We start from the raw sequence: 288,358 nt of genomic DNA on the forward strand, positions 1-288,358 counted from the left end.
ACGACAACTATGATTACATCATGATTGTCCATCTACATTGAGGGGAAGCAACGCATTTCATAAGTTGCAAGTATAGCAACATTAGGATTCAACTGCTGAGTAAGTAGTCCCTTCTAACTGTTATTCTACTCCATCCTGGCAGTAAAACTGCGATAAATCTCCCTACAAAGATCTTTTAACTGATTGCTTGCTTTCCACTTCAATCAATGGCCTTTATCATTTTTGCTCAGCATCGTCACGAAGCTTGGGATCTTTTTTCCCAGTTAAGATTTACCTTCGGAACCAGAAGATCGGCGCCGATGACCTACATACCGGGCACCTCAACGCCGAGAGCAGAGTCGCAAACTTTAGGAAAAAAAGGAAAAAGAGGCGGAGTTACAAAGCGTCGGTAGCCAATGGTCGACCGCTCTTCCTCCTTCCTGGGTCCTGCGGAGAGGCAAGATGGCTGCCTCCAGACCAAGCCGGTGTCTTTTTCTTGCAGCAGCAGCGCTGCTTATTTTCTTCAGCCGCTGCAGTTTGGCGATGGGTCGCGGAGTGCAGGTACGCCGCAAAAGGCAGGGGGGACGGCTGGCTGCCCGCCTTTATTTCTCCCGCGTGTCCCTTGCTTTTTTTTTTTTTCCCCTACCGTGAGTGGATTTTGAAATCCAGGACTTGAATTTCCGTTTTCGTGAGCCGGTCTTGGTTGCATTTTGCAAATACGTGTCGGGGGCTCAAGGACCACCGCCTAAAAATAAAACGGACAGGAGACTTTTAAAATCTAGTTATCTATTGCTTTGCAATTTAATGTGGTGTTGGAAAAAAAATCTGTCCGGAGTGCTCGGCTCCGGCGCTGGACTCTGCCTCCTCTCCTCTCCCCCCCCCCCATCTCCAGCAGTCATTGCAATCCTGGAGGGCGAGAGAAGAGGAGTGGGCAGGTGTGGCTTCTCATGGGGTCGCTCAGGTCGGATGCTCCATTGTCCCCTGATGGCCTTTGGCGCGGACCGTCCTTGCTCCTCTTCACCCAGGAAATTTCAAGGCACCTGGGATGATCTCAGCCACACCAGAAGCAGTTAGATGGTTAGCTTCCTTGGATATCGAATTATAATATGTATCCCATTGCAATTCTATAGCTCCATATTATGGTCATTTTATTTTGGTTTTATCTTAATTATACATCATCTCCCTATATTGTATCACCAACATATCTTATGTACAAAAGTACATGTATGCGTATAAACATACACATACATACATACATGCATACATACATATATATGCATATAGTCCTCAATTTATGACCACAATTGAGCCCAACATTTCTCTTGCTAAGTGAAACATTTAAGTGAATTTTGCCCCAATTTATATCCTTTCTTGCCACAAATGTTAAGTGAATCACTGCAGCTGTTGGCAACACAGTTGTTAAGTGAATTTAATTTCCCCATTGACTTTGTTTGTCAGAAGGTCGCAAAAGGTGATCACATAACCCTGGGACACTGCAACTCTCATAAATATGAGTGAATTGCCAAGCATCCAATATTTGATCACGTGATTATGGGGAACGCTGCAGTGGTCGTAAGTGTGAAAGATGGTCATAAGTTACTTTTTTCAGTGCTGTTGTAACTTTGAACGTTCATTAAATAAACTGTTGTGAGTCAAGAACTACCTGTATATACCTATTTTATGATGCTTTATTTAAACTAAATTTGTATATCAGTGATTGATTGCATGATCTCTGTAGATACTATTCGTTAAATAAAATAAATTTACCCAGTTGCTGCCTTTTGTGGAGCTTAGCCAGCAGTCCATCTAGTGGGCTGAGGGAAGTTCATGAAAAATGGCAGCTTGCTGGAGCATAACCCTGTGTTCTTTTCATGAGGAAAGAGAATGAAAAGTTCGGAGAGAAAAAGTTTAAAAAACAGTAATTGGACTTTGTAAAGGAACCACGTACTTATTTATTCATTTATTTGCATCCAGCCTGAGAAAGAGAGTGACCGGCCCAAAGTCATTCAGCTGGCTTTTTTAATTATAAAACTAAAGTGTATTATATACTTTCATGTTCATCAGCACATCACTATTTCAGATAGTCCTCGACTTACAATAATTCATTTAGGAGCCATTCAAAATTACAACAGTGACTCATGATCGTTCTTCACACTTATGACTGTTGCAGCATCCCCCTGGTCATGTGCTCAAATGCTTGACAACTGACTGATTTATGATGATTGTTAGTGTCCTGGCATCATGTGATCACCTTTTGCCACCTTCTGACCACTAAAATCAATGGGGAAGACAGATTCACTTAACAGTCATGTTTCTAACTTAATAACTGCAGTGATTCACTTAGCAACTGTGGCAAGAAAAATCGTAAAATGGGGCAATACTCAGTAACTGTCTTGCTTAACAACAGAAACTTTGGGCTCAATTGTGGTCATAAGTCGAAGACTATCAGTATACTGGTTTTTGCATTCCATGGAATTGAATTATCTAGGGCTTTTCTACTTTGTAGAAGTATATATCAGTTATAATCAGTTTTCACTCATATACATTATTGGCAATAATACAGGAAAAAAGGCCTCAGTGTGAATGGAGAAAAAGAAATATACCTCCTCCCCACATGTCTTCTCAAGGATATCCTAGGAGTCAGGAGCTCCTTCATCAGCATCAGCATTTATATTCAATTTTTCATTCAAATGCTCAAGGTGGCATACACAGTGCTATCCTCCTATTTGGCTTTGTTTTTTTAATAACAAGAAACCTTGAGGTGGGTTGCATTGAGAGAGACCTGACTGTCTCCAGTGAGCTTCCAAAGCTGAAAGTACTATATAGTAGAAGCTCCGTCTCACATTCCTCATCCAACATCTTTTAATCACTATTCCTCACTGACTCTTTGAGCATTCTCACTGTGGGAATCTGTCTACAACCCCAGAGGTAATGCTACAAAACTCTCTTTGCAGTGTTTTCTCTGTGGGAGTAGCGGAATAGGAATCAGATTATGCAGCACTTTGTATTCTAATGTAGAAAGATACTTTGGAATGAGCGGAGGTATAAATGTATACAATGAACCAAATGTGTTTTTTCTGGGATCATAGGGGTACCCATGCAATCCTGAGGAAAGCTTAAGCTGCTTTAAGAAGGTGTAAACAAGAATTGTTTTTAAATTCCAAATCACTACTTTGCCTTTAGTGCTGTAAAGCTCTAACCAGTAGGAGATTTGGTGGTGGCGGCGGCAGTTCTTGGGGCCCCCAAAATGGCCCATGTAACACCACTATTCCATGAGCTGGATTGGCTGCTGGTTTGCTTCTGGGTGCAGTTCATGGTGTTGGTAATTACCTTTAAATTCCTTCATGGTATGTGTCCAAGCCTCTTGCATGACTGTCTCATCCCACTGGGATTGGCCTCCTCCACCCACGTTGACAAAGAAGGCATGCTGCAGTCCCATCAGCCCAATTATTCCAGCTGGCAGGATCCAGGAGGATGGCCTTCTCTGCCATTCCTCTGCCCTGTGGAACATCTTGCCCCGCCTCTGGTGTGAGGTTCGCTCCAACTCTCCTGACCTTCTGGAAGAGCCTAAAGACCTGGCTCTGCCAGTTAGCTTGGAGCTTCAACGTGGGAGTATCACAGTGGAGATGGTTGATCAATTAACAACAGATCCCACCTTCCCCCCATCCTGTTCCCTTTTATTGGGCCATGAAGTTCTGGATTTTATACTAACTTATGCTCTTAGTTTATATAGTTTTAATGATTTTTATGAGGTAAGATGGGCAGCCTATACATTTTATAAATAAATAAAACAAACCCTTTGAAGTAGAAATTAATTAGGCGACTATCTGAAGCAAAACCCTGAGGTTAGGGGAATGCAGTGCCAGTTTCAGTTTTGTATATCTCTTGTGCATGGTTTCCATTTTTTTTTGTAGATTTCCCCCCCCCCCCAACCCCCTGCTCCCCAATGTCATTTTGCTCCTGGAGAGTTGTGCCAAATCTCAAAACTTTTGTTTCCCATTTTCTGTGTGTATGTGACAATGTAAGAAGAATGTTGATTCTGGATTTTTAAATGTAACCAACTTGTTCTGGATCTAATTCAAAAGTCATGCATTCATGCATTTTGTTTCCAATAGTAGCTGGCTGTATCTCTCTAGAAAGCCAACGGGGTCTTGGGATAATAGTATTTGTTGATCTTTTCAGTTGGAAGAGGGAGGGTTTGGTTGGCTTTCATGGTTGTAACCTTTAGCAGATTTATTTATTTATATTTGTTAAGGCTGTTTAATTGATTTATGTTTTCTTGAAATAATGATTTTAAAAAGAATAAACATGCACTTGATTTGTTTTATGTCACATCAATCAGTTTGTTTCAACAATTCCATTAACAAGGGTGGGAAGGGATTAAATACATAGATTACAGAACAAACCACACAATTACATAAAATAGTATTCATTAGAACGGTAGTTCCAATTTATTTGTCACACTGCTGTGATGATAATCCATTGCCCAAGCTCTGGAAATTGACAAAACAAAACCTGGCATTTTTTCAGGTCAACTAAATTAATGTTTCCCCCAAGAGTTGTATTTAGACATTTAAATTGGATGTCACAAAAAAATAGACCATAAAGCAAATTATGACTACACGGCCAGAGTTAGGAGTTATGTGGTATTTTCCCCAAATGACCTAGAATTGACATTGAACATCTGTTGAACATTAGAGAAATTTTAAGGCTGCGATTAAATACAAGCTTTAAATAATCCAAACTAGGTTTTTTTCCACTACATAGCAGGGAACAGTCTTTTTATTTTTAGTGGTGCTCAATCAGATTGAACAAAGATATTATCAACCCAATCTTTAAACATTTATGTGACTGAAAAAAACCTCAAGAATGAAAATTCAAACAAAAAGCCCATAATACTATGATAAACAGTATAAAATTTGAAAACAGAACGGATTTATTGTTGATTTAGTTCTTATTTGTTCTAAAGGGAAAAGATTGACTAATCTTGAATCAAACAGGGATAGAAAATTGAACTAATAATTCAATAAACTAATTGTGATAGTAAATCTATTTGAGATACTATGAGTTCCAGGCCATAAAATTGTTACTCTGGATTTTGGTATCTTAAGTGTAAGTATTTTTTTACTATCCAGATTCTGGCACCATGGGGAAAATATGAATTAAGTGTTCCATTTAACCATTGGCCAGCTTTCATTTTCAGTGATTGATAATGGCTAGTCTAAGTAAATATTTCATATTTAGCTAATAATTTTTTTTTTAAAAAATACTTGGCTAAGACTAACTCATAATTGAAGGCTAATCAGATAAAGAAATAAGGATCAAGTTATCAGCATAAAGGGAAATATAATTGAGCTCAAAGCAATCTCACAAAATGTTGTATTGTTGACAAAGAGGTTAAAAAAGTAGAACCTGCTTTTGTTTTATTCTTTTATTCTTTTTTTCCTCTTTGGCTGCCATCTTTAAACAAGTTTCTAGACAATGGAGAGAATTCTTTGTTGTTCCTTGATATGATCCATGAAAGGCTTTTTATACATGCAGACTAACAGACTAAAGATTTCTTTAAAACAAAGTAAACTTATAAATGACTTAGATGAAGGAATAGAAAGGGAACTCATCAAATTTGCAGATGACACTAAGCTGCAGATGGATCTTGATAGACTTGAACACTGGGCGCTATCCAACAAAATGAAATTCAATGTAGAGAAAAATAAAGTCTTACACTTAGGCAATAAAAACCAAATGTACACATATAGATTGGGTGAAACCTAGCTTAATAGCAGTAACTGTGAGAGGGATCTTGAAGTTTTAGTAGATAACCAATTAAATATGATTTAGCAGTGTGCAGCAGCAGCCCAAAAAGCCAACGCAATCCTAAATTGCATTAACAGAGGGATTCAACAAAAATCATGTGAGATACTAATAACACTCTATAAAGCCTTAGCAAGACCAGACCTAGCATACTGTATTCAGTTTTGATCACCCTGCTATAAAAAAGATGCTGAGACTCCAGAAAGAGTGCAGAGAAGAGCAACAAAGATAATTAGGGGACTGGAGGCTAAAACATATGAAGAAGGGTTGCAGGAATTGAGCATGGCTAGTCTAGTGAAGAAAAGGACCAGGGGTGACATGGTAGTAATGTTTGAGGGGCTGTCACAAAGAGGAGGGGGTCAATCTATTTTGTATCTAAAGCACTTGAAGGCCAGACAAGGAAAAATGGATGGAAACTGATTAAGGAGAGATTTAACTAGAAACAAGGAGAAATCTGACAGTGAGAACAATCAACCTAATGGAACAATTTTCCTTCAGATATTATGGGTGCTTGATCACTTGAGACTGGACAGCCATCTGTCAGAAATGGTATAGAGTCTCCTGCTTGAGCAGGGGGTTGGACTAGAAGACCTCCAAGGTCCCTTCCAACTCTGTTATTCTGTTACATGGAGAAAAAGTTCTTCTAAAAATGGAACCATATTTTAGAGTAAACAGGATTGCTCTGCACAGGATGCATATGATTGCTCGGTATAATTTCATAAATATGTCAACTGATGTTATGGTTATGCTAATTAACTTTTCCAGTAAAGTAAAAAATAACTTTTGATTGGATAAAAACATTATATTTAAAATATTTGTGGAATTTGTGTGTGTGTGATCCTATTTTATTTATTTGTATAGTTTTTATATTTTGTCTTCAGGATCAAGCAGAACAGTTTTTTAGAAGTGGACATACAAACAACTGGGCAGTTCTGGTAAGATAACCCATTCTGATTGAACCTAACCTAATCTAAACAAATCTATTGAAATATATCAAATGGTACCATTGAAAAGAAAAAATGGCTTGCCTCCACAGTGATAAAATTGCTTTTCATGCAAAGATAGTGGATTGGATCTGATTCTATCCTATATTCTATATCCATTAAAAAAAGAATAAAAGATAAATAATTCTATTTAAATACCTGTAGAGATTAGCCATCACCAATGATTTTTTTTTAAAAAAAAACCTTTTCAGAAGTTTTTCAGAAAAAGTTAGCCTTCATGCTCACCTTGATCTTGATTTATTAATTTACTAAGTCTGTATGTTGTAGGAAGTATATGCATGTGTGGGAGAAGAAATAATACAGAATAGGGAGGTCTTTGACGATTATACTGCAGGCATTAGTCTTCATTTGAGGGAGAACAGTTCTTCAGTTTGATTGGCGAATTTGTCTTTAGTGAAATTTCCAAATAAGCTGTAGCTCAATGGCCCATTTATTGCTGCACAGTTATGTTGTTACATTATAGGCACATAATTTATTCTTATCCACCACCCCCTCTCTGTATATATTAATCATGCATGTTTGCATATGTATTTTTCTATTAATCTGTTTAGGTGTGCACATCTCGGTTCTGGTTTAACTATCGGCATGTGGCCAATACTCTCTCAGTTTACAGAAGTGTCAAGAGACTTGGAATTCCTGATAGGTAAGAAGAGCCTTTTAAAATAGTATCAAGTACAAATAGGGTAATTAATCTGCTAATGTGATCCTATACTTGTCTAATCTTCCATTATTTTTTTTATATCTATGTATTTTCATTAGACAGGTTCTAAAAGGAAATATGAAAAAAAAGAATGAAGTTGAAAAATCCTGGATGTTATAGCTTTCTAACGTACTATTAATTAGTTGTAAATAATTCAGAATATTCAAATAAAATATCTTTATTACAGTCTTTGATCAGCTTTTTCAAAGTTTATATATTGTACCATTTTAAAATATTAATGATTACTAATAAACCTTGAGCTAAAAGTGGGTATTCAGAATCATAGTTAATACAATATAGGTCACATCTTTGCCATTTCTGGGTTTTTTGTGCTTTTTTTTGTAATTGTTCCTTTTTAAAACAATTTGTAAACTGCCCTGACTCATTGAGAGTCAGGTGGCATATACATATGATAATTATGATTATGGTTCATCGCATAGTCAACCAGATTTTTATTATGACCTGAAGTAGATGCAATATGAATCTATTGTAATTTAAGTATCCTCTGAAATTAAAATGTAGATTCTGCCTAGAGAAACTGAAATTTTGGATGTGATACTTGTATTAAGTCATAGCCTAGGTATAGTTCGCAGTTTAAATTGAATTCTTTGGCATATTTGCTTTTAAAGTATGAAGTTATTTTAAATGAAAACATGCTCCCACAACTTGAGTAGTTATTATTCCATTGAGGACTTTTCTATCGAAGGTATATAGATATTTTTTTTGTTAATAGCCAATGAAAAAATATTTTGGCTTGATCTTTGATATTCCAAGTCTTTATGAATGAATTTGGCTGGAAAGTATTTATTCTGAATCAATTCATCTGCGAGGCAGTTAAACAACATTATGTTTGTATTTATGCTTAGGCAATTATTTTTAAATAACAAATACATTACTATTGAATTAATCATCTAAAATTTCTCCTGCACTAGCATATTGAAATAAATTGTTTGATAAGTTAATTAATTATATGCCTGTTCATTAATTTGATTTTAAAAACTGTTTGATAAGTTACTTAGATACCTTTTCAAAAATTTGATTTTGATTTGTTTACAATCTTAATTGTAAAAAGATTAGTTCAAGTCTAATCTAAACATTGGAGGTATTAGCAGAGAAATATGTTCATAGATATAGGCATATATTTAACTATGGATTTGAATGAAAGAGGGAGATTACATATTTTTTTAAAATGGAAATACACAATTTCTAACACAAATATATGCAGAAGACCTATTATCTGATTAATACTCTAAACTGGAAAATTCATCACATCGCTTTTCATAGCTTGAAAATAGATGACTTTGTTTATGATGAAGAATTATGAATTCAAATCACTCAAAAATGTAAATGTGACCATGTTGCATAGACATTTTTGCAAACTGAGAAGATGGGATGTAAATACAGTGACCATAGTTTCTTGGAAAAAAATAAAGGACAAACCTGGAAAAGGAACAAAACTGAAATAGTACATTACAATGTTAAGTAGTGTACATAAAGGATAAAATCCTGTTTATAATTTTGCTGTACAGTATATAACATTATTGCTTTACAAAGGAAAATTCAAAAGCCAAGAAAGCAATTAATTAATTTACTCTAAAGGACAGCTTTCTGAAATAAAGGATTATTCATTATAATAAAGGATGTATGTTCACTCTAGATATTAATGACTATGGAGATTCTCAGTCCATCTGCATATGAAAGACAAAGATCATTCTTTTATAGACAGTAAAGTCCACATTCTAGACAGAGGACCGCTGGTTTGAAAAAGGGGTAAAAGAAACCATCTACATTAAAACTGAACAGCCCTCTCAACAAAGGGGGAGGGATATGACACCACCTATTTCCTGTTTACAACACAGTCCTTTCAGCAGTCTAAAAAGGCTCAATGCCCATTTGCACTACTCAAACCTCCATGTGCCCTCAACGATTCTCAGAAAGAATGCTAATGACCAGATGACTGCAAGGAATATAATCCTTCCATTCCCCATCATTCAGTCAGAACTGAAGAAGCTTGTTGGATGAGAAGTGAAACATCTTCAAGGAAAAACAAAGAAAGTCCAGTTGCCTCTTGAAAAAGCACTTTGTTCAAATAAAGAAATGCTCAGAAATAATAAAGACAGTATAGCCAAAAAGATCTTCCAGATTTGATAGCATGCTTCAAAATTTGTCTAGGAGATTTTTTTTTTCAGGGCCATAAATATGAGATAGATTCCCAAGTTTAATTAAATTGCCAAACTTACTGTAAGTAACAATACTCAGTATTGCTCCTTAATTAGAACCCTGTACTTTCTGCATAAGTTACATCTGCCAAATGGCTGTGGTTTGCTCCCTACATTAGCATCTATGCTAATGATAAAACAATGAGGAAGAAAACTGATGAGTACAATGAGAGAGAGAGAAAAAACATATGAATTTCAAGGGTGAGCCAACCACCTATTCTTGTTTTGAAGGATTGTTAAGTTTCGTAAATTGCATAGAATTGAATACATGTGCAAATACAGTAAAGTTAGCCTTATTAACTTTTAAAAGCTATTTCTTCATTCTGTGTGAATTTTTGGCTTAGTCACAGAATGCCTTGCATAGAAAAGAGGATTAAAGCTATTAAACAGACTTTCAAAGTTAGCAGGCCAAGTATGTTTCTTGAGGCTTTGTGTTGCTACTGAACTCAAATTGTTTATTCAAATTCATTTATTTTCTTTCCAATTAGTCATATAGTCTTAATGCTAGCAGATGATATGGCCTGCAATCCAAGAAATCCGGCTCCAGCTACTGTGTTTAGTCACAAAAACATGGAACTGAATGTCTACGGAGATGATGTGGAAGTGGATTACAGAAATTATGAGGTTAATTCTTAAATACAGTCCGTATTAAAATGTAGAAAGGGGATGTGGAAGGGGATAACATTTAAGTCAATTGATGAGAACTTACAACTTCTTGGGCCTCAGAGATGTTCTTCAGCACAATTAAAAACTCAGAACACATTCAACATGATGTATGAGTTTTAGGACTTTGCATGCTCTGATATCAAGGTCTTTAGCCTACCAAATCTAGTCAAATCATTGTTTAATCAGTGGGATATATCAATACCTGAAAATTGATATATTTTTCTCACGGTTAATAATTGGGCACAGTAATGTTCCCACCTGAACCTTTTAAAGCAGGTATGGAAGACCCATGGATCCAAATCACAAAACTCAGGATTTTAGCAATGTGACAAAAGACTAAAGGTGTGAAACCAATTATTCTTGTCAGCTTTGAGCTGGAAAGTGTAATTGTGGTCCCATGATCTCCCACTTAGCAACCATTTTGCTTAAAGACAAACCTGCCAGACCCAATTCCTACTAAAAGAGGACTACTGTACCTGTACAGGAGTTGAGATTGTTAGTTATTGTCACTAGCAACGTTTTCTGAGTATTTTTGGAACCTTAGAAAATTATTTTCAGAGCTGGTAGGTGTGAGGTTTGAGATTTCATAGGACAACTTTTTTTTGCTGGGCAGGTGGATGATTTAAAATCAAGTGATTTTTAATCACTGGAATGTAGTTTCCCATAAGCCATGCAGAATTTTAAGCTTTAAAATATGTCTATAACCATTTTTCCATGGCAACATGCAGTTGTGTTAATGGTAAGAAAATGTTGAAATGGTTCCCAGAGATAAAATAATAAAATTTGACAGGTATTCAAAGCACTGAATATATACTGTATGTTATGAAGGCTGAAATATGACAACGTAACCTGAGCTAATAGTACATTAATGATGTATAATATGCAGTAGTGTATTATTTTATTGGACAGTTGATTTGAAAATAATGCCTGTAAGATTAAATGCAAACTCTAAACCGGATGCTGTTTCATTGTTTAGGTTACCGTGGAAAATTTTTTGAGAGTGTTAACAGGCCGAATCCCAGCAAGTGCGCCTCGTTCCAAACGTTTGCTTTCTGATGACAGAAGCAATATTCTCATATATATGACAGGTAATTGTATTTTCTTTGGCATTTCCTATAATAATAATAAACACTCAAACACTTCATAACCATCTGAAATAGCCATTTGCATCAGTTTGGAAAAGGCTGATATAATTACCTGGCTGATTAATGCATCACCCAGTGGCCACGTCCACACACTGTCCTAATTCCCGATCATAGTTTAGCAATATTAGATTTAGGGTTGTCACATACTAGTTAAAAGCATAACTAATCGTTTTATGGTTACTATGATATGTGATTCCTCCAATTGAGCAGCTTACAAAATACTACAATAAAGATCCAACAGAAATACAGAATTATAAAAGGAGAAAGTCTGGAAAAAATCAACAGTGTATCAAAAGACAACTATATCCCTCAAAGGATCCATCATCACTCTGACCCAAGGCCTGGAGATTGGCAGGTTTTGATGGCTTTCAATCAACCAGAATAGAGCTGGAAGGGACCATGGAGGTCTTCTAATCCAGCCCCCTGCAAAAGTATTTCAGACAAGCTGTGCAGTCTCTTCCAAAAAACCTTGAGTGATGAAGCAAGCTGAAGGCAAGCTGTTCCACTGGTTAATTGTCCTCACTGTTAGGAAGTTTCTCCTTAATTCCAGGTTGCTTCTCTCCTTGATTATTTCCATCTGTTTCTTGTCTTGCCTTCTGGTGCTTTGGAAAATAAATTGATCCCCTCTTCCTTATGGCAGCCTCTCAAATGGAATGCTGCTATCATGCCCTCCCCCCACCCAGTCCTTCTTTTCTCTAGACTGGCCATTTCCAAATCCTGTAGCCGTTCTTCATATGTTTTAATCTCCAGACCTTTAATCATCTTAGTTCTTCTTAGTTCTTACTTTTCCCAAAGTCTCAACATCTTTTTTATAATGTGGTGACCAAAACTAGATGCAGTATTCCAGGTGTGGCCTTACTAATTACTTCACGTAATTTTGATTCTGTGCCTCTGTATATACAACCAAGGATTGTATTAGTTTTTTGGGCTGCTGCTGCACACTGCTGGCTCATGCTTAACTGATTGTCCACAAGGACTCCAAGGTCCCTCTTACAGTTACTGTTTTTGAGCCAGGTTTCGCCTAATTTGTATTTTTACCTTTGTTTTTTTCTGCCCAGGTGTAAAACCTTGCTTTTCTCCATGTTAAATATCTTTTTGTTAGATAGGGCCTATTGTTGAAGTCTGTCAAGATCTTTTTGGATTCTGAGCTTGTCTTCTAGGGTGTTGGCTATTTCTGCCAATTTAGGGTCATCTGCACATTTGATGAGATTCCCTTCTATTCCCTCATCTAAGTCATTTATGAAGATATTGAAGAGTACTGGGCCTAAGACAGAACCTTGTGGCACCCTACTGCTTACTTCCCTCCATGTAGATGTAGTACCATTAAGGACGACTTGTTGGGTATGGTTTGTCAGCCAGCTACAAATCCATCTGGTGGTCATGCTGTCTATCCCACATTTTTCTAGCTTACTAAGAAGTAGATTGTGATAAACTTTGTTGAATGCTTTGCTGAAGTCTAAATACAGTATGTCCACAGTATTTCTCTGGTCTACTAATTTGGTCACTTTGTCAAAAAATTAAATAAGATTGGTTTGACATGATCTGTTTTTAACAAACCTATGCTGGCTACCAATTATAACTTTATTTGTTTCTAGATCTGTTTTTTGATTATTTTTTCCAGTATCTTCCCAGGTATTGATGTCAGGTTGATTGATCTGTAGTTTTCTGAGTCTGCTTCCCCCCCCCCTTTTTTTTTTTGTTTAAATAGGGGCTGGTGAGAACTGTAGAAATCTCAGAGAGATTTGTGTTTATCTCACACTTATCTTCTATAGAAAAGCCTAATACATGCCCTGTCCTTTACATTAATAATCATTATAGGCAAAGATTAATGAATAATCAGGAGCATAGCCTTCATAACTGTTTCCATGATTCTTTGTCCTTACATTAAAATACTTATATTGCAATTTGTCATCTATCTGTATATAGGTAAAACTAGGATTTTAAAATACAGTCCGTGCAAGAATTGGTCTTCAGTGACATATTACATAGCTACACAAGCAAAAAAATAGTCAACATAAGGCTGATTCACTATAGTTGCTGTCTTGAAATCTCCATATCAGTCCCCCCACCCCCTTCCTCGTTTAAAAACTTATTCCTATTCAGTCCTGGGATCTGCACTGCGAAATGGGCCAAAGAGACACTGACATCCTTGGATTTTGTACACTTTGCAAGTCAGTGGTTTATTCAGTAAATCATAATTTTTTAAAAATGTAGCCCAGCACATGTATGAATATGGTTCATGTTTAAACACTCTATTCAAGTGCTATAGGAATTGTTCTAACTTAGCTTGGAAATATATTATTATTATGGATCATCGCACAGTCAGCCAGATGTTCAGACTGGATTTGGCATTTTGTCTACCTATCGAGTCCTTACCCAGGACCTGGGATAGGCAGATGTGGATGTTTGATGGTATTACAGATATCGTCGCAGGATGGAAGCAGTTCCTAGTAAGGCCGCCTTTTGCAATTGACTAATAGCGAATTTGTCAATGCCAATGGTGTTCAAGTGGTGCTCCAGTTGTTTTGGGATTGCACCCAAGGAGCCTATTACTATTGGTACTACCCTTGCTTGCTTTTGCCACAGTCTTTCTATTTCTATTTGTAGGTCTTTGTATTTTGTTATCTTCTCCAGTTCTTTCTCGTCTATTCTGCTGTCTCCAGGCACTGCCACGTCCACTATCCAGACTTTTTTGTCTTTCTTATCGACAATTGTTAAGTCTGGGGTGTTATGTTGCAGGTGCTTGTCTGTTTGAATTCTGAAGTCCCAGAGCAGTTTAATTTTATCATTTTCTATGACTTTCTCTATTTTATGATCCCACCAGTTTTTGCTTACAGGAAAATGATATTTTTTGCAGATCTTCCAATGCACCATTGTTGCTACTTTGTCATGCCGCTGCTTGTAATCAGTCTGTGCAATCTTCTTGCAACAGCTTACCAGGTAGTCCACTGTTTCTTCAGCTTCTTTGCATAGGCGGCACGTACTGTCTGTTGCTGTCTTCTCAATTTTGATTTTATATGCATTTGTCCTTAAAGCTTGGTCTTGTGCAGCTAGAATTAGTCCCTCGGTCTCTTTCTTCAATTTTCCTGCTCTTAGCCATTGCCAGGTCTTGTTATTATCTGCTTTCCCAGCTATTTTTTTAATGCATTGGCCATGCAGTGCTCTGTCCTCCCATGTCTCCATTCCGCTCCTCACCCGGTCCCTCCTGCAGGCCAGTCCGGCCCCCCCAGCAGTCAGCAAGCCCCCCCGATACACCAACTTCAGTGCATCCTCATCACCGCTCCCCAGACACTCCTCCAAAGCCATTCACTCTTCTTCAACCATCTGATGTACTTGTAGCATTCCTGAAGAAGAAAAAATGGCTCCGGAAGAACACCTGAAGAACAATGATGAAGATGCACCGAAATCAGCACACCAGGAAGGCTCACCGACCACTGGAGAGACCAAACCGGCCCACAAGAAAGACCAAATGAAGAACAGAATAGAGGCATGGGAAGACAAAGCACCACATGGCCAATACATCAAAAAAAAACAGCCGGGACAGCACTATTATTATTATTTTATTTTCGCACAGTCAGCCAGATGTTCAGACTGGATTTGGCATTTTGTCTACCTATCGAGTCCTTACCCAGGACCTGGGATAGGCAGATGTGGATGTTTGATGGTATTACAAATATCGTCGCAGGATGGAAGCAGTTCCTAATAAGGCCGCCTTTTGCAATTGACTAATAGCGAATTTGTCAATGCCAATTGTGTTCAAGTGGTGCTCCAGTTGTTTTGGGATTGCACCCAAGGAGCCTATGACTATTGGTACTACCCTTGCTTGCTTTTGCCACAGTCTTTCTATTTCTATTTGTAGGTCTTTGTATTTTGTTATCTTCTCCAGTTCTTTCTCTTCTATTCTGCTATCTCCAGGCACTGCCACGTCCACTATCCAGACTTTTTTGTCTTTCTTATCGACAATTGTTAAGTCTGGGGTGTTATGTTGCAGGTGCTTGTTGTTGTTGTTGTTATTATTATTATTATTATTACTACTACTACTACTACTACTACTACTACTACTACTACTACTACTACTCTGGAAATCCAGATCTAAAAGAATCCAAGATGTGTGGCTGCATATATATTAGTAGTTGCAGTGACTCAGGGGAGGTTTGGAAGGATGTGGGTAATACAGACTTCTTAAATGTTAAAGCTGAATTGATTGGGCAGCTCAGCTTGCTAAGGCTGAGTTCCAATAGACAAAGCAATTGCTTACCCTTTGCTTGCCTTGCTTCTTTTATCTGCCTTTTAATATAAACTCCCTTGGTGTGCGAGAGCATATCTATAAATTGTTATAGTTTGATGCCAACTGTTTTGTTTGAAGGTGTTCAGAAAAATATTTTTGAAAAGATCCTGACTTCGCATTTTTAAAATATATTTTTTTCTTGCCCAGGTCATGGTGGGAATGGTTTCTTGAAATTTCAAGATTCTGAAGAAATTACAAATGTGGAACTCGCTGATGCCTTTGAACAAATGTGGCAGAAAAGGAGGTAATTTCTAATCCCTCCTTTCTAGTCTGCCTGCATTTTTCTGCGTCTTCTGATTTACTTAGTGCGTGTTTAAAATTTTCATTTCATTTAGTACATTTATTTGCAATCATAGGTTTTAGCAAAATTTCATGTACTGTTTCAGCAAGCCTTAACTGGTCAGTTATTCCTCCCCCCCCCTACAATTAACAGCACTGTCAACATCTGCACTAACATTGTTCACGTTTTTACCTTTTATAATATTATGGACTATGTATCTCTAGAGTCTAGCTGATAATACAACTAAGTATTAAGGCCTTCTGTACAAAGGAAGTCATGAAGCCACTGGGCCTTTGCAATGTCCTCTGTCCAAAAATGTCTGTCAAAGCTGGTGCTTCTTTTGATTGGCTGGTTTGAAAATATAAGCTGATCTATTGGGTCATTTGCATCACCAATCTTTAAAATACCACCTGGCATCCAAGGTATAAGGGTTAGCTCATAGACATTAAGGTTATGCAAATATATTGAAAGAGGTACTTTTCTATGCAACTCAACTTACAAGTGTGTGAGACTTTTACAAACCTTTCCAGCGGAGGAAGAATATGTTCATATTGGGGTTGCATGAGCCCAACTCTAGCAAGATAAAAAACAGAGTATTTTTCTTTTCAAATTGTCCCAGATTCCCCCATCAAGAAACACTGTTGACTGGAAGTGGACAGTCCTAACTGTTTTTTTTTAAAAAACAAAAAACAAAAAACAAGTTTTATTAGTTTTTTCATTTTACAAACCAGTGCTTAAGAATCACTGTGGTGGCAGGGCAATCAATTGTCCAAAAACAAAGTCATACTCCTAAAGATCAGATTAAATCATACAAAAAAAAGTTAAAAGAAAAGCAACCCTCTCTATTCTCTCTAGTAATATATTATATTCAAGTTAATGTATTTCAGTACAACTAAGTCAGTCAAAACAATCATCAATAAGATTTCATCTAAATAAATCCAAATCTTATATTAAGCTTTACTATTACAATTGCTATATTCCATATTGCTAACATAAATACATAATTAGCACTTCAAATGTCTCTCCATTCCTCTTTTTTCCATTAATTCAATCAATATTCATTTATTAATATCATTCCTTCTTTTTTCTTAATCAGTAACATTTCATCTAAATAAATCCAAATCCTGTATTAAGCTTTACTATTTCAGTTACTATCTTCCATGTTGCTGATCTGAATACATAATTAACACTTTGGGTGTCTCCCCATTCCCTTTTTCCTTAACATAGTCAATAAACATTTATTAATATTATTTCTTCTTTTTTTCTTATTCTTCTTCCATTACAAAATAGCTATCATTTCTAATAATAAAAATATTAATTCAAAGAAGATAAGAAGATAAGAGAGAAAAGGAAAAAAAACAAAGAGAAAAAACAAAGACAAAACAAACAAAAAACCCTTTCTATTTTTATTATACTTTATAACCTATCACTCCATCAATATCTGTGTCAAACTACTTTAACTTCCTCCCAAAATTACTATAACCACAACAAACATGTTAATATGTAGACAAACGTTTTCTTATTAAATTCAAACCTTTAATTAATTTTTATTCAAACATCTTATTTAACTGTCTTAAGCCATAAATCAATCCATATCTAGTAAGCCTTTAAATCCAATATATAATCCAGCTGTTGAATTTCTTTATCTTTTCCTTTTTATAGTAGTTTGAAGATCAAAGCCAGTTTCACCATCAGAAAAAGAAACAATGCAATTTTAACTTTTTCCACAAGGTGTCCTCAGTAAGATATAAAATCTCCCAGACACCAGCAATATCATTAACAAGATCAGAAAACACAGAAAAAAAAGAGAATTCTTCAGATATAGATAAAATCCAATAGTAGATTCAATATTCAATATTAAAAAAAGTTTCCAAGACCCCAAAGTGAATAAAAAAAATAAAAACAGAGAAATAGTCACTTTAAATTAATTCAATCCATAAGCTTCTTTTTCCCACACTTACCAACGCCGCCTTCTCAGAGCAGGGAAATGATTTCAAAAGTGCTTTTTATAGGCACACACACACAAAAAAGGAGAACCAAGAGAGGAAAAGAAAAAAGTCTCACCCGGCTCAACCACGGTGATTCCTGTGCTTAGATGTTCTTCTGACTTCTGGTTACAGCGGCAAGGTGAACGGCCATTTTACTGGCAGTTCTTTCCACTGTCAGCCCAAAGGAGCAATCTCGGGCCGTGGAAGAAGCTGCCACTCTCCCACGGCCGACGAGGACCTCCTCAGTAGTAGCCGCCCCTCCAGGGGTCTACCAGCAGTGGAGAATCAGCTGGCGAAGAGAGCAGTCTGTTTGCACAGCTGTGAGCACCGCGATCCGGATCCGGAAGTCCCTAATTGTTGACATAGATCTGGATTTGAAGATCTAGCAAAATATGTATACAGATATAAATCAAAAAGTATATGTAATATTGTGTAACAGTTAATCAAAGGAAGTAGGAATCAAAAACCTTTGTTCTGAATGAGCAGACAGATCCTTTGCAAAAGGAAGACTACACAAGACTTCAGAAGGTTTATATTGACATGGAGTTGCCTTAGTGAAAGATTTCAGGATTTTACTTTGGAATAAACACACATTGAATTGTGCATTTAATCACCAATACTTTTTTTTTATGCAATGGTGATAAAACTGGATAGTTTATAAAGGTACGTTATTGTCTGTTAATGGCTAAAAACCCTGGAGGCAAAATCTCCCAGAAGACTTATTTTAAAGTAGCATTTTGTTTATGGGGCTGGATGAAGTCACCCCAGCTGATGGACAAAGGAAGATATGGCTTATCTCCTATGTTCTAGAAAGGGCTTTACTTTGTATCTGGACATTTTGTTATGCTTGATTATTGTAGAAGGCTTAAGGGCCAGCTGGTATAAACAGACATAAAGGATGCTTTTTCCCCCTTCCAGGTATAATGAATTGCTGTTTATTATTGATACATGCCAAGGGGCATCCATGTACGAACGGTTTTATTCTCCCAATATAATGGCTTTGGCTAGCAGCCAAGTTGGAGAAGATTCACTTTCTGTAAGTATATCATTTCTTATGTTAACTATATATATAGATACAGTTACCAAATGAAAATCTCTCCTAGTTTGGTGGGTATCTATCTATAAGATTTAATAGAAATATTGCTTCTGCTGGAAAGTATTGCATTTATAATGGAATGAGAATTTGTTTTAAATAAGTAGCAATACTAATTAATAATAGTGCTATAAAGAAAAGCTAGGTTTTTTAAAAATAAAAATGAAATTGTGATCCCCACATTTGGTTGCTCATGACCTTCCAGGAAGTCATGACCTTCACAATACTATTTTGAGAACCTTGGTATATTTTATTGCATATTTTGGAGGGCAAAAAACAGTTCTACAGAACTGTGACACTCTCAAAGAAGGATGAATTTTGAAAGATAAGAGAGGCAGGTAAAGAATTGCTGTTTTCTTTGGTCAGGATAGGTTTGGCAGATTGAAATATAGAGCACGTGCTACAGAACCAAATTCCTTTCCAGCACATCATGTATTTTGTTTGGCCTTATTTATTTGCTCCTATCTCTGCCACATAGTAGTTATTCATAGTTTGGGAGGTTAACCAGCTGTTGATAGAACATGTAGGTGTAAGGTTGCATTGTTCAAGTTTCATTGCTAAACATTTATATATGATAAATTCAGTATTTATAACAATATTCTCTTTTTGAAGCATCAACCAGATCTTGGCATCGGTGTCCATTTGATGGATAGATACACATTTTACGTCTTGGAATTTTTAGAAGAAATTAATCCAGCTAGCCAGACCAATATGAATGACTTGGTAAATACTTATTTAACTTGCTATTCATGAAACCACTACTGGAAAGCTGTGTGATTTGCATAATTTTACACAACTCTTTTAACACCCTTTCCTGTTTTTCCCATTGTCACTGTATTACCTCTGGTTGGGAAGAAACCTTTTTTTGGTTTAGTTTTAAACACCCAAAATGAGATTTAATTAAATGTAGGGCTTAAATCTACCTTACCTTATTAAAAAGAATCCTCTTATAGCCTGGGATCTTATTAGCAAAGCTGTGTTTTTCATTATAACCATTCTACGTTGATGTTTGAATTGTTTCTAGTTGCATACAATGCTGTCTTTCAGCTCAATTATATTAAAAAGTTATATTATGCAAGATTCAGAACATTGCTTGGTTCCTGACTCAAGCTGAAAAGTATTAGCTATAACTGAAGCTAAACGTAAGACTTAATCGCAGAGTGTAAAAAGAAGCATAAGCGATTGGTAGAGCATAAATCTCAGTGAGCAAATGATCCGACTGCCATCTCTAATTAAAGTATCAAGATTGTAATTGCTAGGAAGGGATCTGGGCATTTCATGGCCTGTGGGCAGTTCCAGTCTGGCTTGCAGCAGTGTGTGTGGGGTTTGGGATGGGGCTTGGGTGTGTGAGCATAAGCAGGGTGTCGACAGCAGAGAGCAGGGTGGGGCATCTGTGACAAGGGGCATCAGCACAACAATCCCAGTATTTCATTTCCATTTTAAGGAAATATGATGTGAATGTGAAAAGAGCTGAGGTGGCGCAGCAGTTAGAGTGCAGTACTGCAGGCCACTTTAGCTGACTGTGTTCAGCAGGTTAGCGGTTCAAATCTCACCGGCTCAAGGTTGACTCAGCCTTCCATCCTTCCGAGGTAGGTAAAATGAGGACCCAGATTGTTGAGGGCAATGTAAATATATATATATATATATATATATATATATATATATATATATATATGTATATGTATATGTATATGTATATGTATATTTACATTGCCCTCAATGTGTGTGTGTGTGTGTATATATATATACACACACACACACACACACACATTGCTTACTGGTGTACACCGCTTAGAGAGTGCTTGCATTTAAAGCGGTATATAAGTCTCATAAATAAATAAATAAATAAATAAATAAATAAATAAATGTGCTATACAATCAATCAATCAATCTCATGGGGCCCCTTGGGAAAATTAATTTCTCATCCCTACAGTAGAAGCAAATCTCCTGATTGTGTATGGTAAATAACTAGCAACATTCAGAATCCAATCCTAAGCACGTTTCCCCTCCTCCCTCAGAAATAAGTCTCTTTGAACTGAGAAGGATTCCTTCTCTGCTAGGCATGTTTAGGATGCTTTTTTCATTTATTTGAAATGTTAACATGGTCCTACAGTTTAGGACCATACCTCTTCTGGAAGCTGGAATTATGCAGGAGAGTGGTGTGGTTTGAATATGTTCAGGAGATGCTATATGGCAAATCAGTCTGCATATGATGAAAATTTTCCACTGGATGCCTAAGGAGAAGACAGACTCCTGGCCATTCTTCCATAAATGATCTTTTATAACAGTTTTTCTAACGGAATTCTGCATAAACGTATAGCCAGGTGATATGAAGCAGCAATATTGAATATATATATCTATATATTAATAGATAAGGATTAGCTTGCCTCTCAAAAATCTTTCATATTATGTTAAGTAAGAGATAGCGGTACACATGCTATCCACTCATATTCCGTTTTGCAGATTTGAGCAATATCCTGTTTAAATTCAGTGTTGCTTAACATGCTATGTCAAGAGATATGAGTTGTGAATCTAAATCTCAAAAGTCTTTTTTCACATGAGAGAGCAACTGTGTAAAATCATTTACAAGTATTTAAGTTTACGGACTGAGCTGGTACTTCACTAGAAAAGATGTTATCAGTTTTGCAGTAAGCAGCTCACATTGCTAAGCTTAATAGTGAGATAGAACTGAATAAGTAGCCAACGTTCAGCTGAGAAAGAAGTTTCATTATTAAATCTGACAAAATCTATTTTAAAAATAGGGTATAATTGTGTGAGAATGAGGGATATATAGGTAATCATTGATTTATGACCATAATTGAGCCTGGAGTTATCTTCGTAAGTCATGGTGGTTAAGTGTAACCATGATTGATTTTATGACTGTTTTTGTGGCAGTCATTAAGGAATTTGGCAATCATTAAATGAATCCATTTTCCCCAAAGCGCATTTTTTGCCAGAGATTGGAACACTGGTTTCTGGCAAAAAATGCCAGAAATCATGGTTATGTGACAGTAGAATGCTGCAAACAGCTATAAATGTGGGCCTGTTGTCAAGCATCCAAAATGTCATCATATGACTATGGGGAGGGGGGAGGCAGCCACTGGAACTTCAAAATGGGTCATAAGTAGCTCTGAGTAGGTTTGTTGCATAAATCTAGGACTACCTATATTATAATGATAAACTGTCATTCCATTTTGAACAGGTTTGTCTGCCACACTTTGTGTTTTCTGGAATCCATTAACTTACTAGAAACTAAATAATTAACAGATAAATAAAATGCCATCTTGAATATTGTGAAAAATGGGCCAGTGAGTTAGAAATTGCATTGTAGAAATTGGTGATCTTATACCGTAGCAGATTTACTGGGTCTTCAGTATTAACATTTTTAAATTTTACTTTATCTTTGATATCTAGGAAAACATAGAGTTACAACCCTGCCCATATTTCCAGATATGTGGCCTCATTAAACATTGTTGGATTCACTTCTGAATAGCACATATAGGAGAAATAAATGGTTTTAGGATGATACGTAGAGTTTGGCTATTGGGATTTCGAATAAGATGGTTGGTTTCTAAATTTGATAGTAGATAGATAGATAGATAGATAGATAGATAGATAGATAGATAGATAGATAGATATAGACAGATAGGCAGACGGACAGACAGGCAGATAGACAGATAGATAGATAGACGATAGGTAGATAATAAAATTATGTCCTGTGCTTGAACATTCCATTCTTGCTTTGTCCCTACATTCTTTGATTGGGGCAAACAGTCATTTTTAGAAATATCTGTGTTAATTTCCATCTAGGATTTGATTGGTTTAGAGGTAAACTGATTTTAATATGACACCAAATTATGGATTTCTAGAAAATTATTCAAGTAACTGAAATCTGTAATTCGGAGATGAAATTCTATGTAACTCTGTAGCAAGGTACCAGTGATAGAAATATGGTTTGTCAGTTCTGTTGAATTAAACCTTTCACTCTAAAAATGAATAAAACTATTTAAATTCCAATATTATTCCTATTGGGGAACTGAAAAACCACGTCACAAGGTGTACATTGGTATTGGATGATCAGACCTAGTTGGGAAAGAATGCAGCAAAGGTTTTTATGAAGATTTGAAACAAAATATCTTCTTTATAGTTTCAGGTATGCCCTAAAAGTTTATGTGTGTCAACACCTGGACACCGGACAGATCTGTTTCAGAGAAATCCTGACAATGTCTTGATAACTGATTTTTTTGGGAGTGTACGAAAAGTGGAAATTACAACTGAGACAGTTTCTCTGGATCCTAATTTGGCACCTGCAGAGACAAGGTATTTTGGTTTATTTTTTGAAGCTCAGATATTTATAAATGAATAAATAATTAAAAATATACATCAAGCTACAAAGACAATTGATCCATACAGATAAATGCCAGAATGTGTGTACAAACTGGAATAACCTTACTGCAAAAAGATTCTAGGTGATGTTCAGGAAGACACTGTGTGAACATTCATTTATGTGTATAGTTTGAGTTTTGTACTTTGTTTCTTGGAAACTATGGGAATAGAGGAAACAATAGAAGCGTGCATGATTTGATAGTATATTGATTTAAGAATCCCCCCAAAAGTAAGATCCAGTATTTGAGAAGCCTCAGGGCTCATGTTTGATACTAATTTACTCATGAACATTGGAAATCTAAAATTTATTTATTTATTCAAAACACTAATACTCAGAAAGTTACATTACAATCAGAATATATGAAGAGAGAATATAAAATATGGAGTACAGGTAGTCCTTGACTTACAATCATAATTGGGGCCAAAATTTCCATTGCTGTGCAAGGCAATTGTTAAATGAGTCACAACTGATTTTACAAGTTTTTTTGCCACGTTGGGAAATGAATCTGGTTTCTTTCATTGACTTTGGCAGAAACTAGCTGGGAAGGTCACATGACTTTGGGATGTTGCAACTGTCGTAAATACATCCCGAATACCAAGGTCCTCACATGATTGTGAAGATGCTATGACAGTTGTAACTTGGAGGATCAGTTGTAAGTCACTTTGTTTGGTAACTTTGGACAATCATTAAATGAATGGTTGTAAATCAAGGATTACCTGTATGCAGGCATATAGTGTGCCTTTTTTGTGTGCTTCACTTTATTGTGTTTCATGGATTTGGTTTTTTTTTAACAAATTGAAGATTTGTGGCAATCCTGTGTCAAGGACACCTATTGTGGTGCCAATTTTCCAACACCATTTGCTCACTTTCTGTCTGTGTTGCATTTTGATAATTCTTGCAATTTTTGTAGTTTTTCAGCCTTTTTCATCATTATTAATCAGATGATGATTAGCATTTTTATCAATTTTTTTTAATTAAGGTACATACATTTTTAGAGATAAAGCTATTGCAATGTAACTTTTATATGCATAAGGAAACCAAAAAATTTGTGTGACTTACTTTATTGCAATATTCATTTATTGTGATAGACTGGAATCAAACTCACAATATGTCTGAGATATGACTGTATCTGGACACCAGAGTATCCAATACCTACTGGGTGTAGGTATGGAGAACTGGAAAAGTCATTGTGGGAATCCTATACAATATGTGTATTTTTTTCTTACAGTTAGAAACAGTAAATAATTTGAGTTCCAGTTCATAAGCAGAGTTTGTGAATTCAGAATCAAAACCAGTATCTTTAGTGGAGTACAATGAACAGATGCAAGGAATGATGATGACAATATACTTTTATATATAATCAATTTCAATTCTTGGAGACTTGGATTCATCTTATATAAATGGGAAAAAGTATGCAGCAGAATTTGTAAGCATAGCAATATAGCACAATTGAAATATTGCCTCCGTATCTTTGATTGGTGGGATTGGGAGAAAAATAAAAGGTAGAGAAAAGATCCATCTGAAGTATGTAACGTTTATGGAATGTACATTTTCAGGCAACAAGCTGAATTTATATGCGGTCTTATGTTGCCATCTGTTGGAAGCTCTTGGGATAAAAAAAACACCTTTTGTCTCATTTTATCTACAAGTTGCCATAGACTGCAAAAAATGTGTTGCACATATGTTGTATCAGTAAGGTTTCATACTTCATTTCTGAAGTAATTTGTCTTTTTCAAAGTAATAATTACATCTTTTTCTAGATCAGGCCTTTAGTATTTGCAGTATAAAGTATTATGTTAATCTTGTTTATAGAACAAAGATATTTATTCTATTTAATTCCATCATGCTTTTGAGCTTTTTGTTCTCCTGAAGCGTCTCTGTATTAGGAGAATTATCAGTGCAAGCATGTATTTGAATGGGAATTTCCAGCTGGATCTCCTTGGTTTGAGTGTGACTCAAGATAATGGCCAGTATAGCATTGCCTTTCCTTATTTTATATGTGTGTGAGAGAGATAAAGGAGGAGAAAAGAACACATTTACCCAGAGAAGTATAAATAAAAAGATAGAACAATGAGACAGAAATAAAATATGAAACATGAGCAAATGGATAAGTGCTTTGAGAGATGAAGTATACTGAAAAGTCTGATTAAATGTACCGTATATGCCGGCGTATAAGGCGACTTCCGCAAGCGCTAAAATCGGTGCCAAAGACGGGGGTCGTCTTATATGCCGAGTCGTCTTATATGCCGGAAATACTGGTAGTTTCCGATGTATAAGATGATGTTCTAGGAATTCGGCTTGGCGACAAAGATGGGGGTCGTCTTATACGCGGGTCGCCTTGTACGCCGGCATATACGGTATCTCCATTGTAGTGGGATGTGATGTTGGCTTGCAAAGCAGTCTCTAATTTAGATAGATACCCTATCTTGCATAGAATTGTATGAATGTGTTTAGGGTAAACTAGACCGTGTTTATGCTTTGGGGTCATAATTGACTGAGATTGTTTTTATTGTTACTAGACAATGTGGCATGTGTACGACTAAGACTCATAATCTAGTCTACCATCTTCTCTGTCTTACTAAGAAGTCCAATATGAAAAACCCATTTGACCAAAGCTATGATGGGCAGCAGAGATTAATAACTATGGCCCATCAGGTAAAGAACCTGGCTTATTGAAAATTGAGAATGTAAGAGGAGAATTTGGTAAAATGACATAAATGAAATGAAAGAACAGAAAATGGATATGTTGTATACCTTGAAAGCCAAGAGAAAGGATGTAATAGTTCTAATCTTGATCATGAATATATATAAACTAGTTGTAGATTTAATTATAGATGAAAAGGCTAAAATGAACATTAGACAGTATCAAAAGATATTTTGTATGATTTTAAGAATATAATTTTATTAATCATTAATGCTTTAGATTGTCTTCTTATTATAAAATAATTTGTACATATCTCACTGGTGTATGTAGTCATTAATTTAAATAGCCCAAGAACTTATTCTTTTTTTATATAGATATTTTATTGTTTTTTTAACTATAACAATCTTCAGTGCCTGGTGCACAGCGTGTTGTCTTGGTTTATATTTTAACAAGAAAAAAAGAACAGTAATAACAGTCAATAATGATTAAATTTGATAATTCCATAATTAATATATTAACTAATAATACATTTCTTTGGTCTTTCCTTCTCCCATTTGTATTTTCCTTCTTCAACCTTAGCCAAAATGTAATTCTTAATATTTTCAATATATAAATGATTAGGTATAGACATTTTTTATATTTATACAAATAATAATAATCACTCTATATAACACTTTTTAAGCTTATCTTATTCTCATAACCATCATCTCATTAATTCAGCATACATCCTATTTTTATAATTTTTGTTTGCTTAGATTCCCTTATATTCAATCCAATTCTTATCAGTCATAATTTCTTCATATTAGTCATCTCACTGTCTAAATCAGTGGTTCTCAACCTGTGGTTTGCGATCCTTTTGGGGGTCGAACGACCCTTTCACAGGGGTCACCTAAGACCATTGTAAAACACATATTTCTGATGGTCTTAGGAACCAAGACAGTGCTCCGCATCCATCTCCGCATGGCCTCCGCCATTTGCAGAGTCTCTCTCTTGGACTTACCTCCTGCAGGGCTCCTGATTGGCCCTGCGCCCGGGTGCCCCACCCCCTGGGAGAAGCGCGGCCAGGGCCTCGTGGCCTTGGAGCTGTCCGGGGAAGCCCAGGGATCCCTGCTGGGAGTGGCCCGCTGGAGGCTCCGCTGAGCGGGCCAGCCCTCCGGCAAGCCACGGCCCAAGGGAGACCAGCCCCTGTGATCCCCAGCCAGCCAGACCATTGGACCCGCTGGCCAGGAAGATGCGGCGGAGTCCAGGCTGCCGGGAAGGAAGAAGGAGATTCAGCAAAGGTAGAAGAGGAGAGCCGCCTCCTGGGGCCCAGCACTGGCGGCGGCTTCCTTGCCACCCTCTTCCTCCTCCCCTTCTTCCTCCTACTGCCTCCAAGGCAGCTCGGGCAGGCGCCGGGGCAAAAGTGGTGCCTGGGGGGAGAAGCCGGGCTGGCAGAGGGGCTGGCTGGGGCCACGCAGCACCAGCCCCCACCATGGCTCCATCGGATGGACAGAGGGCGAGGCTGGGCAGCGCAGAGTCCCGGCTGGGGCGGCTGATGTGGTTTTCTCACTCTTCTCTTCTTCTTCCTCCTGCTGCTCCCAAGGCGCTCGGGCGGGCGCCGGGGCAAGAGGGTTGCCTGGGGGGGAGCAGCCGGGCTGGTGGAGGGGCTGGCGGGCTGCGCGGCTCCATTGGATGGGCAGAGGGCGAGGCCGGGCAGCGCGGAGTCCCAGCTGGGGTGGTGGCAGCGGTTTTCTTGCCCTTCTCCTCTCCTTCCTCCTGCCCCCAAGGCAGCTTGGGCGGGTGCTGGGAAGAAGAGGGGTGCCTGGGGGGGAGCAGCCGTGCTGGCAGAGGGGCTGGCGGGCCATGTTGCTCCCGTCCCCACCGCGGCCCGCCAGAAAGAGAGAGAGAGAAAGAGATTAGAGGAAAGAGAAAAACGGGGAGAGGAAATAGAAAAAGAGGAAAGAGGGAAAGAGAGGAAAAAGGGAGAGAGAGAAGGGAGAGGAAAGAGAAGAGAGAAAGAGAGGAAAGAGAAAGAGGAAAGAGAAAGAGAGGAAAGAGAAACAGGAAAAAAGAGAAGAAAGAGAGGAAAGAAAGAGAAAGAGAGAGAGGAAAGAGAGAAAGAGGGAGAGGAATGGCGCTTCTCCAACCAGGCTGGGCAGAGTCGGCAGAGCGGCCTTCCTGCCCCCCCCTCCCCGGCCAGCTGGATGGGTGGTTGGGGGTCACCACAACATGAGGAACTGTATTAAAGTGTCGCGGCATTAGGAAGGTTGAGAACCACTGGTCTAAATTTTCCCATTTAGTTACATCATCCCAATATTTTATGTCATGCATTATAAAAATACTCTATTTTTTATCTGTCTTATAATATCTAGATACAACCCTTTTTAATCAGTTTATATTTTACTTATATATTAATAAAAGTTACATCAATCTACTATTTTAACATTTAATATATTATAAAACATACTATATTACTTAAATCTCATTATGCTTCTTGTTATAAGGCCCCTTAATGTTCAAACGTCTCTGTTCTTTTAGCCATATTCAAACAAATGTTTATTCACATAATAGTCCGTCTGGTAGAGCGAGTCTAATCTCTTGTATCTGTCTCTGATCTTTTTCTTTTGCCAAGTAATTTTCCAAGTTGATGTAATCCGCTTACCCAACAGTTCCTGTATTGTTGGGAATACAAAAGATAAAGTAAGTAAGATAAATTCTTTCTGTCCCCCAAAATTTATTAGTTCTCCTAATAATTCCATTTTTTGTTGTATCAGAACCTTGTAGATTTTTTCCTCTTTGTGTCAAATTGTAATTCTTTTCCTTTGTTATTTCATCAATTTGAACATACTCTTCTAGTTTGTAATCTGCTGTCTGATTTGTTTGTTTCTTTGTTGTTATTTCCTGGGTATTTTTTAATTGTAGATTCAGATTGAAAATATGCTTATTTAAATCCTCAAAGTTGTTTCAAATTTCATCGTGGTTTGAATCTATTGTCATTTGTATTTGTCCTAACATTACATATATTTCCTCTGGGAAAGTATTTATCTTGTCTTGAAGTATTACTTCTGGAGGCCCTTGATTTTCCAGGCTAAGTCCTTCAAGAGAAAATATTGAACGTGGCATCCTGTCATTTTTTGATACATATGTGATATCCATGTTATCTCCCCCCTTCAAATAATCTTTCATCAATGTTTTAATTCAAAAGTCAATTTATCAGTCAGTCAAAATTACAGATTCAGTATATTAAGCCACTTTAAATCTTGCAAATTCTCCTCTAAATTAGCCAAAAAGCCAAAGTTTTTATTTTCCATAAACAATTCTTAGATTTAAGCAACAGTCCAGGTGTTTTGTTTTGTTTTGTTTTTTTTCTTTCAAACACTTTTTAATCTTATAGCTGGCTCTTCCTTTATTCCCAGCTGTCTTCAAGGTCTTCAAAGAAATTACTTTTTCTTGTTTCTGGGCATTCTGCCAATTTCTGAGTCCTTATTATTAGTTTTCTATTCTTTGATTCTCCACTAGGTGTTAGCAGTCATTTCTTTTTTCAGTTTTTCTTTCCATCAAAAAATTATTTTTGTTATAATTGTCTAGACTGAAATATTTTAAATCAAATTTTAGTATATCTCTTTCAACCTTTTATGTTAATTCGCCGCTTCAGTCTGTAAGGGAATGGGGATATAATCCCCTCCTTTCACTTCTGGAGGTTTTCTTGCTTTGGGGATCTTTTCAAGGATTTAAATAGTAGATAAAAGAAAGAAGATCAGTACTCTCACCAATTCCAAGCATGCTGTTCCCCGATGTTTAAGTTCATGCTCTGGGACTTTGGCTGCAAGCAACTTGGGCTAGACCAGGGATATACAACCTTGGCTCTTTTATGACTTGTGGACTTCAACTCCCACAATTCCTGAGCCATCATGGCTCAGCTTTGAAACCTTTCCCTTTCCCCTCAGCATGGCTGGCTCAGGAATTCTGGGAGCTGAAGTCCACAAGTCATAAAAGAGCCAAGGTTGCCTACCCCTGGGCTAGACGCTGATCTCACATTAGCCTTTCTCTAGCCGGGTTCAGAGGGCTTTTCCCGGATCAAATGAAGCGATTGCTGTCACTTCATGATTGATGGGGTCCCCTCCTTCACAGTTACCTCTCTGGGGCAACTTTGGACCCATCTAGGGTCCACCAAGCAGGAAGAAACTAGCTGTGGGGAGTGGAGGTCTGCTCTTGCGCTGCCATGCGCTGCAGATGCAAAAACTGGAAGCCCCCAAGAACTTCTTTAAAATCATTCAAATAATCCTAGAAGTTGTTTAAATTCAAATTCTCCGAATAGAAAGCCTTCTGCTCGTTTCAGTATAAGTACTGCATACAGTTTTCAGTACTGTTTCCCTCTTTTCAGGCATGATTTATTGTGAAGTTTATTGAAAATGAATGCTATTACTTTTGTGAAATCCGATACAAGCAGTATGTTCAAATTTGTTCCCAATTCACAACTGATTATTTTTTTCCACTTCTAATCTGAAGGTATACTTTCTTTATTCAGAAGCTCTTGAGAGATTGTCACAGTGAAGGATTCCAATTTCTAGTACTAAAATTGAGAAAAAAGACTGCATTTTTATATTCTAATTAGTTCCTGCAAAGTTTAGAATGAATCAAATTGCATACTTTGTATATTTTTATACAAATATACACCATATTGGACTGTCATTAAGCATTGTGTATTGATTTTGATAAATGATAGACTGGAAACCTCTAAGAAATCCTGTGTAAAATACAAAGATGCAAACTGAATATTCTTGCAATTGCCACATTTTAAAGTTTAGAATTAATTAATTTTTGCCACATTTCATTTCATGTCCAAAATTAATTCTTTTCTCTAAATGTGTTGAAAAATATATATGGATTTGTGTGGTTCTGTATATAACCACGTTTCATTTAGCAATTAATTTGTTTAGCAAACACAGTGTTAATAAAAATAATTTTTTGACCAATGCAAGCAGTTACAATCAAATTTCATCATGTCTGTCAACAATGCACACTGGAGTGTTAATAATGCTGGCAAAGCTGCACAAGAGAAATTTATTCGAAAGAGAAGACAGCAACAAATGATCTTTTCAGTGACTCTTTCTCTCCCTTTCTCTGTCATGTGTTCATTTAGCAGCCATTTTGCTTAATGACCTAGTTCTTTGAAATGTGAACAAAATCATTAAATGAGGAGTAGGTATATTACTGTATGTGTGTATTTTTCCTCCTATTTGGTGGAGTGACTAGTAGTACCTAGTGTTTTCACCAATATTTTGCGTTGGAAAGCCTGTCAATATCACTAAACAGACAGAGACTTCATAGTTTTTCCTGATTTTTCAGAATAGTTTTCTCTGAAAATCTCAAACTTCATTAAAATATTATTTAAATAAACTTCAACAGAGACAGCAATTGGGAGTGTATTTTTAAAAATGTATATTTTTCTCACAAGTTGCATTTTGCTGTGGAGATTGAATCATATATGAGATGTTTGAGGGTATATTAGTGTAATTCTAGAGATGTGGGTTTTTTTTTAAGTTTCGTTGAGTTTAATATGGCTTCATGTGGGGTGCTGTTGGGGCAGTCCAGGAAATCTGTCTTAGGCATAATTCAGGGATTGTTTACAGCAAACATTAATAACTCATGAAGATGCCATAATTCTATCATGGGACTTGAGCAGCCTTTTAATTTTGCCTTTTTTACTTTTGCTGCTTATCCATAAGTTGCCTAATCTCCGGAGAAGCATTACATTACATGCATCATGCCACACAATGTTATATTGGAGGAAAGGAGGTATTCTTCATTAACATGGACGGTTTGGTATATCAATATTTTATCACCGGAGTGTATTGATGTGGAAGATTCGCTTGCGGATGTGTGCATGTCCTTGGTGGCGTGCAATATATTAAACAGATTTAGAAGGATGATGAATGGGATAATAAGCTAACAAAATTCTCATGAGGGAATGTTAGCATAATATTCTGGGTGAGTATTTGTAAATATATACAGGTAGTCCTTGACTTACAACAGCTCATTTAGCGATCATTCGAGGCTACAAAATGTGACTTACGACCATTTTTTACACGCGCATTGCATGGTCCCGTGATCAAAATTCAGACGCATATTTATGATGGTTATAGTGTCCCAAGACTTTTTGCAACCTTCTGACCAGAAAAATCAATGAAGCCAGATTCACTTAACAACTATGTTACTAACTTAACAACTACAACAATTCACTTAACAACTGTGGCAAGAAAGGTTATAAAATGGGGCAAAACTCATGTCTCACTTAGCAACAGAAATTTTAAGATCAATTCTAGTCGTAAGTCAAAGACAGCCTGTATTTTGAGCATTGTGGAAATCAAATTCTTATTGTGATGTCTGCGTTTGTGGAGTCCTTAGTGCTCTCTGAGCTTGATTAGGGTTTTTTTTGTAGATGTTTCCTTATCCAACTAAGTAACATCATCAGTGCTAGTAAGGAATGCAGTTTGCTGTCAGTTTATATTCTAGTGTCTTGCCCTGTCAGTGTTCTTGGTGGTTCCTTGATTAGGTTGTTTATTTACTGTTAGTTTGGGTGTCTAGTATTAATCTTGGTGTTAATCTCTTCTTATCTGGGTATTGATTGCTGGTCAGGAGGTATTTTAGTTTTTTGATTGTCTCTATTGAATGTCTGTGTTCTGAGGTCTTGTTATCTTAATTGGTTTTTACTGTGATCTGACCAAATGTTTCCAAATTAATCAGGAGTTATGTGCTCCTTTAACATTAATAATATATATCGTGACTTGGAATTAGTGTTAAGTCCGGTAACAGCATGAGTAGGTCCCTATAGGCTTTCAGAAGTAGTTTGCCATTACTCCTTCCTAGAGCAGAGAGAAAGTGCCTGGCCCAAGGTCACCCATCTGGTTTTATACCTAAGATGGGACTAGAATTCATGGTCTCCTAGTTTATAACATGATTCCTTTATTATTAAACTAAATTAAAACCAAAAGGGAAAAAAGCCCAGAGATCAGACTAAATATACCATAAAAATTGGAACAGCAGCATAAAAAGTTTTTTAGCTAAATCGTGGAAATGTTTCAGAAGTGATTGCAAAACTAATGTCTTAGTGGCTAAGGCAAATGAGATACACTCTGAATAGTTTCTCTGCTTTCTTCACTGTACAAAAGTAGGTCAAATTCTTCTCCCTGGAGCAAGTAGTTAGCAAAACATTCAGTTCTATCCCTGAGTTCTTCCTATTGGGATGGAGGGAAAGGAAACAATATTCTTTTGTTGTGGTGCTTTGCTTCTGATTGCTATTCTTCAAAGGAGATCCTTTACCAGTGTCAACTCTGCTTCACAATCAGGATGAATGATGGAGAGAAGTACGACCTATTGGCTGTTGCTTTTCTTCCCTTTGCTCTCTATACCTCCTTCATGTCCCACGATACCTAGCCTGCAATTCCAAGTGTATTGAGATTTCTTTTACTCTAGCATAGCAACAAATGCTGTGTTCAGCTGTTATACACAACCCAGAGTCGTGTTTTGTGAGATGGGTGACTGTACAAATTTGACAAAGGAAGAAATAAGTCAGAAGAATACTCCCTCAGAACATTCATGATTTAAGGACCTCCACAAAAGCAAGCTTATATTGAACAACCTTCTGGATTTATACCAATGTGCACAGTAAATGTGCACAGTAAATATATAACCCAAAACAACTTATGTGGGGGGGGGGAGAATTTTCTGGGCTTCTGGATTTAGTCAGCGTGATTCACAGTATCTGTCACAAGGCCATGGCTGCGATTCTTGGCAAAAGATTCATGCACAGGTTACTTGACTGCCGCTTGACTAAGCCATAGCTGTTCCCTTCGATTTTCTTGGAGCAGTTTTTCAGCAATATATATATATATATATATATATATATATATATATATATATATATATATAGAAATAAAAACAAAAATGCGACTCTTGGGGGTATTCATATTGTCAAAATAATGATCACCAAGAGAATATCTATCAAAAATAGAATTTAATCCACCAAGCTTTCGTCAAATACATTTGACATCGTCAGGGTTAAAATTAATTTGTTTAGCAAACAAAGTGGGAAGCAGTCTTGAGAACAAAAAGGTTAAATAACACTGGGATAAGCTAGTTTCAAGCTGAGGCAATACAGTTTTGTGACCATATATCCCAGCTTGCTACTATTAATTTAGGGGAAGCAGATTAATATATTCCTTACAACTACTTGTTTTAGGTCTAAATCAGATGCCTTTATTTTACCAGAAGATGGCAGCTATGCCAAGCAGAATATTTCAGTTGATTTTTATTTTAAGCTAGAGGATTCTGGCAAGCTTGAAAGTACCGTGGAATTAGATTGAAGTATTAAAAACACAAATTAAGGCATTTTATTATAGAAATTTAAAAAAAATGATTGCATTATCCAGTCACACTGTTTTATGCCAACAGAACAATGGCTTGGTGAAAAATTGGAGAAGTGAAAATTGAAGATTGGTTTTACAAGAAAATATAAAAAAGTCATTATTTAATGAAGTTATTCCAATTCAATTGATCAACATTAACTCTGGCAATAAAATTGCAGCACAGCAGTATGGTGTTATGTTAGAGATACAGGATAGAATTGGTTGCTTTTTCTATTAACCTTCAGATCTCTCATTCCACTTTTTAAAATTACAGGCAGCATAGCACTGAGTCCCACTTGGGTTCACACATCAGACTAGCAGTGAGATATCTAAATTAACAAAGTTAGAACCATTCTGTATTTGACAAAAAAGATTTACCTCTGCAATGGCTGGGAAGTACAGAGCACTTACGATGTACATAAATAGTACAAAGATCTTTATTTGGCTCTTGAGCAGCAGCGTGGGATTCTTCTTTCATGGCGAGGAATGTTTTTTGTAGCAATAAGCTGATCAATAGTATTTTGCATATTTATTTATGAAATTTATAGATCACCCCAATCAGTTACAATTCTGGGTGTTTGACCCCCCCATATTTATTTTTTTTTAAAAAACCCAAAACATTATACAATACTCGATCATCCACTTTTTCCCAAGAACCAGGGTTTATTTAAATAGGATCAGGCTGTACAAATTTTGAGAGGAATGCCAGAAGAGGCTACTTCCCGGGTTCCACCAGATGCTATTGTTTAATCAATGGAACCTCTGTTAGATTATGTGGAATGGGCAGAAACTTTGGGTGATAGGCAGTTTCTCAAATAACTAGGTCCTTGCTCATGTGCATGTTGACTAAATCAGCGGTTCTCAACCTATGGATCGCGATCCCATTTGGGGTCGATCGACCATTTCACAGGGGTCGCCAAGCAAGGCTGTCTGCCATTTTTTTCCCCTTTTCTGGTGGGTGCCTTACCTCCCTTGGGCTGGGCCAGCTGGTAGCCCAGCTGGTGGTCAGCCTGCTCTGTCTCTGCCGCTTGCCAGCTACGCCTCGGCCGGTGCAGGGGGCGGCACCACGTGGCGCTCCCGGGCAGGGAAAGTCCTCAACTTACAACCAGCTTAGTCCTCGACTTATGACCGGTTGGGGGTCGCAGCATTAAAAAGGTTGAGAACCACTGAACTAAATATATGAGGTATGAGCTAGATCAGAGTTCCCCAACCTTTCTGACTTTGTCGCCCGGCAAGAGAGGAAGGAGAGGGGATGGTTCCATGTGCGTAGTGAATAAGCACATGTGCTCAGCTTCATTTGTGAGAACGATAGGCAAGTGTGCCCACTGCTTGTGCAAATAGAGTATACAGGCATGGACTTGCATGCAGCTTACACAAGGGGGATGCGCGCATATGTGCGTGCACTTGTCTCCCACTTTCCTGGCCTGGTTCGGAACAGTTCAAAGCCCGGTAGTGGGCCATGGCCCATGGGTTGGGGACTCCTGAGCTGGATGATAAATATGTATTTAATAGAAGAGAATATATGTAGTTCATGGTTGAACCGTGAAATCCTTGGTGTTCTCTGAGCTTGGCTGTTTGTTTGCAGCCATTTTGTTACTCAACTAGGTAACATGCACTGATATTTTTAGTCAGGTAATGAAACATCTGGAAGCAAACAACCAAGTTCAGAGAGTACTGAGGACTTCGTGATACATTTTTTATTTAAACTTGCCAGTTTGTTTAAAAGTGGTAAGGCAAACAAGTATAACTTTTCCTAATCAGAATGTTTCCTCAAATAACTGCTCATTCTGTTGCAGATTTCCTTTCCCCAGAACTCTGACTTTTAAAGAGGAGATTTTAAAAAGGAGACTTTTAAAGAGGAAAATGAGACTCTAGAGGATATAAGATAAGGATACAGGAGAGCAAAAAGAATACCTAATTATTTTATTCTGTTTTATTTTATTTTGAGAATAGTGTGTATATCACCATTGCAAATCAATAAGGTGCAGCGTGCTTCTATTCAGCAATCATTGAAAGATGTACTTGAAGAACTGTGCTCAGACATGTCAGGAATAATTGATGTAGTTTTTGTACTGGACAGCAATCATCTTATTTTAATCTGAAAAATAGAGGAGACAAGGGAAAAGCTAGATGATTACATAAGATTGCACTTAAGATTTAATAAACCCCATTCACCAGAGAACTACTCAATTAATTATTTTAGGATATAGAATCTCATTAGCCTGACTGATGAAGTAGTATTAATATAAACTCAGTATGCGTACTTTGGGGGAGCCATAAATGGAATCTCTTTCTAGTTATTTTTCCCATGAAAATTCTTCTTTGGCATACAAGAAAATAGATAATTGCATTTGAAATTTATATAATAAAGGCAGAATCAAAATAATTTGTTTTTTCTCATGTTATGTTTTCTTAGTGTTTTTTTTTCCTTTTTAAATTTAAAAAGCTAAGTGGCTAACCTGCCATTTGGCTTTCTTTCTGTAATGTACTATCTTATTCATATAATAATTAACCTGATAATTGAGATAACTACAATGCAATTTGATGCATATATTTAAGGTATAATTCTATGGTTAAGTTTCTATGTCTGTTTCCAAAGCGGTCAAGAAAAGAAATTATAAAATAGTCTGGTTTCTACATAATATTGAGCTGGATTTTGTAGGAACTTCTGCATAGCTGGACAGACTCATAAACTTCTATTTATTTGCTGCTGATAGGAGGCAAATGGTTCCTTAGTTTAATCTGTGCTTTCTCCTGAAATTTGGTTTATTAGTTATAATGTTATATTCATGAGGACATTGTTGCACACAACAGGAGTTATATCCGGTATCATCATGACATTATAGGCAGTCTTTGGATTACAATCATTTCTTCAGCAACCATTCAAAGTTATGATGGCACTGGACAATGGAGATTTATAGTGGATCCTTGGAATTTTGGCCATTGAAATATTTCTATGGTCGTGTGATTGTCATCTGGGCACTTGGTACCTGATTCACAATACTGCAGCAAACTGCAGTCATATGCTCATGATTTCTAACATTCCTTGCAGTCTTCCCACAAGCAGATAATGGAAAAGCTGTCAGGAAATTGGAAGTGATCACATGAGCTCCTCACTTAATGAACCACGTGGGTCCTATTTAACAATCGCAACCGGGACTCCTGGAATTGCCATTGAGCTTTATGACCACTTCACTTAGCGATGGAATTCCAGATCCCAATTTCCATTATAACCTGAGGACTACCTCTACACAATCACATCATTTATGTAATGACATCATCATGGATGTTATGCCTCCAGCATATAGTTTGTGTATTTTTATTGCTATTGTTCTTCAATGTTTATTGAACTCTATCTGGTAGCCAAGCACAAATCTTTCACTGTTTCGAAATTGATTTGATAGTGTTTGACCGTACAGAGCACCTGTAGTCCCATCATCCGTCACTCTGGAAAAAAGGTGCATCCTGAGAAGTCAGACTCCATTTTGTAACTTCTGAGATAACAGAAATATGTAGAAGAATCGAGCTTAGTCTGTGACATATGTTCTTCTGAAGACAAAATCTATATCCCATTACATAACATTGCTGTTTCACCTTATCCTATTCTTTAATAAAGTATCAAGATTTACATTTACAGTCTGCCTTATTAAAGGATAGGAGGGTTTAGCTGCATGTTGAACTACATACAGGGTAAAGTGTAACGAGGACAGAACAATGGATGTATTGCCATTTTCACATTATCATGGAGATTTGAAAATAACAATATTTTACAGATGTAACTGATCAGTAACCTTTCCAGGCACTGGGATTATTGTGTAATTTCATATGCAGTGTCACAGGAATAAAAAAATAACATTGAAAAGAAATAATCTAATTAGAAAAACAAAACTTTCCAAAATATATGTTAAATTTACTTTTCAAAGAACATTATCTAGCATGAAGTAAATGTGTGTAGATATTAATGTCCCTGTAGGTCTATGTTCTTGATCCTTTTGTGTGATGTTTTAATTGTTAAATGGAAATGTGGTTAATGGAATGCAAATGCCCTTGGATATGCAAAGACAACAGAATTTGAATTTGAAGTTCTCTGTATCAAATTAAAAAATTGAAGCTCCTCAATTTTGTCTTAGATTTTCTTGGGAGGTATAGTTGTTCCAAGAGTTTTATCATTAATTAAAACAGATGTTAAGACTGTTTTCTTTCACTTCTTTGTTGCATTAAATTTGTCTTCCAAAATTAAGAATTCAGCAACACATTTAAAGCTGAGACATTTATTTTAAACATATATTATGCATTTGAGGGAATGAGTTCTCTTCCAATTTTTTTTCTGTCAGTGTTTATTAATCCTTTACATTTGCACAGCATTCTTGTTAGTTTTGATATTTCCAACCTGTAATTCATTTTAATCTGCGGGGATAAAGCCTGAATGCTTCTCGGCATTTACGAAATCCTGTCGAAATCCGTACACTATTATGGTTAGTTAAGAAAAAAGTGTTGAACTTCATAGACCAATATTTGGTTAGGCATATGAACTACCATATTATTCAGAGTGTTTCATTATTTGCCATTGTAATTTTGAAATAGGAACCTCTTCACATATTTTCTGTCTTTTTTCATTTTAGCAAATTCCAAAGTATTTTACTTTATATTTAAATCCTGGCACAGGTCTTTCCTATATTTCCTGGCATGCTCTCTTAAATGGAAAACCTTCGAATATTTTGAAATGTGGATAACAGACTTCTCTGCAGCTGGCTAAATCAAACTCTTTCATTTCGAGTCCATCACCTACAAATTATATTCAATGTTTATATATGAAATGTGAACAGTGTGCATTATTGTGTCACATGGAGTGTATCCCTGATAATATTTGATGTCTACTGAGCCAGTCATGTCATTCTATTTGCCATTTCTCCCTAAAAAAAGTAATAGGCAAATATATCTTTAATTTCTTCCTTCTCCGTCTGAACAAAGACTTTTCTTTCATTACGCATTTAAGCTGCTCATTTCCTTCAACAATTCTAAGAAAGCAGACAAGGTTCCTTGTAAATGAGGTTTTGTGGGGGCTCAGATAACACTGGAGAGCAAATTAAAGCCCTGGGCTACCAGTTGCCCATCACCTGTTCTGCAGCCGTTAGCCCTGATAAGGTGCTTGTAGCTGGAGCTGTTGGTGCATGCCATAATCATAATCATAATGATGATGATGATGATGATGAAGAAGAAGAAGAAGTAGAAGAAGAAGAAGTAGAAGAAGAAGAAGAAGAAAGGCTACTGAAGGTTGATCTCTTAATTATACCATTTTCTGGCTTTTTGGCAATCAGTATGTGTTACACTCTTCCTTTCTGCCTGAAGAAAATGGAACTAAGCACGTACATATAAATCCCAGGAAGCTGCAGGGTGCAAGCAATCTTAATATTTTTCTCTTTGGCATTAAAACATATGCAAGTCCTCTCAGTCTCTGCCTTTCTCCATTTTGTGAGAAAGCTTTATGCTATTTTTTTTAATCCCTTAAGGATTACCTGCCAGATGGTCAAAATTCCACCAAAGATTTCTGTTTCATTCTGATTTGTTGAAAGGAGACAGAGAATCAGTTTGCAGTGAAACATGACCCCGTATTCTGTAATCATTCATACAGTGATGATTAAAGTATTAATATTTAAAATGGTTAAATACATTGGTAGTTCCTTGGGGCCTGGCAGTTATTTTCAGGTGTAACAAATGCATTGCTCCTTTCTGTTTCTTTTCTTTTTAAAGAAGGTAGCAGTTCATAGTTTTTTTGTGGAAAGAGCATTATAGGAACAGTGCCTATTACTGCTTCTTTTTTTAAAAGTAATTAAAAGTTGCTATTTGCAAAAAAGCAAATGATAGCTAACTGGATAATGATAGTTAGATAATTAGTTTGGGGCTAAGAATATTTCCTGATTTTTTTGGGGGGGGACAGTAATAAGTTCTACTTTAATATAAGGTTTCTTTGCTTTTGGAATTACAAGTCAGTATCATCATTTAACTTCAAATTAGACTCTGTATTTTAAAAGGTATATCTTGGTGGGACATGATTCCTTCTCTCTGCCTGAGGTATGTTTGGCCCACCACTTTGCAGGTTTTCCAAAAGGTCCTGAAGACGAGATTTTGGCTGCGGGCCTGGGGACCACAAATGAAAATGGAGTCAATCAAGTGGTGGATTTGATTGTATTGCTGCTGCCATGGGAGAGAAGTAGAGGTGATTTTGGATGTGGATTTTGGAAGTGGACAATGGATTTTTAATGTTGCAAGCCACTCGGAGTTACCTGTGTGTGAATTGGGCAGCCATATCATCATCATCATCATCATCACCATCATCATCATCATCATCATCATCATCATCATCATCATCATCATCATCACAGAGTTGGAAGGGATCTTGGAGATCATCTAATCCAACTCCTGCTCAAGCAGGAAATCCTATACCTGTGATGGTGAACCTTTTAGAGACTGAGTGTCCAAAAACTGGCCCCGCCCCTGCTCCACCCCGTGCCCCACCTCCCTGCCTGCAGGACCACTCACCGCCTCCACGGTCCGCCGCAGATCGCCCAGGCAGCCTAGCAGCGCCATGGTGGCCACGCTTTCTGCCCACACCCCACACCATCAACTGTGCATGATGGGGCCTGAGGGCAGAGTCTTGTCTATGCTGCCTGGCTGCCATGTCCTGCGCTGCGCTGCGCTGCTCTGCATGGGCTCTATTCAGGGGCAATTCTCGTCCAGGGGGACTGCTGGTGAGGGGGTCATGAGGGGAGGCAAGGGTGGGGCAATGGCACATGTGCCCACAGAGAGGGCTCCGAGTGCCGCCTCTGGCACCCGTGTCATAGGTTCGCCACCACTGTCCTATACCATTTCTGACAAGTGGCTGTTCAATCTCTTCTTGAAAGCCTCCAGTGATGAAGCATTCACAACATCTGAAAGCAAGCTGTTCCATTGGTTGATTTTTGGCAATCAGTATGTGTTACACTCTTTTTTCTGCCAGAAGAAAATGGAACTAAGCACATACATATAAATCCTAGGAAGCTGCTGGCTGCAAGCAATCTTGATAAAACATATACCAGTCCTCTTAGTCTCTGCCTTTCTCCATTTTGTGAGAAAACTTTATGCTATTTTTTTAATCCCTTAAGGATTACCTGCCAACCACAGGACAAATACAATAAAAATAAATTCAAATTGTCTGAATGCCAAGGACTAAGATACAAATTTCCCCATCATATAAAACTTTAATATCACCTTTGTTATAGTATACAGGTCTCTGATTAAATTAACCGAGAAAATTGCTAAATTACCAATATTTATGCTATCAACAGAACAATCTTCCTGAAAATGGCTGCCAATTTATATCTACTGCTGTATATGTTTTTTATTCATTTTGGGTACATAAAATATGATTTTATAAAGGGATTATTTTTCTAGCCTCAGATATTCCAGTAGAATACTCAGAGAGAAAGACAAAAACAAAAATCAAGGAAAGTCAACCCCAGAACACAAAAATACATAGATGCTTATATGTTTATTTGTCCTGTAGTTGGAAGAAACATTTGTGGTGGTTTTCAATAGTAGCTTCAAGGATAACATGGAAAGAACCAAACGTAAAAGTTGACTTTAGTTTGGTTATATAATTCTTAGAAAAATCTGACCAATTAAATGTTCCACATTCTGCTCCACTCAGACATGTCTTTTAAACATCACAAGAAAATTTATAGTTCTCAGCACTGATACCAATTATAACTGTCTCAGCTTCCTCAAAGTCTGTTTTGCTGTATATCTTTATGGTAAATTTTAAGAAGTACCACATACTTTCTAATCCAAACTTAATCAGATCAAATAATAATATGCTGCCGAGTGGCCATGGATGTTTGTTTTGTGACGTGGGCTATTAAATGAAACACTCAAGATCAAATATTTAAATATAAAAAAAATGTTTTCCCAATGGTAATTGTGACTTGGGTAGAATGTGATCACGAATACCTGAAGAGAAGGATTGTTATTCAGTCCAGTTTAATCATCAAATTCTATAGCCTGAGGAACTCATAAAATTATTTATAAGGGATATGGTGACTATATTGTAAGCAAGGACTTTCAAGTGTACCTGGACAAACTGAACTCAATTTCAATTTTTTGCTAAAAAGAGAATTATTCCATCTTTGGGAACTAATAACTAATAACACCTTTAAAGAACCTAGATAAATTTGGCCAGCAGTTCTCTGAATATCTGACTTGGCTACATTAATAATCAAATGAATTTCAACCCAGATATTTCTAGACTGGAAAACTGCATAACCATCCATGCATTAAATTCCAAAACCTATGAATGAGTAATCACAGTTGTTCACGCTTCAGCCAAACTCTATGATGCACAGGGATTTAACATACTTAAATATGCACGAAGAGCAAGATGCTTATTCTTACAGTCCCACGCTGACGTTTTGCTAAGTATCTCTGTATGATCTAAGTTTAGAAATTTTTAAAGTTCCTGATATCATCGTCCTTTTCTCATTCAACAGTACTTACTTATCTTACACAATATCATGTGTAAGATAATAGCAGATATGAAGTATATATTGGGTTTCATTTACACCTGAAAATATATAGTTTCAGGTAGTCCTTGACTTATGACCACAATTGAATACAAAATTTCTGTTGTTAAGGGAGTTTTGCCCATTTTACAAACTTGGTTTCCACCATTGTTAGGTGTATCACTGCAGTTATTAAATTAGTAACATGATAGTTAGTGATCATGTGACCCTGGGACACAACAATCATCATAAATATGAGCCAGTTGCCAAGCACCTGAATTTTGCTCATGTGACAGTCATAAGTATGTAAAATGATAATAAGTCACTTTTTAGTGCTGTTGTAACTTCAAAACAGTCACTAAATGAATGGTTGTAAGTTGAGGACTACCTATATAGCATTATTGTATAGATAGTGGGTCTAGCACAGGGGTCTGCAACCTTGACAACTTTAAGACTTGTGGACTTCAGCTCCCAGAATTCCTCAGCCAGCATAGCTAGCACATGGTCTAGCACATATTCAGTTAAAAAAAAAAGGTACATCTTGGTTAGGTTAAAACTGGCTTGATTTTGTAAGAGGGTATGACGTTCTCAATAAATCTTACCATTTTTGAGTAGTAAATTGAAGAAGGCTACCAAATTAATGTATTTCGATCCAAGATGTTTTTCTTGCTGAAGGTTGGCTGTAGTTCCATTGTTCTCCTTGGAATAGCAGATTCCACAAGACCTTTTCCCAACCTTTTTTTAAAAAATCTTTTTGGCAGCTAGTATAGGTAGTCTTCATAGTCTTACGACTATTCATTTAATGACCATTCAAAGTTACAACAGCACTGAAAAAAGCGATGTATGACTGGTCCTCACACTTGCAGCATGCTTGTAGTCACGTGATCATACTTCAGGTGCTTGCAATCAGCATGTATTATGATGGGTGTGGCATCCTGAGGTCACATGACTTTCCCAGGGGACTGCTAACGAGAAATCAATGGGGAAAGCCATATTTGCTTAACTACCGTGTATTTCATTTAGCAATGTCTGTGAAGAGATAATAAAAGGCACAAGCCATGCCATGCCATGCCATGTCATTTATCGATTTCCATGTGAAAGAAAGACATAATATTGCTATCTTTCCATTCATGAACCTTATGACCTCCCCCCTGTTGTTGAGGGCCCCTTACTATAATTGCCAACATTGCAATAGCAAGCTTCTCTTCTCAGATAAACACAAACATTGCATTTTGTACCTTGTGGGAAGCCACACAATAGATTCTTGTAAAATTTGTCAGGTGTTTACTGAAGAAATTTACTGCAATTAGGCATCCCATTTGCAAGCATGTCACTGAGATTAAGCTCTTAGAACATCTGGTTCTGAAACTACTGTAGTATGTTTCATTTTTATCATTCCCTAAGGTTCCTACAAAAGTTGCTAGAAGTTGCCTCATTTATCTACAGTAGTGTATTTTGAGTTTGTTGGTTTAGCATATTTATAAGCAGGATGTTCGTTGCAAAGCTAGTCCAATGCGTTAGTTCTGTAAAAATAATAATAATAATAATAATAATAATAATAATAATAATAATAATAATAATAATAATAATAATAATAAAATAACATTAAGAGTCTGGATGAGGAAGAGTACTACAAATACTTGGGTATCCTTCAAGCTGACAACATCAAGCACACTGAAGTCAAGAAAAAGATTAGAGGTGAATACATCAAGAGAGTGAAGAAGATCTTAAAGTCCAAACTCAATGGAGGAAATACCATAAAGGCAATCAACACCTGGGCAATCCCAGTCATTAGGTACACAGCTGGAATAGTGGACTGGACTCAAGCAGAACTAAAAGCAATGGATAGGCAGACCAGAAAAATAATGACAATGAATCATGCCCTTCATCCACGCAGTGACATTGATAGACTTTATCTACCAAGGCAAATAGGTGGGCGTGGAATGCTACAAGTACATCAGATGGTTGAAGAAGAAAAAATGGCTTTGGAAGAATATCTGAAGAACAATGATGAAGATGCACTGAAATTAGTATATCAGGAAGGCTTACTAACTACTGGAGAGACCAAACTGGCCTACAAGAAAGACCAAATGAAGAACAGAATAGAGGCATGGGAAGACAAAGCACTACATGGCCAATACATGAAAAAAAATAGCTGGGAAAGCAGATAATAATAAAACCTGGCAATGGCTAAGAGCAGGAAAATTGAAGAAAGAGACCGAGGGACTAATTCTGGCTGCACAAGACCAAGCCTTAAGGACAAATGCATACAAAGTCAAAATTGAGAAGACAGCAACAGACAGTAAGTGCCGCCTATGCAAAGAAGCTGAAGAAACAGTGGACCACTTGGTAAGCTGTTGCAAGAAGATTGCACAGACTGATTACAAGCAGCGGCATGACAAAGTAGCAACAATGGTGCATTGGAAGATCTGCAAAAAATATCATTTGCCTGTAAGCAAAAACTGGTGGGATCATAAAATAGAGAAAGTCATAGAAAATGATAAAATTAAACTGCTCTGGGACTTCAGAATTCAAACAGACAAGCACCTGCAACATAACACCCCAGACTTAACAATTGTCGATAAGAAAGACAAAAAAGTCTGGATAGTGGATGTGGCAGTGCCTGGAGATAGCAGAATAGAAGAGAAAGAACTGGAGAAGATAACAAAATACAAAGACCTACAAATAGAAATAGAAAGACTGTGGCAAAAGCAAGCAAGGGTAGTACCAATAGTCATAGGCTCCTTGGGTGCAATCCCAAAACAACTGGAGCACCACTTGAACACCATTGGCATTGACAAATTCGCTATTAGTCAATTGCAAAAGGCGGCCTTATTAGGAACTGCTTCCATCCTGCGACGATATCTGTAATACCATCAAACATCCACTTCTGCCTATCCCAGGTCCTGGGTAAGGACTCGATAGGTAGACAAAATGCCAAATCCAGTCTGAACATCTGGCTGACTGTGCGATGATCGATAATAATAATAATAATAATAATAATGTTGTAAGGGACCTTGGAGGTCATCTAGTCCAACCCCCTGCTCAGGCAGGAAACCCTATACCATTTCGGACAAATGGCTGTCCAGTCTCTTCTTAAAAACTTCCAGTGTTGGAGCATTTACCGCTTCTGGAGGCAGGTTGTTCCACTGATTAATTGTTCTCACTGTCAGGAAGTTTCTCCTTAGTTCTAGGTTGCTTCTCTCCTTGATTAGTTTCCACCCGTTGCTTCTTGTCCTGCCTTCAGGTGCTTTGGAAAATAGCTTGATTCCCTCTTCTTTATGGCAGCCCCTGAGATATTGGAATACTGCTATCATGTCCCCCCTTGTCCTTCTCTTCGTTAAACTAGACATACCCAATTCTAGCAACCGTTCCTTATATGTTTTAGCCTCCAGTCCCCTAATCATCTTTGTTGCTCTTCTCTGTACTCTTTCTAGAGTCTCAACATCTTTTTTACATCGTGGTGACCAAAACTGGATGCAGTATTCTAAGTGGGGCCTTACCAAGGCATTGTAAAGTGGTATTAATACTTCTCGTGATCTTGATTCTATCCCTCTGTTAATGCAGCCTAGCACTGTGTTGGCCTTTTTGGCAGCTGCAGCACACTGCTGGCTCATATTTAGGTGATTGTCTATTAGGACTCCGAGGTCCCTCTCACAATTACTGCTATTGAGCAAGGTATCACCTATGCTTTACTTGTGCATTTGGTTTTTCTTGCCTAAATGTAGAACCTTGCTTTTTTCACCATTGAATTTCATTTTGTTAGATAGTGCTCAGTGTTCAAGTCTGTCCAGATCCTTCTTTATCTTAAGCCTGTCTTCTGGAGTGTTGGCTATTCCTGCCAGCTTGATGTCGTCTGCAAATTTGATGAGTTCCCCATCTATCCCTTAGTCCAAATCGTTGATGAAGATGTTGAAGAGCACTGGGCCCAGAACAGAGCCCTGGGGCACCCCACTACACACTTCCCTCCATGTAGATGCAGTTCCATTGAGGACCACTTGCTGAGTACAGCCGGTCAGCCAGCTCCGGATCCATCTGGTGGTGGTGCTGTCTACCCCACATTTTTCTATCTTGTCAAGTAGTAGGTTGTGATCTACTTTATTAAATGCCTTACTGAAGTCCAAGTAAATTATGTCCACAGCATTCCTCTGATCCACTAATTTTGTCACTTGGTCAAAGAATGCAATAAGATTTGTCTGGCATGATCTATTTTTGACAAACCCATGTTGTCTTTAGTAATGATTTTGTTTGCCTCTAGGTGTTCGCTGATTCGTTGTTTGATTATCTTTTCCAGGATCTTCCCAGGTATTGAGGTCAGGCTGATAGGTCTGTAATTTCCTGGGTCCATTTTTTTCCCTTTCTGGTAGTTCCCCTGTGGTCCAGGATCTTTGAAAAATATAGTTCAGTGATTCCGAGATCACATCTGCCAGTTCCTTGAGAACCTTGTCTGATAAATAGCCAAAGATTTTGAAGGAAGGAAGGAAGGAAGGAAAGAAGGAAGGAAGGAAGGAAGGAAGGAAGGAAGGAAGGAAGGAAGGAAGGAAGGAAGGAAGGAAGGAAGGAAGGATAAAAGGGTTCTCCTATCTGTGATCTTTTCAGTGCCAGACCCTGTAACTACAGATCTTCTGTTCTCATTGTCTATCAGACCTCAGTGACTAGGCCTACTGATCCAAACCATCTGCTGTCTTTCAATGTCCTTAACTTGATTTGTAAGTTAAAAATCGTAAGTTTTTTTTATGAGACCTTATTCTCAGGACTGTCCTCTATCCTCTGAAGTAGTGGAATGGAAGCCTCTCCCATTCTCTATGTCAAGATTTGATGACATCAAAGCTCAAAATTGCTTTCCCATTTTGATTCTGAAGGGGTTGGTGAATAACCTTGTGTGTGATTCATAGTCTTTTTCAACATTTAGTTTTTGGTTAAATAACAATGATTTTTACTTTCTAAGTAGCCCTAATGTGGTATTTGTACTTTACTGTATATTCTGTTGTATAACAAAAAAGTGACACAGTGGAATATGTTGGTATTTGCTTTGCTTTACTAATTATAACATTTAGGTGTCCTGCTAGATATTGACCATTAGTTTACATGTATTTCTTTTGATTAAGGAAATGGCTAGCCGCATCTTACAGTCAAACACATGCAAGCGGTATATACAGACCATATGATTTCTGTCTAGCTGACAATGAGGGAAAATAGAAATTTGTGGTTTATTTCCATTCAGAAAGGGAAGTATGATCCTACTTTAAGTGCTGCATGCTGCAGAGGACTGTATGTTGAACACAGTGTTTTCTAAGTTATTCCTTTATAAAAACAGCGAGAACTAAAATGCACTTTGACCACTCAAAAGTTCAAGAGGAATGAGCATCCTTTCAGTGTGTTCATCATAATTTAACAAACTTAACTGAAAAGTTGGTGTAACAGTGAACGACAGATATAAACCTCATTGAGTTCAATGGTGCTTGTTTTCAAGTAAGCATGCACTGAATGTATTGAAATCAACTCTATGAAGTTTACTGGAGGTCCAATTCAAACTATTTATGTTGGTATTCACCTGTAGTTGCCTCATAGTGTGCTGTTTGATGGCCACTGGCTGGGAAAGGTCTTCCAGACAGAGGAACTTGTGTGAAAAAATGTAATAGCAAATGATTAGGCCACAGTGTCCAGTTATGTATCTCAGGTTCAAAGATTATAGTCCAGCTAAACTACTGATATGTTTTCATTAAACAATCACTTTGATTGTATTATTCTCAAATGTGCATACTCTATAATTTTTTTATATTTTTTGTGTCAATAACTTCAGCTGGCAGTATGAATTTATGTCAACAGAGAAAATTTATATATGAATTGCATGAGGATAGAGGAAAGGAAAAGCATACAAAACAGGTTTATGGAATGACACACATTAATTTAATAACTATAATTACATATAAACATCTCAAGCAAGCATAAAAATACAAGGTGTATCTGACTGTATTTTGCTTCTCTCTTGCATATAGAATTATCATTGCAGCTTTATTTCGGGAACTCTTTGTAGTCTAACTAACATTAATTCTGTCTGAATTGGAGACCATTTTCTCTGTGTGTATCTAGCAATTTATGGATTATCTTTAGTTTCTCTGAGTAGTGCAGTAATAATATAGGGTTTATCTTAACTTAGGAGTAGTATAGTAGTCAGGCTTTGCAGCTACCAGCTGCACATTTTCTGTTGATTATTTAAGAATCCATCCTCTCACTAGTACAGAATAGCAATGAAGACCACTGCCTGGAGGTCTAAATTGGAGCAGAACAGTCATCCACTGAGACATCTCAGTTATAGAAAATATAACCTTTTTTATTCCTTTGCTGTCAAAAAGACACCCGGTTTTCTCAAAGGTGGTATGTCAGGCTTTCAAATGTACCATTTCAAATCTACAGGCTGTGTGGGTGCATGCTGGAAAGTGACTTTGTGAAAAACATTTAGATAAAGCAAGCCTCTGTTAGTATTGTGGGCGTCTTGCATGATTCATGGTGTGTTGCTGCTTGTCAAGGAATGGAACACAAAATTTAAAGCTGAGAGAAGAAAATCCTACTTTTTGCAGGAAACTGTCTTGAAGTAAAGCCAAAACCCATGCAAATTTCCCTTTGAAGCTCCATTACTGGCAGCAGAAAATCCTTGTAATTTAGGGCCTTAGCTGCTAGAGTTAGCAAAGAATTTGTTAGTTGATTGTCTTCAGGCTGTAGCCTTCCAAATGAAATGGCTCTTAATAGTGTCAAAGAATATGAATGTTCCTATGGCCATTAGAATTGCAAAAAAGAATTCTGGCCTAAAATTAAGTTAGAAGATACAGGGTAATCTAATGCCGGTTTCCAGCTTCCTAAACTAGCTTACCTGAATTACCCAGACCAGAATTTATTTTTAGGCATAAAGTTGCTAAATTGTAGAGGAGGAGATTTTGACAAATGTTGTCTGTTATGATAGGCAGTTGGTTTATTCAGACATTAAAAATGGACATGCAGACTCACAAGATCAGAGAAGTCTTTTGTACTCAATAGAGATAAGTCAGTGTCTAGATTTGTTACAGTTGTTGGCGTAAAGCAACTGTGTATAGTTTTGCTCCTCCTTCCTGCACTTGGTCTAGTTCTTAAATGGAATTTATTGTTGATTGCCATTTGAAATGTTTGCTTTGTATCCATATAAAACAATGTTTGTTCAAGCCTCAGTAACTGCAGAAAAGCTGCTTCCATTCTTAGCTGCATGTGTGGGATAATCTAAATTATGTATAAAGTAATTATTCATGCAGTGTTGAAGATAAAAATTTATTGCTCTTTTTGTTACACATATTATGAGAAATGGGGATGCTAAAATTGTGTTGTTCAAAATGATTATGCTTATTCTTGTCTTGAATCTTGTATAGACATGTTTTACTGCATGGTTTAATAAATTCAGGGATATCTTAATCATTTTGATTAGTACTGGGGAAATCACAATACTGAATTAGTTATTTGGGGTATATAATTTTTTAATGTAATGATAATGTTTAGCATTTATATAACATTTTAGTGGATTCCAAACATGTTACCAGTATCCTTTTGTCTCATATGCAATGATGTTTTTTCAAGATGAAAAGGAGAAGTTTTGGTTATCTTTTATTTTGAAAAAAGCTTCATTTAATCAGTTTCTTTCAAAAGATTAATTAACTTAAAACAGGAAATATCAACAAATCTCACAAGCTGTTACGTTATGAATAAATCTGTGGGTTTATTTTTTAATGAGCCTATGGAGCAGATGATGGGTGATGTTTGATGATGACAGAGATAGCAAATGAATAGCTTATATTTGGCATGAAAAGAAAAATCAAGCACTATGACAGATTACATTTTTGTATTTGGCTGGTATGATTCATCAGCTGTCACATCATTTGCATGTTGCTTATTATGGTGGGCTTTTTGATCCAGAGAGAAAAAAACTTAATTCAGCTTGGATGACTTCGCACTGGTCTGGATCTATCAGATCTTTTCATATTGGAATAAAGATCTTCATGAATACTTAATAATCGACTTCCAGATTCATTAGGAATTTGTTGTCTTTTGTTATACATTCTTATTTTCATGTGCCTTCCACAGGCTACTTCACATTCTTCTTGTGATAAGGAACTACTTTTGCATGTGTAAATAACATGATCATATTGTTGCGGTTTATTGCATGTGCTTTGGAATAGCATTGGGGGAGAAGTTGCCAGTTTAGCTGAAAAGGGCTCGGTCCCTACTTTGCAATAACATTGCTGTTGGAGGTAGCTCTTATGCTATTGAAAACATAGAGTTGGCAACTGTTTCCATTTAGGTCCATTTCTCACTTTTAAATTGTGTTTGTTTTGATTCATCTTTGTATTTTTTGTGAATCTGGAAAAAAGACTGTGAAAATATTATGTACTTTAAGACAACTTTCCTCTAATACAAGTATTTGATACGCAGTTTTCTGTCAAAAACAGGAAATCAGGAGTCAAGGTGGTTCCAATGAACACAGGCTTATTGCTTGCCTAAAGTCTCCACAAGGAATCTGAACTACTAATGGTCAAGGCAAATTGGCGGTAGATAAGGGTCAATGGAATTGAAGGTGGGATGGACTTAGATTTCTTGTGGGTGTGAAGGTACTCAAGACTAATGGTGCACTTGACCCATCCCTCAGGCTCAGCCTGGTCATCTCCTACATCTTCCTCGTGTAACACTTTTTCTAAGCAAATATTCCTTGTAATGTATTTTGTCTACTGTTTCAAATTTCATACAAATTAATTAAAATGTGTGAAGTTTATGCCAGGAAGTTAAGTAAGTTATCTTGATAATGCAGTTTTTATGATTTTAGGTATATTTGTTTTAACTTTGAGCGTCTTGAGTTTTAACTTTCTCTGCTGCCCAGAGTCAATGTTATGAGATAGATGGCAGTGTGAAATAAATGAATAAAATAAAATAAAATAAAAATGTAGCTAATTTTTATAATTTAGGCCAAATGGATTTTTTTTTCGTACTTATCCTTTGGTTCCTAATTCTCAACTAAAAAGGGAATAAAGGTTTGTTTTTGGTAGTAAAAACATGTGAAATAATTTGTTTCTTCCCTGAGAAGTGAGATTAAAGTCCTTCAAAATGCCAGTTTGTCTTTGAGCCAAAATCTGTTGCCTGACATATACAGACATTAAACATATAGAAATAATTATCATGTAATCAGGCAGGATTGCATAGTTTTGTCTATCATAGGACTCCTTTTGCAATAGTGCAGACTTTATGAATTATGAAATGCTTGTCCAGGAGTTGTTTTTATTAGCATAGTGCACAGGTATAAAACTCGCCGCGTCAAGGGATGTGTCGCGATGTATCGTGACTTTCGCATTGACAGAGCTGGCGTGGGTGCAGCCTCCGCATGATGCAACCGGCCCACAGGCTGGCAGTTTGACACTCCCGGCATAGTGCATATAATTTAAACTTACTTCTGTCACAATATTATAGTCTTAGTTCTGTTGTTCTGTGTGATAACCAGCATTTAAATGCCTTTAATTAATTTATTCTGTACTGAACAGATTGTAAATCAACATTAATCACTGTGTTCGCTTTTTCCTTTACCTTTTTTGCCTTAGATAGTCATTCATAGCAGTATATCCTGTGATCTTGTTTGAACAAACTCAGGTTGGTTTAAAAAAAAAAAAGACTGTGATGGGATATTTACAGGGGTAAAGATTAAACATTTGCTGTTGATGCTTATTGAGGTTGAATACTAATCCTTTCTTCATTGTTCCTCATCTTTTTGGCAACTTCGTAATTCACAAAATTGCATATTTCATTCCATCTGTAAAAATTGCTACTTAGTAATATAGATCCCATATTTGCAACTAAGCAAAGTCATTCTGTATATTAAATGGTGATGACTTTCTCATATGAGTGTGATGAACATAATTCCTTCTGGGTAAACACTGTCTGAATCATACAGTAACTTTGCTGAACTGAACTCAGCCTAAGCCTACGTGGTTTACCATTTAGTTACTCACTGCTTTCATATTTTATCATTTGCCCAAATTTTATGAGATCAAACTTTATCCTTTTGGGAGATAGGGTGGCATGCCCAATACCTGGCAAGGCTGCCTAGCCTATATCTCCTTCTACACAAAAAAAATGCAGAGCATTCTATGTGCATAGTCATTAAACAAATACCATAGTCGTTAAATGAATCCATTTCATCCAATGGCTTTTTTTTTTTTTGCTGGAAACCAGAAATAAATGCTGGAAAGTGGCAAAAAACTTTGAAAATTGCAGTCATGTGGCTGCAGGATGCTGCAAATACCTGTAAGCAGTTGCTAAGCACTCGAAATGCAGCTGTGTGAATGGAGGGTATGTGTGCAGCTATTGTAACTTTGAAATTGGGTCATAAGTATTGTTTGGGAAGGGTGCATCGTAACTTCAAATAGTCACTAAGAATAGTCATAAACCAAGAACTATCTGTACTAGCATAGCAGATATTAGATGTTGTACACATGTTAGCCATGCCCTCCTTTTGATAAGTGCTGGTGTAGATCAGGGCTGAGCATATATATGTGCTGGATGTATGTTAATGTCTAAAACAAAGGTTGATAGATTATAAGTTGCACTAGTCTCATAGGTTCCTGATAAACATGTTCTTTGGAATTAGCTAATGGTAGCACAATTTTTGACTGTAACAACAAGTATAATTAGTCCTTGATGGACTTAACACTTCAGTTTTACCCTTTAAAAAAATCTATTCTTCTTCCATTAATTTAACATAGTTTCAAAACAATCCTTCAGAGATATTCATATGACACAATCGCATTTGTTTGATTTGGGGTTGCTAAAGACTTAGGAAGAAAAATGAGTGATTAACCCCAAGACAGGACAAGGTTGTGTGTCCTGGTGCAGAGAACAATTATTTTTCTATATTATTAGATGGATATTAATATGCTCATTACATCTTGAGTACCAAGAGTTTACATCAGAGGTGAACAGCATTCCTTACTCTTGGCTTACTAGCTAACTGTTATTGGAGAAGCTGTATATGGCCATTCCTGAGTTGCATCCTGGTTGAATGAGACATGTTTCTTTTGCAAACAGTGCTACAATTCATTTGAAGTAACCTTTGAATAGGATTAGATGATTAAATTAAGCAATGAGAATTTTCTTTCTTTTTTGGCTAAATTGTGTTGCCAATTCTTAGTAAATAGCAATTAATACTTGTCCTTTCGTTAGAATGAATACATGAATTCTTGATAGATAACCATACTTTCATCAGCAAACAATTGCTCTGGACTAGCTGTGATTTTTGCAAAAATAATAGTTATTGAAGTTGATGGCACCTGAATGAACTTGGAAAGAGAAGAAAATCTACTGTTACCATAGCAACTACTAGTGCTTAAGGGGGGGAGAACAATATAAAAGAGAGAAAATATGACTACATAGCATGTATGAGCACTGATTATGTATTTAACAGAAGAAAATGAACCTATATTACCATGTTTTTTTATTATATTCTTTTTCTCAAGCAATTTTTAGGACATAGACTATGATATAAAAGAATAAAGTCTATATTGCAAATTACTACATGGTTTTGAAATAAATACCAAATAGGAGTGAAGTAATAATGAAATTTATTTGAAACAAAACAGCTGAACTGAATATCCATGAGTTCTAATGTAATGTTGTAATTTATGACATCAAAACAAATCTTTCTTTAAATAACTTTGCAAACTGCACAGAAGTAAAAAATGATATTTAGCAACCAAATCAGTGATATTAACCAGGGTGCAGAAAAGGGGTTTAAACTAATTAAATATCTTGTCTGTAAACCAGACGAGTACTTTAATAGAAATGAGCAAGAATCATTGAATCTTCTACATCTTTGACTGATATAAAAATGATCTGATTTAGGTTTCTTGGAAGTTAGAAAGCGATTCACTTATAAGTCGTCCTCAACTTATGACCATATTTGAGCCTGGAATTAGCATCATAAGTTGTATCAAGTTGTGTCAGTCATTAAGCAGGTCACCACATAACTGCACCCAATTTTATAACTTTTTTTGCTGTGGTGGTTAAATGAATCATTGTGGTCATTAAGCGAACCTGGTGGTAGTGAATTGAATCCATTGTCTACAATGGATGTAGAAACCATAAGTAAACACCTGTTTCCAACAAAAACAGTTGTAAACCATGATCACATTACTGCTGGATGCTGCAAACAGGCATAAATACGAGCCAATTGCCGAGTGCCTAAAATATGATCACGTGATCACAGGGGAGCAGGCATCAGAACAGGGGGGGCAGACATCCAGATGATAGGTAGCCCTTGGAAAGTCCATTGCAACTTTGAACAGTCACTAAGCAATCGGTTGTAAGTCGAGGACTGCCTGTAATTTTCCAAGGCAGCTGAATGAAAGAAAGACTGTCTCCTTTTCCGTATTTCCTTAATCCAACTTTCCCTTTAATTCTTGTTTTTACCAACTCTTCTAGAACAACAGTGGTAATGATAAAGGAATTACTTTTTTAATGACCCTGTAATCCCTTGCATCGGGGTGGAGTTGGGACGACTGAAAGGAGCTGAGCATTTACTGGTTGAATGCCCTTCCTGATGCCTACATGCTCACAGCAGATATTTTTCTCTTTGCACCCAGAGAGAAATATCTGCCGCTACCTAGGATTGGACTCACAGACTGCTGATTGTGAGGCAAGAGCTCTACTTCTAAGCCAGCACACCGCCCAAAGGAGAGCATTACTTTCCTTCCAGATACTTGTACAGGTATACCTTGGGGCATTTGGTTTAGATATTGCATTAAAACTTAATACAATTTGCTTGTTTTGGTTCACATGAAATTAGGCATTGTGGTTTGCAAATCCATCTTCGCCTTTCAAAACTCAGTGGCACTGTATATGAATGTAGTGAACTGTAGTTTATTTAGAAAATCATGGTGAAATGGGACATTTAATGATATGTGAAATCAAAAGGTCTTCCTAAGGCTTGAAGGGATATGAGGAATAAAGCAGAGAACCAGTTTAGTAGCAGTTAAGGTACCAGACTAAAAATTAAGTAGTCCTGTTTTAGGCATGAAAGATTGGTGGGTGACTTTGGGCTAGTCCCTTTTTTACACCCCATGATGTCAGGCCTGAGAACCAAGCTGGCCAGTCACAACCAATCTGTTTTATAAAAGCAACAAGAAGAATATTAGTAATCCTCTTAATAAATACAATATTTTTCCTTTAAATGTTTAGAACCAGTCTTCCATCATTTACACCGTTGTTTGTAGTGGAGCTGGAATCATTCATCTCATTTCCCTGGTTATTATATTGCTAAGCATTTCTGAACGACTTCTATTTAATAGCTGCTTAAATAAATACTACATTTGGTTTAGGGAAGTGGTTGAGGCATCAGGCTAGAAATTGGCAAACCGTGAGTTCTAGTACTGCCTTGGGCCCAAAGCCAGCTAGGTGACCTTTCTTTCAGCCCTAGGAAGGAGGCAATGGTAAACCATATCTGAAATATCTAGCCAAGAAAATTGCAGAATTTGTCTGGACAGTCTTTGAGAATTGGACACAATGGAATGGAGGAAAAGAAAACCACTTTTGGTGGGAGGGAGTACAAGAATGTATTTTTTTTACTTAAAACATTGAGAAGGTGAATCAGATTTTGGTACTGAGAAAGAATTGCCTTATTCCTCTAGAAAAGTATCCTCTAAACCAGGGATCTGCAATCTTGACAACTTTAAGACTTGTGGCCTTCAGCTCCCAGAATTCCTCAGCCAGCTCAACACAGCTGAGTAAATTTTTCACTTGGATCTCAAGTAGGTTTTTGAAAAATCCTTTTTTCCCCCTATGTCCCATACCCACATTGTCCCTATGTTTGTTTAGTTTATCCATATTATGGAAGTTCAGCTATTTTAGTGGCCTGTGATAGCATGAAGGCAGGCAGCTAAAGGAAAGGCTGGCTAATGAGCAGTAGTCTGCTTGAAAGCTGCCTCTGTTTGTCTAGAGCAGGTATCTTCAAACTTGGCCCTTTTATGACTTGTGGACTTCAACTCCCAGAATTCCTCAGCCAGTGTGCCTGACACGTCATGTCACCAGGAAACCACGCCCACCCCATTGCTCGCAATGGAGAAAAAGCTCCGATACGTTGCGCGATGTCACGAGTTTGACATGTCTGGTCTAGAGTGTCACTTCTAAACAGATCAGATTTGCTCTTCAGACCAGGGGTTTTCACCAATTTTTCATCAAATCAGACTAAACCACAGAGAAATGTGACAGTACCAGTCCTTTGTGTATTCATGTATACTATTCATGTGCTGATTCTTCTGAGCTCTTAAGAAACTTCATTTTGGCATTTTTGCTGGCAGGTCTGTGCAAGCATTCATTTGGAACATGAGCATACATCAATTGAAATAGAGATACAGTCACATTTTCAAATCCCAGCCTACCAATCACGTGCACTCTGCATACCAAGTTTCACATATTCATTTCAGTGAAAATGCTATTAAAATAGCTGGTTCTCCGAGGACATTAGGCATCTTGGGATTTCTTCCCAGGTACAGGGTATTTCTCCCACCCATGTAAAGGATATTTCTGTAAGTGGGTTCTGTGACCTGATAGGTTCATGTGAATATGTGACAAAATTCTCGCTCTGGCAGCATCTCCTTTCCCAGAGGGTTCAGAATGCACGCAAAAGTATACAACTATCTTGGAAGACATACTCATCTCTTTCAACTTATTTATTTTCAGTGTAGTACTGAATTATGTGGGATTACATGCCATCTAGTGTAGAGCTGCGATGAACTGTTTCTTCTTGTAAGTCAACATGCGTGGAACAAAACATTAAGGTGAATCGGTTTGTTTGATTTCTGTGCTTGAAAATTGTAGCTTCTGCTTCTGTTCCTTTCCCCGTGCTATAACACTAAAAACATAATCAATTTTGACCAGGAGTCAGTTGAAGAATAGGAACGTAGAATGAATGCTATAAAAATTTTATTGAGCCGTGGTATTTATTTTCATAGATTTGCTGTTCCTCTGTATTTTTGTATGACTGTTGATAGAACTGTATCCCTTCTATACTTGTAAGATGACCATTATTAGTTGAATCCCTTAGCTGAGATTAGGGTTATAATTTTTTTTAAAGGTTTATGGAAATCAGCAGACTGTTCATATATATAGAAATACTCTCAAAAAGTAATTTTTCTGCATAGGGAGTACATTAGAACCTGGACTTCCCATTTTAGAGGATTTCCAGGGGAAAAAATGGTAAATTGAAAATGGCTCTGGAAAAAATGAAGCTGATGATCATGGTGAAATAAACAATTAACCCTTTCGACAAGGAGAGGACTTCTTTAGTGCCTTAGACAGTAACTGCTTATGAGGAGACCACAAGACAGTATCACTGGGGATTTACAGCTCTGGGAGATAAGGGCATAGACCAGTGATGGCGAACCTTTTTGAGACTGAGTGCCCAAAAACAGGCCCTGCCCCCACCCTGCCCACTCCGCCCCCACCTCACCCCCATCCCACCCCTGGCCCCGCATGCCCGCAGGGCCACCCACCGCCTCCACAGCCTGCCACAGATTGCCCAGGCTGCCCAGCAGCGCCATGGCAGCCACATCCTCTGCGCCGCACAGAATCAACTGCACACGACAGGGCATGAGGGCGGAATCTTGTCCCCACTGCCTGGCTGCCATGTTCTTGGCTGCACTGCTCTGTGTGGGCCACACTCGGGGGCGACTCTCCTATGGGGGGCTGCTGGTGAGGTGGGGGCCGCGGGGTTGGGGCAACAGCAAGCGTGCCCACAGAGAGGGCTTCGAGTGCTGCCTCTGCAAGCGTGCCATAGGTTCACCACCACTGGCATATACATTTTCCTCAAGCCATAATTAGTATCTTTAAAAGGACACTGCCTATGCATATGTCATTTGCTAATCACTTTCAGAAATGGCTTGTTAACTGCTTTTCATCTATTAGAAATATTTGGTTTTACCGCACCTGATGAGTTTCCTTTGATTATTAGCAATAAAAGTTTTAAATATAAGTTTAAGGACTTCAAAAAAAACTTTAGGGAGGGAGTAAATAGCAAGGGAATTAAAAGGTTGATTTTAGAAAATTACAAATAAACTAAGGGTCCACATACATTTTAAATAAGATTTTGAAATTAATTATAAGAATCCTTCCTGGCAGAAAATGCTTTGCTTTTTAAATTTTTCTTAAAAAAATATATTAAGATAAAAATTTAAATATTGGATATTATAGAGAACTAAAGATTACAGTTAAAGGAGAAGGTCGCTTATGTTTGATTTACAAATGCAGAATTAAATGAAATATTTTAATGCTCAACATATTGAAGGATATTTTTGAGCAATGTATTCAGGAGTTAATTTTAGGAATGTCTGCCTCTGTAGGTGCACTGTGTTTAAACGATGTCATGGAAGAAGTTTTACTTGACAAGATTGAGATTGATTTGAAAGTAGATTTAAAAATTAGAGACTACAAGAATGATGTGAAAAAGGATGTTACATTGGACATAGAAAAGAAACTGGATAATGTCTTAATAAATAAAAGGGAAATTTATAACTGCTATGCAGAAATAATGGAAACCACTTCAGATTTTTTCTATTTTTTCCCCAACTTTTTCTTGCACTTCTTGTTTTTTCTTTCTTTCCTTTCTTTTTTTTCTTTTTATGTGATTTTAATTTAACAAAAAATATATATAGGACAAAGTGATAGAACAAGTGTTTGGCACTTAATTGGTTCCATTTTCCCATGAAAAACGAGGATCTGTCTTGGTAGTTGCCAGTGATTCCAGGTAGGTATAGAAAAAGCCGTTTCTGAAATATTCCCCAAATAAGAATTTTGGGCTAGATATGATTCAGCATAAGGTAGTTTTCAACATTCCTAAGGATTGGTTGAAAGATCCTCTTATGTTAGTGTTGTCCAAAACATGTACTTATAGCATCATCTGTAATATGTCAGTTTTTTTTAAATGGAGTTTAAGTTCTGGATTTGGATATTTTTTTTAATGCTGCTCTTGAGAACCAAATAAAATATGAGTGAGAATCTATTGATTCATTGGAGATAGGAGCATGATATATTGCTATAGGAATTGCTTTTGCTTCAATTAAGCATTTTTTGAAAACTTGAGGGAATTGTTTACAGAAGCACATGGAGCCAAATACATTGTTCTCCAGGTATAATGAGCATTTAGATACCAGTCAAATGCAAAATTGCATTAGGTCCAATTGCTTAGAATTGCCATAGAATATATAATGTGTACATGTACTGAGAATGTTCAAAACAGCACTATTCAGTTAGTATAATACTACGTTTCACATAATGCATAGCATTCACTTAATGAAACTGGTTATGAATGCAAAAAAAGGAGGCCTTTTAGCAATATTTCCCTTTTTGTTATGCCTGCACATTAGCTTGCTCTTTAAGAAGTATGTCTCTAAAATACATTTGCAAGATTTATTTTCTCACAGCTATCAAATTTCATCTGTTCTCCAGCACTGGAGATGGAGAATCCACCAATGGGTTTAGACTGTATTCCTGCCCAATCAGATCAAGTCAGCCAAAGTTGCTATGCCCGTCCTGGACTATAGAGATCCCAGTCTTGACTTGATCTCGCCCAGGACAGACATGCAAGTTTGGCTCTTAGGCAGGTACAGTCTCCATTGGTGGATATTATTTTCCCCAGTTTGCTATGTAGTGCTGTATTTAGCACAGAATTTGGCCTACCATTAGTAAATTTTCCCATTCTTTTCCCATTCAGGAACTTGGAATTTGTCCTCAATTTCCTGACTTGGGGGGTAATACAACTAGGTTGTTTTAAAGAAGGGGCTCCTTCATCCCCCCCCACCAATCTAACAATTAACCTTTCCCTCTAAAACTTTGGATTCAGCTGGGGACTAACAGCTGTTAGTCCCCAACCGGACATTAAAAGGACTTAAATTTTCTATCGGAGCTTGTGGCTGCGGCTCCAGTGGCTGATTTTGGGAGGAGGCTGAGAGGCCAGAGATTTCTTCCGCGTGTTCAGGCTCTCTTTTTGAAATCATTTCTGGGGCCCTTTGGAGTTGCGCCTGCAACTCAAACCTCGGCTTCAGGTTTTCGGCTCTGGTTGCTCTCTTCAGCTCGCAGCCACACGATCGCCCATTTTTTCAGACGGCGGTGCGCATGCTCCATGAGGTCAGCGCCGATCAGCTGTTAGGCGGCTGATTGGAGGTATGAAAAGGTCCCATTTTTTGGGTATTCTTGCTACCCAGACGCGGACTGCCTCTTAAGGATGTGCTTCTTCTGTATCGGGCTTGCTTCTAAAGCCCTTGGATCTCGACAAACTTAATTGTCTTTTCCACGCGCGGCTGCCATCTTGGACTGCGTGGTCTCGGAAGGCTCTTTCAATTCTGGGGGATTTATGAGGAAGGGGATGCTTCCTCCTCATTTACTGGAATTGTCCTCAAAGTGGGGGCTCTCACTGGGGGGGAGGTGTACTAAGAAGGTACAGCTAGAGCAGACAACCCACTATAATCAGGCAGGCCGCCATTTTGAGAGATGGCCGCCATTTTGAGAGCGAGATAGGCCCATTTCTCAACTGAGGCCTGCTATCATAAATATAACAGAGCCCCTATAGGCTCACCTAGAGCTCAGTCTCTAGTTCTGCCTCCAGTCCCATGGGCCTTCAGTCCCATTCAAGTTCTGACAGGATCCCTTGATTAGCCAGGTCCCCCTGGGCCCTTTTTTCAGGATTTGGTGTCTCCTGGTCTCACATTGCTCATATCGAAATTAACCCAGCTTGTCTGGGATCACTAAATTACCAACTGGATTCCAGGCATACCTTTCGTGCATCTGTCATTATCCATACAATTGGTTTTCATTTGGATTCCAGGCGCCCCTTGTAGTGCACTTGTCCTTATCCACAACAGCTCTATCCGGATTCCAGACGCCCCTGTAGTGTGTCTGTCCTTATCCAAGCAACAGCTATAGTTGGATTCCAGGCATCCTCTGTCATGTGCTTGTCCTTATCCACGCAGCAGCTGTACCTGGGTTCCAGGCATCCCCTATAGTGTGCCTGTCCTTATCCAGCATATAATTCTCTCTAGATACCAGGGTCCCCTATCGTGCTCCTGTGTTATCAGAGAATGGAGGATTCTACACCTTCCTCAAAGGGTGTTTTGCCATCCTCATTGGCTCTATCTGGTCTGGAGGGTGTTGACAAGACGGCGACCAAAACCAAGGTCAGATCTACTGCCCTGACCTCTTAAGAGAACTGACAAACAGGCCAATTGGAGACACCAAGCCCTAGAAAAGGAATTTTTAAAGGCACAGAAAATAGCCAGGTTAGAGACCTCTCAGACCGAGGGGTTGACCTTTGACCTACCCCTGGGGCCTCCAACCTCTCCTCTGGGGATATGGTCGACGGGGGAATCTTTACATTCCCCTGCACAGTGTGGGACGGGCGAAATTCTTTAGTGAAGGATTAGATATCTATAGAATAATTTGATAAATACATGCATTTAGATGTGTCTAGGATAGATTAATATTTTTGTTTAAAAACAAGATATCTTTCTATATAAGGGATTAAAGACAATTTAGAATACTAGGAATGTTCCTTTTAGAATGTGAGGTTTATTTCTATGAAAATTATGATGTAATGGAATGACAAAAATTGAAGAGATGTTTCAGATTTGAAGTGAACTAATAGTTAATTGAAATTTAATAAGATGATATGATTTTCTGATGATATGGACGTTATTAGTCATGATAATTAATTGGAGATTTGAATTTTGTTTAATAGAATGACATGATTTAAGGTATGATATTTTTTTAGCTTGAAGAGATAGATCAATTGATAGATTTGATAGGTACAGGATAGATTAATATTTTACTCTAAATAACGGAGAATAATGGAAGAAGAAACAAATAAGATTTTGATAAAATTAAGAAAGTAGAACATATGTGGAAGGGATGTTTGAATTGAAAATGTTTTTATTTAAAGTTAATTTGATTATGGTAGAAATTGATGAAGCTTAAAAACAGGTTCAGGTTGAATAAATTTAAGCTAGAATTGGATATTCTAAATATATTATGCTATTTGAGGGAAAAAGAGTGGGAATATTTGACGTATTGATTATATTATGTATATATGTCTTGTTTTAAGATGTTTGATTACCCCAACACTACGATGTGTCCTGAATATGTTGCTTTAAGAACTTAAAAAACCAATAAAATTTGTTTAAAAAAACAATGGAGAAACCTAAGTTATAATTAAAACGTAAACTTATATTGGAAAAGATTTATGAGGCTATTGCAGAAATATGTGGTACAATGGAAGAGTTTACTACAGAATTAAGATCCAGAAATCTCACTTCAAACATTCAAACTGATGTCCAGACTACATCTGACTATTCTATAAATCAAACATATTAGAAGAGGAATTAACAGAGATAAAAGAGGAACTTATTCTATTTTATAAACTTTCCATCTATAACTTTGAGGAATAGAAGAAGCAAAGACTGAGATTTGAAACTACAAAGCAATGATGCTTTAAGAATGAGAGAAATAGATGCATAATGAGGAGGATGGGATTCCTATCCTTTCAAAGGCCACTGCAAGCAACAAAAATAGATCTACTGGCTGAAAGGGAAGCTGGGTTATGGAAACCCGCCTGGCACAGAAAAAAAGTCACAATTTAAAATTGTGTAATGGATTAAAAGGCAATGTTGGATTTATGGACTGTGTTAAGGATTAAGATTTAGAGTTAGAAGTAAGAAAAAAAATATAGGAGGGTGATTATCAGAATAGATATTTTAAATAGATTAAGAATGTACCTTTTGGAATAATAGGTTTATTTTGATGAAAATTATTATGCATTGGAATCGAAAAGTTGTTGGCTTTTTAGATTTGGATGGTTTCAATAATTAACTGAGTGTTTTAAATTAGTAAGATGACCTTTCTGTATGATAACATAGATGTGATAAGGCATGATAATCAATTGGATGAAATTTGAATTTTGTTTAATGAATTGAAATGATTTAAGGTTTAACATTATTTTGTTATCTTAAAGAGATTGATCGACTGTGGGATTATATATGTATAGGTAGATTAATATTTTATTTTAATTAGGATATCTATTGTGTAGTGGAAGAAGAAATAAATGAGGTTGGTGATAAAATGAGGTATGTGAGAGATTAAGAATTAGAATATATCTGGAAGGGATACCTGAATTGATAACTTGTTGATTTAAAGTTAAATTTGATTATGGTAATTGTAAACTGACAAAGTGTTAAAACAAGTTTAGCAGTAATAGAAATTTAAATTAGAAATGGAATATTTTAAACGTATTATGCTATTTGAAGGAAATAGAGAGAGGACAGTGAATGTATTGAGTTGAGTTGTTTGTATATGTTTTCACTTTTGAATGTTTGATTACCCAAACACCACGGTGTGTCCTGAGTACTTTTTCTTAAGAACCAAAAAACCAATAAAATGTGTTTTAAAAAAAGAAAGAAAATAGGACACTTATGGAACAATTTTACATTAAATTACTCCATAATTAATAGGAGAATGAATGAATGAATGAATGGTGTGACCAAAGATTGCAGATAACTTTTTATAGTTCTAGTGTAATGATGGCGAACCTTTTAGAGACCGAGTGCTCAAACTGTAATCTGAAACCCACTTATGCATCGTCGGGTGCCAGGTGGGTGTGGCCCATTGGGTGGGCATGGCTGCGGTGATAACAGCAGACTGGGTGGGACTAAAAAGTTCAATCAATCAATTCCAACTTTGCAAGATCTTCTTTTTCCCAGCGAGAAGTTGAAATTGACTGATTGATTAAACCTTTTTTTTTTTTGTACACGGTGGTGGAGGCCTAAAGCGAACATGTTTTATAAAACCCAGCTGAAGGCCTAGGATTGGAGCGATGGCACGCGTGCCCACAGAGAGGGCTCTGAGTGCCGCCTCTGGCACCCGTGCCATAGGTTCGCCACCACTGTTCTAATGTATAAAATCATGTTAATTATAATCTTACCTTGTAGACTTAACTGGTAAGGAAACAAGTTAATTGAGTGATATATTGCAGGTTTTCATTGAAATAAATGAAATAAATCTCACTGCTTCTCTATTTTTTTCTTGAGATCTCTTTCACTACCAAAATAAATTTAACATTATAAATAGGCAGAGATCCATTAAGTATGTTAAGTTTATTTATTACTATATTATTTAATTATTTAGTTTAAATCAAGATTATTGATCAATTGAAAAACCTTTAATTGAATTATAGGCTATATGTGTAGAATGTGCTGAATGGACTGTGATTATTATATGGCTAAAAAGTGCTTAGCATTTGGTCCCTAAGACACCAATCAAAAGAAAATGCATTTTCTGTATTATATTGTAGGATTTAAGATTGTTCTATGCTTTTCAATTTAATATTATCTACAGACTTTAGTCACAAACTATATTGAGTGATATCTATTTCAAATACACACAAGTAAACAAATTGTGTAAAATCTGGAGGCAAAGGGTATAAGTAGGGTATACATTGACCTGAAAAAAATGTGTCACCAGAATAATTGAAATGATAAACTGCAAAGTAAAGAGCTTCAGGAAAAAAATCTGAACACCATCAAACAGTGATAAAAAGATGCTACAAATACTTCATTAAATCTCTGCATTGTTTTGCAGAGCAAATATATTATCATTAATTTTATAAAAATAATACACAGATTATTTACCGAGATAAGAGTGACTGTAGGTTTTGAATTATTAAAAATCAACTACAATCTCCTGAGTGAGGCATGCTGCATTCTAAGGAATTATGATTCTCTCATCTCAGATAGCTCTCAAATTTCCTAAACCTTTTGTAAATCTTTGGGTTGTTAGAGAGCACTTGCTATATTAAAATGCACCTCTAGAGGGTTTCCAAACAGCAGCAGAAACACTTGGTTGTGAAATTTTCTTCCAAGATAAGCAGACCTTTCTTTCTTATAGCATTTTCAGCAAGAGATGCTCATCTGATTGAAAACGCTTATGAGCTGTAAAGTAGAACTACATTTGACTCTCACCAAAGTAAAGTTGCATAAGGTTGTTTTTTAAGCCAGCATGCTGTCTAAAATAAAATTTAAAAACAACCTTTAAATCGAGAGTACATTAGATCACTTGTTTTCCAGAGCAATTATCCTTGAAGTAAATTGAGTGGTTTACTTTCAGTAATGTTGGACAAAGTTATAAATAGAATTTCATTAGTTACTACTAATGGATATGCGAAGTGCTATTTTCATGCTGTTTGAAGACTTTAAATTGACATCTTCATTTTGATAGGGCTCTTTGTAGCACTCTTGAAACAGTAGCTTTATTTTTAATAAATATTTTTTCCTCATCTTGTTAATAAAGAGCGTATTAACAGCAGGGAGAAAGTAAATGACAGTGCACATAGAGAACGGAATTGATTATATCCCAAATGCAAGCAAGTTGAAAAAAAGAGAATATTTTCCATTATTCTTCAGTACATGGCAATTTTATAATTGTTATAAGCAACTGTAGCCAACTGCAATTTTCATTTGAGATATGATTTTCCCTCCCTTTTGGTTTGTTGACAGAACTTCTAAACTCACCATGAATGTTACTTGAGAGTGTTTAGGGTTTTTTTTTTCCATCTTGTAATTGCAGTCTGTTAAAAAACAAATTTAAAAGAGGTGAAGGATAATTATTTCTATCTTATTACATCAAGAGAATAGCTGCTAGTTTTCTTTGCTGGGGATGCTGATTCCCTTTTTTTTTTAAATACACATTTTATTGGTTTTTAAAATTTTAACATCAAAATGGTCAGGAAAACATCGTGATGAAAGGGTGGTCGGTCATAGCAAAACAAGTCATATATATAAAAAACTAAAATTAATACCTTAAAAAAAAGAAGAAAAAAATCCCCCCTCTATTTCCTCACATGATATAACAAATTTAGTTTAATCTATTTCTTCTTAAAATTCAAACAATCCACGGGATGGATGCTTATTCCTTTTTGAGGACAGATCAGTAGGTCTATCTGGCTGTTGTGACCAGTTTATATCAGATTTTGCAGTTTAGATTGCTATTTGCCATATTCTTGATTCTCCAGAGATGTGGTGGCTGTAAGAGTCTGATGTAGTGAGTCTGTATGAGAAGAGCAGGTAGAGCTGGGGTGGATGTCATCAGTTTAAAGTCATTGCGTTCCCACAAGCTTTCCAAGTCCACTCCCTCCTGAATTCCATTGACCTTTATCTGGCACCAATCTAGTGTTGAACTTTAAGTCACCAGATTCTTGTATATAGACTTGAATAAGTAATCAGTGCTGCAACCTTACAAATGGTACTGATTCTTTGTACCTGGCAGTGACTGCAATGTCTGATCATGTTATTTGGGACTTCTTTTGACTTAGACTTTGATGCAGATACAGTAATAGAGTGTTCTTTAGAATTACCTCTTTTATCTTGGGCTGGACCTACCGGTAGGCCTGAAGAAGACTTAACTACATGGAACCAGAAGACTATCATGGCCTCACTTCAGGAGAGGATGATGTTGATAGTTATGAAAGAAGTATTCAGTATCATTGAGTTTAGTATCCTTCAAGACTGCCTGGAGATTAGAGGAAATATTTTACTGTAGATTTGGAATATTTTACAGTAGACCCTTCCTGTGAGGGAGGAGAGGCTGATCTGGAGACCATTCCTTTTTGGGTTTCCTTGGAATTTGATTCTCTATCCCAACTTTTTAAACTTTACATGAAGCCATTGCAATTCATGGGACAGAAATGGCATTGGTTACTCTGTTAATGACCTTTACCAGGACTTAAATGGGAGGCGTACACCCTCTTGGTTCTATTCAGTACCATCAGCTATGGTATCCTGCTCAAGACTCACAGTAGTATCTATGGGTGGGAACAGAGAAAACTGTTTTACAGTGATTCTCTTACTAGATGCATGGATAGTTTCAGTCAGTAGTGATGATAACCTCCCATTTGGACTACTCCATTGCACTCAGGCTACCTTTAGAGAGGACCCACAAGTTTATAATTGGTGCAGGACACAGTGATGCTGTGCTGACGGTGCAACTCTGCTGTTCCAGGATGAACATTGATTTTGAGACCAGGACGAAGCAAATTGTATCTGTTCGTCCATTTACCCCTCCATCCATTTCATAGCCCTGTAGATAATTGCAATAAATTCACTTTTCAGGTTATCAAAATAAGTGTATCTGTGGGCTCTCTGATTCAGATCAGGCTGTACTAATCCACATTGCCTGAGGTAATTATAGTTTTAGTTCAGTGTATCAGGAGGTAGGAAAGTTGGAGAAGTCTCTTTTGGCTCAGGTGGGATCATTTCATTGGGGGAGACTGCATGCCATTTCCCACTGGGAAAATAACTTAGCAGTTACCTAGCAACCTCATTGGGGGAAAAAAAAAGATCAGCAAGGCCTAGCTCTAATACTATATAGTTACAACATATCAAAAGGCTTTAATTTAAGGCCACATGCTGGACCTTAAGTCTTCCATTCTCTCTCCATTGTAGAAAAAGAATCCTGGGTTCTCAGCTGATTTACATAAACACTATACTGTTGTTTCCTAATAAAGATGAAGAATGCAGTTCTTGACCTAGTAGGCAGGGCAATCACAGTTGGCATTCAATAAGAATGCAGACCCCCTATAATAATTTAAGATATTGTGCAGAAATCTTACAGTGGTTAGTAATATTACTCAGGCTATTTCCAACTCTTATATTCTGATTGGCTTTTACATTTAAAGTTCATAACTGACCATTAAAAGAAAATTGTGGTATCTCTCTTTTTTTTGCAGAAAGCACTTAAACTGAGGAGGAGGAAAGAAGCTTTGAAATAATGCTTCACATTTGAAATGGTTCAGTGATTTCTTTTCGTTGCCTTTTTTTTCACTTGGGATATTTTTTTTCTTTCACAGGAGGTTGAAATTTTTACAAATGTAGAATTCTTTTAGTCTCAATGAAAGAAAAGAATTGCAATATTAATTTTCTTAATTCATATAGGATTTTAAAGGTATTTATATCTTACCATGCTGCTTAATGTAGCTGACAACATAATAAAAATGTAGAACTGTGTACATAGTATGTTTGTTTCAAATAAAACACAACATTAATAGAAGTCTTTTTCTCTTCCTGCCATGTAAGTGGGCATGTTTTGAAAAGGTTTATGCTTTCAGTTCAGTGGATAAATGAAATGAAACTGTCTTAATTTCAACTGGGCAAATAATTCAACAAGGGGCTTTGTAACACACTGGAATGCATAAAAAAGAACTGTTTTCCTGCCGCAGAAACTGCTTTTTCAGCTGTTTCTGCATGTGTCCTTTCACATAGCCATTTGACATGCATGTATGCACACAGCCATTTGGCTTCATGTTTATTACAATATCCCAGTGTCTAGGAAATGATGCAGCTGCTTTAATGATTCAAGGAGAAGTGCCTTTTATGAAGTACATTTTGCAAAGAATCTCTTGTAAAGAATTACACTTCTTTGTTAATAATTCATCTAAATATTTTAACGACAAATATTTTATTTTGAAGAAAAGTAACCGCCAGCAGTCATCAGAAATATGATCTGTACTCTTTTGGGCCTTCATCTATCTCTCCCTCTCTCCCTCCCTCCCTTCTACTTCTCTTCTTTTAAAACAAAACCTTGAAAATATTGTTTTGTTAATCTTTCTGAGCAAGTAGCAGCTATTGATTTTCAGTGGAAAACTAGTGATGCCACCCATCTATTTAGAGATGATAAAATTTCTCCCTGCTGTTCCAAGAATTTTCTGGAGTGGGAAGGATTTAGATTGATTTGTGTGTGTGTGTGTGTGTGTGTACATACACAAACATATATACATACTGAAGCATAGAAAGAGAAAGTGGACTTAGAAACATGGCTTGAGTATATTTTTCAATGGCTGATTATTTGAGTTTGATTTGGGATAGGTATGTTAGCTAATGATAGTTTCTGTTGTCTGATTTTGTTCTCTATGTTATTCTAATATCTGATTTGCTTTTTTTTAGGACTGTTATGGACAAAATAGCAACGGAACCTTTAAAATATGCAGAACAGCTTCCAGTAGCACAAATAATACACCAGGTATCACTTTGTTTATTGATATTTCTATCAAGAATAAGTAAGACTTCAATCTTTTAAATGAAATGCTTGTATTCACAAATTGTATGGAAGCAGAGATCTCCATTTAGGAAGTGCCGTTATTTAGAATACTGAAAAGAAAAAAAAAATCCCTGCTAAATATCCTTACTAAAATTTCCCTTCCGAAGGTATCAAGCTAATTGATTTTAAACATTTAATTAATAAATATTTATGGTACAAAGTAGAGGTAGCGACACAGCTGTGAAAGAATACAGATCTGAGTTCAATAAAGGTTAAAGAAGGCAATGAAAACATTAAGGGAGGAGAAATGATAATTCACTACTAAGAAAGCGGAAAGCATGAGAAACTAAAAATAACCCCACTTTGATTTTGTTTGATATAAAGGGGACAGAGAGAAACTTTGACAGATTTCAAGGTTCTGTTATTATACCCTAGAAAAATAAAGAACATTCATGGAATCTGTGCTGTTTCTATTTCTTGACCTTGCATATCTCAAAAGCAGTGGCATACCTCATCAGGCATGAGAAGCACAACCCGTGCTTTTAATAGGCGCATACTCCTGACGTCTCTCTTTAGTAGTGCTGTATTCTCTGCTTCTTTAGATTAACAACAGAGTCATATGAAGGACAATCTCAGCAACATCTTTGTTTGAGTCAAACACCAGCATGAAAAACAGAAATGATCAAACAATAGCATCATTAAGAAAACATCAAATTTTTAATATAATAATTTTATGAAGTGTTTTACAAAATGTACAAATAAAAATTAACAATCAGAAAGAAAGATAACAGAGAGAGAGAGAGAGAGAGAGAGAGAGGCCCAGAAAGATATAAAGACAAAAAAAGGGAAACAAAAATATATACAGAAAATGACTTCCCACTTCTTTCTCTAAGGATATAAGAAAAACCTATATTCAACTCTTAGTTTAACACTATAGTATTCATTTTCCCCCAAATGAAAAAAAAAATTGTCAAATCTGTATGTCATAATTTGTTGTTGTTTTTTCATTTCCTGCAAAAAGTCCACAAAGGGCTTCCAATTGTAGATAAATTTCTTGAGTGACTTGTCTCTTCACAAGAGTTGTTAACCATTGTTAAGAAAACCTCAATGTTGATGACTTCCTATGCATACTATTATTAATATTGAGTTAAAAAGACCTAAAACCTCAGCTAAGAATAACTTGAAAACTGCCCATGAAGACAGAATTAGACACACTTTTTTCATGCTTATTTGGCTTGCCTGTTTTGCTAATATACAATATGTTTCTTCAGTTTTAATTTAAGTTAAGGAGAAAGATTTCCATCTTATGCTATAAGCCAAATCTCAGCAAATACTATTATTGAAAAATGGATGTACATATGCTTAAGATATTTATTGCCCTGTGTCAGAATGGAACTCTGAGCAACAAACATTATTTAGAGCCTATATAGCACAATAGAATTAAACTAATATCAGAGCATGGCTATAAAATACAGCATATAAAAGTTACGAGGTAAACTGATGAAATATACAAATTACAATGATTGCTTAAACAGAACCATAATCTGATCACAAGGTATAAGAATATTTAAGAAAGGCAATCCAGAGGCAGAGCTTTGGACTCAAAACCTGGAAAGCAACTATTTCAAAGAAAAGTATTAGAAAAATATAAAATAATAATTAATATTATTTTAACTTGCTTTTGTGAACTTCTGGCCAACCCAAGCGATAACAGTTTACATAATTAAACAACAATAGAAACAAAGTTAAAACCAATATCCAACCATATCTACAGTGGGGTCAATGCTAGGAACAACTGCAGAAGATAGTAAAAAATATTAAGCTGATGACCACACAATTGATGTCCTGTTGCTTTTTGTGTTGCATTAAACATGTTTAATAAAGGAAGGGTTTTAATCACACATTGTCCTTGACATCTAGGCTTTTTAGCCTCCCCCCATGCTCCAACATTCCTGATCACTGTTTAGGCAATGTGAGTCTATCTGTCTTGATCACATCTAATAAAAAATGTGCTGGCTCCTTTCAGCACAATTTTGACCAGACATTTTTGAGTAACTTTCCTATTCCAGCTTTAACCATATTTAATTGATGGCAAGCTAGCCAGATGCTGTCAACTAAATGACCCATTACCTACAACTGCCATGGCTTTCAGCAAGGGTAGATAAGAGGACAAATGGAAGTTTGCTAAGTGGCAAAATTGTGGGAAATATCCCCTGGATATTAATTATTCTTAAGTCTTTTCAGTCAGAGTTGCTGGAATTTTCTTGCTGGAGGCAATGGTAGCTTTACCTGAAAAGAAACACAAGGTTTATTTTAAATATTTGAAGTATATTGGTCTTCCTTGCAAGATTTCAAACCCAAAAGAAATTTAAAACTTTAGGCTCAATTGGGCTCCTCTGGGAAGAATATCTGATGTGTTTTGAACATGGAAGATTAGAAATCAGGACCAGTTTATATGTCAGGATTTCCCTTGGTGCTGTCAGAACCTCAAATGACCCTGCAACCTGCAGATGTCACATTTCAAATTCTCTGTTCATGCCTGACTCTAAGCATAAATGAATTAAACAGCAGAGTAGGCAGTAAGTCAATATGTTTTTAACAGTGAGACTGAGCAATGAAACAGTTGACGATTGTTTGGAATAGGTAAATAGAAACTGCACCAAATGGTTCACCTAAAGGAATAGCTATGATAGGAAACAGAATTAACCTTTAAGATGGTTGTCCAGATGAAATGTCACAGTAATATTTTTGCAGCACATGAAAATAATATAATACCGGTGGGTTCATTTTGGCAGCCTTGTGCCATTTTGCAGAGGATTGCATTGCTGAATGAAATGAGAAATGGGTTTTTTCATGCATTTCAGATATTTCAAACAGCAAACGTTCTTACTATATAATTCTTTGGCAAAATATCCTACCAGAGCAATTACTTGACTGTTTTGGCCCTTTCTAGTGTTGCATTGTGGCCTTTTTTGAGTGTCCCACTTTCACGTCACATTTTGGACATCAACTCTGAATAAGAAAGAAACAGGTTTTCACTTGAGGTCATGCAATGTAATTTAGTCACAACATTTTAACACTCATTTTGTGGCACAAATTTAAATAAAATGTAAATATAAAATCCACTTTCATTAAAAGGTTTAATATGTACTTAGATGCCTGGATTATCTTCCACCAGGCAAGATTTGTACAGATATTTAATGAATTGGCAGCCAGATGTATGTTGAAACCATTATTAATGTCATTATATTAAGAGTAGTTCTCACATAGATAAGTTATTGTTTTGAAGTGTAGTATATAAATGAGGGAGCAGAACACAAACTAAAGTTATAGCAAATTTTTAAAAGGAAAAATAAACTCCTTAATGTTAGCGTTATTTCAGCTATCAAACTTTACTGTAATACGTAATTTCAATGTAACTGAAAAGTTTATTTTAAAAATAGTTTATTTTCCTATGCTTTTAAAAATATAAATAAGAAAAAAATTGTGTTGATTTCTGCCTGTATTGGTATGGGAATAATTGCAAAATAATGATTGATTTTTGATTCATATAATGAGTATGAAAGAATTTGGTACTTTCTATAATATTTTCAAAGAACTTCTGTTTCCATGACTTCGTGGTTCATTTTTTTATACCATTTGACACTAATAATACTTTGAGAAGTTGTTTAGAATTAAAGGGGAATGAAAGATCACCAAGTGTATTGTTCTAAATTTGCTAGCTTTAGAAAAAGAGCTAATAATTTAGTTTTCATTTTGGACATAATGTACACAATTTTAAATTTCAAACTTTTTCAGTTAAAACTGACACAGAAGAGGCAAATTGAAAGAATTTCCAAATCTTGCATACTTTTTAATGGACTTACTATATTGCTTACTATATTGCTTTCAAATTTGGTGATAACTATAAATGTGCTTGGTTTAGAAAAAGATGTTCTGATTAAGTGGTTCACAGTTGGTCTTTCTGCTCCATTATTGCAATATGAATTTCTGGCAAACTTCAATGGAGCATGCTCAGCTTAACCTGGAAGCTAGAATAATGTCAGTCTTTGTAGAGGCTGCCCTCTAGTGGATTCTAGAGATAGTGCCTCTTGATTGAATTTGGGATTGCATCCTTCAAAGAAATGGTGAAATCAAATGACCTTTATGGGTGTAATAAGGCATTACAAGTCTTGGTCTATGTTCTTCCATACTGTCAGGGGATAAAATAATGTGTAGAGATTGGAGCCCAATTAAAATTTGCCTTTGGATACAGGAAACTGATTGTCAAATGCCGAGGAAATCAGAAGATTCAGGCAGCTCAAATGAGTATAAAGATTCATTGCAAGCTTAAGCTCTCTATAAGAATCTAAACTACTAATGTTCAACAGAAATGGACAGTAGATAAGGGTATGGGCTGGAATTAGATCTCTTGTGAGTGTGAAGGGACTCATGATTAATGACGCGTTTGACCCCTCCCTTGGGCTTAGTCTGGTCATCTCTTACACTACATGAAAGTGGGTATGTTGGACAACAAGGAAGGTAACTGTGCAACTGCACTTAAACCTTGTATTTTCAATATATGCCTAATGTGATTCTGACAATCACTAATTTTTGAAATAATGGAAATGAGGAGTTAATCGATTAAATAGAATAAAACAGAGAAATAGAGAGAATTAGAAGTATCTTCTGTACTGATCTTCTGTATAGATCTTTACATAATTGGGAAGATGCAGATATAATTGATCAGTAGTAGAAATGATTAAATATGCAGCACAAAGAAGTACTGCTTGTACTGGGGCACTTGTGGATGGGTATTTGTTTCTTGCTGAAATTTAACCCTTTCTAAGCTGTTTTTCTTCCAGAGACATGTGGTATCTTAGAAAGATTAAGCCCACATCTTCGAGGTTCTGTTTTGACTTGCATATTCAAATCCCATATCTCCTGTTGACTTTAATAGCATTTTTGTTTCATATTTGTAATTATTTTCTTATTGATATTTTTCCTGCAGCTTATAAATCATATATTTGATGCTAAAAATTATTTGGTTGATTTTTCATTGTAGCTATAACTGTGCTAACTATTGTTGCCTATATAATGTGTTTTGGGTTGTGATAGTATCCTTGGTGTTCTCTTTTGCTTAGTGTTAAAATATGAAAATTGTGGTAGTGGTAGTGGTAGTAGTAGTGGTATAATATAATATAATATAATAATATAATAATAACATAATATAATTAATATAATGTAATAGAATAGAATTAATATAATATAAATATAATAATAGAATAATAGAATAGAATAGAGTAGAATATATAATAACAGAATAGAATAGAATAGAATAGAATAGAATAGAATATATAATAATAGAATAGAATAGAATAGAATAGAATAGAATAGAATAGAATAGAATAGAATAGAATAGAATAGAATAGAATCTGGAAGGGACCTTGGAGGTCTTCAAGTCCAGCCCCTTGCTCAAGCAGGAGAACCTATACCATTTCAGACAAGTGACTGTCTAATTTCTTCTTAAAAATCTCCAGTGGTGGAACACCCACAATTTCTGAAGGCAAGCTGTTCCATTGGTTAATTGTCCTCACTGTTAGGAATTTTCTCCTTAATTCCAGGTTGCTTCTCTCTTTGGTCAGTTTCCAGCCATTGTTTCTTGTCCTGCCCTCTGGTACTTTGGAGAACAGTTTGATGCCCTTTTCTTTGTGGCAGCCCCTCAAATACTGGAATACTACTATCATGTCTCCCCTATTTCTTCTTTTCTTTAGACTAGCTAAACCCAAGTTCTGCAGTTGTTCTTCATATGTTCTAGTCTCCAGGCCTTTGATAATTTTAGTTGCTCTTCTCTGAACTTTGTCCAAGGTCTCAACATATTTTTTGTAGTATGGTGACCAAAATTGGTTGAAGTATTCCAGATGTGGTCTTACTAAGGTTTTATAAAGCGGTACTAATACCTTGCGTGATCTTGATTCTATGCCTCTGTTTATACAACCCAGGATTGTATTAGCTTTTTTGGCTCTTGCTGCACATTGCTGGCTCATAGTCAAGTGATCGTCCACTAGGACTCTAAGGTCCCTCTCACAGTTACTGTTTTTATGCTTTTCTCCACATTAAAATTCATTTTGATGAATAAGGCCCATTGTTTGAGTTTGTCAAGATCTTTTTGGATCCTGAACTTGTCTTCTGGGGTGTTTGCTATTCCTTCCAGTTTAGTGTCATCTTCAAATTTGATGAGTTCCCCTTCTATTCCCTCATCTAAGACATTTATGAAGATAATAAAGTAGTACCCCATTGCTTACATCTCTCCATGTGGATGTAGTACTATTGAGGACTACTTGCTGAGTACAGTTTGTCAGCCAGCTACAAATCCATCTAGTGGTGATGTTGTCTATCCCACCTTTTTCTAGCTTACTAAGCAGCAGGTTGTGGTCTAGTTTGTCAAATGTCTTACTGAAATCTACATGTCCACAGCTGGTCTACTAATTTAGTTACTTTATAAGAAAATGAAATAAGATTGGTTTGGCATGATCTGTTTTTAACAAATGTTTCTTGGCTATAACTTCCTGGTTATAACTTTGTTTGCTTCTAGTTGTTCGCAGATCTGTTTTTTGATTATCTTTTCCAGAATCTTCCCAGGTATTGATGTTAGACTGATAGGTCTGTAGTTTCTTGGGTCTGTTTTTCCCCTTAATAATAATCATCATTATTAACACTGTTGTTTTTCTTTGTATTATTGTTTCGGTTAATAAAAATTATAGATGTTACAGTGTAGATATTAGGATTATCAACGCACTCCAAGTTTCTCTTCTCATAGAAAAAACATACCAAGAATGAAGACAAAGACTTAGATATTACACATATAATATTGCAGACAAAGTAGTATATACTTCTTTCTACTTTTCTGGCATTAGCACATCTATGTTTAGAATACCATAATCATTTAAATAAATATCTTTATTTTGACTTACAAAATTTTCTATGCTATTTCTTTAGCATAGAATGAAGTCATTTTACTACAAAACAAGCTGATTATTAATGCATAGTAGATGAGTTGTTTAAAAGTAAGGCAATATTTAATCTAATTCAGAAATATTTTAGTGAGCTTCTTCTTGCAATGTTCAAATAACAAGCCTCTTCACTAGAATTGGATAAGCTATTTGAACATAAGGATTGAAGACTGACAGAATTCTGCTTGACAAATGCTGTTATATTTATTTTGAACATTGCCAAATTACAATGAGCAACTTTCAATTTTTTTTTCTTCTAAACTTCATTTCCAAGATCCATGTTAGATTTTAATATAACCGACATGAATATAGAGCAAAACATATTTATTTCTACAGTTTATATTCCATGCCCTTTATTTTTACAATTGCTATTCTATCTCTTTGGTATTGATTGGCATTTGTAGAAAATAGGATAACCTTTTCCATATCAGTTCAGATCTGTCCCTGCCTATCTGATATGTATTCTGTTCTTTTTTCAATCAAAATAACGCGGTTCTAGATTCCTGAACAGAAAAGCTAGCTTTATGAAAATGAACTCAAGCAATGAACACTTTTCTTCTTCCTATAAACATAGAAATCTGCCATTCCAGGTTTGACTCCCCTTCAGATATGCCATAATTTCCATATTGATAGTGCAATTTTTGGTTTGAAGAAAGAAACATATCAAAATTATAGTTTGGGGTCCAACACCTTAGAAGAAGAAAAGCATAAGTTAGGTTTACTGACTTAATAGAAACCTATATCCAGAAGTGACCTTTTTTATCCTTGATACAAAGCATATATTTCTGAACGGCAATTTCTGGGGTGCATACTAGCATTGAAAGTCAAAATGTATCCCAAAAGAAGGCAGTGACAAACCTGGTTGCCAAGGAAACTACAAACATTGCCATATAGCCACCATAAGTTGGGTTTGATTTGAGGGAGTAATTACAACAATGTTTCTCAACCTCAGCAACTTTAAAATAGGTGGATTTCAATCCCCAGAGTACAGTACACATAGTCCTCAAATTACAATCATTCATTTATTGAATGTTCGAAGTTACAATGGCAATGGAAAAAAAAAATGACTTATGACCTTTTTTTCACTCTTAATGACTGTTGCAGCACCCCCGTGGTCACATAATGAAAATTCAGGCGTTGGCAACCGGCTCACATTTATGACAGTTGTTGTGTTCCAGGGTCACGTGATCCCACCTTTTGCGATCTTCTGACAAGCAAAGTCAATAAGCAAGCCAGATTCATTGTACAGCCATGTTACTAACTTAACAACTGTGGTGATTTACTTAATTGTGGCAAGAAAGGTTGTAAAATGGGACAAAGCTCACTTAACAACTGTCTCACTTGGCAATGGAAATTTTGGGTTTGATTTTGGCCGTACGTTGAGGACCACCTGTATCTTTTCTGTTGTTCAAAGAGAGTTCATTATCTGTAAAAGCAGCCCCATTAGTATCCACCCTGTAGACATTATATTTGACTTTTTATATGGTTGTTTCAATGGACTGTGGAGGTTACTATTATTATTTTCAGATATCTTTCTTGCTAAAATACAGAAAAGGCTATTTCTTTGCAGAATACCTGACTGGCAAGAATGAAGCATATGAATAGGAAGTGATGCCCATCAGCTTTGCCTGAATGCATTATTGCTTGCCATTTTAACCTTGTCAGCATTTGCTGGTGTTATCTATTGAGAGGCTATGTCAGCAGTGCAATCCAATGCATGAATTTATTGAGAGGGAGAGGGAGAGGGAGAGGGAGGGAGGGAGGGAGGGAGGGAGAGAGAGAGAGAGAGAGAGAGAGAGAGAGAGAGAGAGAAATAGAGAGAGAGAGATGTTTTTCAAGAAGTTACCTCTTGCAGTTTTTAAATGGAAATCTACATTAAAAATAATCCAGCCTCTCTGAAGTCAGAATCAGACCACAGATGAGTCAAAATACATTCAATTACACCCTGACTGATCTATTTCCCTTTGATGTGTTAAAAATAAAATGGCAATTAGCACACAATAGATTTTTTTTATTAGTCTCTTATAAAAATGGTTAAAGAGATTTAAAATGTTAATCAGGCATGGAAAGTATATGATAAATGAACAAAAGCAGTACAGGTTTTTGGTAAAAGGAAGCACTGACATGCTTTGATTAGCAGGTGAAATTGCATTAGAAAGACTGATAAAAAGCAAAGAATCCAAAAGTTGATCACTTATGTGATTATATTGCAAAGGCAATTATGATAAATGAAAATTACTGTCCTAGTAATTCCACATAGTTACTAATATCTGCCCATACAATAAATCTAAATGCCACAAAACAGAGCAAGATTTCTACTCTGTAATTCTCCGCCAAAAAAAATTTGCAAATGGAAATAAAACCATTACAATATATTGTTCCCAAGTGTAATCCACAAAGGAAATCTAAGAACATGGATCTCTAAAGCCACAAAAAAGTAGATGAATCAATAAGGTTACCATCTTATGTCTTCTTCCTGTTCTAGCAGCTTGATAGAACTTGTATTATAGCTTCCAGGTTCAGGTTTTGAGACATTTATGTCCAGTGGAAAAAAATCCATGTATAAATCCTGGGATGGACATTGCAAGTTAAGAGTTGACAACAACTAACTAAATGGACTGTGTTTATGCATTGTGCATATTGTTTTTAAAAATAATGTGTTAAACAAACTGTATTGATCTGCTTGGCATAATTATTAGCTACAAACTATGCTTTACAGGCAATAGTGTTTGGATTCATGCATTATGCTAAGTATGGCCTAAACCATAATGTTATTTATCACAGGTCTTAAATCCTGTAATCTTATGGCAAATTCCTATGATAAAACCTCTCCAACAGAATATACAGTGCTCTTTTAGGGGTAAAGCAAATCTGTAGTAAGATTAAAATTAGCTTATTGACTTTCTACTTGTTAAAGCAGCTTGCCAAAAACGAGTTATACTTTTTAAGTGAGTTATACTTTATTATCTTCAACATGTCTGCAATTACCTTTTTCAAAGGCAGTTATGTTACTGTTCACTTCTGAATGGTTAAGAAGCACTGAGTATTGCCCTTGAAATGGATTGTACATAATCGAAGATATGCTTTGTACTGAAAATGTTGCTATTTTGGCTTCATGTGGAACTATTCCAACATTTTGAAGTATTTTTCTAAATCATTGGGCCTCTTGATATGAAGGATCATAGAATGTAAGTGAAGATGAAGCAACAGTGGAAGAATAATGTGTAAGGTATAAAGGTGTTGTCTCATAAATATGTGTCTGCTCTGTAACAGGCCCTGAATACTGGATTTTTATAGTTGTCATATTCTGGAGAAATCACCATGGGTGAAAGTAGGAAGAATTGTTTAGCAAGATAAGGAAGGCAAAAGAGAACAAGATAATTCAGAGAGGTGCTGAAAATATAGACATTGATAGCTCTACCATTCAGTTGATTCTTCTTCTTCTTAAAATAATAAATTGCACTATGCACAAATTTATTGGTAGTTTATTAAATCAATCACATTTATCATCACAGCTTGTAAACCACACTGACTCTATCCATACATGTATACTAAGCTTTTCCAAACGAGTCACCTTATGCCTTAGCACAAAGTGTGAGCCCTTTAGAAATCTGAGAAAAAAATGTGGGCTGATGAGAAAGGCTGTATCCTTTGGTTTGATTTTAGTTCCCTTACCTGATGCAGAGCTTGAGATGGAATGGGGTTTGGGATTTGAGTGCAGGTAACAAATAGGTGCTCATCTTTTTCATTGAATTGTCTAAATATTTCAGTTCACTATCTTTGTTTTTCAAGTGAGGTCCCCGATCTATTCTTCTCCCTGATATTCTTATAGCTTTTGTTTACAAACATGAGAAGCTGTTTCCAGAGGTCTGTCTTCAGGCATAAGAGTTGGAAGCATCTCTCTTCAGGTCTTTCTTGAGATCTAAATAATATCCAGAGGCAGGGATAGTACAATTCTCCCACTTTCCAGGTAGAGTCTTTTCTTTGAAGAGCTATCCCTGAAATCTTTCATCTGTTTATAAAACTATTTAATTCACTCACAGGAGTTTTTCATTGCTTGAGTCCGAATCATAACCTAATTGGCTAGAATCCAGTCCTTTATTGCAGGACTGAGTTATAGCCTAGACTGCACTTCGTGGCTAAAATGTCCTTTATACTTCTATGGTACCTTCTGCATTTATATTAGTCTGGCTCTACGTTTCCTGCCCTCAAGATGTAATTGTTTTTTTTCTTTTTTGGCTGTTTCCTGAACAGTTTCCTGTATATATGACAGTTGCATCCTGCTTTGACTTTCTGATATCAGACACACAATGCTGGTTAAGGGCATCCCTTAGATATGATCCATTACTTTTTGATAGCCATTATTGTCCTGTCTTCAGTGGGTTCCTTTGATGACCCACCTCCATCTTTCAAAACAAAAAGGCATCCCACCATAGATGACCTATTTTACATTTTTTCATTGATTGCATTTTGCATGATGATAACATGTGTATCAGAAAGAAAAAGTGTAACAAAAATGTTTGCTTGCTTAGCCAGCAAATGCTTACTAATGGGTATTCAGAAAAAGCAAACATATATTTTCCTGAAAGCTACTCATGTAACTGGTTTGCTTCTGCTGATGCATTTTGAGAAGTATTTTATCTTTTCCCTATAATATTTGAGTTTTCCTGAAGCCTGATGGCAGTTAGGAGCTCAACAGCAACAAAACAAACTGTCTAAAGCAGACATGTCAAACACAAGGCCCGGGGGCTGGATGCGGCCCGTGAAGTGGTTTCATGTGGCCCGCGAAGCCATCCTGGAAACAATGAGGAAATGGCCCCCGTTGCCTTGGCCTTGGCCCAGGCCAGCCGGGAGCCAATGTACAATTGGCTATGCTGAAACACATTCAGTCTTAGCTCCACAAGGCCATCTGGAAACAGCGAGGAACCAGCCCCTGCCACATTGGCTCCACCCCCTGGATACATGCTGGGGAGGTGTCATCCTTTGTGAGGAATGAAGAAATGGACCATGCCTTGGCGCTTGCCCCAGTCCCACCCCCTTCTGCCAGAGACCCTCAGATCTGTCCCACTTCTGCCCAGGCCCCACAGGCACCCTTGATGCAAACAATGTAGAGCTGGCTATGCCCACCCAGTAGGCCGCACCCACTCAGCCCCCTGAGGGTAATTGCAATGCTGATGTAGCCCTCAATGAAATTGAGTTTGACATTCCTGATCTAAAGCAATAAGTATCACTATTCAAATTTTTTTGCCTTTTCCTTTCCAGAGTGGAAAGGAACTACAGCACAATCTTCTTTGCAGTATCAGGCAAAGGCACTTTATCATTTTGTAGTTTGTGTGTTTTGAAGCATTAAATCAGGAAAATGCAAAATATATTTCTTGTGATTTTGGGGATGTGGAGTGAGGTGTGAGGCATGTATCCTAGAGATTACATCTATATCCCCCAGATACAGAAAGACTAAACTTTCTGGAATCTGAACCAAGATAACTCCTCAACATATTTTTAATGAAGGAGACTGGTTAATGTCAAGCGATTTTGAGTTGGATTTTCAATGAAGTGTTATCGTAGAAAACAGAAAAGCAAAACTTATTTTCCCCCTTTAAAAAATTTAGTTCCCCTACAAGCCTAAACTAAAATCTCCCCTTGTCTTTACTTTCAGTATACCAAAACATACCCAGTTTCTTCCTGGAAGTCTAGATAGGGAGTCTTTGATGAAAAATATGTCAGTGAAGACTCAGTCATCTTAGCCAAAGGTCCAAAGATTGAATAATGGCAACTGGACCAATCCTTGTTAATCTAAGACATTTAATTGCTCATCCAAGCAACTTCATCAGTCAGAGCAAAATTAGTTAGGCAGAGAATCAGAGAGTTGTTGGAATGCACCAACTCTTGTCACACCAACTTCAGGGGTTTCTCCCCAAATTGCATTGCAATATGTCAATGAAGACTCAATCATCCAGGCAAAAGAATGATTATTTGATGATTATTTGTAAAAGCATTCCTTGTATTAGGATTTATATTTTATATTGGGACTAGAAAACTTTTTAATTCCAGTTCCTCGAATGAGCATGATTAATTGGATGCCACAAGGATGGCCATTTTGTTTGTTTATTATTTATAATATTCATAGCCTACCTTTTGAAATTTCAACTGCTGCTTATCTCCTTTGTGGGATTCTAACTTTTTCAGCGATACAAACCCTTTGCAGGAGATAACATCACAGTAAATGAGAGTTTTGTTGAATTTTGTTCTACGATATAGAAGAAAAAGCCTAAATGCTTTGCTTATGGAGTTAATCAGTACTTGAATTACATTGAAATAGTTTTGGAGTGTTCAGAGTATGAAATTGGGGTATACTTGGTATACCTTGATTTAATCCCACTTTCTAAGATTTAGAAGAGCCAGAAATGTTGAAAGCACTTCCCATCCATCATTCCCAGGTCATTGTCTTCCAAGTAACTTTCTTCTAGTCCTGCTATCTTTGTTGAGGTTGAAGAAACACATGTATGCATTGAAGATGATAGCTATCTCTCTGAGATAGCATGTTGGAGATGTATTGAACAGTGTCAATTATTGGTTGTTATTCTCTGTATGAACGGGTAACTGAAACTCTGCTAATGAAAATGGAAGGCTTGCCTTTCTAATCTTCAGCATATACTATAATGATTTAGCCATATAAACTCTGCCCTTTAGAGTGCATTTTTAAGCAGTTTTGATTCTTAATTCAAGATCTTACCATAGGAAAGCACACACTTTTTTTGTTTGATCATTTTATTCTGTGAGAATAAATCTTAGTGCAATACCAGAATGTATGCATGCAATCAAGATATCTATTTATGCCACTGGTTCTTTTAAATTGCGAGACAACTAAAGACACATAATCTGGGAATTTTTAGCTTTGACTGCATTTATTTAAAAAAATAAAATAAAGACTGTACAAGTAATTGTATGATTTGCCTTTATTGGCAATTAAATGATGTTCCTTAACTTAAAGGGAGATAGTGTGATGCTCTCTCTCTCTCTCTCTCTCTCTCTCTCTCTCTCTCTCTCTCTCTCTCTCTTTCTGTGTGTGTTTATCTGAATTTATCTTTTTAGTATATATTATAGGTGTGAATATATAAACTGAATTAATATACATAAATAATAGAAATAATGACTTAGCTTGGTTTTCTACCCAGAAATGGGTAACGTTCTTGTTTTTTAATGCTAACTAACAGGTCTGCACAATATCATACCTGGGTCATGCTCCAAACACTTTGATACAGCTCTTACGGATCTCCTTCAACACTGTCACCAAATGATAATTTTTAAAGGATAAAAGGAAAAAAGATATTAATCACATGGAACATAATCACATTCTCTACATTTAACTCACTGAATTAAATTTTGGTTACTCGAGGCCCCATCTAGGTTTTGGAGTGCAGCCTTGGTGAAGAGAAGCCGATGGCCAAAAAGAGGGTTCCAGAGCTCAGGGTTGTGTCATTCTTTATATTCCAAATTAGGGTTGGAATTTCTATAGATTTAAGTTAACATTCCAGTTAGATATGTTCTCCTTTCACTCAGTTCTTTATCAGCCAAGACTATCTCTATGTGCTTTTCTGCTTCCTGAAGAACAGTTACGGAGTGCAGGACCTTTCCTTGGTCAGTGTTGAGGGAAATCTTGATTCACTACTAGAAAAAAGGTTAAACTTTCCCCTTGAGGCTGTTTTTAATGAAAAGAAAAGAGCAAACTAGTCCATTTAACATCTAGTTTTTCCCTTATGTATATCTCCTTATATTCTTTATTGACCTCCATTGGCTTGCACTGTATAAATTCTTTATATTCCTTTCAGTGAGTTTATGGGCTTATTTTAAATTTACAATTAATGAAGTCAACTACAAGCCGGCAGTTGTCGTTATTATGATTGGTTGCACAATCAGCCAGGTGTTTAGACTGGATTTGGCATTTTTATCCTTCTTCCCAAGGACCTGGGATATTGTTGCTTGATGGTGTTAGGTATCATCACAGAATATAAGCTGTTTCAAATAAAGCTGCCAATTGACTGATGTTGATTTTGTCAGTCTCAGAGGTACTCAAGCAGTGCTCCAGATATTTGGGATTGAATTCAAGGCACCTATTTCTGTTGATACCATCTTTGCTTTCTTTTTTCACAGTTTTTTTTATTTCTATTTGCAGATCTTTGTACTTGATGATTTTTCTTCATTATTGTTTTTGTTATTATTTTTACTTTTCTGATAATTGTGTAGCTGTTCTAAATAAATATTGTTCTCTATTATATAATTTATGTGGTGTTAACCAGCACCACATACTCTACAGGAAGGCATCTCTTCATTTGGTCTGCCTAAAGTGCCCAATGGATCTTCTTGGTTTCCAAAGTGGATTTTCTTGGGCTCTTTCCAGAAGTCTAGTAGGTATTTCTGTTGAGCTATTCTTTGTAGTAACAAATGAGTAGTACTGCTTTAAATAAGATGTGGGATGTGGGAGATCAGATATAGGAGACAGGATTTGCTAAGGGTCCCACCACCAAGGGAGCGCCATCTTGAACCTACTCAGTGATGACCTCCTGCCCCCCTTCTTTGGGATGCTTGCCCCCAGATATGGGGTCTATTTTCTCTGAATACTCTTGAAAGAGTGCCAAAAAGAGCAACAAAAATGATTAGGGGGCTGTAGGCTAAAACGTATGAAGAACAGTTGCAGGAATTGGGTATGGCTAGTCTAGTGAAAAGGACTTGGAGTAACGTGATAGCAAAGTTCCAATATTTGAGGGGCTGCCATAAAGAAGAGGGGACCAATCTATTTTCCAAAGCACCTGAAGGCAAGACAAGAAACAATCAATGGAAACTAAACAAGGAGAGAATCAACCTAGAAGTAAGGACAAATTTCCTAACAGTGGGAACAATCAACCAGTGGAACGGCTTGCCTTAAGAAGTTGTTGGTGCTCCATCACTGGAGATTTTTAAGAAGAGACTGGGCAGCCACTTATCTGGAATGGTATAGGGTCTCCTGCTTGGGCAGGTGTTGGATTAGAAGACCTCCAAGGTCCCTTCCAAATCTGTTATTCTGTTCTCCACATTTTTAGACATTGATAAAAGGTGAGAAAGATGTTCCAAATGGTGTGCTAGACTGATTAGCTATAATTGTATTAATTAGTATTAATACTGAAAATTACTCTGAGTCTCTGGAAATGAAGCAGTATACAACTTGTAATAAATTTATTGATGAACTTCAGCCAAGTTAGGAAAGATTCAGTCACTAACTATACAGCACTAGAATTAGAAACAATCCAGGAAATGCTTACGTTAGGCAAGTGTAATATTTTTAAGGTTTATGCAGGATATTTGTGTTGTGTAAGGAAAAAAATAAATAATAAAATTAGGGAAAAATAGGAAATAAAAATATAAAAATCAGATAGAACCCAGTTTATCATGGTGACTTAAATTTTGAAAGAGGAGAGGATGAGAAACCTGTTATTATCCAGTATTTTTCAAGTTTCTGAAGACTCTTGATAAAGAAAATAATCTAATGACCAGATTTAAAAATGTTATCTGAATTCCTTTAAAAAAAAAGTTTTTTTTTTTTAAATGGTTGAGCTGGTATATTACCCAACAGAGTTATGTCAGCATTGTGAAACTTTGCATATTTAAATTCATTCTTTTGGGCTGCTTTAGGAGTTAATCTTACCAGATAAATTGCAAAAATAATTTAGTTAGTTGTAGGAATGTGTATTAAAAATCCTGGATAGTTTCTGTTAAATAAATGTAAGTAAACTTTCTTACAATTAATCTTAAAATAGGTCTACAGTGCATTAATTATTAATCTGTTTATGTGTTTAATTATTTCAACAAATTTAATGTAAGACTAGTTTGTCATCATTTTAAAACAGAAAAAACTCCCAATCTGATGAAAAAAGCATAAGTAGAATATGTATAATTAGAATTAAAACTTGTGTTCTGTATATTGTACTATAGACAAATGTAGAAGATTGCAGCTTAAGTCGCCAATATATTAGTCTCACATTTATTTAGAGATAATTCACAAGAACACTTCGTAATTCTGCACAATGGGGAATCTGGTTATAACACATTTAAAGCATAGTGTAGCATTGAATTATTTAGAATTATTTTGCCACCTCCTTTTTGAAGATATTTTGGAGTAAAGTAGCTTAGAAATACTACTAAGAAAAATAAAAGTAAATTTTAACTGCATTGAAAATGTCTCACAGGAATGTATTAACAGATGATGTATCTTAATTCAGTTCAAAAAACACATTAGGCTAATGTTAAGATTTTCAAATTTTAGAATTTGCACTTGGAATAAAAGACTTTTAAAGTATTCTTCTGAATTTGTGCAAAATGCTTATCCTTTACTACTGAATAATGTCATCTACTGGATACATTTAGGGTTATAAATCTTACATTTTGTTACAGACTTCATTTTCTGGGCAGATTTAGGCGCTGCTTTAAAATGATAATCCATAGGATAGCCTCAAGTTACATCAAGTTAAAGTTCACCTAAACTTTGGAGATCAGCTTTTAAAGGACCTAGTTCTACTTGTCAGAGATACAAGCTGGTGATGTGTAATTTGTCTATTGGAGCATTTTGGTCAGTTTCAGGGTGTGATAACACTTGCCAATAAGCGCTTGTCATCTCCACTTGTTCTCTGCTACAACAGAACTTTCCCATTAAGCCTTTAACTTCCTCCATCCCCGTTTATTCTTTGCTCCTCTGAGACTCATTATGCTACATTTGTCATTTATTATCCCAAGTTCTTGCTTGACTTCACTCGTACTCTCTGCATTTGTTAAAATGCTTCTCATTTGGTTGGGCTTATTTCCCCCCCCCCCTTCCATTTTTGGCAGGGTGGTGGTGGTAATCAAAACCATCAATATTATGCAGGTCTCTCCGGTGACTTATTTCTTGCCAGTATGTGGGGAATATGCAAATCACTTCCTAAATTGTGTAGACGTAGACTCAAAATATGTGCATATAAGCATTAATGACCTCAATAGTACTCCAGTATTCCAGTGTAGCTTAGCGTTGGAGAGATATATGAGAGCAGAGGAATCTATTTCAAAATATTGGCTTAACAGTAAGAATTTGGTAAGTCAGCAGCTTATAGTTCTCAGTACAGAAGTGTTAAAACCAAGCTATAGGTCTGATTTTCCTCACGAGAATGACCTAAAAGATTAACATTAGGCCCCAGTAATAATGCTGACAATGCCTGTTCTATTGGCTTACCGTACATGGTGGTACATATATAGCAATCATTCTCTCTCTCATGCACACATCTGCATTTACCACCCACTCTTTAATAAACTCAATTTTGGGATTATGCTGGTACTTTTTCCAATCTCCAACGGATGATGGCTTCCTTAGAAAATAATTTTAGTGGGTTTTCTCCCCCATAAACAAAAGAAATTGAAAAGCCCACAGTTTTCTGTCTGCAGGATTTCACTTTAGATAGGCTTTTCCCCAGGGTTCATTTTCTTAGATGTGACTTCTATTTTGCTATACAAAGGTTATATTCAATGCAAATGAATAGTCATAAACACAATAGAGCCCCAAAGAGTGCTTTAAAAAAAGTCTTCTATTGCCAGTAGAAGACAAAGATAACTTATAATGAGATGCCTCTCGAGCTTTGCCATCAGCCGTGGCTTAAAATGAAATGTGCAGTTCAGAAGACGTGCACTTGGTCCCAATTCACAAGCTTTCTTCCAAACAAGAATGAATTTTTTTTTCTTAATATGAGAATGTCACTCATGATAATTGTTTCAGGGCTTCTATTAATTATTTTAAAGTCTCCCATAGCAAACTTAATTGCTAGTGTTTATCCCCTGCAGTCCAACACTAAAATGTTAGTGTGAATGCAGGAGGAGATTTCAGGCTAAGGAGGTGTGCTAATTAAATAGCTGACATTTTTTATATCATAGTGAGAAAATTTACTTAATGACTGAATAATACAAAACCAATTCATCCTATTATTAATTACCTCTATTTATTGATATCCACATGGGGTGGACAAAAATTAAATGCAAATCTGAAAAAAAATCTGATCTGAAGGTTATGTATACATTATTTACTTCTTGCGTTTTTGTTGACTGTGCAGCCATCATGAATAACTAGAATACACCTTTACTTTTCTGTAATGTGGAAGCATCTCAAACATTATCTAAAAGTCTTTGCTGAACCTAAACAGCCTAGATCTGAGGAGCGAAAAGAATTCAAGATTCAGCCACTGAGTCTACCAGAATCTGAATGTGCACAGGAAATAATTAATTCATTTAAGCTGAATATTTTTGAAGATTTATACAGATCACTTATTTTTTTTTTCAAATTTTGGGGTAGAAAACATTAGGTACTCTTTGGTGGTGTGGTTTGGGTCAATGTATAAATTATAATGCATAATAAGTGTTAAATACTTTATATATATTTTACAAGGAAAACAAATAAGGCAACAATGCGTATTTTATCTGTTTCAAGGTAATGGTTTTTACATGTCTACTACAGTGAGAACATATAAGATGAATTAGGAATTATCTTGAAATGGGGTGAATGTATAAATTTGCCATTAGGCTGCGAAAAGAGTAAATAACATGGAAAGTTAGGAAATGCAGAAATAAAAATCAAACAGGACCTAATTTGTTGTGAGCTAAATCATGAAAGAGGAGGTGAAATACTTTACAGTGCTTTTAATGTGACTTAACAGGATTTGTTTCTCCTAAGAATACAGAAGCAGGAGAAGCAGAATTTTCAGAATACAGTGGAACCCTCTGTGTTGTTTTGTCATGGCCAGAAGCTTCTGACTAATTGCTGTGAAAGGATGAGAGAGGCCCGGGGATAACATACTTTTGGCTGAGAAAATTTGGTTGAGTAGATCATATGCTTTCTTTTCTGCTTCTGTATTTGTTAGTGGAAGTAGGGACACCCAATTAAAGCAATTGTCAGTTGCCATCTTATGCTTATGCTTTGCTACAGTACGGTGACAGACTGCCATGAATTGTAGGGAGGGAGGAGGGAGAAAGCAAGGGGAAAATGAAAGTAGATTCTGCATCTCTTTGAGGCCCTGCTTCAAGGTCACCTGGCATACCAGCTGCATACCTCCTGTACATGGCCTGACCATTACAAAAATATCCTGCCTGAACTTGACTGGTTGCATAGGGTAGGTGATGAGAGGTAGCTAAGGGAGGGGAAAGTTTTAACATGGGGCTTTTGGCCTGCAATTCTCAGTTCCTGAAATACGTTTGACTTCTAATAAAACCATACCTTTCTCAACAAATGGAGCCAAGGATCATTTCTATTTAAAGGTTTAAGTGGCAGCAGGTCTGAGAGCAATTTTTAAACTTTTTTTTATTTTCTTCTATATTTTGAAAAAAAAAATGAGGTTCTTTGTTTGGGAGTAGTATATTCTTGGCATAGCAGAAAGGAATTATCCATTGGAAGTTCTTGCCTAATTTCTTAGAAGCAGTTCTTAGTCAATGTGGGCAACTGGTTATTTACCGATTGTCAAAATGTTGTGGTATATTTACCTCTTCTATTCTTCCTTAAGAACAATAGCCTGCTATCCGATTTGAACATGAGATGTAAAATTGTGCATAATACTATATGTCTGACTCATTGGATAAAAAAGAAGTAGCACCACCAGAGGTGCTTTTCAGTCCTACATATGGCATCTTAAATCATGCTCATGAAAATTTAAATCTGTCTTGATGTTGGCAAATAGAATGCCAGCTGTTGGAATTAAATTCATTATTTCATTTTGCTTGGCAAATGATTTGCCTGTTTGAGGCTTACCACATTTAGTATCATCCTATAGATCAGTGGTTCTCAACCTTTTTAATGCCGCGACCCCCAACCAGACGTAAGTCAAGGACTACTCAACCGATCGTAAGTCGAGGACTACTCAACTGGTGCAGCACCGTTTGCAGAATGGGACTTTTGGCGGGCTCAGCAGGGCAGAGACAGCCTGGACAATTCCTATTGGCTTTTGAAAGCCAATAGAATTAGACTCTATTCAAGAGAGTCTATTCCATTGGCTTTCAAAAGCCAATAGAATAAAAGGGAGTAGCACAGCTAAGGAAAAGGGGGGAAAAATGGCGGACTGCGTTGTTTCGCGACCCCCGTGACATGGTCATTCGACCCCAAATGGGGTCCCGACCCACAGGTTGAGAACCACTGCTATAGATGAATGATGAAATACTGTCATGACAGATAGGTTGCAAATACTGAAATACTGGCAAATAGGTTTAGAAAGCATGGGGAAATTCTCCCGATGAGAAGTTTAATGTAAGTCAAGATTCTCTTTCAAGTCACGTTCCACCAGAATTTGAAATGTTATTCACAAGTGTGGAATGTGAGGAATGATTCCTGGAAGATGGATGCTTTTGTACTGTTTAATACAGAAATTGCAGCAAGAGAAAAATCTTTAAGAAATCTTGAGTTCTACTAACTTTCTTTTCTTGAACAGTTTCATTTCTTTTAAAGACAAGCCAAACAGTATAACTGATAGTTACAAATCTATATTGACTGAGAATGCTGCTACTAATACTTGTAATGTGTTGATCTGTATGTATGTTTGATTTATATTTGATCAATGTAATCAGTGTAATGGCTTTTGCCATTCTAGGTGCTGCACTTTCGAGAGCAGGCAACAGAATTTCATTTTTAGTGTGTGCCAGTGTGTCCACGGTAAAAAAAAATGACAATAAAGGTTATCTTATCTTAAGTGAAATAAAAATAACCCTCCGACCAATGCATGTATTAATCACATTTGATCCAACATGTAATCTTAAGCAGATGTTATGTTGGTGATTTCTTATTTATCCTTTTATTGTATAACATGATGTAACAGCCAGGTCTATCGGGACAGAACTGATGAGTAAAAAAGAAGGAAGATATCAAAATGATGGTCATCAATGCCATTTCATCTAACCCTGTTCTCTTAAATTATTTAGAAAGTGGATCTTTCATAAAATTATTTCACCTTCCAGTATGAACCAAAACAAGAAAAGAAATAGACTCAGTAGTGGTCGTTGGTGTTAAATAGGTAGAGCAATGTAGCCTTGTTCATTGTACAAAGGTTTCCAAGTTTATGGCACATTAACTTTTGAGGGCGGAGGGTTGTGTGTTTCTGTTAAGCAAGTGAATTATACTTGCTTAAGTAGAAGGTTAATTCATACTCCATCAAGTACATAATTGTTAGGCATTCCTTCTGTGCTCTTGAGATGCAGTCTTATTTTCAGGCATGAAAAGAGGTGAGTGCAAGTGATTTTTCATGTTTTATTGGCAAAATAAGTTGCAACTCTGAAGGCACACCATGTTTTTAGAAAATAGAACCAAGAAATACTGGGCTGAAAATCTCCTTGCAATAAATATCTCAATAATTTTCTTCTGCAAAAGATGGCTCTGTTTTCTCTCTTATTCTTGAGGTATGTGAAAATGTCTTTCAAATTACTGGTGATTGTATCACATACATAATCAAGGATGGGACAGTTTATATCATTACTTCTGCTACATATCTTGCTGAAACTCATATCTGTTCAGATCTGATAGAGCTTGATGGGGGTGTCCTTGTGTTGTGGACTCCAAAGTTGGGGCATGTCATAGGTATGGAGGAATCTTGCAACTGCCATTGATTATCCTTTTGTTTCTGAACAAACCTTTCCTTGTCTTGTTCCCAGCATTAGAAAGACTCCTCTGGGAGATTTGCTTGGTCCTTGTTTTTTTTTAAAGCTCTCTGATTATCTGTAAAATGGCATCTCTTTCATTAAACTTCCAACTCGTAATTATCTTATATTACATTGAATGTCCGTTTTGAACTTTTTATATTCTGGGTTTTTTTTTTTCAGTTGAGTATTTTTGAGAGTAGAAAGATGGGATAAATAAATAAATTATACATTTGTGCCTGTGTATCTCCCATTCTTCTTTATGAAATTGTTGTTTGTGGTTTCTCTCATGTCTTCTGTATGGCAACACAGTATGGCAGCCATTTTGAACAAGAGCCCAGGACCTACATTGGTTTTTTTTAAAAATGTCTCCATAAAGTTGAAAACACTGGACTAAATAATCTTCTGGTGAGAACTGTTCATCTGAGATACGTTTGAAAGACTGATTTATTGAAGAAGGAGTTTGGCCTCAGGAAATCTCAGCTAATACTTGCTGCTACAGTTGTTTGTTGAAATATTATTGCATAGACAGAAGTAAAGAAAGAAAATGAAGGAAGATTGTTTGCGCAGCTTTCTTTGTGAGTTTTTGCTCATAAACAGTTTAATAGGGAAGAAATTTTGATTCAAATTGATGAATGAAACACTTTACATAATAAAGATGAATTCTCCACCTCTGAAAAGGAATCCTGTCCCCCAAGGTGAGATCCTCACCTGTCCTTTTGGCCTGAAGTCCTGGCTCTGCCAACTGGCCTGCCTCATTCTGGAGATGGTTAACCCACTAACATAAGACCCTACCACCCCTCCATGTGTATCTTGCTCCCTTCCCTCCATCTTTGTTCATTTTAAGCTAATTTAATATTACTATGTATTGATCTGATGTTTTAATATTTTAATCGGTATATATATTAAATAAATAAATAAATGTCCAACCTTCATTTAACTAGCATTCTATTACTTTCCCATAGAGTACACAATCCGAACTGTGATTGTAGCATGCTTATAATTTGGACAAAATGTTTGTGGAAATCATTTTTCTTTCCTTTCCTTTCCCACAAACTAAAGCAAAAGCAAAAGACTATCCCAACACATGTCAACAAACATCAACAGCTTTTCTTTCCAGTTATGTGACGTTATCCTCTTTGCTGTTCCTAAACTCTAAAAAACCAAAATTCTTCATAAGATATCAGATTCCATATTCAGGATTATAATAGAACAACACATTAAGAGCCCTAAATATAATATTTCTTCCCACATTTCTGTAAATATGCCTATTAATTTGAAACCAGCACAAAACTATTTACAGAACAAGACCAAATCATGTGAGTTAAAGAACTGTCACATTTCTTACATTGCCAACATATTCTAATGTCTATCCTGAAATAATATTTTCTATTGAATTAATGTCATTGTTAAATCATAGAAAGTATAGTTTATGTTTTTTAAATATTTGGACTCATTGATTTTCCAAAATAGAACATTCCAGTTCTTCCTTCCAGATCAAATAAATAGCAATTTCTAGCTTTCCTTTAGCTTTCTAGTATCTTAAATTAAAATTCAATTGTTGATTTCCACTGAAGTGCACTATCACTTAATGAAATTAAAATTTCAAAAAGCTCACTAACTGCTAAAGCACTAGATTATACTGTTACATATATGAGTTGTATATATATGACTATAACTTAATTTACTGTGTTCTTCGTCCCATTATGACTGATGGATGGCAGATTCTTTCTAAATCATTTATGTTGCATTGACAATTTAATTGAGAAGCTGAGACATCTCAAGTTTTCACCAGAAAAAAACATTAATTTCTAATGTATCCAACACAAGAATGCTCAGTCAATATTTCACATTAATTTAATGGTTCTAGTATTTAATAAGCTTTTTAAGCAGAATTATCCAAATGGTTCAGGTATCTTGAAGTTTTAGATAATTCTTCATGTATAAAAAGTTTCCTTTGGATTACATTGATTTGGAGTTACATAAGAGAAAAGCAATTTTCAGTGGATAACAAATGATGAAAAATTCAATATTCTAATATTGCTATCATACTACTTTACTGCTGTAAAGATTTTAGTTATTTGTTTGGTGTATCTACAGGCCATAAATATTGTACAGCCTAGTTGAAGCACTATCCTCACATATATTGGCAAAGAAATTTTGTCAGTTCGAATTAAAATAATTTTAGCGTATTGCAATTATTCCATTAATGAAAGACCATGAGATATTTAATTTGTAATTCTAGAGTGTAGCAGTACAATTCAGAGGTAAGTCCTGTGTAGGATTGCAATCTAAATAAGTCCTGGTGTGCCTAATTAACACATCACTTGTGCTGTTGTATGTAAAAAGAGTCAGAAAGAGAAAAGGTACTCTGTGTGTGTGTGGGGGGGGGTGTGGGTGTGTGTGTATGTACATATGCATATTAAATTACACACACACTATTTCCAGGGTGTGGATTCTGTAAAAATGCCAAATGTAGGCAGTTACTAAAAAGGAGAAAATTTGCAGGATTGATTTCAGCTGCCTGTGGAAGGCTGCCACGGCATAGCATTTTTCTCTTTGTGGCTTTTCCCCTTCTCCTATCATCTTTTCTGTTTGAGGAAGGATCATCTTAAATTTAGTGGATCTCTGTCAGCTGCTGACTTCTGGGGTGGCATTTAGCATTTCAATAAGGGTTACTCATTGCACAGGGTTCACACAAATCCATTTAGTATCTCCAGGGGTTGTGGAATCATTAAGCTTGATATACAGTTTACAGAATCCATTTTAGAATTTATTTTAGGGGTATAGATCTGTTGAATCGTTTGAGATAAAATCTAAAGTCCCTTGAATTCAAGGCATAGCTTTCTGTTTATGATGTTTGACTGCCCAAGGTTGCTTGAATCTTGCCTTCTACACAGGAATTATAATGTATATGCCTAATTGTTGCTATTTCTGTATGGCCCCGCGTTTTAGACAATACTAGCAATAACTGGGCTGTGTGGTAGATGAAAAAGAATTTGCTGGAAGTCTTGGATGTTTTCCATTCGAGATCCCCGCAGATCAATCCAGTCCAATCTATTGTATCCTTTCCTTAATTACAATGCACAGAACTCAGCTCTGTTAACTGTTTTGAAATTCCATTCCAACTATAAAGCTTGTAACAAAAAACTATTCACAGATGGAAGCTAGCTGTTGCTTAGCTACCTAGCTTTTTAATTCAGAATCTCTTCCAATGTAATAATAGCTATTCCTTCAGCTTATGAGTGTTTGCTCACAACACATTGCTACCTTTTGTCTAATTTTTGTTCACTCATTATCGATAATTCTGTTGGAAAAAGAATGCCTATACAAAAGGGTTAATATAATGGCAATCTAAAATCCATTATAAAAGGTATGCAAAACTGCAGCAAAGTGGCATTCTAATGAAAGCAGTAGACAAAATTTAGAAACAAAACTAGAATAAAAACCAAACATGAAGCTAGCTTAGCAGGTGCTCCAGGGATTGCTGAGTTCATTGTATCTTGTATGCCTTAAGGCTTGACGTATTTCATTATGAAACAAGAAGTTTGTTCATACTGTATGATAGGAATTGAAAATATTCTTGGTTTGCCAAGAACTTGTGTGGATGTAGAAACTTAGAGAGACAATCTTGAAGGAAATAGGCAAGAACCATTATTTAGTGGTTAAGGCACCAAGCTAGAAAACAGGAGACTGTGAGTTCTAGTCCCGCTTAGTCATGAAAGCCAGCTGGGTGACCTTGGACTAGTCATTCTTTCCCAGTCCAACTCACTTCAGCAATCTCACAGGATTGTTGCTTTGGGAAAGAAGAAGATGTGTTGGATATGCTCATCACATTGAGTTATTTGTAAAAATAATAACATAATAAAATAAATAAATATTCATTGGAATATAAGAGGGAGAGATTATAAAGCATAATCGGACTGGCAAAATTCTGTTATTTTATCAATAAAGGATAACTCTAGTGGTGTCTGCTTCTTAATCTGATCTATTCTGAAGAACTGACATCAGCCCAGCCAGTAAGAAGACTGCAGTTGCAATTAAGAAAAGTGTTTTAACAGCATACACATTAACACCAACAAATACACATTAACACCAAGAAATTAAAATAATATCTGGAAAATCTAGATTCTGACGGTAAGTACAGCGTTTCTCCCATCTAGGTTGCTTTAAACTTTCTTGGGCAAAGTTGGATAGGTATCAAGTGATATAGCCAGAAACAATTATTGGAACTGCAGCCACGTTTCAGCAATTGGATTTAAGAGTCGTTGAGAGTCATATGTGCACACCACGCAGATGGTTAAATATTGCATGAAGATGTGCTTAAGTAGCAAAATTTCAGTGATGTGTTGGCTTGTTCTAACAGATATCCACTAACAGTGTTGTTCAGTGCTGAAGATTTGAAAGCAAAAAGATGCTTTAGAGCATGTGGAGAACTTATTAAAGTATGGTTTGTCTTCTCTCAAGGTCATGTTGCAGCTGCATTTTTGATAGATGTTCAGTAACATAAAGAAAAACCCAGTTGCAGCTGTCTAAATATATTCTAGACCAGGTAATAGAGATAACTGACCATGTGGAGAAAGGCTTGTAAACCGACCGTGATTTACCCTAACTGTAAAGTTGACTACTGGCTTGTTATTTGTGAGAGGCAAGAGTGTAAAATTTATTTCTTAAGTATCGGATGAAGAAATTTAGTAGTGTAATCTGAGTAAAAACAAGTGACAAGTACACCAGTTGGGAACGTTAAGATTAGAGCGAAGAAGGATAAATGGAAGTTTAATATAGGAATATTAAATCATATTTATCATAGATAACGTGGACACAGAGAGGGGCGATTCTGTTTCTTCCAGTGCAAAAACTTGAGATTTTCTAAAAAAGTAAATTTAAGAGATTCAGGACCAACAGAAGGAAAGGTGGTTTTACACATTAGATGGGCCAGTTTCTGGATTTGTTGCCGGCAATTGTAATTGCAGATGATTTTTAAAAGGAACAGGATAGGATCACGGAAGATCACTCTACTAATAATAATAACACTGATGTCTGTTTGTTATTTCTTAATTTATAGGCAACCTTTTTATGAGGATTCTGTTAATGGAAATGGTTAACTCCAGGAGAGAGTTACAAAAGATTCAGTGACTCAAAGCTTGAAGTTATTTAAGCCATAAGTATGAACTATTCATACTTAAGATGTAAACCAGAAGGCCAGTAGTTTCTACAGCAAATTGGAATGAGCTGATAGGAACACATGCAAAAGTTGATCAATGAAAATTAATGAACAATGAATCAAGATAATTAGTACACAAGATAATTCAGTTTCAAATAAATTGATGTTCTTGAGTCAAGTTCAAGCTCTTCTGAGGACTGCACAGACATTAGATATTGCTGCCATTGTTTCCTTCCAGAAACTTTTTCAACTAGTCTGTGGCTCTGAGATTTCTTAGTAGATGCTCACTGAAGCATTAGCCAGACCCAATCTTGCTTTGCTTTGCTTCGTAGGCATGTCAAGGTTGGCTAGGTGCTATCAGCTATTGAGACAGGGATATTAGCTGAACTTCATACTGAGAAGTAAAATCTATATTCATGTATTAAAGCAGAGTTCCCCAACATTTCCAGCTTTGTGGACTGGACGGGGAGGAGAGGTGATAGTTCTGTGTGAGTGGCAGGCAAGTGTGCATGCGTCACTCACACAAATGGAGTGCGTATGCACGTGCTTCCCTGCTGCTCATGCAAATGGGGATATCGTGTATGCGCACTCACCCGCCACTTCCATGGCCCAGTTCTGAACGGCCCATGCCCTGGGGGTTCGGGATCTCTGTATGAAAGTATATATTTGTTCTTGTAGTTTACCGTATGTCTTTGGTAGATTCAGATAGCCAGTTTGGTTATAGTGGTTAAGTCACCAAGCTAGAAATGGAAAACCGGGCATTCTAGTTCTGCCTTAAGTATAAAGCCAGTTGAGTGGCCTTGGGCCAGACATTTTCTCTCAGCTCTAAGAAGGAGGCAAACCATTTCTGAAAAACTTTGCCAAGCAAATGTCCAGTCGTCAGGAGTTAACACTGACTTGAACATACTGTACATGCACATGTGTGCATGCACACACAAATGCGCGCATACACACACACACACACACAAATTTCAGAGACTCAAATTCATTTTAATGAATTTTTAATAATAATTTTTAAATAGCTTGCAGTCCTCCCTGAAAGCTACAGTAATTAGACAGATCAAAAGTATTTTAAAATGGGAGGGAGGAAGGAAGGAAGGAAAGAAAAATTCCATGGTATTAACAGTGTTCAGTAGGAAAATCAAAACAACTTTAACCACCAATCAAACCCCAAAATGAAGTTTAGATCAGAGGTCTCCAACCTTTTCGATTTGGCGGCCCAGAAAGGGAGGCAGGCACTGCTACTTGCGCATGCACAAATGGGCCATGCATGAGCGGAAGCACATGCACAAACAGCCACATGCGACCGCATCCACATGTGCAAACGGCTGCTCATGTGCAAGTGCTAAAATGGGCGGCGCTAGAGGTGGGATGCTTGGGGCGGTGCTAGCGTGAGTGGGGGGGTGAGTGCATGTGAGCGTGCACTGGCCATCACTTCACGCGACCCGGTAGTCAAGTGGCCACAGCCCAGTAGTGGGCCGCAGCCCACAGGTTGGGAACCCCTGGTTTTGATTATTCCTATTGGGTAGTCATATATCTTGTTTGGTATCACATTACCTAATAGCCTTCATTTAAAACTATAAATAGTCATGCAATATAATAATGACAAGAACAAGAACAACTTATTAAACTCGTATGTTTCCCAACTGTCAACAGCTCTGGAATTTTCCTGCAGCCTTTCTGAGGGAATAGAAAAAAAGCATTGATGATTTCAGAGGTGCCAAACCAGAAAAATGCAGTAGTCATATGCTTTTATTAAAGGATGCAGATTTTGCTTCGTCATCAAAGATTTTGGAGATGACTGCATTTAACTCATTTTAAAAAATAAGAATTAAAATCAAATAAGGACCATCACAGTATAAAGTAGCAGAGAAAGTTCAACATCACTACTGAGTGAGATGAAAACAAATCCTTTCTGCTTTAAGGGACCTTCAAATCGTTTTTGAAATAACGTTCTAAAGCACCTCAAAGCTTTTGAAAGAGTCATTTTGCAAATGAGGCAATTTGGCTTGGGAAGCTACTTCAAAAGATGTCCCTGGCTGTCTCTAAATGTGTGTGCAAAGCACAGACACTTTGCTTCCGTGGTGATGCCAGGGAAAGTGTTGCCTGGCCACGCAGAGGCAAGTAATTGGGGACAGATTTGCAAAGAGCTGCTTTCATTCTTCAAAAGGGATGTTTTGTTCATCAAAACCCTTTGCAAAACCCTACGGTATACTCTTAGCCACAGCTGAGGTTTGGCCTGCACACAATTTCTATTCTGTACATTTCTCAACCGTATTCTCAAGACATATGGATTAGTTAGAAAGCAATGCATTCTCCCCTCCTAATCTATTTTTATTAACTATTGTCTTAACCATTGGTTTTAATAACAATATATCTCATGAAGCTATACTGGTCAGCTTCAAATGGATGGCCTGCGTATACAATTCCAATGTTAAGAAAAATTGCTTTTTAACTGATTCCCTCCTGGAATGGCTGCAGCCAAGAAAAAAGTGAGAGCTTTGGCATCTTATATGACAAAATGTAAAGCCTTTCTATCAAGGCCAACTTATAAATATTTAGACCTATAAAGAAATTAAATTATATGCCCTATAGTAAAAATAGGCAAGAGAAGCTTTTAGTGTCACTGGCTGCAAATTGAAATCATTTGTCTAGGAGGGTCAGGTGTCACTGTCTGGTGAGGATTTAACTGTGATCCAAGTGAAGGAAGATTGATAGAACAAAGGGAATGGTGAAATGTGCATATTGCTAGTAATTAGGAAAATTTTAAGCAGGAATGTTCCTTTGTGTGAAATAGTGCGAAACAGAAGCAACTGTTGGCAGTCGTGTATGTTTAAGTCTGATTTCTTGATAAAGAAATGAGTGCTTGTGAATATCAATGAACAATGATAGGTATTGCTTTCAGTTCAGATTTAATGAAAATTGCTTGATCATTTTTGAGATGAATATATTTATAATTGTTAACTTTTTTTCTCGTGAACGTAAATTTCATTGGGCCACTTTCCTGTAACTTTCTGCAAGTACCATGAGTTGGGAGGTGCTTCATTATTATGGTTATTTTGGACTGAGGTTACCTTGTATAGGTAGTCATTGTTTGGTGACTGCCTCATTTAGCAACTTCACAGTTATGACAGTAACGAAAAAGTAACTTTGCAGATCTGCAAAGCTGCTTTTACCTCTCCTTTACAGTAAGGTTTTTTTTTAAATAAATATTGTTATATTTATCTTTTCAGTGCCTGGTTTTATTTTCTTGGACAGCTATATAAATCAGTCTAATAAATAAACTAATTGCATGTTACTCTCTGTAGAATTCTGCATATAGAATTGCACAATTCTATATAAACTAAGTGGACCGGTGTTACTTATTCTGCACTTTTCCCATTGTTATAAAATGGTTCGTTTCCTAAATCTAGAAAGGGAACATTTGAAGAAGTATCATGTTACAGTTGTTAAAAGAAAAGGAGAAACCCTAAAAAGAAACAAATTATGTTTTGAAATTGTGATAGCATTTTAGTGGGATGGCTAAATTTTAGGTAGAAAATTAGAGTCCCAAACCTCCTTTCTCAGAAATGTCTGGGTCAACAATCTGACTAGCAATCCCAACAAAAGAATTCCTCAAGGTAATTGAGTCCCAAAAGGTAAAACTTTATTGGATATACCATCTTATGCATGTTGGCCAAGCCTTCCACTGTAGAGTAAGTACCTAGTAATTGCTATTGTTGCTATTTATTTTCCTGATGGAGTCTCATCTAGCATCACACCTCATGCCTGGTTGTGGGAAAGTAATGGCTGTCACCAACTGTACTTAAGTTTTGCCGATTGTTGGAATGCGAGAAAAAAAATCTTTTATACAACCTCCTAGACTTAGCCATACACTGTAGAGCAGAGGTCCCCAACCTTTTGGGAACCCTCTGCAGATTAGAGGTTGCATAGTTTTATGTGGTGCCTACATCCCACGGATGGGGCTTTGCTTGTTTGTGTGGACCAGTTGCTGGCATGCCATAGCCCAGTACCCGTCCACGGACTTGGGGTTGGAGACCCCACCTGTAGAGACATTTGACTAGAGGGTTCTTCGTCTTTTCTTCACTCGTGGGTAAATCAAACTTGCAAGAACTCATCAAAATCAAAGTGTATTTAGAAAAAAGATACACAATTTAAAACGCTCTTTGCAACTTTCCCTGCCCAAATTGAGAAGACTTAATAACAATGAAGGGAAGCAATTACAGATTGTTTAGATTGTGAGGGAAAACAGCACCTTGATTAAAAGAAAATGCCACAGATAATGTAGTGCTCCAAGTAGACCACAAGATGCCACTGATCTACTGCAAGTCTTCCATCACTAGATATGTTGGAGGATTCCAAATTAATACAGCAACTCCAGAAAATTTTCCCATAGGAAACTTCATGCACAGATGAAAGCTGATACTAAATAATAAAAATAATAATGTATTTAGATCTACACATGGAAGAAATTGTAGAACAGTTCTTAACTAAAACCTATTCCCTTATTCCTGTAGAGAGGAGATACTCCTGGAAACAGGATAGTTCCTTTGCTTCTTTTCCTTCTTATAAATACTACTTTAATCAGAGACTACAGGGGGAGGAGGGAGTAGCTAGAAAACTCCTCTGCTTCCTCTCTTCTTACCAGCTTTCTGCCCTGTTTCTGCCCAAGGTCTCCCACCTGTAAAAAGAAGAATTTTTTCCCTAACAGAGGAAGGGGAAACTGTCTATTACATGTCAAAGGACCTCCCCTTCAGGAAGAAGTGGATTGTCTGATCCTGTCTGCTGTGACTGACAATTGGCAGCATGGAAAATGCAGGCAATCCGTCAACACAGCTGTATTTACCCAGAAGGAAGGCGGCACTGAATTTAAGATCACTTTCATCCCCAGGAAGATGAGGCAAATTCAGTTCCCTAAGCCCTCCTATTTTAAGGATCAATTATTTGTGGGTTGGGAGAGTGGGGAGAAATCCGTTATCTTTTTAGTTAAATACAGAATTTGGTAGTTACTTGAAATAACTCAAAAAGGACTACAGTTTAGCCTACTTGCCTTTAAAATTCCTAACACGTGAAACATGATGACTTTATAATATTCTGACCTCAAGAAAGTGAGGGGGGATTTAATTGTAAACTTTTGTTTATATGTTTTGTGTTTAGCAACCAATTTTTGAAATATTTCTTTCCTCTTTACAGAAACCAAAACAAAAGGACTGGCATCCTCCTGGAGGCTTTATTTTGGGACTTTGGGCTCTGATTATCATGGTCTTCTTTAAAACCTATGGAATCAAGCACATGAAGCACATCTTTTAGAACTTCAAAGCAACCAAGTTTGAGCTGTGAATGTTTGCATACCAGAAAATATTTGAATGGATAATATCGTGAACTTGTCTGCTTGAAATATTTTGTTATGTTTTGCTCCATCTTTTAAAATGAACTTTAATTGAAAAAAAACCTTATTTTTTTTCATCTTTAAAACACAACATAATTTCATAAAAGGTCTGAAGTTATTCTACTTGGAATTTTCCACCTGCAAGGATCCACTAGTGGAAAAACAGATCTCTACTGTGTACCAACAAGGCTACTCTGAAAGAATACAAGCATGGTTTCACTTAAGAAGCATCTTTCCTTCAAGATCACTGCAACTCTATAATACAAGGAAGCATCATGAATGCTACCATGAAGACAGGTTCTACGTGAAAGCAGACTCTAAGTGCTAATATCTTAGAAAACTTGTTTCTTGTCCTTCTTTCTGTCATATCTGAAATGTCAGTTTATCATTTTCATTATGTAGAGCAGCTGATGAGTAGCCTTTATTTCCATAATGGCCAGACAAGAATATAGTTACAGAAAAGAATGGTTAGATCAAACAGTGGGAGGGATTAGATGAATGCAGAGGAAACTTTATTTTAAAATCAATGAACATCTTCTGAGCTGTACTGAAAAATAGTTGTGTCTATTATTATTTATAAAAAATAGTTCCCCTGTCATTGAAACAAAGGTTTAGACACTGCTGAATCTTATTTAAGATGTCTTCTTATTGATATATACTTACATCCCTTTGCAGATTTTTGCTGTATGTATTGAATATCTGCTCAACAGAAACAAAAATACTCTTAGGGAAATATTGATTAGCACTGTTTAAATTCAGCCTCTTAGATAAAACCTTTGCCTACAACCATTATATTTCTTGGATTGTGTGACTCTTTCAAATTTACAACCAATAGCAAATTCATCAGTTCTTCAGCAAATGTGCACTTAGATTTTCCACATGCACAGTCCACCAGCCTGGCGGATCCAGATTACATTCAGAAGCCATGAGCATAAAACATGTTTAATATAGCTTTAGACAGAGCTATATATTTGTAATACATACAATTCTTGAGGTAATATGTTCATGGAAAGGTATAGGTAAATATTTTTGAGTGAATTATATTAAATTGATTAAATCAAACCTGCACATATATCTGTATTTTTTCACTTAGGATACAAAAGCTGGGTAAGACATACCAGAAACATTGTTTCTCAACCTTGGCAGCTTTAAGATATGTGGACTTCTGGAATTCCTCCGTCATCAAGGGGAATTCTGGGAGTTGAAGTCCACACGTCTTCAAACAGTCAAGGTTGAAGAAACATTGCCATAGAACTAAGATGCATTGCTACAAGTTCTGCATTATGACGAGTTTAATTCTCCGTTGAGGGTATTCTGTTTCATAAACATAAAACATTGACCAGTATGAGGAATGAAATCTTTTTGTGCATTTCAGATTTCACTTCATACATAATTAGTTGGGTTTATATAATATTATTGAATGAATTAGAGGCAAAGAGAAGCTGTGGATTATTTATATAGATAAAGTAAGACCAATATTACTATATTTGAATTTGATTGAAAGATATTATTCTTGTCACAAAAGACCACTTTTTATAAGAATACTTATCTAGCAAAACAGCAAAGATTAATCTGTTGAAATTTTGTTTATTGATTGTTGAGTTTCAGTACTTCAGAACAATACAACCTTAAAGTTTATATTTTATATGATAATCCCATTTTTGCCTCCAGGAAGATCATTAAGAATAATCTGTTTCCAAAAATGTGTATGTGAATGTAAATATTAAAAAACCCTATTTGTATCTGTATATGGAATTTGTAAAATCTTGAATATAACATTCTTCAGCCAGATGCATGACAGATGCCTACTTTATTTTCTAAATTTTATTTTCCAAATTTTGGTATTTAAAAATCTAATAATAGCTTTATGGATGGACATTGTGAAAATGGTAAAATCAATAGAATCCTGCTGGAATTAAGCAGTGGTATCCCTACTTTGTAGGCTTCTTGTTCAACCTAAAATCTGTCCTGCTCAGTAAAGCCAGTAGTTTTTTGGGAGAGGGAAGCAAGTCTGTGGGAACACAGGAGCATGAGTTACAGGTCAAGATAATTTGCTTAGAGAAAGAAGACTGTTAAGTAAAGACAATTTATGAAACGGGGAAAGCAGCAAAGCTGATTAACAGGGGTGAGGAAAACAATTAGACTGAAATGCAGCAGTTCACATTCTGTAACTTTGAAAGTAAAATTCTTTCTGCACAGTCAATTGGACTGTAACTCCCTATATTTGCTGATGCTTCCAGGAGAAATCTTTGAAACACTTTAGAGACACAATGCAATACCGTTACAAGCCAAAATATCATGGACTATGTTAACAGAATCCTGTTGTTTGTTCTTAGGAAATTTATATTGACTGTATTAATCATGCTATGTTGAACAAAACTAAAAAGCAAGCATATTCTAGAAACTCCTTTTTTCCTCTCAACTCATTCATGAGAAAGTTAGTTCTTTGTAACTAATTTCATATAGTCTTAGTTGGGTTTCTAGAAAGGATATCATTTCCTATCTGATCGTTAACTGGGTTCAAATAAAAACATATGACAAAGGTAACTCGGCAAGTTTAAATATTATCACCATCTTTTTTATTTGTAGTATTAAGAGTTGCTCTCATAATTCCTTCACAACTGTAAGTCTGCAAGCTGTTTATAAACCTTGGAATCTAGATTCCCCTCCATTCCAACATAACCCTTACCATATCTGATAATTTTTCTAAAACACAGCTTCTAATTTTCTTTCCCCCCTTATATGTCATGAAAGGTGCAGATGCATACCCGAAGAACATTCCTTTATGCAGAAATGAATAAGATTGCAGCAGTTGTTTAATCTGGAATTTGGTGTGCAGTTACTTCTCATTTTTCATGACCTGATAATTTCAACAGGATTATCTGTAGTTTTTTTTTAAGATTACACTTGTGCCATCAGTGGTAATATCTAATCACCATGTCTTTTGTCAGCCTCTTTTCAATTGCTTCCAATTTTTGTCTCCAAGTGGGTGCATTTAAGCTTCATTATCAACAGTCCCAGCAAGCAGTTTTGCTTTACTTCTAGCTTTACTTCACTGAGTGATTTGTTGTTCTTGCACTCCAAGATATTATCAACAAATTTCTCCAGCAGAACTCTAAAGCATCCATTTTTCTTTGTTCAGCCTTTCTGATGGTCCAGCTTTCTCTGTCGCATATTTTTTAACTTAAGAAAACCAGAGATAGGGGCGTTGTCTTACCTGAACGCCTTTTCTCAGCATGATGATGGAGAACCCATGGATGGGTTGTCTTAATCTATCTGCTCCAATTGGACTAAGTCTGAAATTGGTAACGCCCCCTCTGTGCCAAGTGCACCCCAGTTTTAGACTAAGGCGATACCCAGACTTTAGTCTGACGCGTCTGAAAAAAATGGGAACCAGGCCAACTGACCTAATGGGAGGGAGTGGATTCTCCATCATCATGCTGAGAAAAGGCGTTCAGGTAAGACAACGCCCCTTTCTCCAGCATGATTGGATGGAGAACCCACGGATGGGACATACCAAAGCCCTGTGTCCCTAGGGTGGGAAATTAGATTGGGCCTGGGTCCCATCCAATGTTAATGCGTGTTCTAGTACCTTGCGGCCAAATGAAGCCATAGAAGATGCGTATATATCCATCTTGTAGTGACGGACAAAGGAGGAGGGCGATGCCCATGTTGCTGCCCTACAAACTTCCTCTATGGATGCCTGGTAGACTAGGCTGCTGTGGTGGCTGCACCCCTGGTGGAATGGGCCGTGATATGGCTGGGAGCTTGTAGTGACTGAGTCTGGTATGCCAGAGAAATGCAAGCTCTAATCCACCTGCCTATAGTGGGTGAAGAAACCTTCTGTCCTAACGATGACGGGTGAAATGACACAAACAGAGCCTCAGTCTTGTGGAAGGATGAGGTCCTCTGTATATAGCAATATAAGGCCCTGCGAATATCCAGTCTGTTCCACTGAGCCTCTATGTCATTAGATGGATTCGGACAGAAGACCGGCAAAACTATGTCCTGGGATCTATGATACAAGGAGTTGACCTTGGGCACGAAAGAGGGATCTAACCTGAGAGTAACCCTGTCCCTATGGAAGATACACAGGTCCTTTCTTACTGACAGGGCAGCCAGCTCAGAGATTCTTCTGGCTGAAGTTACAGCAACCAGAAATGCCACATTCATTGATAATTGTTTGAGCAAACAAGTGTCAATAGGTTCAAAGGGTGGTGAGACAAGAGCCTGTAGAACCTGATGAAGGTCCCAGGAGGGATATCTATGTACCGTTGGTGGTCTGGCATTGTTAGCTCCCTTTAGGAAGGAGCGTATCATAGGGTGCTATGTTAAGGATTCCTTGCCACAGGAAATAACCGTGGCAAGTGCTGCTACCTGCCTACGGATGGTGCTTGCGGGAAGCCCTTTGTTCAGACCATCCATCAGGAACTCCAAGATAACTGGCACTGTAGCCTGTAAGGGTTCAATTTTGTGAGCTAAACACCAATTACAGAAGCTTTTCCACGTGGCATCATATATTCTATTCGTCGAGGGTCGCCTGGATTGCTGGATCATGGCTATGACCCTTGACGAATATGAGTCTAGGCCTAAGGCCTGCCTCTCAAGTGCCAGACGGCTAATTGGAGCCATTGAGGGTCCGGATGATGTAACTCCCCTTGAATGAGGGAGATCCGATTGGCTGGAATCCTCCATGGAGGGGATGCAGAGAGCTCCATCAGGTCGGCGAACCAAGATCGTCTCGGCCAATGCGGGGCGACCAGGAGGACCTCTGCTTGTTCGCGAAGGATCTTCCTGATCGTGGCAGGTAGAAGGGGCAGGGGAGGAAAGGCATAGAGCAGTTCCCTGGGCCAGGGACTGCGGAGTGCATCTGTTCCTTCCGCTGATCGAGACGGGAACCTGGAAAGGAATCTGGGAAGCTGTGAGTTGGCTGGGGAGGCAAACAGATCTAGGGTTGGGGAACCAAACCTGTCCACGATCTCTCTGAAGATCTTCGGATCCAGCTGCCATTCGGAATGGTCCACGGTGGCTCTGCTCAGTGAGTCCGCCTGCTGGTTGGCCACTCCGAATATGTGCTCCGCCCTGATGGAGGCAAGATTCAGTTCCGCCCAAGACCCCAGCAATCTGGCCTCCTGCATGAGAGGCTTGGACCTTGTTCCCCCGTCTGTTGATATGGGCCTTGGCTGTGATGTTGTCGGTTAAGACCAGGACGTGCTGTCCCTGTACTAAGCTGCTGAATCTCTTTAGGGCCATGTGTATGGCTCTTAGTTCCAGCCAGTTTATATTGTTCTTTAGATCTTGCCTGGACCACTGACCTTGGGCCCAGTGTGTGTGGAGGTGTGCCCCCCACCCAAATAGGCTTACGTCTGTGGTGATGGTGATCCTGTCTGGTTCTTTGATTTCTGCTCCCCGTGACAGTGCCGGAGAGTCCCACCAACGAAGGGAGTTCAACACCGACTGTGGAACTTGGACCTTCTGGTGGGATGTGCTGGTGTGAAATCTCTGAAATGGAAGGAGAAGCCACTGTAATTCTCTGGCATGGAGACGTGCCCATGGCACAATTTGCACGCAGGACACCATCTTCCCTAGTAGCTGTGAAAGGGATGCCAATGTGACTACTCTGTCCCTTCGGATCCGACGTACAAGAGTCTGGATAGAATTCCGTCGGTCCTAAGATAGGTAGACCGAGCAGTTATCTGTGTCTATAACTGCGCCCAAATGGAGGAGCCGAGTTGTTGGTACAGTATGACTTTTCTGGAAATTAACAGAAAACCCGTGCTCCTGCAAAACCTTGATGGCTAGGGTGAGGTCTGCTTGGGCACTTTGCCATGATGATGACTGAATTAGAATGTCATCTAAACAGCATTGAACTCTGATGGGAATTTGTCTAAGGTGGGCTGCGATCACTGCCAGTACCTTTGTAAATACTCTCGGTGCAGATGAGAGGCCAAATGGAAGGGCTCTGTACTGGTAGTGGTGTCGGGCATAACTGAATCTGAGGAATTTGCGGTGTCCAGGAAAAATGGGGATGTGCAAATATGCCTCAGTCAGGTCTATTGAGGTAAGAAAGTCACCTTGCCTGACGCCAGCCAGGATTGATTGAAGTGATTGCATCTTAAATTTTTTATACTTCAAGTAGAGGTTTAGACCTTTTAAGTCCAAGATCGCCCTCCAGCCCCCTGAAGTCTTGGAAATGACGAAGAGGTTTGAGTAAAACCCTCGTCCTTCTTGTTCTTGTGGAACTGGTTCAATTGCTTGTATTTGCAATAAGTGGGCTACTGCCTCTGACATAAGTTCAGCTCTGGTCCTGTTCGTTGAACTAGGACAAGAGCGGAATCTGTCAGGTGGATGGGAACAAAATTCTAGTCTCAGACCTTGGGAGACGGTGTCTAACACCCATGCATCCGTAGTAGTGGCCGCCCAAATGCTGGAATAGAGGGCCAGCCGGCCTCCTATGGGAAGTGAGGCTGCAGGTTCACTTGCCTCGCTTGAAGGAGCGGCTCCCTGCGCCTCGAAAGGACCGCTTGGTCTGTAACTGTGATCTGCCTCTGTATGCTGAACGATCTTGTTGTCGTTCCTGTCTCTGAAAGGAAGGGTGAGGAGCCTGGGCCCAGTCCCAGGATGGCGCTGGCTGAAAGGGCTGCCTTCTGTAGTTACTCTGCGACAAGTTCCCCCAGCGTCTATCTCCCCTCCTTGATGTATTAACCAAGGTCTTGCGTTTATCCTTACCTTCGGTTAGGTATGGCTCTAGCGCCTTACCGAAGAGATGTCCACCTGTGTAAGGTTTAGATGCCAGACGCCACTTGGCCTTGGTGTCTGCTCGCCAGTTTCTGAGCCAAAGGAGCCTTCGTGCTGAAATGTCTGCCGCGATGGTCCGGGCAGTGTATCTGGCCGTGTGTAAGGAGGCATCGGCTAGATACTGGGACGTGGCCACCAACTTACCCAGTTTCTGGTGGGCTCTGAGCTGGTCCGGAGGGATCATGTCCTGGAGCTCCCGTAACCACAGGACCGAAGCCCTGGCAAAGAAGGCCATAGAGGTTGCCGCCCTCGTTGCCCAGGCTGATGCCTGGTGGGACCTGCGTAGGGCGGACTCGATCTTCTTGTCCTCTGCCCTTAGTGCCTCATTTATGTCCCCAGGGATGTTGGACTTGGGAAACAATGAATTCAAGGGCTCATCAATCTCAGGAATCTCCAAAAGGGAGGTCAGGGAAGGAGCAACATTGAACAATGTTCTCTCTACTGCACCAGGGCTTAAGGGGGATCCTAGGTTCTCCCATTGTTTCTGGACTATATTTAGAAAAAAGGGAGGGCAGGGAATATGATTCTGAAAGACAGAGGGCTCAGTGTATATGGCATGGGGACCCTGGGATGTTGGTGGGGTCTCCTGTTCTTGGGCGAGGTTTGCAGTAGTGCAGGCCTTGAGTAGCAGGCAACTGAAGAAGGAATGGTCAAAGAGACCGACAGGAGGGGTGGGTTCGGATGGGGCGATGCCCTCGTCATCAGACAAAATCAGGCCAGATTGTTCAGCTCCTGTAGATTCCAAATCCGATGCGGGATCATCCATCCAATCCGGAGATTGTGAATGATGTGTGGACTGGGGGGGGGGTGGCTGTGGGGTGTTGGAGGCCATAAATTGAGCCACCGCCTGGGCTATCATGGACTGGAGGAGGTTCGGGTTCAGGGCCTGGTTTTCAGGAGGGCGAAGTCCTGCTGCAGTGGGGGTGAATGTGGCCTGGGGCCCTGAGGTGTCCTGACCGGTTATACCCCTCCCTGAAGCCACTGTTAGGTTTGAATCTGACTCAGGGATTCCCCTGGGGGGAGACCAAGCCCTGGGGCTGAGGCACTATGTGAAGAAAGAGGCTCAAAAATAGACCTTGCCATTGTGCCTGTCAGATCTGGGGAGACTGCTCTCAGTCTTTGGCACCCTTCCTCCCTCTGTGGCTCCCTGCTTGGCCGGGCTTGCTTGGTGGTGCTCTTTCCACTTGCCTCTGATTGGCAACTCCTCTTGGCCGGCTCGCTGCCTCTCTCTGCCATGATGAGTTGCTCTGGTCTCAACCTTGGCAAAACGCCCCCCTCGGTGCTGTACTTCACCAAGGGAGTCTACAGAGATACTTCAGCCCAAGAGGGGGGTGGGCGGGGAATTGATGGGCACCCCGATCACTTTGGATCAATCAGGCCCTCCCCGGTCGAAACTGCTCTCTCGAAGAGCTGGCCACCGATGATCGAATACTGCCTTCAGGAGAAAGTTCCAGGCAGTCTGGGCCCCAGCCACACACAAAATGGCCGCCAAGGGCTTTAGCCACGCACAAAAGGGGCCTCCGGGGGCTTCAGCCACACACAAAATGGCCGCCGATGACTTTAGTCACACACAAAATGGCCGCCGAGGGCTTCAGCCACATACAAAATGGCCGCTGAGGCTTCAGTCCCACACAAAATGGCCACCAGTGACTTCCGCCACTCACAAAATGGCCACCGGGGCTTCAGCCACACCCAAAATGGCCACCGGGGGCTTTAGCCACACCCAAATGGCCACCGAGGGCTTCAGCCACATACAAAATGGCCGCCGGGGGCTTCAGCCACACCCAAAATGGCCACCGGGAGGCAATTCAAAATGGCGGCCGTCAATTTCGCGCCCTAAAAAACGGCCGTTGGGAGGAGGCCTAGGGCGTAAGCTGCAACGAGCCCTCGTTCGGGTGAATCGCCTGGGCTCCTAAAGCAGCTGGTGGCATGTGATTAGGCCGGCTGGAAAAGCGCTGGGATCGTCCAAGGCCTGATAGGCCTTCCCGGCTCCGAAGATCGGGCCGTGCCCAAATTCTCACCTGCTGTTCTCAGCTGGGGCCGAGGGACCTGGGAAGGCTCCCTCCGGGCTTGACGACGTTGCGGAGCCTTCAGTGCGATTGGTAGCTTACTCCTGCTTCTCGAGGTGTCCGTGGCCTCCGACGATCAGCTGGCAGTCGGAAGGTCGTCAGAGCAGCGCCTTGTGAAAACGACTTAAATCGAAGGTTTGATCTTGCTGTCCCTAACTGAGGGAAAATAAAGAAGGGGAAAGTTCCCCCCCCCCAGAGGGAGAGGATTGTGAGTCTGTCAGCCTGAATAGGCTTCAGACTGGGGTGATTGATCTTTCTTCTAGATATAATCGATTCTGAATCAATAATAAAAATAACAAATAATAATAGCCTGAGCTAAGTGATTAAATAGAATTAAACAGTCTTCTGCTCCAGGAGCGAAGACAAAACGCATCTTAGAGCAAAGAGACTAAGTCTAAAACTGGGGTGCACTTGGCACAGAGGGGGCGTTACCAATTTCAGACTTAGTCCAATTGGAGCAGATAGATTAAGACAACCCATCCGTGGGTTCTCCATCCAATCATGCTGGAGAATTGATAATACATATCTTTGTTTTCTGTATTATTTGCCTGCTCTTTGGCATTTTGTCCAAATTTACCACGGTCCTTTTCCAAGCAGCAAACATCTCTTTTTTCATGACTAGAGTGAATTCTGAATTTTGAAAAATAAAAACTGTTACTACTTTAGCTTCACCCACTTGCATTGGGCTGTCATTGTCTCTTGACATAAATTTAATGGATTTTGTGTTTTTTCTTTTCAAATGAACAACAGAGGAGCATTTTTTTCACTTGCCACAAGAAATTCCTTACGTTTGTATTCTAGCATTATCACCAGCATATCTGACTGTATGGTTTGCATATAACTTAAATAAATAAGATGACAGTTTACAGCTTTTGTCCTATTCCGTTTCTAAATTATAATTATTTCATTGTGCCATATACCCCTTAAGGGTTATCCATATACTCTGGGCAGCAGTCTTAGGTATATTTACTATCCTCTTAATTTAATTCACATGGAAGACATGCAAAGGTAAGTGCTTTTAAATATATGATTCAACTTTATCTGTGTCATGTGTATTGCTTTATTGTTCAGATCATAAATTTCCTAGTTTTGCTTAAAGCTGACTCTTAAGAAAAACTGAACACATGATTTCAGAGAGCCAATGATTAGGATTTTTATTATTTATTTTTTGTATAAGACCCAAATACTTCTTATGATTATCATTATTCTGTTGTTTTGCATGTACATTGAGAGCTTCTGCACCGGAGACAAATTCCTTGTGTGTCTAGTCATGACATACTTTATTGGCCAAATAAAGTATTCTATTCTATTCTATTCTATTCTATTCTATTCTATTCTATTCTATTCTATTCTATTCTATTCTGTTCTGTTCTTATTTCTATTCCATTCCATTCCTATTTCATTCCATTCTATTCTCCACATTTCAGTCTGTTCTTTCTACTTGCTTTGCTTTACTTTGAATAAAAAAAATTGGCATTGTAGGAATGCATGCTTAGCACCATTGGTGCCTCCTACCCTCCCAATACAAATCTCAATTTTTCTTGCAAGGATAAAAAACATAATAATCCTGCTTTCAATGTAAGTTGCCTTTTTTCCCTTCGAGCCATCAATACATGCTGTCCTAACATGCCATTTTTCAATTGTGTTAAGCCTGTTCCCTGATAAAGCAAGCTGTACTGAAAATCCTTATCGCAGGATTCCCACATTATTATCTGGGCCTTATACAAAAAATAAATATGCCCTGACTCACAAAGGGATCATATAGGACTGAAAGAGACTCCAAAGAGATGCAAATAAATAGAAGAACTGTGATTCATCTCCCTATTTTTGCAGCAGGATTGCATACAAGAATTTCTCTTTCAAGAGTGTAATTCTTCCAATCCTTTTGATCTGAAACCTGAATATGAGATATTCTCCCATTTGCAACTTTTGACAAATCTGTGGCTCAGTGTGGTTATTACTTTTCAAGGAGGAGCTTTCTGGTGCAGTCACAGATAACAGCCATTATTTTAATATTGCTGAAAAATGGAATAGAATAGTGAATAACAATTGGAAATTATCAGGGACTATGTAACAGTCATATTTTCTAGATAGGTCATAGGACGGGCCTTTTTAACTTTCAACAATACAATACTTTGTATGTAATGATCGAATAGCGAACATTCTCCCAATGAGGGTAATCCCAACGTCTGTAGCTCAAGCCCTAAAGGACACATGCTCAAGAAATGTGGATAATCATTGCAGTCTGAATTTAATTATTTATACATCAGATTTCATGAAATGTGTAGATTAAATGGTGCAAGAAACTCAATGTACAACCTATTTTCCCTTTAATGTATGACAATCTGAGGTTACCTATTCTTTGAGATGAGCTATTGGTGTTTGGAAAGAAACATGAGGTGTTAGTAAAATTATGCAGTTTCTTATCAATTCATAATATTTTATTCAATAGTAAAGAACAGATGTAATTGTGAGAAATATTTCCACCATAATAAAAAGAAGGAAATGACTGAGTTGTTTTTCCTCTCACAACTCAATCAATGTTTCGCTTGGGAATTTATTCTTTTTTCTATAGCTTGAAAACAAGCACAACAACACAGTTTTTTATAAATTCTCAAACTGATAAAACTCACATCCCTCCAAATCCCTCTTCCTGTATATTTGCCCCTCATGCATAACACCTTAAAATGAATCCAGCTTTTGATGACAACTCTTATCAAAACATGGAATAATTTTACTATGTGAAGTAATAGTGTACGGAAGTGTGCAAGTGGCCAATTAATTGTTGACAGCTTGAAGAAGTTACTTGACTTCAATGATCTGTCATGTGCAAGGTCAAATAACACTGAATGAAATGCTTTTTATTCACAAGGTAGGAACAAATGAAGGAACAAAATGAGTGAGGATCCATTTACAGAACTATTTAGGCCTATCCAAAATCATTTGCTAGATCTGTATAGAGCCAAGGCATCTTAAAGAAACCAGCATATTTTAACATTATGTCAGGACCAACATTACATCCATGTAATTCATTGCACTTCAGAACAGAAGGTCTGTTTCCTTCTCCATAAAACTTAACAGGATGTTCATGTATGGTCACAACCTTCTTTCCAATTGGCCTGCTCTCGCTCCACATCCCTAAACCAATATATACAAATGACTGGGTTTTGCCATTTTCATCAGTCAGCCTTGGCTGGTTCCACTGCAATCCAATCCTCCCCTTCCACGTCAGCCTCAAATAATTGCATTTAATCCTACCTCTCTATTTACATCTACTTGGAGATAAAGTCCAGTGAAATGAATAGATTTCTATGTAAATACTCCTCATCCATCTAATCCAAACATTTCTTAATATAGTTTTGAAGGATTTAAGTAGCTCAAAAGGTGTGTGGGAGACCCCATTCTAAGATGCTTCTGAGATTTAGATTTGCTGAAAATATTTTTGGATCAAATAAAATTAGGGCTGCCAGGTTATTTTTTAGCAATACCAAAGGACCAAAAATAGCTAAGGAAAGTCTCCTTATAACTAACTCTTAATTGTACACCTAATGTCACATATTATAGCTGTAACCACCACTCTCAGCTGGAGCTCCCCATCAAGATGTGCTTGCTCTCAAAATGGTTTGATGCTGGAACACTGCCTAAGAATACAACATTTAAAAAAAAAACCACAGAACTTCCAGATCAAATGTTAATTACATGCCAGATAGAATTCTCCTATAGTTCAAAGAGAAAATATATAAACAAGAAGCTGGGCATTAAACCAGCAGCAATATAAATCCTCAGTTTTTGAGCGATTATGAAAGATAAATAACCGTATCATTGTGAAATAGAAAAATACTGGATTGCATTAAAAACTTCCACTAACTGTTAAATGTCACTATGAAAACCCAATGGCAATGTGCCTTAAAAACATAATGAATCACACATCTCCTAAATTATGCTCATTAATATCAAAGGTGTTGTCTTCTTTCTTTTTTAACAAATCACATATACATATGCAATAGATAGAAGTGAAAATATTTGCTTAATCAAATACTGAATACCAAGCATCTTTTTTTTTTTTGGTATTCTTTCATAACCACTTCCTGAATATTGTAGCAGGGTTTCTTTTTTTAAAATCCACAAACCCTGTTAACCTTACTTCTTTCAGCTTGCCTTGCCGCGATATGACGTTCAATCCTCAGAAACCTGATACAGTCGGTGATTGTGATTGCAGCCTTATGCATTCATTCCTCAGAATACTAGTTTAATCTTTGCATGATTGACGGGAAGTGCTTCTGGTTTCCAGTCTGGCTGAAAAAAGTGAATATTGAAAGTCCGGGCCCAATTCTCAAAGACTCGTTTCTCTGTGATAAAGCGATGATGACTTCCCTTCCTTCCCCGTTCATGTGAAATGTACATTGTACACTCATCGGGTCCCATTGGTTCATAATAATGATAAGGTACTGAAGGATGATTAGAATCCCTGTAGAAAAAAAGAGCAAATAGTTGGATGTAACTGAAAAATAAGACTGTCCTCAATAAGCAAAAGGGTTCAAAGTCCCTTTTCCCCATCCACCTCATCACCCAGAAGGCCAATACTGTAAACACTGAAATATTTTATCTGAACTAATTAAACCATACCCACTCTAGAACCAAATGGTTGACTACACTGAAGTGTGCTATATATATAAACTGCATATACATGAGGAGAGAAAACCTGAGATACATTCAGAGATGAGCAGCTTGGGAAGTAGTGATCCGGCCATCACAGCAACCAAGACAGCAACCAGGACAGAAGCAACCAATGTTTTAGAACCATCAATGTGGTTCTAATGTTGCGTGGTTTTGTTTTAAACTCCTGCTATGATCCTAAGTGATTTGCAAGGACAATAATTTTATTTAACAACCACAAGAGATTGCAAGGTTGGAAAACTTGTAACCCCACCCAAACAGATTGTTCTCTAGGATATGAATTATATAATGTATATAGAAACTTCATCCTCAACACTATTTTTAATAAGGAATTTCTATAGATTTTTTTAAATTAATTGTAACATCTCAGATGGGATCTACATGTAATTTCCCCCAAACCATGAAAATCCTAAGTGCCCTCCATGATCACTATTCTTATTTCTTCTCTCTATGTCTACACCTTTGATACAGTGATCCCTTTTACTAAAATGAGTCCAATTCAATAAAAGGCAAAGCAAAACAATCAATCTGGCAGTATAAAAGGCTGATGAAGGATCTTAGTTTAAGAGTAATTGTGCCTGTATCTCATAGCATATGGCAGTCACATAGAAACTAAAGCATACAAAGTTAAATGCACAGTCCCTTTAATTCTGCAAATATCATTTAAGCATCTCTGACAAGAAGGGGTACAGTTTCCCTGGAGTACTTCCTCTAGATTTTATAATGTCTGAGAAACACCTTAATGTTATAAGCTTCATATAACTAATTATAATGCTATCACATACCTATAAATACGAAGGCAGATGTTCTCAACTAGGAAATTTTTAGATAAGGGGTATCCAACCTTGGCAACCTGAAGATCTGTGGATTTCAATCCCCCAACTGGGGAATTCTGGGAATTGAAGTCCACAGGTCTTAAAGTTGCCAAGGTTGGACACCCCTGTCTTAGATGAATGAATTACAGTGCTAGTGGCTTCTGGCATAATTAACAAACCAAACCTACATGCCATCTTCTAAATATTACAAGAAGAAATGTCACAGCTACATGCTTTTTTTGCCCACACATTAATGCTGATAATATCTGTTATAAAGCACAATGTGATAATTCATCCTGGCTTCCCTTTCCCCATTAATAATGGTTAGTTTTTCCAAGGTGGAAAACAATGCATGTGGCATCAAGATCACATAATGAATTTCCCATTGAAGTAGACATTCAAAGGAAGAAAAGACAGCACTGTCAAGAGGATGAGAACATCTACACTGGTATCTTGTGTCTTTGGGGCCAGATGTTAATTCCAATCCTAAGGATCATCAAAAAGAATTGGGATAAGTTTATAAGTTTCATCTTTCCGGTTTGAATAGGTAAAAGGTAAAAGAGTCCCTGCAGATTTTACTCTGCTTGTCGTTGCTGATTACAGATCGCAGTGCTCATCTCTGTTTCAAGGCCATTGAGCCAAGCGCTGTCCGAAGACATTTCCATGGTCATGTGGCCAGCATGATGTCATGGAGCCCTGTTACCCTCCCATCGAAGTGGTACCTATTTATCTACTTGCATTTGCATGCTTTCAAACTGCTACATTGGCAAGAGCTGAGGCAGGAATGGGAGGTCACCCCATCATGTGGCGCTCGGGTCTCAAACCTGGGCTGCCAGCTTTCCAGCCAACAAGCTCAGCATCTTAATCACTGAACCATCACGCTGCCCTCTGGTTTGAATAACCCAGACTAAAATTGTATGCTAAATGCCCACTCAGCAATTATATTTTTATGCTAGCAGAATGAACTTTTTGAGAATGCTGAAAGGCTTCCCCATCCTTGTTTATTAATACTAAAGGAACTACTAGTCTATAAAGGTGTTTATTTTATTACTTTATGATATTAGACATTAATCAGTACTTTGTCAGAATTAACATGCTTAGCAACATAACAGTAGGAATGCATTTACAGATGTAACTACTGTACATAAAAACATTAGTTTTCTGAAACGGCACTGTGTAATCGTCTGTATTCTATATATACTACAATATTTGTTTTGGATAAAATGAAAAGATATTCAAATGCTTTATGACGCTTCTACTTAATGGCAAATCAGCCTACTGAGAAGAACTTTAAGCTCAAAGTTTAATGCTATTAGTACAAGCATAAACAGTCTATAGGCATTTTCAAGAAAGAAGCAGGCAAATTCTAACAGGCAAAGAGATGGAATGATAACATAAATCCATTCCTCTCATATTATATCTTGACAATCAGGGGACATCATGATAGGATTTGGATATTATTACATACTGCTAACTGAAGTGCAGCCCAACTGTTTTCTTGTCTGAGCTGTCAGAAATGGCATTAGTTTTAACTTTTGTGACAAATTCATTTAAAAAGAATCTCATAGTGTAATAGCTCCTGCAGGTTTTGCTAATCAGAATGGAAATTAATCTCTGGGAAGAGGAATCCAAAACAACTCTATTGTTCCACTAATGTGTATTAAAATACACAGACTGGATTCTCTCCAAGTCATGGTTCCTCTTAAAATGTTCTACTTTCAAAAACCAGATAACACTGCAAAATTCCTGAATGATGTATGGACTTCATCTATTAAGAATTGGTAATCTTTCAAAGACATGGTTGATCTATGGAATGAAAATATGACCAAGGCAGTCATCATGCTTGTCCCTAGGAGCTGAAAATTCTTCAGACAACCATCTGAAGCACACCTCCAAATCAACCATGAACCTTGAACAAGAAAGATGAAGGTTTTTCAAATGGATTAAATAAATGTTAAGAGATCTCAAACATGCAGTCCAATCAAGAAGACCCAATAATATTTCTGTGCCAAAAGAACTGGGGGGGAAAGCAAGAATAGACAGACTCTTAAGAAAGGTTGTGAGCTATTATTTATTATGAAGGATGCACATCAAATTATGATGGCAAACGGGGCTAGAATTTCCATAGCTAAGTGATGTGGTCTTAAACCATACTCACATATACACAGATTGTAGATAATAAATGCAACAAGCCATTAATGGCATGTGTTTGTACATATGCTCATACAATCTTGATTTTCAAGTTTTTCAAATGATTTTTCTCCAGAAATTAATTTCATGTATTCTATAGCATTATGTTTATCTAATAAATATTTAAAAGACTAAGGGAAACTAACAAGATGAGTAACTCCTCACAGTACAAATATATTAAATATAATTAAATGCTGCTGTTGTTTTTAAAACTCAATCACAGCACATGCTAATTAGGAGTTCCAGGAACATCCTACATCTGTGTTTTAAGTAGTATAAAGACATTTATGTATAAATACATAATCCATAAGACTGAATTTTGCAACCTAATAAAAAATGCAGATGAATTAGTTACCTGCAGAAATCTGGTGGCACCATTCCATAGACGTCTATTTTGTCACACAGCTCTAATGCAATACTCATTGTAAACCATCCAGTGCTTAACCAAGTGTTGGATATCTTCCTGAAAACAGAAACAATTAAGTTCCCCAGGTGACAAATAACACTTGAGATAACTTCATGTTAGGATTTTCTTAAAGTTACCTATTAAAATTCATAGAAAAGTTGTACACATGGGCAGTCAACGTTCAAAGTACTCCTACACCATGTAATAGGTTTAACTATATCCTTCTCTTGTGAACAAATGTATTTAGTAATTGCATTTCTCATTCTAACATTGCAGATATTAGTGGTATTATGTAGCTGGGCAGTTACCGGAATAAGATTTGAGTGTAAACTGTGGGTTTGGATTAGTCCTACTAATTAAATGGAAAAGAAAGAAAGCTCTATCTCAGGGGTGTCAAACTCAATTTCATTGAGGGCTGCATCAGCACTGCAGTTGCCCTCGGGAGGCTGGGTGGGTGCGGCCTACTGGGTAGGTGTGGATGGAGTGGGTGTGGCCTACTGGGTTGGCATGGCCAGCTCTACATTATTCACGTCAAGGGTGCCTGTGGGGGCCTGGGCAGGAGTGGGACAGATCTGAGGGTCTCTGGCAGAAAGGGTGGGACTAGGGCAGAGCCCATCAAGCCGGATATGTGAAGTAGGCGAGGGCCATTTGCTGGCCACTTCCAGGCAATGGTGCATTTCTTCATTCCTCATAAAGGGTGACACCTCCCCAGCATGCACCCAGGGGATAGGGCCGATGTGGCAGGGGCTGGTTCCTCGCTGTTTCCAGATGGCCTTGTGGAGCTAAGACTGAATGCATTTCAGCATAGATGGCCACCACAAAATTGTACATTGGCTCCCGGCCGGCCTGGGCCAGGGCCAAGGCAGTGGGGGCTGTTCCGTCACTGTTTTCAGGATGGCTTCGCGGGCCACATGAAACCACTTTGCGGGCCATCTGGCCCCCGGGCCTTGTGTTTGACATGTCTGCTCTATCTGGTTAACGGAAGAATTGGCAGGCAAATATACATTTTATGTCACTGCAAAATGAGTCTGTATTTTTTAATTGTCATGTTGGGGAAACCTTCAGAATTTTTTAAATAGTTGTTTTTTCATTTAAACTTGGCTCCTGGTGGTTTACATACACTGTAAACATCCGGGTAGTTTACTTGGCACAAGTGCCGCCTTTCAGGATAGCTTTTCCCACAGGCTCTGGGACCAAAATATTGATGGAGCTTGTACAGGGGGTAGTTGGTGGATAAATATGACTTTCATTGAGGCATTATCTATTGTTTTAAATATTCTTTATTTTACTATACTGTATTTTTATTCTGTTTACCACCCAGAGTTCTTTTTGACAAATGAATGATACTTATTTAATAAATAAATAATAATATGTCATCTCATGTATGATTAAGAGTGCAGGATTCCACTGATGATTAATTCTGTTTTTGTGGTTGTTGTTCTTTGCAGATAATTTTTTTCGTAGCAGAAATCCAGTTAACTGTAGCTCCTGTTTTCCTGAAGCTGATATGGAATTCTCCAGGTATCAATTTTAAAGCAAACAAGGAAAGTAAAATAGTGCTGTCATCACACATTACAGTAAATATACACCCGAAGGCTTACCCAGAAAACAGAATGCTTATAAGGTACTTATGTTTTTCACATTATGTAAGAACTTCCCTGGATCTCTTAAGTAATCAGAACTGTGTATTTCAGTTTATTACTGAGTGATATACTTTGTATTTTAATAGTTCAACCTATCCTCTGGGTTATCCCCCTAGTTATTCTCCTTTTATATATTTGGGATAAGATTGTTTCTACACAGACATTAGCATGTCTGTGGATGTCAAAGAATATACATAGCCGTGGAATGCCCTGTCTGTTTGTCTAACATCTAGACAAAGCTGGTAAGAACTGGATTACTGGTTTCATACAGCTTCCACAGGTTGCTAGTCAATTTGACACATTCTATGGATAGCTGACAGAAGAAAGCATTAAACATCTATTTTAATAAAAGAGGGTAGACTGGGAAGGGAATTGATGGCTTTATATCTGCTAATTAGAAGATGGAGTATAAAAAGGGAAGTACAGATTTTGTTCACACTTGACTGTTCTTGCTCTGAAAGCCTTGATTCATGGCCCCTTTGAGACAATCATTCCATAAGCCTGGTTAATAACCGGTCTTAAGGCAGGGCTTTTCAACCAGTGGTATGGGTACCACCTGTGGTACATTGGCACCTGGCAGATGGTACGTGAGCATTCTAGAAAAGTAGTGGGGGAGGGGAATGAGCTAAACCGGTAGCAGCACCGCACAAGCCTGAATGAGAGATGGCTGGAGCTGCAGGGCTGTCAGGGCTCAGTGGAAGCGCCAAGATCGGCACTTCTTCAGGACTGTCAGAGCTCAGTGGAAGCACCAGGATCAGCGCCAGGTTCCAGCTGGAGCTCGGCGCTGATCCTGGCACTTCCACTGAGCCCAGAAGAAGCGCCGATCAGCTGGAATGTTGCAGCATCTCCAGGGTCTTGTGATTTACATTCAGATGCTTGGCAACTGATTCATATTTATGATGGTCACAGTGTCCACGGGTAATGTGAAGTGACCAAAACCTGCTGCAATCACCCACCAGATGGGGGGGGGGAATAAAAACCAAACACCCCCCACCCCCGCTGCCAATTCTCAACAGAAATGCTCACAACAATGAAAACCTCGGACAAGAGGAAGAGCGCCACCGGGCGGGCAGGCAGGTGTCTTGCTCGGCTGTGGCTTGGGGGCACTTTTTTCAGTGCTATTGTAACTTCGAACAGTCACTAAGCGAACTGTTGTAAGTCGAGGATTACCTGTACTTTATCACTTTTTTCCTTTTTTTTTTTTTTGGTCAAGTTTTTGACACCTTGCTAGGCGACTGGTGGTACTTGGATATTGCCATATCCTAAAAGTGGTACAATGGGTGAAAAGGTTGACAAGCCCTGTCTTAAGGAACTGTCCTCCTTTTCTATAATAGAGAATATCTGGTTTAATACAAACCATGATCTTTGCACCAAATCTGAGTGGAAGGAGGAAGAAGAAACAGAAAGACATTTGGTACTGAGCAATTTGTTTCCACGATTAATAAAACATGGCATAATCAAGAGGACTGGCTTAAATATCATATGGTTCATTACTGAGTGGCTAATGAAGAGTTTAGCCACTGAGAGGCTGTGAGGATTTTTTTTAAAAAATATAATATTTTAAAAACATGAGAAGGCTTTAAATGAAAGAGTTTTCCAAAGAATGTAACCTGATAGGATGCAAAATACTTCTAGTGAGGATAATAGTACACTGAAATGGAAAAAGCATTTGTACTGAATTTATTCTTCTCTGAGTACTTAATGTACACATAAATACGTGTGTGATACTTATTCTCTCATCATCTTTTCACTGTGCAAAAAAAATTTAATGAGTACATAAGTAATAAAAATAAATCCACTCTTTGTTGTTGGGAAGAAATTCATTTCTAATGTTGTTTGTAGCCATACAGAGGACCACTTATTAAACAAATTGATCCAGAGATCTGTTTGTGAGCCATAAATGGGCTCATAAAGGGAGTTAAGTGTCATCATAACTTCCCTTTTTTCAGCTGGAAGTATAAGATGAGTACTTCAGAGGTATCTAATATATGAAAAGGAAAGCTTTATTGCTAAAATGTTTCAAGAATGCAATAAGTAGATTTTATAATTCACCGAATGACAGCACTGACTCAATAAATAAAAAACCTACAAATTGTACTTTTTAAAAAACAGTGAATTTTTTTATTGAGGTATATTATCTAAAATAAGATTTAAATTCACCATCTACCTTCACATTGTGCTATTCTAGAATTCTATTTATCAACTGAGTTCACTATATATTTATTTAGGCATTTAAAGCTAAAGCAGAATATGCTATTTGATTGCATCATTGTCTATATTGCAAAAATCGTTATTTGACACACAAAAATATTATAGGTTAATAAGCAGGAAAAAGACACTCTAGATTCTATAAAATCAGGTGTCTGGTGGCACTTTTTCCAAATATAGGTAGTCCTCGACTTACAACAGTTCATTTAGTGACCGTTAATAAAAGCTTAATAAAAGATGAACTAAGGAGCTTTCAGAATAGTAATGGTGTATATGATCTGGCTAGATTAAAACCTTTAGGATATCCAGTTACTGCCAGCATGCAGAAAAGGAAAACTCAAAGTAAAGACAGAATTATGATAGGAACATGAAATGTAAGAAGCACTAATAGGGAAACGCACATCATAGTGAAAGACAAATTGACTACATGTTGACATTTTTGGCATCAGGGAATTAAGATGGACTAGAATTGGTCTGGAATTGGACATTTTCAGTCAAAAAATCACAGTCATATTCAAGACATGAAAAGAAAGAAGGAATAATGTTACCATTATAATTAGGAATGGTATATCAAGAATAGTATTTGCCTAAGTGCATCAATGATGGGATATTATCTGTTAGATATTGTGGACAATATATAATTATGACAACCATCCAAATTTTGCTCAAATACCAACGCAGAAGATAAGCTTGACAAGTTTTATAATGAACTTCAATTTGAACATGCAAGCAAGATGTGGTTTGGAGACTGGAATGCCAACGCTGGAAATATTAGGAAGGAATAGGAAACCAAAATTAAGTATGAGAATCATTTACTAGTTTCTGCCACTAAGTGACTGGCATGCTAACACAATTAGCATAAAAACTGACTCACTGTTGGTGAAAGATTAAGACTATTAGAAGTAAAAGGAAGTAATATAATGTTGGTTTATTTGATCAAGGTTTAAATGAGATATGTTGTTATTTCTGATCATTGTTACTGGACTTTTTGATGACACCAGGATTGAAATGATGATGCTTTATGGATTTGTCTATTGATAATAGATGGAATATGGGCTGAAAGATCATTGATTGTAAACTAAGAGAGGGTGAACAGTTACAAAAATTATTTAGACTTGTGATGAAGGTTGGAAGTTACTTTTTTTAATCTATTTTTTCTTTTTATCTACTATATTCTTACCTTTCTATTTTCTTTTTTTTGCACCTTTCACTCTTTCTTTTTAGCTTTCTTTTAGTTTAATTACTTTACTATTTTAACTGAAAGTCTTTAATTAAAAAAGTTATATTTTTAAAAAGGAACGAGTCAAACTACACATCAATACCAACCAAAGGAGACTAAGCAGCTTTTAATAAAATGTGCTAGTTGGGAAAAGTGCTACCAAATTTCTCATTATTATTATTTTTGCCACCATAGCATAGACCAACACGGCTCTCCTCCTGCACTCTGCAAAGTGATTCAAACTGAGAGCATATGCTTCAAATAATTATTCTACCAATTACAGGAGTACTTCCATTATCTATTCTTGTACAATTGTTTCCATACCTGTCTTTCCCAGTTTCCTGTTTGAAGAGGTCATCAAAATGAAGCATTTTCTGTCGAGATATCATATACACTTTTAACTGAGGTAGTATTTGATTCATCAGTTGTAGATTATTATAAATTAATCCTTTTCCATCTCTTCTCATGTATGTACTTGGACCCCAGAAGATAAATACTGTCCCATGACTCATATTTAATAGTTCATTGCGATTTCGCAAAATTCTCTGGATACTGGAATGAGCTATAACTCGCAAGGTTGTCTTGTTTCCGACATCTTTTCCAAATCCCCGAGTAGGTGCATCATTCATTCGTATTACACACTCTGTCTGATCGATCTTCTTCCCTTGATGGCTTCGCAAAAGGTGTCCAGAGCTTGTGACTAGAGCACAGCTTGTGCAATGCATTTTCAAAGGCTGCAGAGAAATAAATGTCTCAGTATACATCCAAATATATATCTAAATACGTATTCAAATTATCCAGAGTTGGGGAGAAAATACTCCCAGGATACCTAGTAAAAAAAGAACAAACTAAATCCAAGTGATGGGCTTCCAATGTCATTGTGAAAAGTTAATTCACTTCGCCTATCTCTTCACCACAGTATCTCAGACATCTATCAAGCCTGGCAAATTATTGCCAATTTGCAGATACATATTTTTCTTTAGCTTGGGAAATATAAGAGAGCATTTCCTGGCTTTCATGACTAAGGGGGGATTTGAACTCAAGACACCCCCTCCCAGGTTCCTAGCCTGGTGCCTTATCCATGAGGCCAAATGAGCTACAACAGAAGTTCAAAAGTTTTTAAAACTGTGAAACATGGCAATCTGATCCAGATTCCCTACTTATAAAATCCTTAACTACTGTGACAGACAGTGAATTTCAGCAAGGTTGTTTATTTTTGCTTTTAAATAAAACTTGGTATCTGCAGAAATAATCTGTGGAGTGCTGTTATCTTCTTTCTCAATGAATTTATTCTATTATATTTCACTTTCTTTTCCCTGGAGAACCAGCTCCAAAAAAAAAAAAAAAAGGGGGGGGGGAAATATATAATTTCAGAAGATTTTTAGGACAGTTGAAGATCTGTTTCCCAGCCACTCACATTCCCTGCACAGAAAGGAAGGAGAGAGGCAGGAACTGGAAGCTGCTTGGATTAAAGTTATCAGATAAGCTATCACAGGGGAATGAAAGAGAAATGCTGGTGAGGAGACAAGAAAGGAGACAAACTGGGTGGCTGGATGACAAAGCTTAGAGCAGTGGTTCTCAACCTTCCTAATGCCGCGACCCTTTAATACAGTTCCTCATGTTGTGGTGACCCCCAACCCATAAAATTAGTCCTTGACTTACAACAGTTTGCTTAGTGACTGTTCAAAATTACAACGGCACTCAAAAAAGTGACTTATGACCATTTTTCATACTTATGACCATTGCAGCATTCCCAGGATCATGTGATCACCTTTTGCAACCTTCTGACTAGCAACTTTAGTGGGGAAACCAGATTCACTTAAGAACCATGTTACTAATTTAATCTCTCTCTCCCTCTTTCTTTCTCTCTCCCCCTCTCCCTTTCTTTCTCCCTCTTTCTCTCTCCCTCTCTCTCTCCCTTTCTTTCTCCCTCTTTCTCTCTCCCTCTCTCCCTTTCTCTCTATTTCTCTCTCCCTTTCACTCTCTCCCCCTCCTCAGGGAGAGGAGGAAAAGACTTGAACCCCGGGAGGCAACGTGAGGGCCATGAGCAGTATTGCAAGCTTGTGGGAGGGGAGATGAAAAAAAATGGAAGAGAGTGAGACCACAACAGAGAGAGAGAGAGAAGGGGAAAAAGAAGGGGTCGGTTGTGAGGTTGGCTCTCAGGACCGCAATGCAAGCGGTCTCAAACAGCTACCTGCGAGTGGATGGCTCTGCCCCCTTCAGAATCGCGCTTGCTTCTGAAGTAAGAAGAGGGGGGGAAGGGCGACACGGCTCCTGCACAATGAGTCCCTGGGGAGGGCGCGGCCTCGCTCTGAGCCTGCGCTCTTCGCGCGCCCTCAGTAGGGTTCCTGCAGGCTGTCGCCAAGCAGCTTGTTTTCAATTTCAACAAGTGAGCTGTGAAGGAGGGGGGAGGAAGGCGATGCCGTGGGGGGAGAGACGGGGGAGGAAAAGCCCTGTCTTAGGCGACCCCTGTGAAACAGTCATTCGACCCCCAAAGGGGTCGCGACCCTCAAGTTGAGAACCACTGGCTTAGAGGCATGAGACAGTGAGAATAGATTTACTGGATTTCATAATATAAAAGTATGACTGCATATGTTTTGAAAATGTATACTTTGAATGGGTATCTGTAAAATTAGAAAATGGTTAAGGACGATGATGATCCAGAAGAAGGGAAACATTTGGAAATTGCATAAACCCATAGGCAGATTTTGTTGGCTTCATTTGGCAATATAACAGAATAACAGAGTTGGAAGGGACCTGGGAGGTCTTCTAGTCCAGGGTTTTTCAACCAGTGGTACGGGTACCACCTGTGGTACATTGGCACCTGAAAGGTGGTACACAACCATTCTAGAAAAGTGGTAGCAGGGGAGGGGAATGAGCTGAACTGGTGGAAGCAACGCACAAGCCTGAGCGAGAGATGGCTGGAGCTGCAGGGCTGTCAGGGCTGAGTGGAAGCGCCAGGATCAGTGCCAGGCTCCAGCTGGAGTTCAGCGCTGATCCTGGAGCTTCTGCTGAGCTCAGAAGAAGCGCCAATCAGCTGGAATGTTGCAGCATCTCCAGGGTCTTGTGATTTACATTCATATGCTTGGCAACTGATTCATATTTATGACAGTCAGAGTGTCCCAGGGTCATGTGAAGTGACCAAAACCTGCTGCAACCACCCAGCAGACGGGACAAATAAAAATAAAACATCCCCATCCCACCCCCACTGCCAATCCTCAACAGAAATGCTCACAACAATGAAAACCTCAGATAGGAGAAAGAGCGCCGCTCTGAATGGGGAAGCCAGATTCCCTTAACATCCATGTTACTAACAATTGCAGCAATTCACAATTGTGACAAGAAAGGTTGTAAAATGGGGCAAAATTCACTTAACAAATGTCTCGCTTAGCAACATAAATTTTGGACTGAATTGTGGTCATGAGTCAAAGACTACCTGTATTGCAAATATAAGTTATAGGACATTTCAGAAAAAAAAATGCTTAGATATGATTTGGAAATCTGGTTTGCTTTTCTTTGCTTTGAAATGGGTGTTTTGTTGAAATAAAAGTTGATATTTGCCTTTCTAAAAAGTGTTGGCTTGTTGTGATAATACATTCTGGGACCATTTACAGCTAATATTAGTAACTTTGTGACACTACTTTTACTTGTTTGTTTGTATACTTAAGTCTTCAAACAAAACAATTCCCTGAATGATCTTCTACTAATATTAAGACAATAGTTGTTACCAGATTTACAAACTTTTCCAGCATTAAAAGCTCAAGAGCCCAAAACATTGGAGACTCATGGTTTAGAAGCATGAAGGGTTGAATGAAAAAGGAAGCATTGCATTAAAAAAAGATCAATGACAAAAGCATCTTCATCTTTCAGCAACTCTTTAAAGGAACCAATGTGTTGCTCTCACTGATTTAGCTTCCTTTGCTCTCAGCGGAGCTGTCATGTAGACCTAGATTAACCAGAATCAATTCTGATATTACCTTTTTTTAAAACTCCAAGATCCAACAGAGAAAAAGTTTGTGTTTGTACAAAAGAAACATGCTAAGAATTTTAAAACAGTACTTCTCAGTACGTGCTCAGCATTTATAGTATCAGAATTGAACTGAGTAGTTTTTATGCTTATAACTGCATTTAGGATGGTAGGAAGGTAGGTGGATGATATAGAAAGATGTGTGTGTGTGTGTGTGTGTGTGTGTGTGTGTGTGTGTGTGAAAGAGAGAGAGAAAGAGAGAGAGAACAGACAGACAGATATGAGATAGATAAATAGATAGATAGATAGATAGATAGATAGATAGATAGATAGATAATGGATGATAGATGATTAGATAGATGATGTAGATAGATAGATATAGATGATATTGATAGATGATAGACGATATAAATAAATATAGATAGATAGATGATATAGATAGATAAATAAATTCCAGTTCCAATGGCATCCTTCAGTCTCGAGAGACTATGGTATCGTGCTCTGGAAAGAGGTCCTAAGGCAGCATCTGGTGTGGCTAAAAAGGCCAATTCGAAAATGTCAGTCCCTTCCACACTGAGGGCAGATATAATCTGTCCCATCCAGCCCCCAGATTTCGCTGGTTTCGGGACTGCCTCTTTGCCTCAGCCTGCCGCACAAGTGTCTCTTCGAATTGGAGAAGGCCATGCTGCGTCTTTAGTCTCCAGGCTGAACAATCAGATAAATAGATGGATGGGATATAAATACATGGACTATTTTCTTTCAATATTACATGAATTCTCAGAATGCTATCTCTGTTTAATATATCTCCCATCCCAATAGTTACAGCAGTGTAGACATAAGAAATGTCAAAAACATAAAAACATTTGAATTACTAAGTCCATGTGCCTTACAGTAGGTGATATCAATAAAACTGTAAGAGCTTCATCAACCATGATGTTAGATTTTATAGCAAAAAACGGAGTATCAAATAAGCATTTAATCTTAAAGGAGGAATGATTCTTGTGCCCCACAGAAAAAAATGCCACTGTGCTTCTGCTATGTTCTGTACTTAACTTCACTTTGTTTTAGTAACATGGATCATGGAAACTGGAAGCATTGATAGAGTTATGGAACATACAGTAAGGATTGAAAGTGACTTATGCAATCCAACCTGCTACCTAGACCAGGGTTTATTGCTATAGCTGCTCAAACATATATGATCATCCAAGAGAGTCCACCACTTCCTGATAAAACCTATTCTGTTATTGAACTCTCATTGCAAGAAACTGCTTTTTATATTTTCTACGTTCAACAAATATCTATTTTCTTGTAGCTGAAACCAATTGTTTCTTGTTCCATCATTTAGAACCCCAAAGAATTCTGTCCTGTCTTCTACGTGACAGCTTTTCAGATATTTAAGACAAATCTGATTTTCTCCAACTACAATATTCAATTCCTCCAAGCATTTCTTTTATATTTTTTTCTTCCAGGCCAGGCTCCTTATTTGGTTGTACTCATTTGGATGTATGACATACAATCTTGACAGTGGCTTAAAATGTAGTGTCCAGATCTGAATACATATTCGGAATGTGGTCTGAGCAACACAGAACAGAGAAGAACAATTACTTTAGGCGTTTAAGTGAAATGAAGTTATGGAACACTTTTTTAAATAATGGACAGAAGGAGTAACTTTGAAGAAGAGTGGGAAGACAATGGGGTGAATCCAGGGCAGAACTGTAATTTGGAAAAACATCTCAGACATGATCGTTCTAGTTCCCATGAACATAAAGAGAACGAGGGAGAAGCACATTCAGACATGTAAGATTCTGTTACCTTATAATAAAAGTATTACTAGTTTGCATGTCTTAGTTTTCTAAGTTTGGCCTATTTTGGAGGGCTGACAATAACCATTCATATGTGAAACCAAATTTTAGAGCATTTTCTGTGTGATTTAGTTTTCTGTATTATTTAAATTTGGTGGAAAGTATTATTTGATGTAAAGAATTATTTAATATGTATCATTAGTAATATCTTTAATAAAAATATTAATAAAAATTATATACACACACAAACAAACACAACCTACATGCTAAAGCAAAGTAAAACCAATCCTTACTTAAAAGAATCTAAGTACTTGCTGTAATATGGCTCAGGCAGTTACATATTAACATCTTTACTAAAAAATAAGTTTGGTCAATGGAAGTAATACTAGTATTTTTACAGGTCAAATTAACTGAAGCCATGGTAGAGGGAAATTGGATATCATCTTCTGATTTGACAAAATAGAGAATGACTTTTAATAAAATTCTAAAAATCTTTTGAGGTCCAAAAGATTATGAAAAACATTAGCTTACAAACTAAGTAAGCATGTTCCTTTGTTGTATTCTGATGAAAACATTTTAGAGAATCATTGTTACGTCAATGAAGAACATTATCTACACCCAAGGAAGTGGTTCAGCATTGCCACTATGTATATTTCTAGAAACTTACACAGTGAAGACCAATCAGTTATTTTTAATAGCAGGATGTGAGTCAAGATTTGCATCTTTGCATCTGCAACTGCAATTCCTTATGCCATGGTTATTTTTGTTTGAGAGCACTTACTATGTAAAGCCTTACTCATGCACATTCAGCATTAAAAGTTTGGTCTTATTAAAATACTGAGTATTTTCAGTGTATGACAGACAGCTCTTAATACTATATGAAATTAGCTGCCATGATTTCTTGTGGCAGAAAATTATCTATGTGTCATTAGACACACAGTTAGCGTGTCTCCATATATTAATCTCGTGGGCCTCTTAGGGATTTAACTGAAAAAAAGCTGGAGTCAGCATAATGACATACCATTTAACTTCGCAGAAGGGACATATATGTATGAAACTATTTTTTAAGAGTAAGTGTACCAAGATATAAATTAGTAATGATGCCTGGTTTTGCCTTATGAAGCAGAAAGTACTGGCCTATTTTGATACAGCATTTACTTGTTTTCCTAACACTAGGAATTTAGGCATTTTTATGGTATCACTTTTGAAAGGTCAAACACACCCTCCCATATGTGATCTTAAATTATAATGTAATGAAAATTCTACTATAGGAGCACTTAATTATTACTGAGGCAATTCCACATAAAAGTAAAATTGCCCCAACTAGGCAGAACAAGCTAACATCTTGAATAGCCTCATAGATCCAGTTCTTTCATCGTTTCCAAATAAACCTTCCTAAACTAGCAAGAAAATTATCCTTATGTATTGAAATGTTCATACCGTTGTGAACTAGGATTCATAAAACAGTTCTCTCTCTCTCTCTCTCTCTCTCTCTCTCTGTGTGTGTGTGTGTGTGTGCACGCGTGCACACACACATGCACTAATCAAGATGTTAGGTTCTTCAAAACACCTGCCAATTGCCTGGATCAGTCCCTGTAGTTTTCTTGGCATGGATTTTCAGAAGTGGTTTGCCATTGCCTCCTTCCTAGGGCTGCAAGAGAGTGACTGGCTCAAGATCTCCCTGCTGGCTTTGTACCTAAGCCAGAACTAGAACTCATTAGAAACACCCAGTTTCTAGCCGGATGTCTTAACTACATCAAATTAACTCTTAAGCAGTATTTACCTGTTTTTTTAAAATACATTTCTTATGTCATTTTGATGGCTTTTCAATGACAAAGTTAAAGGTAAAATAGGTTGGAAAGGTAAAATGAAATATATTTTTGTTTTAAAAAAATATTAGCAGGAACCAATCTGTTCCTTTAATGTGAGTTGAAAGAAGAACATAAGACAGTTTTGTCCAAAATAATATTGCGCGCTCAGTTCTTTGTTCAACAATGTATACCTATTTTCAGTGCATATATGTAGGGACTTTAAAGAGCTTTCTTTCAAACTACAAACACCATATAATATAGCACTTGGGTTGATGACTGGAATGAGTACCAAAGAACACATGCTAATTCTGAAATATCTGTTAGTTTCTGCCCCAATTCAACAAGATGTAACATTTATTTTTAAAGTCCCAAAACTGATCATGTCCATCCGATTTCTGGACAGCATTAAAAGTATGCCACACTTGAGAAGGATTGCAAGCTCACACTAAATACTTCTCTCCCAAAATCCATTGTCAGTTCTACCTCTCCTCTTCCTTCACCTTAAACTTCAAACACTATGCCAATTAGGGAGCTGTCATTCTTGACTTCCAAGGTCACCAACATAAGTGGTATGATTCTGTTAAAAATAAGGACTACTGTTCAACCATCCTGCTTCCCTTGAACTTTTTTGTAAGCTTTCCAGCCTCCATGGAATTAATGGAATGCATTTTTATATAATCCCACTATTATTTATATGTGGTGGCAACTATCCCAGAAACAGATTATTATTCGGTAACTAAGGTTCTTCTTGGTAGTATAATTAAGTCATGTATTGGTAAAAAAAAAAGTCTGAAATCATTATGAAATAATTCTAGCATGTATGTTTCTTTGAAAGTAAGATATAGATAGGCAGATTTCACTGTTGTATTCTCTTTAGCCATTTTCTCCTGTCATTCCTGTGCAATGAGGAGACTGTTTGTCCCCTTTTATTTATAAATAAGTCTTTCTTTGCATATAGGAGAACTAACTCTCAAAACAGACTTTTACCCAATGTGTGAACAGAAAACTGGGCAATGAAATGACCCATTCTTCAGATACAAAATTAAAACAGCAGGAATGCTTACAACTTCATAATGTTCACTTAAGTTGCAAGACATATCTTTTCCTTTGTCGTTAACTGGACTGGTAAGCAATTTCATTAAATACGTTAAGAATGAAATAAAGCCACTAACTTCGCCCCTCCTTCCTGAAAAGCAAGCACAGTATTTCCTTTCCTGTCCTTTATATCCCTTTTTTTTGGGGGGGGGGGAAGACTGCTGGTGATCCTCTGTGAAGAGAGAGTTTGAGGCAAGTTTCTTTGTAACTATGCCATCCTATATAATTCTCTCTATGAAGCTGGAATGGATTCTCCATGAAGACATTCCGGATCAGATAAAGACCATCTCTTTTTATTGAGACTTCTGTTGACAAGAAACAATATTGGTTTGTGTCTGAGTTATAATTTTGTGTTGTTGAGCAATAGGTTTCCATACATAAATGATCAGAAAAAAGATTTACGCAGACCAGAGGAGGTAAAAGGCATTCCAAAAAGCCAAAATGTTCGTTTAATTCCTAGCTAAAGGCAACATAAGGTATTTTGTGCCAGCAGATTCCAGACTGTTGCTCCAGTACAGGGACTACAAGTGGGAAAGGACTTGAGGTTAAATAATAATCAGTTTGGCAAATTTCTATTTTTCCCTCCAAATTAAGCCATCAATGGTTTTGTTATGCCAATATTACAATATAATTGAAAATGTTCTTAGTGAGCTCTGTCTCAATGAAAATTTAGATCTTTGCAAGTGCTTATCATGGCATTAGGACCATATTATACCTTACTGCCCCCCCCAATGGAATCCTAAATTTCTTCCTAGAACTCTTCTCGTAGAAAAACAGACTCTTGAAGTCTATATCCTTTTGACGTTCTTTGCAGCTGCAGACAGAACAATTAACAAGGGAATTTAGTTAGCTAAATGGGCCTTCCTTTTCTTGCTTGCAATACTGTAGAATACAATTTGCATAAAGATGACATTTTTAAAGTTCATGCAGACCTATGGTGTTCTTTTCTCCAACAGCCTTAAGCACTCTGCATGAATAAAGTAACATCTGCATGGACATCTTTTCAACATGGGTTCTCCTTGCAAAGAAGTTATCTCCCATAGGTCACCTAGCAGGTGGAAGTCATCTTGCTGAGCAAGAAATGGAGCTTGAAATAGAAGAATTGTGCCAGCTATAACACGGCTTCATTTGCTAGTTTTCTCCCACTGTTTAAAGGTTTTAGCTCCACTATGAATAAAAGATATCAAACCTGTTACATACATACATGATGAAACAGTATGCTTTTTCAGCACCTCAAAAGCCTCAAATATATCATTTCCAGGCCTATTTTCATCATGATATACATTTCTTATGTGGCAGCAGAGATCACATGATAAAATATTCATATTAATTAAGTTAGCTTTAATTAAATATCAAGTTAAATTAAAACAATTTTCATTTTTGTCTTGATTTTGCCCTATTTGCAGTCTTGGCCCTGCTTGTCTTGTGACGTGCAGCCCTGCGGCTACCACCCAAAGACTTGTCTGATAACCTAGAAAAAAAATCAGCAATCATGTTTTAAATTGTATTTTATCTTAATACTGTACCCAAATAATATTCTCTGAGATATCAGGCTGGAAATGTGGCCAAACATTGAGGCTCCATTCTCTTCCAGTCCTATGCCATGGCAGGTCTTCTACATGGCTATACAATTGTACCATCGATTGGTATCTAGAGATGATCTCAAGTATTCAGGACATAATGAAGGCTGTAGGAAGCCAGGGATTTCAGGCAAGATCTGGTAGTTAGGTACATGTATAGCAATAGTTTGCTTTCAAAGCCCCCATGCACTATGGCATAAATATCTATTTATTTGTGGGATAAATGAGAAAAAGAAGCAAGGAATTTAAATCACAATGGATACATGACATATTTGCACCTTTATTGGCAATAGGCAATTAACTTTCCTAATTCTTGCATGGCATATTCTTTTCTAGCCAAGTCATGTCTAGGACACTTTCAATAGGTCTAACTGGAAGCCAACCTAAACTGAATGATCAAGTGATCTGTGATTTAATGTCAAATCCTGGATAGGGCAACAACTATGAATACTGTGGACCTATTAGACTTTATAATATCTGAAAAATGCTTACTAACTTACAATTCGATATTTCCTAGGTAGCTTGCCATGCAGCTTATTTCTGTCTACTTTTCAATGGAAGCAAGTAAAACATACGGTTTAAATTTGTTTATACAGTTAAAAAGGCAAATCAAATGGAGTATTTTGTTAGTTCAGCACCTTTCGAAAGCTTTCATGGGGGAAACTTATACTGTCAAAGTATGATTTGGGGACATATTGATGTGAATAATAGGCATGGTTATATCTATCTATCTATCTATCTATCTATCTATCTATCTATCTATCTATCTATCTATCTATCTATCTATCTATCTATCTCAGGGTTGAACTGTGGAATCCCTGATGTTGTCTGAACTTATTATCTAAAGGCTTTGTCTGCCATCCATAGGTTAACAGATTAGCAAGCTATTTCTTTTTTAACAGTATTAAACCTTATGGATAAAAGGGGGAGAAGTTTAATAGGCTTTTTTTTAAAAAAAAGGTAAAATATGTAACTAGATGCAAAAACTAAACTCAACTTTCTTTTCAGTCCTTTCTTTGAATATTAATTAACATTGGACACTGATTTAATTATCTAATAATAAATTTTAATCTACCATTGGACACTGATTTAATTATCTAATAATAAATACATCAGGCAGCTTTTTGTTCACTATAAGAGTAATCAAAGTCCAACATTCTGATGCAGGATTGATTATTCATTTTCCACAAATGCCTTCAGGCTTTAGTAACAGGCTCATTATTACATCTGAAAATATATCCTTTAATCTCAAGCAGTTTAAACTGTCTTACCGCAAATATTTACTGATTATACAACATGACTCTTATTTCAAGGTGATAAAAAAACACCATGCTCCATAAAGCTTTCCGTGTAACCATTTCTTTTCTAAAAAGTATTGTTGAGCAATGAAAAGGCATTGCTTAGGGAAAGTGTTTTCCGCCACATTAACTCCTTTTCAAGGGTTTGCCTGCTATTAAAGCTTTCTGTAGAATAATTAAAATATAGCTCATCTTTGGAAATGCATTTACAAGCCCAGGAAAAGAAACTATTTTCATATGGTGAGAATAACGCAATTGGGTACAAGAGAAGAAATATATGCTCGATCTTATATGCTGAAGAACAAAAAAGAAATCATGGCCTTGGTCAACAGACAGTGTTAGTTGAACACTTTGGTATTGGATGAAATTTCACTGCATTATTTGCATTTGAAAATATATTCACAAGTTCAGTGTGGTTCATATATCCCATGAATTACATTATATGAGCAATATGCAGTATTATTGCATTTGGGAGCATTTATTTACTTATTAATGAACGCTTAACTTCTTCACCCCTTTAAAAATGGTACTATTTAAGAAGTTTAGCATAATAACTAAAAGCAACTAATAAATCAACGATCATTAAATTGATTACTATTGTTTTATTTTTAATGTGGTATCCATTTAATACAACAGAATAAAAATAAAATACTAGTAAATAAGAAATATAATAACAACAAAAAGTGTGTGTGTGATTTTTTTATATATACTAAATACATTCAAGTTTTATATAACTGTTTAAAAAGAATGACTATATTTCATGTTAACTGTTCATATATTATCTGTGTCTATAATAAGCAATTCATTCCTAGGTCATAAGTAACACGAGGTCTTCAATTCACTGAATAACTGGGGCTATAAATTTGCCTTTTCAATATTGAAACTCTAGTTTCTTAGCAAAAAGAGAGGCTCAAAAAACCCATTTCTGAAGTCTAGTTGTCAATTTTCATGTAGTAGAAAGGTAGTTCAAAAGAAGATTGTCATTCAAAAACATTAAACTTTAACTAAAATTGTGCTGATATATTTCTTCCAGGACATAATTTAAACATTGCAAAACATTTTATTAAAATATATTATTTTATTATTCATCTTGCTTCTCCAGCAACATGATGCCCTACTCATTCCTTTACTGTATAAATGCAATGGGACTAATAGTATGGTATTTTTTTTTAAAAATAAGCCACAATCACAACATCTAATGAATATTAAAGTTAGTTATTACCACTGTTTAAACAAAATGAGATTTTTAATACCCTGTTCCACCCAGACTTTAAAAATTGTATGATGAATTTTATAAAGCTAATCATGGGCTGGTTTATTTTATAAGATTTGGGAAGCTCTTCTAATAATTTAAGCATCTATGAGGATGAAATTATTGCTGCTGTTTACCTGCAGAAATCAGGGAATACCACAAGCTGGAGAACAGCATATTTCAGCACAGAACATAAAAGAAAAGAAAAAATAAAATTACAAGAATCATACCAGGTTTGATTTACTTCTGTTACTATCCCCTCCCATAGTCAAATGGTCTCCTATACTGCAGTCAACTTGCAATTAATCAAACCCATTTGTATATATGTAGCTAATACATATTAACCAATTAGATAACACTAGCCTTAGTAACAATATGGCCAAATTCTGGGTTCCAGTGCCTAAAATGTGACATCAAATACTGTATCCCTAACTAAGCATATAACACACATAAACTGCATAACATATCTCTGTCACTAATTGTAATACAGGTAGTGCTTAACTTACAATAGTGACTGTTTTAAGTGACTGTTCAAAATTATAATGTCACTGAAAAAAGTGACTTAGGACCATTTTTCAGGCTTACAACCCCTTGCAGGATCCCCATGGTCATGTGATCAACTCTCAAACACTTGGCAACTGACTCACATTTATGACAGTTGCAGTGTCCTGTCATCAGCTTTTGCGACCTTCTGACAAGCATGAGAAAAGCATATCGTCCTTCCCCTGTCCTGACCACTTTCTACAGGGGGACGATTGAGAGCATCCTGTCATACAGCATCACAGTCTGGTTTGGAAGCATCACTGCTTCAGATAGGAAGGTGGTGCAGAGAGTGGTGAGAATGGCCGAAAAGATCATTGGCAGCTCCCTTCCTCCCATCCAGGACATAGCACAGAAGCGCTGCTTGAGCAGGGTCTGTAAGATTATCTGGAACACCACACATCCTCTTCACAACCTGTTTTCCTTATTACCTTCTGGGAGAAGGCTTCGTGGTATCCGCAGCAGAACATCCAGATTCAGACATAGTTTCATTCCATACAGCATTAACCTTGCGAATTCTCAAGCTTCCTCCTTCTGTTATATATTTAAGATGGACAGTATTTAATATTTATTTGTTATGTATATGTAGGGTGTGGGTCTATACATATGTTGTATATAGTATGTTTTAGGGTGTGTCATGTATGTGTTTCACTTTGAGAGCAGGCAACTAAATTTCATTTTTGATGTGTGCCGTTGTGCCCACAGTAAAAAAATGACAATAAAGATTATCTTCTCTTCTCTTATCAGATTCACTTAAGAAGTGTTACTAACTTAACAACTGCAGTGATTCACTTAGCAACTGTGGCAAGAAAGGTCATAAAATGGGGCAGAATTCACTGAACAAATGTCTCACTTAGCAACATAAATTTTGTGCTCAATTATGGTTGTTAGTCGAAGTCTACCTATAATAAAGTATGCAAAGTATGTCCTCTAAGGCCATTTGTTTCCCCAATGTCAGGAATCCTTCATTTTGGAAATGTTCGTAAGTATATAATGGAGCAGAAAGAATGGAGATGAGAATCTGCTGAATGCTGAGCAGCCTGATTGTCAATTGTGCTTTAAAATTCCATTTAAATTAGGCCACATCAAAATCAAGTAAAGATTTATTCCTTCCATCTGTACACAACAGGAAGCTCCCCCCCCCTTTCTTTTTTAAGCAGAAAGTAGGAAAAGAAGCAAAAGCTATCTTTCTGGTCTCTGCCTTGCTGATTTGAATATCTGCAGGCAAACAATCTAAAAAGAGTAGAACAATATGAAGGATAAAAGACTTTCAGGCATATGGAATCCTTTTATAAGCAAGACTTTCTTTCATCAACTTAGCCCCTTGATGATATGATAGGAGGCAACATTTTATTTATGTAATCAATTTATATAGCAGCCCTTCTTTAGAATAGCAATGTGGATTTAAAAAGTCATATGTAGTAAACAATAATTTTTGAACTGTTAGTAGATGTGATGCTCAGATTTAGAGTAGTTTTTCTATCCTATAAATGTGTCCCAGAAGGAAGATTAACATCAATCACATGATTATTGAAGAGGCAGATAGCTTCAGGTTATCACTGAATCCTATCAACCAATGTAATGGTCTAAGAAGAAAAAGCAATCAGAGAAAAGAAGGAAAATGAAATGAGAGAGAAAAAGAGGGAAAATAAGGAAGGAATGTGCTATGCAGATGAAGATGTGCAGGCTCCCAAGAAAGAAATCCTCATGTGTTTTACCTTTTAAAGTGTCCATGTAGTTTTCTATACAGTATCAATATTGACGAAATTTCATTTTTTAGCTCAAATAAATAGCACTGAATTTCAATAAAGCTACCAGCAGTCACCTCCTGTAAATATGCTCCATCTTAAGGTACCCCAACCTTAAAAAATGAAAACAGTGCAGTGGAGCAATAGACAGAGCAGGTTTCTAACATATTTTGGTAGTGTAGTAGAGCAAAAATGTATCTAGTCAAGCATGCAGTAATGACTACTAACACCAATTTCTCAGCAGCTGGCCTTCAGATATACAGCCTTCAACCTAACTGCAAATACATATTCTAATCTGAAGCCACTCGTTGCTTTTTCTTCCAAAGACTGTCTATTTCTTTCTTAAAGGCACCTTGTGCAGGGACACTTCAATCCAGCAGTAACACTGAAATATTGTCACACAGAAGCCTACAAACATGTTCCAACTGCCATTTAAGAAGGCAGCTTAGAGGTAGTCCTTAACCATCAACCATTCAAACTTATGATGGACCCACCCAAAAAAGGTACTTACAATTCAAGTTTTCACAGCTGCCCGGCTTCTTCAGGTATGTGACTGCATTTCAGGAGCTTGGCAACTGGCCTGCATTTACAGCTGTTTGCTGTACATGATCATGATTTACAATGTTTTTGCCAAAAATGGGTTTACTTCCCCACAGCAAACAGTGGGTTTGTTCAACATCCATAGTGTTCTCTTAACAACTGCAGATTTGCTTAATGACTATTGCCAAAAAATTGTCAACAAATTGGGTGGGTCACATGATGACCCCGTTTACAACCATCACGACTTGATACCATAAGGTGTAGGTTCCATCATGACCCTAAGATGAGGACTATCTGAATTCCCTCTGGCAGACATGATATAATTCAGAAACCAATTTACAGCAGCTTTGATCAGATTTTCTGTCAAGAAGCAATGCTACTTTGGAAGAAAGAATCCATGTCTTAGGATACAAGCCCAAAGGTATTTTGTATGGAAACATATAACACTGCTTTAAATTTTGATTTATCGTGTTTATTTGACTTAGTTTGAAAATTAAATGTGAAAAAGGGTTTTCCAATCATGAATTGAAAGTTGCTTAACTAAAACATTCAAAATGCTTTGGTTAAGAGCAATGTTCAAGCAATTCAAAAGCCCAATTGGAAATTGCCCTATAGGAAACTGTAAATATTTTGTGTCACATAGATCAGGGGTCCCCAACCTCTGGTCCATGGACCAGTACCAGGCTGCAGCATGTCAGCAACTGGTCTGCACAAACAAGCAAAGTCCCATCTGTGGGATGCAGGCAGCACACAAAACCACACACCCTCCGGTCTGCCGAAAAACCTCTCTCCACAGAACCGGTCCCTGATGCCCAAAAGGTTGGGGACCTCTGACATAGATGGCAGCACATATCCAGTTTTGGCTAATTTAGAGAGCTAAGCAGAGCATCTCATGTTAGAACTTCGATGGAGCCCATTCTTAAGTTCATGAATACACACACTGCCAAGAAAACTGCCTGGATATTTACAGTGTATGTAAACCACCAGGAGCCAAGTTTAAACAAAAAACAACTATTCAAAAAATTCTGAATGTTTCCCAACTTGACAATTCAAAAAATACGGACTTATTTTGCATGGTTTAAAATGTTATAAAAACATAGGGCAATGGAAATTGGCAGTAATAAAATTAATATTGACAAAGTGCTCTGCATCATGTATCTGTGGAATCCACTCATCTCTTTTCAGTAAATTTTAGAGTAATTGCTTTCAGATTCAGTAATAGTCCTAACATTATTTAAAACCTTGCTTTAAATTGCTTGGCTCCTGTATTTCAAGAATGATTAGCTATTTGAGATATTTAGTTTAACATGCCTCCAGTTTGCCAGTTGTGTTCCTGATTGATACAATTTTGAAACTGCCCAACTAATATATATTATTATGCATATATTATTATTATTGATGTAGAAAACATAAAAACTTCCCAATATATTTATGTCAATCAAGACAATATATGTTCAATTAAATTCAAGGTTAACTAGAAAAAAATGTAAATATGTAAACATCATTAGCAGATTAAAAACATTACATAATTTTCCATCTAATCATGTAAACACTTCCTTAACCAAAAAAAGGAAAGAAACAAGAAAAATGGAAAAGAAAATCTTGGACAGGAAGTAAAAAAAACCTCAAGAGGTAAAATATTGACATCCTGAAAGTGACTCTAAGACAGGGTGTCAAACTGGAGGCCTGCAGGCCAGATGCATCATGTACAAAGGCAAAAAAACTTTGCGATACATCACGGTATGTCACGTGTTGCGATCAAGTTTGACACCTGTGATCTAAGAGAAGTATCTTCAATCCTACTTTTATTATATTGTCCACTTCCAAGATACTACAATATGGACAGAACAATATATGGTCTTTGTTACCTTTGTATTTTACTTAACATATCTGAGGGGCTACTATAATTCTGTCATGTATATTCAAGCAAATGATAAAACAATACCCACTGCCTGAGTTTATCTAATACATTTCAAGAACTGCAAGTGGGAGTTCTATTAGATGGGAAAATAAATGAAGTTCAATGAATACTAAGTTTAAAATTCAGACTAACACATGGGGGCAGTCTGACAAGGGTAAACAATTATGGAACTACAGAGAAACATCAATTATGAAGTTAAAATTGGATTCACCCTGTACTTATAATTCAGAGTCTTGAAAGGACAAGTTCTTACTAATTAGCATGGATTATACAATATAATAAATAAGGTTCCTACTGAAATGCAACTTGAAAATATATGAACATAATTTCTGCCATCATTTTGGCTGATTATTTACAGGAATAGAAATGTTACAAATGTACAAATTTATTATACGTAGGCATTTCAATGACTAACCTCAGAGATCCTTGACCAATTAAACTTATGAAATTTTTGTACTCTGTACAATGGTCAATGTACAATACTAGAACTGTCATAAAGTGAGAATTATTATGACTTGCTATCAAATAATATGCAAAACGAGAAAGTAAAATTTAGCTTTTATAGCATGATGGTGACATATGTATTTAATGTAATAGAAACTACTTATAACCATTATTTTTATACTTGTGTATTCTAAAACTATCATTTTTGTTCAGTTTTCTACACAAAACAAAATAATGATTTATTACTAACATTCAGATATAGTTCTATAAATTATCATTTGGCCTTACATAAATCAGATTTAGGCTTCTCAATTCCTTTTCCTCTATTCAACATTCAACTCTTTTCTCTCAACAGCCTTACTGGAAATGTGTACTATTTTTAACTATTTGCAGTTTATGTGTAACCACAAACCCAGTATGCTTACTGATCTATGCTCACTGAATCAAGTTTGCTATAAACTGTGATTTATGAAATTAGTTTGCTTCAATAAATTGTATTTATTCATTAACACATCAGAATGTGTATGAATTCAAAATGCTAAACCATAATTTTGTATTATGTTCAAAGTAAGCCCTGACCTGTTTTGATAGATGAAAATGCAAATGATCTGCAAGCTCTAGCAATGAAACTTTAAATATAAACTTTTAAATATAAAGATTAAACTAATGACAACAGTATAGCAACTGAAATTAGCCTTAGAACTGAAGAAACTTCTTGGATGAGAAGCGAAATGTTTTCAAGATAAAAACAAAAAAGTCCAGTTGCCTTTTGTAAAAAGCCCCTTTGGGACAACCATAACCTGGATAACTGAGACAATTGAAACTGAAGATACTAAGGATAGCTGTTCTCTTTTACAATCTACTAAGGAACCAGCAGTCAAGAAATATGCCACTACCTGGTATTTGGTGGGTTAGCTATGAAGGCTTTGAAAAACTATTCAGGTACTATGAGGTACATATATGTACAACAATCTGAACTGTATGGGCAGTGGTTTGTAAGTGATACTTTGTGTAAGCAAAAGTTGGACTTTGAAAAGCAATATAGGAAGAGTAATTATGTTTTTGAACTTTGGTGTTGGAGAAGACTCCTGGGAATACATGGGTAATACAAACAAATGGGTCATAGAGCAAATCAATCAAAGTTTTCATTGAGGCATAGATAACCCAGGTTAAATTACCACATTTCAACACATTTACACAGTCCTTGTTTTGTTTCTTGATTATATTGGAGTAGAATCTGGGGGAACTGGAGAAATTCATAGTCTTATCTTCCATCAATGTCTTCTAGTCATGATCATTTTTAACTCCATAACTAACAAACAAAATAGGATTCAGTAACAGTGGCAGAGCCACCTGAGCCAAAAAGCATTGCTATGGCTTACAAATATATACTGTTTTGATGATTCTTACAGTGATTTGGATTAGATTGGATATAAGCGTTTTACCATTAGGAAAAAAGAAATCATTGTCCAGATAGAAAACTAGACTATGTTGGAAAATAGGTTTAGATATCAACTGAATAACTGAAGTTTACTATAATCAACTAAATTTTACCAGTAAGAGAATTACCTAGAGTTTAATGAGAATGATTACTAGGTACTCGGCAATAACAATCATAGAATAATAGGAAAGCAAATATTTAAAATATATTTATTATTGGATGTAGAACTTTTAAATACTTCGTGCTGAAATGGAGCACATATGACTACATATACCTATTTTATTTATTTAATTTATTTGTATCCAGTCTTTATTATTTTTACCAATAACACAATACATTAAACATGTCCAATATACCTTCCTCCTGCTATTTTCCCCACAACAACAACCCTGAGAAGTAGGTTGGGCTAAAAAAGAGTGATTGGCCCAAACTCGGCTAGCAGCTTTTCTGGCTACAGCAAAACTTGAACTCACAGTGTCCGGCTTTCTAAGCTGATGCCTTAACCATTAGATCAAATAGGCTATGTGCACAACAAATGTATGGTATAGTAATATATGTATAAATATATACTGTATATGTAATACGTTTTATTCTCAAATAGTTTCCATGCATTGACTCCTCAAACTATAGTGCTTTCTTCCCTAATGGTTTGAATACTGACAGTTTCTTAAATGCTAAAGAAATGAAAATTGCTTAGAGTGTTAGATAAAACCGAATCCAAGTTTTTCACAAGATATCCGTAGTTCAAGAAAACATATCTAAATGTATTTTCTTGAGCAGCAATTTTAATTCAATAGAAGTCACTAACAGCTGTATTTTAGACATTTGAATATAAAGTTAATAAAGGAAAACAGAAATTTCTTGTCTTCCAGTACACTTTGAATCCCTGAAATAAACGTTGTCACTTTTATATTGTCAATCAGTTAATAATTCTTACATTCTGCCTTCGCAATAATTTGTACTCTTTTCAGTGTTTTATATTTATGGCTCTTTTTAATATAAAACCCTAGTAAGACCACACCTGGAATACTGCAGCCAATTTTGGTCACCATATCACAAAAAAGATGTTGAGAGTTTGGAAAAAATTCAGAGAAGAGCAACTAAGATGATCAAAGGCCTGGAGACTAAAACATACGAAGAACGAGACTTGGGTTTGACTAGTCTAAAGAAAAGAAGAAATAGGGGAGACATGATATCAGTGTTCCAGTATCTGAGGGGCTGCCACAAGACAGAGGGAGCCAGGTTGTTCACCAAAGCACCAGAGGGAAGGATGAGAAATAATGGTTGGAAACTGATCAATGAGAGAAGCAACCTGGAATTAAGGAGAAATTTCCTGACAGTGAGGATAATCAACCAATGGAACAGCTTGCCCCCAGAGATCGTGGGTGCTCCATCACTGGAGATTTTTAAGAAGAGACTGGACATTCACCTGTCTGTGATGGTATAGGACCTTGGTGGCGAACCTATGGCACGCGTGCCACAGATAGCATGCAGAGCAATCTCTGTGGGCACGCGCGCCATCGCCCCACTCCTAGGCTTTCAGCTAGGTTTTATAAAACCTTTTCGCTTTAGGCCTCCGCCGTCTGCAAAAAAAAAAAAGGTTCAATCAATTTCAACTTCTCGCGGGAAAAAAAAGATCTCAGAAAGTTGGAATTGATTGATTGAACTTTTTAATTTCCACCCAGTCTGCCATTACCACTGAAGCCATGCCCACCCAATGGACCACACCCACCCAATGGGCCAAGCCCACCTGGCACCTGTCATACATGAGTGGGTTTTGGGTTGCAGTTTGGCACTTGGTCTCTAAAAGGTTCGCCATCCTTGGTATAGGTTCTCCTGCTTGAGCAGGGGGCTGGACTAGAAAACCTTCAAGGTTCCTTCCAGATTCTATTCTATTCTATTCTATTCTATTCTATTCTATTCTATTCTATTCTATTCTATTCCTTTCTATTCTATTCTATCTTTAGCCAAGCAAAACACATCTAGATCAAGCTAAGTAGTTTACAAAAAGCACTAACAATAATTAGCATTGCTAATGCACCACCCAGAGTCTTTGTCATTAGTTTGATAGTAATATAAATGATTTAAATAAATGAATGAATAAATACTTCTTCACAATTTGTTTAGTTTGAATGATAGCATTTAAAGACTGCAGTTGATCTGAATGAGATTTACTTTCATGTGCTGAAAATAGCTTAGTTGCATTCTTTTCTGGTTAAAAAAAACCTTTGTATTATAATGCTGCTGATAAAAGAAAGTAAAGAAAAAAATATCCTAGGAGTATTTTACATTCATTAAAAATATATACAAATATTTTAGGACTTAGATTCACATCACCATGAAGAATCTTGGTTGCTAATTGAATATCAGATTAACTATAAACTTAGGTCTTAAAACAACTTATCAATTTATCTTTTATGCCAATTTTATCTATTATGAAAGCAAGAACTAATTTAAATATATGCAGTAGTCATGCTTGTAAATGCTTTACAATTAACTCAAGGTGTCTCCAAAAACAAAGATTTGTTCATACTGATCTACCTGCTTCTTAGACGTTTCACTGATTAGATGCATATCCTGTCATGACAAAGTCCTAATTATTATTTTTATTTTCCCCAAACAAATATAGTTGTGCGTTGTGCATTTCTTCCTTCTTTCCAGCCTGATCTAAAACAAACCCAAAAGGATTTGTTTTAAACCCATAATCCAAACATATTTCTTCTTTTATTCTCAGAGGCTCTTAACAAATTAATTCCATTTTTCAAATATGACAGATGAGGATTTCTAACACTATTTAAGCTTGTACAGTGTCAATTTAGCTACAGTTCCTGATAAAGAAAAAAAAATTGGGAAAAAGATTAAAAATCTTTTTTTTTTTTGTTAAGCCTTTCTCCTATCTCCAAAAGACAGATCAAAATCAATGGATATTTTACATTTTTCATATAGAAATTACTCAATGATCTATCTGTAATTTTTTACAGTCTAGTTGTAATTTTTAGGAAAATTGTTTACATAGGGATATAAAGGCTCCATAGAAAATTACAACAATGCATAAATTAAAAACATTTTGATAATAAACAACACTGTAAATGTTACCATGTAAAGGTTTTTAGTGTTTTCCATATGGATGACTTAACATGCAACATTCCTGCAAACAATAAAAACACTTATAATTTGTAGTATTATAAAGGAAATTATAAGAACGTTCACTGTTACTTCCATTGGGAACTATCCTAACTACACCAGTGAGCCAAGCACTTTAAACTTGAAATTCCTTTAATATCCATTTTACAAATGAACAATCATGTCAGTTATAAAACCTTTTGTTTTTAGACCGTACTCTTCAAATAACACTGGCCAGCAGTATTTTAAACATCTAGTGCTTCTAATTTGCTCATGCCTTACAGGCATAAAATTTGCCCAGTGAGGCTGAATCGACTTGGCATGAGTTGAATTCTATCTATTTTTTAAAGTTATAATCTTGAACAGTTTTTTTTAGAATTACAGTATAACTGACTTAAAATTAAATTTTACTAGACCAAGGGCCACAAGAAACAGAATCCATAAATACAATCAATACTATTCATACATAATATGCAAGAAATGTAAGTCAGTGCTCAGTTCATACTGTCAGCTGCTAGTCATCATTTAATTGTAAAATTATATTTTATATAGTATATTTAAAAGGTTGCCTCAAATACATGAACGAAGATGGATCATTTCCCATTTGAAATTATTGTACCTACATACAGCTATGGAAGGTAGAAATAGTACCATCATCCTAAATTATAAGGCTATTCAACGTTGTGCTACCCCAAGAAAAGACAAGATTGCTTTAAAACTTGCTGATCAGTGCTACATTCAAGTTTACGTACACTTCATGGTCGCTATCCAATTTATTTTCAGGAGAGAAAAATAATACATCCGTAACCAAATGGGCTTCAGGTTTTTTTTTAAAGATATCTACATGTAATCATATTGCTACAGAACATTTTTACATAAAACGTGCTCCCACTCTGATCTGGCCCAAAGGCACAGTAGTTGTAATTAGCTATAAACTATATTGATTAAAAGATTACAACTTTAATGTCTTTGTGGCTTTCTCAAAATTAGTATACTAAAGTTAAAAAAAATAATCATTTTTTCAACACTGTTGCTAAATCACCTTGAACTAGTTTAATTAGCGTATTTTTAAAAATCAGCAAAGTGTGTTTTACAATGGAAACAAAATATAAAAACCAATATGGATAAGCACAAAAAGAATCAATAATGCTACGGATTTATCTAGTTGTTATTCTTCTCTCATAAACTTACAGGAGTTTAACTTTTCAGTTGATAATATATTTGATATTCTGTCAAAATTTGGACATACTGATCATGGGAAAATTAAAATTGGAATACACAGATATAGTCCTTCACATGGGAGTCTAGCTTGGAGTTTTCAGAAGATTTTTCTTTCTATTCCCAGCTGTCCTAGATAGATATATAAGCATCCTAAAAATATACACATTCACATTGCTATTGCTGCTGCTATTTAAGAAAATTGCTCTGAGACCAGGCTGTCTGCAAGGGGATAGGGGTTGTCCAAAACATCAAGAATGGAAATCACAATTGTGCCATCAAGTCGCTTTTGTACATGCATCAATATTGCCCACACCTACAGTGGGGTAATACTTTAATTGCACAGTTGCAATTCACCATCTTGACATTTCTGACCCCAACCCACCCTATAGATACTGATGTTTTAAACATTTTTTTTTTTTTTACGGCAAACATTTTTCTGTGAATTCTTTCAACACAAATCTGGGTCCTAAAGCACATTGCTAAGCAGCAAAATAAAAACAGCTAAACGCAAGAAAAATACTTTTCTTTTTGAACTTATAGAATCAGTTATGATAAATAAAATACTGAGATTAAATATTAATGTAAAGAGTCATTCCAGGAACAAAAATATATTTTTTAGGATTATTATCAATTTTTTTTGCTGCCCATTTCGCAGTTTGACATGACTCTGAGTGGCTTACAATATACTCCTTTTAGAGACAGAAGTCAACAAGCAGCTGGTTATGAATTATAGGTAGTCCTCGATTTATGACTGCAATTGAGCTAGAATTATGGTCGTTAAGTTGTTGTGGTCATTAAGCAAAATGCTCAAGTGATTGCTTAATAATCACAATTCTGGCTCTGTCATTAAGTGGAGCATGAGATTGTGGCCACTTCTAGATTGCTACAAGGCAGCCTCTGCAGGAATGCTGCATGACACATCAGCTGAATGGTCTTTTGGAAAGACAATCTTCAGAAATCACCTTTCCAAAAAAGAATCAGCCCATGTGCCACATAGTCTTCCTATGCCAGAGGTGGGGAACCTTGGCTCTTTTATGACTTGTGGACTTCAACTCCCAGAATTCCTGAGCCAGCATGGCTGGCTCAGGAATTCTGGGAGTTGAAGTCCACAAGTCATAAAAGAGCCAAAGTTCCCCACCGGTCCTATACAAAAGCCATCTAGTTTAATGCCATCCTGGAAGTGGGCATTGTTTTGTAAGCTTCCAAAAGATCACCTTTCCAGAAAGATTACTGAAGACCATCTTTCTGAAAGAGAATCAGCTGATGTAGAACATGGGATGAAGGGATGGGGAGAAGGCGCAAGGGTATGGGACCCAGCAAGGTGGGAAAGCAGGCCAAGATTGTGGGAGTGCTGCAGCAGCTATAACCTCAAGTATAGGTCATACGCCTCTTTGCTCAGCACTGCCATAATTCTGAATGGTTGCTAAGTGAATGGCCGTAAGTCAAGGACTACCTGTAACAACTATATTTATCATATGAATTTAAATGACAAATTGTACAATAGAAAGGCCTTGTTTATCAAATCTGTTTCTTTTATATTTATTTATCACTCAAGTGATCAGCACCTACTATGAAATTCTTCTATGGTAATCAAAAATATTCACTAATGACATGTTGTGTTTCAGGTGTATTCCTTTAGCAAGATAATTTTTAAATCTATAATATATTTATAATTTTGAATAATGTGATGCAATTATTAAAATAATTTAAATAAGCATGAGCAGATTTGTTCATTATTAAACAACAATAGCAATTTTAAGTAGAAATTTAAACCAATTAAATTATGTCACCTTTTAATATAATGATGTTATAGACACTCAAAACTATTAATACATACATTCAAAAATCTGTTCTCTTCTTATGCTAAACTTTCAATTTCCTGTTTTAATTACTTGAACTATGAGATTAGTCCCTGAGAGAAAGCACTGAAATTCAGAAGAGGCAGCATGGAAGTTCTGTTTTATTTAGCTCATTTTTCAGTTTTAATCTGGTACTAATATTAACAGTAAATATTATCAGGATTTTATATTTTCATATGACGGGGACTTCAAAAAGAATTAAAAATGAAACTTGCAAAATAGGAAATCTGCTTTCTAGGTTAAATGACCAAGAGTTTATTTTAATTCAATTAAGATAGTACAATACAACCAAATTACACTATCACAGATCCAAAGAACCAATCTTGCAAATTTATATTGGAGTCTGTTAGAATGCATTTTTTTCTCTTTTCTTTCCCTCACATAATAAGTTGTTGAATAAAACCCGCAGCATTCCATCTTAAGAATTAGAACCAATCTTGACCTTTATTTTATTATAGCTAGAGATAATTACTTGATGTAAACGTAAAGCATGAAATACATTCTTGAATTTCAATGAAAGTTACTGAATAGATTTTTAGCTCAGGTTTCCCCTTAAAGCAAAGAAAAAAGTAACTACTGAACGATATACACAGTTGTGTAGGCTAATAAAGGGTCCTAGCTTCCATTACTTTTCAGAAAGAACTCAATTACTTCAGGGTCACAGCCCTATTGTACTACCTGAGAAGTTTTGCATAGGTCGTATTGGGTTGCAAAGATAATTATTTTTTAGGCTGGAAAATTTGATATTTTATTTGATATAGAAGCAGTAGGATATAAACCTTACTATAGGCCAAATATTTTAAACTTCAGATGTACTTCAATATAGTAGAGTTTGTATGCATTTCATTAAGAGTTATTTGACAATTATTCCAAGTGCAATAAGACCAGTCCTGCACCTGTACAGTGATGTATCTGTATCTATATCTGAATCGATGATTTATATGGATTGTAGAACTACTTTGAATCCCATATACAATAATCCGGGGATCCTCAACCTTGGCAACTTTAAGACTAGTGGACTTCAACTGCCAGAATTCCTCAGCCAGCTATGAAGTCCACAAGTCTTAAAAGTTGCCAATGTTGGAGACCCCTGCAATAATTCATACTGTATGGATTATCCAAACTCAGGCTTGCTGTTACAGTATATTCATAGTAGGATTGTTAAATTATCAATCAGAGAGAGTACATATATCCTCAAAACTATACATGTAGTCCTTGACTTAACGACCAGACATGTTAAACTCATGACGTCACGTGACGTTGCACAATGTATTGGAACTTTTTCTCCATTGCCGGCAATGTGGTGGGCGTGGTTTCCTTGTGACGCATCCGGCCTGCAGGCTGGCAGTTTAACATCACTGTTAATGTTATAGACCATTCATTTAACTACAGTTCGAATTAACAACAGCCTCTGAAAAGTCAGTTATGACCTAAATTTAAACTTGCAACTGTTACCCTGCCTCCATGATCACATGACTGCTATTTGGCAACCAGTTTTCATTATGACTAGTTGCAATCATATGATAGCAATTTGCAAAAGACATCATTGGTCAAACTGGATTCGCACTTACGACCACAATGACTTATGGCCATGGTAAAAATTGGCATGAAATTGTATCCGGTCATGATTCAACATATGATCCCACTGACTTATAATGGAAATTTCAGTCCCAATTGTGATCATAAGCCAAGGACTACCTATATAACAAATTAGGAAGCATCTTATGCTCATCACATGACGTGCCACCCAGGGAAGATAAGGATCCCATCAATTAAAGAATTTTGACTGATGGGATCCAGGAAGAGACCCTTCTTTGCCATTGTCCCCACCCTTTGGAATATTATTCCCCTAGAGGTAAGGCAGGCTCCTGCTCTCCGGGTCTTTTGGAAGGGTGTAAAGACCGAGCTTTGCCATCTTGCATGGTACTTGCAGAATGGCATGAAATCTTGGGGTGGTTAGGTGCCTTGAAGGTGCTTCCCCTACTTTTTAATTTTAAATTATTTCAATATTTTTTTTACTAGGGTCTCATTTTACTGACGTTATATTTTTATATGATTTTCATGTTTTCAGCTATAAATCATTCTGAGAATCGTTCTGAGAATGAGATAGATGGTACCTAAATTTGATAAGCAAAGAAGCCTCATGTGGTCTTTAGCATGCTACTTTGCCATGCCCAGATATTTCCCCAATCACTGCCATGCAGTAACAACAAAATGAATACCATCAGATTAGCTGTCTTCCAACTGTGCGTGAAATACTATTTTTGCCCTTGCAGCCTAATTCTGCTCCCAAAGCATACTATGAGACACAATTAGCTTTCCTATTGCTAGAACAAAAATTGGTGGATGGAGAGACTAGAAGAACTTAGTGCTTCACAATATTTAGGCCCTGTGGATGATAATTTGACTTCTCAAGAATTGACAATTTGTAGATTTTAACTATATAATCTTTGGTATGTTGTGTCTGGATTTTAAATTGTCTAATGTTTTTATATCATTACTCTATTTCCTTGTTTTGTGAGGTGCTGAGAGTCCTGCAGTTGCAGCAGGATATAAGTTTGGTAAATAAATAAACTAAGAAATAAATAGTACACCGTATTCATTACTATGTACATTAACAAAAGAGTATTAGTGATAGATTAATGATAGAATCTGTTCCTTATAAACATCTCACAAATCTAATACTTCTGTATAACTACATTATATATGTAGTGGTTGTATATTTAGTGGTTAAGGCACCAGGATAGAAGCCAGCAGATTGTGAGTTCCAGTCCCATTTTAGACATGAATACCAGCTGGGTGACTTTGGGCCAGTTATACTCTCTCAGCCTAGCCTACCTCACAAGGTTTTTGTTGTTGTAAGGGAAATAGACGGAAGAAGAAAATTAGGCATTTTGCTGCAATGGATTATTTATAATAATAATACTGTAAAGGGTGGATTTAAAAAATCTAAATAAAAAAATAAAACTCTATACACTAACCCAGGAGTCTTCAAACTTGGCCCTTTTATAACTTGTGGATTTCCAATGCCCAGAATTCCTCAGCCAGCTTGCCTGGCTGAGGAATTCTGGAAGTTGAAGTCCACAAGTCATAAAAGGGCCAACTTTGAAGACTCCTGCACTAACCCTAACTCTAACCCTACAGGCAATACCAAGCAGAACAGTACTCATCTATCTGTGCTTATCGGATTGCATAGGAATTCTGCTTTCAATCATTTTTGGCACTGGAAGTCACACAAGGTTATCACCACCTCATATAACCTTTAGGTGATGTCAACCATATAAATATTTGATTATAACATACTCAAAACACAATAGTTAACCTTGCAGTTCCAATGAGTTTGCCCTGAAGAGCAGCAACTTCATCAAGTCTTTCTCTTCAGTTTCTATTTCAATTCACATTTCAGAAAGGCTAGCAGCTTGAAGATGAGCAGCAGCCAGAGGCATATTTTGCTTGCCTTCTGTAGGAAAAAATGTTAGTTGTACGTAAGAAACAAAAATCTGATGTGCTTAAGGTTAAATATGAGCAAGGACAAAGCAAATCTGCTTGAAAGAGAAATCCTTCTTTTATGCAATAAAAGTAAAGTGAGTGTTATACAGAATAAATAGGCTTTTCCTTTCATGAATACTAATTATTAATTCCTGTGCTACTCATACATAAACAGAATGTGTAGACAAAAGTAAAAGCAACCACTGTAGATGTACTGAAAAATCCGTTTCTCCATTGTTTTGAGAAGGTATTCACTAAGAGGGAACATAGCCAGTGAACAAATGCTTATTTGAATATTAAGATGCTTAGGTGTTTTATTCTAGAATAATAAATGAAATTTATTTATTTATTTATTTATTTATGAGACTTATATACCGCTTTAAGTGCAAGCACTCTCTAAGCGATGTACGCCAGTAAGCAATGTATATATATAGGTCAGGTCAGCGGTTCAAATCTCACCGGCTCAAGGTTGACTCAGCCTTCCATCCTTCCGGGGTAGGTAAAATGAGGACCCAGATTGTTGGGGGCAATGTAATATATATATATATATATTTACATTGCCCCCAACAATCTGGGTCCTCATTTTACCTACCCCGGAAGGATGGAAGGCTGAGTCAACCTTGAGCCGGTGAGATTTGAACCGCTGACCTGCTGAACACAGTCAGCTAAAGTGGCCTGCAGTACTGCACTCTAACTGCTGCGCCACCTCGGCTCTAATTGCCAGACCATTTCCCTTTAATATAATCATGGAGCATAAAAAAAAATGTTTTGTGTTATTGGAAGGAGTTTCATGCAGGAATTGGAGTTTGAGTTTGAGAACCCTGCTGATTGAACAAATGACAAAAAACTGGTAGTAGAGGACAGCAGGGAGCCATGCTGATTGGCAATACTGAGGGCTGAAGCAGAAGACTTCAGCAAATCACAGCTTCCAGCACAAATCTGACCACAAAAAAACCTGACATTTCTTGATATTTTTATACATGTAATGGTTCACGCTCATCAGGTTAAATGACGAGGGATGATTTAGTCAGAGTGGCTCCCATATACTTGATCTGCGTTACGGAAAACTAGCTTATAGTAATGCCTGGCTAATGTGCCACAAGGGCACATCTCCTGAAATTCCTCAGGTAAATAACTAATATAGAAGTACAAACCAGAAAAATATTTTGCAGGAAGTCATGTAGATCAAAAGGCCGTTCCAACATCAAGACCTGCATTCCATGGATCACATTCCTTCACTGCCAACCAAATGATGCTCTGGCAATGTTCACTCTGTTTTTCTATCTTGCTGGATCATTTTTTTCCCCCTAAGTTACCACCTTATTTAAGTAGATTCATATCTTTGGTTACAATTACTTTGTCTGGGTCTTCTAAATTCTGCCACACTTATTGTGACTGATACAAAATGGAGATCTGAGCTAGAGAAGTAAAATGCTTCTGGAGAGACAGGAGTGTCTTCCTAAAGTGACAGGAAAGAAAACTGGATCAACTAATGAGATCCTGGCATAATATGGTCATGTAGGATTGCTGAAATCAGGTATGATTGTCTCTGTGCCAGAGATGGCGAACCTTTTAGAGACCGAGTGCCCAAAAACTGGCCCTGCCCCATTCCACCCCCTGCCCCACCCCCACCCTGCCTGCCCGCAGGGCCACTCACCACCTCCAGGGCCTGCCACAGATTGCCCAGGTAGCCCAGCAGTGCCATGGTGGCCACGCCATCTGCCCACGCCCCACAGCATCAACTGTGTGCGATGAGGTGTGAGGGCAGAGTCTTGTCTACACTGCCTGGATGCCATGTCCTTGGTGTGTTGCTCCACGTGGGCCACGCTCAGGGGTAACTCTCCTCCAGGAGGGCTGCTGGTGAGGAGGTGGTCACGGAGAGAGGCAAGGATGGGGCAATGGCACGTGTGCCCACAAAGAGGGCTCCGAGTGCCACCTCTGGCACCCATGCCATAGGTTCACTACCACTGCTCTATGCCAAACAATGGGTATTACATTACCCCCTTTGAGAAATACCCTGTTTAATATCTCTCACGACTTTCAGTTACCTGTAATAGCTACATTGGCTTGCCACATAACCCAATAGAAAATAAAATCAAATATTATGCATAACTTTGAATATTTTGCACTTATCATACTGGCAAACACACCTATATATTCTGCAAATATCATCTGTTTCTTTGGCACAGAATTCACTCAAGAAAAAAGGTTTATAATTGCTGAAAATGCAAAATTATTAACATGTCTATTTTAGTTTGCATTAAATTATGGCATATTGCCATTTTTTTTATGAATTCCACTGATGGTGGAATAGAGTTTAACATAGTTCCCAGACAAATTTACCTGAAAATAATTTAAAGGATTTTTTTAAAGATTCTAACATAGTTCCCAAACAAATTTACTTGAAAATAATTTAATGTAGATTGGAGTTAACTCTAATATAACATGTTATACAAGTAGTCCTTGACTTATAACCATAATTGGGACTGGAACTTCCATTGCTAAGTGAGGCAGTCATTAAAGGGGTTGTGCCCAATTTTAAGAACTTTTTTTGCGGGGTCATAAAGTGTATCACAGTGGTCATTAAGTGAATCACATAGTTGTTATGATTGTTGTTAAATGAATCATGTGGTCATTAAAAAAATCTGGCTATCCGCACTGATTTTCCTTGTGAGAAGTCTAGCTGAAAAGGTCACTAATGATCATTAAGGATGCTGCAACCATCGTCAATAGATGTTGGTTGCCAAATACCCAAATTATGATCATGTGACTATGTCTCCATTGTAGTGGAAGCATGTAGTCAATTAATAAAGTATTTTAATTAAAAGAGTAAATGAATGTACTGATTCAACACAAAATAGTAATTTGAAAAGAGACCAACCAAGCTTTTTTCTTTCAATATACAAATAGTCCTTAACTTATCTTGTCTCCACTACAATAGTCAGAAGTGCAAGGACTTGTCATAAATCTTTTTTCTCCAGCATGATTAAGTAGAATCCACCAATGGGTTATCTTAGTCCTACTACCCAATCAGACCAAGTTGTCAAGTTGTCACGCCTCCTCATTATCTGGGGACCTCCCAGTTTTCTTCTTGGTCTTCGCCCATTACAGACGTGATTTCTTGACTCTCTCTACGTTGGAGCAGGTCTGATAGAAAATTTACTCATTGGTGGATTCTTTAAAAGAGTTTAGCAGCTTAGTTGAGAGTTTTGTTTTCCCCTCTGTAAGGATTTGCTGCATTCCCCTCCTCAGGGTTAGGTTAAAACTTTCTAAGGAAAGGGGGGGGGGTTTCACTTCCCCAGATTCAGTATCCTGCTGAATCAGCAAACAAACCTCACCCTACACAGTGGGGGGGGGGAGGTTTAACCTATTGCATTTCAAAGGTGTTGTTAAAAACAAAACAAAAAAAACCCTCAGTTTCACGTGCGGTTCCTTTCCTTGCTGCTTTCAGTTTTGCAGCCTCTGCTGCTTTCAGTTTTGCAGCCTCGTGGCTTCTCCCTAGCCGGGCTCGGCTAGGGACTCTTAGCAGCAGCCATTTGAATTTCAAAAGGCCTAATCTCACTTCTAAACACCTTTTTTACTGCTGCAACAAAGGAAAGCCCAACGGTGGCCTTACAATCACCTAAAGCCACTGTGGAAGCATTAGGAGCCTCGTGGGGCAGCAGTAAAGCTTTTTGCACCTAACGGCTGTTAGGCACAAACCCCTGTTTCTCGGGCCAAAGCAGATTCCAATTAGCCTCGTTCGTGGCAGTCACTGGCCCTTTGCACTGCAGCATTAATCCCTCGCCATTTTGAATTAAAAATAATAATAATAATAAAAAATAATAATAAATTTAAATAAATAAATAAATAATAAGTAAATAAATCTAAATTGAATGCAATAACGGGGGTAAACTACAAATGTTAATTGTATTAAACTAGATTGATTAACAAAATTTCTGGCTCCTTCATCTGAGTCTCAGTTTCAGCCATCTCCTGATCCATGCACCTGTGAGCAAGTGTGTGGTACCAACAGCAGCTCTGGTTCTTCAGCCTGGTCGCCATATTGCCTGTCTGCCCTTCTGCATCTGGTAGCTGTTCCAGCATCCTGACCATCGCCACTACTGTGGGACACGTGTGATTCTTCTCCACGTAGGTCAGTCCCCCACGGGGGCCTCTGACGTCCCTTGCAGAACGAATCAGGCCAAAGGCAACCTTGGGTTGATTTCGATGGAAATGGCAGACCCTTCTGAGCCACGTTCCTTGGACATGGACATCATTCCCGCCTCAACTGAGCCGACACCCGAGCCTCCATCAGGTAAGGCGAGGTCCAAGTCTAAGCACGGCAGGAAAGCTGGCATGGCGAGCAACAAACTGGCTGAACGCACCCACAGAGCTCTGGAGAAGCAATTCTCCCGGGCCCAACGCTTGTCTGCTGAAGGTCTCACATTGCCAACCTCCGTACCACCGGACAGGGGAGAGCCTCAACCATCCACATCCAGAGTATGGTCGCCGGAGACGGGGTATCAACAGGTCCCAACTCGGACTCTTGGTCAGGTAGGCCCACCCGTGTTTGGGGAGAACTTTGCCTTGCCACGTGCATCTGCAGCACCCACTGCTGCCAGCACACCACCCTGCTGCGGGGTTAAGGCTTCCGCTAGAGCAGTCCGTCTCCGACCAGCTCCAAATGTGGATATCACAGGCAGTGTGCCAAGCCATGGCATCAGCGAGTCATCAACAAACCCACTCCATTCCAGGACCCTCCTCTTCTTCGGCACCAACAACTGCCGTGAGGCCTCCACTGGATCAGTCAGGTATGGTCTCTCCCTCCCAATCCCGATTCGGACCCGGATGTTTCAGATTACGGGGGAGGCAAGGATGGTTGGTCGGATTGCGAGGAACCATCTTACGAATCCCAACCCATGGCGGAGCTTTTTAATGCTTCGCTATTTCCGGCTTTGTTACGCAGAGCGTGCGAGGCAAGTAAGCTTTCCCCTCAGTCAGTACCAACCCCTCAGCCTTCCTCCGATCAGGAAACCAATCCTTTGTTTGCTGTGCCTGTAGACACGCACCTCCATATCCCTTGTCCACAGCTGTTCTTCCAAAATGTGCAGGATCAGTGGGAATCACCAGCAGCCCAGCCATCTCAAAACGCGTCTGAGCGCAAAATGGTAGACATGCCTAAGGCATTCGGAGACCTACTAGAGGTCCCAAAAGTGGATGAATCGCTGGCACCGCTTTTCTCCACTGCCAGCCTTCCAGCTGATGTATCCGATGCCCTTAAGGCAGAGGATAAAAAATCTGAAATGGCCTTACGCAAAGCGCAAGGCCACTTCCTTCTTTGCAAGAATCTCTATCACCTGGCTGCGTCAGCTGCAGGATAGAATCCCACTTGAGGAAACTAGAATGCATCAGGATCTAACAAAAATACTTGCCACATCCGAATATATGGCCGATGCCTCTCTGTATTCAGCCAAACATTCAGCCCGGGCTATGGCTTCCAACGTGGTAGCTAAGAGACTCCTGTGGCTAAAAAATTGGAGGGCCGAAAGTAAGCATAAGTGGCGCGCGGCCACAGCCCCTTTCAAAGGTGGCAAATTATTTGGGGATGCACTAACACCGTACTTAGTTGAAAATAAACAGAAGCAAAAGGTGATCTCCCACGTGGCAAAGAGGTCCACAAGACGGTTCACCCCTTACAGTCGCCGGCAGCCCTTTCGGGCAGGGACAGCAACAGAGTCGGCACAACTGTACCGACCGGTCGCTCCCAAACAGGAGCGTTCACTGGACAGGACAGGTTATAGAGACAGGTCCAGGTACCAGCCACAACCCAAAAATTCCTTTCGTGGCCGAGGGGGTCGGTCCTTCCGCTGAGGCAAATGACTCGGAGGGAAATCCCCCCATTGGCGGCAGGCTCACTCACTTTACTCGCCAGTGGGAAAACACGACCACAGACTCCTGGGTGTTGCGTACCATAAGGGAAGGCCTGTCCCTGGAGTTCAAATCCGTTCCTTTCAATCACCTTGTGTCTTGCCCAGCCATGAGAAACCCAGTAAAGAGGGGACTCATGGAGGACGCTATACAGCATCTTCTAGCCATCAAGGTGATAGAGGAGGTTCCCCCAAGCCAGGCAGGGCAGGGATATTACTCAATCCTGTTTGTAGTCCCAAAGTCTTTGGGGGGATGGAGGGCAATCCTCGATCTCAAGGGATTGAATCTTCACCTTCATTACAAACGGTTCAAAATGCAAACATTGCACTCCATCCTAACCAGTATCAGGCGGGGAGATTTATTAACATCCATAGATCTGAAGGAGGCATATCTCCACATCCCTATTCTCCCAGCTCATCGCAGGTACTTAAGATTCTGCTATCTCAACCACCATTTTCAGTACAGAGCCCTTCCTTTAGGCCTCTCTTCAGCCCCCAGGGTCTTCACCAAAATCCTGGCAGTGTTGGCGGCTCACTTGCGGCTGGTCCCAGTCAGGGTCCAGTGCTACCTGGACGATATCCTGATCCAGTCCCCGTCAGTCTCAGCCGCCCATTCGGATTTGACCCTCACTATACAGACTCTTCAGGCCCACGGCTTCCTGATCAACTTCAAAAAGAGCCAGATGAATCCATCTACCCGTCTGCTTCACCTGGGAGCAGTAATAGACACGGAATCATGTCATGTGTACCTGTCAGAGGAGAGACGCAGGAGCATCAGGGACTTGGCTCGCAAGGTACGCAGGGACAGAACCATGGCATTAGCCACGCTTTCTCAGCTCCTGGGCAAACAGATCTCATGTATAGCAATCGTGCCGTGGGCTTGGCTACATACCCGCGAGCTTCAGTGGTTTCTTCTCCCATACCAAAGACAGCATACCAGTACGTCCAACAGACGGGTTCGGGTTCCCCGTCAAGTATGGTTTTCCCTTGGCTGGTGGACTTCATCAGCCGTCAGCAAAGGGACCCTGTTCAAAGAACCCAACCGCCTTCAGGTGACCACGGACGCCAGTCTCTTCGGCTGGGGGGCTCACCTCCAATCCCGGATAGCTCAGGGTCGGTGGTCGCAAGCAGATCTCAAACACAACATAAATTGGTTGGAGCTCAGAGCGATTTATCTAGCTCTTCAAAAATTCCACACAGAAGTCAGGGGCCAGCATGTACTGATTCAAACAGACAACGTGGCTGCAAAGGCCCACGTGAACCGGCAGGGGGGCACACGGTCGAAATCCCTCATGACAGAAGCCCGAGCATTGGGCACCTGGGCAGAGAAACACCTGCTCTCCATCAGAGCCGAACACATTTCAGGGGAGGCAAATCGACAGGCAGATTTCCTCAGCAGGTCGACAATAGATCATTCGGAGTGGATGCTTCATCCAGATATCTTCAGGGAGATATCAGCCAAATTCGGCAGTCCGATCATGGACCTGTTTGCCTCCCCAGAGAACGCTCAGCTTCCCAGATTCCTTTCCCGGTTCCCTTCTCGGGGAGCAGAGGGAACGGATGCGCTTCGCAGCAGGTGGCCACAAGGCCTATTGTATGCCTTCCCCCCATTGCCTCTACTTCCTGCAGCAATCAGGAAGCTCCTGGAGGAACAAGCGGAGGTGATCTTCATCGCCCCTTACTGGCCCAGGAGACCATGGTTCGCAGATCTGGTGAGTCTTTCATTTTCAGCTCCATGGAGGATTCCCGACAGCCAAATAAGGCTGATACAGGGAGATCTACAACATCCAGATCCACAATGGCTTCAACTGACCGCCTGGCACTTGAACGCTGCGCCCTAACCAGGGAATCTTACTCAGCGGAGGTGATTGCTATGATACAGGCGGCCAGGAGACCGGCAACGAACCGGCTTTATGACCATACGTGGAAGCATTTCGGTCAATGGTGTGATAAGAAACACGTAGTCTATAACAGGTGACGATTCCCAGGGTCCTGGAATATTTAATGGAGGGCGTCAACAAGGGGTTGGCACCCAACACTTTGCGCAGACAGTTAGCAGCCCTGTCCTCAATTTTGTCATGGGACTCCTCGAGCTCCTTATCAAGACATCCAGCCATTCGGGCTTTTCTTAAAGGGGTCTCGAATACCAGACCGCCTGTTATTCACAGGTATCCCTCCTGGAACCTACCCCGAGTGCTTCAAGCTCTAACATCTTCTCCTTTTGAACCACTCAAAATGTGCTCATTACGAGGAGCTTCCGGTACGAGGCGACGGCGATGGCGGCTATCTTTTAGCCGTCCAGCTGGGGAAGTGTCAGAGCCGCGGAGCACAGCGCGCATCAGCTGGCCCGCGGCTCGGAATTCCCTTCCCGGGCAAAGGGAAGGGACAGAGAACGCAGGAATAGAGGTAGAACCCCTAAACCCCCTCTGGATTTATTTCTAGAGGGGGTGAAAGGAGTGTTCCCTCGGAGCTCCTGCTGATCTCCGCCTCCCAGCTGTTTTTGCTTCCTAGGAAGCAAAAGAAACCGCCGCTTCTATCTCCGTGTTTATAGTATTTTGGTGAGTAATTTTTAAACGGACGGAGCAGTTTAAAGGATTTTTGTTATATACTTTAGGTGTTTATTTTTTTTATTATTTGATTTTTACTATTTTTCCTCCTTTTCTTTGTTATATTAGTGAAAGGATTTAAGATGGCGTTTTGAAAGTGTCGGAGTTTTTTTTTCCTTTCCCTTTTGTTTTACTTTCCCTTTTTAAGGACTGGCTTTTGCTTTTGCTTTTGGTTTAGAATTTTTTCTTTTGAATTGTTTGCTCTTTTATCTTTTATTCTTTGGATTTTCTCTGGATTTTCAAGGACTATAGTTTGTCTCTTTTTAAATTCTTTTTCTTTTTCTTTCCTCCTCCCTTCTTGTGTGGAGGGGAAAGGGAAGTGAGAACTGCGCTTTTTAAAATGGCTTCAAAGAGACAGCAGCCTGCTTCAATACCTAAGGTTGTTTCTTCTCCTATAACTTCCACTGCACAATTACAACAACAATCTAAACATGTACCACCGGCTCAGCCACCACCCTCCCCCCCTCTGCCTGGACTTTCAGCACAAGAGGTCAGAGGCATAATGGGAGAGATTGTAGTTCAAATGAGAGAGGAAATGAAGCAATTTGCCTCACAGATTAAATCAGAAATTAAATCTGATCTTAAAGAAGAGATAACGGGGATAAAGACTAAATTGCAAGAAAATAATAATGATTTACGACAAGATATACTTGCAGCAGTTTCAGGCTTGGCTACTGTGGTGGTTAAGCTCGATGCAAGGCTTGAGGAAGTGGAAAACAAAGTTGATTCCTTTGATGATAAAATTCAAGATGTGGAAAGGAAGGTGGAGTCCTCACAAGAAGATATTTTGATGTTTCAGTACAGACAGATGGAGTATGCCCTGAGGATTAGAGGCCTCAAGGAAGATATGAATCAAGATTTGGTGGAGGTGGTCCTTACTGATCTGGCAGTGGCCTTGGATATGGATAAAGGAGAATTACATAGAGAAGTGGAAAAAATTTATAGACTTAACTCCTGGATTGCTAAGCAGAAGAATTTGCCTAGAGATGTGGTGATTTATTTTACAAAGAAGTCCCTGCGGAATGAGATTATACAAGCCTTTTACAACAAAAGATTTCAGATTGCTGCCCAAGATGTTATCATTCTAAAGGAAATCCCATCCAAAATTTTAAGAAGCAGGAAAGACTTTGCTTTTTTAACCAATGAGCTTAAAGCTAGATTGATGCCATTTAGATGGGAAATTCCGATGGGTATTGTTTTGAGCCATGCGGGGACACGCTACAGATTGAATACAGTTGACAAAGCTAGAGAGTTTTATACTTCGGTCCTGGGTGCAGGCTCAACTCCATCTGGTCAGAAATCTCCGAGTGGCAAGGAAGTCGAGCAGCAATCTGAGGCATTAGGTTTGGTTTCCGCTGGGATGATACAAGCTGAAAGGCAACGCCAGATGGAGGTTAAAGAGCAGAGGATGACTCGTGCAGCTTATAAGCGTAAAGAGAAGGAGCAACGTAAAAAAGAGCCTAAAGAGAATTCTTCTGGAAGTGCATCATCGCCGGTGGGAGGAGCAAGACCCAAGAGTTATGCAACACATGCAGCTCTTTCAGATCTTGATGGTGTCTTCTCCAGGCTGCGTGCCAAGGGAGATGGCAAAGTTTTTGACCTGGAATGTTAATGGATTGAATTCTCCTCAGAAACGGAAAAAAATCTTTTATTATTTGAAGCAACATACCAATGATGTTATTTGCTTACAGGAAACTCATATTTTACTTAAAGATCAGAAATATTTAGTCAATGCTCGTTTGGGATCTCATTTTATATCTTCTGCTCCTGGGAAGAAAGGGGGAGTTGTTATATATGTTAAACAAAACCTACCAGCTTGTCTGGTAGAATCAGATCCCCAGGGGAGATATGTGATGATTGAACTTGGTATATATGGTAAGAAAGTACTTATAGTGGGACTTTATGCTCCAAATCAACAACAGGAACAATTTTATAAGCAGTTACATCAAAAAATAACATTGCTTGACTATAGATCAGTGGTATTAATGGGTGATTGGAATGGTGTCTTAGATATACAAAGGGACAAGAAAGGTTCCTCTCCTTTTCTTAAACAAGCAAGGTTACCTAAAGCTTTTTTTGATATGAAGGAAGACTGGGAATTAAGGGATTATTGGCGGGAATGTAATCAAGAGGAGAGAGATTTCACTTTTTTTTCTGATAGACACCAATCTTTTTCAAGAATTGACTTTTTTTTGATTACTACGGATTTGTATAATAAAGTAAAGAATGTAAAGATTTTTCCTAGATCACTGACGGATCATAGCCCAGTTTGGATGGAGCTGACTCAAGAGAAAGAGGAAAGGAGATCCTGGAGAGTTAATGAAAATTTGTTCAGACAAGAGAAGAATGTTCAAAAGTTAAAGGAGTGTTTAAAGGACTATTTTGCTTTGAACATGTATAAGGGGACTTCAATGTCAATGGTATGGGATGCAGGTAAAGCATTTATGCGTGGTGTTTTGATAAAAATGAATAATTGTCATAAGCGGAAGCAGATTCAGAAACGTAGAGAACTTGAAGATGAAATTAAATCAAAAGAAAGGGCCTTGATTCTAAATCCTTCTGATGAAAGTATTAAAGAATCTGTAAAGTTACTAAGGTCACAATTTAATATGTTGATAGCAGATCAAGCGGCAACCAATTTATTGTTTATGAAACAAAATACATTTTGTAATGCTAATAAGCCTGGGAGATGGTTGGCTTATCAATTAAGAAAGAAACAGAGACAGAGAATAATAGAGAAAATAAATTACAAGGGTAAATTAGTTTCTCAGAAGGAATTGATTAAAAAATCTTTTTTGGATTATTATCAAAAGTTATACAAATCTACTAATGTGCAACTGCTAGATATAAATAAATATCTAGCTGAGGCAAGTTTTCCTAAACTGACTGAGGATCAGAAACATGAAATTAATGGCTTAATTACTAAGGAGGAAATTGCCTCAGCAATTCAACAATTGAAACTAGGGAAAGCACCGGGTACGGATGGGTTAACAGCTGTTTATTATAAAGCTTTAATGGAGGAGATGATCCAACCATTAAATGATCTTTTTAATGGTATCTTACAGGGTTTAGAGATTCCTCCTTCATGGCGTAGTGCTTTTATATCATTGATTCCAAAGGAGGATCAAGATCTTACTTTACCAAAAAATTATAGGCCTATATCTCTTTTAAATGTGGATTATAAGATATTTGTAAAAATCTTGGTAAATAGGCTTATGAGGGTGGCGCATCATCTTGTGCATAAAGATCAATCAGGGTTTATAACAGGAAGGTATATGAAAAATAATGTTAGACAAATTATTAATCTATTAGAATATTTAGACAAGAACAACCAAGTTCCTGCAGGGCTCATATTTTTAGATGCTGAAAAAGCATTTGATCAATTGAATTGGCATTTTATGCTAAGAGTAATGGAAGAAATGAATTTTGGCGAAAAGATATTACAAGCTCTTACGGTAATATATCAAAAACAAATGGCACAACTTATTGTTAATGGAGGTTTGTCGGAGGTTTTTACAATAGAGAAAGGTACTAGACAGGGGTGTCCTTTATCGCCATTGTTGTTTGTTTTAACACTGGAAATATTATTGATCAAAATTCGAGAGTCTCAGGAAATTAAAGGAATAGAAGTTAACAAAAAAGAATATAAGTTGAGAGCTTTTGCGGATGACTTGGTTGTTACTTTGTCGCAACCTGATTATTCTGCAGTAAACTTATTACAGTTGATTCATCATTATGGTTTGGTTTCGGGTTTCAAGATTAATGTAAATAAGACTAAAATCTTACCTAAAAATATGTCTAGTCAGGAGAAGCAGATTCTGGCTAATTTGACGGGTTTTGAGATTGTTAATAAGGTAAAATATTTGGGGGTGATGTTGTCTGTTTCTAATGTAAAATTATTTAAAAATAATTATGAAAGGTTGTGGGTCAGGGTACAGAAGGACTTGAAGAATTGGGAGAAGTTGCAATTATCCCTCATGGGAAGAATTGCAGTGATAAAAATGAATATTCTACCCAAGTTTCTTTTTTTGTTTCAAATGTTACCGATTTTGAAAAATGAGATTAATTTAAGTGAGTGGCAGAAGGGTCTTAATAAATTTATTTGGGCAGGGAAAAAGCCAAGGGTTAAGTTTAAAATTATGCAAGACTTCCGTGAGAGGGGTGGACTTAAGGTACCAAATTTGAAATTATATTACGATGCGGTGGTCTTAACACTAATCAGTGATTGGGTAAATTTGACAAATCCTGAGATACTTCATTTAGAGGGATGGGATTTACTTTATGGGTGGCATGCCTATTTAATATTTAATAAAAAAATGGACTGGGTCTTTAAATCTCATATTTTAAGAATTTCTTTACTTAGGATTTGGAGAAAATATTATAAAAGTGATTTTAAAGTTCCATTATGGGCTATACCTTGGCATGCGATAGAAGGAATAAAAAGAGGAGTAAAAATGGACATGGTGTCTTATAGTCAGTTACTTAGATGGGATGGGCAAAACTGGCAGTTAAGATTACGAGAAGATTTAGCGCAAGAAAATATTATTTATTCTTGGTTTCAATATAGGCAACTAGTAGATAAATGGAAGGTGGATTGTAAATTGGGTTTTCTTAGAGAAGATGGAAATCTTATTAAGCAAGTCAAGGATCAAAGACAAACCCATATCAAGAGAATTTATGGGGTATTAGTTGAAATGGACTCAGAAACGGAATTAATTAAAGATTGTATGATTAGATGGGCGCAGAATTTTGGTGTCCCAGTCTCATTGGACATTTGGGAAACCATTTGGGTGAGAAATGTCAAATTTACACAAGCACAGAACCTTAGGGAGAATTTTTATAAAATGTTTTATAGATGGCACCTTGATCCACAAAAAATGTCTCTTATGTACCCTGACGTGCAACCCAAATGTTGGAGATGTGGTTATAAGGATGCTTCCTATTATCATATTTGGTGGTCATGCAGAGAGATAAAAGCATTTTGGATCAAAATATGGTGGAATATCCAGAGAATTTTTAGAAGGAGGGTAAAATTTACTCCGCAATTATTTTTGTTAGGCATTGTTACAGATTGTGATACAAAGGAGGTTGTATTGATGTTAAATTTGATTACAGCCGCTAGGCTGTTAGTAGGACAATATTGGAAGAAGGAATCTTTGCCTACATTGCAGGAATGGTTTCTTAAAGTAGCTTATCTGGCGGAAATGGCAAAGATTTCAGCTTTCTTAAAGCAACAAACGCAAGAGAAGTTCCTTGCTGTTTGGGACAAATGGATAAAATTTATACAATTTAGATTGGGTATACAAAAATATCACATAGCTTTTTTATAAGTTTTATTATATATATATATATATATATAGATATTTTTTTATATATATATATATAAATATAAATTTTTTAATTTAATTTTTTATTTTTATTTCTTAATTTTTAATTAAGCCTATATTCTGCTCTGGGAAGCTCAGGGGGGGGGAAGGGAGGGTTTTTGTGAGGGGTGGGGGATGGGGTTTTTTTTTTTATATATATATATGTAATGTTTAGTTTCTTTTTTGTATATGTTGTCTTTTGTTTTGTATTGTTTTTGTCTTTTTGTAAAATTTATAAAACTTTCAATAAAAAAAAAATGTGCTCATTACGACATTTGTCATTCAAGGTCTCCTTTCTCATTGCCATTACCTCGGCCAGGCGCATTTCAGAGTTAGCGGCCTTGTCGGTTAGAAAAGACCTATGCACATTCCACGAGGATAGGGTAGTTCTCAGGCTTGACCCTTCATTTATTCCAAAGGTTAACACGGTTTTCCATAGGGCACAGGAGGTTATCCTCCCAAATTTTTGCCCTCACCCGTCACATGAATTGGAACAACGCTGGCACACTTTGGACATAAGGAGGGCCTTGCGATGTTATATCAAGCGCACTAAGCCCTTCCGTAAGTCAGAAACCCTATTTGTGTCCTTTCAGCCTTCGTCTATGGGGCAAAAGGTTTCAGCTTCCACCATAGGGAGGTGGATAAGGGCCTGTATTTCAAGCGCTTATGTTTCCCTGGCCTTACCAGTTCCTCATGTGACGGCTCACTCTACCCGCAGTGCTGCTACAACTGCGGCGTGGGCAACACAGGCGTCCATTGAGGACATATGCAGGGTGGCGACATGGTCGTCGCCATCTCCGTTCATTAGACATTACCGTTTAGACAAGTTTGCTTCGGCTGAGGCCGCCTTTGGTAGACGTATCCTACAACAAGTAGTCACACCATCTGGGGGCCCAGCCCCTACTGACTCCCACCCTTAGGGACTCGAGAAGCTTTGGTACATCCCATTGGTGGATTCTTCTTAATCATGCTGGAGAAGGAGCGTTGGCTTACCTGAACGCCTTTTCTCAGCATGATGAAGAAGAATCCACGCCCTCCCTAAGTAGAAGTCAGTCAGGTCCGGGTGGGATGGTTGTTCTGTTAGTTGTCGTTACTACCTGCTTGAGAGTCATCATGTCATACTGTTGTCAATGGCTTCGCCCGTCGATGAAAACTGGGAGGTCCCCAGATAATGAGGAGGCGTGACAACTTGACAACTTGGTCTGATTGGGCAGTAGGACTAAGATAACCCATTGGTGGATTCTTCTTCATCATGCTGAGAAAAGGCGTTCAGGTAAGCCAACGCTCCTTTTAAGCACTGTTATAACTTTGAATGGTTGCTAAATGAATGGTGATTAAGTTAAGGACTACCTGTATACTGAAAGAAAAAAACTTGGTTGGTCTCTTTTAAAATTACTACTTTGTGTTGAATCAGTACATTCATTTACTCTTTTAATTAAAATACATTATCAATTGACTACATTCTTCAAGTAACTGCAAGCATCAAATATCAGATACAAGGAGGAACATGTATGCATGTTTCTATGCTGCTTTTGTTTGTCTAAGAAGCAACGCTTTCCCCCTTGTCTTACAGGCTAAGTTCCCTGCTCTGCAAATATTCTTTTTTTCATTAGTAATCACAGTATTAATTTCCCAAGTAAGAAGTGTCAATGACATTGTACTCAAGGAAGTGAATTGCAAAACTAAATCTTAACTTGCTTTAAAATTCTACATCTCGCCGTCATTTAATTAATGCACACGATACTTTTCATCAGTTCTGACAGAATTACTTCCTTCCTCAAGCTTACCATAGCATTTCAAAGCAAATTAGTTATTATTAAGAATAAAATAGCAAGTGCATTTGGCTTCCTTCGGTATGACATTTTACTATATAAAATGAAAATATCTAAAAATAGGAGTTTGGATTTTGGCTTTCTTTTTAAGTTGAGCCTTAGAAGCACTGGCTTCAGGAGCATCTTTTTGAATTTTAACAAACAGAATGAGAACTAATAAAATGTTGAAATTATTTAACTCTCAACAGCAGTGAAAAATCTGTACTTCCTTTAACCATTCAGAAGTGATGCAATGCTCACCACAGAAAAAGAGAAGAATTGCTGAACTGCATTACAAACAACTCGCCATTCATCACTGTAGTCCCTAGCTGGCCAGGTAAATAAGAATACATGAAAGTTTAACGAAAGTCTATGCTCCAGGTTAGTCACACGCTTCCATATCTTTGGAGACTAGAGGCTTTACTTGTAATCACAGCCCATTCTTCACATTGGCAACTATTCAATGCAACTGATGGTACTGCTTGAACAGAGTCCAAAACTGTCTAGTCAGTTCATTCACTGAAGCCAGGAACAGCTGATACGGAGAAAGCATACCCTGCTGGGAAACAAACACAAGCATGGGTCAATGTTCTCAACATCTTGTAATATTGTGTCCTTAACTTGTTGGAGCCATACTCAAAGGAGATGTGCTTTTGTTAAAAAGAAGCATTCAGCCAACACCCAGTGTCCCATCCTGTTTCTACAGAATATGTTAGGCTTGACTTGTTTTCCATTTATTGCAAATTTCTTCAGGAGGCATCACAATTTAATCAACATTTTGTTAAGATTATAGTATTGTTATTGCTATTACATTTTAATCGTTTATTTGTTTGTTTATTTTTCCACAAAAATTTCTTTTCTATAATTTTATTGTGTTTTTTTCCCTAAATAATCACTCATAAGATTGTGCTGTTCTTAGCAAAAAAAAGTCAGCAGAGGTATATTTATCACAAAGTGATATCTGGCTACTTAAAGTATCAAAGGCATATATGTATGCGGGTGTTCGAGAGAGAGAGAGAGAGAAACAGAGAGACTTTAAGAATATTGTATCAATATTCTCAGGTATCCAATGATTACTTTATTACTAAAAACAGCTGTCATAAAAACAAAAATAGTACTCTTTTTATAAAGGACACAATTATGAGTGTACTAAAAAAGTAACTTTACATCCAGTCCTTGTGTTTACAACCATCCCCCATGGTCATCTAATCCACATTTGTGTACCTTACAACTGATAGCTATTTATGATTATCACAGTGTCCTATTGTCATGTTATTATCACTTGTCAATGGAGAAGCCAGCAATGAAATTGTAAGTTGTCATCACATCATGTCTCAATTAATGGCCCATGGTCACTTGCTTAATGATCAAATGGGAAGTAGTCATAAACCTCTTGTACTGCTTCATTTAGCAGCTGGGTTGATTAGATACTAAGTTGCTGGTCCTGAGGTCACTAAGCAAGGACCTTCTGTATAATATTCAGCTATGGATTTGAGCAACCGCACCACAGAAAGTTGATAAACGTTTCAAGGGCTTCCATCGTATCCCATTCCTGAAACCATACAGTATCAGTATGCCACACTTGCTCTTTCAAATTTGTGCTTTAAGTTCTTTTGTATAATAATAAGGTTGGATTCAATCAGAAAATCATTAATACTTAAAACAGTCATAACTAACTTGTTCCATGATTTCCAATGGTTTTACTTTAACATGACAAATTGTTAAACTAAAATACCACATTCATCACACTATACTGTTATGAACTTTCTCTCATTTTTTACTTGAAATAAACATGTAGAATTCTCAACTGGATGAATAAGAACACATTTAAAAAGTTTAATTCCTTCTACAAATTCACCTGCACTCCTCTGACAACATGAAAGAAAAAGATTTCCACTGGCATTCATTGGCATCAAAGGTATTTTCAAAAGGATATGTCTGAAATGCACATTTAAACCAAAATGCTCCAGTTTTGGTGGTATACAACTCTAAAGCAGATATTCAGCTATATTTTATGCTTTAAATACTATTGCAGCCAGCTAAAAGAAGGGGTAAAGTATGGTGAAACATGTAAGTAATGTGCAAATTAACTGTCAGAAAACAATACATAATGTTGCAGCTCTTTTCTGCAATGCACAGGGCTAGGCTCCAAAAGTGTGGATCTTTCATATGCACAAAACAAGTAATATAAGGCACGTATTCTCAAAAAGTGCTGAAGGAGAATTCAGTATTAACTCTATATAATATAATTTCCTTCCCAAACATGAAGTCCTTCAGTGAATTTGAATGCTCTCAAAGAATATAAATAATCTTTATATTCTGATTCATTTCTTTCCAATTCCAGCTGCCTACACCCACAGTTTAACAATTAATTTACTGCCTGGTAGATTTGGATAATGGGTGATCTCCCTCTGAAATAGATTTTTTATCAAGAGTTTATAGAGTCTAGAAATATAGGCCCATCAATTAAGGGCATTTTTAGATATAAGGAGAAAAGACACATAGTCTTGCTTTTTAGTCCTCCAGCTTCTAAATATTCCTAAAGACACTGCCATAATTTTGTCCCCTGTATAAAAAGTTGTGGGTAAGACATGTATTGTCCTTTTGAAATTGTAATTTGCACACATAACCAACACACTTGTACAGAATTGTCAGAAAATGCAAACAAAGCAGTGATCTATGAAAATGTGGAAATATATGGAAAGTGCATCTCTTTTACTAGAAGCCAATAGGATTCTAACAACATTTTATCAGAATAAAGGGAAGAAGACTAATCAGGACCTATGCCATGATGGCTCTAATGAAAGAGGGTATTTTGTAAGGTAATTATTAACAACAGGAAAATAACAGAGGTCACAACAGCACCAATCAAGTAGCAAAAATTTCTTACGTATGATTTTCTAGTTGCAATAATAAAGCATTCCTGGAAATACTTAAGTCACAGTCTCATCTTCATGAGCCTCTGGGTAAATATAACCCACATTTCCAATTAAATATTACATCTTCTAATAGTAGCTTGTGCCTAGGTTAAGCAATAGTCCTTGGTTTGGAATTGTTCGTTCAGCAACAAGTCAAAGTTATGATGGCACTAAACAAATGGTACTTACAACCAGTCGTTAGAGTGCTGGCCATCACAATATCCCTATAGTCACATGTGATCTGGGCACTTGGTACCAATTACAATGTCACAGTGAGCCATAGTCATTTTCAACATTCCTTGCTGGCTTCTGACAAGCAAATCAGTAGGAAAGCTGGCAGAAAGTCAGAACTCATGTTCATGTAAGGTCCTCACTTTACAAGCTGCACGATCCTTTAAAATGGGAACTAAAACTGTCAGAATTTTTGTCACTAAGCATGATATCACACTTTATGACTGCATCACTTAGCAATGGAAACGTCAGTTCCAATTGCCGTTGTAACTTGAGGACTATCTTTACAGAGAAAAGGCCCAAACTGGAGGATACCAGATTGTAATATAAGGTATTTATATAGATGCAGACCACATTACAAGAGTCTAAATTAATACAACTATTAATTCAAAGGAAGATAGATAAGGTTCTTATGCACGCATGCTATGAAAAAAGAATAAGTCCCAAAAGGCATCAATGAAGCATTTGCTAATTAGACCTGGTCTGTGTTCTTTAGATCAGAGTTTTTCAAACAGTGTTCCACAGAACCCTAGGATTTCATCATAACTTGATGGAATTTCATGATTAAATAATTCACTAGCATATAGTATATACTGTAGCTACCATATTTTTCAATCACTAGAGCTTTTCTTCTTGATCAGGGTTTTTTTTTTAAAAAAAAATAGTAAGTTCTATGGCTTAAAAAGTTTGAAAGAACCACAAAATTGCAACTAAATAGATACATGAGAAAACCTATATTCATTTCTCACCGAATTCGGTAAAGTCAACATGCCATGCTATATAATGTAATGTATTCTAAGCAGCCAGTGAACACATAACAGCACAATATGAATACCAATGCATATTTTTTCAGTATAATTGTTCTCATTATCACATTGAATATATGTATGTGTGTTTATGTTTTCCATATTATCACATTGGATTAATGTATATGTGTTTGTGTTTACCATATGTTCATTTTATAACCCATCTTATCAAGATTAAGCAGAAGTGACAGGGTGATAAGTATAAAAAATCAGGGACTTTGGCAAGTCTTCCTCCCACACAATTTTCAGTATTTTGTTAGTAAAGATAATGCAAGTTGTGATGATTGGGAGAGTAGCAAAAATAAAAAAGGATGAACTTAACTCAGAATTTTCTTTGCCAAGACCAGCACACAACAAAAGTAAGATGTATGACTGTACTTGCTCAACTACACCTAAATTGGCATGGCTATCCTAGAGCAGCGGTTCTCAACTTTTGTGTGACGGTGACCCTCGTCACACAAACGTTATGCGCATGCGCGGCGCGCATGGGGGCGGGACCTCCATGCACAGTGCGCATGTGCGGTGTGCATGCACGCCGCCCTGTGCGCGGTGCGTATGCGCGGCACTGCCCTCGGAGGCGCGGCGCCGCCCCCATGCGTGGTGCGCATGCGCACCACCGCCCCCAGAGGGGACAAAATGGCGGGTCACCACCTTTGGCGACCCCCAAAAAGTGGTCGATCGACCCCAAATGGGGTCGCGACCCATAGGTTGAGAACCGCTGTCCTAGAGGATTAAAGCAGAGTTTTCCTCAATTCCTGGACATTATCACTAATTTTGGGTTACCTATTTTTTATTATCGAACAACAAAATACAATAAAAGAAGTAACAATATCCCACGAATCCCAACACACTTTTAAAAATGAACAAATAGGACAACAGATCCACTAACCATTGGCATTATTGCAGGACTTTTAAGTTTTTTCTATTTTCCTAGTCTGCATTTTATTATTATTATTATTACTTTTCATTGCTGTAATATGTTTTCAATCCTCTTTGTATGCACTTCAGATTACTTGGCAATTAGGCAGCTTTAGAAATTGAATAAAGAAAGATAAAAATAATAGAACACAAATCAATATGTTCCCAATAATACTTTTGTCCACATTCAGGATCATGTTAGGATAAGTATATTGCTCTGTAAGGGACGAGGAACTGCAAGATTGGAGAGGAAAAATGAATTAACTGTTAGGATTATAACTTGATAGAAAGGGATAGGTGTGAGAATAACTCATTCATAGTAATTGACTATAAGCTAATTAAGTTACAAGGGGGAGAAAAGGTATGAGCTGACACTCCTGTTGACTGAATTACTGTGGTTATACTTGGCTGGGGAAGAAAGAAGATTAACTGAGCAATAAATAAAGCAGTAAAAATAATTAATAGTATAAGTAATCATAATCCTGCAACTGGAAGGTATCTAGAAAAAAATTCCGTTAGGCTCCATAACCACACAAAAACAACCCATGCTGTAAACGCCTTAAATATATTGTCTGAACAATCCTTGTCCTTTCAATTTTCTTTTTCTCCATTTCACAACAGCAGTCTGCTTAAAATCTTTAGAGGGCAGGCAATTGAGCCCCAAATTTATGTTGCTAAATGAGTTTGCCCACTTTACGACCTTTCTTGCCGCAACTGTTAAATGAATCACTGCAGATAAGTTAGTTACATGGTTCTTAAATGAATCTGGCTGCCCCATTGACTTTGCTTGTCAGAAGACACAAAAGAGGATCACATGACCCAGGCATACTGAAGCCATCATAAATACATGCCAGTTGCCAAGAATCTGGATTTTGATCACATGACCCTGGGGATGCTGCAATGGTCGTGTGAAAAAAAAGTCATAAGTCACTTTTTTCATTGATGTAACTTCAAATGGTCATTAAATTAACTGTTTAAATTGAGAACTACCTGTATTCATTGTTTTGATCTGTTTTTACAGTATCAACAACATTCATTTATATCTCACTTTTCATTCAGGAGATCAAGGTGGTGTACATAGCATTCCTTTGTTATTTCTCACAACTCTGTGATATACTGTATGTCAGGTGAAAAAATGATTAGCTCAAGTGCTTAGTGAGTTTCTATGGCTGAGGGCACACTAGGTTTTCCAAACTATGTGCTCCAGCAATAGTAGACTAGTAGTTTATATAGTATCCAATAGATGTCAAATAGCAATGCATTTCTTTGAAAAATTTAAGATATCGCACAATGCCCTTTTAAATTTGCCGGGGAACCAGGGACATCAAGGTGTAGAATTTGACAACTGCAGTATTATAATATACATGTCTATTTTAAAGAATAACTACTGATCATTTAAAAATATTAAATGTTTATTAACTATAAATGATCCAGATCCTGTGGGTTCCAAATTTCATGAGATTTTGATATTATCAACTGAAATCTTGAGAACAACCACATCGTGTGAAATGTGTCAATCTCCCGTGTTCAGTCAGTTAAAACCACATTTTTAAAAATTATGGTCTCTGCATCAGAAATCAACTGCAACACTTTCATCAGACTGAATATAGAGAATAGTTTATTAATTGATTAGGCCAGAAGACTAATTCATATAAACTATTTTATATTCTAAGTAAAGCTAAAAATTATTATTCAAAGATTCCTTTATTGTATATATGTGATATGTGAAGTTATAATTAGGAAGCTTTTTTCATTCTCTCTGTTCATTCACCTTATTGGCTACACCAAAGCGTGTTGTAATCTAACAATATCTATTAAACTAGAGAATTATATGATTACAATCTTTTATCTTGTTTATATTACTAATAAACTGAAACTCATTCATATTGCCCATTATTTTACTTAAACATTGCTCAATAGGAAGCAATTATTTACATTCAATGATTTCAAGGAATATTTTTCACTTGTTGCTTTAATTCATAGTTTAAATAATTATTTTACACTCCTTGAGTAAAACAGTGCAATCTTTCATGAAATAAATTATATCTAGTTCCATACCAGCTCAAGGTTGACTCAACTTTCCATCCTTCCGAGGTCAATAAAATGAGGACCCAAATTGCTGGGGGCAATATGCTGTCTCTGTAAACCGCTTAGAGAGGGCTATAAACCACTATGAAGTGGTATGTAAGTCCAAGTGCTACTGCTATAAGCCATGGTGGCGCAGTGGTTAGAATGCAGTACTGCAGGCTACTTCGCTGATTGCCGGGTGCCAGCAGTTTGGCAGTTTGAGTCTCACGAGCTCAAGGTTGACTCAGCCTTCCATCCTTCCGAGGGTCGGTAAAATGAGACCCAGATTGTGGGGGGAAATATGTTGACTCTGTAAACTGCTCAGAGAGGGCTGTAAAGCACTGTGAAGCAATATATAAGTCTTATTGCTATACTGGGTAAATCTGAACAACGAGTATGTACTGTGGACTGCCAACTGCCTCTACCCACATTCTTGTAACCAGTTTTCAAACCTTCCATTTAAATAGGCATCAAAATCATAGTAATCCCAACAATATTCCTGATCTGGTTAAAAGGATGCATTCAATTTGGTGAATCACCTAGGGAAAAAGTTTAGATTACGAGAACTAGTAGAAGATGCTTATGTTCAGATAAAGATATCCTTCCCAATAGTTCTTCAGTGAAAGGCAGAATATAAATCTACTATATAAATAAGCTGTCAATCTATAGACAACTATTGAAGAAAGTCACCAAGAGACTAGAAGAATGACTGAAATGGATAGGAAAAGTGAAGGCAATGCAATGATTATATGTCACATTTGAAACCTATAATATAAAATATGCAGTGAGACTACATATTTTATATTATAGGTTTCAAATGTGACATATAATGGAACTGAGATTGTATCTATTCATTGTTAAGATGCACACGTCACTGCAGTTTATTTCTAGAAAAATCTAAAAATGTATTGCTTTTACAAATACAAAGACACACAAATAATTAAGTGAAGCCCAGGCTGTAAAATATACTCTGAATGTGTTCTCTGCTATGTCCAAACACTAAGGCTGAATTACATCAATTAGATATACTGTAAGTCCAATTGACTTCAGAGGGATTTCTTTCCAGGTAGATACATGTAATAAATAGTTCACTGACTGATAAATAAAACAGCATATCTAAACCAAGGCCTTTATATTTAATATTCAACATGAGCAAAAATTTGAACACTGAAAACATCCCTCAATTATTTCATTTGGATAATAGTGAATCATGACTAGGGTTCAAAAGTTCTTGTCAACTACAATAATGTAAAGACTGCCTATTTTAGAAACAGCAACTCTTTATCACAAACTTTACTTCCATAGAGCTTTGTCTTACATTAAATACCGGTCGGCAGAGACAAGTTCCTACTGAGAAATTAAAGGAATATTTGAGCAAATTGCTTAAGACAGGGAAATAAGAATTCAATAGGAACTGTTAGATTTCCTATAAGACAAAGGTGATGATAGTATTCCATTTCCTATATTTTTCAGCAGTTCCTTTAGGAATTTATTTGAGCTTATTCTTAAGACTTGAAGAACAAAGTTAAATGTGCCTATGATATTAACAGTGATGTGGAGAGGTAATGAAAAATGAAAAGGCAAGAGTTAGCCCCTTGTATGGCCAATGTCTATAGAGAAGGCTTTATAGTGCACCCAATTCCATTGAGCCTATTGGATTTGGGCAGCTTATAAACTCAACAATAATTAATATAGTAGATGGAAAACAATGCCAAATACAGTCTAAACATCTGGATAACTGTACAATGAACTACAAGAATAATAAAGTGGGATAAATATAAAACTTTTATTTTTATCCACTTTATTATTATTATTTTTGCCTTCATCTAACAGTGGCTTACAACTGTGGTGCAAAAAGATCACAAACTGATTATGAACAACAATATAGCAGTCACCAAAATGATTTATCAGAATGTCTGTAAACATTATGCTAGTAATGAAAAATTGGTGGGAACATATAGTCAAAAATTGGCAAATTAAAATATTGTGAGTTTTCTAAATACAAATGGATAAACTCCTGACCCATAATCCATCAAAATTAATGGTGGCTTAAAAGAAGAAAGTGTGTATAATTGATGTCGCAATACCAGGAGACAGCAGTATAGAAGACAAAGATCACAAAAATCAAAACAGAAAATCATGAAGTATCATGACTCTTAGAAAATCTGGACATTGACAAAATTTCCATATGACCATTGTTATAGGCCACACTGTTTGGATCTGCACATATATTGTCAATACATTGTGTCATCCTTGGGAAGAACTCAATATGTATGAGGGTCAACACCAGCTAAAGACTTGGTGGGTCTGACTTCACATTGTTGTAAATAAATAATATTATCCGTCTATCCCAGGTTTGAGAAGGACTAAATAGGTCAGTGATGGCAAACCTTTTAGAGACCGAGTGCCCAAACTGCAACCCAAAACCCACTTATGCATCATCGGGTGCCGAGTGGGTTTGGACAATTGGGTGGGAGTGGCCAATTGGGTGGGAGTGGCCAATTGGGTGGGCGTGGCTACAATAGTAACAGCAGATTGGGTGGGACTAAAAAGTTCAATCAATCAATTCCAACTTTGAGAGATCTTTTTCCCCCCAAGAAGTTGAAATTGACTGATTGATTGAACTTTTTTTTTTTTTTTGCACACGGCAGTTGAGGCCTAAAGTGAAAAGGTTTTATAAAACCCAGCTGAAGGCCTAGGACTGGGGCAACGGCACGCATGCCCACAGAGGGGGCTCTGAGTGCCGCCTCTGGCACCATGCCATAGGTTCGCCAGCACTGAAATAGGTGATGTCCAGTCTGAACATCTGGCTGACTGTATGACAGACCATAATAATTGGCCAACTGTTTCACTCTTTTACCATATGGATATCAGTAGTAGCTGATAGGAAAAGACAGGACAAATCAGAGGTTGGCGGGGGATGGTGAGATATGCTGATATATTTCATATCATACAGAAGAGTAGAGGCAATGTGCACTGGACTTGCCCTAGTCACCTCGTAATTTCATTCCAGATCAGTCTAGAAAAAGTCAAATGTTTTGGGTTTAGACCTACCAAAATATGATTTAATCCCAACAAGTTCAGCAGAACATCAGGATACAATTTCTTTCAAGCTAAAAAAAAATTCAAATTAAAAAAAATAATTTCCCATTTCACACCCAGTAAGTATTTCCCTAAAAACAACATCTCAACTCTAACTGAAGTCCAGACATTCTGTTATGTTTTGTGTCTGACAAGACGTCTGTGCATGATATGGAGTTATTTCCCTAACCAATCTATCCAGAAACAGAGAAGGCTATCTGATTCAGTTCATTAAAGCAGCAGCATCTTTTGAATCATTGCTTTTAATACATAAACCATGAAGTGAATGGCATAGATCAGGGGTCTTCAAACTTGGCCCTTTTATGACTTGTGGACTTCAGCTCCCATAATTCCTCAGCCAGGCACGCTGGCTGAGCAATTCTGGGAGTTGAAGTCCACAAGTCATAAAAGAGCCAAGTTTGAAGACCCCTGGCAAAGATGAAAGATTAGCCACTGACAAATAAGAAATAAGAAAACTGCTCCTACACAATCTGACCGAACATTTGAACTGGGGTTGGGAGGAATTAATTATTTTAAGAAATCTACATTCAGCAAATAACCTAAATTGTTGCTCTTAGGATCCCTAAGTAACATATGCATTGAATGTACTGTAAAAATAATTATGCTATTCTCAGAATCCCTAGGGCTGGTTAGATAAAAACATAAGCTTCAAGAAATAATCCTGTTTAATAGTACACACTGTATTAAGTATTTTGTTTACAAGTTTGGAATAGCATAAAGCATGATCTGTGTAATATTTAGGAGCACAAATTATATCTATAGTACAATATTATGCATTCTTCTGTATTTGTAAGAAATGTTTATGATGTTTATATGCCAATAATGTCAACACTGCTTTTTCTTTCTTTGTATTTATCACACATCTAGCCAATCTGTCAGTTCTACCCCATGCTTCCAGTTTTGGCTTCTTGATTAGTAAGTTCTATTAACACAAAGACTGCAGCAATCCACAAAGATAATTAAAAAGAAAGGTCACTGGCTTATGAGGAAAAGCACTGACCTTTTAGTAAATCTCTGGGGTTCAACTCAGCAGCAGATCATAATCCTGACTCTAGTCACTTTGTGCTACAGCTATGTACTATTGCTATAATGAAAGGCAAGCCTGATGGAAAATAACCATTCAACCTAAAAAGTGAATAAAGCAAAGGCAAGACACTTAATATTGCAGGTTTATTCTATAACAACTTTCTATGATTTAACCTAGACTACAGCTCCCACCAGGCTTTGATTCCCAGAATCCCAGACTTTGATTCCCAGAATCCCAATTTAGCGTAACCAACGATCAAAGAATATTGGAAATTATATTTTAGCAAACTCTGGTGACTCATAAGGTAAGTGGTTACTCATGAGATAAATGGCATGAATTAATTAATTCCCCAATACAAGAGGACATTTATGTCCTTGTCACCTTAGAGCTGGACTACTATCATTCATTCTACATGGGGCTGGCCTTGAAGGCCATCTTGAAATTTCAACTGCTATAAAACATAGTGGCTTGTTTGCTTATTGGGAAAATTAGGGCCATATTATTCTGTTACTGTAGAAAATAAGAAAATTCTTTTCTTATTACAGATTTCTTGGGGACACACTCCAAGGAGCAGATTATAACATGCAAGTATGGGCTCTGTCCATCTTTGAGATGACCCATCCCTGAAAGAAAGTGCCTGCCCAATGTAAATAAAAGAGAGTGCATGCCGAAAGCTCCACATATCAGGACATTTGGCAGAAGGGGGTTAAGAAGAGAGCATTCTTTGTTGAAGCTCGTCCTCAAGAATAGTTTAAATCTAGAGCAGACCTGGGCATTTTACAGCTCCCTGTCCAGCCTGCATGAGGTCAATCAGAAATTAAAAATCAAATGTAAATAAGTGCATGCCGTGCATGCAATACAATTGTGTTATTTTTATTTTTGAAGGCAACTGTTTTTTCTTCAATGTGTGCATGCTTGCCTATGTATTTTCACAACCCTATTGGTTCGGCTTCCACAACAATCCCAATTTCTCATGTGTCCCCTTTGGAAAATTAATTGCCTGCCCCTGATCTATAGGAAAGATTGATCACATCACTGTAAGATACAGGGAGCTTGTTAAGATCAGTTTTTTTATGTGGACCCTTTGAGGACTGAAGAAAGTATGTGAACTCTATGTGAGTTTTTATCTGGGAACTGAAGGAGGGCTAGAGAGGAATTGTGTTGTAATAAAAGTGAATATTCAAAGACATTTATACTGCAGGTCTGCAGTGATTTGCATCCCTTGGTCATTCCTGTTTTCAAAATTTCTTTTACTCTAAGGGAGCCAACTCTATTCCCAATTCAAAATTATTGGGCAGGGAAAATTGTAACTTATTTACCCACTTGATCCTTAAATATGTAGTATGCCTGAATTTAAAAGGCAAACTTTTCATATCACTACATCATACCTACAGTAGTTAAATCTAGAAAACAAAAGTTTAACCTCAACTCTGTATGTAACACTTTCAAACAAAGTATTCCTATAAATCTGAAATAAGGAACTTGCAAATATTTTAACACACAGTAGTCTTCGATTTACAACCAGTCCTTAGCAGCTATTCAAAGTTATGATGGAACCCCAAAAACCTACTTACAACCCAGTCTCCCAAAGTTATGGCTACAACAGTGCTTCCACAGTTGTTTGCCCTTATGACTGACCATAGGGATGCTGCAGCTTCCCATTGCCTATCTCCCCCAATCCCTCCACTAACCTTGGGCCTCTTCTCCACACCAACAGGCCCCACATCCTCCTCCTCTCTTACCTGTTGAAGATCTCCAGAGCTCAGATTAGGGAAGGAGGTCAGGCCACTCCATTCCTGGACCACATGGCACAATTCTGGAAGTAGCTGTCATTTTCTGAGCAGCTGCATTAAATTATGGTTGCTTGAAAAAAAAGTGGCCACTTCCAGGATGTTGCCAAGTGTCCCAGCAAGAGAGTGGCTTGTTTTGTTTCCGTAACCCAAGCTCCAGAGATCTTCAAATGGGAACGTGGGGTGAGGAGGAGTGTGTGAGGTCCAGTGGAGTGAGAAGCAGGCCTAAGTCTTGAGGGGACCCCATGATTAGGAAGAAAAGAATGGAGTGCTTCAGGGAGTGGGTGAGGCCTGGGGCAGGGTCTGCATTAGTCCTCTCAGGGCTCCATGCTCTGCTTAATGACCTGCACATTCATTTAATGACCGCATCAGAGAAAAGAGGGATGCGAGGAATAATAAGTGAGGCAATCACACGGTCGCTTCATTTAACGGCCATCACAACTTTCAACCATAATGGGGAGGCTACATTGCAGTCATTGCATTGTCTAAAATGTATCCTCAGTATTATGAAAACATATTTAAAATACATATCTAAATAAATGTTTAATTTATTTCTATTTACATCATGCTTCAGCTAAGATGACAGCAAGTAATGATGTCTAGAAAATTCACACTCATATGACAGTAACATTCTTGAAAAAGAGGCTTAACTTCATCCTTAAGGCAAATGAAATAGCTTGCATATATTATTACTGAATGGAGAGTAATTTTAATAAATCCAATATAACATTTGAATTTTCAAAACATAGCAAAAGCTTATAAAAACATCTAAAGCATGGGATATAAATACTGCACGTGTTTGTATATTATTTTGAAAGGTTTGCTAGAACAGGATATTTGGATTATACAAAAAAGATCATCAGGAAAAGAGTAAATAAAAATATGAATTATTTTTTAAAACAGTGATTTTCAGCTACAATACAGATGCAGCTGTGGAAGAAGAAAACATAATGGCATAGTTAAAGATCAGTTCTTGTTATATCACACTGAAATTTTCATTATCAGTTAATTTATCAATTCAAGCTAATAAAGTATATAAACTAATTGGTGTTGGACTTCTTTCTAAGCAATCAGAATTGGAAATAAGTAAAACCAAAGAACAAATCTTTCATAGCTCGCATTAACAGTACTAATTAAAAAATGATTGAGATTCAGTGTGTTCGATTTTCAGATGAGGGGCCTATATAAGGAATCTGAGATCTTTTGATCCATTTTCTTAAAATTCCCTTGTGCAAAAGGGAAGGCCATTGGTTGTGATAATTGTTATTCTTATAAGTAGAAAAGACATTTTCATAATACAGGCAGTCTTCAAGTTATAACAGGTCACTTAGGAACTTTTTTTTTATTGAAAGTTTTTTAAATTTTACAAAACAAATCCCCTCCCCAAAACCCCCCACCCTCCCATACCCTCCCCCACCTCCCCAAACCTCCCAAACCCTCCCCCAACCTTCCCAGAGCTGAGTACAGGCTTAATTAAAATTTTTCAGAAAAAGAAAAGAAAAACTTAAAACACATATAAATCCTAAACAAATCTAAATACATTAAATTAAATAGGTTATCTTCTCTAAAAAATAATAATTGGAATCATTAAACACATTATAATATACTCTAAACATTTTCTAGTATCATACTTATATTATTATCCATCATTCTGTATAAACTCCTTCCAAAACACAAATTTAAACATTATTTTCTTTGAATATCTATACCTACAATATGAAATCTAATCTCTCCCTCTTTCTTTATCCTAGAACACAAAAATAAACATATAAACCTTCATTATACCATTAAAACTAAATACTCTTTGAATACTTAAACTAAATACCTAAACTTCTTATCTAAGATTTTCATTCAATCTCCATAATCTTCTCTCCTATCAAAAAAAAAAAACTTAAAAGACATATAAATCCTAAACAAATCTAGGTACATTTAATTAAACAAGTTATCTTCTCTTAATAATAATAATAATAATAATAATAATAATACCCAATCATTAAACACATTATAATATACTCTGAACCTTTTCATATCATACTTATGTTATTATCCATCATTCTTTATAAACTCTCTCCAAAACACAAATTTGAACATTACTTAAAACATTAAAATTCCCTTATACACATTTAAATCTTTACCAATAACAAATTCCATCCACAATAAACACATTCCTTATCAGTCTCTCTTGTCCATAAACCATTAAAATTCTCTTATACACATTTAAATCTTTACCAATAACAAATTCCATCCACAATAAACACATTCCTTATCAGTCTCTCTTGTCCATAAACCTCAAAAGAAGTGCTTTGAAAACTGCCCTTAAAGCTAACTCCAAAAAGTTTGTAAATCTTGCTTCTCCCACAGACTCAGTACTCTTTTGAATACTTAAACTAAGTACTTAAACTTAAACTTCTTATCTAGAATTTTCATTCGATATCCATCCTTGTCAGTCTCTCTTATCCATAAATCTCGAAAGAAGTGCTTTGAAATCTGCCCTTAAAGGTAGCTCCAAAAAGTTTATAAATCCTGCTTCTCCCGCAGACTCAGGAGCCAATACTTGTGAGGCTTCCTTAAACTCCTTCTTCTGTTGCTCTTTTTCTTTACGATTATATGTTGCATGAGTTGTTCTCTGCTCCTTCATCTCGACTTGTTGAGGCCCCTCAAACTGAGATTTCCCATTTTTCATTAATATAGGCTCTTCAGACTGCAATTCTACCCTTAAAGGTTGCTCCAAAAAATTTATAAATCCTACTTCTCCCGCAGATTCAGAAACCAATAGTTGTGAGGCTTCCTTAACCTTCTTCTGTTGCTCCTTTTCTTTACAGTTATATGTTGCACAGGTTATCCTCTGCTCCTCCATCTCAACTTGTTGAGGCCCCTCAAACTGAGGTTTCCCAATTTTCATAAGTATAGGCTCTTCAGACTGCAATTCTACCTTCTTTTCTTCCAAAGCTTTAAACTTAATAGATGGCGATGAACATACCCCCAGGACCGAAGTATAAAAGTCTTTTGCTTGAGAAACAGTATTAAGTCTATAACATATCCCCAGGTAATTCACCACCATTCCAATCGGAACATCCCATCTGAACAAGATTCGTCTCTTTTTAAGTTCATCTGCTAAAAAAGCAAACTCCTTTCTTCTTCTTAAAATTTTAGATGGGATCTCCTTTAGAATTATAACATCTTGTGAAGCAATTTGAAATCTCTTCTTATAGAAAGCTTGTATAATTTCGTTGCACAGGGATCTTTTCCCAAAGTAAATTACCACATCTCTTGGCAAATTCTTTTGCACTGCCACCACAGAGTTAACTCTAAATAATTTTTCAATTTCACTAAATATTTCCTCTTTTTCTTTATTCAAAATCACAGCAAAGTCCTTTGCATCCATCTCTCTCAGATCTCCTTGCACAGACTCTCCCAAACCTCTGATTCTTAAGGCATATTCCATTTGTCTATATTGAAGCATAAGAATCTCATTTTCCATTTCTTTTTCCATGCTTTCAAATTTTCCCCTCATCAATTCCACTTTTTCTTCTACACGAGAGTTCAGCTTTTCAAGAACAGAGGCAACTCCTTTTAGAGCCAAAACTATCTCTTACCTCAAAATCTTATTATTTTCCTCTAAAATCTCTTTCATTTCTGCCCTAATTTGAGATATAACATTTCCCATCATATCTTGCAAATCCTTCACAATTATTGGCTGTACCAAGGAAGAGGGTGAAGCTATTGATTTAGGTTGTTGCACTGATGATAACACCGAAGAAGAAACCACCTTAGGAGCTGTAGGAATTACTGGACGCTTTGGAGCCATCTTAAAAAAAATCTTTACTCCTTCTTAAAAATTACAAAAATTAAGCAAAAGAAAAAGAGAGATTAAGTCCAAAAAAATTCAAAAAATCCTTCAAAAGGAGATCATTATAACAAAAAAATACTGAACGCTTTGGAGCCATCTTAGAAAAATCTTTACTCCTTCTTAAAAGTTACAAAAATTAAACAAAAGAAAAAGAGAGATTAACTCCAAAAAATCAAAAAATCCTTCAAAAGGAGATCATTATAATAAAAAGAAAGGAGTTAAAAAAAGAAAAGGGAAGAAGAAAAAAACAATTAAATGGAAAAAATCCATTCCATTTTTTTTAAAAGTACAAAAAGCAAAACAAAGAAGTTAAACAAAAATAATAATGCTTCTAAAATCCAAACCCAACATCAAAATCAAGTCCACATTCCGTTCCAATCATTAAAAAAAAAGGAAAAGGATAAAAAAAAACACCCAAAAGCCTGCCGATCGCCATTCTACCTTCCCCCCCCAAAAAAACCGAAAGGCTTGCCGATCACCATTTTACTTTCCCTTTCAACAAAAGGAAAAAAAATAAAAAGAGGGAATATAAAAGTAAAAGTAAATCTTTAAACTTAAAATCCAAATAAAATCAAAGAAAGCAAAAGCTAAATCCTCTACTCAGCTCTGTCCGCCTCTAAAAAAAACTCACCAGATCACTTTAATCGCGGAGGTGGTTGCAGCGGCTTGTTTTGTCCCTAGGGACAAAAGCAGCTGGGAAGCGGAGACAGTCTGAACTCCGTGGGAGCACTCCTCTCACCCCCCCAAAAAAGCCTTGGGGGTGCATGAGAATGGCTCTACCACTATTCAGACAACCCTCTTCCCCCCCTTTGCCCAGGAGGGGGATTTTGAACCGCTGAACAGCTGATGGCCGCTGTTCATAGCGATTCAAAAGCCGCCATCGCGCGCGCAGATCCACCGGAAGTTACTTAGGAACTTTTTGAAGTTATGGGACAACCCCCCCCCAAACATACTTACAAACCCAGTTCCAAAGTTCAGGTGCCCCCCCCAGTCATTTTGGACACTTAGCAATTGGTCTGCATTTATGGCAGTTTGCAGCATCCTGTCGTCACATGATTACAATTTAGAATGGTTTTGCAGAAAACCAGAGCTTACTTTCATTTTTGGGCAAAAATGTCCAAGGGCAAACAGATCTCTTTTGTAAATACAACATAGGAAACCTATTGTAGCCATTCTCCTGGTTAGCTGGCTGTCCCTTTTGATTATTAAAACTTCAACTGGTTTCATTTGTACATCCAGTATTTCATCTTTGTCCAGATCTTTGTTGTAGCCTGTCATTTTTAAATCCATGTTCAAATCTATTTTAGTCTTATATGGTAGAACTTGTTCCTCTTCTGTAACATTCACACAGAATCTATCTATGATGGCAGATATTCTTGAAGTTAACTTCCAAGTCCATTGTTTACATATATCCTTTAGTACATTCAATGTTTAAGGTATTTTGCTCTACTTTGTGTTAACAAGTCAATCGTAATCTTTACTTCATTTTAGGTCCCGCTAGTGCCCAATCACCAAAATCTCATAAACACGAGCTGTTTTCCACAGGAAGGATTCATTCAATTAATTTGAAAATCCCATTTCAAGTCAATCTGAATCCTTAATCTGTTTATAAAAAACAACACTCTTATCACCTTTTGCTATGTTTTCTCAAAAATTGCTAAGATCTAAGTCTGCAGGATTGAATGTTATTTTCCCTTAGAGAAAGCTACAAGGATTAATGCACTAAGTAACATTATTATAATTGTTTCATCTACTTTGACCTTCCTATAACCAAAGGGCAAAATTTATTCAAATTTAATATAAGCCAAAGGACAGATGTTACAAAATATTTATGTATACTAAAGCTGTAGTAAATCTAACATGCATTAATAACGCATTTGTACAGGGGGTCACTTGTGCTAGAGCAAGCAAAGCAAATCTGAAAGCTTTGAACCAATATTGCCTCAAGTTTTCACACCATTTCTTACTAAATAATTTATTTAATAACAATGTTTGTTTACACTTTTTTTCATTAGAGGTTCCAAAAAGCAATCAAAAGTTAAAAAAAATTCCCACATTATTATTATAACACAGAAACACAGTACTGTATATATTTAGTTATTAGTATTTTGAAATTGGTTATATAAAACGAGATTTAAAAAACCCTGATTACCTCTCCTAATTTTTTGTGATTTGATACAATATGATGTATTTTTTAATTAGAAGTTTTCATAACTCCACAATCTCAACAAGTGAAACCTGTGCATCTGATCCTTCAATAGAAAATATATAGAGCTCAGGTTTGAATGGTTGGACTTTAGTTGTTCACTGAGCTTGTTTGTTTTCCTGCTAATTACTATATTTGTAAGGATCCACCTCAATCAGTCCTCCCAAGAAAGCAGAACTCTTGAAACGGCATCCTTTCAAAAGGAACTTTTATTGTGAGATGTTGACAGCAGGAATAGAAGGCAGGATCTGAGGGTTTCCCGTGTGAAACCAAGTAATCAAAAGTGGTCGTAGTAACTCCACCCCAACTGTCCATCCAGGCCAATTCGCAGGTGTGAAAATGCCGTGGGAACAGAATGATAAGGCGCCACTTCAAAGGCTGTTAGGTGTCTGTGCTGGTTCTTCCGTGGCTGGAGATAAGGCAGATGGCTGAAGGTACATTCCACTCTTACCCCATTAGAGAATCATCAAAGGGGATAGAAAAAGAGGCAAAGCAAAGGAAATACACATCAGCATCCTAAGCTTCCCCCCCCCCCCAGAAGAATGGCAGAACCTGAAAAGAATAAGGAAAGAATAAGAGCCCCCTATTCCCTTAGAAGGACAGGGTTCTGACAATATTGCTAATATTACCAATGTATGGGAGAATGAAGTTTGCTAGTTGCCCTTCAGTTTTGGTTGGAGTGTGTTTTTTTCCCTGATGGCCCTTGCTTAGACTATTTTTTTATTATTTACCTGGTACTGTTTCCTGCTTCTCTGAATGTTGATTTACAGGGAATGCCACCTAGTGTCCATATGGATTGAGGTGGTTCATAAATTGTATGAATAAACAAAATCAATTCTTATGTGCAAGGCAAGAAATTAATAAGGGATTGTCAAAAATATCTCAGACTGTTTATAAAACATTAATCAAATTCTTTCTCTCTGAAATTTAAGACTTCTGAAACACACCAACTAGTTTAAAATACCAACAACATATGTTCCTCTAAAATTCCCCAACCTGCTTGGATTTATAAATGCTAAATGTCTTGAGCCAGGATATCTGAAAGCAATGAGCCAGCTGCCAATATAAGTCCATTTTTGAAGAAGTCCATCTTTATGTTCCACCAAAGAAAAAGTTCAGATAGGTAGATACACAAAATACAGCTTTTGAAGCAGCTCTTTATGAAATGACTTTGTAAAAAATTCCCTAAGATAGACTTAGGTAGAATAGTACTAGCACTTAGATTTATATACTGCTTCATAGTGCTTTGCAGTCCTCTCTAAACGGTTTTTAGAGTCAGTATATTGCCTCCAACAATCTGGGTCCTCACTTTACTGACCTTAGAAGGATGGAAGACTGAGTCAGCCTTTAGCCAGTCAGAATGAAACTCCTGGCTGTAGGCAGAGTTAGCCATCATTTGTACATGAATTAAATAATGTAGGCTAACATAAACAACATGTTAAGAGCAAAATGATAACAATATGGGTAGTCCTTGACTTACAACAGTTCATTTAGTGCCCATTTGAAGTTACAACAGCACTGAAAAAAGTGACTTAGGACCATTTTTTCACACTTATGACCACTGCACCATTCCCGTGATTTACATTTGGATGCTTGACAACTGGTTCGCATTTATGATGGTTGTAGTGTCCTGACCTTCTGACCATCTTTTGCGACCTTCTGACAAGCAAAGTCAATGGGGAAGCCAGTTCATTTAACAACCATGTGACTAGTTTAACAACTGCAGTGATTCACTTAACAAATGTAGCAAGAAAAGTGATAAAACGGGACAAAATGTCTCACTTAGCAACAGAAATTTTGGGCTCAGTTGTAGTTGAGGACTACCTGTATTTTAAAAAACTGTAAACTTCATAATGGTCAAAATGCATCATTTATAATTATATAGTCCAGTGGTGGCGAACTTATGGCACGCGTGCCAGAGGTGGCACTCAGAGCCCTCTCTGTGGGCATGTGCACCATCACTCCAGCCCCACCTCCCGCCGCAGCCCCTTCTCCTCACCAGCAGCCCCCCCAGAGGAGAGTTGCCCCGAGCATGTTCCACGCAGAGCAGCACAGCCAAGGGCATGCCTGCCAGGCAGCAGGGACAAGACTCTGCCCTCACACCCTGTCACACGCAGATGATGCTGCGGGGCATGGGTGGAGGGTGTGGCCGCCATGGCACTGCTGGGCTGCCTGAGTGATCTGCTGCAGTGAACCGTGGAGGTGGTGGGTGGCCATGCGGGTGGGTGGGGCATAGAGCGGGGGTGGGCGCGTTTTTTGGGCACTTGGTCTCTAAAAGGTTCGCCATCACTGACATAATCTATCTCACACATGTCTCCGGGACACTGCAACCATCATAAATATAAACCAGTTGTCAAGATATCCAATTTTGATCACGTGATCATGGGGATGATGCAACAGTCATAAATGTGAAAAACAGTCATAAGTCATTTTTTTCAACGCCATTGTGACTTCAAACAGTCACTCAATGAATGGCTATAAGTCAAGGACTACCTGTAACTTCATTTTTTCCCCTCTGTACATTTCCAATAATTAGGATGTTCCAAGACATATAGGTAGATATGAGTCAGCCATACCACGACTTATGAATTTATCTAGAATAACATTTTATCTCAGATGTATGATGTACCTGGCTGACTGCCTGTAATTTCCTGATTAGTGTGTGTATATAGCAGTGGTTCTCAACCTGTGGGTCGGGACCCCATTTGGGGTCGAATGACCATTTCATGGGGGTCGCCAAACCATGCTGTCCGCCATTTTTTCCCTTTTCTCTAGCTGTCCTAATTCCTCTTATTGGTGGCCACACCCACTTGGGGGTTACCACAACATGGGGAACTGTATTATGGGGTCACGGCATTAGAAAGGTTGAGAATCACTGGTATATAGCATTACTGAACTAATGACATCAATTTATTTTATTTTATTATTTATTAGACCTGTGTGCCACTCATCTCACCTAGCGACTCTGAGTGGTTTACCAACATTAAAAGCCAGTAATCATTAAAACAATAAATAATAATAATAATTTACAATTAAAACAGTGGGGAATGGAGCAAGATACACACAAGTTATTGCTATTGGAGAAAAAAGTGTACACTTTTTTCAGGCTAGCCACTAGAGAATAATATGAAATTCCTTCCACATAGTAGCAAGATGAAATATGGGAACTGGTTCTACATTATGTAGAGTCTCTGGGATATTGCTCTTATATCAGACTAATGTGGACTCTACTTCACCTTGTTGCTGTCAAATGATGTATTCTGGCATCTTGCCTTGATCATATTCCCTGCCTTGGATTCTGAATTGTACGTACAGGCTTCTTCAATAGACTGCTACCGGTGACTCCACTTGTACTGGAGAGATGTGATCACACACTTAATTGTGTCACTTTACCACATACTAATCCATCTTTAAAAATGGCATTTAAGTTTAAAGTTACCTTCAAAGCAACCCTCTTGCTAGGAAAAGTTTCCCTGTTTTGCATTCAAATAACCCAAATAAGAAATCTGTCATGTTTACAGATATGATTCTAGATAGGAAATGATTGCCCACAAGAAATTATAAATGCAAAGCACACCAATTATATTTTTATGTTGATTATGCCAATAATGAATAAAGATGATAGTGTTGGGGCCAAGTCAGGATTGACAGCTGCTTTGCTATGAAATGAGAATTGACATTCAGCTAAAGATACAATCTTCTAACTTGGTTCCATTTCTTCTTCATACTGGCAGAATATTACTTAATACAGAGTGAAAGTTTAAACAAGAAGAACCTAAATGAAGTGAACCTGGCAATACCATTTTTCCATCTCAGAGAAATAATGGAAATAATGCTACTGAGAACAAAAAGACACCTGTGGTCACATGGTTAAGATTTTAAATGAAAACAGAAGGGTCTCAGTGATTTATTAGGACCTATACAACTGGAAATGCAGTGAAGCAATTGTATGCTTAGTTGTTCCCTGTATTCGGTCAGCAGTTACGTTGTTTTTTTTTTTTTATTGAAAGTTTTTAAATTTTACAAAACAAATCCCTTCCCCAGACCCCCCCCACCCTCCCATACCCTCCCCCACCTCCCCAAACCTCCCATACCCTCCCCCAACCTTCCCAGAGCTGAGTACAGGCTTGATTAAAATTTTTCAAAAAAAAACTTAAAACACATATAAATCCTAAGCAAATCTAAATACATTAAATTAAACAGATTATCTTCTCTAAAAAATAGTAATTACAATCATTAAACACATTGTAATATAATATACTTTAAACTTTTTCTAATATCATACTTATATTATGATCCATCATTCTTTATAAACTCCCTCCAAAACACAAATTTAAACATTACTTTCTTTAAATATCTATACCTACAATATAAAATCTAATCTCTCCCTCTTTCTTTATCCTAAAACACAAAAATAAATATATAAACATTCATTATACCATTAAGACTAAATACTCTTTTGAATACTTAAACTAAATACTTAAACTTAAACTTCTTATCTAAAATTTTCATTCAATCTCCATAATCTTCTCTCCTATCAAAAAAAAACTTAAAAAACATATAAATCCTAAACAAATCTAAGTGCATTTAATTAAACAAGTTATCTTCTCTTAAAAATAATAATAATAAAAAAAACTCAATCATTAAACACATTATAATATACTCTGAACCTTTTCATATCATACTTATATTATTATCCATCATTCTTTATAAACTCCCTCCAAAACACAAATTTAAACATTTCTTAAAACATTGAAATTCCCTTATACATATTTAAATCTTTACCAATAACAAATTCCATCCAGAATAAACACATTCCTTATCAGTCTCTCTTATCCATAAACCATAATCTTCTCTCCAGTAACCAATTCCATCCACAGTAAACACATTACTTATCAATCTCTCTTATCCATAAACCTCGAAAGAAGTTATGTTGTTAAAGAAGATTGCAGCATATGAAGAATTTGGCAGAGGGCTCATGATTAAGTAATTCCATGGTCATTTAGAACACAATAGTAAGTAATCAATATTCTAACAGCCAGTGCTAAGCAGCTGCCAGTGTTTCTCAATCTTGACAATTTTAAGACATGTGGACTTCAACTCCCAGAATTCCACAGCCAGCAATGCTGTGGAATTCTGGGAGTTGAAGTCCACATGCCTTAAAATTGTCAAGGTTGAGAAACCTGAACCTCTGCAATTAACTAGTAGGGTATGATAATATCTTGTTTACTATTCCATGAGAGGACTTTTTTCTTTCTTCTTTTCCCTAATATACACATGAGAGCTACTGCCTCTCTATAACAGATTTTCAGGGTGCATGGGAAGCCACAGAGGGAGGGGAAAATGACTTTGCAGATAGACACTGCTGGGCAAAGCTTTTCAGCATTATACACAACTCAGCCACTTAGTTTAATTTCAAGTTCTGATAAATTTAATCAATGCTTTTTTAAAAATTCAAGTCTGATGGAGGATTTACCAAGCTGCCACCATTAAGCATATATGTTACAATTATTATATTGTAACAGTTCATAAAATGTAATGGCCTCATTTTTTTTCAGTGGCTTTCATTCAAACAATCCACATAACAGAACATCACATGTTACAATGGGAAATGAATATTTTTAGCTACCAATTAGACAGTAATATTCCAAGTGGTATTTTTTTATTGGTTTGACATATAAGAAAATGAATTTTTTTGTCATGCATAAACCAATTACTCAGCAGGATTAGGAATGATGTCTAGATTTCAAGCTATGTAATTGGTCTAAAATATAAGATTTGCCTGTAAAATTTAATCAAAATGATTTCATTAAGGAACCCTCAAATTTCCATCTGTAAAATATGATATATTTCTTTAAAGTGAACACAAGTGGCAATCCTAAGTATATGGACTATTCAAAGTTCTATGAAGTTACGTTCAAGTAAACCTATCAAAGATTGCATCATTGATTTATTTGGTCCTAATTAATACTTGGAAGTGGATCACTCTGGAAAACTGGAAAACATTATAGATGGCGAGGGACATTCATATTATGTCAGGAAGATTGCATGACTCTGTAAAAGACACTAACCTGTAACTAAGTATAAAATAATTGATTCCAGGGTATAATTATCCCTTAATATTTTCCTACTTTTAAAAATAATCAATTTTAAATTCTAAATTAAATGAGGTTACCCCAAACAGAACTAATTCAATTCAGTATCAAGTGACCCCCAAAAGAAAGCCTGTTTGCAGCTTCTACAAACAACAAATTTATGGCCAAATTATTTTATTAAAAAGCCAGTTTCTAGCCAGGCTAGAAAACCAGGAGACTGTGAATTCTAGTCCTGCCTTGGGCAGGAGAGTCAGCGGGGTGATTTTGGACCAGTCATTCTCTCTCAGCCCAACCCACCTCGCAGTGTTGTTGGGAAAATAGGAGGAGGAAGGAGTATTTGGTATGTTCACACCTTTGAGCTATATATAAAAAGGGAGAAATAATTACCCAGAAGGAAAGAAGTAACAATACTCCATCAGTTGCCGATTTTAGCTTCATGAAGCATTGTTCTAACTTAGTTTTCACATGGCAATTCATATTTCGTGGCTCAAAGAGATACACAGAAAATTTGGAAGCAGGCGCTCCTTTGATTACAATACCATGAGTAACAACTGATTCCTTCTCTTGAACAGTTTTTATTCCAGTTGGTATCTATAAAATCTGTATTTTTCTTTAAAAAAAAAATTCAGTTTGCCACATGCCTATGGAGATCCTCAATCATCCAGGTCATGGTTGTCCCAAAAGAGCTTTTTCCAAAGGACTTTCTTGTTTTTTTGTTTTCTATGAAAATGTTTCACTTCTCATCCAAGATGGTTCTTCAGTTCTTCAGAAAAAATACCTTTGGGACATTTAGTTTGCCTTGTCCAAAATCCTTTTCCTTTTATGCTACATCGTTTATATCCATTTGAAGGCAAGGAATGTCTTGCTACTTATTTCTTTAAAATGCTTTGACAGGATTTTTTTTTCCTATTTAAGAAAACACTAACAAAAACTATTTGTTTCTCATAAACAAATATTAATGGACCAATAGTAAACAGATTGGGAAAAGTTTGAGAAAATGATCTATAACCATACAAATATATCTCAATTGGTTTTTCTTGAAAGTTAGATCTGTTATCCAGCAAACATTGGATTAATATACTCAATATTATAACATATTTGAAAAATTTTCATGCTCCAGAGTAAAACTGAATTGATGTGAGGCTTGAACTGAATAGGTGATATATTCTATCACTGGCTAAGTAATGGACTTATCTTGTATCAGAAAAGAGATGAAGCAGCAACTCTCAATAGATTTTCAAATTCTGTTTTATAACTGTTACAAATCGGTCTCCATGGAACAGAATAAAGACTATATTCTTTGTTCTCAAATACCAGCAATATCTCTCATTGATTTACACAAAATAATGATGTACCCACAGTGTTGTTCAATCCCATGGAAGACTATGAAAGTACAAACTATTTTCAAACATTTCATCACACATTTAATTGCAATACTCTTTCTACGCATAACATTGCTTTCTAATTAAATATTATATACTGATTATCTTATTCAGTGAATGCATTTAAGAATATAAGTTCTCGGAACTTTGCTTAGTATGCTCTCTACTGAAAATGCTTATCTTAACTTATATGATATATGAAGAATTTCTTTCCCCAAAACAATTTCTATGGAAAGTGATTTTACTGCCAGTTCTTTAAATACTGATTCATTAAAGAAATAGAAAATCTGGAATGAGGAAATATGGCAATTCATTTAGGATAAAGAGAGTTTTTTCTTTAAGGAATAATACTAATATTTCCTTTTAAAATGAATTCTACATAAGAGACATGCAAATCTCAGCATCACTTTGTTTTTTCAGTACAAACTGACTCATTTTTGTTAAAATTACTCACACTGAGGTTTCATTGTGAAAAAAGCAACTCTGCTTTCATTGGATCAAACTTATAGAGATTGATGCAACTGCTGACATTTGAAATATGATCAGGTTAACTCACAGTAATTATGGTACTTTGCTATAAATATAAATAATAAAACAGCTTAAATTGGGATGGAATGTTGCAATTTTCACCATATCCTCCGTTTGTAAGGTTTGTTAGGCATAACCTCCAGAACCATTATTTTTAGACTAATTCTTTTATCTGGAATTACTATTCTTTCCTCTTGCTTTGAATTAAACATATACATTCTTTCGTGATTGGTGTCATTTAATTCCAATATTTTCTGAGAATTTCTCCCATGTTATTTGATTTATTGACAAAATCTACAGGATGAGTTCTAACATAAATACTTTTAGGTACTCTTTGATTAAATGAACTTTTTTGTAGTTTCTACCAATCATATTGTTCCTATTGATTTGGGCTGAGATTGAGGGTAGAATTAGTGACAGCAAACGTTTTATTTACTCACCAAACTCTCTAAAGGAGCAAAATGAAGTTAAGACAATTTTTTTTTTTCTGAAATGGAGAATAGTCCGAGTTACAGATTTTCTTGCTTTTGGTTGCTATTGGGTTGTTGTCGTTTTTTTAAAAAAATACTATTTTGTCATTTTAAAAAAGAAAAGATAGAATGACAGGAAATAAATAATTAAAGCTTCATTCTGCCACAGGAAGAGAAACAAAACTAATCAAAAGATAACTCAACCTCAGAACATTGTATCAAGAAGTAATAACACTAGTTAAAGTCACAAACATAACTATTTAAATTAGCATTACTATTCCATGGGCAACATTTACTGATCATTAGAAATTACATAAAAATCCTTAGGTTGACCATAGGTATAATACTGTAGGTAATAATAATAATAATAATAATAATAATAATAATAATAATAAAAGATGCCCTTATGTCTAGTTGACCCCTGGAGACTATTACTTAGCTTTAATTCTTAGGCATACATGGTTCTTTCAACTGTAGCCAACTCTAAGCAGAAAACATTCCACCTCTGTAGCAAAGATTAAAACAATACATTAACTGCAAATGAATGCGCTAAGAAAACACTAATCCATAAAAAAAGCACTGCTTGCAGAAAGGTATTGATGCTACACTCCACAAACACTGGAATAAGCAGTTCTTACTGGTTGGGAATTCCATACTGGTTGGGCTTACTATGAACACAGGAGGAATGACAGAAGGGAGAAGCATGGGGAAGTTTTTCTGGCAATGGCATACAAGCGGTTAAACTCCTCTTTCTGAACTCTTTAGCAGGGCAAATAATTTGGTTATGCAGTTTTCTAAAATGATTCAGAAGAGGCGATATAGAAAGAAGACAGCATGAACCTGGTACTTAAAAAAAAAGCAGCTGTATCATTCAGGGTTCCTGCTGAGCCTTAGAACTAGGATATAGCTACTTTCAAGAGATACATTAATGTAATGAATGTATGTAGGTTTTATTATTCTTTATTTTGAAATTTTAAAATTATTTGAGGGCAGAGAGGATATAAATTGTAAAAAAAAGCCTTTTTAGCATCACTTACTGCACTAACAGAACATGTTTCTGAACTCTTCAAAATGAAGTAAAATACATAAAAATTGTATCTTAAAAGTTTTCTGAACTAGACTAGGTCTCCATTTTTTGGTTTTTTTTTCACTATGACTATTTTAGGAATAATACACAGAAAACTATTCCACATACTCACTCACCCTGGCTTCTTAATCAGTCCAATGTACAATTTATTTTTTAAACAGACACGTAATTGTAAATTATTTTTTTTCTTTAATGTCTTGAATGCTGACAGTGTTAAATCTATCAAAGAATAAAACAAAAATCCGTATCACAGATGTTCCAAGTAGCAGAAACTTTCTATTTTGGCTCATAAATGATGTTTAAAAGTAAGATGTCCTCTTTAAAAATTGCCCTCTTTTTATAGAACTGCTCCAGCAAAGCAGAATGATCAAAGCAATTTATGAGTTTTGATAATTTAAGATCTGCTTGACCTTTGAGAGCAGGGCAAATATTTCCAAAGAAATAGAACATGCTGTAAACTATTTGTCAATTAGCTCAAAACCAGTCTAGCATGGCTACCAAATTAAACAACTGCAACAACCTGTGGGAGAGATGTGCTTGCTCTTTAGAGTCTCTCAAGCCTGCTGTTGAAACCAACATTATTCTTATAGATTGCAATTATCCAGAATACAGAGGAACCGTTCAAAAACATCCCACAGCCTTACTTCTCTTTAGCTGTCAACATGTCAGAAAAAGACCACGGTGCATTTGAAACCTCCACTCCCGATTGCCACGCTACAAAGAGCAGAGTGCCTACCGTCTTTCCTTTCTGACCTTTTGGTCTCCTTTGCAATTTTCCTTCCCTCCCCCCCCCCAAAAAACCCCTTCGATTTCGCTCCTTAAAGCGGGAAGCAAAGAGGAGCTCAATCTCAAACGTCAATCACCCGCCTGGCACCTCCCTCCGCGGCAGACCGCTTCTTTGCGCTCACCTTGTGATCCAGGACGCTGATGTAGCCTTCCAAAGGACGGTCGGCGAGGCCGGGAAAGGGTGGCGGGGAGGCAGTGCCCAAGCGCCGCTGGCTCTCCGGCTTCTGAAAGGGGGTGATCGCCGCCACCTGTTGCTGCTTCTGCTGCTGCTGGACTTGCTCTTTCAAGGCCCTTCTGCCGCCGGTACCGTCATTGCCAGCGCTGCTGCCGCCGCCGCCTCCGCTCCCGATGCTGCCGTACATAAGCAGCACGCTCGTGCACATGGTGGTGAGCGCTAAAGACACAGCCAACCCATGGCGCTGTAGGGAGGGAGGGGCAAGCAGAGGCTGAGAACCCGCTGGACACAGCTCGGGTCAGGGCTGAGCTGGCAAGAGGCAAAGGCAGCGAGGAAAAAGCGCTGGACCTCAACCAGCATAGCGGGATTGCGGCGGCAAAGGCAACGCTGCTCGGCCGCCGGGATCTCCCGCGGAGCTTCCGCGACCTCCGCAGCCTCCCTCCCCGCGGCTCTCCTTCGCGCGACTCGCAGCGGCGCCTGCCTGCCTCGGATTTCCCGCCGGTTTTGCCCCCTCCCCGCAGTTAGGCAATGCCGCAAACACCCGGACGGGCTCTTGGCCGGCTTGGCTGAATTGTCGGCTTGGCTGAATTGTCCGCGAGGGTGCCTGTTCTCTCTGTCTCTCTCTCTCCCCCCCCCTTATCTATTCTCCGTCAGGCTGCCGAAGGAGCGCGCATAGCCTGACGCACGCCCCTTGGTGAAGCCGGCTCTCAGGCTGTGGAAGTTTGGACTTCCTTCTGGAAGGGCTGAAGGGTTTTTTTAAAATTGTTTTTCTGATCAATTCGGAATAAAGGGGAGCTGAGGAGGCGCGGGGAAGAAGGTTGCCCCATCGCCTTCGTTTGCAATTCTTGCCTGAGGGACGGAAAGACCCCGCGCGCCTACGCTCAGCCTTTTGCAAGTTCCAAAGCAAAACGCGGAAAGTGCACTTGGAGGTTGCAACGCGTTGCCCGCTCTCCTCCTAGTTCCGCCGCTTCTTTAGCCCTTTTTCTTATCCACACCCCTCTCGGGCTCGCCTACCTTTCCTTTGGCATCCCCGCCGACCTCTCAATTTGGCTTGCGTTTTGAATCTATAGATTTGCAACCCTCTTTCTCTCTCCAAAATTAAGGCGTGAATATAGGCAAATATAGAGAGAGAGCCTTAAAAATGCTAGGTGAGAGACTGCTGCTCCAAAGTACCAAAATCTTATCCTCGCCACTCTTAGGATTTACTGAGGGAGACCCACATCCCTGCATTTCAAGCTGGACTCCTCTCCCCCGCCAACCCCTCGATCCCGACGCTGCCACCGCTTCCCAAAGAAAGGCAAGCAGCGGAAAGTTATTCGCCTCTTCCTGCGGGTTTTACAAAATGCCCATCGACAGCACACCAAAGCCCCGGCTGAAATTACAAATCCAGCCTGCCCGAGATCCTATCCGAGAACACCCGAGAACAATTCCCACGCCGAATCTCATGGCCTCGTTTCAAGTCCTCGCGGCGATCCGGGATCCGCTGACTTACCATCAACGTCTTCATTTTTGTACCCCCGTCCTTTATGCCGCGATCTCAGGCTCGAGCATCGGAAATCACTTTTTCTCGTACGGCTTCCATGGCAAAGGAACCGGCGACATAGTTTCTGGCGGGAACAGCGAGCGAAAATCCAGAGCCACGGTGAGGATCAACCCAACCTTGAGCCGGCGAGAGAAGCGCGGCTCTTGCAGAGATTAGAGGCAGAATTAAAACTGGACCCTTTTAGAGTCTCCCAGTGATCTGCACAAGTACCGCCTGACGAGGCTTTCTGGGTCCTAAACCACGCCTTTTCCTATGCTCTCTCCCACTGAATTTCAGTGTGTGTAGAAATTAACAGTTTGGGTTATTCTATCGTACCTAGCAATCTGAAAAAAAAAACCCCTCATTTATCAAAGCAGGAATCTGGTGCTATAAAGGTGAAATGTCCTTCATCCTAGCAGTCCCAGATAGCAAAAGCTATAGATCTCTGTGTTCCACAATCTCTTATTTAATCAGTAGTCAATCTTGTAATCGTCATCAGCGACATGCTTTCAAAACACCGAAGTAGTATTTTTAAAATCCTGTTTTAAACAAAATGTTCTAATTATATTATTTTCCTCTTTCCTGTAAAAGTTTCTTGGCACTAGTAACCATTGCCCCATTCCTTAAGATTTATATTTGAACTATAATAACTTGTTTACTGGGAGTAAACCACATTAAAACACTAATAGTCGTCTTGGTTGTTATTTATGAGGTTGCTCTAACATCATCTTTCTAAACACTAAAATAAACATACGAAATATTGCCATTGCCTTTTCCTACAACATGCGTGTCTATATCTTATTTATTGCTTTATGTTTAAGAAGGCAGACTCATCTACATTCTACCATCCAGATGAATATCTAATTAATAGCATACTATATCTTTATTCATATCAGTTCTTTAACAGTTTAATTTACTGTTTTCAAGTTTTCAGTAGAAGCTTTCTGTGTAACAAAAATATTTTGACTTATTTCATGGGATGCCTTTCTTGAATAAAACCATAGCACATGAATTCATAAACTAAAAGACCTTGAGTCTGTGGGAATTGGTTGATTCTTCTTATTCCCATACCTGATGTCTATGTAATGTACTTTTTGTTGTTCTTTTTCCTTGCTTGGTTGAAGTAGACCTTGCTGGACCAGTCTAGCCATGAGCAGCATTATTGTCCTGTAGTGTGAACTAAAGGTGATCTTAGATTGTAAAAGCAACGTGGAACCAGAGTTAATGTGACCCAGCTTTCTTTTTCATCAGCCAAACCAGCCAGCCCAAAGAAGATCCCAGGTGCCATAAGTAAACTATTTGGGAACTCTTGTAGACTGCCCCACCAAGATCAGCAAGCAAGAGAAGAGCAAAAACACATAGTACAGAAGGCCCAAATTTATTCTTAAAAATAGACTTTATACATAATAGAAGCCAAGCAACATTTTTATGCATCTGTAAAGTAACAGAAAATAAGACTAAAATAATGGATATCATGGAACACTTAATATATATATAAGTAGCAGAACATATATAAGTAGCATGAGCCACCAGTAATGCTATACTTTCTTGTTGCAGTGAAGATATATTTTAATGTATCTTTTTTATAAAAAAATAATTAAAAATTATTCTAGTATGTACTTTTTTTTGCTCTATAGATACTATATATTGTTTAAAACAATATACAAAATAGGAGATCAGTCTGAAAAATATGAAGTCTTGTGCTTCATTATCTTTCCATGTCACTAGATACTTAGTGAATGAGCATAATGAATCATTGACAGCAAATTAGTGGTGGTTCTTTGAATCTTTCCTCAATAAACTGTAGATAGGTCATGTTTTAAGAGTACTTTTTCTTCCCTAACAGCAGCAAGCTTTTTGCTTGAAACTGGCAAAGTTCTCTGTGTTATTTCATGCCAAACAAAAACTTCATATTTATGATTAAGGCTCATAGCTGTATGTTGGACATCTGTTACACAGTATGTCTAACCGAGTCATCAAGCTTATGAGTTGGGATGATAGCTAGCTAGAGTTAGTTACAGAGTGTCTTGATTAAGTGGCGAGGTTAAATTTTATAATTGAATGTTGAGTTTGCTTTGAATTATATCCAGTTGTTTGATTTTCAGATAATTACTTGTCATGATGGTCACAGACACAGCATTTGGCAGCTAAGCTGCTGTGGTTGCAAAGAAGTTATCAGTGCACACTCTGCCATACTTTTTATGTGTAGACATGATGTATTAAGGGAAATCTATAAGACAATTAGAAAAAAAGCCAACCATTCTAAATTGAGAATGGTTTGTCTTAGCTTGGTGCCTGTTAATGTTTTATATGTTTATGTACATCCAAAAAGGACAGAAAACATTTTTTCAGAAATAGTTATTCAGTCTGAATTTATAAACATTTTTAACTGACTTGAAAGAAGGTTAATAAAATATTTTTAAAAGCTGCTATTCAATATAAAGCGAGTAATGACTTATTTTAAAAAAATTAAAAAATAAAGACAGATACTGAAATTATTAGTATTCTAAATGGTGGCTAATCTTCCATTAGGGCTGGGCATATTTGTTGGTGATATTTAATTTTATCAAAAATAATCTTTTGGATTAACCATAGTGCTGGGATTGAAGTTGTAATGGGCAGAGCCAAAGTCATTCATTTTTTCTTTTGACACTCCGTTATGATGACACCCACATTTTTCTTTTGTAAGCAACTAAGATGGACAGCTCCTGTGACAAGTCTGAAGGAATTCCTTTATCCAGGTTTTTAAATTATACTTTCCCTACCCTATGCAAGTATAGTAGTTCCTGATTAATCCTCTGATGTGATATTTTTGCATAATAAGCCTCCTAAAATGATATTGTTTGGTTTTGTATGTGTGTTTATTTTTTCTCTATGCAAAAATTAAAATACAAGTCCAATCATGGGAGTTATTATATACAAGATACATTCCTGTTGTATAATATAGTTGATCAGGAAGCCAAAACGAGTTTGTGAGAAAGTTCAGTTGTCCAGTAAACATGTTGCAGAACAGTTGTCTGTTACTCAGGCAGTAACTGACCTAATCCACTTAGTTTTAGCCCTGTACTACATAGTTATTTTGCATATTTTTGCCAGTGGATCACCAGTATTGACATGTTGATAGGTTAGAATTCACCTGCATTCTGAAGTGCTATAATCCAAATTTCCGGTTTTATATCTCAGCCTCAATAGAAACATGGTAGCATTGGAGTAAGATTGATTTTCTAAATAGGAAGGCAGATGTGAACAGGTGTGTTGCATAGAGCGAGTGACACTATTATGACACTTTCGTTTAAGGCTAATTGAAATTCTGGAGAGAAGCACTGGTGTTAGTGCTACATTGCATTCATGTTTTAGTACTCCAGGCAATACACTAATAATGCTTTAATGCCATGGAGATTTTCTGTTTTGCCCTAGCTGTTAGCTCTCAAAGGTGCAGCTACGATAGATAATTAGACTCTACACTTAATAGACTTAGTAGAGAAGAGGGCTCCTTTGGAAAACTATGTTATTATTGTTGTAGAAAGTGGGTGTTGTAGAAAATGAGGATGGGAAAGAAGTTAGGAAGAGTCAAAACTGAAACAGCACTTTCAGTACAAAGACAAATATGACGATGTTTCTTTGTGGCTCTGTCGTTGCCTTATGTAGACTCTCAAGGATTTTATTATAACGGAGACTTATGATCCAATAAATTACAAAATAATATTTGTTGAGAGTCTGCTTTATTCCTTATTTCTGTGTATTCGTGCACACAGATACCTGAAAACACATTAGCTCTTAGAATTATTATTTCAGGGAATATAGTATCCTTCCAGATTTAGAGATTGTTTGCAAATAAATTTCATAATCCAGTTATATTTAAAGAGAGACACAAATCTCTTCCAGTCATTTCTTATACATTTCGATTACTGCAAGAGATATTTTGGATTAGTGTTAGAACTTCTGCGATGTCTTAGAAGAGCTAACATTATGGGAAAAAAAGAAACAACAGGTTTTTTTTGTTATGCTTGCATGTGAGAATATATGTATGTATAGTGTACATCAACACTTAAACATCAGTGTAAAACACTTCTTATTCCTGACTGCTGAAATTAACATAATTTTCTGCAGTGCTCCCATTGTTAATTGGGTCTTTCACTTCTGCACATGCAAATGTTTCCCTGTATTAATTCCAGAATCAGCTTTTTATCATCTGTCTTCTTCATTGATAATGCCTTCAAGCCATTGGCATGCAGAGTCTACAGCTGTTCAACTGTATCCTTCTGTCAAACTCAAAACTTAATAATCTTGAATGTTCAACTCTGTTTCTATGATGATGCACAGTAGTTTAATTTTAATATTGAAAGACAAATATTGATCATTTGCTTGACCTGTTTTTATAAGATAATATCCTGTATAAGAAGATGCTATATTTGCAGAATGATGAAAGCCATATTTTTGCACTGCTTGGAAGACCTCGTTCTTCAAATCATGGGTGCTATTCCTTTTCCAAATAGTGCGTCTGTTCTCACATAATTCAGGGAAGGAGGATTGCGAGAATAGGGTGATTCTCCATGATTCACATTCCTATCATTGGCAGTAGCAACTACTAAGGTATAACAGGATATCAGTAAATATTATTCCTATCAGTGACCTCCTAAGCCAGGGGTGTCAAACTGCTGGCCTGTGGCCGGATGGATCATAACAAAGCCGTGCCCACCCCATTGCCGGCAATGGCAAAAAAGTCGTGATACATTGCAATACGTCACGTGATGTTGCAAGTTTGAGACCCCTGTTCTAAGCCAAGACAATTATTGAGCTTTCATTGCTACACATCCAGTCTTCATCAGAAGCAGGCAATTACTTATTGGCTGCTTCTACTTCAGAACTGGAAGATAAGGCCAGTGACCTATATACCAACTTTCCTATCAAAAAACCTTCGGATCACATTATAAGATTTAGAAAGTGGATTAGCACATAAATTAAACTGATTAAACATTTATATATGTTATATTTATAAATATAGTTATATTAAAATTTTATATTATTTATATTAAATTTTTATATTATTTCTACCTCATTGTAAATATTGAATAGCACATTTACAGTGGTCACCATCCTCTCATACCTCAGCTGATTCCCATGTTTAAAATGAATAAATATGGGCAAATAAGCTAAATCCCCAACAAAGCCTTATACCTAGACACTCATACTTGTACTCTACCACATCATATGTGTCAAAACAGGGTAGGACAATAGAGAGAGAGGTAGTAGTAGGTAGTGTGAAGTTGTTGCTAATATTAAGGCTACCATATTTGGCTTACAATAATGTCTAGACCAGTGTCTTGAAGGGTGGTCCAAAGACCCCTGAAAGCCCCTCAAAATCTCTCAAGGATCTGCAAAATCAAAGTTATTTGCCAGATATTGAAGATATTTTGTAATTGGAAGAGTATTACAAAACACCATTATAAGCCACTTTAATTAATATGAATGTAACAACACTTCGGATTTACAATTATTCGGAACAAATTTCATCGTTTAGAGTTTAAACTAAAAAATTTTTTTTAAAAACCCTACAGTAAAAAAAATGGGCAGAAAAAGCATTAAAAGTATGTCGTGCTACCTAAAATTAATACTTCTGTATGGTGACTTTATGTTGCATTCTACGCATTGTAAATTTTGTGGATGAATGAATTTTTTTTTCATTTTTTTATTATGCAAAGTTAAAAGATTACTGAAATCAGTTTTGTATTGCAAACATTACCAGTGCTTAGTAAGCAGGATGGTAATGAGTTCATCTTATAGATTTCTTTTTTTTAAATTGCTCACTGATTCATGAAATGCTCTTCAAAATTTGAAATGTGCATTGAGAATTGGTAAAGAAAAATAGGAAAGATGCAATATGTTGGATCAATCAATACGATTACCCTGTTATGAAATGAAGTTGTTTTTGAACTTTTGGCAGAAGCAAACAGCTAAAGAATGAAACATTGTGGAGAAAGAATGAGTGCAAATGAAAATGCATGGGAAAAAAAAAATCAAGATAGGATCTGCTGAATCAGCCATTTTAATACATTTTGTTTCTGGACTTTCTCCTTTTCTGAATCACATTAAAAGACTTTGGCTATTTGACAGCAAATGCTACCAAGCGGCATGGGAAAAACTCATCAGTTTAAGACTGAATTTGCAACCTTGTTTCTTTTAAAATACAGACGCTTTTAACAATCTCTCATACTTTAAAAATCTGACATAAAAAATTGAAATTTTTCAACCTAAAGATATGAGCATATCTGAACCAGACAAAGCATTTCTATTTTTAATTTAATTTAATTTTTTAAATTCTATTTTTAATTTAAACCTTCAGACATTAGATTTACACCTACAAGAATTTTAAATATATTTACTGACTACAAAAAGAATGCGTTGTCTACCTAAAGAATTGTTTACTGGAAAAATATATACCGGTATGCTAAAAAAAAAATTGTTAAAAAACCCCAAAATGGAAATGCTGCAACCATTGAAAATGACTGGGCAGCTGTTTCAAAAATATTAGAGGGTAGATGTAATACATAAAGAGCAGAACTCTAAACCAGATTTTGCTGTAAAGCAGATTTATAGTCCACATTTGTTTTTGTTTTTTCCTGTCTAGCTAAGAAATATTGTGGAACGATGTTGCTCTTGGAGAAAACATTAACATAAAGAGGAAAGGCTCATCTAACTAATATGCAAAGGAGAAAGCATTAATAAAGCATGAAAAAGGACTAAAAGATAACAATATATTATGATTCGGTTTCTAGCGCCTTGTGTATTAGTAGATAGCCCACAGGGAGTTCTCCTGCTGTTACTTACACAAACACAAACATCATTTATGAAGACAGCTAAAACTACAGTAGGGGACAATGTAGTTCTGATGCTGTGAAATCCAAGCAAGAGCATATTGGAGGTTCTTCAAATACCCTTGAAATCTGCTTAGCCAAATACTTTTGGTGTGTGTTATGTTTTGAGGGAATGGGGGAAGGAAAGTTTAAGAGGATCCCTGGGATATTTTATTGTCCTGACTTTTATACGACTAATTATTTTTGTTATTGTGTTTTTAATTGGTTTTACATCATTTTATGATTAGCTGCAGCCCAATAGTATAATTTCTTATCATCAGGTATTTTGATGGGCAAAGTTTAGGTGGTTCTCAACTTACAACCATTTGTTTAGTGACTATTTGAAGTTACAATCACACTGAAAAAAAATACCATTTTTTACACGTAGCATCCCCTTGGTCACATGATCAAAATTCAGACACTTGGCACCTGGCATGTATTTATGATGGTTGCAGTGTTTCAAAGCCATGTGATCACAATCATATAGTGCTGTTTGCTCATTATTTAGTAGGGGTTTGTTGTGTAGTATAAATTCCTGCTGATTTTCTTTGTTGTCCATGCAATAATTCCTGATTGCCACCATTTTGATTAATTGCACCACTTGTTGGTTTGGGCAAGTTATATTCTTCAACTATTTTTCTGAATTTCTCAAGTCTTTCTTGCAAATACAGAAAAGCTCGTTCATGATGTCTCTTATTGATCACGATAGTAGGATCATTGGTAGTTCTTTCGATTTGGAGTAAATTTTTGCAGACATTGTATTTTTGAACTGATTCCATAATTGTGGGTTGTTGATTTCAGTGTTTGTTAGCAAGATGTCAAATGTATTTCTCATTGAGGATTCTTGTTCTTTTGGCATCTTCCATAGTTGTCACCTATCACCAGTTTTCAACAATTCTCTCTGTCTCTGCAGATGTCTTTGAATGATGGAAGGACATGTCCATTATGTGTCCTTAATTATTCAAAAGGTACTGGTCTCTTTATTTGGCAAAGAAGCAATCCCAAGTAATAAAAATCATTACTTCATGGAGAACAACTCAACCTAGAATGTTGACTTCAAAAATTCCTTAGAATTCTTCTATTCTTTCCCCATTATTCCTTATTTCCCATCTCTTACCTGATCAGTCTCCTTCATAGTCTACTTGATGTCATATTGACAGATGAGCACATTTCTGTATTGAGATGACAACTGAACACACACTTTCAAACTTGTATATTTACTCGTATTAAGAAAAGGGTGGGCATAAGCCAAGTCCAATCAAATTTCCACTATTCTGTAGAAGAGTTTCAGCATGGAAGAAGAACAATACTTTGGCAATAAGAATTCATTCCCTTAGAACTCATAGGAGCAATAATGCTATTGTCCCTATTAACTAATTGCTTTAAATCTGGACCTTCTTTGCATGCTTTCATTAGCAATGTTCTTCCATTAATTTAAATGTGGGCATTGCATTCATACATGCAAAGAAATAATATATGGATTCAATCTTTCCAGAAGCAGTTTCAATTATGTGGAAACATGGGATTCAAATGTGATGCTATCTTTTATAACAGCTATATATTCTTTAATAGCTGTAGCCAAATGTACAGTAAGTATACATATGTATATACATATATCTTCATGTACATATCTTCACACATTAACAATCACACTATTTCAGGGCATACAGTATGTTAAGCAAGAGGCAGAAGATAAATTTCCATTATTTTCTTGACCTTCCCCTCAATTTATTCACTTCATACATTTGTCTTATACCTTGATTCTTGTTCATTGTGTCTACATGAACAAAACACTTCAATATATTTTTTTTGCATTTTTATATTGTGTTAACATTTATTCATCACCCACTCATTGCTAACCCTGTCTTGTTTAACATGCATAATTCTTAATTGATCAATTTCCACTGCATACAGGTTACTTTTATCTTTTTTTCAATATAACCCAACTTCCACTTTCATATATCAAAGGCCACAGAAGTGCAGTCTTACATATAACTATTTTTGCTTTTTTGAATAATTCCTTGCAAACACTTTATTCCTAACAATATACCATATTCTACCCACTACCTTTTCTGTCTGCACTTGTGAAAGAAAAGCATTACTCCACCCATTTTCTTCTCTTCCGTTTTATTTGCCTTAGACTAAGGCGTATACTGTGCTATAGTTGCAATCCTTTAGGAAACAAGGACTAAAACAATAAAAACTTTGTGAGGCCCACTACATCAAGGAACACCTGCTCCAGGATTAATAATCACTTACTGTAGGGAGACTTTTATCTAGCTCCTCATTTCTTTAAAGAACAATGACCTTTCTAAACCTCAAAATTAAAGATCCTCTAATCCTAAGGAAAATGCAGTTCCAAAGAAGAGGATCCTTAACAGAGAGGCTCTGTGTGATCTTCAAGACCGCAAAGGTAAGGATTTTCCACTGCTACACCTTGATGATAACACTTCTTCAAAATAAGGACTCAAAGAAAGCCTTCTCCAATCTTAACTGGGTGCACTGATACTATCAGGAATAAATATCTTGTTTAAGGGAACTACATATCTTATTTTGCCCATATTTAATGACTGGGAAAAAAACTTTTTTCACTTCAAATCCATCCAAATATCTCACCATTTTCCTAGTATTGTTGATATAACAATGTTAACACAAACGTGATAAAATACTATTTTAAATTCATATTTTTGTTTGGTGTGTCTCCCTATATAGACTGGTTTTAGAATAGCTATCCATCTATACCCAAAGGGATTTCAATTTATTTTTAAATCTCATTCACATTTTAAAGTGTGATGCAATTAGGCAACTACACTTTTAAGCTCTGTAAGCCTGGTACAGTGTTTAAGGGCTATCCATTCCAATACTGCAATGTCTCAGCATTTGGAAATCCATTGTCATTCATGGAAAGACTTCACCAACTTTCAGATAGCTCATTAAACAGCTGAAGATGTAACTTTACACTTCCGGCAAAATTGTGATGTTGCTAGGATGCAGTTTATTCTGTCCCCTGTAAACTGCAAAAATAAAATTTGTGGACTGTGTTTGAAGAAAAATGGTAGATTGAAAATCTAATTAAACTTGTGTCACTTGTGGTAATTTGGGAAGATAAAAATGCCCCATAAACATAAGAAGTACCCTATTGCTTCTCTTCCTCCTCCCCTCATTCTTCTACAGCAGAGATGCCTATCATTGATTCCTGCCCATGCCTCAGTCTGTTTCCAAAGAAGCTGTGGTAGAACTTCCAAAGAAGCTGTGGTAGAAAGTTTACCAGGCAGCAGTGCTAACTACCCTATTGTATGCTAGTGAGACGTGGACAGTATACAGGAGGCATGTTAGGCAACTGAACTACTTCCACATGATTTGCCTTCGTAGAATTCTGAGGATCCGGTGGCAGGATAAGATACCAGACACAGATGTCCTCTCCAGAGCAGGCCTATCATCAGTTTACACTCTGTTGATGAAAGCCCAGATGCGCTGGGCAGGCCATGTTGTAAGGATGCCAGATCATCACATCCCTAAACAGCTCTTCTATGGTGAGCTGTCTCAAGGAAAGCGATCGCACGGGGGACAAAAGAAGCAATACAAAGACACGCTGAAAGCCTCTCTTAAGTCCCTGGATATTAACACCATCTCTTGGGAACTTCTGGCGCATGATCGACCGACATGGCGCACCTTGGTGTACCAGGGTTGCCAGACATATGAACACAGAAGGACAATCTTGGCACAAGAAAAGCGAGCACTCCGCAAAGCCAGAGCTGCAAATGCTGAAGTAACAGTGTCTACATTTCTTTGTTCAGTATGTGGCAGAACATTCTGTGCTAACATCGGTCTTATTAGCCACCTACGGACACATCGTTGATGGCCCATACTCCACAAAATGTCAAGGTCTTCATTGAAATCGATGGACAAACAACAGTAGAATTAGGAAGTGAGGTTTCAAATGAGAAACTACCTACTTCTTCTCACCAGGTGAAAACTTTGACTGGGACCCCAATTCTGGGAGGTATATAGAGCACTATCTTTACCCCAGAAATTCCTTCTGATGTCATTCCTTGTGAAGTAAGCAGTTTTGAGTTTCTTGTTATGGTAAATTAGATGAGTAGACATTTTTCATTTCTTGGAAATGTGATTGAGAATATTGAGAGGAGATATGGTGATCAGGAGGCAGTTAAAAGAACAGCAAGCTAAAATTGAAACAAATGAGAAACTTATTGCTGCTTTAACTGCTTGAGACATACCTGTGATAAAAGAGCGGATGTTCTGTCAACAAGTTTTAGAAAATATCCAGGGTCAAGAATGTATTTTAAAAATTCTTTAGCTTGGATTTTCTTATCAACATCATAAAGAGACTTTAAAAGAAGTTATTAAGATGTTTTTTGGATATGTTTCAGCTATATTGTTCTGAATCTAGAGAGGGCAATTATCACATGTCACTTAGGTAAGTCTATACCAGTGTTTCTCAACCTTGACAATTTTAAGGCATGTGGACTTCAACTCCCAGAATTCCACAGCCAGCAATGCTGGCTGTGGAATTCTGGGAGTTGAAGTCCACATGCCTTAAAATTGTCAAGGTTGAGAAACACTGGTCTATACAGACAAGTGTGACTGAAAATCTCTGGATTGCTGATCAAGGCAAAATAATAGAAGCAATCAGAACAGAATATGGAGAGAAGAAACGTAGGTGGTTTCTGATCTATCCTTTAGAGTAGACAGAAGTGTGAAGTATTTCACTAAGTTTAACTCGTGGCCGGACAACAAGGGATAAACAATTTCTGTATTCAACAATATTTGTCTTACTCTTACAAACAGGTGTGAAAAAATAATTAAAAAAAGACTTATTATCTTTAAAAAAACTTTTGAGAGTCACAATTGTGTCAACTACAAGAGAATTTCTCTATATTGTCACCACTTTTTTCTGCTTTGATAACAAGTTTAAAAATAGTTACATGCACTGGAAATTTGTTTTTGCTATTTTTTAATATTTTTGAATGTTATTTATTACTGAGATTTTCTTTAGCAATAATTTGTTATATTTAAGATTCATTTTCTTCCATTTATGATGTATTTCAAATTTATATCTGGAATCCAGTTGTTCCAATAGAAACATGCTTGGAATGTCTGATATCATATTGATGCTGATGCATGAAGAGGAGCTCTGGGGAAGTACACGTGGAGGCCCTGGCCAGAATACAAATGGAGGCCTTGGGTGGGGTGAAAAAGGAGGCCCTGGCAGAGGAAACCCTTGCTGGCATGCAAAAAGAAGGCACTGCATTGGGCATGAACAGAAACCCTGAGTAAGGCACAAATGGAGGCCCTGCCTTGCATGCAAATGGAGGTCCTTGGCAGGTGTAAACAAAGAAGCCCCAGCCAGCATAACAGAGAAGGCCCTCACAGCACCAGTGTGAAAGAAGGTGAAAAAAAAAGTATATTAGTTGTGCCCAGCACCAAGCCAGGCAATGGTAGTTGGTGGCAGCAAGTTAATGGGCAACCACAAGAAAGTGTTAATGAGATAAGCCCAAGTTTTGATCACGTGACCATGGGAGTAGTGTGATGATTAAAGCTTTTGAGGACTATGGTAAATGCCTTCATTCAGTACCATTGTAACCTTAAAGGTTGCTGAACAAATGGACATTAAACAAGACCTATATATATCATACTGGCATATATAATAAGATTTATTTTAGTATAATTATCTTTGAAATAGAAAGTATTTGGTGTTGGTGAGATCATTGGAGTACTTATTTCAAGAAATTCAATTTCCCTAAAAAAAAATATTAACTGACTTGTTCTTAAAATAATTTCCTTCAGATTCTTGTCTTCTTTTGTTTCCTTATACCCTAAATATTTTGAAACCGATTGAATAAACTTGTTTGCTATTCATTCATTCATTCATTCATTCATTCATAATGGAATGTTAAAGGGCTGGAAAATACAACTAAATGAAGGAAAATTCTATCAAAATTGAAATTAATGAAGTCCTATGTCTTTTTTTCAAGACATTCTTCCAAATGAGAAAAGGCTTTTGGCAAGAAAATGGAATGATCAGAGTTCTATAAATAGAAATTCAAACTCTACTAAAAAAAGTGGCAATTTTAATGAAAGCATTTAATTTATTGTTTAGTAATTAAATATGAAAATCTTTGGATGGCATAGATACCGTTTGTGGTTCAACAAAAAGATGAACCAAATACTTTACATAATTGTTTTGCTATTATTTCTGAATTACAAGTAGTTCAAAAAATAGTTTCTGGAAACATCAATTTAATTTTGATCTATTATTGAATAGCAATAAGATTTCCAAAAGGAAAATAACTCCCCAAAGTTACCTTGCTTTTTATACATATTTAATTTAATTTAGTGTAGGCATAGAGATCAGGCAAGAATATTCTTTTTAATCTATCATCATAGGGTACTTATTCAAGAGAAGATTATTTTCTAAGATAATATTCTTGGACAATTTAGTGGAAAAAGGTAACATTAGTCCAGTTTTAATTTCTGGTTTGCTTTCAAAATGTGGTGTTGGAGAAGACTCTTGAGAATCCCTTGGACTGCAAAGAGATCAATCCTAAAAGAAGTCAACCCTGACTGTTCTTTCGAAGGTTAATACTGAATTTGAAGCTCAAATACTTTAGACACCAAATGAGAAAAGAAGACTCAATGGAGAAGAACCGGATGTTGGAAAAGATTCAAGGCAAAGAAGAAGGGAATGGCAGAGGATGTTAGATAGTATCAATGACACAATGAACATGAATTTGGGCAAACTCCAGAAGACTGTGAAGGATGGGGGAAAGGGGGCTGGCATGCTATGGTCCATGGGGTCATTAACAGTTAGACAGAACTCAGCAACTGAACAACCACATTTTCTGATTATGTCCCTGTAATAATATTAAATTAAAAAAGACTGCTGAGAGAAGATGAAAGAAATAGAAAAAGAAATAAATTAGTATGCTTTTTCAGATTAACAGATGTTCCAGTGGGGATGGTTTGGAATACATTTAAAACATTTATCCATTGCATGATAATAGCTTATTTTCAAGTCAGAAAAAGATGGATCACATGTAAGATACTTGAATCAAAAGTAAGACAAACGTTGAAAGAATACTCCTTAAAACATGATATTAGCTCTATTAAAATGGAATTCAACCAACTGAATGCCTTGAACAGAGAATATTTGTTAAACAAATGAAGAAGTGAACTTCATTTAAGCAAGTAAAACAAAATGTATTGGAAATCTGGGAAATGATTGACCTCTCAACTGAAATATATGTGACAAAGTAAAATACCCCTAAATAAAAGATTGCCAATGGCAATTAAATTAATCATTTTTCTGAACTTTTCCAGAAATTTTATTCTACAGTTATAGGTAGAGCAAGTGAGCAGATAGATATTTTTCATGTTTAATAATTTCAGATGTGCACTTTGGAGCTGGGTGCACCCTTTATTGAAATGGTGATTCCATTAATCTAGAGAAATTTAGAAAAGCTTCTGGATCAGATGAAATAATTATAAAATAGTACAAAACTGTGGAGGAGAAAATAGATTCCACATTCCTTGAGATTTTTTCTTTTCTTTTAAATTACCATGTAACCCAGGGGTCTTCAAACTTGACCCTTTTATGACTTGTGGACTTCAACTCCCAGAATTCCTCAGCCAGCGTGCCTGGCTGAGGAATTCTGGGAGTTGAAGTCCACAAGTCATAAAAGGCCAAGTTTGAAGACCCATGCTGTAATACCTTGCATGGCAGTGGACTCGGGGCAACTGAACAGAGCTCAAGCATTTATTGGCCAGGTGCCCTTCCTGACACCTATGCAGAGTTCGCAAGCAGACATTTACTCATTGCACTCAGAGAAATATCTGCCGCTACTTAGAATTGAACTCACAGCCTCCTGATTGTGAGGCAAGAGCTCCACCTCTAGGCTACTGCACCACTCCTATATCCCTGGAGATATTTCAAGCATTTAATGAAAATAAGGTCTTAACCAGTTGCATATGATATTATTTGGAAGGCCAGTAAGGATCTTACCCTGTGTACAAGTTATCTGATCTCTTATCAAATATTGATAGTAAGGTTTTAACCGTTGATACTAAGATTTTAACATCTACATTGGCAAGATGTAATATCTTCCCAAGATAATTCCCACAATAATACAAAGTTAGATGTTTAGGTGTTTGCGCCATTATCCTGATTTTTTTAGTTTGGTGCAGAAATTTTCCCCCTCAATTTTTGGGGTAGTTTAATATAGTGTTTCGCTTCCCCCCCCCTTCATCTTATTTTTACAAATGTGATAGGTTAGGTATCTATTCTAAATTACATAGTTTTACTATTAAAAATGTAATGCAGTTATATTATTTTACTGCTACTCATTTAACTTTTTAGTTAACTTCTTAGTTGCTGTCTACTAAACTTTTTAAAAGTACATATTAAGTGTAATGTTTCTGAAGTTTAATCATTTTTTAAAAAACAAAGTTTTGGACTGTGATCTGGTATATAAGCAGTGGTGGGATTTAGCCAGTTTGCACCACTTTGGCAGAACCGGTAGCTAATTTTTTGTTGCCCAGACCCAGAATGGACTTCAGGAAGCGGCATCCACACAGAGAACTGGTTGTTCACATATTTGAATCCCATCACTGTATATAAGGGTATGTCAGTGATCATCTGAATATATTAAAATAATGTTGAAGAGACCAAATATTTGTCAAGACTAAAAAACTGTTGATGCTTAGACCTGTGGTTTATGTTGTAACAAATACCAATTTAATTTATTCATGTATATTCAAATTAAAGTTATCACTAATAATTGTATTTTATGAGTAGATGTCCTGTCTGATTCAGGATCTAAAATTTCATGGAAATTTCTTCCCCCCATCACGATGAGATAATAAAATATATCATATAAATAATGAAAGCACTCATGAAATATAGCAGAGGAATCCAAATTAGGTCCATAAACATTAATCATAACAAAATAACCTGTTAAACCAAAAAAGAAAGATGTTTATGAATAAAGATCCTTCGTGTCTGCTCAAAGCATTAATCAATAAACCTGTCCAATCTAGTCTTTAACCAAAATATATTTATTAAATGAGTCTCCTAGAAAAACTAAGCAAAACATCGGCTTTTAACAATTTAAGATGGGTTAAAACTACATATTCCGCTCTTAGAATAAAAATTGTAATATTTCCAACACGGTGCATTAGTATTTCATAATAACCTTGTAAAGTCTGCATGCCCGTACTATTTTTAAAACAGAATAAAAATACAGTACACAATTAAGCAAAAAGAAAAAATATACCTCTTTCAATTGACATAATCTTGTGATACCTTCCATTGTATTAATACAGAACCACTTTAAACAAAACCAAATTAAACCAGCTTATGAGAACTGAAAGAGAGAAAAAGGGAGAAAAGAAGGAGACAAAGGACCTACTTGTCCAGACCTGAGATAAAATGTGTAACCAAAACTTTAAAAGGAAAAACTTTTAAACCAACTAAAGTTTCAATCTTTGAAATAAATTATGATGATAATGGTTGCTGGAATATTAAGCAGCTGAAATAAGAGAAGCATTGATTTGAAGTTCCATTAAGAAAGTTTCAGCCAAGGACAGGATCTGAAAATTTTTAATTTTTCTCCTGGAAAGTGATGTGATTTGGAACAGGAAGACCTGAAGTATTGCAGTTATAACATTTAGCTAAAGGCTGTATTTTATTCAAACATTTGCAGTTTTGAAGCACTTGGACTTCAGTAAGGCATTTGATAAAGTAGATCACAACCTACTAATTGATAAGATAGAAAAATGTGGGGTAGACAGAATCACCACCAGATGGATCCGTAGTTGGCTGACCGGCCATACTCAGTGAGTGGTCCTCAATGGAACTGCATCTATACGGAGGGAAGTGTGTAGTGGGGTGCCCCAGGGCTCTGTTCTGGGCCCAGTGCTCTTCAACATCTTCATCAACGATTTGGATGAAGGGATAGATGGGGAATTCATCAAATTTGCAGACGACACCAAGCTGGCAGGAATAGCCAACACTCCAGAAGACAGGCTTAAGATACAGAAGGATATGGACAGAGTTGAACACTGGGCACTAACTAACAAAATGAAATTCAATGGTGAAAAAAGCAAGGTTCTACATTTAGGCAAGAAAAACCAAATGCACAAGTACAGCATAGGTGGCACCGTGCTCAATAGTAGTAACTGTGAGAGGGACCTCGGAGTCCTAGTAGACAATCACCTAAATATGAGCCAGCAGTGTGCTGCAGCTGCCAAAAAGGCCAACACAGTGCTAGGCTGCATTAACAGAGGATAGAATCAAGATCACGTGAAGTATTAATACCACTCTTCAATGCCTTGGTAAGGCCACACTTGGAATACTGCATCCAGTTTTGGTCACCATGATGTAAAAAAGATGTTGAGACTCTAGAAAGAGTACAGAGAAGAGCAACAAAGATGATTAGGGGACTGGAGGCTAAAACATATAAGGAACGGTTGCTAGAATTGGTATGTCTAGTTTAACGAAGAGAAGGACAAGGGGGGACATGATAGCAGTATTCCAATATCTCAGGGGCTGCCATAAAGAAGAGGGAATTAAGCTATTTTCCAAAGCACCTGAAGGCAGGACAAGAAGCAACGGTGGAAACTAATCAAGGAGAGAAGCAACCTAGAACTAAGGAGAAACTTCCTGACAGTGAGAACAATTAACCAGTGGAACAACCTGCCTCCAGAAGCAGTAAATGCTCCAACACTGGAAGTTTTTAAGAAGAGACTGGACCGCCATTTGTCCGAAATGGTGTAGGGTTTCCTGCCTGAGCAGGGGGTTGGACTAGATGACCTCCAAGGTCCCTTCCAACCTTACTACTATTACTACTTATTTTGCAAAATTAGGGAAGTGGAATTATTTGTTCTTTTTAGGATCCATTCTCACTGTGATTTCACTGATACTGGTCTAAGTCTGTGCAAAGTCTTGTCTTTGTGTAATAGATGCAGAAACCAAACTATAATTAAATTAGTCCCAACCTCTGATCTTTTCAGTACAGGTATTTTATTAACATGCCCAGTTTCAATTAAAAAGTCAGCATGCAGTGTAGGTAGACATGTAAAAACATTTCCATAACCTTTGCCCAAAGAGTTTGAATAGCAGTAACTTCATGCCAATTGTACACAGATTCTTCCCACATAATTGAGATTTGAGAAAGCTAATGCAATTATTCAGGGCACTGTGACAAGTGAGCACCATCATTTCATGGGCTTGTGATTGATCCTGCAGATTAGAAACTTTCGCTTGGATCTTGTTAAGAGTATTATTGGTCTCCACTGTTAATGTCTGGTGATAAGAGATAAATTCTTTTGAAAGGCTTCAAAGCCTAATTGGCAAAGATTTTTTTTTTAAAAAAAAAATGCATTAGCTATCTCTACTTTTTGAGGCTCTGGGAAGTTGGAAACACCCCCCCCCTTTTCAGTATTTACTCCTGCACCTCTTTGATGTTCTGCACATAGAGAACTTCCCAGGAAAGGCCTTGATTTCCTCTCTTTTGCCTTACCTGGCCAAGTCTGCTCCTGCTTCCCTTGCCCATCTTTTTGTTCCTACCCTTTGCTTAGCAATTGCAATATCACTTGGACTTATATATCACTTCACCGTGGTTTACAGCCCTCTCTAAGCGGTTTACAGAGTCAGCATATTGCCCCCAACAATCTGGGTCCTCATTTTACTGACCTCAGAAGGGTGGAAGACTGAGTCAACCTTGAGCTGATGAGACTCGAATTGCCAAACTGCTGGCAGCCAGCAGTTAGCAGAAGTATCCTGCAGTACTGCATTCTAACCACTGTGCCACCACAGCTTACATCCCTACATGAAAATTAATTCCATGTATGGGAATCATTTACTTGAGAACTGTAGTTTCTTCTGACCTTAAGAAATTCATACCTGCATCTAAACTTAGCTTCCCAGATTGCTCCTAATTTTAATCAAAACATATCAACAGATAGCACTGCAAAATCAAGAAGAAGAAAAAACACTGCCACCAAAACTATTAGCAAAAATTTAAATCATGTTAATGTCACATTTTCTGCTTAAATGGAAATCCATAACATGTTGATACAGTTCCTTCCAAAGTGCCAATTCATAAGTTTCTTCCTCAAAATAGCTGCTAAGTGTTTCAGCACAGTGTAAAACTGCAAAGAGGTCAAATGGGCTTGAACCCATTTACCTTTTGCAAGACCTTCCATTAGCAAAATTCTCTGCAGAGGAAGTTCAATGTGGTAGACTATCCATAGCACAGAATTAGCACCCAGAGTGATTTTGCATAATGATGCAAATAATGATACAATTATGCAAATAATGTAAATCACCACAAAGATGGGCTTCCTGATTTAAAATAGGACTTCTCCCTCTACCTAGTTTGTTGTTAAAACAGGGTTTCACTGTATATCTCAGGTACAAACAGCGGGGTATGTGTCATCAAGGTAGTTATAGATTTTAAGAAAGAGTTCCATAATGTTTTCCACATTGTAGGTACTCCTCAGCTTGAGTTCAATTGGGTCTATATATCCAACTGTAAATCATTATGGTCATAAGCTGAGGAACCAATATGACCAAACCTGGATATATATTTTTTGACACTTTTCATGACAGTAATAAGTGGACACATTTCTGAATAAGTATTTTTAGACAGACACTGGCAAAAAATGTCGTGTATCATCACCTTATCATCAGTTGACTGCAGAAGAGAAGTGCACAACATTTTACGATGGCTGGAATGCAGCCTGTAAAGCATTTATACAGGGCCGTTGTAACTTGAACAGTCATAAAACGACTGCTCATAAATTGAGAACTATCTTTATTTAAATACATTCACTCTATATACTAAATTTAAAAAAAGTATTTATCAAAGTGATCCACTGATCCACTACATGATTTGTTAGAGTCCTTCCAATTTACAGACCAGAATTCGCTTGCTAAACAAGACTATTCTCCAGGGTAACAACAGCCAAACTGTTCAGAGATTGTCATTGCATGCACCACAATCACTGATATGAGCTCAGTGGTATTCAGTGAGAGTCAGTTGGTTTGTAAGAATGGATCAGTGGCAGAAAACTTTCACTGAAGTTTTAGTCTGAATATTAGAGACAAGAGAAACAATGTAAGTTAATTGACCAAGTAATGTTAATAGCAATAGTACTTAGACTTATATAAAGCCCCTTAGTACTTTACAGTATACTCTAAGCAGTTTACAGAGTCAGTATATTGCTGCCAACAATCTGGATCTCATTTCACCAACCTTGGAAGTATAGAACCTCAAGCTGTGAGGATCAAATTCCCGACTGTGGGCAGAGTGTGTCTGCAAGACTGCATTCTAACCACCAGGGTTAAAATGTTAGAAACTTACATTTGAAAATTTACAGTAGTGAACTGCTTTCAAGTGCACTTATCAGTTGTGAATTTACATGTAGAGTGCTAGGTGGTATCTCAAAGAAGTAGATCTCTTATAAACAACTACAAAAAAAGCGCAAACAAAAAATGATGAAAATCTGAAGCTGGGATTTCATTGGTCTGGAGCTCTGCTTGGCCTAATGCTTGAGAGCAATGTGTCTTCTAATTTGTGTTCCTGGTCTAATTTGTGTACAGGAACACCCCGAAACTGAGAAGTCCACATCAATCATGTTCTAACAGGCAAAAGCCCTAGTTGCACAGCATGGGAATGTCTCCTTGGCTAGAGCTGCATCTACTGTTCCTATCTGAGGATCTGCCTTCCCAGTGGTTGGATCCTGCCTATCAAGCATCTTGCTGATTCCAGTAACTTCCCTGAACAAGATTATTTGGTGAAATTGAGAACATTATTAAGAAGCTGATCAAATTCTGGTGTTTCTAGTATGACAAAGCGAGGAACTCACTCATGAAGTTCTGGAAACTGGAGAATTAACGTGTTGAAAACAAACTGTATCACAGTACAGGGGTATTTAAAAGAAGCAGGGCTTTTTTTGTCATAGAACGCCCAGAACAGAGTTCCGGCACCTTTTTTGGATTGAACCTTGTAGGGTAGGCAAGGCGGGTTATATGACGTGTGTGAGTTCCGGCACCTTTTTTTTATATATACAAAAAAAGCACTGAAAAGAAGAAATATAGAAAAACCATCTCCAAAATGTTGCTGAAGTTTGAAGAACAGCCAATAGTGACCTTATTTAAATCTAAATGACTACATCAAAATTCTACAACATGATGTATGTTGAGTTTAATTCAACATTCCCATAATGTCAAGAAAATCTCACATATACAACATATAAAGACTTAGCAATAAAAAAAATATTTATGAGAAGGATTACATGGCATGTCACTTGGAAGACTATCCAAAAAGGAAAAAAAAAGACAAAATTAATCTTAAATGCAAGCATTCAAACTCAGAAGAAATAATGATTTTCAGTGACAAAAGTTTTGTTGGCTATTAAAATGAAACAGCTTGACGCTTTCCATTCAGGATATTAATGAACATATGGAAAAGTTTGTGCATGTACAAGAAAGCTGGAGAAGTAAAATTATGCTTTTGAATTTTTCAAAATTATCAGCAACATTATACGGAATGATAGCATGAATGAAACAGCATCGATAACAGCTGTTGATGAAAGCACAGACGTACCCATCAACAAATACCTGGTAAATTAGATACATGCTTTCTACAGATAATAAAACTTCATTTGATGGAATATTACAATTGTAAGCATGTGATTTTATTGCAACAAAGAATTTTATTTTTTAAAAATGGGTTTAACCTAAAGAAAAAATTGATGATCATCTCTAATGCCCATGTAATACTAGGAAAACTCAGTGTTGTGAAAACACAACTGAAATGTGATATTCTCTACATAGTCCAGCATCGTTACATTGTACATTGTGAAGATTTGAGAATTTCTGATGAATAAAAAGAGGCTGCTGATTAGAGATACTGGAGCTTTAATAGAACTTACGTAATAATTCTTGAGGTCTTCCAGAAAAACATAAAAGAATAAAAATGCAAATGTCAATAATTAAGGAATGTTTCTGAATGTGAATTACTAACTTTCAGATCTTTCAGTAAAGTGGACTGACTGTCTAGACATGTTTCCCTTCAAGCAATTATTCACAACTACAATAATCTTTTGGAATACTTTGAGCAAGATAAAGATAATCCAATTTCTAAATAACTGCCACAAAAAATGAAAAAGTCTGCAATAATGGAATACAGCATAATGTTACAACTTTTGATTAATATTTGCCAGTTCTGGCTTTATTATCTAATCTGCTTTGGAAAAATGCCTTTCCACCTCTTGGATCAGAAGGCAGTATCTTGGAGATTCATTTTCATAATATTATAAAGTTAAGGCTTTTTTCACATATGAGCTCTCAAGAAAATCATTGTGGGTACTAATTCTATAATTACTTTCATGAGCATGCTGTGTGTCCAAGGAACAGACAAATTTCTACAGAATGAAGCCCAGGATTTGTCTGCTTTTACTATACCATAGTACAGTGCGATTTCAGTTTTGGAATTGAACAGATTGGTTTCTCATTTTCAAAACAAAAAATATTCTTGTTAAAAACAGTGTCACAGTTAATCAGCACAGTGACTTTAAGCTTACAAGAGGGGGGGGGAGAAGCAAAAGCAAATTGGTCTGAAAATATGTGAATCCTGTAATGTTTGCACATCAGAATGAACACTTTCAGGATCTGATAAAGTCGACTGATTTGGAAATATAATCTCTAGCATCCAGAGCAGATTATGAGTGTCGTATCAACCTACCAAACACTCTAAAAACCTAATTATGGAATCATTTTCAGCTACATTATTTGGACACGCTAAGTATGACCTTAATGAAAGAGTAATAGATCCGAACAGTTTTTCTACATGCACAAATGCCCAAAATTTCAAGGAAAAACTATAAATTATATTTTTCTCTAAGAAATCTTCGAGCCACAACAAGGGCTAGATAGACTGGCAAGTAGATGCTCTAGTGCAGGGAGCTTCAAACTTGGCCCTTTTATAACTTGTGGACTTCAACTCCCAGAATTCCTCAGGACCCCTGCTCTAGTGTTGCTTATTATAGTTCTGTTTGCATTTATTAACAGGTAATCACTTTATCTTCATTGCAAATTCAGAAAAAAAATCTATATATTATTTACATTACATCCTTTTGGATACATTCATCTTATGATGCACACAGTAGTTTTAAAAAGTTGCACAAAAGAAATGTATTACATACCCAGCTTGTCAGAAATTAGAAGGACTGGTAGCTTGAGAGATTGATTAGCCAGTTTGTGTTAAGAGGGCATTATTATGATGGGGATACATAAAACAATTCAAGGAGGGTAATTTGAATAATATACTATGCAGAAGTGAGATGTTTTCAGCTTTGCAACTTGAAATAAGTTTTTATAAAATGTGGCAATGTATCACACTGTGGCACACAGTTTTCTCATACTCCTAATTTTATTCATATATATAGTAGCAGTAATAATAATAATATGTTGTGATAGTATCAGAAATCTGTGAATAAATTGCCATCTCTCTTTCACTCTAACAACATCACACAATTCATAAGTCTGTTGCTTAACACTAAACAGTGCATTAGCTTTCCAAAAAGAAATTTTTTCTTAAAAGCTATGATATGCTGCGTCATATCTGTGTAGGCCTGGAATCTGCAGATTATTTCTTGACCTAGAGATGATGCCCAAGATGAATTGTGCATTTATTATCGCAATATTGAAAGTATATAAGAATGTGGGTCATGCACACTCATTTTGCTTCAAAATGTAGGTTTTAATAAATTGGAAAAGTTATTGGCCAATTGAGCCAAAGCGCAAGTATTAAAATAATTCATCCTGAACAACTTGAGCTTTTATTTTATGTTTAGTGCAGAAGGCTCGCCTGTATGAATTTGCCGTGCTTATTTAATGTCTTCTTTAAGATGAAAAATGATACCAGCCCTGTGTTAATGGCATCTTTTGACGCTGAGAAAGCATTTCTCCAAACTGAAGGGTAGTCACTCATTTTGTTACGATGAAAATTTTAAAATTTGCAGTCAACATACTGCACCAGGGATAGTTTTCTGAGTAAAGATGCATGCTGACTCTCTAGGTCTGTTTTTTCCCCTCTCCTTCTGTTTATTTACAGGAGTGGGCCAAAAATGTCCAGATGCAAAAATCTCATAACTAGTGCAAATAAAACATCTCTGTGAAAGTATGTGGAGCTGCCACAGTCCCCTCATTAAAGATAAAGACTTATTGTTAGAGTATTTCTTTCACCAGGACATGTAGTGTCATATTCAGATGACAATGTCAATTTAAGGCAACTCTCTAGGGCAGGGGTGGGGAAATGTTGGCTCTTTTATGACTTGTGGACTTCAACTTCCAGAATTCCTAAGCCAGCCATGCTGACACAGGAATTCTGGAAGTTGAAATCCGCAAGTCATAAAAAAGCCAAGGTTCCCCACCCCTGGTCTAGGGATAAGAGCAGAAGAGATTAGAATCAGGAAGGCCTTAAATTTACGACCACAATAAAGGCATTTGCTAGGCAAGACAGCTGTTGAGTGAATCTTGCCCCATTTTATGACTCACGTGAGAAGCTGAGAAGCGCTTGGTCGACTAACTGTCAGAAATCACTGCTGCGCATCCTAGTTACATATGGGGAAGGCATCATAGAAACATCCTTGCCTTGCTGCCTGGTGGAGCATCGCTCCAGGTGGTAGTAGTGCATGGTACAGACAATTCCTGGTTCTGGCTCCCTCTACTCCGAGTGGGGCAGCATCACCTGCCCACCCACACACATTCCTTAAGGTCCAACTGTGGCACTCAACTGCATTCCCTAACACCTATCTGTGGCACTCACCCCCCCATTTGGACTCGCTAGGCCAGGGGTGTCAAACTCGCAACATCACGTGATGTGTTGCGGGTGGGTGCGGTTTCACCATGATGCATCCAGCCCACAGGCCAGCAGTTTGACACCCCTGGCCTAGGCCAACCCACACCATCGGTGGTACCTGTCCATTCTTCCTAGCACATACACATACACTGTTTTCTTGTCTGGGACTCCTTCCTTTTCCTGTGTTATGGTCACATGGGGCCCTCAGTTAAACCATCTCAGCTCTGGGGTTATGGTGGGCCATGGGCAATGCTGGGATTGTTGTTGCTAAGCAATGCTGTCATGCCAGGCTTTATAATGCATCTCTTAGCAATGGCAACCCCAACCCCAATCACCATCACAACTCTGGGACTACATATAGCAGACACCCATAAATTAATAATTGTTATCATTTTTTAATTGTTAGCATTCTTCATTTTACAAGACAAGAGACATTGAAATATACAGGGAATCCTCAAATATGAACACAAAATTTTCATTGCTAAGCAAAACAGTTGTTAAGTGAGTTGCACTCCATTTTACGACCTTTTTTAGTATTATTAAACTTATCACTAGTTGTTAAATGAATCATACGGTCATTAAGGGAATCTGGCTTTCTCCATTGGCTTTGCTTGTTGGAAGCCAGCTGGGAAAGTTACAAATGGTAATCACATAACATGCAATGTCATGCAAAATGACATACAACTGTCATTTTGATCATGTGACCAGGGGATGCTGCAATGGTCATAAGTGTGGAAACTGGTCATAACTCACTTTTTTCAGTGCTGTTGTAACTTTGAATGGTCCCTAAATGAATTGTTGTATGTCAAGGACTATCTATCTATTCATATATATATATAGGTCTTTGGTTGTTCGGGTTTTCTCCCGCGTAAAATTGGAAGTGTCTTGGCGACGTTTCGACGAAGTCCCATTCGTCATCTTCAGGCTGGTGCTTTCAGCTTCGTGCCTCGAGCAGCAGTGTGTGGTCTTGGTTGTTTCTTCCTTTTAACTGCCAGTGGAGGTATGAACTGATTGGGTGGGAGCTTGGCTGTGTTCTGATTGGGTGGAGGTGTGTTCTGATTGGTTAGGGGCTTGGCTGTGCTCTGATTGGCTGGGGGGTTGGCTGTGCACACCTCCACCCAATCAGAACACAGCCAAGCTCCCACCCAATCAGTTCATACCCCCACTGGCAGTTAAAAGGAAGAAACAGCTAAGACCACACATTGCTGCTCGAGGCACGAAGCTGAAAGCACCAGCCTGAAGATGACGAATGGGACTTCGTCGAAACGTCGCCAAGACACTTCCAATTTTACGTGGGAGAAAACCCGAACAACCAAAGACCTACATACAAATACCCGCGAAAACCTCAGAAAACAATATATATATTATATATATATATATATATATATATATATATATACCTTGAATGAACACCCTGTCAGCCCAGATATGGGAGAAAGAAATCTTCTTTCTTTTCTTTTCTTTGCCTGTATCAGCTCAATCTAGAGCCATCCACAAGCAGCAGTCACTAACTGCGACATCATTTTACATTTTTAGGTTTTTAGGTTTTGCTAACAAAGAATAAAGAGAGAATGGTATAGCTATTTCGGGTTCCTTTAACCCTCATCAGCCAAACTTACTCTTCTGAGATTCGAACCTGGGCTATCTGCATGTTAGGCAGATGTTATAACCTCTAAGCCACGGGTTCTCTCCCACTTTGTTAGCTACCAGGAGAGAGACAGGGGGAGGAGATTTTTACCTTGAATGAACACCCTGTCAGCCCAGATATGGGAGAAAGAAATCTTCTTTCTTTTCTTTTCTTTTTTTTTTTCCTTTCTTTTGCCTGTATCAGCTCAATCTAGAGCCATCCACAAGCAGCAGTCACTAACTGCGACATCATTTTACATTTTTAGGTTTTTAGGTTTTGCTAACAAAGAATAAAGAGAGAATGGTATAGCTATTTCGGGTTCCTTTAACCCTCATCAGCCAAACTTAAAAAAAAAAAATCTCCTCCCCCTGTCTCTCTCCTGGTAGCTAACAAAGTGGGAGAGAACCCGTGGCTTAGAGGTTATAACATCTGCCTAACATGCAGATAGCCCAGGTTCGAATCTCAGAAGAGTAAGTTTGGCTGATGAGGGTTAAAGGAACCCGAAATAGCTATACCATTCTCTCTTTATTCTTTGTTAGCAAAACCTAAAACCTAAAAATGTAAAATGATGTCGCAGTTAGTGACTGCTGCTTGTGGATGGCTCTAGATTGAGCTGATACAGGCAAAAGAAAAGAAAAGAAAGAAGATTTCTTTCTCCCATATCTGGGCTGACAGGGTGTTCATTCAAGGTAAAAATCTCCTCCCCCTGTCTCTCTCCTGGTAGCTAACAAAGTGGGAGAGAACCCGTGGCTTAGAGGTTATAACATCTGCCTAACATGCAGATAGCCCAGGTTCGAATCTCAGAAGAGTAAGTTTGGCTGATGAGGGTTAAAGGAACCCGAAATAGCTATACCATTCTCTCTTTATTCTTTGTTAGCAAAACCTAAAAATATAATATATATATATATATATATATATTATATATATATATTATATATATTATATATTGTGTGTGTATGCGTGTATATATATATATATATATATATATATATATATATATATATATATGAATTTTATATATATTTTATTTGTACCATAGACATGCCCAGGAGTCGTATTTTTATGCAAATTTTCCAGCATTATGACAGAGCAGCTTTGCTTTTAGCCAGAAAATGGGAGAAATTGACATGCCGTATTTCAGCAAGCTATCGTAAAATAGCGTTCCTACACTCCTGCATCCGAGAAAACCTGCCACTTAAATCATTGAGGAAGAAACCCATAATTGATTCCATCGAATGCCAACAAGCCATCTACCAATTTCAACGCAAGACTACGCGGGCCCTCATTAACGACCAACATAGGCGAGTCGGAGCGTTGAAACAATGGGTCCAAGACTGCCAAAGGCAATGTGAGGCCATGTTATCGAGACATCACCTCCAAGAATTGATTCACCATATTGAGACGGTGGAGAAGAAAACGAGACAAGAAACAGCAACACGTCTCAGTCACAAGATGAACGCATTACGTAAGTTAAAATATAGTAACAGCTCTATGGGTGGACTGGTCTGCAACCTCTCTTCTAAAATACTTACCCATTCACAACTCACCTTGCTGCAGCGTGATATAGGCCATAACCTGATGGACGCTAGTGCTTTAGATTTCATAGCGGCCTTAGAGCCAGCTATGCATAACATAGGGGGGGGGAATGAAGATACTAAGAGTTCGATAAGACAACAGGTCACTGGGCTACTTACAAGCCATAGATACCATCACGTGCTATCTAGGGATGAAACCCAAGCCCTTCGGCAACTTAAAATAGATGATAGCATTGTTATACTCCCAGCAGATAAAGGAGGATGACCGTTGTCATGGATAAGACGCTGTATACCACCAAGGCGCTCGAACTCCTCAATGATAGAACAGCCTATAGGATAGTTGAGAAGGATCCTTCAGTTACCCTTAGGAATAAAATCAACAAACTGCTTAATAATCTTAAACGCAGTAAGAAAATCGGAGATGATACCCTAAAGAAGATACGCCCCCGTGACACGGCGCTTGCTAGATTTTACGGGCTCCCAAAAATCCACAAGGAAGGCACCCCACTTCGCCCTATCGTGTCATTTATAGGTACCCCTACATCGGGATTAGCGAAGTGGCTTAGCACTCGTCTGTGGAAGGCAGCCCCACAACGGTCAATTCTGCAGAAGAATTCCTCAACAGAATTAAGACCCTTAGGGTGGAGGATGATGAGAGGATGGTATCGTTCGACGTTACCTCCCTCTTCACCTCCATCCCCCAGGACTTAGCTATTTCAGCCCTGGGAGAGCGCTTGAGGAATACAGAAGGGAGCCACCACCAGGACTCCCTTCAGACAGATGACCTCCTGCGATTAGTGGAAATATGTCTTACCACCTATTTCACTTTCCAGGGTACCATCTTCGAACAAGTTAAAGGGACACCTATGGGCTCCCCCATTTCTAGCACTATAGCGGAAATAGTACTCCAACAGCTAGAACACAGGGCTATGGCCTTATACCAACCCAAATTTTGGGTTCGGTACGTGGATGACACGTTTGCGGTTGTTAAAAAACAACATGTAGCTACCTTTATGAGAGTACTTAACTCGATCTGCTCCGACATCCAGTTTACAGTGGAGGAAGAAAAACAAGGTCACCTAGCCTTCCTGGACGTGTCAATATACCGTCAGTTGGATGGGACGTTACTTACAGGGGTGTTTCGTAAACCCACCCACACGGACAGAGTACTCCACTATAGGAGCAACCACCCCGTATCTCATAAAGCTAGCTGCATTAAAGCATTGTTTAAGCGCGTGGACTCCCACTGCAGCACTGAGGAGTTTAAGAAGAAAGAAAGGCAATACCTTTTCCGGATTTGCCAACGTAATGGGTATCCTTTGAGGTTTATCAGACAGTACGGTCTTACACCCCAGTCCCGGAACAACCAAAAGAGAGAGGAACCATCATTACAAAGAATGCGTGTTTCTTTGCCATATATTAATAACGTCTCGGAGGCAACAGCCAGACTGCTGGCCCCCCATGGAATAGAAGTGGCCCACAGACCCAATCAGACATTACGGTCCAAAGTCGTTCGCCCCAAGGACCCACTCCCTGCCATGGATAGATCAGCAGTAATCTATAAAATCAATTGCAAGAACTGCGATGGCAACTATGTGGGTGAAACAGCCAAGCGTTTAAGATCTCGCTTGCATGAACATCAGTTAGCTATAAGAAGGGGCGAGCAGCATTCTCAATTGTGGATGCATATGGCACAACATGGCCACCAGTTTGACTTTGTGAATGTTTGCATTATGTCTGAGGATGCCACTAAGGGAGGCCGGCTATTGAAAGAGGCGTGGTATTCCAACAAAGATGCGGTTAATCGTCACATTGACTTACATCCAGCTCAACAAGCATTGAGGAAATGGGATTTTAAACACCATGCCAATTATTATAAGCGGCCTGAGCAATGCTTGCACAGCTGTAAACGTGACGGGATACCTGGCCTCCATCCTGAACAGATAGATGGAACTTTGGCCAACCCTCTACGCTCCAGGGACACCCCCGTTTCGCCCGATCAACACCAATACCACTCTAATGAACGTCTGAGGAGGCTACCACTGTCAAACACACGTAATCATCCACCGATGGAAGACCTCCCCCTTCCCCAATATCATCATGATAGACCCCCACCCCCAGAACTTAACAACAACTGTGGAGAGTGTGGAAGATCCAGCATGAGGAGCCTGCAGCCTGACGCTGTGGGTAGGGGGGAGAAGAAGAACGAAAGCATGGCTCGATTGCCTAGGCATACGGTGAAAGGGAGAGACACGGAATTCTGCCTGGATTCCCTGCAGACAAGGAATACCCCCACCAACAATACAGCCCCCTCCCGGGACAAACACTTTGAAGTCCCCCCAAAGACGAGCACAGAAGAGGGGAGTGAGAACGCGGGGAATCAGAATGCAGAGATCTGGAGACCTGGTGTCCGCCTGAATACCGTTCCTATCAGCAATGGGGAAGAGCGTGCGATAGGGAGGAGGGATGAATTGAGAGACGGGGTAAGCACCCGATCACGCAGCAAACAAATGGAACGGTGGAGAACTGTTGACACGAAGATTGCCAGGACGGAGGAGGGGGGCATAGACCCCCAAATATGTAACACCCGTATGAAAGTTACTCATGACAGTGGAAGAGTGAGAAGAAAGGGTGTGGAGCAGAGATTGAGAAAAGCGTGTGTGTGGGGGGAGCGTCTGTGAGCCCAGGGAAGCTTGTAACACTGATAGAGGAGAAACAGATGCCCCCAGGGTGGAGAATGAAAACAAAAAGGGGAGGAGGGTCAGTGCTATGGAAGGAAATAAGGATAAAGGGGTGGTGGAGGAGATGAATACCAGTAATGAGATAGTGGAAGGAATGATCCGGAAGAACCATAGAAGGAAGCGTAAGGAGAGTAATAAAGAAACATCTGGAACACTAATTAACCGGCCGGGACCGGTGACGCGGTCCATGAGCCGGGTGCAGATGCCGGCAAAACCCATTTAAGTCATCATTGTTTACTGGCTCCTTAGCCCTGATGATGTTTGGAGTTTCCAAACGAAAGCTTGGCAGCTTTTAGTAAAGTATATTTTTATATTTATACTCTCCTGGTGTTCGAATTTTATTTGTACCATATATATATATATATATATATATATATATATATATATATATATATATATATATATATATATATATATATAAAGATATATAAAGACATATATATATATATATATATATATATATATATATATATATATAAAGACAAAAACCTCCACTGGAGGTAAATGTTTCCATTAAGTGATTATAAGTTCAATACAAAATAAAAATGACTAAATAAACTTTAACAAGGGCAAACTAAAGATACAAGATGAACTCACTCTGATGTGTAAATGCAATCTCCCTTATGAATGCTTATTTCCCTACAATAATTAATTTTGAACAGTAAGCTAGTGTGTCTATTTTTTATCATTATAAAAATGTAGTCATTCATGTCACTGCAAATTTTTAATATTTATTATTAGATGTCTTTGGAAGATATTAAGTATCAAGGGAGAGATATATTTTATTTTCTATCGTAAGCATAGAACCTAGTGCAATTTTGAATTATAACAGTTCCAGATCCCGTGTACAAATTAAAGCGTGTCTCTCATTACTTAAACCACAGTCAGCCGTTTTCCTCAAGACAGAAAGATCACATTTTACTTCCAGTCAAGGCTCAGTCAATTCAGCATAGAAAGATATCTCAATTTGGGAAATGAACAGAAGATAAATTGTGCATCAGTTAACTTCAAACACATTTATATTCTTAAGAGATTCTACCCTGGCTGCTTGGCGGTTGGAAAGTAAATCATTCAATAATCTACATGAAGAATTTATGCCAGATTAGGAGGAATAGCTCCTCATCAAGAAAATATTTTTGAGCTGAATGACTGCTTTCCCCCCCCCCCCAATTCCAAGTATTCTTCCTAAGTTAGAGCATGTCTCTTTGGAACCCCTTACTCTCATGTCCATACATACAGGGTCACAAATTATACTGATGAAATACTTTATACTACAGCTAGCCCTCAATTTTATGATTATAGTTGAGCTCAAAATTTCCATTCCTAAGAAAGACCGTTGTTAAGTGAGTTTTATTCCATTTTTACCATCTTTCTTGCCACTTTGTTAAGTGAATCCCTGCAGTTGTTAAGTCGGTAACACAGTGGCTGAGTAAATCTGGCTTCCCCTTTGATTTTGCTTGGCAGAAGGTCACAATAGATGATCCCACAACCCTGGGACCATCGTAAGTATATGCCAGTTGCCAAGCCTCTGAATTTCAATCATGTGACCAATGGAGAGGCTACAATGGCTGTGTGAAGAATGATCATAAGTCACTTTTCTCACTTTTCTCAAATAGTCACTAAATGAATGGTTGTAAGTTGAGGACTACCTATTACAGGAGAAGTAAGGGACTGGCACAAATAAAATAAACCAAAAAGTGCCAGTCAGCTTCTACTTCTCTAAAAGGACATTGTAATCTAATTAATAGTTACTGCATCATCTCCAATCAGTATCTGCAATAACCACACCAATGATATTGATGACATTGGAGATCAAGAAGTGGCTTTGAATGAGAATGAGATGAGGGTTCGTGTATCAATTCAAATTGCTATAGGCAGTGGGAGGCCCCAAAGCCTTTTGTTTTGCTATTTTCTTATCCATCTAATTTGTTTCAGTGATTTAGTTACAATTAATAAATATACATACATACCAGTCAGACCAGACTGAATTGACTGAAGCCCAGTAGTCAACACTAATTCCTTGGAAAATACCTAATTTTAAATTTGTTGCTTTTTTCCAATGTGTATTATTTATTTAACAATAAAATGAGAATGTATTGATTTAAAACCCTTTTATTTGGTTTTCCTAGGAATAGTTATATACACTGTAGCTAGGAAACCGGGAATCTTCCATCTTTTTAGAAAATATTTCCACTTTTTCCTTTTTAGTTGATTCTTGGCAGCAAAGTGTGTTGGCTGTGGCAACTTGAGATAAGCCAGTAATTTATGGCTTGCTATCTGCAGTAAGTCTTAGATCTAATCCTTCTGGATAACTATCTCCTTATTTGAACAATCAATTTGATTTATGACAAGGATAAACTATCACAGTTGTAAAACCTGAACTTTCTACAGCTGGGTATTTACCTGTTTGACATAAACACATAGAAAGACTGTACAAAGAATCGAAGTTTCTTCCATTTGTCAAGCTTACCATGCTTGACCTTTTGCACCCTGCGCTATTTCATTGTAAGAAGAAAGGGAAATGCTACATGAAATCGGTTTTTAGAAAGCTGAATTATGATGGTTAGTATTTTGCTTCTTTTAAAATAAATGTATATAATATTCATGAAAATGTAGTTAATCTGAAAATGCATTTTTATTTCTCTTTCCATTGAGTAATTCGGTATACAACATACAAATGTCATAATTTGGTATACAACATACAAATATTTAATTTAATACACCATAAATCAAACTAATAAAGATATCTAAGCTTATCTGCTGGCTTTAAACTGTACAAAAACATGAACAACAGTATATATTATTTCCTGTCATGAAGAAAGTAATGCCTACATCCATTCTGCTGTCAAACAAGAACAAAAATGTGTGTCTGTCTTCATATCTTAGAATTTAGAACTATGTGGTATTGTTTTTGGCTCACATTTTTGTTCATTTTTTACATACAGTATTCAGAAAACACCATTAGGTTAAATTTTTAACTTAGCCATCACAAGCAGAATGGTTTTATCTTTTAGATGAAGGGACTTAGTCTGTTAGGGTATAGAAAAACAGTGGTCCCTGATTAACAGCCATTTGTTTAGTGACCATTCAAAGTTACAATAGCACTGAAAAAATTATTTATGACCAATCCTCACACTTAGCAATCGTTGCAGCATCCCCACAGTCATGTGATCAAAATTCAGGTGCTTGGCAGATGGCATGTATTTATGATGGTTGCAGAATCCCAGAGTCGCCATTTGCAAGTTTTCCAGCCAGCTTCCGACAAGTAAAGTCAACAGAGGAAGCCAAATTTACTTAAGAACCATGCGATTCACTTAACAATCATGGTAAAAAGGTTGTAAAATCAGGCACGGCTCACTTAACAAGCACCTTGCTTAGCAACACTGGTTCCAAGTGTGATTGTGTCAAAGATTACCTGTAAATAACCTTGGAGATTGTTTGGCACTTCATATCACTTCTCTACTGTTCTTGTTAGCTTCAAATCAGATTTGTGGGAGGTAGGAGGAAGGATGAATGGACAAACATTGTTTTTAGTATCCTCCAAGGAGAAGATGTCAAGATCAGAGTTGTCCTCCTGAGTAATCTAAATTTGGATTTCAACTCTAATGAAGAATTTGTTGTTGTATTAACATGCCAGCAGGTGTGCTAGAAGGAAACTTGTTTTTCCATGTTCTGTGCTTTCCTTCTTTTGCATTATTTAAACTGCTCCATTAAACATGCTACTGAATTACGAATGAAGGATTTGGGAAGTTCACAGTTGGGTTATTAGAGTGACTAGATACACGTACAATGGTACTGCATGATTGAAAACCAATTTTATAAAAATGGTATTTATTAAGTTAGATCTGGGCAAATAAACCAAGTTTTTAATTTCTGCAATAGCTTAAAATTACTGTAGGTGTCAAGCAGGATTAGAATGTAAGGGTAAACTTTAATCAACATTTTAAGTGCTATCATCTCAGTACCACACGGTAGCAAAATCACTTTTACAATATCCCAAAGCATGCAAACTTGGATTATCTAATTCCCATCTTTTAAAGTAGGTCCACATTTGTACAACTAATACTTAGGCAATGGGAAAAATGGCAATATTTTGTTACAGTAGCGCTATTACACTCATTTCATAAAAGGTACTTTCAAAACAAGCACTGAAAATATCTCATGCTGTTATTATTTATACATTGACCTTTGGGGTGAGAAATCTGCTGGAGAATTATGAACAGTGTGAGTTTATATCAAAGAGCAAGATAAAAAGCTGCTTAAAAATACCTGTTTTTCTTTTTTTACTACTGCCTCAAGAAAACACATATTCTTGCTCAATGCTTTTTTTCTAAAAAAAAAAAGGTGCCGGAACTCACATGTGATACAACCCGCCTTGCCTACCCTACAAGGTTCCATCCAAAAAAGGTGCCGGAACTCCGTTCTGGGCGTTCTATCAGAAAAAAAGCCCTGCATACACGGATTCCCATTTGAATATGATGCAAGGGAAAAACACCTTCTGCACATAGCTAAAGTATTAAGTTGCACATTTTGTACACATTTCCTTTTTCAAAGAAAGGTAGGTATATTATATTTCTCAAAGAAATAATATGTGCCAGCTAAACTATTTTTGTCATTTTCTTGTAACGCCATGTGCTGCACATAACTGCCAATTTCTGTACTTTTTTTCCTGGAAATTTTCTGTAGTTTGTAGTGTACAAGTTTTTTTTTTTTATTGCATTTGCGGACACTAGAGAATAGATCAGAGGTCTGCAGCCTTTGAGATAATATAATGGCTATCATCAGACAATGGCTACCACGGGAAAAACTGCCCATTCCCAAAAGGTTGCAAAAATGAGATGGGGCATTTATAGAACACACATTTTACAGATAGAGAAAACTGAACACAGGAGACGAGAGCTTAAAACTAAGACTAATTCCACAGCATTCTTCCTCCCAAAGGTTCGGCACTGCTGATTAAAGCAGAAGTCTAGTTTTATAGAAAGCAAGTAAAGTTTCAGATAGATGTGTTTATAGGCGTCCTCTTCTCCAGGCATTTTTAAACAAACACCAACTATTTGACAAATCTTGTGTTGTTTACAATCTCTTCTGTGTTCTCAGCATGTTATTGCGAATGTATTGAAATGTTTTGAGACTGTGTGCTTGTGTATGTGTATGTCTATATATCCACACGGAGACACCCTCCCACCTAAGAGCAAGAAAAATTATAAGGTACGTGGAAGCCAAGTTGTAAATAGACGCAATTTGTGACAATTTATGAATATTTTTTTTCAATTCCACTTTTGACATTTAGAGCTCTAATTACACAGAATTCAACAGTAGTAGTTTGATGTCTAGATTACACGTTCACTGTGTGTGACTTATACAGAGGTATCCAAATGTCTTTTGTCAGCCTCAGCTGATGTTTCATGTTTTGAACTTTAAACTGCTGATTTTTGGATTGCTTGGTGTCTTTATACTTGGATGGAACTGGAAGAAAGGAACTTCTGTTATATTACAGATTTTGTTCGGAAACTGTTTTGATCCAGGATGACCGTAGTGAGTTTTTTGATGATTCAATTGGATGCTTTCATTTTAGAGTAGGAGATAAATAGGTACTTCGTGCCTTTGTGTTGAGATTTACATTTCTTTGAATTTTTGTTTAGACCCACAAGTTCTTTGGAGCAGAGGTCCCCAATCTTTCTCAGTTGGCAGACCAGAGGGAAAAGAAAGGGGAAGCATTTTACATGCACGTGTGCACAAATGGGGCCACGAGCATGCATGTGACGCAAATGGGACGGCGCTAATGCCCATGTGACATTTGCTAGCCCTACTCCATTTTCACCACACGGCCCCCATTTAGGCCCTGTGACACCCTGTTTTCACTTCATGGGGCCCCGTTTAGGTCATATTTCTGAAATATTGTATTATCTAACATTACATTTAAGGTTTTTATTGCTGTTTCGCTCCAGATTTATATTGACATAGGTAATAACTTGAAGTCATAAAATTACCATAGATATAACCAAATCAGAAGAATTAAAGAGCTCTCATTTTTTTTGCAATGATAATACAAGAAATCAATATCCAACCCTTTTCAAAGGTTCCTTGGGAAGTTCAATAAACATGGAACAAGTTTTCGTGATGAATTTGCTTCACGTCTAAACGATATGAAAATACTTTATGTTTCTGAAAACTATTCTAGTTCCTCACTTGATATGCCATATATAAGTCAGATCCCATGAACAAAGTCTGGTCCCACAGACAATCTATTATATAAATTACTTTAAAGGTTTGAATTGATTGCCATTTTCTTCTAAACCCTTACTCATCTGACACATGACCTTTGAATATCCCTAAGTATGGTAACATTTTCTCTAAAAAAAATTAATAAAACGTATTGTGATTGTGACCTATGGGACCTGACTTTCAGTTGATATATTACCAATATTAATTTTCATACCATTTCTAAGATTCATGTAGAATTAGATTTCTTTTTGTCTTCCTTCAAATACAGCATTTTTTAAATTTCCATATATTTCAGGTACATCTGAAGTTGCTAAAGCATCTGGGCCATATTTTATCAGTACATATTTTAATTACAATTATTGCAAAACAAAATTATTCAGACAAATAATATTTCAAAATCCTTATAATAGTTGCTACAATCAATAGATGCAATGCTTGGCAAGGATGTTGATTATGTTGTGAAGTAGTCAAAGCAACAGACAAGAAGCACAACAAGAAGTACTAACTCTGAAGATACATTTCTCGCCTATCATCTTTACAACCCACAAAATAGGGTTTGCTACACACACATTCTGAGGCTAAGCTGCCTCTTATCCTGGTGTTGCCTTGGCTCCAGATCTCCCCCTGTCTTCCAAGTTCATTCCCACATATCATTACAGATTTCCAATAAAACTGGATCAATTTATTATGGTTCGTCGCACAGTCAGCCAGATGTTCAGATTGAATTTGGCATTTTTACCCCCCTATCAAATTATTCCAAAGGACCTAGGATAGGCAGATGTTTATGTTTGATGATATTAGAGATATTGTAGGAAATATTTGGGGGGATGTTTAAAAAGGCAAAATATTATATTTTCCTAAAGGAATAATAGAAAATCTTAGACAGAAACCAACTCCCAGAAACCAAAGCCCTCTCCCTGTCCCAAGCAGAAACCAGCTCTGTAGAAATGCAGATTTGATAATCCTATTCAGAAAGACTGGGCCAGAAAGGTTTGAGCTGATGAAATTAGAAAAACAAATACTCCCAAGGACAGAACATGACCTTTAGTACATAATAGAGTTAACCACTACCATTAGAATACCAGAAGCTTAGATCAAAGTTCATTGCACAGGAATAGGAACAACTCCAAGCACAAAAGCCCAAGAAGGTATAAAAACCAACCACTCCCAGCTCCATTTTGTCAGCCACCCCAGAAACACATGCTGTGTCACTGAAGTTTCTGGCAACTCAAAAAACAGAACTGTCTTTCCTAAAGAAATCTCCATTTTCTTTTTCATGGCTTGGACTGGACCCTGAAGATTTTTCTTTCCACAGTATCATCGCAGAATGTAAGCTGTTCCAAGTAAAGCTGCCTTTTGCAATTGACTGATCGTGATTTTGTCAAGTGGTGCTCTAGTTGTTTGGGGGTTACACTACTCTAGGTGGCTTTTAACAATAAAAATGGAAAAGTGAAAAGAAGTATAAACACAATAGTAATAAAGTAATGGAACAATAGAATAAACAATGAAAAAGAAAATGATATAGCAATGTGGAAATAAAAGGCGGGTGGGTAGGTAAAACTTCACTGCTTGCCCAGTAGTCCACATATGTCTCACACCTTTAAATGCTGGGAAAGAAAGCTCTTGTTTACTATAAGTTGACCCTAGGACTTGTCAAAAATCCAAAGAAGTCACACATTGGTTCTATAAATGAGCCCCGACAGGATAGTCAAAATAATTCTCATGATGAGCTAAACAAAATGTCTTTGCTCTCTGTGTGAGGTAGGCCACATCAGAAAATTGATTCCACAGGAAGAATAGAACAGTACTTTATGGAAATATAGATAATTCCCTCAAAGAACTGAAGAAGCTTCTTGAGCGAGCAGCAAAATGTTTTCAAGGAAAAAACTAAGAAAGTCCAATTGTCTTTTGAAAAGCACCTTTGGGTCAATCATGGCATGGATGATTGAGAATCTCCATGGACAATTCCCTGAAAGCTATTTCCATGGCTCTCTACACTCTGCAGCTTCTTAATTGCATATTATTTTCTTGGAGGTGGGTTAGCATTATAGACTGTAATGAGCACATAATTTGGTGATCAGAAGAAGCATGCTTTACTATCTCAACAGTTTGGGCAATATCAACAGCAAAACCTCCACATTTTATACTTTATGGATCTGCCTTTGGATGATTTTACAAACCTTGCTGGTAGCCTCAGCAATTTGCTACCCCATATACTACTTTACCTGCACATTTACATGCATTTTAGTATACTAAGAATATATCAACCAAATCTGATTCCATTGTATCATAAAAATATCTCTACCAGTTTTGGCCCCAAGTATCTTCAGACTATTTCTTATTAATTCACACATTGCATTCAATCAGGAATGGCCAAACCATAAACATCCAAGTTATATCCTTGATATTCTTTAAGTAAGCTCTATACACAAAATTTAAAATCTGAGAGGTTTCCTTTTTGTTTATTTAAATATTAATGAGTGAGTATAAAAGGTCAGATTATTGCATAATAGACAGCTTTGCACAATAGAAAGACTGCATGAAGCAAGAAGTCCTGAATTAAGCATGTAATTTTTATTTTTAAAAGTATTCTTCTCGTAGTTGTGTGAAACAAAATTAAAGATAAGCTTTATTTAGGAAATACCAAGCTTAAGGAAAGCTTAAATTACATCTATGGCAAAGTCCAATGTTCACTTAATATGTAGACTGGTTAGAGCAGTATTTCTCAACCTGGCAATTTTATGATGTGTGGACTTCAACTCCCAAAATTCTCCAGCTAGCAACGCTAGCTGGAGAATTCTGGGAGTTGAAGGCCACACATCGTAAAGTTGCCAAGGTTGAGAAACACTGGGTTAGAGCTTAATAAGTTTGTGTTGTATGTATTCTATTTTAAAGATGAGAGTGCAATTATTTGCTGTTTTTTGTTAGCCCAACTAACCATTTTCTCATAGAAGAATAAGTTTCCATTGATTAATTTTCTGTCCTTTGAGTTTTCATCACATTGCATCTAGCCTGAGATTATTTTGCATGTAACATTGATATTAGTTCTACAGTTGCCTTTAAGCTTCCTACTCATGTGACAGCAATGCAGCCTTTCCTTGATGTATTCATCTTCTGGCAAATATTTCTATGGCTGATGAAAAGTCTGCCGTAGTGACTGTTGATATTTACCAGAGCTACCAATTCTGCCCTTTTTCAGCTATTGAATTGCAGAGACTTGCTTATTTATCTTTAAAGAAAGTTATCTTGATTGATGTTTCTAATTCATCAGCCTTTGTCAGTCCAATTCCTTTGGAATTTGCCTCTGATGAGCTCATAGCTCTGACCTTATCTGGAAAGTTTTGTTCAGATGCAAGTTGCCTCTGAAAACGTAACATTTTCTGTCAGGTTGAGTGAATGCTTCTTCCTCTCATTCTATTGCTTCTTAAATGTTCTTTCTGAGATGATTATTCTAGCAAACATTTTTGAACAGAACTTAATGTGAGGGTTTCTCTCATTGGAAAAGTATTATTGACACCCTCATATCATGGCCCTCCACAATCTATGTTCCCTTATTGGAGCAGGGACAAGGGAGTATAACAGAATAACAGAATTGGAAGGGACCTTGGAGGTCTTCTAGTTCAATCCCCTGCTCAGGCAGGAAACTCTATACCATTTCAGACAAATGGTTGTTCAGTCTCTTCCTAAAAACCTCCAGTGTTGGAGTACCCACAACTTCTGGAAGCAAGTCGTTCCACTGATTAATTGTTCGAACCATCAGGAAATTCCTTCTTCATTCTCTCATTGATTAATTTCAATCCATTGTTTCTTGTTCTGACTTCAGATGTGTTCCTGAGAGGTTTGACTAAAGAATGCCAAGGATGTATTCCAAAAGTGTACACTCCTAAAAGGTCACCCATGGTGTGATCTAGCTAAAGCTATCAGGCAGCAGCATACCAGGCAGTATCAATCTATGAAAATGCTGAAGGCAGATTATGACTCTAATGACAATGGCAAGATGCACAGGAAGGGAATGGCATTTTACAAGAAAAACAATTGAACAGGCATGATAGAATGATTGACAATGTAGAGCTGGATGACAGGCTCCTCAATTTGAATGATGTGTTAGGAGAATGTGGAGCCATTGAAAAAAAGATATCTAGGTCTTAGAAAAATAGAAAATCTGAGAAAGAAACTCAAAATAACCTTACCTTCAGTACCTCTATATGTTGAATATAGAGAGGTTTTGGTAGTTTTTCAAGATTCTATTATAATGCTCTGACTGTAGTAAAGTATTTTCTAAAACTCCTAGCAATTCCTGTTACTGACCTTGACCATGGTGAAAGATGGCACTCAGTATGCTTGAGCAAACAACAATGGTTAAGGCCACCAGACGAGCAAGAACAGAACTTTGTATCTCCCTCAACACCCGAAGCAGTAAAAGAGGAAGAGAAGGAGAAAGAGAAGAAGAGGAGAAGATTATTGATTTCATAATCAGGAAAGCTGTAGCAAATGTAGCACTTGGATGTATTGTAAACCAGTGAATGACCAAATATCAGTTAGACTTTGTGGACAGCCCTTAATGTAATGGGTTATCCAAATTTATGCTCCAACCATTGATTCAGAACAGAGCGTTGATTAGATTTATGGTCATGTGCAAGCAAGAGAGGCTGCTTGTGGTTTGAAACTGGAATGCCAAAGTGGGAAAGAGTAAGGAGGAAAACGTAGTTGGATTGCATGGCCTAAAAAAACAAAAGAGGTAAGAGGACAATTAATCAATTTCTGCCAGTCTAAAAACTGATCATTGTCATTCCTCAAACAACAAATTGATTAATTGGTTATGTGCCATTAAGTCAGTATCAGCTCTTAGCAACTACATAGATTTTTTTCCCATTGCCAAATAACCCAAATGACCCCTATATTCATGAACATCACCAGACAGTGCAGATAGAAATCAAATTGACTATATTATAGTACAACTAGGTTAAGAACTCAGTTATATGGCAAAGATGTGATTAGGGGCCAACTGTGGAACAGATCAAGAATTGCTTAGATCCAAGTTCCAAATCAAACTGAACTGGAAGAAGAAAGCCAGTCAGTTTTCACAATGTGGTCTTGTGCATATACCTATCATTATCAAGCAGAACATAAGGAATTGCTTTGAAGTCCTGAATCTCATTCATAGGGAACCAGAGGAACTCTTGGATGACAGCAAAGAATATTTTAAGGACTGATGTAAAAGAGATTGCCAAAAACTAATAAATGGAAGAAACCAAAGTGAATCATGAGAAGGAAAGACAAAACCAAGAAAAAAGTGCTTAGGAAGAAATTAAAGAATTTCAGAGAGTTGGAAGAGGGCACAATAAGTAGTATTATAATGACATCTGTAAAGACACTGAAGATGGAAGTGGATATGAAAAATTAAGGTAAGTCTTCCAAAAAATCTCTGGACTCAGGAGTTTCCAACATCAAACTGATATGCTAAAGGATACCAATACACAGATTGTATCTGATTAAAAGGAGATAGGATAAGAATGGAAGGAGTTCACAGAATTTCTATATCACTGAAATGTCAACATCCAATATACATTGGAAGATATTCCCTAATTACAAAACCCTCTAGCATTAGAAAATGAAATTAGAACAGTCACTATCAAATCAAAAAGCTATAGGAAATAATAAAACATATGGAGAAACATGGCAAGTGACAGATGAAACATAAAGTTTATAATGAAACTATGCAAGCAAATAATGGAAATAGATTGGACCCTACAAACTATCAGTCTATGAGTTTATTCAGTAAATAAGTAAGCTACAAGCCAGATCTTTATATGCAAAATTACTGGATTGAATCCAAAGAGATGTTATTACAGAGGAGGAGCTGATTCAGAGGAGAATGACCATATTGGGCCATTTCTTGGTCCTTCATCATCTGTCTGAAAAATATTCTAATCCTCCCATCCTGAGAAATATTAAAATTTTTATTTGGCCTAGGAAAATATGGCCCTTTGGATGCTGTAAAAATATTCCAGACAGCAATACCAATTTCAATATTGGAATGGCTCAACGGAATTCTTGAGCCATATGCTCCTCTCTTTTTTCCTTCCACACATGCTTTAGGATAACTCTTATCTACCCTATTTTGAAGACATTTACTGGCAGAGATACAGTATATTTACTTGTTGCTCTTCTTATCTGATAGTAACCCAAAGTATCTCCCAGGTTGTCCACTTTTTGTCTATATGTGCTATTCATCTTACTTGTAGTTGAAAATTTTATTTATGTTATTTTATTTCATTATTATTGTACTTTTATCCTGGACTTTTATGTTCTGTACTTCATTTTTGTTCCTTGCTATATATCTTACATGTACAATATATACATATACACACACATACACATGGGATTTAATATAGCCTTTATGTCACTGTTTTCTGCCTTTATGGCTGTAATTAAGTTATTTGATTTGATCTGAAATTTGGAAAGTGACACAATGGCCAACAGATTGGAAAATGTTAATTTACATACCAGTACTGAAGAAAGGTTTAAGAATGAGTGCATCCAGTTTCCCTAATTTCACATGCTTCCACAAAAATGCCAAGGAGCATCCAATGCAGATTAAGATGCTACATTGAAAGCAGATGCCAAATGTTCATAAGGCTGAACAATAAGAGAAAGTATTGCTAATGCAATACTGGATTATTGAGAAGGCAGTGGGGGAATCTCCATCTAGGCTTGAGGGGGGTGTTAAGAGGAGGCCAAGTTTAAGAGTCCTTGCACTGTAAAAATTGGCACAGATCTAATCTCCCATAGAATCCCCGAAGCCTTATCTGACTATTCCCAAGAAAATGCAGTCAGTCTGGAAAAAATTATTGTAACATTATGATAGCTAACAATAAAACATCTGCATGAGACAATTCACAACTGATTCAGGTTGCTTGTGCCTGACAAAAGCCCAAGAATACTCCTAGAAAGCCAACATGCACTTCAGGGACTATAGTTCAAACTTGTGAAGCTGTGGAAAGATTTTAGGAAAATGGGAATTCCAGAATTTTCACCTAGTTGGTCTGCGATGAGGAGATCTAGTTTGTGAAAACATCAGTAATTATTATATGATTAAGGATTTATAGGGAAGATAGCAATGAAATGAAATGACATTAGAAATGAAGGCTGTCTTTCATGTTGATGTAGTTTTTTTAGTCTATTTTCTAAGATTATTTGGAAACTTTTTAAAGTTTTCCTGCAGCCTTTTTCTAAAGAGTCATGATATTAGCATATGCTGGAAGTTAATTGTTCCTGCTGCTTCAAGGCAGATCAGCTTCTCAGGGCAATTAAAAACTAATAAATGCAAACTGCTGACAATTTCAAACTAGGTACAGGGTGAATTGCTTTAAAAACCTAACTGTTTGATGCCCCTATGAATCTGTGTGCAAGCATTCTATCTGAATGGAGATCAAAATCCAAACTAAAATAACAGTTGTTAAATTAGCGAAATTCATAAATATGTGCTTTTAAGAATCCATAAAAAGTTCATGGTTGAAAAATGGTTGAAATCCTAAGCAAAAGAAGATGAAATAAATGTTGCTTTTCTTGAAGCTGTGTCTATACCAGGACATGGCTGAATTACTGTATTAGTGAATCTACAAACAATTAAAGCATTTTTTTCAGGTAGAAAAAGATTATCAAAGTCTCTCAAAACTTGTCCAAATGTTTAATATCAACTTTTTAAAATTAGATCTCCATCTTTGTGCCATAGCTATAGATAATAGCATGCTTCAGCAAATCCTCAAAATAAGATACTTATGTGCATTACCTGTCTAGGTGGTATTATAGGAATGCTAAGCTCTGCAGTCAAGTCACGAAAACTGAGCAACATATAATATAAACTCTATGCAAGTTTTATTTGAAAAAAAACGTTTACACTTCACTCAATATGCCTTTCTTCCTAATAAGCTTGCAAACAATTATAATTAGGATTAAAAAAATTAGAATATTTAAATGCATATAAAGGACAAGAAGTTTATATAGTTTAGAATAGGGGAATAAGAATTAGGGGAGTGGAGGTTAAAACATATAAAGAACAGTTGCTGGAACTGAGTATGTCTAGTTTAATGAAAAGAAGGACTAGGGGTGATATGATAGCATGTTCCAATATCTCAAGGGTTACCACAAAGAAGAGGGAGGCAAGCTATTCTCCAAAGCACCTGAGAGCAGGACAAAAAGCAACAGATGGAAACTAATCAAGGAAAGAAGCAATCTGGAACTGAGGAGAAATTTCCCGATAATTAGAACAATTAACCAGTGGAACAACTCCAGAGGTTGGACAACCATTTGTCTGAAGTGGTATAGAGTTTCCCGTCTGAGAAGGGGGTTGCACTAGATGACCTCAAAGGTCCCTTCCAACTCTGTCTCTTCTATTCTATTCTATTCTATTCTATTCTATTCTATTCTATTCTATTCTATTCTATTCTATTCTATAGAAGCTATAGTTTTAACACGTATTTTCCAGGCTTTCAAATGTTGGCAGAAAAAAGTTTTTTTTTTAAAGCCTTCAAGTGAATAGGAAAATAAAAATTGTTCCCTATTTTTCTTCATCCAAATTTAACCTAAATCAAAGTGATGGATGGATATGCCTTACAGTATTTATTATGGGATAATTTATTTAATATATTAAGATCAACTTTTGACTTAGTATAAAACTATAAGAGAACAATTTCATAGCATAATATATTTTAATAAATACATGCCATTATGGAAATGAATTAATTCGGAACAAGTATGGCTTTATCCTATACTATAGGACATTATCCAGGACTTGAAATCCATACTGATGTGGCTAGGTCAATATATTGACTGCTGAAAAATGTGTGAGTAACAGAGTAGCTCCCATTTTATGAAGTGATTAACATATTTTTGAAGATTTGAACTCCAGATGATCCAAGTTGAATCCAATGCTGTCCACTTGCTCTAGCAGAGTCAGATAACAGTAACTGATGGCACATCTTTCAGAGTTGTAATACACCCAGACTCACACATGCAAACTCCCTAATCACTTCCCCACATCGTCACCCCAACCATGTTATTTCTAAATGGGTTTTGGATCAGAAAGGAAGAAGGTTAGAGAACAAATCTAAGAAAATGCAAGGATGTTCTGAATCAGCTGACTGATCCAGCTATTTTCCTTTCAATCCTGCTGACTATGCTTGATTCTTGTTTGGGAAATACCTACTTAAATAAGGAACCAAAGCACTTGGAGATACATGCAAGTATCTTTTATTGGCATGTTTAGCTACAGTGCCCACAGGGTTCCCTGCCAAAGGGATGCAAAAGAGACCTAATTTAGACAAGAGTTACATACTTCAAGACATGTTACACTAGAACAGGGGTGTCAAATTGGCTGTCCACAGGCCAGATGCGTCCCACCTCGGCTCCGCAAAGGCAAAAAATGTCATGATATGTTATAATATGTCACGTGATGCAATCGAGTTTGACACCTGTGCACTAGAATGATAAAGAGGGCACTGTAAATTAAACTGTGATCTTTCCAACATGTAACTGTTGATCATTAGAGTTGTGGTGGCACAGTGGTTAAAATGCAGTATTGCAGGCTAACTCACTGCTCACTCCAGCAGTTTGATCCTGACTGCCTCAAGGTTGACTCAGCTTTCCATGCCTCCAAGATTGATAAAATGAGGTCCCAGATTTTGGGGGGCAATATGTTGACTCTGTAAACCACTTAGAGAGGGCTGTAAAGCACTATGAAGTGATATACAAGTCTAAGTACTATTGCTATAATATTATGGAGTGACTTTACTATGATTATTCCAGCACCTCTACATTTTTATGGGACTCTAACGTTCCCTAAGGACAGACACTAACACTGTGCACAAAACAGCTATTTATTATACTCATATATTGCCAATGTAATGGGCAGAAGGAATGACTTGAGGATCAGGAGGAACAGCTGCTACCACAGCAACAGTCAGATAAAAGAATTGTAAGTCTGGGCCAGAACTGTAACCAGAGAAATTTCTCAGACAAAAACCTCCCTAGTATTTAACAAAGAGAGGTGAAGAGACATACAATCAGAGTTGCAGACTAACAAGGTTATGTAACAGTAGCTTTATAATAATAGTAATATTAGTCTACATGCCTTTGATTTCTTGTCTGGTTTATTTAGATAAGCTAACAGCTCCATTTCACAATTGTCTGGTTTATATTACTTTCTCTTTTTTTTCCAGGGTCATCAGACATATCTGGTTTTTCTGCTCCTGTGTATTTTATTGTGCCTTTCCTTTCTGTGCTTATGTTGTGTTACATGACAACCCTCCACATGTTGAAAGAAGATGTTTCTCTACTAGAAACCTATGAGCATTCTTTTAATATACATATTGTAGTAGTGGTCTGCCAATGCAGAACATGTTTTATCTTCTTTGCTAAATCCGCATTATGCTTTGGATTCTGTCAAAAGATGTCATTTCTTTTCTAAGTCTGAGTTTCAAAACATTTTTTCCCTCCTGATTGTGGCAAAGAGGACACTGAAATGAGAAAACCTGGCAAAACAGATTTTCAGTTCCATTAATTTATATTTACCTACTATTAAAGTGTTCATTAACTTAGAATAATGTATAGTTATAAACATACATAACCTTTTATTTTCCAGTAATTATGAGTTATAATGGATCATCAGCAACATACAAATGTGATTTAAGGATGCTGTGACACCATTTTTTTCTCACTCATGGATGGAAAAACTCCTGTTTGGGGATGCAAAAGCATCCTTTTAATGCCACAATTGCACATTGTGATCATTATAATCTTGCTAATGTGATGGATAAAGTGTCAGTTCAGCAGGCTGGCAAAATAATAAGCAGATGCTAGCAGTATGTTTTTATAGTACAGAGAGAAATGACACCATGGCATTTTGTTTTCCAAAGACCAAGTCGGTTCATTGTAATTGCCCCACTTCATTTAAGAATTAAGCAAGAAACTGTGTAGTAATATTCAATATAAACCTGCAAAATACTGTTATGGCTGCTAGCTTATTAATTAATTATTCACAAGATAGCATGTAAATGGACCAATGTAAGTGGTCAATATTTTCTCAATGGTTATCACTGATTAGGAGACTTCTGTAGATTTTTAAGCCATTAGAGAGTTGAGAAGTTCTCTTGACTTGTAGCAAGCTTGTCTTAAGAGAAGCAAAAGGGAAGACAGAAAGTACCTTCTCCTTAGGGCAGTGTTTCCCAAACTTGACAATTTTAAGGCATGTGGACTTCAACTCCCAGAATTCCACAGCCAGCATTGCTGGCTGTGGAATTCTGGGAGTTGAAGTCCACATGCCTTAAAATTGTCAAGTTTGGGAAACACTGCCTTAGGGACATAATGTCAAATAGTCGACTAACTGGTGGAATGGTATCTTTGACTTACAACAGTTCATTTAGTGACCATTCAAAGTTGCAACGGCACTGAAAAAAGTGACCATTTTTCACAGTTACGACCATTGCAGCATCCCCATAATCATGTGATCAAAATTCAGATGCTTGGCAACTGGTTCATATGTATGATCTTTGCTGTGTCCCAAAGTTGAGTGATTACCTTTTATGACTGTCTGACAAGCAAAGCTAATGGGGAAACCAGATTCACTTAATAGCCAGGTTACTAACTTACCAACTGCAGTGATTCACTTAACAACTATGGAAAGAAAGCTCACAAAATGGGGCAAAACTCACTTAACAAATGTCTCACTTAGCAACATAAATTTGGGGCTTCATTATGGTTGTAAGTCTAGAATCATCAGTATTTCCATTTATATTCTATATTATGTGTCCACTATCTGAACTTTACAAAACCATGTAAAGTTTCTTATGCCCGTCCTTCAAAGGAAGCCAGCTTCATTACAAATGCCCTGGATTTTTGTAACACACCAGGCAACTGGACATTTAAGAATACCAACCATTATGGTAGATTTGAAGGAGTCTAGAAAGATACATTGTCCATCCTTTCAGATCCACATCATTGAACACTATTGGTTTGCTATTCTTGTTTGCAACAACACTGCAACATCATTCTCACTTTTTTTGAGCGAGAGAGCAAAAAGGACAGGAATGTTCTGAATCACAAGAGCATAAGCTAAGCCTGATCTTCTATTGTAGTAGTTAAAGTCATTGAAAGTCATAGCTTCAATTTAGAACCTTATTTGTTAGTCATTCTGGATCAGTGGTTTGCAACATTTAAATGAGAGCCATACTTGATCTTTGAATGACCTACTAAGGATTCCATTCCAAAAAGGTAGAAAGGGCCAGGATGAAAAACTAGGTGTAGCCATGACATTTTTTCCCTGGTGGGGAAAAAATTGAAGCTCTTTTTTTATGTTTGGTCTGAACTTGGAATGTCCCCTGTAAAAATTTAGATGCATTACTGTAATCAATCTCATAAATTTATATGGTTAAAATTACATGACTGAACTCTTTGTTCTCCTGAAATGAATTCTAAAACACTTGTATGCCAAATGTTAAAATGCAATGCACATATGAAACTCTCCATGGAAATTTCATAAGAAACTGCCAGAAGTAAGGTAGGATTTCCCCTTTCACTTCTCCTGAAAAATAGCTCTGGAACAATATTTTTTGAGTACAAAATATTTTTTTTATTTATTCATTTTATTTTATTTTATTTCCTTTTCTCCATGAGTTTCCCTGGTTAGCATTACAATAGTCTTAAGATATATACCATAGTGAACCATGGAAAAAAGGTATTCTCTGGTGTTATTCTCTTTCCTTCCTTCCTTCCTTCCTTCCTTCCTTCCTTCCTTCCTTCCTTCCTTCCTTCCTCCCTCCCTCCCTCCCTCCTTTCTTTCTTTCTTTCTTTCTTTCCCTCCCTCCTTCCCTCCCTCCCTCCCCCTCTCTTTCTTTCTTTCTTTCTTTCTTTCTTTCTTTCTTTCTTTCTTTCTTTCTTTCTTTCTTTCTTTCTTTCTTTCTTCCTTTCTTTCCACAGTGTACCTCACTTATTTCCTTAATTTCTCCTCTCATTGCTTGAAATGAAAAGAAATAGACCAGACCAGCTGCTTGTCTAAATATCATGCTAATTTAAAAGTATAAAAAAGTTTTGAGAATGAAAATTGCCAAACAGAATGAAAATTGCCACATAGCCATTTGAAAACTAAACATATGGCAGTAAAGGAAAGTAATATTTTAATAGCTGAGCAGTCCTACAATGTACAAAGAGGTAACTTAAAGTCGAAATAAACTCAATGTTTTTAATGGATAGCACGGAAACAGAAATACATGTTTTTCAGTAAACTAAGCGGGTGCAGATGGTTGGTTTAAGTGCTCTAAAATTATACTGTCCCCAAAAGCTTAAGATGAACTATATTTGAAAGAGATGTTTTAATTCTCTTTTAAGAAACTGTAGACATATTCTGTCTAGTTAAAAAAACAGATCTGCAATACAATAACTAAACAGGATGGCTTTTAGCAAACTACTTCTTATAAGTGCATTATATTATGTACAAATGTAATTAAAAGTAGCTCAAATAATTGCACTATCACGGGGTTTAAAACTGCTTGGAAAACTTTGAGCAAAGAATAAGGAATAGATCTCTTATTGAGAACACTGCTCATTTTTATTTAAAGGATTATCAAAGGGCGCTTTGTCCATAGTTTAAATCATATTGTATGGTTTTATGTTTTTATTTCAAGGTAAATTATAACAGAATGTAAAAACAAGTTATTCAACAGAGCTAAAAATCAAGTCTGTCTTTCAAAACCAATGGAAACAAGAAATGGAAATAAATCCATCAATCTAGGCCCTTCCTATGCTTAACTTTTAGAAGTTTTGTCTGATTCCTCCTTTAAAATACTTGTAAGAATTCAAACAAAGTGATTTCTACTACAGATATTTTCAACGTCGTGATAGTAATTGCCACTGGGATTACTGCCACTAAGTGATATAGTCACAAAGCACAAATAACCTGCTTTGCTTAGTGGCCATCTCAGCAGTAGAGATTCTTGTCATAACCCTAAGACATGTGGGTTGTTAAGAAGGAAGTGGAGGACATAAATATCATTAAAATAATGATCCAATAAAAAAAGAAATGATGCAAAACAAAAAAAATATATGCCTGCTTATTCTGATTTCCAGGAAGTTGTCTACCCCAGCTGAAAACCATTTCTGCAAAAGTCAAGGAAATATTAGGGCTTGGCATAACACCAAGGCAGCACACCATTGCTACTCTTACTTAATAATAAGAAATTGAGGACATTTAAGAAGATGAGAGGACAGGCAAAGAAAGAAATGTCATATGTTATGGCAGGGGTGTCAAACTCAATTTCATTGAGGGCCACATCAGCATTGCGGTTGCCCTCAGGGGGCCGGGTGGGTGTGGCCAGGGTGGGTGCGGCCTACTGGGTATGCATGAATGGAGTGGGTGTGGCCTACTGGGTGGATATGGCCAGCTCTACATCGTTCGTGTCAAGGGTGCCTGTGGGGGCCTGAGGCAGAAGGGGGTGGAATCAGGGCAAGCGCCATGGCAAGGTCCATTTCTTCATTCCTTACAAAGGGTAACACTTCCCCAGCATGCATCCAGGGGGTGGGGCTGACACAGCAGGGGCTGGTTCCTCGCTGTTTCTAGACAGCCTTGTGGAGCTAAAACTGAATGCATTTCAGCATAGATGGCCACCACAAAATTGTACATTAGCTCTTGGCCGGCCTGGCCCAAGGCAGCGGGGGCCATTCCCTCACTGTTTCCAGGACTTCATGAGCTGCATCTGGCCCCTGGGCCTTGTATTTGACATGTCTGTGTTAAGGTGTAGTATTGACACGCTTCAACAACACTTTTCATCAGAAGTGAACCTAAGAAATTAAGTATTCTAATTACTATCTAGGAACAAATATAAATATCAGTGAAGGCAATTGTCAGATTTTTGGTCAATCATTCATCAAATATTTGTTCAAGCAAAAGGCTTCCTTCTTGTGGTGTTCTTTAAACCATGGATCTAATAATTAACTGTTATATGTCTATGGAAATTCTTAGTTATCTGAGTCATGACTGTCCCAAAGGTGCTTTTTCTAAAAGGCAAGTGGACTTTTTCCTTGAAGATGGTTTGCTGATCATTGAAGTCAGAACTGAAGAAACCTTTTGGATGAGAAGTGAAATGTTTTCAAGGAAAAACAAAGTCCAGTTGCCTTTTGGAAAAAGCACCTTTGGGACAACTGTTATATGCTTTCTGTTTCCTAAGAAACATAGAACATACTGATTAATAAGGAGAGTGCATTTGTTTCTATTATTTTACTATCTTTTTTTTAATATAAGTAGATCCTGAGATATATGATATTAGTATCTGATCAAGAAATTGATTACTGTATAAACAGAATTAATGCTATTGGGCCTCAACAATAATTTTAATAGGAATGAGGTTTGTTGATGTGTATTATCAGTCAACATTTGAATAATTTTTGCTTTTATTGACAATGAAAGGAAGGAAAGAAAAGGACTTTCCAGTAATGCCCTTGAATTTTTTGAAGTGATAATTTTACAGGCATTACCCCCCCTTCTAGCACAATATTGATGCAGTGTATTTATTCGATATTTTGTTTTCAGAATAGTTTGAAATAATATTTTATAACAATGGGTAAACACTGATTTAAAAGTCTTAAATAATAAATACAGAGAGAATCAATTTTATATATTGAGTTATATCCAGCAAATGGGCACAATTAATTTATACTGCAGGGATCATAGTGAAATCCTGTAGCTTCTTTTAAAAAATATTAACACTTTTACTAGATAATAAATTATTAGAGAATTACTTCAGTAACCTTATCACTAAAATTGTGATAATTTAAAGACAGATTCAGAAAGGAGAAGGAGAACATTTAACTCTTTAAGGACATTCTCTTAATGGCTTTAGATTCCCATACATATAGAAAGGAATTTCAATGGAGAATTATTCCAAGGTCAAACTAGTGAACTGAAGAATATATTTATAAATATATTTACATACATACACACACACACATATACATATACATACATTCATATACATATACACATGTTGTTCATCCATCGATTTCGATGAAGACCTTGACATCTTGTGGGTTATGGGCCATCAATGATGTGTCCGTAGGTGGCTAATAAGACCGAAGTTAGCAATGAATGTTCTGCCACATACTGAAGAAAGAAATGTAGACACTGTTACTTCAGCATTTGCAGCTCTGGCTTTGCGGAGTGCTCGCTTTTCTTGTGCCAAGATTGTCCTGTGTTCATATGTCTAGCAACCCTGGTACACCAAGGTGCGCCATGTCGGTCGATCATGCGCCAGAAGTTCCCAAGAAATGGTACATATACATATATACATACATATATACATACACACGCACAGAGTAGGTGTTAGTTTACTTATCAATTTGAAGATGTTTACGAAGTCATAATTGGCTTTTTTAAAATTAAAAGTATTTTTCATCATTCCTTCCATCATCATCTGTGTTTTCCTGGATCTTCTCCTCACTGAAAATCATAATCAGAATGTGACTTGAACTTGGCTGCATTTTGTCAGATTTAGCCTATCAGGTAGAAGAGCATCCTTGCCATTCCTTTTGCAGGTATCTTAGAGTCAAGAATTACATCACTGAAAATTCATAGTTGGAATAAAGATTGCAGGGGTCATTAAAAAAAAAACTACTGAACTCTCCAAAGATTTGCTGCCTTCCCCATTTGTCAAACTTTCTGTTTCTAGGAAGATGAAAAAAGCAAAGATAATCTGGATTTCAGTAAAACATCTAGTTTGAGGAAGTTTCATTTTTAGACATGATTGCTGTTTGACAACTACGATGCATCCAGCTTTTCTAGCCTCCCCACAATTTCTGCATCAGTTATTGAAATGCAGATGAGAATCTTGAATTGAGTGATATTCCATAGGAGAAATGTCAACATTTCATGGTATATACCATGAAAATGTGTCAAAACCCATAGTGGTTAAGGGGCTCTTTCTAATTTTATTTCTTCTATTATTCTGGTTTCTGCCATACTCCTGGAGGGAAGGGGGGGAAGACTCTGCAGGCTGCTCTTTGTTTCTATTCCTACAATGTAACTCTTCGCTATCTCTGAATATTTTCTCTTTGAACTATCCTTTCTTGATGTCAGCTTGAAGAGGGGGAGAAAGGAATGCACTTCCAGCCATCTGGCTTATCTCCTGTTTCGGAAGGGAAGGTGCAAAACCCAACAAACATCGCTGCAAGCCTGAAACAAACCAGCTTTATCAGTTCTTTCCCTCAACGGACTTAACACCTGGGGATTGGCCCATTTAAATTGACCAGATGAACTATTGGGGTGGGGTTTGCTTGGGACTCTTTTAACTTATTGATCCGAGCGGGAAACCCTCAGATCCTGTCTATTATGCTTGCTATCAGCTTTTCTTAATAAAAGTTCCTCTTGGAAGAAACTGCTTCCATGACTTCTGCTTTCTTAGGAGGAGGATTTGAAGTGGGCCCTGACAAAATGTCAACATCTTGTGATTTGGACTGTAATACAGAGCTGCACTGAAATCATGATTAATCTTCAAACCTCTAACAAAATCATATTAATTGTTGAAGAAACAATCTATTGAAAAGATGGGAGAGGAAGAACATTTCCTGTTTCCTATATGTATGACTACTATGACTCTTTCTTTAATGTTTATTAAGGCACCCAGTTTAACAAGTAATTTTATTAATTATACTAAATAATAATAATAATAATAATAATAATAATAATAATAATAATAATAATAATAGTAAAGTTGGAAGGGACCTTGGAGGTCATCTAGTCCAACCCCCTGCTCAGGCAGGAAACCTTACACCATTTCGGACAAATAGCTGTCCAGTCTCTTCTTAAAAACTTCCAGTGTTGGAGCATTTACTGCTTCTGGAGGGCGGGCTGTTCCACTGATTAATTGTTCTCACTGTCAGGAAGTTTCTCCTTAGTTCTAGGTTGCTTCTCTCCTTGATTAGTTTCCACCCGTTGCTGAATGAAGCACTCTATACTCACTGTTAAAATCTGAAACACTGTATATCCAAGATCATGTTCTGCTATTAGTGTAACAGGATTTTGAAAAAAACTTGATTTTTGCAAGCTAAAAGGTGAAAAGATTTAGGGAAGGGATTGTTGCTTGCTGCCTTCTTGTATAATTTTACCAAAGAAATAGAAAATGGATATATAACAGAAAAATTCTTATGACTGTCTACCACCCCCAAGTTCTGTTGACACAATGTAATTTATATTAATTAAAACTGATCCAAGTGGGAATGACATATTTTATTTTGTGGCAGGGGGATAGCATTTATTTTTCAGTTCTATAGTTGATATAATCTTGGGTTTTTTTTAAATTTAACCAGCAAATGTTTTTCCAAACTCATCCAAATGCATTTAAGATTTACATTACAACTAAAACTGATCAATATTTGAAGTGTGTAAACCAATTCATTTTCTTCTCACACATCTTTCTAAGTTTTAATTGATTTTAGCAATATTTTTCTGTACACAAAATGCAATATTTCACTCCTTTATCAGGCCAACTAATCAAACTATTATTAAAAAAATCTTTCTGTGCTGCTTAAAATAGTTCCCCTTAAAGTCTCAAAGCTTTATCAAACTTCTGTAAACTTAACTCAAACAAATTTCTTTTTACTGTACTAAGCATCCTAGTACTAATAACTATTATTAATAAATTTTGGGCTCAGTTATGGTTGTAAATCAAGGACTACCTGTATTGTTATAAAGCCACTTAATCAAAAATTACTCACAGCAGTCCACAATGGGTCAGAACCAACTACAAGAATACTAATGTACAGATAGTCCTCACTTAAGGACTGTAACTGTTATAAAATGCAACGGTACATTACCATGCCCCTTAGAGACAGAAATTCTGACACTTACAGTTGTTGTCATTAAGCAAATCACTGCAGATTATTAAGTGAGGATGTCATGTGGTCACCATTTTCAACCTTCTTTGCTAGCTTCTCTATTGACTTTGCTTGTAGGAAACTAGCAAAGAAGGTAACACATGGTGATCTGGTGACCACGGGATACTGTGATGTGATTTTGAACCAGGTGTCCAGATCATGACCCCTTGACTGCAAGCACCCTGCAATTGACGTAAGTATGAGAACTGGTTGTAACTACTACTTTTTCAGCACCATGATACGTTAGAATGGTCTCTGAATGAGTGATTGTTAAGCAAGGTGAAATATACAGAAAAAATAAATAAAAGAAATTCCAACTATTCAGATGGGACCACAATCATCTTAGCCCAATTTTTTGAAAGGACAATAAAACTGGGGCCAAGGTGACTTTGCAAGAAGCGTTAATCCAGAGGGCAAGAGGGATGACTTTTCAAGCAAGTTCAGATGGATATTATTGTCCCGCATTAATAAGGGATTTAAATATTCAATCCATAGTGATCAGGGGAAAAAAATGGTAATCCAGAGACTGAACAATATTGAATTAACTTGCTCTATAGCTAATGAATTTTTGATCACCTGAAGTTTCTAAAGTTCTTTTCAGAATTAACTCCACACAAAGAGCATTATAATCATTCAGTTACCATTGTACAGGTCTGTGTGTATGTGGTATTGATATGTCTGTAGTATGTATAGGAGAGTGCATTGTGAGCAGGAAAGAGACAACCATATTTGTATCAATTTTAAATTTATATATGGATGGCAATACAGCAGCAACTGTGCTGGCATTTAAATATTTATTATTTAAATATTATCAAGATGGTGATTTGCAAACAGAGGATATTATATTTGTATCCTTAATATATATTATCAATTTAATAATTAAACAATGGAATATGTGTACACATAAGTGTATCTATCTTTTTCTATATAAATTTTATTTCAAGTTTAAAAGGGATCATACAATACAGAAAGGGAAAAGAAAAGGAAAGGAAAGTAGACAAAAGTGCAGAAAGAGAAAAAGAAATAGAAAGAAGATTATGATATTCATTGCATCAAATTTAAGTATGATTAGAAAATTACCTCTCCCTCTCTGATTAAAAAAAACTCTCACTTTTTCTATTATCAATTTCTTTTTCTAATCATTAAAGCCAGAAGTGTAATTTTTATGCAAAAAGTGTACAAGGGGTTTCCACTCAGCCATAAGTATAGATATTATCTTTTCTCTAATCAAAAAAATTAATTCAGCCATCTCTCCAAATTCCATCATCTTCACCAACCATTCCTTTATAGTGGCTAAGGTAGAACCTTTCCACTTTTGATCATATAGTGATCTTGCCGCAATTATCGTAAACAAAAACAAACTGTCAGTCTATCCATTAATCTCACAATAAAAGTATCTGGTCTCAATTGTACATTAGTCTTTAAAATCTTCTGAATTAGTGTATTTATTTGTATCCAAAATGTTTTGGATTTTTTTATACATCCACCATACCTGATAAAATGTTCCTTTAAGTCAGACATGTCAAACACAAGGCCTGGGGGCCGGATGCGGCCCGCAAAGTGGTTTTATGTGGTCCGCGAAGCCATCCTGGAAACAGTGAGGGAATGGCCCCCGCTGCCTTGGCCCTGGCCCAGGCCAGCCAGGAGCCAATGTAAAATTTTGTGGTGGCCATCTTAGCACTTGCCCCAATCCCACCCCCTTCTGCCAGAGACCCTCAGATCTGTTCCACTCCTGCCCAGGTCCCTATAGGCACACTTGATGCGAATGATGTAGAAATTGCCACACCCACCCAGTAGGCCAGACCCACTCTATCCACGTCCACCCAGTAGGCTACACCCACTCTGGCCACACACACCCCAGCTCCCCCCCAGGGCAACCACAGTGCTGATGCGGCCCTCAGTGAAATTGAGTTTGACACCCCTGCTTTAAGTTGTTTATATTTCCAGCAAAAATTTGAAGTACAGTACTTTTATATTCTAGACAATTTCTCCAGTGACAAATACCATCAGTTCTCTTTAAGACCTTAACGTAATGTTAACTTCAATCCTTTCAACCACATATTTTCCATTGAGCCATTTGTATATTTTAACAAAAAATGTTAGCCTATTTTACCATATTCTCTTCTTCTTGCTTCACAGTTCAACAAAAAATTAGATATTTAGCAATAATCTGTTCTTCATTTATATATAGTTCTGTTTCAAACTCAGTCTTAACATTGTTCAAAACCATAAAATCCTTTATCCATCTTAAACCTTTCTGATAATTATACATAAGAAAACCATTAACATGTATTTCCTTCTGTTATCAAATCTTCTCTTGATTTTATTTTACAATCTTAAAAACCCTTAAAAACATAGTACATAAATTAACAATTTATCTTTACTTGAGAAATGACATAGAACCATCTATAAAATGCTTCTTCCACGGAAAGCCATAATCTAGATTTTATATTTATTCCACATTCTAAGAACTGCCTACTTGATTACTTAATGGTTTGGAATCTTTATTAACATTAGCATTATCATATTATAGATCTCAAGTTATGCCCTTGAAATGTCATTATGCTTCTATTTCTTAACAGCATCTACTCTTTCATCCAAGCTAAACAGGAGGCAGCAAAATATAATTCCAAATTGGAGAACCCAATTCTCCTTTTCTTTGCATCTTGTAGTACCTTATATTTAACTTGGGCTTTTTCCAACACCATTCAAATTTATGTACAGTATATTCTTTAGCCATTGTTTAAATGGTACATCAGTTATCAAAAACAGGTACAGTATTACCTGAAACAAAAATAAAATTTTAGGTAAAACATGCATCTTAATCACAGAAATTCTATCCAATAGTGACAACTGTACTTGTACCATCTTGACATATGTTTTTCAATTTCATTCCATGTCTTAACATAATTACTTTGAAATAACATTTCAATATTTGTGGTAACAATGCTTAAGTATTTTACCTTCTTCTCAATAGAAAAACCTATCAATTCTATGAACTTTTCATAGTTTTTGTTAATATCTTTGTCTTCTGTTTGTTGATCTTGCTAATGCCCTAAAGTTTTTTTTTAATTTAAACTCATTAAAAGTTCAAATCCCTTTAAAAGTTTTGCCAAAAACCAGAATCAGGTCATTTGCAAAAGTTCTTAACCTTATGATTCTTTTTAATCTTTATGCCCACCATTTTATGCTGTTATTCAATATTTCAAGAACTAAAATAAACTGAAGAGGAAACAATGGGCAACCTTCTCTTGTTCCCTTATTATATCGAACATGGTTTGGTTAAATCTCTATACAAATTAGAATAATATTGGTAAAGTGTTGTTTTTTTTGAAAGCTACATTATCCGTTAATACAGAATTTCTCTCTTGTAATTTTAACATCATCATTCCCGGTTTATTTATGAATTCAAAATTTCTTTTTTTCATATAATTCAATTTTATTTCCCTTTATCATTATCATTGACATGGTGAGCTATTGCTATAAGATATTAATTTGTTGAAAACTATTTATATTTACTGGGGATTTCTTTAATTCATTTTTTTTCCAGTTCTCAATAATTTCTTCTTTCTGTGACAACATTTTATTTAGTTTCCATCTGAAAGAACTGTATTTTCTTTCATAAATCAGTCTGACAGAAAAATTCTTTGGTAAGATTTTTATTTTGGAAATTTTAGGAGCCAAGTCTCTTAAAATCCAAGTAATGTCTATTTTTGAAATGCGTTGTGTCTTTCTAAAAAATAAGTATACTCTTTTGAATTATCATTTTTTTGGTATCATATATCAACTATCCCTAACTTGTCCATCAAATCAAAGAAAGCCTTTGGTAAATTACTTTAAATAATTTTAAGATAATACCTCAATATTTTAATATTCACCTTGAGTATTATTATCAGAACTCCCAGCAACTTGACTCCTGAGTCAACTACAAAACTTTTCTGCTTCTGTAGTTTACTGATGAGGCATTGCTGTCCAGAGCACATTTGATTTATTTCACAATCTCCCTTTGATCCAGGGAGTTTGTGCCAGCCAGAATTTGCCTTCCAGCCAGTTTTCTCAGCTGCAGGCCTCTTTGCATCTTCACAGAGCATCAGCCCACAATAATTTTCTACCAGAAGTCTTTACAAGTATATATTTCAATGAAACCTCATTTCCTCTTTAAACAAAAGTTTGCATTTGTTCTGGCCTTTCTGTAACTCTCCCACAGAGTCTAAAAGCAGGCATTAAGACCAATGTAGCTTTGTGTATGGTTTAATATTTGCACTCAGAACTGTGCCCATGTGGAAGGACTTTAGGGGAAAAAGTATGGCAGCTGTGAAAAATGCAAATTATTTTATAAAAGCAATATAAATCATTTAAGTAGTTAGAAGTCTCAGAAGTGTCAACTTATTAGCCTGATAAATTAAGAGACAATTTTTAATAACATAGCCTATCAACCCTCATATGAAAAAGATTCTGATACTAGAGAAATGGGACCATTAAAAATACATTCCAAAGGATTCATTTACTACGAAAATTTTATGATATGATTTCTTTCCTTGGAGGGTATTCCACTGCTAATCCTAGCATATGAAGAATGCATTTGTATTAGTAAAATGGTGCTAGTAATGCTTTTAAATATAATGCATTTCATTTTACAATCAATGTAAAATGCTACATTTTTTAAAACAAATGCATCATAGTCCTATATGCAAGTTCCTCCAAAAGTGTTTACAGAGAGTTGTCTTTAATGGTAGGAAAGGAGATTTACAAATTTAATGTCAGCCTTACCAGGTAGATCAGAGAGAAAACATGGCCAGATAAGCTAATTTTACTTTATTGTAAAGCTACATTAACAATATCTTATAAGTCTGAAAGTTACAGACGTTTACAATTCTCCCATCATCACATTTACAGCCAAATAACTGTTGCTGCCTTGTGATGAGATGGGCAGCACACAAATTTAATCAATTAATTAAACAAACAAACAAACTTAGGGAAAAGTCTCTTGTTTATGCATTATGTAGCTGTGGACTATGCTCCCTCTTATTTGATTTTCCCCTAGCCAGCATCTTGGTCTTCTAAGGTCATTCTCACATACCATTAGACATAGTTATGGGATTCAGCCAGTTTGCTGAATTTTGCTGAGTTTGGAGAACCAGCTGAATGCACACTGCTTCCAGAAGTCCAGTCTAGGCCTTGGAGGCCTGGAGGAGGCCTTCCAGGCCTAAAATGGTCCGCCAGAAGTGTGTAGATGCCACTTCCAGAAGTCCATTCTGGCCTTGGAGGCCTGGAGGATGCCTCCCAGACCTAGAACGCCCACCCCCCCGGAAGTGCGTGGATGCCATTTCCAGAAGTCCATTCTAGCCCTTGAGGCCCAGGCCTGCATCCAATAAGAGAACCGGTTGTTCAGGTGTTTGAATCCCACCAGTGATTAGACAGCATAATGGACAAAAAGTCAAGTCTTGACGGCCTTCAAAAAAGTTAAAAGATGGAGGACCTGCCAAATCATCCGGTGTTGGGAAGGCATTCCATAGGTAGGAACAGCCATGGAAAACACATGCTACCAAGATCCTATTAAGAGGCAAGGAACAGATCTGGACTATTTGATCTGGTGGGAAAGTCTAGGGAAGGCATGATCCTGCAAACAACCAGGTCCTATGCCATGTAGGGTCTTAAAGGTCATAACCAGTATGTTAGACTACACCCAGAACAAGAGAGTTGAAGTCCACACATTTTAAAGTTGCCAGGATTGAGAAATGCTGCTCTAGAGATTGATCTACTGGTTTCAAAAGGGTTTTCTTACTTTGAATAAGACACTAGCTGAGATTGTGGGAGAGAGAAAATATATAAAAGTTTTATGTCTTTAATGTTACTGTTTTATGCCAGTCTACACTGGCTAATCATGTTGTAAAACTGAAATATAGAGTGCCAAATTTTGAAACAAATGATAAATGTCTTGCTTAGTTTGGTTTTAAATATGGTGGAAGTGGGAAAAGAAGTGCCAATATCTCTCTATGGCTCAACTGTACCTTAATTTTCCTATTACAGTAGAAAGCCAGGAGCAACTTCAACTAACCCTGTACCATGAAATGATATTACTGATAAATCTGAAATTTGTTTTTTAAAAAAATCTAATAAAGGAATCTTTTTCCCAACCAGACAGCGAGCAATCAGATAAAGTACTTCAGTAATCTTTTTTAAGGAGGAAAAAAAAAAAGAATTAATGACACTGTAGTGTGCCTTTTCTAAAAGAATAATATAAACACTTTTTTTTTGCTCTGTCCTCATTTTCCGCCACATGTTTACTTGGACATAAAGCTTGCAGGACTATAATAGAATCAAAGAATCTCATTTGGTATATAGGTAATCCTTGACTTACAACTAGTGGTGGGATTCAGCTGGCTGGCACCACTTCGGCAGAACTGGTAGCTAATTTTTTGTTGCCCAGGCCCAGAATGGACTTCCGGAAGCGGCATCCACACAGAGAACCGGTTATTCACATATTTGAATCCCACCACTGCTTACAACCATTCATAGAGTGATTGGCCAAAATTAAAATGGCATTGAAAACAAAAGACTTACGAACAGTCATTGCACTTTTACAATCGTTGCAGCATCCCCTCATGATCAAAATTCAGGTGTTTGGCAACCACCATGCATTTATGGGCATTGCCGTATCCCGGGATCATGTGGTTGCTATTTGCAACATTCCCAGCCATTTTCCAACAAACAAAGTGAATCGGGGAAGCTGGGTTCATTTAATGACTGCATGGTTCACTTAACAATTGCAGTGATTCGCTTAACAGCCATGGCCAAAAAAGGTCATAAAATAATTTAACAACCACCTAGCTTAGGAACAGAAAACCTAGTCTCAGTTGTGTTCGTATATTGAAGAGTACGATATTCCTATTCATATTTTAGATTGGGTCATACTGTATGCATCCGTTGAAGCTTTTACAAAATGTTTGTTTGCTTCGTTTCCCAGTTTTCAGTTTTTCACCACTGAAACAAAGTAAAGCTCGGAAAGTCAGCTAGGGAAACAGCATGATTTTGGCCCCCAGGACAAATGATGGTACACAACTTTCAAGCTAATTCACAAATGGCAACACTAATTATGAAGCAAATGGTAGATCTCATCAGGTTGTAATACTTATTTTGATAAAGAGTTGTCTGAGAGATACATTGAATACTAATTTAATAACTGTTTTTTTTAAACCGAGCTAAATATCACTAATTGGCTCAGCATGAAACGAGAGTGTCCTCTAAGAAATCTTCAGAAAAATGTAATTATCAATCAGAATTGGTTCTTAGAAAATAGATCAGAATAGAATCTCATAGCATTACCTCCCAACCTGGGGGGAGGAGGGTAGGGGGGATTTTTTTTTCAAAAGCTGGCAGTCGAATTACCTGTAGATCAGACAAAGTTCCATAAAACGATATCCAGAAGGTGTTTTGTTTTTTTTACTTTTTTGCATTTTTACAATCCTCGTCAAGGTTAGAAAAGGAGATAGGATGAATCCACAGAAAAACACAAGGAAAAAACACTGAGATTGAAGCCAAAATGTATTTGCCAGATTTAAATGGATTGTCAACATGCAATTTGGCTATCAGCTATAAACCTGATGCTGTATTAGCCTAAGGAGTGTCGGGAAATTTGCTGGGGTGAAGAAACAGGTGATCGCTGATCACCCATCTTATAGAAAACCAGTACTATAGTTTAAATGCTTTCTCATAATTAGATTCTTACACAAAACTGAATAAAAAATTGAAATTAATTGGACTAGAGTTGGGAGCATTTCTTTAAAAAAAAAATTCTTATGGCTCATAGGATATACAGATGTGATAGTGATCCAGTGGCAGCACTATAGAAGCCAAGGACCTAGAATTTTTTCCTTCCTTCCTCCCTTCCTCCCTCCCTCCCTGCCTGCCTGCAGGCCGGCCTTCCAGCCTTCTTGCCTTCTTGCCTTTCTGCCTCATCCATCAAAAACTTCACATGTATATTTAGTCTTTGTTTTCACTTGACTGTTTCAGAGCTTATGAAAATGTATAAAGTCTGCCTAATAATCATGCCTTTTTATCATTCTTGTAATGCAGACAACCACAGTTTTAGCATAGACATGCTTTGTACTGATGGTCCAAATAATACTCAGACTTCAGGGATTTAGTCAAGAGGTACTGTATAATAATATTACTTTCAGAATCGCACTATGAATTTCGCTGCCAAGATATATGGATTTCTTTGTGAGAATCATAAAACACCACAAATCACTCCTGTGATAAACTAGGAATAATTCATTTAGAAAAGGCATGGATTCTAAAAGGCTCTGAAAATGTATTTGCTATATCTCTAGCTATTTATTTTTAGAACAGAGAAGGCGTAGACAAATAATTTCATCATACTTTAGAGTATCCGTCTATCTCTATCTCTAATTTTTTACTTTTATTTAACATTCTGGAAGAGCCGTGGTGGCACAGTGGTTAGAATGTAGTATTGTAGGCTAACTCAATGCTCACTGCCAGGAGTTCGATCCTGACCAGCTAAAGGTTGACTCAGCCTTCCATCTTTCCAAGGTTGGTAAAATGAGGGCCCATATTGTTGAGGGCAATATGCCGACTCTGTAAACCACTTAGAGAGGGCTGTAAAGCACTGTGAAGTCATATATAAGTCTAAGTGCTATTGCTATTCTGAAAGGACTTGGAAGGGGATACTGGAATTTCATATCAACAGTTATTAGTTATCTCTAGTTGGCTGACTGGCTGACAACTTGACCTTGGCCTAGTTAAGCCTTCTAGATCTGTGAGGAAATGACAGAGAATAAGCTTCATGCTTAAATGAATTCAGATATCTGTATACAGAATTCAAGTACAGAGAAAATGCTGTATCTAAAATACCACATTTTTATCATAAACATCCTTTTGAAAATGGCAGTAAGTCACAACGCCCTTTCATCTGGGACAACTTTTAGTTATTCAGTATGTGGAGCAAGAAGGATGGCAAAGGGGATTAAGGAGTTTCAAAGCAGGGATGTAATATTAAAGTATGTTGAATAGAGCCTAGGGCTTTTAAAAATAGGTATCCAAATACTGTAGACTGTTTTCAGTAAAAGCCCATTTGTGCAATACACTTCAAGCTCATTTACAATTAGCTTAATTGTATAAATTTTCAATAACAAATGAAAAGCTCTCTGTTTACTCAAACTTTGATGAAAATTGTACTGGTGCATTTTCATTTTTTGTTATTGATGTTCCACACCGTGTAATAGGGTTTTAAACAGTTTTACAGTCTTAAAAATTGCTGCATTTAATTTGCTGCATCTTTGCTTTGGAATTATTTTATCATAAAAAGCAGCTTAGAAATGTTGTAAATGTGAAATTCCAAAAGATGTTCCATACAGCTCTAAAAGTGAATCATGCAAAAGTTGTATTATCTAAGTCAGTGTTTCCCAAACTTGACAATTTTAAGGCATGAGGACTTCAACTCCCAGAATTCCACAGCCAGCAATGCTGGCTGTGGAATTCTGGGAGTTGAAGTCCACATGCCTTAAAATTGTCAAGTTTGGGAAACACTGATCTAAGTAATGAAAAAAGTGAGGGTAATATTCCAGAAATTATATGAGTTGAATCTCAGCTCTTATAAGTACTTATTTCTTCACCAGCTGTCAGTATTATTATTCCTGTACACGGTTGACATTATACACAAACATTTATCAATGTTTTAAAGATTAACAGAATCATTTTAGGACAAGTTTTTCAAATTAAGGTGAAGTTATGAAGATGCCAGAACAATAGCCAATATGACACTCATAAAAAGGCTACAATAAGATTCTGCAATGAAATACTGACTTAGTGGTAGAAAAACACTCTAAAACAAAATATACGTGGATAGATCATGCAGCCAGAATTTTTATTTATTAAATTTATTATTGTTATCCACCTCAAAGGACTCTGGAAAATCCAAATATACAGATAGTCCTCAATTTATTACCAGTCCCTTAGTGATCTTTTGAAGTTATGATGAATCCTGGAAAAAAGATTGACCCAGATTTGAAGTTCTGACATCTGCTCCCCTGTGGTCAAGTGACTCAGTTTCGGTTGCTTAGCCACCTTACTGCAAATACAGCCGTTTGCAGCAACCCATAGTCATGTAGCCTCAATTTACAACATTTTTGCCAGAAACTGGCATTTACTTATAGTTTCTGACAAAAAACTGTCCCATAGTGAATAATTGATTCATTTTATGACGCTTGCATTCATTTAATGACCATGTTGTTTGCTTATTTCTGCAAAAAATATCTAGTAAAATCGAGCATAGTCACATGGTGACCCGCTTTGCAACCGTCATGACTAACAACTGAAATTGTAGGCTCAATTATGGGCGTAGGTTGAGGACTATCTTTATAACAGTTAAAAACAGGACAACAAAATGTGACACCCTAGACTAAAAAACAACCATGACAATAAAAAACATCATAGGTGCTACATAAACACACAACCCTGGACCTGGGAACAGAGCCAGGTCTTAAGACTGGAACAGCTCACCAGAGCTAACTCATCCTGGGACAACTCACCAGGGGACAATTTAACAATTCAATTTAATTATTTAAAATAAATAAAAAGGTATTTTAATTGTTGTCATTCACATTTTATTCTGTTCCTCCTTTTGCATCCTTTCTTTAATGATTCTATCATTTCTTTGATATTAGTGTAATCTGGTCCCACAGTGAATAGTCCTGTGGGGAGTTGTCCCGCAACATGCTGGCCGTGGCAAGTTGGCTACAGCAAGTTGTCAGAATAGTTGGGTGCCATGTGTGATGGAGAAAAAAAAGATGCTCATGACAAACCACTTCTCTACTGTTGCCAAAAATTCTACAAGTAAGAATTGAACTTGATTGGAGAGAGTCTTTACTCGGGATTATTATTATTATTAAAATGTATTCATAGATTAAATTATTAAGTAATAAATGATTAATTAAAGAAATGAAAAAAGTGTACTTAAGATTTAGAGTTACTGCCGTCCAGATGTTTCTTCATTACCAACTGGACTATAGTCCTGCTAGCAAATAGATTGCCATCCATAAGTGTCAGATACTATATTGTAAAAAAACTCACTCTCTTCTTTTCAACATTTGCAGCACATCAACAAAAGTGATAGCAGCAGAAAGAGTTTATATTAAGTTCCCACATGGTGTTCCCTCAGGGAGTCTTTCTGTTCCATTGCACTGTGTTTCAAATCACAAAAATCTTGAGAGACAAATCTTTGGTTTTCGGGAAAGTCCTCAATGTAGGTTGTAGATGAAGGACTTTTTGTCTTCTGGGTGACCTTTTAACTCTGTGCCCAATTTGTCAGCTTCCCTAGTCCTCTTAATTATAGCCTGTTCAAAGCAAGAAGAAACAAATTAAATGCACAATGAGGTGCTTCTTCCTAGTTTTCTTCCTGATGTAGGGTTCCATTAAAAAAAAAAAAGTGAAACAAGGTTTCTATCAATTGTTTTGCTATATTTGCATATCTGATTCTCCATCTTTTAAAAATTTCTCTTCAACTAAAGTTCCATTGGCATTTATGATAGTTCTTCTGTGGATTTAGAAAACTGCACACTGTTGCATTTGTATGTTCAAGGGGCCTGCCTGAGAATTTTCTTTAGGTCTGTGCAAACCTCTAAACTGAGAAGAGAGGGAAAACAGAAGTTCAAGTAGGAAGTAAATGTGGACAATGTCTACAGGACTTATCTATATCACTTACACAAAGCTTCCTTTTACGTAAGCATAGGTGAGGGTTGCGGGACTAAGGTAAAGTGAAAGGTAGGAGCAAAAATCAAAATCGTCAGTTATCTTTTTTAGAATGATGCAGGAAATCTTGAGGCAATGCATGACTTAAAAAAATGAAATGGCAGGAATCAGGAATAAGACTCAGCAAAGGAAAACAAGGAAATGGATTCAAGATAACCTGATGTCATGGGACGAGTGAACGAAATTAATATATAACAATAGAAATCCCCATGAATATTGTTAACATTGTTCCTTTTGCTACATTCAAATCTGCTCTCTGCAAAGGTTTCACTTCAGTCCTGGGTGTTTAAGATGCTTTTTAATTCCTTCTGAAGTTTGTAGACTGTTTTTATTCATTTGACTTTTTTTTTTTAAATGCAAAGAGTTTTCTTTATGTATGAAAAGTGCAGGAAAACGATGGAAGTTATCTAAATTACAACTATATAAATGTGTAATTCCATTACCTACCTTGTCAAGTCTTTCCTTTAGGTTATGAAATAGTTTGAAAATTGAATTGAACATTTTGGCATTCTGATAAAAGACAGAAGCTATTCATTTGTCCCTGGGGTGCTGCAAAGAAACATGTGTACGCATATGTGTTTGTGTGTGATGATGTGTAAAATTCTTTTTTCATATTTTACCTAGCACTTTAGAAATATATTGAGAATCAGACGTTTTAACCCAATTAGAGTATCTGTTTCTTTTGTGACCTTCCAGACTGAGCAATCAGGAGTTATAGCCCACAGTGAAAATATTAGTTTTCTATTAAGAAAAAAAATGGCCAACACGCTTAATGAATGCAAGTAGTTATGAAACAGATCTAACTTGTTGCAGCTTCCATGCAAATTGGTTTTTTAATCTCTGGACTTTCCTGTATAGAAGAAAAATGAATCATAGCTGTTAGGACTTAGAGGAGAAATCATCACAAAATTCAGGGCTGTTCACAAGACACACCACAGAAGGAGGCAGAAACAAATCCCACATTGTTGCAAAGAAAATAGCATATCCATGTAACTATTACAACTTGAGTTTAATTGAGATGTTACCTCTATCTACTCATTCTCACAAGTATTCAAGAATTTATTCAGAAATATAAAAGCAAGGCAAAAAATGAATCCAGCAACCATAACAAAATAATTATGAGTGACTCCCAACATTCTGCGTCTTGAATACTCATTTTTTTTTAAAAATGGAATTTTTTACTGAATGATTGAATAGCATATCTGTCCCTCTGGGTGCTATTATCCAGAAAGTCTGCTTCCTATACCAAATTCCCTTAGCTTTACAAAGGGCAGAATCTTTGGTAGACTTTCCCATGATGCTTGAATTATATGGATGGAATATACTGGACAAGGTAGTCCAGGATATATCCCAGTAGCCCACAATATAAAGCTTTATATATCATTCAAAAGAGACAATAAAAATAAGAAAACAAAAAGAGCAGAACATATCTTCTTCAGCAATCAACACCCAAATAAGCAGGGATTAACACTAGACAAACAAGCAAGCAGAAAACAATACCTTAATCAAGGAATACCAAGGAGAAAGTGGCAACCTCACCAACAATGGCAGGGCAAGCTACTGTATATAGATAGGGAACAAACACCACACACAATAGCATGAAGGATGACCACTATGCAAGTAATGAAACATCTACTAGCAAACTACCAAGCTCTGAGAACACCAAGGACTCCAACATAGGGCTTTAAAAATGATCATCACCACTTTGATTTGGTCCTGAATGCCTATGGGTAGCAACGCAGAGACCTCAAAATGAACATAACTATGCAAAGATGGGTTTTCCTAACTAGTACTTTCCAAATCACTTCAAAGGCAGCCTCATCTAAAGCATGAGGCCCTAGTTCGACCACAAAGTAATCGGATTGTGAGTTATAGTACTAACACCATAGTATCTTGCTCCATATAGGTTCACTGCTGGCATATTAGCCTGACCAGTAGGTATATAGCTAATCTGCTTTCTTGAAAAATTATCTGAGTTAAATTCTTAAAAGCTTCTTAACAACCTTTCCCAAAACAACAAGATTGGAGAGAAGGCAAAACATAGTGAGATCAATCTCTTCAAGCAGGACATGCTACCATCTCCTTCAAGGACACTGGCTGAAGAGGCGTTTAAAATGTCCCAAATCCAGCTCTCACACCCGAAAATGCCAAGATGGCCCTTGGCTTAAACTTTATAAGTGTATATATATATATATATATATATATATATATATATATATGTAGGTCTTTGGTTGTTCGGGTTTTCTCCCACGTAAAATTGGAAGTGTCTTGGCGACGTTTCGACGAAGTCCCATTCGTCATCTTCAGGCTGGTGCTTTCAGCTTCGTGCCTCGAGCTGCAGTGTGTGGTCTTGGCTGTTTCTTCCTTTTAACTGCCAGTGGAGGTATGAACTGATTGGGTGGGAGCTTGGCTGTGTTCTGATTGGGTGGAGGTGTGTTCTGATTGGTTAGGGGCTTGGCTGTGCTCTGATTGGCTGGGGGGTTGGCTGTGCTCTGATTGGCTGGGGGGTTGGCTGTGCTCTGATTGGCTGGGGGAGTGTTCTGTTTGGTTGTGCTCAGGTTAGTCTGAGTTGCAGAGGGATTCAAGATTTTGGGCTGCCCTGCCATTCCTTGGCTTCGCGTTCGTGGTCGTGCTTCCTCTTCATGGAGGGTGTCAGTTTGCTTCATGTATGGATTGGGGGGGTTTAAAGTGGCTAATGATGCAGCTGTGGTCTGGCTTCTGGTTTGTGGTCGTGCCTCATAGTCAGTGTGGCTTTGGGTTTGTTTTTTGCGTGGATGTTTGGTGGTGACATCCTGTGTGGTTTTTGTGAGTGTGGGTCTGGTATCATTTTTTGTGTTAGGGAGTCGTTTGTCAATGAGGGCGGGTTTCCAAATGGCTGGTAGGCGGGAGGTATCATCTCGCTTGTTCATGCTGTGTGGGCGTTTTTCTATCTCGATGGCTTCTCTGATTATTCTGTTATTAAAATGTTCACTTTTGGCAATGGTTCTGGTATTTTTAAAGTCAATTTCATGTCCTGTAGCTTTAAGGTGTTGGACCAGGGAAGATGTTGGTTCCTCTTTTTTGACTGAGTTCTTATGTTCTTCAATGCGTGCACTTATTCTTCTGTTGGTTTGTCCGATGTATGTGGTGGGACAAGTGGTGCATGGGATTTCGTATACTCCTTGATTTTCTAATTCAATTTTATCTTTGGGGTTTCTAAGGATGGTGGATATTTTTCTGTTTGTGCAGAATGCTGTTTTGATGTTGTGTTTATGGAGGATCTTACTGATTCTGTCTGTGATGCCTTTTATGTATGGGAGGATGGCTTTGCCGTTTTCTTGTTCTTTGTCTTGGATTTTAGTGGGGGTTTCTTTTTGGATTAGGTTTGTAATCCTAAGCTGAAAGCACCTAATCCTAAGCTGAAAGCACCAGCCTGAAGATGACGAATGGGACTTCGTCGAAACGTCGCCAAGACACTTCCAATTTTACGTGGGAGAAAACCCGAACAACCAAAGACCTACATACAAATACCCGCGAAAACCTCAGAATATATATATATATATATATATATATATATATATATATATATATAAAAGAATAAAACACGATCACCGGGAGAGTTGAAGTAAAAATACTTTACTAAAAGTATATTAATACTAAAAAGTTGCCAAGCTTTATATATATATAAAATAAAATTTAGATTGTTAACAAAGAATTAAGGGAGAATGGGATAGCTATTTTGAGTTTCTTAACTATATATATATGTATATATATATATATATACATACCTGAACAAGTTGCAAATAAAAGTTTAGATAGTCCTGGTTTAATAATATGTTTCAAAGAATCTATAATGGACTAGGTGAATAGAAACTCTTGCCACCTCTAACACTTCTAGCTCAGAAATATTCTAGGTTCGAAATGAGATGGATATTTTAGCAAGACAGCTTTCTGAAGCCTACCTTCAAATCATCCATTAAGTGCTCACTGGAAGGAAAGATAAAAGCTTTTGAACAGTCTCCAGTACTGACTATTAATGAAAACCTGTAGAAAGATTTCAAACATGCGGTACAAGCAAGAAGACCGAAAAAATGTTTTTAAGCTAGAAGAGTTTGTCAAAGAAAAGTGAGGAAGAAAACATTTTAAAAACTATTTTTTTTACTGACAAAGGATAGACAGAAAAGTTGTCCAAACTTCTTCACCAACTATATTCAGTCTTACTTGGATTCATGAACATCTGCACCATGTTTCACCTTGTACTCAGCAAAGCTTCTGTCACCTCCTATTCACTAAAGTTTATGTCACCTCCTATTCGCTAAGGATTCACTGAAACATGCAACCTGGGTAGGTGAATCTAACCTTTGGCATGCACAAAAGTGTGACCCATGCATGCAGGTTTGTGGTGGGAGGGGACTTCAAGGAATTAATTCAACTAGAGTTAGCAATTTGGTTTCACACAAAGCTGAGCCTACATTGGATTTTGTCTGAGTTTTATGGCCCCTTTTTCAGTCTAGGGAGTCTTTCTTTTGGAAATTGTAATCTTAAATTCATGGTGGTATTTCTTTTGGATAAGTTCAGGATTTAAGTTGCCTTAAATGCCAAACAACAGCAAGATCTCTTTTACAATGCAGATAAAAACCTTCAGGAAAAAATAAATAAATCAGGGCTTTCAAAATTCATAAGGGCAGAAATGTAAATTTTTGTGGCTAAATGTTCATAAGTGAATAATTACATACTGTAAGCTTAAAAAGCTGTGTTTTATAAATACTCAGCTGATAGCATTTTGTTTTCCCCTATACACCAGCTTCTTCTGCTTTCAATGAAAGCTGCATGATGCAATTACTATCTTAGGAATGGCTAAAAAAAGACAAAAAAAGGGAAAGGAAGAGAGGGAGAAAAGAAATTATTTGGAAATCAAAAATCCCAACGTATTTCAAATAGATCTCATTGACTTTTTAGAAACACCTTGAACAATAACAGTAGCTACTAGGATACCATAATGATATACCCTGTTATAAAATATAATGCTAGGTAACTGTAGGAGTGAAAATTTAACAATTGGCCATTTAATGGCTGCAATTATGGTGAAAGAATAATGAACCTATTAGAGAAGGAACTGGCAATTACTCTAAAGCTTATTGCAATACAGCTGCAGAAAAAGTAATACAGAACCATGCATAAAAATGATTATTAAAAAGGGATAAAGCATGATGTTTACCCTTCAACAGAAGGGGTTTCTCTGTCACTTTTCTTTCCACAAATGAAAGGGGGCTTTTGATGATCAAGATGCAGAAGCAGTTATAATCCTTGCTGCTTCAAAGTCATGGATTTTGAGATCTAGAATTCTCTTCTCTATGAAAGAAAAAAAAAAGGATTTAGAGCAAGTAGAAGCAGCCAAGATGTAAAGACTGACGTTAAATCACCAAGCAGATGGCAGAAATTCAGGGAATTTTTCAGACTAAACAAATGGTGTAATTCATTAACAAAACTATTACACATCTTAAGCTTTCTGTCTCAAAGAATGATAAATAGGAAGCCGGATGAAGGTTACCAATTAGTTATCGAAATAAATTCTTATTTAGCCTATTAGACATCTGAATAGATTATCCTTTGTGCACTTTAGACTTGCAGTGACAGCAAAAAACACAAAAACTTATAGTTATCTTGAGGATTTAAGTCCAGGCCCAACCAATCAAACATTTAGCCTTTAATAGTGACTAAGAAGATATCTTTGGAAGCTACCAGCAGAGTTCAAAAGCAATCCTCTATCCATTTGTCTCCATTATCTGGGAAGACATTACATCTTTTCTATCTCATAATCTTTCCGAAGCTACATGTCCCATCATCCCACCTAATGATCAGGGACAGACAGCACTGAATTGTGGGAGGATAGATTGGGTCAGAACATGGTGTTGAATTGCCAAAGTTTTGATAATATCTGTTCACCAGCTTCTTCAATCATTAAAGAAGGGTGTTAGGGATGAATTATTGCAATCTCAGTGTTGCAGTGAATGGGACAAGAGGACTTTATGTTGAGGTATTAGTATAAGCAACACAGTGGATTCTGCTGTAAATTATTATATTCATTAGTAGGAATGCTAACCTATTTAGTCTTAGTTTAAGTCTGTTATGATCTTGATCTGCACCAATATTCTTATGGGTAATTTTTCACTTAACTGCATTAATTGGGACTGGCAATTCCAACACTAAACAAAGCAGTATTTAAGCAAAACATCATGTGATTGCCCTGTTTATTTATTTATTCATCATATTTAAGAACCAACCATTTCCCTCACAGAGGGACTATGTTTAGCTAGTGCTTGCAGTGCACTGCTCATGTCAGCTATTTTGGTAATAAAATGTCTGCAAGAAAACCACCAAGCTCAGAAAACACTTAGGTCCCACAGTTCAGCTCTGAGCTACAAATATTCTCTTTAAATCAGCATTCTTATTTAAAATGGAAAGCAGATCTCACTGCATTATTTTAGATTTTCTGTTTCTGCTATTTTTATAGAAGCTTAACCGAAGCTACTAGCAGGAGATGCTAATCTTCATGCTTTGCGGAATGTCACTTGCTGATTTCTATATAACAAGTTGCAATTAAAATCACTAAAAAATAATTATCAACTTACAATTCTACAATTTTCCTATGTAATATTTTTAGTGATACATGGTCAACTAATTCCTGGGGAAAAAAAATACTTTAAACCTCACATGCGTTGGATTGGAAAGGAGAATGGTCTAAATAGATAGCTGGTGAAATGTACTTACTGTATTTTAAAATATGTTAAATTTTACTATTGGCAAGCCAATTATCTCATGGGGGTGCCTACTATTTTGAGGCATACTGTAATCATGCATTTCAGGAAGAATAGTCTTTTGAAAATCATTATCGTCATCAGGAATTCTTATGCAGTTAGACCATAGTTCCTTCCTTCCTTCCTTCCTTCCTTCCTTCCTTCCTTCCTTCCTTCCTTCCTTCCTTCCTTCCTTCCTTCCTTCCTTCCTAACTTTGAGTCAGTTTTTGATTCCTGGAAAGTATCTGGACTAATCCCTGCAATTTCTTGTCAAAGTTTTCCAGAAGTGGTTTGCTATTGCATCCCTCCTAGGGTTGAGAAAAAGTGACTGGCCCAAGGCCATCCAATTGGCTTTGTATCTAAGACAGGTCTCATTGTCTCCTGGTTTCTAATCTTAATCACTACACAGAATTGTTTTTTCTTCAGGATTAATTTGCTAAAGAGATACTTTATTGCTTTAAGCTATACATACAGACATACAGAGAGAGAGAGAAGAGAGAGAGACAAACAGACAAAAACAAAGACACACAGAGAGAAACACACAGAGAGACAGAGACAGAGAAAGTGACTGAAAGGCAAGTTAATACAGAACTAAAGCAGCTGATAGGACATATTTAAGTCATTTTTGATTTCTAGCAACTGCATGGATAGATTTTCTCCATAATGATTTATTCTAATCTGTTCTTCCAAGTCTTTCAACTCATTGCCACTGTAATGAGTTAATTCACTTCTCTTCAGGTCATTCTCTTCTTCTCTTTCTTTCCCTCTTTCCTAGAATTAGAGGCTTTTGCAGAGAGCTGGGTCTTTGTATAATCTTTTGACTCATTACAGTTTGCCTATCGGAAGAACTGCTCTATAGATGTACTTTTTTGTGTGTTTCATCTTAGCTTGGCACACCTGGACAAGAATACTCATGTGTGAATGCTGTTTGTTGATTTTAGTTCAGCATTCAACACAATCATTTCTCAGCATTTGATGAACAAACTGGGCCTATTAGGTTTTAATACTCCTTTATGTAACTAGATACTTGATTTCCTTATTGATAGGCCCCAGTTTGTGTAAGTTGGAAGAAAAGTTCCTAATTCCATCTCCTTGAGTACGGGTTCACCACAGGGCTGTTTTTCGACTCCGTTACTGTTCACCTTGATGACTCATGACTGCTGTGCCAAGTCTGCTATGAATCATATCATGAAGTATGCAGATGACATGGCAGCGGTGGGTCTTATCTGGGACAACAATAAAGATGTTTATAGGGAGGAGGTGAAGGCTTTGGTGGACTGGTGCAATAAAAATAACCTGGTTCTGACTGTTAATAAAACAAAGGAGATCGGGCTTCCGGTGGTTTAAGCGTCGGTGATGGCGGCTACTTTGTAGCCGTCCTCCTGGGAAAGCATGAGAACCGCGGAGAACAGCAGGCACCAGCTGTTCCGCGGCTCAAAACCTCCCTCCCGGGCGAAGGGGGGGAGGGGAGTATCACCTGAATAGAGGTAGAGTCTCTTAAACCCCCCAGGAATGTTTTCCTTGGGGGGTGAAAGGAGAGCTCCCTTGGAGTTCGGGCTGTCTCCACCTCCCAGCTGTCTTTGTTCCTTTGGGAACAAAGCAAAACGCTGCTTCCACCTCCGTGCTTAAAGGAACTGGGTGAGTTATTTTTAAAAGCGGACAGAGCTGGATAAAGGATTTGATTTATTGGATGTTATCTGGACTTTAGCTTGAAAGGCTGACCTTTCTTTTTTTCTCTTTTTTTCTTTGTTTTTTTTTGTGTGGAGAGTGAAAGTAAAATGGCAATTTGAAAGTTTTTTTTTCCTTTCTGGAAAAAGTGAGTGAAACGGAATGTTATGGACTACATGGTTTTCTTTTAAATTTTTTCTGAAGGTGGATTTGTGTTTTGGAATGATTTTTTAAACTCTCCTTTGTTTTTTTTTTTTTCTCTTTTTGAGGATTTTTTTATTGTTTTTTTTAAGAAGGAAGAAAGAAGAAATAAGATTTTTTCTTTTTTTTAAAATGGCTTCAAAGAGGCAAGCAGCTTCTACAGTACCCAAGGTGGCTTCTTCTCCTGCGATCCTACCGGCACAACAACCCAAAGCTACACCACCACCTTCTCCTCCTTTGCCAGCAATAACGGTACAAGATATGAAAGACATAATGGGAAGTGCTGTGTCTCAAATCAGAGGGGAAATGAAGAACCTTTTAGAGCAGAATAACACTATTCTGAGGCAAGATATAGTTATGGCCTTAACAGGACTCGCTTCTGTGGTTGAGAAGTTAGATTCCAGAGTGGAAGAGGTGGCAGACAAGGTTGAAATTCTGGAAGACAAATTTGAAGGTATGGAAAAAAAGATGGAAATTTCACAAGATGATATTGTTATGTCTCAATACAGAGAGATGGAACATGCTTTAAGAATCAGGGGCCTGAAAGAAGATATGCAGCAAATTGGGTTAACTTAACAAATGTAGAAATACTCCTCTTGGAGGGTTGGGATTTACTTTTTGGATGGCATGCCTATTTAATTTTTAATAAAAAGGTTGATAGGGTCTTTAAATCCCATATTATAAGGATTTCTTTACTTCGGATTTGGAGGAAATATTATAGAAGTGATTTTAAAATTCCATTATGGGCTATACCATGGCATGCGATAGAAGGGATAAGGAGAGGAGTTAAGATGGATAGTGTTTCTTACACACAATTACTTAGATGGGATGGTAAAAATTGGCAGTTAAAATCTTTGGAAGATTTAACACAAGAAAATATTATTTATTCATGGTTTCAGTATAGACAAATAGTGGATAGGTGGAAGATAGATCGTAATGTGGGTTTGCTTAGAGAAGATGAAAACTTGTTAAAACAAATAAAAGATCAAAGACGAACTCACATTAAGAGAATTTAAGGGGTGTTAGTAGAATTGGATTCAGAAGCAGAATTAGTCAAAGAATGTATGATTAAATGGGCACAAAATTTTGGTGAACCAGTTCTACTAGATACCTGGGAAATTATTTGGGTGAGGAATGTCAAATTTACACAAGCCCAAAACTTAAGGGAGAATTTTTACAAAATGTTTTATAGATGGCACCTTGATCCACAAAAAATGTCTCGCATGTATCCTGACTTACAGCCTAAATGTTGGAGATGTAGATGTTTGGATGCTACTTACTATCATATCTGGTGGTCGTGTAAAAATATAAAAGCTTTTTGGATTAAGATATGGTGGAATATTCAAAGAATTTTTAGAAGGAGGGTAAAATTTACCCCACAATTGTTTTTGTTAGGCATTGTTACTGATTGTGATGCTAAAGAGACCACATTGATGTTAAATTTAATTACAGCTGCAAGGTTGTTAGTAGGGCAATGTTGGAAGAAGGAATCTTTGCCTATTTTGCAAGAGTGGTTTTTTAAAGTTTCTTATTTGGTGGAAATGGCAAAGATTTCGGCTTTTTTGAAGGATCAATCGCAAGAGAAGTATTTTGCGGTATGGAAAAAATGGATAGATTTTATACAATATAAGTTGGATATAAAAAAATATTATTTAGTTTTTTAATAACTTATATTTAAAATTTAAAATATTTTATAGACTAAATTTTTTTTTATTTTTACTTTTTATTTTTATTATACTTTCTTTTATCTTTTTCTTTTTTCTTATTCTTTATTCTTTTTCCTTTTAAGCATTTTTCTTTTGGTATTTATGTTTTTCTATATATATATTATTGTTAATTATTTTATAACTTGTTCAATTAATGTATTTAGATTTATTCATGGTTTATATCTTTTTAAAGATTTTTTGAAGAAATTTTAATTAAGCCTATATTCAGCTCTGGGAAGGTCAGGGGAGGGAATGGGAGGGTTGGGGAGGTTTGGGGAAGGGTTGTTTTGTTTTTGTAAAATTTTAAAAAATTTTCAATAAAAATGTATTTAAAAAAAAAAGAAAAAAAAAGAAAAAAAGGAGATCATTGCTGATTTTAGAAAGAGCTGTCATAGTCATACTTCACTTTGTATCAAGGCTGCAGTTGTGGAGGTGGTCTATAGCAGGGCTTTTCAACCGGTGGTATGCATACCACCTGTGGTACTTTGCCACATGGCAGGTGGTACGCGATCATCCTAAAGAAGTGTAGCGGGGGAAAGGAATGAGCCCAAGTGACCCAAGCCTCAGGGAGAGGCAGCTGCAGCTGCAGGACTGTCTGGGTTCGGCAGAAGCCCCAGGAGTTGTCAGGGCTCCAGCTGATTGGAGCTTCCATAAGCAGCGCAGAGCTCAAGGTGAATTGAAGAAAAGAGGGGGGGAGGAGAGGAGAGGCTATAAAATGAGGTAGTTTGGGTGGGAAAGGAAAAAAAGACAACAGGGAAAGAGAAGGAGAACTCAGCAGGCAGGAGGAAACAGGGACAGAGAAGTAGCAACAGCTGTTGCTGGAAAAAAAGGTCCCCTGTTTCGTTTTTTCCAACCAGGAGAATGCAATCAGTGCTGATGAAATGAAAAGCTGGCATGTTGGAAAGGAATTGGGTTTATTTAGTTCTGGATCAGCTGGCAGCTTGATTGGGTTACCATAAGCATTTTTGTACAGTTTTTACAGTGTTTTGTAATTCACAGGCTTGGTTTGTGTGCTTTGGTTATTGGAATATTTTAGTCTGTATTTTAGGCTAGCAATGAGTCCAAAGTGTTGACTTCCATAGGTTGAATCCCTTTAAACAAATGTAATTAGTTTTACCCCCTTATCTTGAGTCTATCTATAGTTTTTAGAAAGTTTTCTAAAAACTAGCTCAGGGGTCTATAAACTTAGCAACTTTAAGGCCGTGGACTTCAACTCTCAGAATTCCTCAACCAGCCATGATGGCTGAGGAATTCTGCGAGTTGAAGTCCACAAGACTTAAAAATTCCAAGTTTCAAGATCCCTGAGCCAGTTGGTAGTGGTGCAAATTAATAAACATAGATAAATTCATCATACATTTGCCATTTCTATAACAACAAATGAATCTAATCAGCAAAACCGAAAATCGCTCTCCCCCTTTTTTTTAGTAATCACGTTTTTGACACCTTGCTAAGCACTGGTGGTACTCAAATATTGTCATGTCCTAAAAGTGGTACAATCTGTGAAAAGTTTGAAAAGTTCTACCCTAGAACTCTGAGTTTCTTGGTGATTTCCATTTTGCTGTCCGAGTTCATGGTCATCTACTCTAAGTGGAATTTTCTCCAGTGGTCTTTTTCCATATTTTACCAGGAAAAAGAGGGCAGAATAGAAAAGTCAGTTCCCACCTAACCATACCAAAGCACTCGGAGTTTGTTGGCAATGTCCATTTTGCTCGATGAGTTCATGGTCACCTAACGCTAACTCTAAGTGGAATTTTCCTCCAATGATATTATCCCATGTATTTTACCAGAAACCATAGATAGGGCACATGGTAAAACCCATGAAAAAATACCATTGGAGGAATATTTGATTTAGGATTAGGGTTTGGTCACCATGAACTCATACAGCAAAATGGACATCGCCAGAAACTCAGAGTTCTTGGGTATGGTTAGGAGGGCACCTGACCTTTCTAGGCTGCCCTATCTATGTTTCCTGGAAAAATGCATGGGAAAATCCCATTGGAGGAAAATTCCATGTAGAGTTAGGGTTAAGTCACCATGAACTTGGAGAGGAAAATAGACATTGCCAAAAAACTTGGGGTTCTTGGGTATGGTTAGGAGGGCACTGACATTTCAGGCCCGCCATATCTATGTTTCCTGGTAAAGTACATGGGAAAATCCCATTGGAGGAAAATTCCAGTTGGGGTTAGGTCACCATAAACTCATAGACCAAAATACACATCGCCAACAAATTTGGAGTTCTTGGATATGGTTAGGAGGGCACTGACTTTTCTAACCTGCTGTATCTATGTTTCCTGGAAAAATACATGGGAAAATCCCATTGGAGGAAAATCCCACTTAGGGTTAGGATTAGTTCACCATGAACTCGGAGAACAAAATGGAGATCACCCACAATCTCAAAGTTCTTGGATAATATTAGGAGGGTACTGATATTTCTAGGCTGCCCTATTTATGTTTCTTGAAAAGGTATATGGGAAAATCCCATTGGAGGAAAATTCCACTTAGGGTTAGGGTTAGGTCACCATGAACTCACAGAGCAAAATGGACATCGCCAACAATTTCAGAGTGCTTTGGTATGCTTAGGAAGGTACTGATCTTTCTAGACTGCCCTATCTATGTTTCCTGGTAAAATACATGGGAAAATCCCTTTGGAGGAAAATTCCACTTAGGGTTAGGGTTAGGTCACCATGAACTTATAGAGCAAAATGGAAATTGCGAAGAAATTCAAAGTGCTTTGGTATGCTTAGGAGGGTACTGACCTTTCTAGGCTGCCCTATCTATGTTTCCTGGTAAAGTACATGGGAAAATCCCACTGGAGGAAAATTCCATTTACGGTTAGGGTTAGGTCACCATGAACTTGTAGAGTAAATTGGAGATTGCCATCAAACTTGGAGTGCTTTGGTATGGTTAGGAGGTTACTGACTTTTGTAGGCCGTTGTATCTATGTTTTCTGGAAAACTACATGGGAAAATCCCATTGGAGGAAAATTGCACTTAGAGTTAGGGTTAGGTCACCATGAACTCACAGAGGAAAATGGACATCACCAACAATGTCAGAGTGCTTTGGCATGCTTAGGAGGGTACTGACTTTCTAGGTTGTCCTATCTATGTTTCCTGGAAAAATATATGGGAAAATCCCATTGGAGGAAAATTCCACTTAGGATTAGGGTTAGGTCACCATGAACTTGCAGGGGTTAATGGACATCGCCAGCAAATTCAGAGTGCTTTGGTATGGTTAGAAGAGTACTGACTTTTTTAGGCTGCCCTATCTATGTTTTCTGGAAAAATAAATTGGAAAATCCCATTGGAGGAAAATTCAACTTGGGGTTAGGGTTTGGTCACCATGAACTCAAAGAGCAAAATGGACATTGCCAACAAACTCGGACTTCTTGGATATGATTAGAAGGGCACTGACTTTCTAGGTTGTCCTATCTATGTTTCCTGGAAAAATATATGGGAAAATCCCATCGGAGGAAAATTCCACTTAGGGTTAGGGTTAGGTCACCATGAACTCGTAGAGTATGTTGGACATTGCCAACAAACCTGGAGTGCTTTAGTATGGTTAGGAGGTAGTGATTTTTGTAGGCTGCTCTATCTATGTTTTCTGGAAAACTACATGGGAAAATCCCATTGGAGGAAAACTCCACTTAGGGTTAGGGTTAGGTCACCATGAACTCACAGAGGAAAATCAACATCACCAACAATTTCAGAGTGCTTTGGTATGCTTAGGAGGGTACTGATCTTTCTAGGCTGCCCTATCTATGTTTCCTGGTAAAATACATGGGAAAATCCCTTTGGAGGAAAATTCAACATAGGGTTAGGGTTAGGTCACCATGAACTCGGAAAGCAAAATAGACATTGCCAACAAATTTGGAGTTCTTGGGTATGGTTAGGAGAGCACTGACTTTTCTAGGCTGCCCTATCTATATTTCCTTTAAAAATATATGGGAAAATCCCATTGGAGGAAAATTCCACTTAGGGTTAGGGTTGGTCACCATGAACTGGGAGAGCAAAATGGACATCACCAAAAAACTCGGGGTTCTTGGGTATGGTTAGGAGGGCACTGACTTTTCTAGCTTGCCGTATCTATGTTTCCTGGAAAAATACATGGGATAATCCCATCGGAGGAAAATCCCACTTAGGGCTAGGGTTAGGTCACCATGAACTCGGATAGCAAAATGGAGATTACCCACAATCTCAAATTTCTTGGGTACTGTTAGGAGGGCACTGACGTTTGTAGGCTGCCCTTTCTATGTTTCTTGAAAAGATATATGTGAAAATCCCATTGGAGGAAAATTCCACTTGGGATTAGGGTCAGGTCACCATGAACCTGCAGAGGTTAATGGACATCGCCAGTAAATTCAGAGTTCTTTGGTATGGTTAGGAGAGTAATGACTTTTTTAGGCTGCCCTATCTGTATTTTCTGGAAAAATACATGGGAAAATCTCATTGGAGGAAAATTCCACTTGAGGTTAGGGTTTGGTCACCATGAACTCAGAGAGCAAAATGTACATTGCCAACAAACTCAGAATTCTTGGATAAGGTTAGGAGAGCATTGACTTTCAAGGTTGCCCTATCTATGTTTCCTGAAAATATACATGGGAAAATCCCATCGGAGGAAAATTCCACTTAGGGTTAGGGTTAGGTCACCGTGAACTCATAGAGGAAAATCGACATCGCCAACAAACTCTGGGTTCTTGGGTATGGTTAGGAGGGCACTGACTTTTCTAGCCTGCCGTATCTATGTTTCCTGGTAAAATACATGGGAAAATCCCATCAGAGGAAAATCCCACTTAGGGTTAGGATTAGGGCACCATGAAATCGGAGAGCAAAATGGAGATCACCCACAATCTCAAAGTTCTTGTATAATATTAGGAGGGTACTGATATTTCCAGGCTGCCCTATTTATTTTTGTTGAAAAGGTACTTGGGAAAATCCCATTGGAGGCAAATTCCACTTAGGGTTAGAGTTAGGTCACAATGAACTTGTAGAGCAAAATGGACATTGCCAACAGATTCAAGGTGCTTTGGTATGCTTAAGAGGGTACTGACCTTTCTAGGCTGCCCTATCTATGTTTCCTGGTAAAGTACATGGGAAAATCCCATTGGAGGAAAATTCCACTTAGGGTTACGGCTAGGTCACCATGAACACGTAGAGTAAATTGGACATTGCCAACAAACCTGGTGTGCTTTGGTATGATAAGGTGGGTACTGACTTTTGTAGGCTGCTCTATCTATGTTTTCTGGAAAACTACATGGGAAAATCCCATTGGAGGAAAATTCCACTTAGAGTTAGGGTTAGCTCACCATGAACTCACAGAAGAAAATGGACATTGCCAACAATGTCAGAGTGCTTTGGTATGCATAGGAGGGTACTGACCTTTCTAGGCTGTGCTGTCTATGTTTCCTGGTAAAATACATGGGAAAATCCTTTTTGAGGAAAATTCCACTTTTGGTTAGGGTTAGGTCACCATGAACTCGTAGAGTAAATTGGAAATTGCCAACAAACTTGGAGTGCTTTGGTATGGTTAGAAGAGTACTGACTTTTTTAGGCTGCCCTATCTATGTTTTCTGGAAAAATAAATTGGAAAATCCCATTGGAGGAAAATTCAACTTGGGGTTAGGGTTTGGTCACCATGAACTCAAAGAGCAAAATGGACATTGCCAACAAACTCGGACTTCTTGGATATGATTAGAAGGGCACTAACTTTCTAGGTTGTCCTATCTATGTTTCCTGGAAAAATATATGGGAAAATCCCATCGGAGGAAAATTCCACTTAGGGTTAGGGTTAGGTCACCATGAACTCGTAGAGTATGTTGGACATTGCCAACAAACTTGGAGTGCTTTAGTATGGTTAGGAGGGTAGAGATTTTTGTAGGCTGCTCTATCTATGTTTTCTGGAAAACTACATGGGAAAATCCCATTGGAGGAAAACTCCACTTAGGGTTAGGGTTAGGTCACCATGAACTCACAGAGGAAAATCGACATCACCAACAATTTAAGAGTGCTTTGGTATGCTTAGGAGGGTACTGATCTTTCTAGGCTGCCCTATCTATGTTTCCTGGTAAAATACATGGGAAAATCCCTTTGGAGGAAAATTCAACATAGGGTTAGGGTTAGGTCACCATGAACTCGGAGAGCAAAATAGACATCGCCAACAAATTTGGAGTTCTTGGGTATGGTTAGGAGAGCACTGACTTTTCTAGGCTGCCCTATCTATATTTCCTTTAAAAATATATGGGAAAATCCCATTGGAAGAAAATTCCACTTAGGTTTAGGGTTAGTAACCATGAACTGGGAGAGCAAAATGGACATCACCAACAAACTCGGGGTTCTTGGGTATGGTTAGGAGGGCACTGACTTTTCTAGCTTGCCGTATCTATGTTTCCTGGAAAAATACATGGGATAATCCCATCGGAGGAAAATCCCACTTAGGGCTAGGGTTAGGTCACCATGAACTCGGATAGCAAAATGGAGATTACCCACAATCTCAAATTTCTTGGGTACTGTTAGGAGGGCACTGACGTTTGTAGGCTGCCCTTTCTATGTTTCTTGAAAAGATACATGTGAAAATCCCATTGGAGGAAAATTCCACTTGTGATTAGGGTCAGGTCACCATGAACTCGTAGAGTAAATTGGAAATTGCCAACAAACTTGGAGTGCTTTGGTATGGTTAGAAGAGTACTGACTTTTTTAGGCTGCCCTATCTATGTTTTCTGGAAAAATAAATTGGAAAATCCCATTGGAGGAAAATTCAATTTGGGGTTAGGGTTTGGTCACCATGAACTCAAAGAGCAAAATGGACATTGCCAACAAACTCGGACTTCTTAGATATGATTAGAAGGGCACTGACTTTCTAGGTTGTCCTATCTATGTTTCCTGGAAAAATATATGGGAAAATCCCATCGGAGGAAAATTCCACTTAGGGTTAGGGTTAGGTCACCATGAACTCGTAGAGTATGTTGGACATTGCCAACAAACTTGGAGTGGTTTAGTATGGTTAGGAGGGTAGTGATTTTTGTAGGCTGCTCTATCTATGTTTTCTGGAAAACTACATGGGAAAATCCCATTGGAGGAAAACTCCACTTAGGGTTAGGGTTAGGTCACCATGAACTCACAGAGGAAAATCGACATCACCAACAATTTCAGAGTGCTTTGGTATGCTTAGGAGGGTACTGATCTTTCTAGGCTGCCCTATCTATGTTTCCTGGTAAAATACATGGGAAAATCCCTTTGGAGGAAAATTCAACATAGGGTTAGGGTTAGGTCACCATGAACTCGGAAAGCAAAATAGACATTGCCAACAAATTTGGAGTTCTTGGGTATGGTTAGGAGAGCACTGACTTTTCTAGGCTGCCCTATCTATATTTCCTTTAAAAATATATGGGAAAATCCCATTGGAGGAAAATTCCACTTAGGGTTAGGGTTGGTCACCATGAACTGGGAGAGCAAAATGGACATCACCAAAAAACTCGGGGTTCTTGGGTATGGTTAGGAGGGCACTGACTTTTCTAGCTTGCCGTATCTATGTTTCCTGGAAAAATACATGGGATAATCCCATCGGAGGAAAATCCCACTTAGGGCTAGGGTTAGGTCACCATGAACTCGGATAGCAAAATGGAGATTACCCACAATCTCAAATTTCTTGGGTACTGTTAGGAGGGCACTGACGTTTGTAGGCTGCCCTTTCTATATTTCTTGAAAGATACATGTGAAAATCCCATTGGAGGAAAATTCCACTTGGGATTAGGGTCAGGTCACCATGAACCTGCAGAGGTTAATGGACATCGCCAATAAATTCAGAGTTCTTTGGTATGGTTAGGAGAGTAATGACTTTTTTAGGCTGCCCTATCTGTATTTTCTGGAAAAATACATGGGAAAATCTCATTGGAGGAAAATTCCACTTGAGGTTAGGGTTAGGTCACCATGAACTCGGAGAGCAAAATAGACATCGCCAACAAATTTGGAGTTCTTGGGTATGGTTAGGAGAGCACTGACTTTTCTAGGCTGCCCTATCTATGTTTCCTTTAAAAATATATGGGAAAATCCCATTGGAGGAAAATAACACTTAGGGTTAGGGTTGGTCACCATGAACTGGGAGAGCAAAATGGACATCACCAAAAAACTCGGGGTTCTTGGGTATGGTTAGGAGGGCACTGACTTTTGTAGCTTGCCGTATCTATGTTTCCTGGAAAAATACATGGGATAATCCCTTCGGAGGAAAATCCCACTTAGGGCTAGGATTAGGTCACCATGAACTCCGATAGCAAAATGGAGATTACCCACAATCTCAAATTTCTTGGGTACTGTTAGGAGGGCACTGACGTTTTTAGGCTGCCCTATCTATGTTTTCTTGAAAAATACATTGGAAAATCTCATTGGAGGAAAATTACACTTGGGGTTAGGGTTAGGTCACCATGAACTCACAGAGGAAAATGGACATCGTCAACAATGTCAGAGTGCTTTGGTATGCTTAGGAGGGTAGCACCTTTCTAGGCTGTGCTATCTGTTTCCTGGTAAAATACATGGGAAAATCCCATTGGAGAAAAATTCCACTTAGGGTTAGGGTTAGGTCACCCTGAACTCGTAGAGTAGATTGGAGATTGCCAACAAACTTGGAGTGCTTTGGTATGGTTAGGAGGGTACTGACCTTTCTAGGCTGCGCTAGCTATGTTTCCTGGAAAAATACATGGGAGAATCCCATTGGAGGAAAATTCCACTTAGGGTTAGGGTTAGGTCACCATGAACTCACAGAGGAAAATGGACATCGCCAACAATTTCAGAGTGCTTTGGTATGCTAAGGAGGGTACTGACCTTTCTAGGCTGCGCTATCTATGTTTCCTGGTAAAATACATGGGAAAATCCCTTTGGAGGAAAATTCCACTTAGGGTTAGGGTTAGGTTATCATGAACTCGGGTAGCAAAACAAAGATCACCCACAATCTCAAAGTTCTTGGGTACTGTTAGGAGGGAACTGACATTTGTAGGCTGCCTATCTATGTTTCTTGAAAAGATACATGTGAAAATCCCATTGGAGGAAAATTCCACTTAGGGTTAGAGTTAGGTCACCATGAATTTGTAGAGCAAAATGGAAATTGCCAAGAAATTCAAAGTGCTTTGGTATGCTTAGGAGGGTACTGACCTTTCTAGGCTGCCCTATCTATGTTTCCTGGTAAAATACATGGGAA

The 288,358-nt window shown here is 37.2% G+C and overlaps 2 protein-coding genes across 5 annotated transcripts; one reads left to right on the forward strand and one right to left on the reverse strand.

The window, feature by feature from the left end:
* Positions 1–385: 385 nt before the first annotated feature.
* PIGK (phosphatidylinositol glycan anchor biosynthesis class K) lies at positions 386–106,003 on the forward strand. Its single transcript, XM_039356644.1, has 11 exons — positions 386–540; positions 6,672–6,725; positions 7,346–7,437; positions 10,202–10,337; positions 11,356–11,467; positions 15,960–16,056; positions 18,999–19,116; positions 19,786–19,896; positions 23,321–23,493; positions 70,158–70,233; positions 103,261–106,003. The coding sequence occupies exons 1-11, from the start codon at positions 442–444 to the stop codon at positions 103,375–103,377; spliced, it is 1,185 nt and encodes a 394-aa protein (XP_039212578.1). The 5' UTR covers positions 386–441; the 3' UTR covers positions 103,378–106,003.
* A 4,410-nt stretch (positions 106,004–110,413) lies between these two features.
* ST6GALNAC5 (ST6 N-acetylgalactosaminide alpha-2,6-sialyltransferase 5) lies at positions 110,414–201,636 on the reverse strand. 4 transcript variants are annotated; one of them, XR_005558325.1, is made up of 7 exons: positions 201,235–201,636; positions 199,690–199,986; positions 125,806–126,215; positions 120,361–120,468; positions 116,468–116,791; positions 112,276–112,479; positions 110,414–110,472 (listed from the first exon to the last, which is right to left on the reverse strand). XR_005558325.1 is itself a non-coding variant. In XM_039356683.1 (5 exons), the coding sequence occupies exons 1-5, from the start codon at positions 201,247–201,249 to the stop codon at positions 116,560–116,562; spliced, it is 1,062 nt and encodes a 353-aa protein (XP_039212617.1). In that variant the 5' UTR covers positions 201,250–201,636; the 3' UTR covers positions 113,784–116,559. The 4 variants fall into 4 exon arrangements, 1 of the variants encoding a protein (XP_039212617.1); XR_005558326.1 differs by lacking the exon at positions 110,414–110,472 and having other exon boundaries at positions 112,204–112,475; XR_005558324.1 differs by lacking the exon at positions 110,414–110,472 and having other exon boundaries at positions 112,204–112,479.
* Positions 201,637–288,358: the final 86,722 nt, after the last annotated feature.

Source organism: Crotalus tigris, unplaced genomic scaffold (assembly GCF_016545835.1).
Source record: "Crotalus tigris isolate CLP2741 ecotype Arizona unplaced genomic scaffold, ASM1654583v1 scf7180000018826.840336, whole genome shotgun sequence".
NCBI classification, from domain to species: domain Eukaryota; kingdom Metazoa; phylum Chordata; class Lepidosauria; order Squamata; family Viperidae; genus Crotalus; species Crotalus tigris.

What these genes read in the sequence shown, in the direction of transcription:
- ST6GALNAC5 (XM_039356683.1), bottom strand. An exon ending in TCAGCGTCCTGGATCACAAG is followed by an intron (nt 126,216 to 199,689) that starts GTGAGCGCAAAG and finishes ATTTCTCTGCAG; the next exon opens with CCTTTGAAAATGCATTGCAC. An exon ending in GTGCCACCAGATTTCTGCAG is followed by an intron (nt 116,792 to 120,360) that starts GTAACTAATTCA and finishes TTTTTTCTACAG; the next exon opens with GGATTCTAATCATCCTTCAG.
- PIGK (XM_039356644.1), top strand. Translation starts at nt 442, where the DNA reads ATGGCTGCCTCCAGACCAAGCCGGTGTCTTTTTCTTGCAGCAGCAGCG. An exon ending in CAAACAACTGGGCAGTTCTG is followed by an intron (nt 6,726 to 7,345) that starts GTAAGATAACCC and finishes TAATCTGTTTAG; the next exon opens with GTGTGCACATCTCGGTTCTG. An exon ending in TATTCTCATATATATGACAG is followed by an intron (nt 11,468 to 15,959) that starts GTAATTGTATTT and finishes TTTCTTGCCCAG; the next exon opens with GTCATGGTGGGAATGGTTTC.